This window comes from Patagioenas fasciata, unplaced genomic scaffold (genome assembly GCF_037038585.1).
Source record: "Patagioenas fasciata isolate bPatFas1 unplaced genomic scaffold, bPatFas1.hap1 Unplaced_35, whole genome shotgun sequence".
NCBI classification, from domain to species: Eukaryota; Metazoa; Chordata; class Aves; order Columbiformes; family Columbidae; genus Patagioenas; species Patagioenas fasciata.
In genome coordinates, this window is record NW_027288751.1 from 10,637 (window position 1) to 296,405 (window position 285,769).

Consider the following 285,769-nt stretch of genomic DNA (forward strand, 5'->3'; position numbering starts at 1 on the left):
AGACAAGGGAATCGCGTCTGTGCGCACAGAAGCAATAGCGGACCGTTTCCCTCGGAGTGAACGCGAAAGAGCCGTCTATATACTCGCAGACACGCGAACGTGCCTCAATGCGGTCACAGAGGCAGCAGCTTTTGCACAGATGCTCCTGGTGATTCTGGCACTTTCCAGGCACACTCCTGAAAGTCGCGCACACTGCTGTTCACTCGCTAAACGACCTCTTGGGAAACACGTCTCCGGTCGACGGACCGCTCAGATTGCTTCTCGTGTAACTGTGAACTGTGTCAGCGCAGGGAATCCGTCTCTGTTGAGCAGATGTCAATCCTGCCTCGCTTTTGCTTTGTTGCCTCTACCAAGATGATTTCCCGTTTCTCTCTTCACTGGAGCAGGCAGACACAGCCAACGCACATCAAGTGTCAAGAGACACGCTCTGCTGAGCTCAACGCTTGTGCAGATGCACATGTGCGACGAAGTCAACACACGTGCTTGTGGAGAGAAAGAAAGGGACTCCCAGGCGTGTGGAGCGACGGGGAGAAAGAGCGGGCGCTGAGGAACACAGTTTCAAACAGACTGTCTCCACACAAACAGGCACCTGTCTGCAGGTATCCTAGATCTTGATTCTTGAACTTGAGGAAACACGCGTCTGAGCAAAACTCCCAAACGCTTCCAGGAAAGACACAGGCTCTCCCACAAGCACACAAGTGTTTGCCCTCAGCTATAGATCAGGGACAAGCCTGTGAAGAGCAACCAAAGAGCTCGTCCGTCTTTCCCTCAATAGATGGGAGTAGGCGCGCTTGCGGATGTGTGCGTGTGTGTGGCCACGCGTTTGCTTAGGCATCAGTGTGTGAAAAGGTAGGTGCTTTTCTCTAGCTGCGTGTGCGTGCACGTGGTGCTGGGTGCACATCCCTGGGTGCTCGTGGAAAGGTTTCTGCATGGTTTTCGCTGAGGAATCGTGTGTGTGCACATGGACAAAGAGAAGGCGCAGCAACCAGGTTCCAGCGCCGAAGAAGGCAAAAGGCGAGGTTTCCGGCGCTATCTCCTTCTCTCCCCAGAGCTAGTCGCGCAAAGCAAGCCGCTAAGCCGGCGACCGGCAAGAGAGCTACAACGAAGCATGCCGAACGGAGAAAATAGCAGCAGCTCATCTCTTCACACCTTGTTTCTGCCATGTGCTTGAACGCCAAGACGTTCGCGCTTCTGTGAGATGAAAGACGTCCTTCTGCATATGTGGTTGCTCACACCGGTGCACTTGTTAGTGTATCCATTCAGTCCTGGGCTGCGGGGCATTCAGAAGTGGCTCTGTGGAGACGTCTGCATAGAGGCAGCTGTCAGAACACGCACACTCGATTGTTCACCAAAACATATGCAGACGCGTCCTTAGCCTGTAGATTTGGATGCACAGAGTTCCCTGTGTTCGCAAGAGACAAGGGAATCGCGTCTGTGCGCACAGAAGCAATAGCGGACCGTTTCCCTCGGAGTGAACGCGAAAGAGCCGTCTATATACTCGCAGACACGCGAACGTGCCTCAATGCGGTCACAGAGGCAGCAGCTTTTGCACAGATGCTCCTGGTGATTCTGGCACTTTCCAGGCACACTCCTGAAAGTCGTGCACACTGCTGTTCACTCGCTAAACGACCTCTTGGGAAACACGTCTCCGGTCGACGGACCGCTCAGATTGCTTCTCGTGTAACTGTGAACTGTGTCAGCGCAGGGAATCCGTCTCTGTTGAGCAGATGTCAATCCTGCCTCGCTTTTGCTTTGTTGCCTCTACCAAGATGATTTCCCGTTTCTCTCTTCACTGGAGCACGCAGACACAGCCAACGCACATCAAGTGTCAAGAGACACGCTCTGCTGAGCTCAACGCTTGTGCAGATGCACATGTGCGACGAAGTCAACACACGTGCTTGTGGAGAGAAAGAAAGGGACTCCCAGGCGTGTGGAGCGACGGGGAGAAAGAGCGGGCGCTGAGGAACACAGTTTCAAACAGACTGTCTCCACACAAACAGGCACCTGTCTGCAGGTATCCTAGATCTTGATTCTTGAACTTGAGGAAACACGCGTCTGAGCAAAACTCCCAAACGCTTCCAGGAAAGACACAGGCTCTCCCACAAGCACACAAGTGTTTGCCCTCAGCTATAGATCAGGGACAAGCCTGTGAAGAGCAACCAAAGAGCTCGTCCGTCTTTCCCTCAATAGATGGGAGTAGGCGCGCTTGCGGATGTGTGCGTGTGTGTGGCCACGCGTTTGCTTAGGCATCAGTGTGTGAAAAGGTAGGTGCTTTTCTCTAGCTGCGTGTGCGTGCACGTGGTGCTGGGTGCACATCCCTGGGTGCTCGTGGAAAGGTTTCTGCATGGTTTTCGCTGAGGAATCGTGTGTGTGCACATGGACAAAGAGAAGGCGCAGCAACCAGGTTCCAGCGCCGAAGAAGGCAAAAGGCGAGGTTTCCGGCGCTATCTCCTTCTCTCCCCAGAGCTAGTCGCGCAAAGCAAGCCGCTAAGCCGGCGACCGGCAAGAGAGCTACAACGAAGCATGCCGAACGGAGAAAATAGCAGCAGCTCATCTGTTCACACCTTGTTTCTGCCATGTGCTTGAACGCCAAGACGTTCGCGCTTCTGTGAGATGAAAGACGTCCTTCTGCATATGTGGTTGCTCACACCGGTGCACTTGTTAGTGTATCCATTCAGTCCTGGGCTGCGGGGCATTCAGAAGTGGCTCTGTGGAGACGTCTGCATAGAGGCAGCTGTCAGAACACGCACACTCGATTGTTCACCAAAACATATGCAGACGCGTCCTTAGCCTGTAGATTTGGATGCACAGAGTTCCCTGTGTTCGCAAGAGACAAGGGAATCGCGTCTGTGCGCACAGAAGCAATAGCGGACCGTTTCCCTCGGAGTGAACGCGAAAGAGCCGTCTATATACTCGCAGACACGCGAACGTGCCTCAATGCGGTCACAGAGGCAGCAGCTTTTGCACAGATGCTCCTGGTGATTCTGGCACTTTCCAGGCACACTCCTGAAAGTCGCGCACACTGCTGTTCACTCGCTAAACGACCTCTTGGGAAACACGTCTCCGGTCGACGGACCGCTCAGATTGCTTCTCGTGTAACTGTGAACTGTGTCAGCGCAGGGAATCCGTCTCTGTTGAGCAGATGTCAATCCTGCCTCGCTTTTGCTTTGTTGCCTCTACCAAGATGATTTCACGTTTCTCTCTTCACTGGAGCAGGCAGACACAGCCAACGCACATCAAGTGTCAAGAGACACGCTCTGCTGAGCTCAACGCTTGTGCAGATGCACATGTGCGACGAAGTCAACACACGTGCTTGTGGAGAGAAAGAAAGGGACTCCCAGGCGTGTGGAGCGACGGGGAGAAAGAGCGGGCGCTGAGGAACACAGTTTCAAACAGACTGTCTCCACACAAACAGGCACCTGTCTGCAGGTATCCTAGATCTTGATTCTTGAACTTGAGGAAACACGCGTCTGAGCAAAACTCCCAAACGCTTCCAGGAAAGACACAGGCTCTCCCACAAGCACACAAGTGTTTGCCCTCAGCTATAGATCAGGGACAAGCCTGTGAAGAGCAACCAAAGAGCTCGTCCGTCTTTCCCTCAATAGATGGGAGTAGGCGCGCTTGCGGATGTGTGCGTGTGTGTGGCCACGCGTTTGCTTAGGCATCAGTGTGTGAAAAGGTAGGTGCTTTTCTCTAGCTGCGTGTGCGTGCACGTGGTGCTGGGTGCACATCCCTGGGTGCTCGTGGAAAGGTTTCTGCATGGTTTTCGCTGAGGAATCGTGTGTGTGCACATGGACAAAGAGAAGGCGCAGCAACCAGGTTCCAGCGCCGAAGAAGGCAAAAGGCGAGGTTTCCGGCGCTATCTCCTTCTCTCCCCAGAGCTAGTCGCGCAAAGCAAGCCGCTAAGCCGGCGACCGGCAAGAGAGCTACAACGAAGCATGCCGAACGGAGAAAATAGCAGCAGCTCATCTGTTCACACCTTGTTTCTGCCATGTGCTTGAACGCCAAGACGTTCGCGCTTCTGTGAGATGAAAGACGTCCTTCTGCATATGTGGTTGCTCACACCGGTGCACTTGTTAGTGTATCCATTCAGTCCTGGGCTGCGGGGCATTCAGAAGTGGCTCTGTGGAGACGTCTGCATAGAGGCAGCTGTCAGAACACGCACACTCGATTGTTCACCAAAACATATGCAGACGCGTCCTTAGCCTGTAGATTTGGATGCACAGAGTTCCCTGTGTTCGCAAGAGACAAGGGAATCGCGTCTGTGCGCACAGAAGCAATAGCGGACCGTTTCCCTCGGAGTGAACGCGAAAGAGCCGTCTATATACTCGCAGACACGCGAACGTGCCTCAATGCGGTCACAGAGGCAGCAGCTTTTGCACAGATGCTCCTGGTGATTCTGGCACTTTCCAGGCACACTCCTGAAAGTCGCGCACACTGCTGTTCACTCGCTAAACGACCTCTTGGGAAACACGTCTCCGGTCGACGGACCGCTCAGATTGCTTCTCGTGTAACTGTGAACTGTGTCAGCGCAGGGAATCCGTCTCTGTTGAGCAGATGTCAATCCTGCCTCGCTTTTGCTTTGTTGCCTCTACCAAGATGATTTCCCGTTTCTCTCTTCACTGGAGCAGGCAGACACAGCCAACGCACATCAAGTGTCAAGAGACACGCTCTGCTGAGCTCAACGCTTGTGCAGATGCACATGTGCGACGAAGTCAACACACGTGCTTGTGGAGAGAAAGAAAGGGACTCCCAGGCGTGTGGAGCGACGGGGAGAAAGAGCGGGCGCTGAGGAACACAGTTTCAAACAGACTGTCTCCACACAAACAGGCACCTGTCTGCAGGTATCCTAGATCTTGATTCTTGAACTTGAGGAAACACGCGTCTGAGCAAAACTCCCAAACGCTTCCAGGAAAGACACAGGCTCTCCCACAAGCACACAAGTGTTTGCCCTCAGCTATAGATCAGGGACAAGCCTGTGAAGAGCAACCAAAGAGCTCGTCCGTCTTTCCCTCAATAGATGGGAGTAGGCGCGCTTGCGGATGTGTGCGTGTGTGTGGCCACGCGTTTGCTTAGGCATCAGTGTGTGAAAAGGTAGGTGCTTTTCTCTAGCTGCGTGTGCGTGCACGTGGTGCTGGGTGCACATCCCTGGGTGCTCGTGGAAAGGTTTCTGCATGGTTTTCGCTGAGGAATCGTGTGTGTGCACATGGACAAAGAGAAGGCGCAGCAACCAGGTTCCAGCGCCGAAGAAGGCAAAAGGCGAGGTTTCCGGCGCTATCTCCTTCTCTCCCCAGAGCTAGTCGCGCAAAGCAAGCCGCTAAGCCGGCGACCGGCAAGAGAGCTACAACGAAGCATGCCGAACGGAGAAAATAGCAGCAGCTCATCTGTTCACACCTTGTTTCTGCCATGTGCTTGAACGCCAAGACGTTCGCGCTTCTGTGAGATGAAAGACGTCCTTCTGCATATGTGGTTGCTCACACCGGTGCACTTGTTAGTGTATCCATTCAGTCCTGGGCTGCGGGGCATTCAGAAGTGGCTCTGTGGAGACGTCTGCATAGAGGCAGCTGTCAGAACACGCACACTCGATTGTTCACCAAAACATATGCAGACGCGTCCTTAGCCTGTAGATTTGGATGCACAGAGTTCCCTGTGTTCGCAAGAGACAAGGGAATCGCGTCTGTGCGCACAGAAGCAATAGCGGACCGTTTCCCTCGGAGTGAACGCGAAAGAGCCGTCTATATACTCGCAGACACGCGAACGTGCCTCAATGCGGTCACAGAGGCAGCAGCTTTTGCACAGATGCTCCTGGTGATTCTGGCACTTTCCAGGCACACTCCTGAAAGTCGCGCACACTGCTGTTCACTCGCTAAACGACCTCTTGGGAAACACGTCTCCGGTCGACGGACCGCTCAGATTGCTTCTCGTGTAACTGTGAACTGTGTCAGCGCAGGGAATCCGTCTCTGTTGAGCAGATGTCAATCCTGCCTCGCTTTTGCTTTGTTGCCTCTACCAAGATGATTTCCCGTTTCTCTCTTCACTGGAGCAGGCAGACACAGCCAACGCACATCAAGTGTCAAGAGACACGCTCTGCTGAGCTCAACGCTTGTGCAGATGCACATGTGCGACGAAGTCAACACACGTGCTTGTGGAGAGAAAGAAAGGGACTCCCAGGCGTGTGGAGCGACGGGGAGAAAGAGCGGGCGCTGAGGAACACAGTTTCAAACAGACTGTCTCCACACAAACAGGCACCTGTCTGCAGGTATCCTAGATCTTGATTCTTGAACTTGAGGAAACACGCGTCTGAGCAAAACTCCCAAACGCTTCCAGGAAAGACACAGGCTCTCCCACAAGCACACAAGTGTTTGCCCTCAGCTATAGATCAGGGACAAGCCTGTGAAGAGCAACCAAAGAGCTCGTCCGTCTTTCCCTCAATAGATGGGAGTAGGCGCGCTTGCGGATGTGTGCGTGTGTGTGGCCACGCGTTTGCTTAGGCATCAGTGTGTGAAAAGGTAGGTGCTTTTCTCTAGCTGCGTGTGCGTGCACGTGGTGCTGGGTGCACATCCCTGGGTGCTCGTGGAAAGGTTTCTGCATGGTTTTCGCTGAGGAATCGTGTGTGTGCACATGGACAAAGAGAAGGCGCAGCAACCAGGTTCCAGCGCCGAAGAAGGCAAAAGGCGAGGTTTCCGGCGCTATCTCCTTCTCTCCCCAGAGCTAGTCGCGCAAAGCAAGCCGCTAAGCCGGCGACCGGCAAGAGAGCTACAACGAAGCATGCCGAACGGAGAAAATAGCAGCAGCTCATCTGTTCACACCTTGTTTCTGCCATGTGCTTGAACGCCAAGACGTTCGCGCTTCTGTGAGATGAAAGACGTCCTTCTGCATATGTGGTTGCTCACACCGGTGCACTTGTTAGTGTATCCATTCAGTCCTGGGCTGCGGGGCATTCAGAAGTGGCTCTGTGGAGACGTCTGCATAGAGGCAGCTGTCAGAACACGCACACTCGATTGTTCACCAAAACATATGCAGACGCGTCCTTAGCCTGTAGATTTGGATGCACAGAGTTCCCTGTGTTCGCAAGAGACAAGGGAATCGCGTCTGTGCGCACAGAAGCAATAGCGGACCGTTTCCCTCGGAGTGAACGCGAAAGAGCCGTCTATATACTCGCAGACACGCGAACGTGCCTCAATGCGGTCACAGAGGCAGCAGCTTTTGCACAGATGCTCCTGGTGATTCTGGCACTTTCCAGGCACACTCCTGAAAGTCGTGCACACTGCTGTTCACTCGCTAAACGACCTCTTGGGAAACACGTCTCCGGTCGACGGACCGCTCAGATTGCTTCTCGTGTAACTGTGAACTGTGTCAGCGCAGGGAATCCGTCTCTGTTGAGCAGATGTCAATCCTGCCTCGCTTTTGCTTTGTTGCCTCTACCAAGATGATTTCCCGTTTCTCTCTTCACTGGAGCACGCAGACACAGCCAACGCACATCAAGTGTCAAGAGACACGCTCTGCTGAGCTCAACGCTTGTGCAGATGCACATGTGCGACGAAGTCAACACACGTGCTTGTGGAGAGAAAGAAAGGGACTCCCAGGCGTGTGGAGCGACGGGGAGAAAGAGCGGGCGCTGAGGAACACAGTTTCAAACAGACTGTCTCCACACAAACAGGCACCTGTCTGCAGGTATCCTAGATCTTGATTCTTGAACTTGAGGAAACACGCGTCTGAGCAAAACTCCCAAACGCTTCCAGGAAAGACACAGGCTCTCCCACAAGCACACAAGTGTTTGCCCTCAGCTATAGATCAGGGACAAGCCTGTGAAGAGCAACCAAAGAGCTCGTCCGTCTTTCCCTCAATAGATGGGAGTAGGCGCGCTTGCGGATGTGTGCGTGTGTGTGGCCACGCGTTTGCTTAGGCATCAGTGTGTGAAAAGGTAGGTGCTTTTCTCTAGCTGCGTGTGCGTGCACGTGGTGCTGGGTGCACATCCCTGGGTGCTCGTGGAAAGGTTTCTGCATGGTTTTCGCTGAGGAATCGTGTGTGTGCACATGGACAAAGAGAAGGCGCAGCAACCAGGTTCCAGCGCCGAAGAAGGCAAAAGGCGAGGTTTCCGGCGCTATCTCCTTCTCTCCCCAGAGCTAGTCGCGCAAAGCAAGCCGCTAAGCCGGCGACCGGCAAGAGAGCTACAACGAAGCATGCCGAACGGAGAAAATAGCAGCAGCTCATCTGTTCACACCTTGTTTCTGCCATGTGCTTGAACGCCAAGACGTTCGCGCTTCTGTGAGATGAAAGACGTCCTTCTGCATATGTGGTTGCTCACACCGGTGCACTTGTTAGTGTATCCATTCAGTCCTGGGCTGCGGGGCATTCAGAAGTGGCTCTGTGGAGACGTCTGCATAGAGGCAGCTGTCAGAACACGCACACTCGATTGTTCACCAAAACATATGCAGACGCGTCCTTAGCCTGTAGATTTGGATGCACAGAGTTCCCTGTGTTCGCAAGAGACAAGGGAATCGCGTCTGTGCGCACAGAAGCAATAGCGGACCGTTTCCCTCGGAGTGAACGCGAAAGAGCCGTCTATATACTCGCAGACACGCGAACGTGCCTCAATGCGGTCACAGAGGCAGCAGCTTTTGCACAGATGCTCCTGGTGATTCTGGCACTTTCCAGGCACACTCCTGAAAGTCGCGCACACTGCTGTTCACTCGCTAAACGACCTCTTGGGAAACACGTCTCCGGTCGACGGACCGCTCAGATTGCTTCTCGTGTAACTGTGAACTGTGTCAGCGCAGGGAATCCGTCTCTGTTGAGCAGATGTCAATCCTGCCTCGCTTTTGCTTTGTTGCCTCTACCAAGATGATTTCACGTTTCTCTCTTCACTGGAGCAGGCAGACACAGCCAACGCACATCAAGTGTCAAGAGACACGCTCTGCTGAGCTCAACGCTTGTGCAGATGCACATGTGCGACGAAGTCAACACACGTGCTTGTGGAGAGAAAGAAAGGGACTCCCAGGCGTGTGGAGCGACGGGGAGAAAGAGCGGGCGCTGAGGAACACAGTTTCAAACAGACTGTCTCCACACAAACAGGCACCTGTCTGCAGGTATCCTAGATCTTGATTCTTGAACTTGAGGAAACACGCGTCTGAGCAAAACTCCCAAACGCTTCCAGGAAAGACACAGGCTCTCCCACAAGCACACAAGTGTTTGCCCTCAGCTATAGATCAGGGACAAGCCTGTGAAGAGCAACCAAAGAGCTCGTCCGTCTTTCCCTCAATAGATGGGAGTAGGCGCGCTTGCGGATGTGTGCGTGTGTGTGGCCACGCGTTTGCTTAGGCATCAGTGTGTGAAAAGGTAGGTGCTTTTCTCTAGCTGCGTGTGCGTGCACGTGGTGCTGGGTGCACATCCCTGGGTGCTCGTGGAAAGGTTTCTGCATGGTTTTCGCTGAGGAATCGTGTGTGTGCACATGGACAAAGAGAAGGCGCAGCAACCAGGTTCCAGCGCCGAAGAAGGCAAAAGGCGAGGTTTCCGGCGCTATCTCCTTCTCTCCCCAGAGCTAGTCGCGCAAAGCAAGCCGCTAAGCCGGCGACCGGCAAGAGAGCTACAACGAAGCATGCCGAACGGAGAAAATAGCAGCAGCTCATCTGTTCACACCTTGTTTCTGCCATGTGCTTGAACGCCAAGACGTTCGCGCTTCTGTGAGATGAAAGACGTCCTTCTGCATATGTGGTTGCTCACACCGGTGCACTTGTTAGTGTATCCATTCAGTCCTGGGCTGCGGGGCATTCAGAAGTGGCTCTGTGGAGACGTCTGCATAGAGGCAGCTGTCAGAACACGCACACTCGATTGTTCACCAAAACATATGCAGACGCGTCCTTAGCCTGTAGATTTGGATGCACAGAGTTCCCTGTGTTCGCAAGAGACAAGGGAATCGCGTCTGTGCGCACAGAAGCAATAGCGGACCGTTTCCCTCGGAGTGAACGCGAAAGAGCCGTCTATATACTCGCAGACACGCGAACGTGCCTCAATGCGGTCACAGAGGCAGCAGCTTTTGCACAGATGCTCCTGGTGATTCTGGCACTTTCCAGGCACACTCCTGAAAGTCGCGCACACTGCTGTTCACTCGCTAAACGACCTCTTGGGAAACACGTCTCCGGTCGACGGACCGCTCAGATTGCTTCTCGTGTAACTGTGAACTGTGTCAGCGCAGGGAATCCGTCTCTGTTGAGCAGATGTCAATCCTGCCTCGCTTTTGCTTTGTTGCCTCTACCAAGATGATTTCCCGTTTCTCTCTTCACTGGAGCAGGCAGACACAGCCAACGCACATCAAGTGTCAAGAGACACGCTCTGCTGAGCTCAACGCTTGTGCAGATGCACATGTGCGACGAAGTCAACACACGTGCTTGTGGAGAGAAAGAAAGGGACTCCCAGGCGTGTGGAGCGACGGGGAGAAAGAGCGGGCGCTGAGGAACACAGTTTCAAACAGACTGTCTCCACACAAACAGGCACCTGTCTGCAGGTATCCTAGATCTTGATTCTTGAACTTGAGGAAACACGCGTCTGAGCAAAACTCCCAAACGCTTCCAGGAAAGACACAGGCTCTCCCACAAGCACACAAGTGTTTGCCCTCAGCTATAGATCAGGGACAAGCCTGTGAAGAGCAACCAAAGAGCTCGTCCGTCTTTCCCTCAATAGATGGGAGTAGGCGCGCTTGCGGATGTGTGCGTGTGTGTGGCCACGCGTTTGCTTAGGCATCAGTGTGTGAAAAGGTAGGTGCTTTTCTCTAGCTGCGTGTGCGTGCACGTGGTGCTGGGTGCACATCCCTGGGTGCTCGTGGAAAGGTTTCTGCATGGTTTTCGCTGAGGAATCGTGTGTGTGCACATGGACAAAGAGAAGGCGCAGCAACCAGGTTCCAGCGCCGAAGAAGGCAAAAGGCGAGGTTTCCGGCGCTATCTCCTTCTCTCCCCAGAGCTAGTCGCGCAAAGCAAGCCGCTAAGCCGGCGACCGGCAAGAGAGCTACAACGAAGCATGCCGAACGGAGAAAATAGCAGCAGCTCATCTGTTCACACCTTGTTTCTGCCATGTGCTTGAACGCCAAGACGTTCGCGCTTCTGTGAGATGAAAGACGTCCTTCTGCATATGTGGTTGCTCACACCGGTGCACTTGTTAGTGTATCCATTCAGTCCTGGGCTGCGGGGCATTCAGAAGTGGCTCTGTGGAGACGTCTGCATAGAGGCAGCTGTCAGAACACGCACACTCGATTGTTCACCAAAACATATGCAGACGCGTCCTTAGCCTGTAGATTTGGATGCACAGAGTTCCCTGTGTTCGCAAGAGACAAGGGAATCGCGTCTGTGCGCACAGAAGCAATAGCGGACCGTTTCCCTCGGAGTGAACGCGAAAGAGCCGTCTATATACTCGCAGACACGCGAACGTGCCTCAATGCGGTCACAGAGGCAGCAGCTTTTGCACAGATGCTCCTGGTGATTCTGGCACTTTCCAGGCACACTCCTGAAAGTCGCGCACACTGCTGTTCACTCGCTAAACGACCTCTTGGGAAACACGTCTCCGGTCGACGGACCGCTCAGATTGCTTCTCGTGTAACTGTGAACTGTGTCAGCGCAGGGAATCCGTCTCTGTTGAGCAGATGTCAATCCTGCCTCGCTTTTGCTTTGTTGCCTCTACCAAGATGATTTCCCGTTTCTCTCTTCACTGGAGCAGGCAGACACAGCCAACGCACATCAAGTGTCAAGAGACACGCTCTGCTGAGCTCAACGCTTGTGCAGATGCACATGTGCGACGAAGTCAACACACGTGCTTGTGGAGAGAAAGAAAGGGACTCCCAGGCGTGTGGAGCGACGGGGAGAAAGAGCGGGCGCTGAGGAACACAGTTTCAAACAGACTGTCTCCACACAAACAGGCACCTGTCTGCAGGTATCCTAGATCTTGATTCTTGAACTTGAGGAAACACGCGTCTGAGCAAAACTCCCAAACGCTTCCAGGAAAGACACAGGCTCTCCCACAAGCACACAAGTGTTTGCCCTCAGCTATAGATCAGGGACAAGCCTGTGAAGAGCAACCAAAGAGCTCGTCCGTCTTTCCCTCAATAGATGGGAGTAGGCGCGCTTGCGGATGTGTGCGTGTGTGTGGCCACGCGTTTGCTTAGGCATCAGTGTGTGAAAAGGTAGGTGCTTTTCTCTAGCTGCGTGTGCGTGCACGTGGTGCTGGGTGCACATCCCTGGGTGCTCGTGGAAAGGTTTCTGCATGGTTTTCGCTGAGGAATCGTGTGTGTGCACATGGACAAAGAGAAGGCGCAGCAACCAGGTTCCAGCGCCGAAGAAGGCAAAAGGCGAGGTTTCCGGCGCTATCTCCTTCTCTCCCCAGAGCTAGTCGCGCAAAGCAAGCCGCTAAGCCGGCGACCGGCAAGAGAGCTACAACGAAGCATGCCGAACGGAGAAAATAGCAGCAGCTCATCTGTTCACACCTTGTTTCTGCCATGTGCTTGAACGCCAAGACGTTCGCGCTTCTGTGAGATGAAAGACGTCCTTCTGCATATGTGGTTGCTCACACCGGTGCACTTGTTAGTGTATCCATTCAGTCCTGGGCTGCGGGGCATTCAGAAGTGGCTCTGTGGAGACGTCTGCATAGAGGCAGCTGTCAGAACACGCACACTCGATTGTTCACCAAAACATATGCAGACGCGTCCTTAGCCTGTAGATTTGGATGCACAGAGTTCCCTGTGTTCGCAAGAGACAAGGGAATCGCGTCTGTGCGCACAGAAGCAATAGCGGACCGTTTCCCTCGGAGTGAACGCGAAAGAGCCGTCTATATACTCGCAGACACGCGAACGTGCCTCAATGCGGTCACAGAGGCAGCAGCTTTTGCACAGATGCTCCTGGTGATTCTGGCACTTTCCAGGCACACTCCTGAAAGTCGCGCACACTGCTGTTCACTCGCTAAACGACCTCTTGGGAAACACGTCTCCGGTCGACGGACCGCTCAGATTGCTTCTCGTGTAACTGTGAACTGTGTCAGCGCAGGGAATCCGTCTCTGTTGAGCAGATGTCAATCCTGCCTCGCTTTTGCTTTGTTGCCTCTACCAAGATGATTTCCCGTTTCTCTCTTCACTGGAGCAGGCAGACACAGCCAACGCACATCAAGTGTCAAGAGACACGCTCTGCTGAGCTCAACGCTTGTGCAGATGCACATGTGCGACGAAGTCAACACACGTGCTTGTGGAGAGAAAGAAAGGGACTCCCAGGCGTGTGGAGCGACGGGGAGAAAGAGCGGGCGCTGAGGAACACAGTTTCAAACAGACTGTCTCCACACAAACAGGCACCTGTCTGCAGGTATCCTAGATCTTGATTCTTGAACTTGAGGAAACACGCGTCTGAGCAAAACTCCCAAACGCTTCCAGGAAAGACACAGGCTCTCCCACAAGCACACAAGTGTTTGCCCTCAGCTATAGATCAGGGACAAGCCTGTGAAGAGCAACCAAAGAGCTCGTCCGTCTTTCCCTCAATAGATGGGAGTAGGCGCGCTTGCGGATGTGTGCGTGTGTGTGGCCACGCGTTTGCTTAGGCATCAGTGTGTGAAAAGGTAGGTGCTTTTCTCTAGCTGCGTGTGCGTGCACGTGGTGCTGGGTGCACATCCCTGGGTGCTCGTGGAAAGGTTTCTGCATGGTTTTCGCTGAGGAATCGTGTGTGTGCACATGGACAAAGAGAAGGCGCAGCAACCAGGTTCCAGCGCCGAAGAAGGCAAAAGGCGAGGTTTCCGGCGCTATCTCCTTCTCTCCCCAGAGCTAGTCGCGCAAAGCAAGCCGCTAAGCCGGCGACCGGCAAGAGAGCTACAACGAAGCATGCCGAACGGAGAAAATAGCAGCAGCTCATCTGTTCACACCTTGTTTCTGCCATGTGCTTGAACGCCAAGACGTTCGCGCTTCTGTGAGATGAAAGACGTCCTTCTGCATATGTGGTTGCTCACACCGGTGCACTTGTTAGTGTATCCATTCAGTCCTGGGCTGCGGGGCATTCAGAAGTGGCTCTGTGGAGACGTCTGCATAGAGGCAGCTGTCAGAACACGCACACTCGATTGTTCACCAAAACATATGCAGACGCGTCCTTAGCCTGTAGATTTGGATGCACAGAGTTCCCTGTGTTCGCAAGAGACAAGGGAATCGCGTCTGTGCGCACAGAAGCAATAGCGGACCGTTTCCCTCGGAGTGAACGCGAAAGAGCCGTCTATATACTCGCAGACACGCGAACGTGCCTCAATGCGGTCACAGAGGCAGCAGCTTTTGCACAGATGCTCCTGGTGATTCTGGCACTTTCCAGGCACACTCCTGAAAGTCGCGCACACTGCTGTTCACTCGCTAAACGACCTCTTGGGAAACACGTCTCCGGTCGACGGACCGCTCAGATTGCTTCTCGTGTAACTGTGAACTGTGTCAGCGCAGGGAATCCGTCTCTGTTGAGCAGATGTCAATCCTGCCTCGCTTTTGCTTTGTTGCCTCTACCAAGATGATTTCCCGTTTCTCTCTTCACTGGAGCAGGCAGACACAGCCAACGCACATCAAGTGTCAAGAGACACGCTCTGCTGAGCTCAACGCTTGTGCAGATGCACATGTGCGACGAAGTCAACACACGTGCTTGTGGAGAGAAAGAAAGGGACTCCCAGGCGTGTGGAGCGACGGGGAGAAAGAGCGGGCGCTGAGGAACACAGTTTCAAACAGACTGTCTCCACACAAACAGGCACCTGTCTGCAGGTATCCTAGATCTTGATTCTTGAACTTGAGGAAACACGCGTCTGAGCAAAACTCCCAAACGCTTCCAGGAAAGACACAGGCTCTCCCACAAGCACACAAGTGTTTGCCCTCAGCTATAGATCAGGGACAAGCCTGTGAAGAGATGCCCTGCTATTCTTTCGCCTTATGGCATCATGTGTTTCGTTCCTCTTGGAGATCGATTGTTAAACGTCTTTCCTAGGGCGACTGTGAAGCATTTGCCAGCGGAGGAGAAGTAGCACGGAGCAGCATTCAGTACTGCCTACGAGTGTCTTTGCTACCCTACTAGCGGAGCTCCAAGAACAGGCACACATCTTCAGGTACCTTCCAAATGTGGATTCCCCTGCAGCCCCGTAGGCGGGCGTGCAGTACGCCAACCGTCAACGGACGTTTTTCCCCTCAAGCCTGTCAGGACGTTGCTCGTCCGTCTTTCCCTCAATAGATGGGAGTAGGCGCGCTTGCGGATGTGTGCGTGTGTGTGGCCACGCGTTTGCTTAGGCTTCAGTGTGTGAAAAGGTAGGTGCTTTTCTCTAGCTGCGTGTGCGTGCACGTGGTGCTGGGTGCACATCCCTGGGTGCTCGTGGAAAGGTTTCTGCATGGTTTTCGCTGAGGAATCGTGTGTGTGCACATGGACAAAGAGAAGGCGCAGCAACCAGGTTCCAGCGCCGAAGAAGGCAAAAGGCGAGGTTTCCGGCGCTATCTCCTTCTCTCCCCAGAGCTAGTCGCGCAAAGCAAGCCGCTAAGCCGGCGACCGGCAAGAGAGCTACAACGAAGCATGCCGAACGGAGAAAATAGCAGCAGCTCATCTGTTCACACCTTGTTTCTGCCATGTGCTTGAACGCCAAGACGTTCGCGCTTCTGTGAGATGAAAGACGTCCTTCTGCATATGTGGTTGCTCACACCGGTGCACTTGTTAGTGTATCCATTCAGTCCTGGGCTGCGGGGCATTCAGAAGTGGCTCTGTGGAGACGTCTGCATAGAGGCAGCTGTCAGAACACGCACACTCGATTGTTCACCAAAACATATGCAGACGCGTCCTTAGCCTGTAGATTTGGATGCACAGAGTTCCCTGTGTTCGCAAGAGACAAGGGAATCGCGTCTGTGCGCACAGAAGCAATAGCGGACCGTTTCCCTCGGAGTGAACGCGAAAGAGCCGTCTATATACTCGCAGACACGCGAACGTGCCTCAATGCGGTCACAGAGGCAGCAGCTTTTGCACAGATGCTCCTGGTGATTCTGGCACTTTCCAGGCACACTCCTGAAAGTCGCGCACACTGCTGTTCACTCGCTAAACGACCTCTTGGGAAACACGTCTCCGGTCGACGGACCGCTCAGATTGCTTCTCGTGTAACTGTGAACTGTGTCAGCGCAGGGAATCCGTCTCTGTTGAGCAGATGTCAATCCTGCCTCGCTTTTGCTTTGTTGCCTCTACCAAGATGATTTCCCGTTTCTCTCTTCACTGGAGCAGGCAGACACAGCCAACGCACATCAAGTGTCAAGAGACACGCTCTGCTGAGCTCAACGCTTGTGCAGATGCACATGTGCGACGAAGTCAACACACGTGCTTGTGGAGAGAAAGAAAGGGACTCCCAGGCGTGTGGAGCGACGGGGAGAAAGAGCGGGCGCTGAGGAACACAGTTTCAAACAGACTGTCTCCACACAAACAGGCACCTGTCTGCAGGTATCCTAGATCTTGATTCTTGAACTTGAGGAAACACGCGTCTGAGCAAAACTCCCAAACGCTTCCAGGAAAGACACAGGCTCTCCCACAAGCACACAAGTGTTTGCCCTCAGCTATAGATCAGGGACAAGCCTGTGAAGAGATGCCCTGCTATTCTTTCGCCTTATGGCATCATGTGTTTCGTTCCTCTTGGAGATCGATTGTTAAACGTCTTTCCTAGGGCGACTGTGAAGCATTTGCCAGCGGAGGAGAAGTAGCACGGAGCAGCATTCAGTACTGCCTACGAGTGTCTTTGCTACCCTACTAGCGGAGCTCCAAGAACAGGCGCACATCTTCAGGTACCTTCCAAATGTGGATTCCCCTGCAGCCCCGTAGGCGGGCGTGCAGTACGCCAACCGTCAACGGACGTTTTTCCCCTCAAGCCTGTCAGGACGTTGCTCGTCCGTCTTTCCCTCAATAGATGGGAGTAGGCGCGCTTGCGGATGTGTGCGTGTGTGTGGCCACGCGTTTGCTTAGGCATCAGTGTGTGAAAAGGTAGGTGCTTTTCTCTAGCTGCGTGTGCGTGCACGTGGTGCTGGGTGCACATCCCTGGGTGCTCGTGGAAAGGTTTCTGCATGGTTTTCGCTGAGGAATCGTGTGTGTGCACATGGACAAAGAGAAGGCGCAGCAACCAGGTTCCAGCGCCGAAGAAGGCAAAAGGCGAGGTTTCCGGCGCTATCTCCTTCTCTCCCCAGAGCTAGTCGCGCAAAGCAAGCCGCTAAGCCGGCGACCGGCAAGAGAGCTACAACGAAGCATGCCGAACGGAGAAAATAGCAGCAGCTCATCTGTTCACACCTTGTTTCTGCCATGTGCTTGAACGCCAAGACGTTCGCGCTTCTGTGAGATGAAAGACGTCCTTCTGCATATGTGGTTGCTCACACCGGTGCACTTGTTAGTGTATCCATTCAGTCCTGGGCTGCGGGGCATTCAGAAGTGGCTCTGTGGAGACGTCTGCATAGAGGCAGCTGTCAGAACACGCACACTCGATTGTTCACCAAAACATATGCAGACGCGTCCTTAGCCTGTAGATTTGGATGCACAGAGTTCCCTGTGTTCGCAAGAGACAAGGGAATCGCGTCTGTGCGCACAGAAGCAATAGCGGACCGTTTCCGTCGGAGTGAACGCGAAAGAGCCGTCTATATACTCGCAGACACGCGAACGTGCCTCAATGCGGTCACAGAGGCAGCAGCTTTTGCACAGATGCTCCTGGTGATTCTGGCACTTTCCAGGCACACTCCTGAAAGTCGCGCACACTGCTGTTCACTCGCTAAACGACCTCTTGGGAAACACGTCTCCGGTCGACGGACCGCTCAGATTGCTTCTCGTGTAACTGTGAACTGTGTCAGCGCAGGGAATCCGTCTCTGTTGAGCAGATGTCAATCCTGCCTCGCTTTTGCTTTGTTGCCTCTACCAAGATGATTTCCCGTTTCTCTCTTCACTGGAGCAGGCAGACACAGCCAACGCACATCAAGTGTCAAGAGACACGCTCTGCTGAGCTCAACGCTTGTGCAGATGCACATGTGCGACGAAGTCAACACACGTGCTTGTGGAGAGAAAGAAAGGGACTCCCAGGCGTGTGGAGCGACGGGGAGAAAGAGCGGGCGCTGAGGAACACAGTTTCAAACAGACTGTCTCCACACAAACAGGCACCTGTCTGCAGGTATCCTAGATCTTGATTCTTGAACTTGAGGAAACACGCGTCTGAGCAAAACTCCCAAACGCTTCCAGGAAAGACACAGGCTCTCCCACAAGCACACAAGTGTTTGCCCTCAGCTATAGATCAGGGACAAGCCTGTGAAGAGATGCCCTGCTATTCTTTCGCCTTATGGCATCATGTGTTTCGTTCCTCTTGGAGATCGATTGTTAAACGTCTTTCCTCGGGCGACTGTGAAGCATTTGCCAGCGGAGGAGAAGTAGCACGGAGCAGCATTCAGTACTGCCTACGAGTGTCTTTGCTACCCTACTAGCGGAGCTCCAAGAACAGGCGCACATCTTCAGGTACCTTCCAAATGTGGATTCCCCTGCAGCCCCGTAGGCGGGCGTGCAGTACGCCAACCGTCAACGGACGTTTTTCCCCTCAAGCCTGTCAGGACGTTGCTCGTCCGTCTTTCCCTCAATAGATGGGAGTAGGCGCGCTTGCGGATGTGTGCGTGTGTGTGGCCACGCGTTTGCTTAGGCATCAGTGTGTGAAAAGGTAGGTGCTTTTCTCTAGCTGCGTGTGCGTGCACGTGGTGCTGGGTGCACATCCCTGGGTGCTCGTGGAAAGGTTTCTGCATGGTTTTCGCTGAGGAATCGTGTGTGTGCACATGGACAAAGAGAAGGCGCAGCAACCAGGTTCCAGCGCCGAAGAAGGCAAAAGGCGAGGTTTCCGGCGCTATCTCCTTCTCTCCCCAGAGCTAGTCGCGCAAAGCAAGCCGCTAAGCCGGCGACCGGCAAGAGAGCTACAACGAAGCATGCCGAACGGAGAAAATAGCAGCAGCTCATCTGTTCACACCTTGTTTCTGCCATGTGCTTGAACGCCAAGACGTTCGCGCTTCTGTGAGATGAAAGACGTCCTTCTGCATATGTGGTTGCTCACACCGGTGCACTTGTTAGTGTATCCATTCAGTCCTGGGCTGCGGGGCATTCAGAAGTGGCTCTGTGGAGACGTCTGCATAGAGGCAGCTGTCAGAACACGCACACTCGATTGTTCACCAAAACATATGCAGACGCGTCCTTAGCCTGTAGATTTGGATGCACAGAGTTCCCTGTGTTCGCAAGAGACAAGGGAATCGCGTCTGTGCGCACAGAAGCAATAGCGGACCGTTTCCCTCGGAGTGAACGCGAAAGAGCCGTCTATATACTCGCAGACACGCGAACGTGCCTCAATGCGGTCACAGAGGCAGCAGCTTTTGCACAGATGCTCCTGGTGATTCTGGCACTTTCCAGGCACACTCCTGAAAGTCGCGCACACTGCTGTTCACTCGCTAAACGACCTCTTGGGAAACACGTCTCCGGTCGACGGACCGCTCAGATTGCTTCTCGTGTAACTGTGAACTGTGTCAGCGCAGGGAATCCGTCTCTGTTGAGCAGATGTCAATCCTGCCTCGCTTTTGCTTTGTTGCCTCTACCAAGATGATTTCCCGTTTCTCTCTTCACTGGAGCAGGCAGACACAGCCAACGCACATCAAGTGTCAAGAGACACGCTCTGCTGAGCTCAACGCTTGTGCAGATGCACATGTGCGACGAAGTCAACACACGTGCTTGTGGAGAGAAAGAAAGGGACTCCCAGGCGTGTGGAGCGACGGGGAGAAAGAGCGGGCGCTGAGGAACACAGTTTCAAACAGACTGTCTCCACACAAACAGGCACCTGTCTGCAGGTATCCTAGATCTTGATTCTTGAACTTGAGGAAACACGCGTCTGAGCAAAACTCCCAAACGCTTCCAGGAAAGACACAGGCTCTCCCACAAGCACACAAGTGTTTGCCCTCAGCTATAGATCAGGGACAAGCCTGTGAAGAGATGCCCTGCTATTCTTTCGCCTTATGGCATCATGTGTTTCGTTCCTCTTGGAGATCGATTGTTAAACGTCTTTCCTAGGGCGACTGTGAAGCATTTGCCAGCGGAGGAGAAGTAGCACGGAGCAGCATTCAGTACTGCCTACGAGTGTCTTTGCTACCCTACTAGCGGAGCTCCAAGATCAGGCGCACATCTTCAGGTACCTTCCAAATGTGGATTCCCCTGCAGCCCCGTAGGCGGGCGTGCAGTACGCCAACCGTCAACGGACGTTTTTCCCCTCAAGCCTGTCAGGACGTTGCTCGTCCGTCTTTCCCTCAATAGATGGGAGTAGGCGCGCTTGCGGATGTGTGCGTGTGTGTGGCCACGCGTTTGCTTAGGCATCAGTGTGTGAAAAGGTAGGTGCTTTTCTCTAGCTGCGTGTGCGTGCACGTGGTGCTGGGTGCACATCCCTGGGTGCTCGTGGAAAGGTTTCTGCATGGTTTTCGCTGAGGAATCGTGTGTGTGCACATGGACAAAGAGAAGGCGCAGCAACCAGGTTCCAGCGCCGAAGAAGGCAAAAGGCGAGGTTTCCGGCGCTATCTCCTTCTCTCCCCAGAGCTAGTCGCGCAAAGCAAGCCGCTAAGCCGGCGACCGGCAAGAGAGCTACAACGAAGCATGCCGAACGGAGAAAATAGCAGCAGCTCATCTGTTCACACCTTGTTTCTGCCATGTGCTTGAACGCCAAGACGTTCGCGCTTCTGTGAGATGAAAGACGTCCTTCTGCATATGTGGTTGCTCACACCGGTGCACTTGTTAGTGTATCCATTCAGTCCTGGGCTGCGGGGCATTCAGAAGTGGCTCTGTGGAGACGTCTGCATAGAGGCAGCTGTCAGAACACGCACACTCGATTGTTCACCAAAACATATGCAGACGCGTCCTTAGCCTGTAGATTTGGATGCACAGAGTTCCCTGTGTTCGCAAGAGACAAGGGAATCGCGTCTGTGCGCACAGAAGCAATAGCGGACCGTTTCCCTCGGAGTGAACGCGAAAGAGCCGTCTATATACTCGCAGACACGCGAACGTGCCTCAATGCGGTCACAGAGGCAGCAGCTTTTGCACAGATGCTCCTGGTGATTCTGGCACTTTCCAGGCACACTCCTGAAAGTCGCGCACACTGCTGTTCACTCGCTAAACGACCTCTTGGGAAACACGTCTCCGGTCGACGGACCGCTCAGATTGCTTCTCGTGTAACTGTGAACTGTGTCAGCGCAGGGAATCCGTCTCTGTTGAGCAGATGTCAATCCTGCCTCGCTTTTGCTTTGTTGCCTCTACCAAGATGATTTCCCGTTTCTCTCTTCACTGGAGCAGGCAGACACAGCCAACGCACATCAAGTGTCAAGAGACACGCTCTGCTGAGCTCAACGCTTGTGCAGATGCACATGTGCGACGAAGTCAACACACGTGCTTGTGGAGAGAAAGAAAGGGACTCCCAGGCGTGTGGAGCGACGGGGAGAAAGAGCGGGCGCTGAGGAACACAGTTTCAAACAGACTGTCTCCACACAAACAGGCACCTGTCTGCAGGTATCCTAGATCTTGATTCTTGAACTTGAGGAAACACGCGTCTGAGCAAAACTCCCAAACGCTTCCAGGAAAGACACAGGCTCTCCCACAAGCACACAAGTGTTTGCCCTCAGCTATAGATCAGGGACAAGCCTGTGAAGAGATGCCCTGCTATTCTTTCGCCTTATGGCATCATGTGTTTCGTTCCTCTTGGAGATCGATTGTTAAACGTCTTTCCTAGGGCGACTGTGAAGCATTTGCCAGCGGAGGAGAAGTAGCACGGAGCAGCATTCAGTACTGCCTACGAGTGTCTTTGCTACCCTACTAGCGGAGCTCCAAGAACAGGCACACATCTTCAGGTACCTTCCAAATGTGGATTCCCCTGCAGCCCCGTAGGCGGGCGTGCAGTACGCCAACCGTCAACGGACGTTTTTCCCCTCAAGCCTGTCAGGACGTTGCTCGTCCGTCTTTCCCTCAATAGATGGGAGTAGGCGCGCTTGCGGATGTGTGCGTGTGTGTGGCCACGCGTTTGCTTAGGCATCAGTGTGTGAAAAGGTAGGTGCTTTTCTCTAGCTGCGTGTGCGTGCACGTGGTGCTGGGTGCACATCCCTGGGTGCTCGTGGAAAGGTTTCTGCATGGTTTTCGCTGAGGAATCGTGTGTGTGCACATGGACAAAGAGAAGGCGCAGCAACCAGGTTCCAGCGCCGAAGAAGGCAAAAGGCGAGGTTTCCGGCGCTATCTCCTTCTCTCCCCAGAGCTAGTCGCGCAAAGCAAGCCGCTAAGCCGGCGACCGGCAAGAGAGCTACAACGAAGCATGCCGAACGGAGAAAATAGCAGCAGCTCATCTGTTCACACCTTGTTTCTGCCATGTGCTTGAACGCCAAGACGTTCGCGCTTCTGTGAGATGAAAGACGTCCTTCTGCATATGTGGTTGCTCACACCGGTGCACTTGTTAGTGTATCCATTCAGTCCTGGGCTGCGGGGCATTCAGAAGTGGCTCTGTGGAGACGTCTGCATAGAGGCAGCTGTCAGAACACGCACACTCGATTGTTCACCAAAACATATGCAGACGCGTCCTTAGCCTGTAGATTTGGATGCACAGAGTTCCCTGTGTTCGCAAGAGACAAGGGAATCGCGTCTGTACGCACAGAAGCAATAGCGGACCGTTTCCCTCGGAGTGAACGCGAAAGAGCCGTCTATATACTCGCAGACACGGGAACGTGCCTCAATGCGGTCACAGAGGCAGCAGCTTTTGCACAGATGCTCCTGGTGATTCTGGCACTTTCCAGGCACACTCCTGAAAGTCGCGCACACTGCTGTTCACTCGCTAAACGACCTCTTGGGAAACACGTCTCCGGTCGACGGACCGCTCAGATTGCTTCTCGTGTAACTGTGAACTGTGTCAGCGCAGGGAATCCGTCTCTGTTGAGCAGATGTCAATCCTGCCTCGCTTTTGCTTTGTTGCCTCTACCAAGATGATTTCCCGTTTCTCTCTTCACTGGAGCAGGCAGACACAGCCAACGCACATCAAGTGTCAAGAGACACGCTCTGCTGAGCTCAACGCTTGTGCAGATGCACATGTGCGACGAAGTCAACACACGTGCTTGTGGAGAGAAAGAAAGGGACTCCCAGGCGTGTGGAGCGACGGGGAGAAAGAGCGGGCGCTGAGGAACACAGTTTCAAACAGACTGTCTCCACACAAACAGGCACCTGTCTGCAGGTATCCTAGATCTTGATTCTTGAACTTGAGGAAACACGCGTCTGAGCAAAACTCCCAAACGCTTCCAGGAAAGACACAGGCTCTCCCACAAGCACACAAGTGTTTGCCCTCAGCTATAGATCAGGGACAAGCCTGTGAAGAGATGCCCTGCTATTCTTTCGCCTTATGGCATCATGTGTTTCGTTCCTCTTGGAGATCGATTGTTAAACGTCTTTCCTAGGGCGACTGTGAAGCATTTGCCAGCGGAGGAGAAGTAGCACGGAGCAGCATTCAGTACTGCCTACGAGTGTCTTTGCTACCCTACTAGCGGAGCTCCAAGATCAGGCGCACATCTTCAGGTACCTTCCAAATGTGGATTCCCCTGCAGCCCCGTAGGCGGGCGTGCAGTACGCCAACCGTCAACGGACGTTTTTCCCCTCAAGCCTGTCAGGACGTTGCTCGTCCGTCTTTCCCTCAATAGATGGGAGTAGGCGCGCTTGCGGATGTGTGCGTGTGTGTGGCCACGCGTTTGCTTAGGCATCAGTGTGTGAAAAGGTAGGTGCTTTTCTCTAGCTGCGTGTGCGTGCACGTGGTGCTGGGTGCACATCCCTGGGTGCTCGTGGAAAGGTTTCTGCATGGTTTTCGCTGAGGAATCGTGTGTGTGCACATGGACAAAGAGAAGGCGCAGCAACCAGGTTCCAGCGCCGAAGAAGGCAAAAGGCGAGGTTTCCGGCGCTATCTCCTTCTCTCCCCAGAGCTAGTCGCGCAAAGCAAGCCGCTAAGCCGGCGACCGGCAAGAGAGCTACAACGAAGCATGCCGAACGGAGAAAATAGCAGCAGCTCATCTGTTCACACCTTGTTTCTGCCATGTGCTTGAACGCCAAGACGTTCGCGCTTCTGTGAGATGAAAGACGTCCTTCTGCATATGTGGTTGCTCACACCGGTGCACTTGTTAGTGTATCCATTCAGTCCTGGGCTGCGGGGCATTCAGAAGTGGCTCTGTGGAGACGTCTGCATAGAGGCAGCTGTCAGAACACGCACACTCGATTGTTCACCAAAACATATGCAGACGCGTCCTTAGCCTGTAGATTTGGATGCACAGAGTTCCCTGTGTTCGCAAGAGACAAGGGAATCGCGTCTGTACGCACAGAAGCAATAGCGGACCGTTTCCCTCGGAGTGAACGCGAAAGAGCCGTCTATATACTCGCAGACACGCGAACGTGCCTCAATGCGGTCACAGAGGCAGCAGCTTTTGCACAGATGCTCCTGGTGATTCTGGCACTTTCCAGGCACACTCCTGAAAGTCGCGCACACTGCTGTTCACTCGCTAAACGACCTCTTGGGAAACACGTCTCCGGTCGACGGACCGCTCAGATTGCTTCTCGTGTAACTGTGAACTGTGTCAGCGCAGGGAATCCGTCTCTGTTGAGCAGATGTCAATCCTGCCTCGCTTTTGCTTTGTTGCCTCTACCAAGATGATTTCCCGTTTCTCTCTTCACTGGAGCAGGCAGACACAGCCAACGCACATCAAGTGTCAAGAGACACGCTCTGCTGAGCTCAACGCTTGTGCAGATGCACATGTGCGACGAAGTCAACACACGTGCTTGTGGAGAGAAAGAAAGGGACTCCCAGGCGTGTGGAGCGACGGGGAGAAAGAGCGGGCGCTGAGGAACACAGTTTCAAACAGACTGTCTCCACACAAACAGGCACCTGTCTGCAGGTATCCTAGATCTTGATTCTTGAACTTGAGGAAACACGCGTCTGAGCAAAACTCCCAAACGCTTCCAGGAAAGACACAGGCTCTCCCACAAGCACACAAGTGTTTGCCCTCAGCTATAGATCAGGGACAAGCCTGTGAAGAGCAACCAAAGAGCTCGTCCGTCTTTCCCTCAATAGATGGGAGTAGGCGCGCTTGCGGATGTGTGCGTGTGTGTGGCCACGCGTTTGCTTAGGCATCAGTGTGTGAAAAGGTAGGTGCTTTTCTCTAGCTGCGTGTGCGTGCACGTGGTGCTGGGTGCACATCCCTGGGTGCTCGTGGAAAGGTTTCTGCATGGTTTTCGCTGAGGAATCGTGTGTGTGCACATGGACAAAGAGAAGGCGCAGCAACCAGGTTCCAGCGCCGAAGAAGGCAAAAGGCGAGGTTTCCGGCGCTATCTCCTTCTCTCCCCAGAGCTAGTCGCGCAAAGCAAGCCGCTAAGCCGGCGACCGGCAAGAGAGCTACAACGAAGCATGCCGAACGGAGAAAATAGCAGCAGCTCATCTGTTCACACCTTGTTTCTGCCATGTGCTTGAACGCCAAGACGTTCGCGCTTCTGTGAGATGAAAGACGTCCTTCTGCATATGTGGTTGCTCACACCGGTGCACTTGTTAGTGTATCCATTCAGTCCTGGGCTGCGGGGCATTCAGAAGTGGCTCTGTGGAGACGTCTGCATAGAGGCAGCTGTCAGAACACGCACACTCGATTGTTCACCAAAACATATGCAGACGCGTCCTTAGCCTGTAGATTTGGATGCACAGAGTTCCCTGTGTTCGCAAGAGACAAGGGAATCGCGTCTGTGCGCACAGAAGCAATAGCGGACCGTTTCCCTCGGAGTGAACGCGAAAGAGCCGTCTATATACTCGCAGACACGCGAACGTGCCTCAATGCGGTCACAGAGGCAGCAGCTTTTGCACAGATGCTCCTGGTGATTCTGGCACTTTCCAGGCACACTCCTGAAAGTCGCGCACACTGCTGTTCACTCGCTAAACGACCTCTTGGGAAACACGTCTCCGGTCGACGGACCGCTCAGATTGCTTCTCGTGTAACTGTGAACTGTGTCAGCGCAGGGAATCCGTCTCTGTTGAGCAGATGTCAATCCTGCCTCGCTTTTGCTTTGTTGCCTCTACCAAGATGATTTCACGTTTCTCTCTTCACTGGAGCAGGCAGACACAGCCAACGCACATCAAGTGTCAAGAGACACGCTCTGCTGAGCTCAACGCTTGTGCAGATGCACATGTGCGACGAAGTCAACACACGTGCTTGTGGAGAGAAAGAAAGGGACTCCCAGGCGTGTGGAGCGACGGGGAGAAAGAGCGGGCGCTGAGGAACACAGTTTCAAACAGACTGTCTCCACACAAACAGGCACCTGTCTGCAGGTATCCTAGATCTTGATTCTTGAACTTGAGGAAACACGCGTCTGAGCAAAACTCCCAAACGCTTCCAGGAAAGACACAGGCTCTCCCACAAGCACACAAGTGTTTGCCCTCAGCTATAGATCAGGGACAAGCCTGTGAAGAGATGCCCTGCTATTCTTTCGCCTTATGGCATCATGTGTTTCGTTCCTCTTGGAGATCGATTGTTAAACGTCTTTCCTAGGGCGACTGTGAAGCATTTGCCAGCGGAGGAGAAGTAGCACGGAGCAGCATTCAGTACTGCCTACGAGTGTCTTTGCTACCCTACTAGCGGAGCTCCAAGAACAGGCACACATCTTCAGGTACCTTCCAAATGTGGATTCCCCTGCAGCCCCGTAGGCGGGCGTGCAGTACGCCAACCGTCAACGGACGTTTTTCCCCTCAAGCCTGTCAGGACGTTGCTCGTCCGTCTTTCCCTCAATAGATGGGAGTAGGCGCGCTTGCGGATGTGTGCGTGTGTGTGGCCACGCGTTTGCTTAGGCATCAGTGTGTGAAAAGGTAGGTGCTTTTCTCTAGCTGCGTGTGCGTGCACGTGGTGCTGGGTGCACATCCCTGGGTGCTCGTGGAAAGGTTTCTGCATGGTTTTCGCTGAGGAATCGTGTGTGTGCACATGGACAAAGAGAAGGCGCAGCAACCAGGTTCCAGCGCCGAAGAAGGCAAAAGGCGAGGTTTCCGGCGCTATCTCCTTCTCTCCCCAGAGCTAGTCGCGCAAAGCAAGCCGCTAAGCCGGCGACCGGCAAGAGAGCTACAACGAAGCATGCCGAACGGAGAAAATAGCAGCAGCTCATCTGTTCACACCTTGTTTCTGCCATGTGCTTGAACGCCAAGACGTTCGCGCTTCTGTGAGATGAAAGACGTCCTTCTGCATATGTGGTTGCTCACACCGGTGCACTTGTTAGTGTATCCATTCAGTCCTGGGCTGCGGGGCATTCAGAAGTGGCTCTGTGGAGACGTCTGCATAGAGGCAGCTGTCAGAACACGCACACTCGATTGTTCACCAAAACATATGCAGACGCGTCCTTAGCCTGTAGATTTGGATGCACAGAGTTCCCTGTGTTCGCAAGAGACAAGGGAATCGCGTCTGTGCGCACAGAAGCAATAGCGGACCGTTTCCCTCGGAGTGAACGCGAAAGAGCCGTCTATATACTCGCAGACACGCGAACGTGCCTCAATGCGGTCACAGAGGCAGCAGCTTTTGCACAGATGCTCCTGGTGATTCTGGCACTTTCCAGGCACACTCCTGAAAGTCGCGCACACTGCTGTTCACTCGCTAAACGACCTCTTGGGAAACACGTCTCCGGTCGACGGACCGCTCAGATTGCTTCTCGTGTAACTGTGAACTGTGTCAGCGCAGGGAATCCGTCTCTGTTGAGCAGATGTCAATCCTGCCTCGCTTTTGCTTTGTTGCCTCTACCAAGATGATTTCCCGTTTCTCTCTTCACTGGAGCAGGCAGACACAGCCAACGCACATCAAGTGTCAAGAGACACGCTCTGCTGAGCTCAACGCTTGTGCAGATGCACATGTGCGACGAAGTCAACACACGTGCTTGTGGAGAGAAAGAAAGGGACTCCCAGGCGTGTGGAGCGACGGGGAGAAAGAGCGGGCGCTGAGGAACACAGTTTCAAACAGACTGTCTCCACACAAACAGGCACCTGTCTGCAGGTATCCTAGATCTTGATTCTTGAACTTGAGGAAACACGCGTCTGAGCAAAACTCCCAAACGCTTCCAGGAAAGACACAGGCTCTCCCACAAGCACACAAGTGTTTGCCCTCAGCTATAGATCAGGGACAAGCCTGTGAAGAGATGCCCTGCTATTCTTTCGCCTTATGGCATCATGTGTTTCGTTCCTCTTGGAGATCGATTGTTAAACGTCTTTCCTCGGGCGACACTGAAGCATTTGCCAGCGGAGGAGAAGTAGCACGGAGCAGCATTCAGTACTGCCTACGAGTGTCTTTGCTACCCTACTAGCGGAGCTCCAAGAACAGGCACACATCTTCAGGTACCTTCCAAATGTGGATTCCCCTGCAGCCCCGTAGGCGGGCGTGCAGTACGCCAACCGTCAACGGACGTTTTTCCCCTCAAGCCTGTCAGGACGTTGCTCGTCCGTCTTTCCCTCAATAGATGGGAGTAGGCGCGCTTGCGGATGTGTGCGTGTGTGTGGCCACGCGTTTGCTTAGGCATCAGTGTGTGAAAAGGTAGGTGCTTTTCTCTAGCTGCGTGTGCGTGCACGTGGTGCTGGGTGCACATCCCTGGGTGCTCGTGGAAAGGTTTCTGCATGGTTTTCGCTGAGGAATCGTGTGTGTGCACATGGACAAAGAGAAGGCGCAGCAACCAGGTTCCAGCGCCGAAGAAGGCAAAAGGCGAGGTTTCCGGCGCTATCTCCTTCTCTCCCCAGAGCTAGTCGCGCAAAGCAAGCCGCTAAGCCGGCGACCGGCAAGAGAGCTACAACGAAGCATGCCGAACGGAGAAAATAGCAGCAGCTCATCTGTTCACACCTTGTTTCTGCCATGTGCTTGAACGCCAAGACGTTCGCGCTTCTGTGAGATGAAAGACGTCCTTCTGCATATGTGGTTGCTCACACCGGTGCACTTGTTAGTGTATCCATTCAGTCCTGGGCTGCGGGGCATTCAGAAGTGGCTCTGTGGAGACGTCTGCATAGAGGCAGCTGTCAGAACACGCACACTCGATTGTTCACCAAAACATATGCAGACGCGTCCTTAGCCTGTAGATTTGGATGCACAGAGTTCCCTGTGTTCGCAAGAGACAAGGGAATCGCGTCTGTGCGCACAGAAGCAATAGCGGACCGTTTCCCTCGGAGTGAACGCGAAAGAGCCGTCTATATACTCGCAGACACGCGAACGTGCCTCAATGCGGTCACAGAGGCAGCAGCTTTTGCACAGATGCTCCTGGTGATTCTGGCACTTTCCAGGCACACTCCTGAAAGTCGCGCACACTGCTGTTCACTCGCTAAACGACCTCTTGGGAAACACGTCTCCGGTCGACGGACCGCTCAGATTGCTTCTCGTGTAACTGTGAACTGTGTCAGCGCAGGGAATCCGTCTCTGTTGAGCAGATGTCAATCCTGCCTCGCTTTTGCTTTGTTGCCTCTACCAAGATGATTTCCCGTTTCTCTCTTCACTGGAGCAGGCAGACACAGCCAACGCACATCAAGTGTCAAGAGACACGCTCTGCTGAGCTCAACGCTTGTGCAGATGCACATGTGCGACGAAGTCAACACACGTGCTTGTGGAGAGAAAGAAAGGGACTCCCAGGCGTGTGGAGCGACGGGGAGAAAGAGCGGGCGCTGAGGAACACAGTTTCAAACAGACTGTCTCCACACAAACAGGCACCTGTCTGCAGGTATCCTAGATCTTGATTCTTGAACTTGAGGAAACACGCGTCTGAGCAAAACTCCCAAACGCTTCCAGGAAAGACACAGGCTCTCCCACAAGCACACAAGTGTTTGCCCTCAGCTATAGATCAGGGACAAGCCTGTGAAGAGCAACCAAAGAGCTCGTCCGTCTTTCTCTCAATAGATGGGAGTAGGCGCGCTTGCGGATGTGTGCGTGTGTGTGGCCACGCGTTTGCTTAGGCATCAGTGTGTGAAAAGGTAGGTGCTTTTCTCTAGCTGCGTGTGCGTGCACGTGGTGCTGGGTGCACATCCCTGGGTGCTCGTGGAAAGGTTTCTGCATGGTTTTCGCTGAGGAATCGTGTGTGTGCACATGGACAAAGAGAAGGCGCAGCAACCAGGTTCCAGCGCCGAAGAAGGCAAAAGGCGAGGTTTCCGGCGCTATCTCCTTCTCTCCCCAGAGCTAGTCGCGCAAAGCAAGCCGCTAAGCCGGCGACCGGCAAGAGAGCTACAACGAAGCATGCCGAACGGAGAAAATAGCAGCAGCTCATCTGTTCACACCTTGTTTCTGCCATGTGCTTGAACGCCAAGACGTTCGCGCTTCTGTGAGATGAAAGACGTCCTTCTGCATATGTGGTTGCTCACACCGGTGCACTTGTTAGTGTATCCATTCAGTCCTGGGCTGCGGGGCATTCAGAAGTGGCTCTGTGGAGACGTCTGCATAGAGGCAGCTGTCAGAACACGCACACTCGATTGTTCACCAAAACATATGCAGACGCGTCCTTAGCCTGTAGATTTGGATGCACAGAGTTCCCTGTGTTCGCAAGAGACAAGGGAATCGCGTCTGTGCGCACAGAAGCAATAGCGGACCGTTTCCCTCGGAGTGAACGCGAAAGAGCCGTCTATATACTCGCAGACACGCGAACGTGCCTCAATGCGGTCACAGAGGCAGCAGCTTTTGCACAGATGCTCCTGGTGATTCTGGCACTTTCCAGGCACACTCCTGAAAGTCGCGCACACTGCTGTTCACTCGCTAAACGACCTCTTGGGAAACACGTCTCCGGTCGACGGACCGCTCAGATTGCTTCTCGTGTAACTGTGAACTGTGTCAGCGCAGGGAATCCGTCTCTGTTGAGCAGATGTCAATCCTGCCTCGCTTTTGCTTTGTTGCCTCTACCAAGATGATTTCACGTTTCTCTCTTCACTGGAGCAGGCAGACACAGCCAACGCACATCAAGTGTCAAGAGACACGCTCTGCTGAGCTCAACGCTTGTGCAGATGCACATGTGCGACGAAGTCAACACACGTGCTTGTGGAGAGAAAGAAAGGGACTCCCAGGCGTGTGGAGCGACGGGGAGAAAGAGCGGGCGCTGAGGAACACAGTTTCAAACAGACTGTCTCCACACAAACAGGCACCTGTCTGCAGGTATCCTAGATCTTGATTCTTGAACTTGAGGAAACACGCGTCTGAGCAAAACTCCCAAACGCTTCCAGGAAAGACACAGGCTCTCCCACAAGCACACAAGTGTTTGCCCTCAGCTATAGATCAGGGACAAGCCTGTGAAGAGATGCCCTGCTATTCTTTCGCCTTATGGCATCATGTGTTTCGTTCCTCTTGGAGATCGATTGTTAAACGTCTTTCCTAGGGCGACTGTGAAGCATTTGCCAGCGGAGGAGAAGTAGCACGGAGCAGCATTCAGTACTGCCTACGAGTGTCTTTGCTACCCTACTAGCGGAGCTCCAAGAACAGGCACACATCTTCAGGTACCTTCCAAATGTGGATTCCCCTGCAGCCCCGTAGGCGGGCGTGCAGTACGCCAACCGTCAACGGACGTTTTTCCCCTCAAGCCTGTCAGGACGTTGCTCGTCCGTCTTTCCCTCAATAGATGGGAGTAGGCGCGCTTGCGGATGTGTGCGTGTGTGTGGCCACGCGTTTGCTTAGGCATCAGTGTGTGAAAAGGTAGGTGCTTTTCTCTAGCTGCGTGTGCGTGCACGTGGTGCTGGGTGCACATCCCTGGGTGCTCGTGGAAAGGTTTCTGCATGGTTTTCGCTGAGGAATCGTGTGTGTGCACATGGACAAAGAGAAGGCGCAGCAACCAGGTTCCAGCGCCGAAGAAGGCAAAAGGCGAGGTTTCCGGCGCTATCTCCTTCTCTCCCCAGAGCTAGTCGCGCAAAGCAAGCCGCTAAGCCGGCGACCGGCAAGAGAGCTACAACGAAGCATGCCGAACGGAGAAAATAGCAGCAGCTCATCTGTTCACACCTTGTTTCTGCCATGTGCTTGAACGCCAAGACGTTCGCGCTTCTGTGAGATGAAAGACGTCCTTCTGCATATGTGGTTGCTCACACCGGTGCACTTGTTAGTGTATCCATTCAGTCCTGGGCTGCGGGGCATTCAGAAGTGGCTCTGTGGAGACGTCTGCATAGAGGCAGCTGTCAGAACACGCACACTCGATTGTTCACCAAAACATATGCAGACGCGTCCTTACCCTGTAGATTTGGATGCACAGAGTTCCCTGTGTTCGCAAGAGACAAGGGAATCGCGTCTGTACGCACAGAAGCAATAGCGGACCGTTTCCCTCGGAGTGAACGCGAAAGAGCCGTCTATATACTCGCAGACACGCGAACGTGCCTCAATGCGGTCACAGAGGCAGCAGCTTTTGCACAGATGCTCCTGGTGATTCTGGCACTTTCCAGGCACACTCCTGAAAGTCGCGCACACTGCTGTTCACTCGCTAAACGACCTCTTGGGAAACACGTCTCCGGTCGACGGACCGCTCAGATTGCTTCTCGTGTAACTGTGAACTGTGTCAGCGCAGGGAATCCGTCTCTGTTGAGCAGATGTCAATCCTGCCTCGCTTTTGCTTTGTTGCCTCTACCAAGATGATTTCCCGTTTCTCTCTTCACTGGAGCAGGCAGACACAGCCAACGCACATCAAGTGTCAAGAGACACGCTCTGCTGAGCTCAACGCTTGTGCAGATGCACATGTGCGACGAAGTCAACACACGTGCTTGTGGAGAGAAAGAAAGGGACTCCCAGGCGTGTGGAGCGACGGGGAGAAAGAGCGGGCGCTGAGGAACACAGTTTCAAACAGACTGTCTCCACACAAACAGGCACCTGTCTGCAGGTATCCTAGATCTTGATTCTTGAACTTGAGGAAACACGCGTCTGAGCAAAACTCCCAAACGCTTCCAGGAAAGACACAGGCTCTCCCACAAGCACACAAGTGTTTGCCCTCAGCTATAGATCAGGGACAAGCCTGTGAAGAGATGCCCTGCTATTCTTTCGCCTTATGGCATCATGTGTTTCGTTCCTCTTGGAGATCGATTGTTAAACGTCTTTCCTAGGGCGACTGTGAAGCATTTGCCAGCGGAGGAGAAGTAGCACGGAGCAGCATTCAGTACTGCCTACGAGTGTCTTTGCTACCCTACTAGCGGAGCTCCAAGATCAGGCGCACATCTTCAGGTACCTTCCAAATGTGGATTCCCCTGCAGCCCCGTAGGCGGGCGTGCAGTACGCCAACCGTCAACGGACGTTTTTCCCCTCAAGCCTGTCAGGACGTTGCTCGTCCGTCTTTCCCTCAATAGATGGGAGTAGGCGCGCTTGCGGATGTGTGCGTGTGTGTGGCCACGCGTTTGCTTAGGCATCAGTGTGTGAAAAGGTAGGTGCTTTTCTCTAGCTGCGTGTGCGTGCACGTGGTGCTGGGTGCACATCCCTGGGTGCTCGTGGAAAGGTTTCTGCATGGTTTTCGCTGAGGAATCGTGTGTGTGCACATGGACAAAGAGAAGGCGCAGCAACCAGGTTCCAGCGCCGAAGAAGGCAAAAGGCGAGGTTTCCGGCGCTATCTCCTTCTCTCCCCAGAGCTAGTCGCGCAAAGCAAGCCGCTAAGCCGGCGACCGGCAAGAGAGCTACAACGAAGCATGCCGAACGGAGAAAATAGCAGCAGCTCATCTGTTCACACCTTGTTTCTGCCATGTGCTTGAACGCCAAGACGTTCGCGCTTCTGTGAGATGAAAGACGTCCTTCTGCATATGTGGTTGCTCACACCGGTGCACTTGTTAGTGTATCCATTCAGTCCTGGGCTGCGGGGCATTCAGAAGTGGCTCTGTGGAGACGTCTGCATAGAGGCAGCTGTCAGAACACGCACACTCGATTGTTCACCAAAACATATGCAGACGCGTCCTTAGCCTGTAGATTTGGATGCACAGAGTTCCCTGTGTTCGCAAGAGACAAGGGAATCGCGTCTGTGCGCACAGAAGCAATAGCGGACCGTTTCCCTCGGAGTGAACGCGAAAGAGCCGTCTATATACTCGCAGACACGCGAACGTGCCTCAATGCGGTCACAGAGGCAGCAGCTTTTGCACAGATGCTCCTGGTGATTCTGGCACTTTCCAGGCACACTCCTGAAAGTCGCGCACACTGCTGTTCACTCGCTAAACGACCTCTTGGGAAACACGTCTCCGGTCGACGGACCGCTCAGATTGCTTCTCGTGTAACTGTGAACTGTGTCAGCGCAGGGAATCCGTCTCTGTTGAGCAGATGTCAATCCTGCCTCGCTTTTGCTTTGTTGCCTCTACCAAGATGATTTCCCGTTTCTCTCTTCACTGGAGCAGGCAGACACAGCCAATGCACATCAAGTGTCAAGAGACACGCTCTGCTGAGCTCAACGCTTGTGCAGATGCACATGTGCGACGAAGTCAACACACGTGCTTGTGGAGAGAAAGAAAGGGACTCCCAGGCGTGTGGAGCGACGGGGAGAAAGAGCGGGCGCTGAGGAACACAGTTTCAAACAGACTGTCTCCACACAAACAGGCACCTGTCTGCAGGTATCCTAGATCTTGATTCTTGAACTTGAGGAAACACGCGTCTGAGCAAAACTCCCAAACGCTTCCAGGAAAGACACAGGCTCTCCCACAAGCACACAAGTGTTTGCCCTCAGCTATAGATCAGGGACAAGCCTGTGAAGAGCAACCAAAGAGCTCGTCCGTCTTTCCCTCAATAGATGGGAGTAGGCGCGCTTGCGGATGTGTGCGTGTGTGTGGCCACGCGTTTGCTTAGGCATCAGTGTGTGAAAAGGTAGGTGCTTTTCTCTAGCTGCGTGTGCGTGCACGTGGTGCTGGGTGCACATCCCTGGGTGCTCGTGGAAAGGTTTCTGCATGGTTTTCGCTGAGGAATCGTGTGTGTGCACATGGACAAAGAGAAGGCGCAGCAACCAGGTTCCAGCGCCGAAGAAGGCAAAAGGCGAGGTTTCCGGCGCTATCTCCTTCTCTCCCCAGAGCTAGTCGCGCAAAGCAAGCCGCTAAGCCGGCGACCGGCAAGAGAGCTACAACGAAGCATGCCGAACGGAGAAAATAGCAGCAGCTCATCTGTTCACACCTTGTTTCTGCCATGTGCTTGAACGCCAAGACGTTCGCGCTTCTGTGAGATGAAAGACGTCCTTCTGCATATGTGGTTGCTCACACCGGTGCACTTGTTAGTGTATCCATTCAGTCCTGGGCTGCGGGGCATTCAGAAATGGCTCTGTGGAGACGTCTGCATAGAGGCAGCTGTCAGAACACGCACACTCGATTGTTCACCAAAACATATGCAGACGCGTCCTTAGCCTGTAGATTTGGATGCACAGAGTTCCCTGTGTTCGCAAGAGACAAGGGAATCGCGTCTGTGCGCACAGAAGCAATAGCGGACCGTTTCCCTCGGAGTGAACGCGAAAGAGCCGTCTATATACTCGCAGACACGCGAACGTGCCTCAATGCGGTCACAGAGGCAGCAGCTTTTGCACAGATGCTCCTGGTGATTCTGGCACTTTCCAGGCACACTCCTGAAAGTCGCGCACACTGCTGTTCACTCGCTAAACGACCTCTTGGGAAACACGTCTCCGGTCGACGGACCGCTCAGATTGCTTCTCGTGTAACTGTGAACTGTGTCAGCGCAGGGAATCCGTCTCTGTTGAGCAGATGTCAATCCTGCCTCGCTTTTGCTTTGTTGCCTCTACCAAGATGATTTCCCGTTTCTCTCTTCACTGGAGCAGGCAGACACAGCCAACGCACATCAAGTGTCAAGAGACACGCTCTGCTGAGCTCAACGCTTGTGCAGATGCACATGTGCGACGAAGTCAACACACGTGCTTGTGGAGAGAAAGAAAGGGACTCCCAGGCGTGTGGAGCGACGGGGAGAAAGAGCGGGCGCTGAGGAACACAGTTTCAAACAGACTGTCTCCACACAAACAGGCACCTGTCTGCAGGTATCCTAGATCTTGATTCTTGAACTTGAGGAAACACGCGTCTGAGCAAAACTCCCAAACGCTTCCAGGAAAGACACAGGCTCTCCCACAAGCACACAAGTGTTTGCCCTCAGCTATAGATCAGGGACAAGCCTGTGAAGAGATGCCCTGCTATTCTTTCGCCTTATGGCATCATGTGTTTCGTTCCTCTTGGAGATCGATTGTTAAACGTCTTTCCTCGGGCGACACTGAAGCATTTGCCAGCGGAGGAGAAGTAGCACGGAGCAGCATTCAGTACTGCCTACGAGTGTCTTTGCTACCCTACTAGCGGAGCTCCAAGAACAGGCACACATCTTCAGGTACCTTCCAAATGTGGATTCCCCTGCAGCCCCGTAGGCGGGCGTGCAGTACGCCAACCGTCAACGGACGTTTTTCCCCTCAAGCCTGTCAGGACGTTGCTCGTCCGTCTTTCCCTCAATAGATGGGAGTAGGCGCGCTTGCGGATGTGTGCGTGTGTGTGGCCACGCGTTTGCTTAGGCATCAGTGTGTGAAAAGGTAGGTGCTTTTCTCTAGCTGCGTGTGCGTGCACGTGGTGCTGGGTGCACATCCCTGGGTGCTCGTGGAAAGGTTTCTGCATGGTTTTCGCTGAGGAATCGTGTGTGTGCACATGGACAAAGAGAAGGCGCAGCAACCAGGTTCCAGCGCCGAAGAAGGCAAAAGGCGAGGTTTCCGGCGCTATCTCCTTCTCTCCCCAGAGCTAGTCGCGCAAAGCAAGCCGCTAAGCCGGCGACCGGCAAGAGAGCTACAACGAAGCATGCCGAACGGAGAAAATAGCAGCAGCTCATCTGTTCACACCTTGTTTCTGCCATGTGCTTGAACGCCAAGACGTTCGCGCTTCTGTGAGATGAAAGACGTCCTTCTGCATATGTGGTTGCTCACACCGGTGCACTTGTTAGTGTATCCATTCAGTCCTGGGCTGCGGGGCATTCAGAAGTGGCTCTGTGGAGACGTCTGCATAGAGGCAGCTGTCAGAACACGCACACTCGATTGTTCACCAAAACATATGCAGACGCGTCCTTAGCCTGTAGATTTGGATGCACAGAGTTCCCTGTGTTCGCAAGAGACAAGGGAATCGCGTCTGTGCGCACAGAAGCAATAGCGGACCGTTTCCCTCGGAGTGAACGCGAAAGAGCCGTCTATATACTCGCAGACACGCGAACGTGCCTCAATGCGGTCACAGAGGCAGCAGCTTTTGCACAGATGCTCCTGGTGATTCTGGCACTTTCCAGGCACACTCCTGAAAGTCGCGCACACTGCTGTTCACTCGCTAAACGACCTCTTGGGAAACACGTCTCCGGTCGACGGACCGCTCAGATTGCTTCTCGTGTAACTGTGAACTGTGTCAGCGCAGGGAATCCGTCTCTGTTGAGCAGATGTCAATCCTGCCTCGCTTTTGCTTTGTTGCCTCTACCAAGATGATTTCCCGTTTCTCTCTTCACTGGAGCAGGCAGACACAGCCAACGCACATCAAGTGTCAAGAGACACGCTCTGCTGAGCTCAACGCTTGTGCAGATGCACATGTGCGACGAAGTCAACACACGTGCTTGTGGAGAGAAAGAAAGGGACTCCCAGGCGTGTGGAGCGACGGGGAGAAAGAGCGGGCGCTGCGGAACACAGTTTCAAACAGACTGTCTCCACACAAACAGGCACCTGTCTGCAGGTATCCTAGATCTTGATTCTTGAACTTGAGGAAACACGCGTCTGAGCAAAACTCCCAAACGCTTCCAGGAAAGACACAGGCTCTCCCACAAGCACACAAGTGTTTGCCCTCAGCTATAGATCAGGGACAAGCCTGTGAAGAGCAACCAAAGAGCTCGTCCGTCTTTCCCTCAATAGATGGGAGTAGGCGCGCTTGCGGATGTGTGCGTGTGTGTGGCCACGCGTTTGCTTAGGCATCAGTGTGTGAAAAGGTAGGTGCTTTTCTCTAGCTGCGTGTGCGTGCACGTGGTGCTGGGTGCACATCCCTGGGTGCTCGTGGAAAGGTTTCTGCATGGTTTTCGCTGAGGAATCGTGTGTGTGCACATGGACAAAGAGAAGGCGCAGCAACCAGGTTCCAGCGCCGAAGAAGGCAAAAGGCGAGGTTTCCGGCGCTATCTCCTTCTCTCCCCAGAGCTAGTCGCGCAAAGCAAGCCGCTAAGCCGGCGACCGGCAAGAGAGCTACAACGAAGCATGCCGAACGGAGAAAATAGCAGCAGCTCATCTGTTCACACCTTGTTTCTGCCATGTGCTTGAACGCCAAGACGTTCGCGCTTCTGTGAGATGAAAGACGTCCTTCTGCATATGTGGTTGCTCACACCGGTGCACTTGTTAGTGTATCCATTCAGTCCTGGGCTGCGGGGCATTCAGAAGTGGCTCTGTGGAGACGTCTGCATAGAGGCAGCTGTCAGAACACGCACACTCGATTGTTCACCAAAACATATGCAGACGCGTCCTTACCCTGTAGATTTGGATGCACAGAGTTCCCTGTGTTCGCAAGAGACAAGGGAATCGCGTCTGTACGCACAGAAGCAATAGCGGACCGTTTCCCTCGGAGTGAACGCGAAAGAGCCGTCTATATACTCGCAGACACGCGAACGTGCCTCAATGCGGTCACAGAGGCAGCAGCTTTTGCACAGATGCTCCTGGTGATTCTGGCACTTTCCAGGCACACTCCTGAAAGTCGCGCACACTGCTGTTCACTCGCTAAACGACCTCTTGGGAAACACGTCTCCGGTCGACGGACCGCTCAGATTGCTTCTCGTGTAACTGTGAACTGTGTCAGCGCAGGGAATCCGTCTCTGTTGAGCAGATGTCAATCCTGCCTCGCTTTTGCTTTGTTGCCTCTACCAAGATGATTTCCCGTTTCTCTCTTCACTGGAGCAGGCAGACACAGCCAACGCACATCAAGTGTCAAGAGACACGCTCTGCTGAGCTCAACGCTTGTGCAGATGCACATGTGCGACGAAGTCAACACACGTGCTTGTGGAGAGAAAGAAAGGGACTCCCAGGCGTGTGGAGCGACGGGGAGAAAGAGCGGGCGCTGAGGAACACAGTTTCAAACAGACTGTCTCCACACAAACAGGCACCTGTCTGCAGGTATCCTAGATCTTGATTCTTGAACTTGAGGAAACACGCGTCTGAGCAAAACTCCCAAACGCTTCCAGGAAAGACACAGGCTCTCCCACAAGCACACAAGTGTTTGCCCTCAGCTATAGATCAGGGACAAGCCTGTGAAGAGATGCCCTGCTATTCTTTCGCCTTATGGCATCATGTGTTTCGTTCCTCTTGGAGATCGATTGTTAAACGTCTTTCCTAGGGCGACTGTGAAGCATTTGCCAGCGGAGGAGAAGTAGCACGGAGCAGCATTCAGTACTGCCTACGAGTGTCTTTGCTACCCTACTAGCGGAGCTCCAAGATCAGGCGCACATCTTCAGGTACCTTCCAAATGTGGATTCCCCTGCAGCCCCGTAGGCGGGCGTGCAGTACGCCAACCGTCAACGGACGTTTTTCCCCTCAAGCCTGTCAGGACGTTGCTCGTCCGTCTTTCCCTCAATAGATGGGAGTAGGCGCGCTTGCGGATGTGTGCGTGTGTGTGGCCACGCGTTTGCTTAGGCATCAGTGTGTGAAAAGGTAGGTGCTTTTCTCTAGCTGCGTGTGCGTGCACGTGGTGCTGGGTGCACATCCCTGGGTGCTCGTGGAAAGGTTTCTGCATGGTTTTCGCTGAGGAATCGTGTGTGTGCACATGGACAAAGAGAAGGCGCAGCAACCAGGTTCCAGCGCCGAAGAAGGCAAAAGGCGAGGTTTCCGGCGCTATCTCCTTCTCTCCCCAGAGCTAGTCGCGCAAAGCAAGCCGCTAAGCCGGCGACCGGCAAGAGAGCTACAACGAAGCATGCCGAACGGAGAAAATAGCAGCAGCTCATCTGTTCACACCTTGTTTCTGCCATGTGCTTGAACGCCAAGACGTTCGCGCTTCTGTGAGATGAAAGACGTCCTTCTGCATATGTGGTTGCTCACACCGGTGCACTTGTTAGTGTATCCATTCAGTCCTGGGCTGCGGGGCATTCAGAAGTGGCTCTGTGGAGACGTCTGCATAGAGGCAGCTGTCAGAACACGCACACTCGATTGTTCACCAAAACATATGCAGACGCGTCCTTAGCCTGTAGATTTGGATGCACAGAGTTCCCTGTGTTCGCAAGAGACAAGGGAATCGCGTCTGTGCGCACAGAAGCAATAGCGGACCGTTTCCCTCGGAGTGAACGCGAAAGAGCCGTCTATATACTCGCAGACACGCGAACGTGCCTCAATGCGGTCACAGAGGCAGCAGCTTTTGCACAGATGCTCCTGGTGATTCTGGCACTTTCCAGGCACACTCCTGAAAGTCGCGCACACTGCTGTTCACTCGCTAAACGACCTCTTGGGAAACACGTCTCCGGTCGACGGACCGCTCAGATTGCTTCTCGTGTAACTGTGAACTGTGTCAGCGCAGGGAATCCGTCTCTGTTGAGCAGATGTCAATCCTGCCTCGCTTTTGCTTTGTTGCCTCTACCAAGATGATTTCCCGTTTCTCTCTTCACTGGAGCAGGCAGACACAGCCAATGCACATCAAGTGTCAAGAGACACGCTCTGCTGAGCTCAACGCTTGTGCAGATGCACATGTGCGACGAAGTCAACACACGTGCTTGTGGAGAGAAAGAAAGGGACTCCCAGGCGTGTGGAGCGACGGGGAGAAAGAGCGGGCGCTGAGGAACACAGTTTCAAACAGACTGTCTCCACACAAACAGGCACCTGTCTGCAGGTATCCTAGATCTTGATTCTTGAACTTGAGGAAACACGCGTCTGAGCAAAACTCCCAAACGCTTCCAGGAAAGACACAGGCTCTCCCACAAGCACACAAGTGTTTGCCCTCAGCTATAGATCAGGGACAAGCCTGTGAAGAGCAACCAAAGAGCTCGTCCGTCTTTCCCTCAATAGATGGGAGTAGGCGCGCTTGCGGATGTGTGCGTGTGTGTGGCCACGCGTTTGCTTAGGCATCAGTGTGTGAAAAGGTAGGTGCTTTTCTCTAGCTGCGTGTGCGTGCACGTGGTGCTGGGTGCACATCCCTGGGTGCTCGTGGAAAGGTTTCTGCATGGTTTTCGCTGAGGAATCGTGTGTGTGCACATGGACAAAGAGAAGGCGCAGCAACCAGGTTCCAGCGCCGAAGAAGGCAAAAGGCGAGGTTTCTGGCGCTATCTCCTTCTCTCCCCAGAGCTAGTCGCGCAAAGCAAGCCGCTAAGCCGGCGACCGGCAAGAGAGCTACAACGAAGCATGCCGAACGGAGAAAATAGCAGCAGCTCATCTGTTCACACCTTGTTTCTGCCATGTGCTTGAACGCCAAGACGTTCGCGCTTCTGTGAGATGAAAGACGTCCTTCTGCATATGTGGTTGCTCACACCGGTGCACTTGTTAGTGTATCCATTCAGTCCTGGGCTGCGGGGCATTCAGAAATGGCTCTGTGGAGACGTCTGCATAGAGGCAGCTGTCAGAACACGCACACTCGATTGTTCACCAAAACATATGCAGACGCGTCCTTAGCCTGTAGATTTGGATGCACAGAGTTCCCTGTGTTCGCAAGAGACAAGGGAATCGCGTCTGTGCGCACAGAAGCAATAGCGGACCGTTTCCCTCGGAGTGAACGCGAAAGAGCCGTCTATATACTCGCAGACACGCGAACGTGCCTCAATGCGGTCACAGAGGCAGCAGCTTTTGCACAGATGCTCCTGGTGATTCTGGCACTTTCCAGGCACACTCCTGAAAGTCGCGCACACTGCTGTTCACTCGCTAAACGACCTCTTGGGAAACACGTCTCCGGTCGACGGACCGCTCAGATTGCTTCTCGTGTAACTGTGAACTGTGTCAGCGCAGGGAATCCGTCTCTGTTGAGCAGATGTCAATCCTGCCTCGCTTTTGCTTTGTTGCCTCTACCAAGATGATTTCCCGTTTCTCTCTTCACTGGAGCAGGCAGACACAGCCAACGCACATCAAGTGTCAAGAGACACGCTCTGCTGAGCTCAACGCTTGTGCAGATGCACATGTGCGACGAAGTCAACACACGTGCTTGTGGAGAGAAAGAAAGGGACTCCCAGGCGTGTGGAGCGACGGGGAGAAAGAGCGGGCGCTGAGGAACACAGTTTCAAACAGACTGTCTCCACACAAACAGGCACCTGTCTGCAGGTATCCTAGATCTTGATTCTTGAACTTGAGGAAACACGCGTCTGAGCAAAACTCCCAAACGCTTCCAGGAAAGACACAGGCTCTCCCACAAGCACACAAGTGTTTGCCCTCAGCTATAGATCAGGGACAAGCCTGTGAAGAGATGCCCTGCTATTCTTTCGCCTTATGGCATCATGTGTTTCGTTCCTCTTGGAGATCGATTGTTAAACGTCTTTCCTCGGGCGACACTGAAGCATTTGCCAGCGGAGGAGAAGTAGCACGGAGCAGCATTCAGTACTGCCTACGAGTGTCTTTGCTACCCTACTAGCGGAGCTCCAAGAACAGGCACACATCTTCAGGTACCTTCCAAATGTGGATTCCCCTGCAGCCCCGTAGGCGGGCGTGCAGTACGCCAACCGTCAACGGACGTTTTTCCCCTCAAGCCTGTCAGGACGTTGCTCGTCCGTCTTTCCCTCAATAGATGGGAGTAGGCGCGCTTGCGGATGTGTGCGTGTGTGTGGCCACGCGTTTGCTTAGGCTTCAGTGTGTGAAAAGGTAGGTGCTTTTCTCTAGCTGCGTGTGCGTGCACGTGGTGCTGGGTGCACATCCCTGGGTGCTCGTGGAAAGGTTTCTGCATGGTTTTCGCTGAGGAATCGTGTGTGTGCACATGGACAAAGAGAAGGCGCAGCAACCAGGTTCCAGCGCCGAAGAAGGCAAAAGGCGAGGTTTCCGGCGCTATCTCCTTCTCTCCCCAGAGCTAGTCGCGCAAAGCAAGCCGCTAAGCCGGCGACCGGCAAGAGAGCTACAACGAAGCATGCCGAACGGAGAAAATAGCAGCAGCTCATCTGTTCACACCTTGTTTCTGCCATGTGCTTGAACGCCAAGACGTTCGCGCTTCTGTGAGATGAAAGACGTCCTTCTGCATATGTGGTTGCTCACACCGGTGCACTTGTTAGTGTATCCATTCAGTCCTGGGCTGCGGGGCATTCAGAAGTGGCTCTGTGGAGACGTCTGCATAGAGGCAGCTGTCAGAACACGCACACTCGATTGTTCACCAAAACATATGCAGACGCGTCCTTAGCCTGTAGATTTGGATGCACAGAGTTCCCTGTGTTCGCAAGAGACAAGGGAATCGCGTCTGTGCGCACAGAAGCAATAGCGGACCGTTTCCCTCGGAGTGAACGCGAAAGAGCCGTCTATATACTCGCAGACACGCGAACGTGCCTCAATGCGGTCACAGAGGCAGCAGCTTTTGCACAGATGCTCCTGGTGATTCTGGCACTTTCCAGGCACACTCCTGAAAGTCGCGCACACTGCTGTTCACTCGCTAAACGACCTCTTGGGAAACACGTCTCCGGTCGACGGACCGCTCAGATTGCTTCTCGTGTAACTGTGAACTGTGTCAGCGCAGGGAATCCGTCTCTGTTGAGCAGATGTCAATCCTGCCTCGCTTTTGCTTTGTTGCCTCTACCAAGATGATTTCCCGTTTCTCTCTTCACTGGAGCAGGCAGACACAGCCAACGCACATCAAGTGTCAAGAGACACGCTCTGCTGAGCTCAACGCTTGTGCAGATGCACATGTGCGACGAAGTCAACACACGTGCTTGTGGAGAGAAAGAAAGGGACTCCCAGGCGTGTGGAGCGACGGGGAGAAAGAGCGGGCGCTGCGGAACACAGTTTCAAACAGACTGTCTCCACACAAACAGGCACCTGTCTGCAGGTATCCTAGATCTTGATTCTTGAACTTGAGGAAACACGCGTCTGAGCAAAACTCCCAAACGCTTCCAGGAAAGACACAGGCTCTCCCACAAGCACACAAGTGTTTGCCCTCAGCTATAGATCAGGGACAAGCCTGTGAAGAGCAACCAAAGAGCTCGTCCGTCTTTCCCTCAATAGATGGGAGTAGGCGCGCTTGCGGATGTGTGCGTGTGTGTGGCCACGCGTTTGCTTAGGCATCAGTGTGTGAAAAGGTAGGTGCTTTTCTCTAGCTGCGTGTGCGTGCACGTGGTGCTGGGTGCACATCCCTGGGTGCTCGTGGAAAGGTTTCTGCATGGTTTTCGCTGAGGAATCGTGTGTGTGCACATGGACAAAGAGAAGGCGCAGCAACCAGGTTCCAGCGCCGAAGAAGGCAAAAGGCGAGGTTTCCGGCGCTATCTCCTTCTCTCCCCAGAGCTAGTCGCGCAAAGCAAGCCGCTAAGCCGGCGACCGGCAAGAGAGCTACAACGAAGCATGCCGAACGGAGAAAATAGCAGCAGCTCATCTGTTCACACCTTGTTTCTGCCATGTGCTTGAACGCCAAGACGTTCGCGCTTCTGTGAGATGAAAGACGTCCTTCTGCATATGTGGTTGCTCACACCGGTGCACTTGTTAGTGTATCCATTCAGTCCTGGGCTGCGGGGCATTCAGAAGTGGCTCTGTGGAGACGTCTGCATAGAGGCAGCTGTCAGAACACGCACACTCGATTGTTCACCAAAACATATGCAGACGCGTCCTTAGCCTGTAGATTTGGATGCACAGAGTTCCCTGTGTTCGCAAGAGACAAGGGAATCGCGTCTGTGCGCACAGAAGCAATAGCGGACCGTTTCCGTCGGAGTGAACGCGAAAGAGCCGTCTATATACTCGCAGACACGCGAACGTGCCTCAATGCGGTCACAGAGGCAGCAGCTTTTGCACAGATGCTCCTGGTGATTCTGGCACTTTCCAGGCACACTCCTGAAAGTCGCGCACACTGCTGTTCACTCGCTAAACGACCTCTTGGGAAACACGTCTCCGGTCGACGGACCGCTCAGATTGCTTCTCGTGTAACTGTGAACTGTGTCAGCGCAGGGAATCCGTCTCTGTTGAGCAGATGTCAATCCTGCCTCGCTTTTGCTTTGTTGCCTCTACCAAGATGATTTCACGTTTCTCTCTTCACTGGAGCAGGCAGACACAGCCAACGCACATCAAGTGTCAAGAGACACGCTCTGCTGAGCTCAACGCTTGTGCAGATGCACATGTGCGACGAAGTCAACACACGTGCTTGTGGAGAGAAAGAAAGGGACTCCCAGGCGTGTGGAGCGACGGGGAGAAAGAGCGGGCGCTGAGGAACACAGTTTCAAACAGACTGTCTCCACACAAACAGGCACCTGTCTGCAGGTATCCTAGATCTTGATTCTTGAACTTGAGGAAACACGCGTCTGAGCAAAACTCCCAAACGCTTCCAGGAAAGACACAGGCTCTCCCACAAGCACACAAGTGTTTGCCCTCAGCTATAGATCAGGGACAAGCCTGTGAAGAGCAACCAAAGAGCTCGTCCGTCTTTCTCTCAATAGATGGGAGTAGGCGCGCTTGCGGATGTGTGCGTGTGTGTGGCCACGCGTTTGCTTAGGCATCAGTGTGTGAAAAGGTAGGTGCTTTTCTCTAGCTGCGTGTGCGTGCACGTGGTGCTGGGTGCACATCCCTGGGTGCTCGTGGAAAGGTTTCTGCATGGTTTTCGCTGAGGAATCGTGTGTGTGCACATGGACAAAGAGAAGGCGCAGCAACCAGGTTCCAGCGCCGAAGAAGGCAAAAGGCGAGGTTTCCGGCGCTATCTCCTTCTCTCCCCAGAGCTAGTCGCGCAAAGCAAGCCGCTAAGCCGGCGACCGGCAAGAGAGCTACAACGAAGCATGCCGAACGGAGAAAATAGCAGCAGCTCATCTGTTCACACCTTGTTTCTGCCATGTGCTTGAACGCCAAGACGTTCGCGCTTCTGTGAGATGAAAGACGTCCTTCTGCATATGTGGTTGCTCACACCGGTGCACTTGTTAGTGTATCCATTCAGTCCTGGGCTGCGGGGCATTCAGAAGTGGCTCTGTGGAGACGTCTGCATAGAGGCAGCTGTCAGAACACGCACACTCGATTGTTCACCAAAACATATGCAGACGCGTCCTTAGCCTGTAGATTTGGATGCACAGAGTTCCCTGTGTTCGCAAGAGACAAGGGAATCGCGTCTGTGCGCACAGAAGCAATAGCGGACCGTTTCCCTCGGAGTGAACGCGAAAGAGCCGTCTATATACTCGCAGACACGCGAACGTGCCTCAATGCGGTCACAGAGGCAGCAGCTTTTGCACAGATGCTCCTGGTGATTCTGGCACTTTCCAGGCACACTCCTGAAAGTCGCGCACACTGCTGTTCACTCGCTAAACGACCTCTTGGGAAACACGTCTCCGGTCGACGGACCGCTCAGATTGCTTCTCGTGTAACTGTGAACTGTGTCAGCGCAGGGAATCCGTCTCTGTTGAGCAGATGTCAATCCTGCCTCGCTTTTGCTTTGTTGCCTCTACCAAGATGATTTCCCGTTTCTCTCTTCACTGGAGCAGGCAGACACAGCCAACGCACATCAAGTGTCAAGAGACACGCTCTGCTGAGCTCAACGCTTGTGCAGATGCACATGTGCGACGAAGTCAACACACGTGCTTGTGGAGAGAAAGAAAGGGACTCCCAGGCGTGTGGAGCGACGGGGAGAAAGAGCGGGCGCTGAGGAACACAGTTTCAAACAGACTGTCTCCACACAAACAGGCACCTGTCTGCAGGTATCCTAGATCTTGATTCTTGAACTTGAGGAAACACGCGTCTGAGCAAAACTCCCAAACGCTTCCAGGAAAGACACAGGCTCTCCCACAAGCACACAAGTGTTTGCCCTCAGCTATAGATCAGGGACAAGCCTGTGAAGAGCAACCAAAGAGCTCGTCCGTCTTTCCCTCAATAGATGGGAGTAGGCGCGCTTGCGGATGTGTGCGTGTGTGTGGCCACGCGTTTGCTTAGGCATCAGTGTGTGAAAAGGTAGGTGCTTTTCTCTAGCTGCGTGTGCGTGCACCTGGTGCTGGGTGCACATCCCTGGGTGCTCGTGGAAAGGTTTCTGCATGGTTTTCGCTGAGGAATCGTGTGTGTGCACATGGACAAAGAGAAGGCGCAGCAACCAGGTTCCAGCGCCGAAGAAGGCAAAAGGCGAGGTTTCCGGCGCTATCTCCTTCTCTCCCCAGAGCTAGTCGCGCAAAGCAAGCCGCTAAGCCGGCGACCGGCAAGAGAGCTACAACGAAGCATGCCGAACGGAGAAAATAGCAGCAGCTCATCTGTTCACACCTTGTTTCTGCCATGTGCTTGAACGCCAAGACGTTCGCGCTTCTGTGAGATGAAAGACGTCCTTCTGCATATGTGGTTGCTCACACCGGTGCACTTGTTAGTGTATCCATTCAGTCCTGGGCTGCGGGGCATTCAGAAGTGGCTCTGTGGAGACGTCTGCATAGAGGCAGCTGTCAGAACACGCACACTCGATTGTTCACCAAAACATATGCAGACGCGTCCTTAGCCTGTAGATTTGGATGCACAGAGTTCCCTGTGTTCGCAAGAGACAAGGGAATCGCGTCTGTGCGCACAGAAGCAATAGCGGACCGTTTCCCTCGGAGTGAACGCGAAAGAGCCGTCTATATACTCGCAGACACGCGAACGTGCCTCAATGCGGTCACAGAGGCAGCAGCTTTTGCACAGATGCTCCTGGTGATTCTGGCACTTTCCAGGCACACTCCTGAAAGTCGCGCACACTGCTGTTCACTCGCTAAACGACCTCTTGGGAAACACGTCTCCGGTCGACGGACCGCTCAGATTGCTTCTCGTGTAACTGTGAACTGTGTCAGCGCAGGGAATCCGTCTCTGTTGAGCAGCTGTCAATCCTGCCTCGCTTTTGCTTTGTTGCCTCTACCAAGATGATTTCCCGTTTCTCTCTTCACTGGAGCAGGCAGACACAGCCAACGCACATCAAGTGTCAAGAGACACGCTCTGCTGAGCTCAACGCTTGTGCAGATGCACATGTGCGACGAAGTCAACACACGTGCTTGTGGAGAGAAAGAAAGGGACTCCCAGGCGTGTGGAGCGACGGGGAGAAAGAGCGGGCGCTGAGGAACACAGTTTCAAACAGACTGTCTCCACACAAACAGGCACCTGTCTGCAGGTATCCTAGATCTTGATTCTTGAACTTGAGGAAACACGCGTCTGAGCAAAACTCCCAAACGCTTCCAGGAAAGACACAGGCTCTCCCACAAGCACACAAGTGTTTGCCCTCAGCTATAGATCAGGGACAAGCCTGTGAAGAGATGCCCTGCTATTCTTTCGCCTTATGGCATCATGTGTTTCGTTCCTCTTGGAGATCGATTGTTAAACGTCTTTCCTAGGGCGACTGTGAAGCATTTGCCAGCGGAGGAGAAGTAGCACGGAGCAGCATTCAGTACTGCCTACGAGTGTCTTTGCTACCCTACTAGCGGAGCTCCAAGAACAGGCACACATCTTCAGGTACCTTCCAAATGTGGATTCCCCTGCAGCCCCGTAGGCGGGCGTGCAGTACGCCAACCGTCAACGGACGTTTTTCCCCTCAAGCCTGTCAGGACGTTGCTCGTCCGTCTTTCCCTCAATAGATGGGAGTAGGCGCGCTTGCGGATGTGTGCGTGTGTGTGGCCACGCGTTTGCTTCGGCATCAGTGTGTGAAAAGGTAGGTGCTTTTCTCTAGCTGCGTGTGCGTGCACGTGGTGCTGGGTGCACATCCCTGGGTGCTCGTGGAAAGGTTTCTGCATGGTTTTCGCTGAGGAATCGTGTGTGTGCACATGGACAAAGAGAAGGCGCAGCAACCAGGTTCCAGCGCCGAAGAAGGCAAAAGGCGAGGTTTCCGGCGCTATCTCCTTCTCTCCCCAGAGCTAGTCGCGCAAAGCAAGCCGCTAAGCCGGCGACCGGCAAGAGAACTACAACGAAGCATGCCGAACGGAGAAAATAGCAGCAGCTCATCTGTTCACACCTTGTTTCTGCCATGTGCTTGAACGCCAAGACGTTCGCGCTTCTGTGAGATGAAAGACGTCCTTCTGCATATGTGGTTGCTCACACCGGTGCACTTGTTAGTGTATCCATTCAGTCCTGGGCTGCGGGGCATTCCGAAGTGGCTCTGTGGAGACGTCTGCATAGAGGCAGCTGTCAGAACACGCACACTCGATTGTTCACCAAAACATATGCAGACGCGTCCTTACCCTGTAGATTTGGATGCACAGAGTTCCCTGTGTTCGCAAGAGACAAGGGAATCGCGTCTGTACGCACAGAAGCAATAGCGGACCGTTTCCCTCGGAGTGAACGCGAAAGAGCCGTCTATATACTCGCAGACACGGGAACGTGCCTCAATGCGGTCACAGAGGCAGCAGCTTTTGCACAGATGCTCCTGGTGATTCTGGCACTTTCCAGGCACACTCCTGAAAGTCGCGCACACTGCTGTTCACTCGCTAAACGACCTCTTGGGAAACACGTCTCCGGTCGACGGACCGCTCAGATTGCTTCTCGTGTAACTGTGAACTGTGTCAGCGCAGGGAATCCGTCTCTGTTGAGCAGATGTCAATCCTGCCTCGCTTTTGCTTTGTTGCCTCTACCAAGATGATTTCCCGTTTCTCTCTTCACTGGAGCAGGCAGACACAGCCAACGCACATCAAGTGTCAAGAGACACGCTCTGCTGAGCTCAACGCTTGTGCAGATGCACATGTGCGACGAAGTCAACACACGTGCTTGTGGAGAGAAAGAAAGGGACTCCCAGGCGTGTGGAGCGACGGGGAGAAAGAGCGGGCGCTGAGGAACACAGTTTCAAACAGACTGTCTCCACACAAACAGGCACCTGTCTGCAGGTATCCTAGATCTTGATTCTTGAACTTGAGGAAACACGCGTCTGAGCAAAACTCCCAAACGCTTCCAGGAAAGACACAGGCTCTCCCACAAGCACACAAGTGTTTGCCCTCAGCTATAGATCAGGGACAAGCCTGTGAAGAGATGCCCTGCTATTCTTTCGCCTTATGGCATCATGTGTTTCGTTCCTCTTGGAGATCGATTGTTAAACGTCTTTCCTAGGGCGACTGTGAAGCATTTGCCAGCGGAGGAGAAGTAGCACGGAGCAGCATTCAGTACTGCCTACGAGTGTCTTTGCTACCCTACTAGCGGAGCTCCAAGAACAGGCACACATCTTCAGGTACCTTCCAAATGTGGATTCCCCTGCAGCCCCGTAGGCGGGCGTGCAGTACGCCAACCGTCAACGGACGTTTTTCCCCTCAAGCCTGTCAGGACGTTGCTCGTCCGTCTTTCCCTCAATAGATGGGAGTAGGCGCGCTTGCGGATGTGTGCGTGTGTGTGGCCACGCGTTTGCTTAGGCATCAGTGTGTGAAAAGGTAGGTGCTTTTCTCTAGCTGCGTGTGCGTGCACGTGGTGCTGGGTGCACATCCCTGGGTGCTCGTGGAAAGGTTTCTGCATGGTTTTCGCTGAGGAATCGTGTGTGTGCACATGGACAAAGAGAAGGCGCAGCAACCAGGTTCCAGCGCCGAAGAAGGCAAAAGGCGAGGTTTCCGGCGCTATCTCCTTCTCTCCCCAGAGCTAGTCGCGCAAAGCAAGCCGCTAAGCCGGCGACCGGCAAGAGAGCTACAACGAAGCATGCCGAACGGAGAAAATAGCAGCAGCTCATCTGTTCACACCTTGTTTCTGCCATGTGCTTGAACGCCAAGACGTTCGCGCTTCTGTGAGATGAAAGACGTCCTTCTGCATATGTGGTTGCTCACACCGGTGCACTTGTTAGTGTATCCATTCAGTCCTGGGCTGCGGGGCATTCCGAAGTGGCTCTGTGGAGACGTCTGCATAGAGGCAGCTGTCAGAACACGCACACTCGATTGTTCACCAAAACATATGCAGACGCGTCCTTACCCTGTAGATTTGGATGCACAGAGTTCCCTGTGTTCGCAAGAGACAAGGGAATCGCGTCTGTACGCACAGAAGCAATAGCGGACCGTTTCCCTCGGAGTGAACGCGAAAGAGCCGTCTATATACTCGCAGACACGGGAACGTGCCTCAATGCGGTCACAGAGGCAGCAGCTTTTGCACAGATGCTCCTGGTGATTCTGGCACTTTCCAGGCACACTCCTGAAAGTCGCGCACACTGCTGTTCACTCGCTAAACGACCTCTTGGGAAACACGTCTCCGGTCGACGGACCGCTCAGATTGCTTCTCGTGTAACTGTGAACTGTGTCAGCGCAGGGAATCCGTCTCTGTTGAGCAGATGTCAATCCTGCCTCGCTTTTGCTTTGTTGCCTCTACCAAGATGATTTCCCGTTTCTCTCTTCACTGGAGCAGGCAGACACAGCCAACGCACATCAAGTGTCAAGAGACACGCTCTGCTGAGCTCAACGCTTGTGCAGATGCACATGTGCGACGAAGTCAACACACGTGCTTGTGGAGAGAAAGAAAGGGACTCCCAGGCGTGTGGAGCGACGGGGAGAAAGAGCGGGCGCTGAGGAACACAGTTTCAAACAGACTGTCTCCACACAAACAGGCACCTGTCTGCAGGTATCCTAGATCTTGATTCTTGAACTTGAGGAAACACGCGTCTGAGCAAAACTCCCAAACGCTTCCAGGAAAGACACAGGCTCTCCCACAAGCACACAAGTGTTTGCCCTCAGCTATAGATCAGGGACAAGCCTGTGAAGAGATGCCCTGCTATTCTTTCGCCTTATGGCATCATGTGTTTCGTTCCTCTTGGAGATCGATTGTTAAACGTCTTTCCTCGGGCGACACTGAAGCATTTGCCAGCGGAGGAGAAGTAGCACGGAGCAGCATTCAGTACTGCCTACGAGTGTCTTTGCTACCCTACTAGCGGAGCTCCAAGAACAGGCACACATCTTCAGGTACCTTCCAAATGTGGATTCCCCTGCAGCCCCGTAGGCGGGCGTGCAGTACGCCAACCGTCAACGGACGTTTTTCCCCTCAAGCCTGTCAGGACGTTGCTCGTCCGTCTTTCCCTCAATAGATGGGAGTAGGCGCGCTTGCGGATGTGTGCGTGTGTGTGGCCACGCGTTTGCTTAGGCATCAGTGTGTGAAAAGGTAGGTGCTTTTCTCTAGCTGCGTGTGCGTGCACGTGGTGCTGGGTGCACATCCCTGGGTGCTCGTGGAAAGGTTTCTGCATGGTTTTCGCTGAGGAATCGTGTGTGTGCACATGGACAAAGAGAAGGCGCAGCAACCAGGTTCCAGCGCCGAAGAAGGCAAAAGGCGAGGTTTCCGGCGCTATCTCCTTCTCTCCCCAGAGCTAGTCGCGCAAAGCAAGCCGCTAAGCCGGCGACCGGCAAGAGAGCTACAACGAAGCATGCCGAACGGAGAAAATAGCAGCAGCTCATCTGTTCACACCTTGTTTCTGCCATGTGCTTGAACGCCAAGACGTTCGCGCTTCTGTGAGATGAAAGACGTCCTTCTGCATATGTGGTTGCTCACACCGGTGCACTTGTTAGTGTATCCATTCAGTCCTGGGCTGCGGGGCATTCAGAAGTGGCTCTGTGGAGACGTCTGCATAGAGGCAGCTGTCAGAACACGCACACTCGATTGTTCACCAAAACATATGCAGACGCGTCCTTAGCCTGTAGATTTGGATGCACAGAGTTCCCTGTGTTCGCAAGAGACAAGGGAATCGCGTCTGTGCGCACAGAAGCAATAGCGGACCGTTTCCCTCGGAGTGAACGCGAAAGAGCCGTCTATATACTCGCAGACACGCGAACGTGCCTCAATGCGGTCACAGAGGCAGCAGCTTTTGCACAGATGCTCCTGGTGATTCTGGCACTTTCCAGGCACACTCCTGAAAGTCGCGCACACTGCTGTTCACTCGCTAAACGACCTCTTGGGAAACACGTCTCCGGTCGACGGACCGCTCAGATTGCTTCTCGTGTAACTGTGAACTGTGTCAGCGCAGGGAATCCGTCTCTGTTGAGCAGATGTCAATCCTGCCTCGCTTTTGCTTTGTTGCCTCTACCAAGATGATTTCCCGTTTCTCTCTTCACTGGAGCAGGCAGACACAGCCAACGCACATCAAGTGTCAAGAGACACGCTCTGCTGAGCTCAACGCTTGTGCAGATGCACATGTGCGACGAAGTCAACACACGTGCTTGTGGAGAGAAAGAAAGGGACTCCCAGGCGTGTGGAGCGACGGGGAGAAAGAGCGGGCGCTGAGGAACACAGTTTCAAACAGACTGTCTCCACACAAACAGGCACCTGTCTGCAGGTATCCTAGATCTTGATTCTTGAACTTGAGGAAACACGCGTCTGAGCAAAACTCCCAAACGCTTCCAGGAAAGACACAGGCTCTCCCACAAGCACACAAGTGTTTGCCCTCAGCTATAGATCAGGGACAAGCCTGTGAAGAGATGCCCTGCTATTCTTTCGCCTTATGGCATCATGTGTTTCGTTCCTCTTGGAGATCGATTGTTAAACGTCTTTCCTCGGGCGACACTGAAGCATTTGCCAGCGGAGGAGAAGTAGCACGGAGCAGCATTCAGTACTGCCTACGAGTGTCTTTGCTACCCTACTAGCGGAGCTCCAAGAACAGGCACACATCTTCAGGTACCTTCCAAATGTGGATTCCCCTGCAGCCCCGTAGGCGGGCGTGCAGTACGCCAACCGTCAACGGACGTTTTTCCCCTCAAGCCTGTCAGGACGTTGCTCGTCCGTCTTTCCCTCAATAGATGGGAGTAGGCGCGCTTGCGGATGTGTGCGTGTGTGTGGCCACGCGTTTGCTTAGGCATCAGTGTGTGAAAAGGTAGGTGCTTTTCTCTAGCTGCGTGTGCGTGCACGTGGTGCTGGGTGCACATCCCTGGGTGCTCGTGGAAAGGTTTCTGCATGGTTTTCGCTGAGGAATCGTGTGTGTGCACATGGACAAAGAGAAGGCGCAGCAACCAGGTTCCAGCGCCGAAGAAGGCAAAAGGCGAGGTTTCCGGCGCTATCTCCTTCTCTCCCCAGAGCTAGTCGCGCAAAGCAAGCCGCTAAGCCGGCGACCGGCAAGAGAGCTACAACGAAGCATGCCGAACGGAGAAAATAGCAGCAGCTCATCTGTTCACACCTTGTTTCTGCCATGTGCTTGAACGCCAAGACGTTCGCGCTTCTGTGAGATGAAAGACGTCCTTCTGCATATGTGGTTGCTCACACCGGTGCACTTGTTAGTGTATCCATTCAGTCCTGGGCTGCGGGGCATTCAGAAGTGGCTCTGTGGAGACGTCTGCATAGAGGCAGCTGTCAGAACACGCACACTCGATTGTTCACCAAAACATATGCAGACGCGTCCTTAGCCTGTAGATTTGGATGCACAGAGTTCCCTGTGTTCGCAAGAGACAAGGGAATCGCGTCTGTGCGCACAGAAGCAATAGCGGACCGTTTCCCTCGGAGTGAACGCGAAAGAGCCGTCTATATACTCGCAGACACGCGAACGTGCCTCAATGCGGTCACAGAGGCAGCAGCTTTTGCACAGATGCTCCTGGTGATTCTGGCACTTTCCAGGCACACTCCTGAAAGTCGCGCACACTGCTGTTCACTCGCTAAACGACCTCTTGGGAAACACGTCTCCGGTCGACGGACCGCTCAGATTGCTTCTCGTGTAACTGTGAACTGTGTCAGCGCAGGGAATCCGTCTCTGTTGAGCAGATGTCAATCCTGCCTCGCTTTTGCTTTGTTGCCTCTACCAAGATGATTTCCCGTTTCTCTCTTCACTGGAGCACGCAGACACAGCCAACGCACATCAAGTGTCAAGAGACACGCTCTGCTGAGCTCAACGCTTGTGCAGATGCACATGTGCGACGAAGTCAACACACGTGCTTGTGGAGAGAAAGAAAGGGACTCCCAGGCGTGTGGAGCGACGGGGAGAAAGAGCGGGCGCTGAGGAACACAGTTTCAAACAGACTGTCTCCACACAAACAGGCACCTGTCTGCAGGTATCCTAGATCTTGATTCTTGAACTTGAGGAAACACGCGTCTGAGCAAAACTCCCAAACGCTTCCAGGAAAGACACAGGCTCTCCCACAAGCACACAAGTGTTTGCCCTCAGCTATAGATCAGTGACAAGCCTGTGAAGAGCAACCAAAGAGCTCGTCCATCTTTCCCTCAATAGATGGGAGTAGGCGCGCTTGCGGATGTGTGCGTGTGTGTGGCCACGCGTTTGCTTAGGCATCAGTGTGTGAAAAGGTAGGTGCTTTTCTCTAGCTGCGTGTGCGTGCACGTGGTGCTGGGTGCACATCCCTGGGTGCTCGTGGAAAGGTTTCTGCATGGTTTTCGCTGAGGAATCGTGTGTGTGCACATGGACAAAGAGAAGGCGCAGCAACCAGGTTCCAGCGCCGAAGAAGGCAAAAGGCGAGGTTTCCGGCGCTATCTCCTTCTCTCCCCAGAGCTAGTCGCGCAAAGCAAGCCGCTAAGCCGGCGACCGGCAAGAGAGCTACAACGAAGCATGCCGAACGGAGAAAATAGCAGCAGCTCATCTGTTCACACCTTGTTTCTGCCATGTGCTTGAACGCCAAGACGTTCGCGCTTCTGTGAGATGAAAGACGTCCTTCTGCATATGTGGTTGCTCACACCGGTGCACTTGTTAGTGTATCCATTCAGTCCTGGGCTGCGGGGCATTCAGAAGTGGCTCTGTGGAGACGTCTGCATAGAGGCAGCTGTCAGAACACGCACACTCGATTGTTCACCAAAACATATGCAGACGCGTCCTTAGCCTGTAGATTTGGATGCACAGAGTTCCCTGTGTTCGCAAGAGACAAGGGAATCGCGTCTGTGCGCACAGAAGCAATAGCGGACCGTTTCCCTCGGAGTGAACGCGAAAGAGCCGTCTATATACTCGCAGACACGCGAACGTGCCTCAATGCGGTCACAGAGGCAGCAGCTTTTGCACAGATGCTCCTGGTGATTCTGGCACTTTCCAGGCACACTCCTGAAAGTCGCGCACACTGCTGTTCACTCGCTAAACGACCTCTTGGGAAACACGTCTCCGGTCGACGGACCGCTCAGATTGCTTCTCGTGTAACTGTGAACTGTGTCAGCGCAGGGAATCCGTCTCTGTTGAGCAGATGTCAATCCTGCCTCGCTTTTGCTTTGTTGCCTCTACCAAGATGATTTCCCGTTTCTCTCTTCACTGGAGCAGGCAGACACAGCCAACGCACATCAAGTGTCAAGAGACACGCTCTGCTGAGCTCAACGCTTGTGCAGATGCACATGTGCGACGAAGTCAACACACGTGCTTGTGGAGAGAAAGAAAGGGACTCCCAGGCGTGTGGAGCGACGGGGAGAAAGAGCGGGCGCTGAGGAACACAGTTTCAAACAGACTGTCTCCACACAAACAGGCACCTGTCTGCAGGTATCCTAGATCTTGATTCTTGAACTTGAGGAAACACGCGTCTGAGCAAAACTCCCAAACGCTTCCAGGAAAGACACAGGCTCTCCCACAAGCACACAAGTGTTTGCCCTCAGCTATAGATCAGGGACAAGCCTGTGAAGAGATGCCCTGCTATTCTTTCGCCTTATGGCATCATGTGTTTCGTTCCTCTTGGAGATCGATTGTTAAACGTCTTTCCTCGGGCGACACTGAAGCATTTGCCAGCGGAGGAGAAGTAGCACGGAGCAGCATTCAGTACTGCCTACGAGTGTCTTTGCTACCCTACTAGCGGAGCTCCAAGAACAGGCACACATCTTCAGGTACCTTCCAAATGTGGATTCCCCTGCAGCCCCGTAGGCGGGCGTGCAGTACGCCAACCGTCAACGGACGTTTTTCCCCTCAAGCCTGTCAGGACGTTGCTCGTCCGTCTTTCCCTCAATAGATGGGAGTAGGCGCGCTTGCGGATGTGTGCGTGTGTGTGGCCACGCGTTTGCTTAGGCATCAGTGTGTGAAAAGGTAGGTGCTTTTCTCTAGCTGTGTGTGCGTGCACGTGGTGCTGGGTGCACATCCCTGGGTGCTCGTGGAAAGGTTTCTGCATGGTTTTCGCTGAGGAATCGTGTGTGTGCACATGGACAAAGAGAAGGCGCAGCAACCAGGTTCCAGCGCCGAAGAAGGCAAAAGGCGAGGTTTCCGGCGCTATCTCCTTCTCTCCCCAGAGCTAGTCGCGCAAAGCAAGCCGCTAAGCCGGCGACCGGCAAGAGAGCTACAACGAAGCATGCCGAACGGAGAAAATAGCAGCAGCTCATCTGTTCACACCTTGTTTCTGCCATGTGCTTGAACGCCAAGACGTTCGCGCTTCTGTGAGATGAAAGACGTCCTTCTGCATATGTGGTTGCTCACACCGGTGCACTTGTTAGTGTATCCATTCAGTCCTGGGCTGCGGGGCATTCAGAAGTGGCTCTGTGGAGACGTCTGCATAGAGGCAGCTGTCAGAACACGCACACTCGATTGTTCACCAAAACATATGCAGACGCGTCCTTAGCCTGTAGATTTGGATGCACAGAGTTCCCTGTGTTCGCAAGAGACAAGGGAATCGCGTCTGTGCGCACAGAAGCAATAGCGGACCGTTTCCCTCGGAGTGAACGCGAAAGAGCCGTCTATATACTCGCAGACACGCGAACGTGCCTCAATGCGGTCACAGAGGCAGCAGCTTTTGCACAGATGCTCCTGGTGATTCTGGCACTTTCCAGGCACACTCCTGAAAGTCGCGCACACTGCTGTTCACTCGCTAAACGACCTCTTGGGAAACACGTCTCCGGTCGACGGACCGCTCAGATTGCTTCTCGTGTAACTGTGAACTGTGTCAGCGCAGGGAATCCGTCTCTGTTGAGCAGATGTCAATCCTGCCTCGCTTTTGCTTTGTTGCCTCTACCAAGATGATTTCCCGTTTCTCTCTTCACTGGAGCAGGCAGACACAGCCAACGCACATCAAGTGTCAAGAGACACGCTCTGCTGAGCTCAACGCTTGTGCAGATGCACATGTGCGACGAAGTCAACACACGTGCTTGTGGAGAGAAAGAAAGGGACTCCCAGGCGTGTGGAGCGACGGGGAGAAAGAGCGGGCGCTGAGGAACACAGTTTCAAACAGACTGTCTCCACACAAACAGGCACCTGTCTGCAGGTATCCTAGATCTTGATTCTTGAACTTGAGGAAACACGCGTCTGAGCAAAACTCCCAAACGCTTCCAGGAAAGACACAGGCTCTCCCACAAGCACACAAGTGTTTGCCCTCAGCTATAGATCAGGGACAAGCCTGTGAAGAGATGCCCTGCTATTCTTTCGCCTTATGGCATCATGTGTTTCGTTCCTCTTGGAGATCGATTGTTAAACGTCTTTCCTCGGGCGACACTGAAGCATTTGCCAGCGGAGGAGAAGTAGCACGGAGCAGCATTCAGTACTGCCTACGAGTGTCTTTGCTACCCTACTAGCGGAGCTCCAAGAACAGGCACACATCTTCAGGTACCTTCCAAATGTGGATTCCCCTGCAGCCCCGTAGGCGGGCGTGCAGTACGCCAACCGTCAACGGACGTTTTTCCCCTCAAGCCTGTCAGGACGTTGCTCGTCCGTCTTTCCCTCAATAGATGGGAGTAGGCGCGCTTGCGGATGTGTGCGTGTGTGTGGCCACGCGTTTGCTTAGGCATCAGTGTGTGAAAAGGTAGGTGCTTTTCTCTAGCTGCGTGTGCGTGCACGTGGTGCTGGGTGCACATCCCTGGGTGCTCGTGGAAAGGTTTCTGCATGGTTTTCGCTGAGGAATCGTGTGTGTGCACATGGACAAAGAGAAGGCGCAGCAACCAGGTTCCAGCGCCGAAGAAGGCAAAAGGCGAGGTTTCCGGCGCTATCTCCTTCTCTCCCCAGAGCTAGTCGCGCAAAGCAAGCCGCTAAGCCGGCGACCGGCAAGAGAGCTACAACGAAGCATGCCGAACGGAGAAAATAGCAGCAGCTCATCTGTTCACACCTTGTTTCTGCCATGTGCTTGAACGCCAAGACGTTCGCGCTTCTGTGAGATGAAAGACGTCCTTCTGCATATGTGGTTGCTCACACCGGTGCACTTGTTAGTGTATCCATTCAGTCCTGGGCTGCGGGGCATTCAGAAGTGGCTCTGTGGAGACGTCTGCATAGAGGCAGCTGTCAGAACACGCACACTCGATTGTTCACCAAAACATATGCAGACGCGTCCTTAGCCTGTAGATTTGGATGCACAGAGTTCCCTGTGTTCGCAAGAGACAAGGGAATCGCGTCTGTGCGCACAGAAGCAATAGCGGACCGTTTCCCTCGGAGTGAACGCGAAAGAGCCGTCTATATACTCGCAGACACGCGAACGTGCCTCAATGCGGTCACAGAGGCAGCAGCTTTTGCACAGATGCTCCTGGTGATTCTGGCACTTTCCAGGCACACTCCTGAAAGTCGCGCACACTGCTGTTCACTCGCTAAACGACCTCTTGGGAAACACGTCTCCGGTCGACGGACCGCTCAGATTGCTTCTCGTGTAACTGTGAACTGTGTCAGCGCAGGGAATCCGTCTCTGTTGAGCAGATGTCAATCCTGCCTCGCTTTTGCTTTGTTGCCTCTACCAAGATGATTTCCCGTTTCTCTCTTCACTGGAGCAGGCAGACACAGCCAACGCACATCAAGTGTCAAGAGACACGCTCTGCTGAGCTCAACGCTTGTGCAGATGCACATGTGCGACGAAGTCAACACACGTGCTTGTGGAGAGAAAGAAAGGGACTCCCAGGCGTGTGGAGCGACGGGGAGAAAGAGCGGGCGCTGAGGAACACAGTTTCAAACAGACTGTCTCCACACAAACAGGCACCTGTCTGCAGGTATCCTAGATCTTGATTCTTGAACTTGAGGAAACACGCGTCTGAGCAAAACTCCCAAACGCTTCCAGGAAAGACACAGGCTCTCCCACAAGCACACAAGTGTTTGCCCTCAGCTATAGATCAGGGACAAGCCTGTGAAGAGATGCCCTGCTATTCTTTCGCCTTATGGCATCATGTGTTTCGTTCCTCTTGGAGATCGATTGTTAAACGTCTTTCCTAGGGCGACTGTGAAGCATTTGCCAGCGGAGGAGAAGTAGCACGGAGCAGCATTCAGTACTGCCTACGAGTGTCTTTGCTACCCTACTAGCGGAGCTCCAAGAACAGGCACACATCTTCAGGTACCTTCCAAATGTGGATTCCCCTGCAGCCCCGTAGGCGGGCGTGCAGTACGCCAACCGTCAACGGACGTTTTTCCCCTCAAGCCTGTCAGGACGTTGCTCGTCCGTCTTTCCCTCAATAGATGGGAGTAGGCGCGCTTGCGGATGTGTGCGTGTGTGTGGCCACGCGTTTGCTTAGGCATCAGTGTGTGAAAAGGTAGGTGCTTTTCTCTAGCTGCGTGTGCGTGCACGTGGTGCTGGGTGCACATCCCTGGGTGCTCGTGGAAAGGTTTCTGCATGGTTTTCGCTGAGGAATCGTGTGTGTGCACATGGACAAAGAGAAGGCGCAGCAACCAGGTTCCAGCGCCGAAGAAGGCAAAAGGCGAGGTTTCCGGCGCTATCTCCTTCTCTCCCCAGAGCTAGTCGCGCAAAGCAAGCCGCTAAGCCGGCGACCGGCAAGAGAGCTACAACGAAGCATGCCGAACGGAGAAAATAGCAGCAGCTCATCTGTTCACACCTTGTTTCTGCCATGTGCTTGAACGCCAAGACGTTCGCGCTTCTGTGAGATGAAAGACGTCCTTCTGCATATGTGGTTGCTCACACCGGTGCACTTGTTAGTGTATCCATTCAGTCCTGGGCTGCGGGGCATTCAGAAGTGGCTCTGTGGAGACGTCTGCATAGAGGCAGCTGTCAGAACACGCACACTCGATTGTTCACCAAAACATATGCAGACGCGTCCTTAGCCTGTAGATTTGGATGCACAGAGTTCCCTGTGTTCGCAAGAGACAAGGGAATCGCGTCTGTGCGCACAGAAGCAATAGCGGACCGTTTCCCTCGGAGTGAACGCGAAAGAGCCGTCTATATACTCGCAGACACGCGAACGTGCCTCAATGCGGTCACAGAGGCAGCAGCTTTTGCACAGATGCTCCTGGTGATTCTGGCACTTTCCAGGCACACTCCTGAAAGTCGCGCACACTGCTGTTCACTCGCTAAACGACCTCTTGGGAAACACGTCTCCGGTCGACGGACCGCTCAGATTGCTTCTCGTGTAACTGTGAACTGTGTCAGCGCAGGGAATCCGTCTCTGTTGAGCAGATGTCAATCCTGCCTCGCTTTTGCTTTGTTGCCTCTACCAAGATGATTTCCCGTTTCTCTCTTCACTGGAGCAGGCAGACACAGCCAACGCACATCAAGTGTCAAGAGACACGCTCTGCTGAGCTCAACGCTTGTGCAGATGCACATGTGCGACGAAGTCAACACACGTGCTTGTGGAGAGAAAGAAAGGGACTCCCAGGCGTGTGGAGCGACGGGGAGAAAGAGCGGGCGCTGAGGAACACAGTTTCAAACAGACTGTCTCCACACAAACAGGCACCTGTCTGCAGGTATCCTAGATCTTGATTCTTGAACTTGAGGAAACACGCGTCTGAGCAAAACTCCCAAACGCTTCCAGGAAAGACACAGGCTCTCCCACAAGCACACAAGTGTTTGCCCTCAGCTATAGATCAGGGACAAGCCTGTGAAGAGATGCCCTGCTATTCTTTCGCCTTATGGCATCATGTGTTTCGTTACTCTTGGAGATCGATTGTTAAACGTCTTTCCTCGGGCGACACTGAAGCATTTGCCAGCGGAGGAGAAGTAGCACGGAGCAGCATTCAGTACTGCCTACGAGTGTCTTTGCTACCCTACTAGCGGAGCTCCAAGAACAGGCACACATCTTCAGGTACCTTCCAAATGTGGATTCCCCTGCAGCCCCGTAGGCGGGCGTGCAGTACGCCAACCGTCAACGGACGTTTTTCCCCTCAAGCCTGTCAGGACGTTGCTCGTCCGTCTTTCCCTCAATAGATGGGAGTAGGCGCGCTTGCGGATGTGTGCGTGTGTGTGGCCACGCGTTTGCTTAGGCATCAGTGTGTGAAAAGGTAGGTGCTTTTCTCTAGCTGTGTGTGCGTGCACGTGGTGCTGGGTGCACATCCCTGGGTGCTCGTGGAAAGGTTTCTGCATGGTTTTCGCTGAGGAATCGTGTGTGTGCACATGGACAAAGAGAAGGCGCAGCAACCAGGTTCCAGCGCCGAAGAAGGCAAAAGGCGAGGTTTCCGGCGCTATCTCCTTCTCTCCCCAGAGCTAGTCGCGCAAAGCAAGCCGCTAAGCCGGCGACCGGCAAGAGAGCTACAACGAAGCATGCCGAACGGAGAAAATAGCAGCAGCTCATCTGTTCACACCTTGTTTCTGCCATGTGCTTGAACGCCAAGACGTTCGCGCTTCTGTGAGATGAAAGACGTCCTTCTGCATATGTGGTTGCTCACACCGGTGCACTTGTTAGTGTATCCATTCAGTCCTGGGCTGCGGGGCATTCAGAAGTGGCTCTGTGGAGACGTCTGCATAGAGGCAGCTGTCAGAACACGCACACTCGATTGTTCACCAAAACATATGCAGACGCGTCCTTAGCCTGTAGATTTGGATGCACAGAGTTCCCTGTGTTCGCAAGAGACAAGGGAATCGCGTCTGTGCGCACAGAAGCAATAGCGGACCGTTTCCCTCGGAGTGAACGCGAAAGAGCCGTCTATATACTCGCAGACACGCGAACGTGCCTCAATGCGGTCACAGAGGCAGCAGCTTTTGCACAGATGCTCCTGGTGATTCTGGCACTTTCCAGGCACACTCCTGAAAGTCGCGCACACTGCTGTTCACTCGCTAAACGACCTCTTGGGAAACACGTCTCCGGTCGACGGACCGCTCAGATTGCTTCTCGTGTAACTGTGAACTGTGTCAGCGCAGGGAATCCGTCTCTGTTGAGCAGATGTCAATCCTGCCTCGCTTTTGCTTTGTTGCCTCTACCAAGATGATTTCCCGTTTCTCTCTTCACTGGAGCAGGCAGACACAGCCAACGCACATCAAGTGTCAAGAGACACGCTCTGCTGAGCTCAACGCTTGTGCAGATGCACATGTGCGACGAAGTCAACACACGTGCTTGTGGAGAGAAAGAAAGGGACTCCCAGGCGTGTGGAGCGACGGGGAGAAAGAGCGGGCGCTGAGGAACACAGTTTCAAACAGACTGTCTCCACACAAACAGGCACCTGTCTGCAGGTATCCTAGATCTTGATTCTTGAACTTGAGGAAACACGCGTCTGAGCAAAACTCCCAAACGCTTCCAGGAAAGACACAGGCTCTCCCACAAGCACACAAGTGTTTGCCCTCAGCTATAGATCAGGGACAAGCCTGTGAAGAGATGCCCTGCTATTCTTTCGCCTTATGGCATCATGTGTTTCGTTCCTCTTGGAGATCGATTGTTAAACGTCTTTCCTCGGGCGACACTGAAGCATTTGCCAGCGGAGGAGAAGTAGCACGGAGCAGCATTCAGTACTGCCTACGAGTGTCTTTGCTACCCTACTAGCGGAGCTCCAAGAACAGGCACACATCTTCAGGTACCTTCCAAATGTGGATTCCCCTGCAGCCCCGTAGGCGGGCGTGCAGTACGCCAACCGTCAACGGACGTTTTTCCCCTCAAGCCTGTCAGGACGTTGCTCGTCCGTCTTTCCCTCAATAGATGGGAGTAGGCGCGCTTGCGGATGTGTGCGTGTGTGTGGCCACGCGTTTGCTTAGGCATCAGTGTGTGAAAAGGTAGGTGCTTTTCTCTAGCTGCGTGTGCGTGCACGTGGTGCTGGGTGCACATCCCTGGGTGCTCGTGGAAAGGTTTCTGCATGGTTTTCGCTGAGGAATCGTGTGTGTGCACATGGACAAAGAGAAGGCGCAGCAACCAGGTTCCAGCGCCGAAGAAGGCAAAAGGCGAGGTTTCCGGCGCTATCTCCTTCTCTCCCCAGAGCTAGTCGCGCAAAGCAAGCCGCTAAGCCGGCGACCGGCAAGAGAGCTACAACGAAGCATGCCGAACGGAGAAAATAGCAGCAGCTCATCTGTTCACACCTTGTTTCTGCCATGTGCTTGAACGCCAAGACGTTCGCGCTTCTGTGAGATGAAAGACGTCCTTCTGCATATGTGGTTGCTCACACCGGTGCACTTGTTAGTGTATCCATTCAGTCCTGGGCTGCGGGGCATTCAGAAGTGGCTCTGTGGAGACGTCTGCATAGAGGCAGCTGTCAGAACACGCACACTCGATTGTTCACCAAAACATATGCAGACGCGTCCTTAGCCTGTAGATTTGGATGCACAGAGTTCCCTGTGTTCGCAAGAGACAAGGGAATCGCGTCTGTGCGCACAGAAGCAATAGCGGACCGTTTCCCTCGGAGTGAACGCGAAAGAGCCGTCTATATACTCGCAGACACGCGAACGTGCCTCAATGCGGTCACAGAGGCAGCAGCTTTTGCACAGATGCTCCTGGTGATTCTGGCACTTTCCAGGCACACTCCTGAAAGTCGCGCACACTGCTGTTCACTCGCTAAACGACCTCTTGGGAAACACGTCTCCGGTCGACGGACCGCTCAGATTGCTTCTCGTGTAACTGTGAACTGTGTCAGCGCAGGGAATCCGTCTCTGTTGAGCAGATGTCAATCCTGCCTCGCTTTTGCTTTGTTGCCTCTACCAAGATGATTTCCCGTTTCTCTCTTCACTGGAGCAGGCAGACACAGCCAACGCACATCAAGTGTCAAGAGACACGCTCTGCTGAGCTCAACGCTTGTGCAGATGCACATGTGCGACGAAGTCAACACACGTGCTTGTGGAGAGAAAGAAAGGGACTCCCAGGCGTGTGGAGCGACGGGGAGAAAGAGCGGGCGCTGAGGAACACAGTTTCAAACAGACTGTCTCCACACAAACAGGCACCTGTCTGCAGGTATCCTAGATCTTGATTCTTGAACTTGAGGAAACACGCGTCTGAGCAAAACTCCCAAACGCTTCCAGGAAAGACACAGGCTCTCCCACAAGCACACAAGTGTTTGCCCTCAGCTATAGATCAGGGACAAGCCTGTGAAGAGATGCCCTGCTATTCTTTCGCCTTATGGCATCATGTGTTTCGTTCCTCTTGGAGATCGATTGTTAAACGTCTTTCCTAGGGCGACTGTGAAGCATTTGCCAGCGGAGGAGAAGTAGCACGGAGCAGCATTCAGTACTGCCTACGAGTGTCTTTGCTACCCTACTAGCGGAGCTCCAAGAACAGGCACACATCTTCAGGTACCTTCCAAATGTGGATTCCCCTGCAGCCCCGTAGGCGGGCGTGCAGTACGCCAACCGTCAACGGACGTTTTTCCCCTCAAGCCTGTCAGGACGTTGCTCGTCCGTCTTTCCCTCAATAGATGGGAGTAGGCGCGCTTGCGGATGTGTGCGTGTGTGTGGCCACGCGTTTGCTTAGGCATCAGTGTGTGAAAAGGTAGGTGCTTTTCTCTAGCTGCGTGTGCGTGCACGTGGTGCTGGGTGCACATCCCTGGGTGCTCGTGGAAAGGTTTCTGCATGGTTTTCGCTGAGGAATCGTGTGTGTGCACATGGACAAAGAGAAGGCGCAGCAACCAGGTTCCAGCGCCGAAGAAGGCAAAAGGCGAGGTTTCCGGCGCTATCTCCTTCTCTCCCCAGAGCTAGTCGCGCAAAGCAAGCCGCTAAGCCGGCGACCGGCAAGAGAGCTACAACGAAGCATGCCGAACGGAGAAAATAGCAGCAGCTCATCTGTTCACACCTTGTTTCTGCCATGTGCTTGAACGCCAAGACGTTCGCGCTTCTGTGAGATGAAAGACGTCCTTCTGCATATGTGGTTGCTCACACCGGTGCACTTGTTAGTGTATCCATTCAGTCCTGGGCTGCGGGGCATTCAGAAGTGGCTCTGTGGAGACGTCTGCATAGAGGCAGCTGTCAGAACACGCACACTCGATTGTTCACCAAAACATATGCAGACGCGTCCTTAGCCTGTAGATTTGGATGCACAGAGTTCCCTGTGTTCGCAAGAGACAAGGGAATCGCGTCTGTGCGCACAGAAGCAATAGCGGACCGTTTCCCTCGGAGTGAACGCGAAAGAGCCGTCTATATACTCGCAGACACGCGAACGTGCCTCAATGCGGTCACAGAGGCAGCAGCTTTTGCACAGATGCTCCTGGTGATTCTGGCACTTTCCAGGCACACTCCTGAAAGTCGCGCACACTGCTGTTCACTCGCTAAACGACCTCTTGGGAAACACGTCTCCGGTCGACGGACCGCTCAGATTGCTTCTCGTGTAACTGTGAACTGTGTCAGCGCAGGGAATCCGTCTCTGTTGAGCAGATGTCAATCCTGCCTCGCTTTTGCTTTGTTGCCTCTACCAAGATGATTTCCCGTTTCTCTCTTCACTGGAGCAGGCAGACACAGCCAACGCACATCAAGTGTCAAGAGACACGCTCTGCTGAGCTCAACGCTTGTGCAGATGCACATGTGCGACGAAGTCAACACACGTGCTTGTGGAGAGAAAGAAAGGGACTCCCAGGCGTGTGGAGCGACGGGGAGAAAGAGCGGGCGCTGAGGAACACAGTTTCAAACAGACTGTCTCCACACAAACAGGCACCTGTCTGCAGGTATCCTAGATCTTGATTCTTGAACTTGAGGAAACACGCGTCTGAGCAAAACTCCCAAACGCTTCCAGGAAAGACACAGGCTCTCCCACAAGCACACAAGTGTTTGCCCTCAGCTATAGATCAGGGACAAGCCTGTGAAGAGATGCCCTGCTATTCTTTCGCCTTATGGCATCATGTGTTTCGTTCCTCTTGGAGATCGATTGTTAAACGTCTTTCCTAGGGCGACTGTGAAGCATTTGCCAGCGGAGGAGAAGTAGCACGGAGCAGCATTCAGTACTGCCTACGAGTGTCTTTGCTACCCTACTAGCGGAGCTCCAAGAACAGGCACACATCTTCAGGTACCTTCCAAATGTGGATTCCCCTGCAGCCCCGTAGGCGGGCGTGCAGTACGCCAACCGTCAACGGACGTTTTTCCCCTCAAGCCTGTCAGGACGTTGCTCGTCCGTCTTTCCCTCAATAGATGGGAGTAGGCGCGCTTGCGGATGTGTGCGTGTGTGTGGCCACGCGTTTGCTTAGGCATCAGTGTGTGAAAAGGTAGGTGCTTTTCTCTAGCTGCGTGTGCGTGCACGTGGTGCTGGGTGCACATCCCTGGGTGCTCGTGGAAAGGTTTCTGCATGGTTTTCGCTGAGGAATCGTGTGTGTGCACATGGACAAAGAGAAGGCGCAGCAACCAGGTTCCAGCGCCGAAGAAGGCAAAAGGCGAGGTTTCCGGCGCTATCTCCTTCTCTCCCCAGAGCTAGTCGCGCAAAGCAAGCCGCTAAGCCGGCGACCGGCAAGAGAGCTACAACGAAGCATGCCGAACGGAGAAAATAGCAGCAGCTCATCTGTTCACACCTTGTTTCTGCCATGTGCTTGAACGCCAAGACGTTCGCGCTTCTGTGAGATGAAAGACGTCCTTCTGCATATGTGGTTGCTCACACCGGTGCACTTGTTAGTGTATCCATTCAGTCCTGGGCTGCGGGGCATTCAGAAGTGGCTCTGTGGAGACGTCTGCATAGAGGCAGCTGTCAGAACACGCACACTCGATTGTTCACCAAAACATATGCAGACGCGTCCTTACCCTGTAGATTTGGATGCACAGAGTTCCCTGTGTTCGCAAGAGACAAGGGAATCGCGTCTGTACGCACAGAAGCAATAGCGGACCGTTTCCCTCGGAGTGAACGCGAAAGAGCCGTCTATATACTCGCAGACACGGGAACGTGCCTCAATGCGGTCACAGAGGCAGCAGCTTTTGCACAGATGCTCCTGGTGATTCTGGCACTTTCCAGGCACACTCCTGAAAGTCGCGCACACTGCTGTTCACTCGCTAAACGACCTCTTGGGAAACACGTCTCCGGTCGACGGACCGCTCAGATTGCTTCTCGTGTAACTGTGAACTGTGTCAGCGCAGGGAATCCGTCTCTGTTGAGCAGATGTCAATCCTGCCTCGCTTTTGCTTTGTTGCCTCTACCAAGATGATTTCCCGTTTCTCTCTTCACTGGAGCAGGCAGACACAGCCAACGCACATCAAGTGTCAAGAGACACGCTCTGCTGAGCTCAACGCTTGTGCAGATGCACATGTGCGACGAAGTCAACACACGTGCTTGTGGAGAGAAAGAAAGGGACTCCCAGGCGTGTGGAGCGACGGGGAGAAAGAGCGGGCGCTGAGGAACACAGTTTCAAACAGACTGTCTCCACACAAACAGGCACCTGTCTGCAGGTATCCTAGATCTTGATTCTTGAACTTGAGGAAACACGCGTCTGAGCAAAACTCCCAAACGCTTCCAGGAAAGACACAGGCTCTCCCACAAGCACACAAGTGTTTGCCCTCAGCTATAGATCAGGGACAAGCCTGTGAAGAGATGCCCTGCTATTCTTTCGCCTTATGGCATCATGTGTTTCGTTCCTCTTGGAGATCGATTGTTAAACGTCTTTCCTAGGGCGACTGTGAAGCATTTGCCAGCGGAGGAGAAGTAGCACGGAGCAGCATTCAGTACTGCCTACGAGTGTCTTTGCTACCCTACTAGCGGAGCTCCAAGAACAGGCACACATCTTCAGGTACCTTCCAAATGTGGATTCCCCTGCAGCCCCGTAGGCGGGCGTGCAGTACGCCAACCGTCAACGGACGTTTTTCCCCTCAAGCCTGTCAGGACGTTGCTCGTCCGTCTTTCCCTCAATAGATGGGAGTAGGCGCGCTTGCGGATGTGTGCGTGTGTGTGGCCACGCGTTTGCTTAGGCATCAGTGTGTGAAAAGGTAGGTGCTTTTCTCTAGCTGCGTGTGCGTGCACGTGGTGCTGGGTGCACATCCCTGGGTGCTCGTGGAAAGGTTTCTGCATGGTTTTCGCTGAGGAATCGTGTGTGTGCACATGGACAAAGAGAAGGCGCAGCAACCAGGTTCCAGCGCCGAAGAAGGCAAAAGGCGAGGTTTCCGGCGCTATCTCCTTCTCTCCCCAGAGCTAGTCGCGCAAAGCAAGCCGCTAAGCCGGCGACCGGCAAGAGAGCTACAACGAAGCATGCCGAACGGAGAAAATAGCAGCAGCTCATCTGTTCACACCTTGTTTCTGCCATGTGCTTGAACGCCAAGACGTTCGCGCTTCTGTGAGATGAAAGACGTCCTTCTGCATATGTGGTTGCTCACACCGGTGCACTTGTTAGTGTATCCATTCAGTCCTGGGCTGCGGGGCATTCAGAAGTGGCTCTGTGGAGACGTCTGCATAGAGGCAGCTGTCAGAACACGCACACTCGATTGTTCACCAAAACATATGCAGACGCGTCCTTAGCCTGTAGATTTGGATGCACAGAGTTCCCTGTGTTCGCAAGAGACAAGGGAATCGCGTCTGTGCGCACAGAAGCAATAGCGGACCGTTTCCCTCGGAGTGAACGCGAAAGAGCCGTCTATATACTCGCAGACACGCGAACGTGCCTCAATGCGGTCACAGAGGCAGCAGCTTTTGCACAGATGCTCCTGGTGATTCTGGCACTTTCCAGGCACACTCCTGAAAGTCGCGCACACTGCTGTTCACTCGCTAAACGACCTCTTGGGAAACACGTCTCCGGTCGACGGACCGCTCAGATTGCTTCTCGTGTAACTGTGAACTGTGTCAGCGCAGGGAATCCGTCTCTGTTGAGCAGATGTCAATCCTGCCTCGCTTTTGCTTTGTTGCCTCTACCAAGATGATTTCCCGTTTCTCTCTTCACTGGAGCAGGCAGACACAGCCAACGCACATCAAGTGTCAAGAGACACGCTCTGCTGAGCTCAACGCTTGTGCAGATGCACATGTGCGACGAAGTCAACACACGTGCTTGTGGAGAGAAAGAAAGGGACTCCCAGGCGTGTGGAGCGACGGGGAGAAAGAGCGGGCGCTGAGGAACACAGTTTCAAACAGACTGTCTCCACACAAACAGGCACCTGTCTGCAGGTATCCTAGATCTTGATTCTTGAACTTGAGGAAACACGCGTCTGAGCAAAACTCCCAAACGCTTCCAGGAAAGACACAGGCTCTCCCACAAGCACACAAGTGTTTGCCCTCAGCTATAGATCAGGGACAAGCCTGTGAAGAGATGCCCTGCTATTCTTTCGCCTTATGGCATCATGTGTTTCGTTCCTCTTGGAGATCGATTGTTAAACGTCTTTCCTAGGGCGACTGTGAAGCATTTGCCAGCGGAGGAGAAGTAGCACGGAGCAGCATTCAGTACTGCCTACGAGTGTCTTTGCTACCCTACTAGCGGAGCTCCAAGAACAGGCGCACATCTTCAGGTACCTTCCAAATGTGGATTCCCCTGCAGCCCCGTAGGCGGGCGTGCAGTACGCCAACCGTCAACGGACGTTTTTCCCCTCAAGCCTGTCAGGACGTTGCTCGTCCGTCTTTCCCTCAATAGATGGGAGTAGGCGCGCTTGCGGATGTGTGCGTGTGTGTGGCCACGCGTTTGCTTAGGCATCAGTGTGTGAAAAGGTAGGTGCTTTTCTCTAGCTGCGTGTGCGTGCACGTGGTGCTGGGTGCACATCCCTGGGTGCTCGTGGAAAGGTTTCTGCATGGTTTTCGCTGAGGAATCGTGTGTGTGCACATGGACAAAGAGAAGGCGCAGCAACCAGGTTCCAGCGCCGAAGAAGGCAAAAGGCGAGGTTTCCGGCGCTATCTCCTTCTCTCCCCAGAGCTAGTCGCGCAAAGCAAGCCGCTAAGCCGGCGACCGGCAAGAGAGCTACAACGAAGCATGCCGAACGGAGAAAATAGCAGCAGCTCATCTGTTCACACCTTGTTTCTGCCATGTGCTTGAACGCCAAGACGTTCGCGCTTCTGTGAGATGAAAGACGTCCTTCTGCATATGTGGTTGCTCACACCGGTGCACTTGTTAGTGTATCCATTCAGTCCTGGGCTGCGGGGCATTCAGAAATGGCTCTGTGGAGACGTCTGCATAGAGGCAGCTGTCAGAACACGCACACTCGATTGTTCACCAAAACATATGCAGACGCGTCCTTAGCCTGTAGATTTGGATGCACAGAGTTCCCTGTGTTCGCAAGAGACAAGGGAATCGCGTCTGTGCGCACAGAAGCAATAGCGGACCGTTTCCCTCGGAGTGAACGCGAAAGAGCCGTCTATATACTCGCAGACACGCGAACGTGCCTCAATGCGGTCACAGAGGCAGCAGCTTTTGCACAGATGCTCCTGGTGATTCTGGCACTTTCCAGGCACACTCCTGAAAGTCGCGCACACTGCTGTTCACTCGCTAAACGACCTCTTGGGAAACACGTCTCCGGTCGACGGACCGCTCAGATTGCTTCTCGTGTAACTGTGAACTGTGTCAGCGCAGGGAATCCGTCTCTGTTGAGCAGATGTCAATCCTGCCTCGCTTTTGCTTTGTTGCCTCTACCAAGATGATTTCCCGTTTCTCTCTTCACTGGAGCAGGCAGACACAGCCAACGCACATCAAGTGTCAAGAGACACGCTCTGCTGAGCTCAACGCTTGTGCAGATGCACATGTGCGACGAAGTCAACACACGTGCTTGTGGAGAGAAAGAAAGGGACTCCCAGGCGTGTGGAGCGACGGGGAGAAAGAGCGGGCGCTGAGGAACACAGTTTCAAACAGACTGTCTCCACACAAACAGGCACCTGTCTGCAGGTATCCTAGATCTTGATTCTTGAACTTGAGGAAACACGCGTCTGAGCAAAACTCCCAAACGCTTCCAGGAAAGACACAGGCTCTCCCACAAGCACACAAGTGTTTGCCCTCAGCTATAGATCAGGGACAAGCCTGTGAAGAGATGCCCTGCTATTCTTTCGCCTTATGGCATCATGTGTTTCGTTCCTCTTGGAGATCGATTGTTAAACGTCTTTCCTAGGGCGACTGTGAAGCATTTGCCAGCGGAGGAGAAGTAGCACGGAGCAGCATTCAGTACTGCCTACGAGTGTCTTTGCTACCCTACTAGCGGAGCTCCAAGAACAGGCACACATCTTCAGGTACCTTCCAAATGTGGATTCCCCTGCAGCCCCGTAGGCGGGCGTGCAGTACGCCAACCGTCAACGGACGTTTTTCCCCTCAAGCCTGTCAGGACGTTGCTCGTCCGTCTTTCCCTCAATAGATGGGAGTAGGCGCGCTTGCGGATGTGTGCGTGTGTGTGGCCACGCGTTTGCTTAGGCATCAGTGTGTGAAAAGGTAGGTGCTTTTCTCTAGCTGCGTGTGCGTGCACGTGGTGCTGGGTGCACATCCCTGGGTGCTCGTGGAAAGGTTTCTGCATGGTTTTCGCTGAGGAATCGTGTGTGTGCACATGGACAAAGAGAAGGCGCAGCAACCAGGTTCCAGCGCCGAAGAAGGCAAAAGGCGAGGTTTCCGGCGCTATCTCCTTCTCTCCCCAGAGCTAGTCGCGCAAAGCAAGCCGCTAAGCCGGCGACCGGCAAGAGAGCTACAACGAAGCATGCCGAACGGAGAAAATAGCAGCAGCTCATCTGTTCACACCTTGTTTCTGCCATGTGCTTGAACGCCAAGACGTTCGCGCTTCTGTGAGATGAAAGACGTCCTTCTGCATATGTGGTTGCTCACACCGGTGCACTTGTTAGTGTATCCATTCAGTCCTGGGCTGCGGGGCATTCAGAAGTGGCTCTGTGGAGACGTCTGCATAGAGGCAGCTGTCAGAACACGCACACTCGATTGTTCACCAAAACATATGCAGACGCGTCCTTACCCTGTAGATTTGGATGCACAGAGTTCCCTGTGTTCGCAAGAGACAAGGGAATCGCGTCTGTACGCACAGAAGCAATAGCGGACCGTTTCCCTCGGAGTGAACGCGAAAGAGCCGTCTATATACTCGCAGACACGGGAACGTGCCTCAATGCGGTCACAGAGGCAGCAGCTTTTGCACAGATGCTCCTGGTGATTCTGGCACTTTCCAGGCACACTCCTGAAAGTCGCGCACACTGCTGTTCACTCGCTAAACGACCTCTTGGGAAACACGTCTCCGGTCGACGGACCGCTCAGATTGCTTCTCGTGTAACTGTGAACTGTGTCAGCGCAGGGAATCCGTCTCTGTTGAGCAGATGTCAATCCTGCCTCGCTTTTGCTTTGTTGCCTCTACCAAGATGATTTCCCGTTTCTCTCTTCACTGGAGCAGGCAGACACAGCCAACGCACATCAAGTGTCAAGAGACACGCTCTGCTGAGCTCAACGCTTGTGCAGATGCACATGTGCGACGAAGTCAACACACGTGCTTGTGGAGAGAAAGAAAGGGACTCCCAGGCGTGTGGAGCGACGGGGAGAAAGAGCGGGCGCTGAGGAACACAGTTTCAAACAGACTGTCTCCACACAAACAGGCACCTGTCTGCAGGTATCCTAGATCTTGATTCTTGAACTTGAGGAAACACGCGTCTGAGCAAAACTCCCAAACGCTTCCAGGAAAGACACAGGCTCTCCCACAAGCACACAAGTGTTTGCCCTCAGCTATAGATCAGGGACAAGCCTGTGAAGAGATGCCCTGCTATTCTTTCGCCTTATGGCATCATGTGTTTCGTTCCTCTTGGAGATCGATTGTTAAACGTCTTTCCTAGGGCGACTGTGAAGCATTTGCCAGCGGAGGAGAAGTAGCACGGAGCAGCATTCAGTACTGCCTACGAGTGTCTTTGCTACCCTACTAGCGGAGCTCCAAGAACAGGCACACATCTTCAGGTACCTTCCAAATGTGGATTCCCCTGCAGCCCCGTAGGCGGGCGTGCAGTACGCCAACCGTCAACGGACGTTTTTCCCCTCAAGCCTGTCAGGACGTTGCTCGTCCGTCTTTCCCTCAATAGATGGGAGTAGGCGCGCTTGCGGATGTGTGCGTGTGTGTGGCCACGCGTTTGCTTAGGCATCAGTGTGTGAAAAGGTAGGTGCTTTTCTCTAGCTGCGTGTGCGTGCACGTGGTGCTGGGTGCACATCCCTGGGTGCTCGTGGAAAGGTTTCTGCATGGTTTTCGCTGAGGAATCGTGTGTGTGCACATGGACAAAGAGAAGGCGCAGCAACCAGGTTCCAGCGCCGAAGAAGGCAAAAGGCGAGGTTTCCGGCGCTATCTCCTTCTCTCCCCAGAGCTAGTCGCGCAAAGCAAGCCGCTAAGCCGGCGACCGGCAAGAGAGCTACAACGAAGCATGCCGAACGGAGAAAATAGCAGCAGCTCATCTGTTCACACCTTGTTTCTGCCATGTGCTTGAACGCCAAGACGTTCGCGCTTCTGTGAGATGAAAGACGTCCTTCTGCATATGTGGTTGCTCACACCGGTGCACTTGTTAGTGTATCCATTCAGTCCTGGGCTGCGGGGCATTCAGAAGTGGCTCTGTGGAGACGTCTGCATAGAGGCAGCTGTCAGAACACGCACACTCGATTGTTCACCAAAACATATGCAGACGCGTCCTTAGCCTGTAGATTTGGATGCACAGAGTTCCCTGTGTTCGCAAGAGACAAGGGAATCGCGTCTGTGCGCACAGAAGCAATAGCGGACCGTTTCCCTCGGAGTGAACGCGAAAGAGCCGTCTATATACTCGCAGACACGCGAACGTGCCTCAATGCGGTCACAGAGGCAGCAGCTTTTGCACAGATGCTCCTGGTGATTCTGGCACTTTCCAGGCACACTCCTGAAAGTCGCGCACACTGCTGTTCACTCGCTAAACGACCTCTTGGGAAACACGTCTCCGGTCGACGGACCGCTCAGATTGCTTCTCGTGTAACTGTGAACTGTGTCAGCGCAGGGAATCCGTCTCTGTTGAGCAGATGTCAATCCTGCCTCGCTTTTGCTTTGTTGCCTCTACCAAGATGATTTCCCGTTTCTCTCTTCACTGGAGCAGGCAGACACAGCCAACGCACATCAAGTGTCAAGAGACACGCTCTGCTGAGCTCAACGCTTGTGCAGATGCACATGTGCGACGAAGTCAACACACGTGCTTGTGGAGAGAAAGAAAGGGACTCCCAGGCGTGTGGAGCGACGGGGAGAAAGAGCGGGCGCTGAGGAACACAGTTTCAAACAGACTGTCTCCACACAAACAGGCACCTGTCTGCAGGTATCCTAGATCTTGATTCTTGAACTTGAGGAAACACGCGTCTGAGCAAAACTCCCAAACGCTTCCAGGAAAGACACAGGCTCTCCCACAAGCACACAAGTGTTTGCCCTCAGCTATAGATCAGGGACAAGCCTGTGAAGAGATGCCCTGCTATTCTTTCGCCTTATGGCATCATGTGTTTCGTTCCTCTTGGAGATCGATTGTTAAACGTCTTTCCTAGGGCGACTGTGAAGCATTTGCCAGCGGAGGAGAAGTAGCACGGAGCAGCATTCAGTACTGCCTACGAGTGTCTTTGCTACCCTACTAGCGGAGCTCCAAGAACAGGCGCACATCTTCAGGTACCTTCCAAATGTGGATTCCCCTGCAGCCCCGTAGGCGGGCGTGCAGTACGCCAACCGTCAACGGACGTTTTTCCCCTCAAGCCTGTCAGGACGTTGCTCGTCCGTCTTTCCCTCAATAGATGGGAGTAGGCGCGCTTGCGGATGTGTGCGTGTGTGTGGCCACGCGTTTGCTTAGGCATCAGTGTGTGAAAAGGTAGGTGCTTTTCTCTAGCTGCGTGTGCGTGCACGTGGTGCTGGGTGCACATCCCTGGGTGCTCGTGGAAAGGTTTCTGCATGGTTTTCGCTGAGGAATCGTGTGTGTGCACATGGACAAAGAGAAGGCGCAGCAACCAGGTTCCAGCGCCGAAGAAGGCAAAAGGCGAGGTTTCCGGCGCTATCTCCTTCTCTCCCCAGAGCTAGTCGCGCAAAGCAAGCCGCTAAGCCGGCGACCGGCAAGAGAGCTACAACGAAGCATGCCGAACGGAGAAAATAGCAGCAGCTCATCTGTTCACACCTTGTTTCTGCCATGTGCTTGAACGCCAAGACGTTCGCGCTTCTGTGAGATGAAAGACGTCCTTCTGCATATGTGGTTGCTCACACCGGTGCACTTGTTAGTGTATCCATTCAGTCCTGGGCTGCGGGGCATTCAGAAATGGCTCTGTGGAGACGTCTGCATAGAGGCAGCTGTCAGAACACGCACACTCGATTGTTCACCAAAACATATGCAGACGCGTCCTTAGCCTGTAGATTTGGATGCACAGAGTTCCCTGTGTTCGCAAGAGACAAGGGAATCGCGTCTGTGCGCACAGAAGCAATAGCGGACCGTTTCCCTCGGAGTGAACGCGAAAGAGCCGTCTATATACTCGCAGACACGCGAACGTGCCTCAATGCGGTCACAGAGGCAGCAGCTTTTGCACAGATGCTCCTGGTGATTCTGGCACTTTCCAGGCACACTCCTGAAAGTCGCGCACACTGCTGTTCACTCGCTAAACGACCTCTTGGGAAACACGTCTCCGGTCGACGGACCGCTCAGATTGCTTCTCGTGTAACTGTGAACTGTGTCAGCGCAGGGAATCCGTCTCTGTTGAGCAGATGTCAATCCTGCCTCGCTTTTGCTTTGTTGCCTCTACCAAGATGATTTCCCGTTTCTCTCTTCACTGGAGCAGGCAGACACAGCCAACGCACATCAAGTGTCAAGAGACACGCTCTGCTGAGCTCAACGCTTGTGCAGATGCACATGTGCGACGAAGTCAACACACGTGCTTGTGGAGAGAAAGAAAGGGACTCCCAGGCGTGTGGAGCGACGGGGAGAAAGAGCGGGCGCTGAGGAACACAGTTTCAAACAGACTGTCTCCACACAAACAGGCACCTGTCTGCAGGTATCCTAGATCTTGATTCTTGAACTTGAGGAAACACGCGTCTGAGCAAAACTCCCAAACGCTTCCAGGAAAGACACAGGCTCTCCCACAAGCACACAAGTGTTTGCCCTCAGCTATAGATCAGGGACAAGCCTGTGAAGAGCAACCAAAGAGCTCGTCCGTCTTTCCCTCAATAGATGGGAGTAGGCGCGCTTGCGGATGTGTGCGTGTGTGTGGCCACGCGTTTGCTTAGGCATCAGTGTGTGAAAAGGTAGGTGCTTTTCTCTAGCTGCGTGTGCGTGCACGTGGTGCTGGGTGCACATCCCTGGGTGCTCGTGGAAAGGTTTCTGCATGGTTTTCGCTGAGGAATCGTGTGTGTGCACATGGACAAAGAGAAGGCGCAGCAACCAGGTTCCAGCGCCGAAGAAGGCAAAAGGCGAGGTTTCCGGCGCTATCTCCTTCTCTCCCCAGAGCTAGTCGCGCAAAGCAAGCCGCTAAGCCGGCGACCGGCAAGAGAGCTACAACGAAGCATGCCGAACGGAGAAAATAGCAGCAGCTCATCTGTTCACACCTTGTTTCTGCCATGTGCTTGAACGCCAAGACGTTCGCGCTTCTGTGAGATGAAAGACGTCCTTCTGCATATGTGGTTGCTCACACCGGTGCACTTGTTAGTGTATCCATTCAGTCCTGGGCTGCGGGGCATTCAGAAGTGGCTCTGTGGAGACGTCTGCATAGAGGCAGCTGTCAGAACACGCACACTCGATTGTTCACCAAAACATACGCAGACGCGTCCTTAGCCTGTAGATTTGGATGCACAGAGTTCCCTGTGTTCGCAAGAGACAAGGGAATCGCGTCTGTGCGCACAGAAGCAATAGCGGACCGTTTCCCTCGGAGTGAACGCGAAAGAGCCGTCTATATACTCGCAGACACGCGAACGTGCCTCAATGCGGTCACAGAGGCAGCAGCTTTTGCACAGATGCTCCTGGTGATTCTGGCACTTTCCAGGCACACTCCTGAAAGTCGCGCACACTGCTGTTCACTCGCTAAACGACCTCTTGGGAAACACGTCTCCGGTCGACGGACCGCTCAGATTGCTTCTCGTGTAACTGTGAACTGTGTCAGCGCAGGGAATCCGTCTCTGTTGAGCAGATGTCAATCCTGCCTCGCTTTTGCTTTGTTGCCTCTACCAAGATGATTTCCCGTTTCTCTCTTCACTGGAGCAGGCAGACACAGCCAACGCACATCAAGTGTCAAGAGACACGCTCTGCTGAGCTCAACGCTTGTGCAGATGCACATGTGCGACGAAGTCAACACACGTGCTTGTGGAGAGAAAGAAAGGGACTCCCAGGCGTGTGGAGCGACGGGGAGAAAGAGCGGGCGCTGAGGAACACAGTTTCAAACAGACTGTCTCCACACAAACAGGCACCTGTCTGCAGGTATCCTAGATCTTGATTCTTGAACTTGAGGAAACACGCGTCTGAGCAAAACTCCCAAACGCTTCCAGGAAAGACACAGGCTCTCCCACAAGCACACAAGTGTTTGCCCTCAGCTATAGATCAGGGACAAGCCTGTGAAGAGCAACCAAAGAGCTCGTCCGTCTTTCCCTCAATAGATGGGAGTAGGCGCGCTTGCGGATGTGTGCGTGTGTGTGGCCACGCGTTTGCTTAGGCATCAGTGTGTGAAAAGGTAGGTGCTTTTCTCTAGCTGCGTGTGCGTGCACGTGGTGCTGGGTGCACATCCCTGGGTGCTCGTGGAAAGGTTTCTGCATGGTTTTCGCTGAGGAATCGTGTGTGTGCACATGGACAAAGAGAAGGCGCAGCAACCAGGTTCCAGCGCCGAAGAAGGCAAAAGGCGAGGTTTCCGGCGCTATCTCCTTCTCTCCCCAGAGCTAGTCGCGCAAAGCAAGCCGCTAAGCCGGCGACCGGCAAGAGAGCTACAACGAAGCATGCCGAACGGAGAAAATAGCAGCAGCTCATCTGTTCACACCTTGTTTCTGCCATGTGCTTGAACGCCAAGACGTTCGCGCTTCTGTGAGATGAAAGACGTCCTTCTGCATATGTGGTTGCTCACACCGGTGCACTTGTTAGTGTATCCATTCAGTCCTGGGCTGCGGGGCATTCAGAAATGGCTCTGTGGAGACGTCTGCATAGAGGCAGCTGTCAGAACACGCACACTCGATTGTTCACCAAAACATATGCAGACGCGTCCTTAGCCTGTAGATTTGGATGCACAGAGTTCCCTGTGTTCGCAAGAGACAAGGGAATCGCGTCTGTGCGCACAGAAGCAATAGCGGACCGTTTCCCTCGGAGTGAACGCGAAAGAGCCGTCTATATACTCGCAGACACGCGAACGTGCCTCAATGCGGTCACAGAGGCAGCAGCTTTTGCACAGATGCTCCTGGTGATTCTGGCACTTTCCAGGCACACTCCTGAAAGTCGCGCACACTGCTGTTCACTCGCTAAACGACCTCTTGGGAAACACGTCTCCGGTCGACGGACCGCTCAGATTGCTTCTCGTGTAACTGTGAACTGTGTCAGCGCAGGGAATCCGTCTCTGTTGAGCAGATGTCAATCCTGCCTCGCTTTTGCTTTGTTGCCTCTACCAAGATGATTTCCCGTTTCTCTCTTCACTGGAGCAGGCAGACACAGCCAACGCACATCAAGTGTCAAGAGACACGCTCTGCTGAGCTCAACGCTTGTGCAGATGCACATGTGCGACGAAGTCAACACACGTGCTTGTGGAGAGAAAGAAAGGGACTCCCAGGCGTGTGGAGCGACGGGGAGAAAGAGCGGGCGCTGAGGAACACAGTTTCAAACAGACTGTCTCCACACAAACAGGCACCTGTCTGCAGGTATCCTAGATCTTGATTCTTGAACTTGAGGAAACACGCGTCTGAGCAAAACTCCCAAACGCTTCCAGGAAAGACACAGGCTCTCCCACAAGCACACAAGTGTTTGCCCTCAGCTATAGATCAGGGACAAGCCTGTGAAGAGATGCCCTGCTATTCTTTCGCCTTATGGCATCATGTGTTTCGTTCCTCTTGGAGATCGATTGTTAAACGTCTTTCCTAGGGCGACTGTGAAGCATTTGCCAGCGGAGGAGAAGTAGCACGGAGCAGCATTCAGTACTGCCTACGAGTGTCTTTGCTACCCTACTAGCGGAGCTCCAAGAACAGGCACACATCTTCAGGTACCTTCCAAATGTGGATTCCCCTGCAGCCCCGTAGGCGGGCGTGCAGTACGCCAACCGTCAACGGACGTTTTTCCCCTCAAGCCTGTCAGGACGTTGCTCGTCCGTCTTTCCCTCAATAGATGGGAGTAGGCGCGCTTGCGGATGTGTGCGTGTGTGTGGCCACGCGTTTGCTTAGGCTTCAGTGTGTGAAAAGGTAGGTGCTTTTCTCTAGCTGCGTGTGCGTGCACGTGGTGCTGGGTGCACATCCCTGGGTGCTCGTGGAAAGGTTTCTGCATGGTTTTCGCTGAGGAATCGTGTGTGTGCACATGGACAAAGAGAAGGCGCAGCAACCAGGTTCCAGCGCCGAAGAAGGCAAAAGGCGAGGTTTCCGGCGCTATCTCCTTCTCTCCCCAGAGCTAGTCGCGCAAAGCAAGCCGCTAAGCCGGCGACCGGCAAGAGAGCTACAACGAAGCATGCCGAACGGAGAAAATAGCAGCAGCTCATCTGTTCACACCTTGTTTCTGCCATGTGCTTGAACGCCAAGACGTTCGCGCTTCTGTGAGATGAAAGACGTCCTTCTGCATATGTGGTTGCTCACACCGGTGCACTTGTTAGTGTATCCATTCAGTCCTGGGCTGCGGGGCATTCAGAAGTGGCTCTGTGGAGACGTCTGCATAGAGGCAGCTGTCAGAACACGCACACTCGATTGTTCACCAAAACATATGCAGACGCGTCCTTAGCCTGTAGATTTGGATGCACAGAGTTCCCTGTGTTCGCAAGAGACAAGGGAATCGCGTCTGTGCGCACAGAAGCAATAGCGGACCGTTTCCCTCGGAGTGAACGCGAAAGAGCCGTCTATATACTCGCAGACACGCGAACGTGCCTCAATGCGGTCACAGAGGCAGCAGCTTTTGCACAGATGCTCCTGGTGATTCTGGCACTTTCCAGGCACACTCCTGAAAGTCGCGCACACTGCTGTTCACTCGCTAAACGACCTCTTGGGAAACACGTCTCCGGTCGACGGACCGCTCAGATTGCTTCTCGTGTAACTGTGAACTGTGTCAGCGCAGGGAATCCGTCTCTGTTGAGCAGATGTCAATCCTGCCTCGCTTTTGCTTTGTTGCCTCTACCAAGATGATTTCCCGTTTCTCTCTTCACTGGAGCAGGCAGACACAGCCAACGCACATCAAGTGTCAAGAGACACGCTCTGCTGAGCTCAACGCTTGTGCAGATGCACATGTGCGACGAAGTCAACACACGTGCTTGTGGAGAGAAAGAAAGGGACTCCCAGGCGTGTGGAGCGACGGGGAGAAAGAGCGGGCGCTGAGGAACACAGTTTCAAACAGACTGTCTCCACACAAACAGGCACCTGTCTGCAGGTATCCTAGATCTTGATTCTTGAACTTGAGGAAACACGCGTCTGAGCAAAACTCCCAAACGCTTCCAGGAAAGACACAGGCTCTCCCACAAGCACACAAGTGTTTGCCCTCAGCTATAGATCAGGGACAAGCCTGTGAAGAGCAACCAAAGAGCTCGTCCGTCTTTCCCTCAATAGATGGGAGTAGGCGCGCTTGCGGATGTGTGCGTGTGTGTGGCCACGCGTTTGCTTAGGCATCAGTGTGTGAAAAGGTAGGTGCTTTTCTCTAGCTGCGTGTGCGTGCACGTGGTGCTGGGTGCACATCCCTGGGTGCTCGTGGAAAGGTTTCTGCATGGTTTTCGCTGAGGAATCGTGTGTGTGCACATGGACAAAGAGAAGGCGCAGCAACCAGGTTCCAGCGCCGAAGTAGGCAAAAGGCGAGGTTTCCGGCGCTATCTCCTTCTCTCCCCAGAGCTAGTCGCGCAAAGCAAGCCGCTAAGCCGGCGACCGGCAAGAGAGCTACAACGAAGCATGCCGAACGGAGAAAATAGCAGCAGCTCATCTGTTCACACCTTGTTTCTGCCATGTGCTTGAACGCCAAGACGTTCGCGCTTCTGTGAGATGAAAGACGTCCTTCTGCATATGTGGTTGCTCACACCGGTGCACTTGTTAGTGTATCCATTCAGTCCTGGGCTGCGGGGCATTCAGAAATGGCTCTGTGGAGACGTCTGCATAGAGGCAGCTGTCAGAACACGCACACTCGATTGTTCACCAAAACATATGCAGACGCGTCCTTAGCCTGTAGATTTGGATGCACAGAGTTCCCTGTGTTCGCAAGAGACAAGGGAATCGCGTCTGTGCGCACAGAAGCAATAGCGGACCGTTTCCCTCGGAGTGAACGCGAAAGAGCCGTCTATATACTCGCAGACACGCGAACGTGCCTCAATGCGGTCACAGAGGCAGCAGCTTTTGCACAGATGCTCCTGGTGATTCTGGCACTTTCCAGGCACACTCCTGAAAGTCGCGCACACTGCTGTTCACTCGCTAAACGACCTCTTGGGAAACACGTCTCCGGTCGACGGACCGCTCAGATTGCTTCTCGTGTAACTGTGAACTGTGTCAGCGCAGGGAATCCGTCTCTGTTGAGCAGATGTCAATCCTGCCTCGCTTTTGCTTTGTTGCCTCTACCAAGATGATTTCCCGTTTCTCTCTTCACTGGAGCAGGCAGACACAGCCAACGCACATCAAGTGTCAAGAGACACGCTCTGCTGAGCTCAACGCTTGTGCAGATGCACATGTGCGACGAAGTCAACACACGTGCTTGTGGAGAGAAAGAAAGGGACTCCCAGGCGTGTGGAGCGACGGGGAGAAAGAGCGGGCGCTGAGGAACACAGTTTCAAACAGACTGTCTCCACACAAACAGGCACCTGTCTGCAGGTATCCTAGATCTTGATTCTTGAACTTGAGGAAACACGCGTCTGAGCAAAACTCCCAAACGCTTCCAGGAAAGACACAGGCTCTCCCACAAGCACACAAGTGTTTGCCCTCAGCTATAGATCAGGGACAAGCCTGTGAAGAGATGCCCTGCTATTCTTTCGCCTTATGGCATCATGTGTTTCGTTCCTCTTGGAGATCGATTGTTAAACGTCTTTCCTCGGGCGACTGTGAAGCATTTGCCAGCGGAGGAGAAGTAGCACGGAGCAGCATTCAGTACTGCCTACGAGTGTCTTTGCTACCCTACTAGCGGAGCTCCAAGAACAGGCACACATCTTCAGGTACCTTCCAAATGTGGATTCCCCTGCAGCCCCGTAGGCGGGCGTGCAGTACGCCAACCGTCAACGGACGTTTTTCCCCTCAAGCCTGTCAGGACGTTGCTCGTCCGTCTTTCCCTCAATAGATGGGAGTAGGCGCGCTTGCGGATGTGTGCGTGTGTGTGGCCACGCGTTTGCTTAGGCATCAGTGTGTGAAAAGGTAGGTGCTTTTCTCTAGCTGCGTGTGCGTGCACGTGGTGCTGGGTGCACATCCCTGGGTGCTCGTGGAAAGGTTTCTGCATGGTTTTCGCTGAGGAATCGTGTGTGTGCACATGGACAAAGAGAAGGCGCAGCAACCAGGTTCCAGCGCCGAAGAAGGCAAAAGGCGAGGTTTCCGGCGCTATCTCCTTCTCTCCCCAGAGCTAGTCGCGCAAAGCAAGCCGCTAAGCCGGCGACCGGCAAGAGAGCTACAACGAAGCATGCCGAACGGAGAAAATAGCAGCAGCTCATCTGTTCACACCTTGTTTCTGCCATGTGCTTGAACGCCAAGACGTTCGCGCTTCTGTGAGATGAAAGACGTCCTTCTGCATATGTGGTTGCTCACACCGGTGCACTTGTTAGTGTATCCATTCAGTCCTGGGCTGCGGGGCATTCAGAAGTGGCTCTGTGGAGACGTCTGCATAGAGGCAGCTGTCAGAACACGCACACTCGATTGTTCACCAAGACATACGCAGACGCGTCCTTAGCCTGTAGATTTGGATGCACAGAGTTCCCTGTGTTCGCAAGAGACAAGGGAATCGCGTCTGTGCGCACAGAAGCAATAGCGGACCGTTTCCCTCGGAGTGAACGCGAAAGAGCCGTCTATATACTCGCAGACACGCGAACGTGCCTCAATGCGGTCACAGAGGCAGCAGCTTTTGCACAGATGCTCCTGGTGATTCTGGCACTTTCCAGGCACACTCCTGAAAGTCGCGCACACTGCTGTTCACTCGCTAAACGACCTCTTGGGAAACACGTCTCCGGTCGACGGACCGCTCAGATTGCTTCTCGTGTAACTGTGAACTGTGTCAGCGCAGGGAATCCGTCTCTGTTGAGCAGATGTCAATCCTGCCTCGCTTTTGCTTTGTTGCCTCTACCAAGATGATTTCCCGTTTCTCTCTTCACTGGAGCAGGCAGACACAGCCAACGCACATCAAGTGTCAAGAGACACGCTCTGCTGAGCTCAACGCTTGTGCAGATGCACATGTGCGACGAAGTCAACACACGTGCTTGTGGAGAGAAAGAAAGGGACTCCCAGGCGTGTGGAGCGACGGGGAGAAAGAGCGGGCGCTGAGGAACACAGTTTCAAACAGACTGTCTCCACACAAACAGGCACCTGTCTGCAGGTATCCTAGATCTTGATTCTTGAACTTGAGGAAACACGCGTCTGAGCAAAACTCCCAAACGCTTCCAGGAAAGACACAGGCTCTCCCACAAGCACACAAGTGTTTGCCCTCAGCTATAGATCAGGGACAAGCCTGTGAAGAGATGCCCTGCTATTCTTTCGCCTTATGGCATCATGTGTTTCGTTCCTCTTGGAGATCGATTGTTAAACGTCTTTCCTAGGGCGACTGTGAAGCATTTGCCAGCGGAGGAGAAGTAGCACGGAGCAGCATTCAGTACTGCCTACGAGTGTCTTTGCTACCCTACTAGCGGAGCTCCAAGAACAGGCACACATCTTCAGGTACCTTCCAAATGTGGATTCCCCTGCAGCCCCGTAGGCGGGCGTGCAGTACGCCAACCGTCAACGGACGTTTTTCCCCTCAAGCCTGTCAGGACGTTGCTCGTCCGTCTTTCCCTCAATAGATGGGAGTAGGCGCGCTTGCGGATGTGTGCGTGTGTGTGGCCACGCGTTTGCTTAGGCTTCAGTGTGTGAAAAGGTAGGTGCTTTTCTCTAGCTGCGTGTGCGTGCACGTGGTGCTGGGTGCACATCCCTGGGTGCTCGTGGAAAGGTTTCTGCATGGTTTTCGCTGAGGAATCGTGTGTGTGCACATGGACAAAGAGAAGGCGCAGCAACCAGGTTCCAGCGCCGAAGAAGGCAAAAGGCGAGGTTTCCGGCGCTATCTCCTTCTCTCCCCAGAGCTAGTCGCGCAAAGCAAGCCGCTAAGCCGGCGACCGGCAAGAGAGCTACAACGAAGCATGCCGAACGGAGAAAATAGCAGCAGCTCATCTGTTCACACCTTGTTTCTGCCATGTGCTTGAACGCCAAGACGTTCGCGCTTCTGTGAGATGAAAGACGTCCTTCTGCATATGTGGTTGCTCACACCGGTGCACTTGTTAGTGTATCCATTCAGTCTTGGGCTGCGGGGCATTCAGAAGTGGCTCTGTGGAGACGTCTGCATAGAGGCAGCTGTCAGAACACGCACACTCGATTGTTCACCAAAACATATGCAGACGCGTCCTTAGCCTGTAGATTTGGATGCACAGAGTTCCCTGTGTTCGCAAGAGACAAGGGAATCGCGTCTGTGCGCACAGAAGCAATAGCGGACCGTTTCCCTCGGAGTGAACGCGAAAGAGCCGTCTATATACTCGCAGACACGCGAACGTGCCTCAATGCGGTCACAGAGGCAGCAGCTTTTGCACAGATGCTCCTGGTGATTCTGGCACTTTCCAGGCACACTCCTGAAAGTCGCGCACACTGCTGTTCACTCGCTAAACGACCTCTTGGGAAACACGTCTCCGGTCGACGGACCGCTCAGATTGCTTCTCGTGTAACTGTGAACTGTGTCAGCGCAGGGAATCCGTCTCTGTTGAGCAGATGTCAATCCTGCCTCGCTTTTGCTTTGTTGCCTCTACCAAGATGATTTCCCGTTTCTCTCTTCACTGGAGCAGGCAGACACAGCCAACGCACATCAAGTGTCAAGAGACACGCTCTGCTGAGCTCAACGCTTGTGCAGATGCACATGTGCGACGAAGTCAACACACGTGCTTGTGGAGAGAAAGAAAGGGACTCCCAGGCGTGTGGAGCGACGGGGAGAAAGAGCGGGCGCTGAGGAACACAGTTTCAAACAGACTGTCTCCACACAAACAGGCACCTGTCTGCAGGTATCCTAGATCTTGATTCTTGAACTTGAGGAAACACGCGTCTGAGCAAAACTCCCAAACGCTTCCAGGAAAGACACAGGCTCTCCCACAAGCACACAAGTGTTTGCCCTCAGCTATAGATCAGGGACAAGCCTGTGAAGAGCAACCAAAGAGCTCGTCCGTCTTTCCCTCAATAGATGGGAGTAGGCGCGCTTGCGGATGTGTGCGTGTGTGTGGCCACGCGTTTGCTTAGGCATCAGTGTGTGAAAAGGTAGGTGCTTTTCTCTAGCTGCGTGTGCGTGCACGTGGTGCTGGGTGCACATCCCTGGGTGCTCGTGGAAAGGTTTCTGCATGGTTTTCGCTGAGGAATCGTGTGTGTGCACATGGACAAAGAGAAGGCGCAGCAACCAGGTTCCAGCGCCGAAGTAGGCAAAAGGCGAGGTTTCCGGCGCTATCTCCTTCTCTCCCCAGAGCTAGTCGCGCAAAGCAAGCCGCTAAGCCGGCGACCGGCAAGAGAGCTACAACGAAGCATGCCGAACGGAGAAAATAGCAGCAGCTCATCTGTTCACACCTTGTTTCTGCCATGTGCTTGAACGCCAAGACGTTCGCGCTTCTGTGAGATGAAAGACGTCCTTCTGCATATGTGGTTGCTCACACCGGTGCACTTGTTAGTGTATCCATTCAGTCCTGGGCTGCGGGGCATTCAGAAATGGCTCTGTGGAGACGTCTGCATAGAGGCAGCTGTCAGAACACGCACACTCGATTGTTCACCAAAACATATGCAGACGCGTCCTTAGCCTGTAGATTTGGATGCACAGAGTTCCCTGTGTTCGCAAGAGACAAGGGAATCGCGTCTGTGCGCACAGAAGCAATAGCGGACCGTTTCCCTCGGAGTGAACGCGAAAGAGCCGTCTATATACTCGCAGACACGCGAACGTGCCTCAATGCGGTCACAGAGGCAGCAGCTTTTGCACAGATGCTCCTGGTGATTCTGGCACTTTCCAGGCACACTCCTGAAAGTCGCGCACACTGCTGTTCACTCGCTAAACGACCTCTTGGGAAACACGTCTCCGGTCGACGGACCGCTCAGATTGCTTCTCGTGTAACTGTGAACTGTGTCAGCGCAGGGAATCCGTCTCTGTTGAGCAGATGTCAATCCTGCCTCGCTTTTGCTTTGTTGCCTCTACCAAGATGATTTCCCGTTTCTCTCTTCACTGGAGCAGGCAGACACAGCCAACGCACATCAAGTGTCAAGAGACACGCTCTGCTGAGCTCAACGCTTGTGCAGATGCACATGTGCGACGAAGTCAACACACGTGCTTGTGGAGAGAAAGAAAGGGACTCCCAGGCGTGTGGAGCGACGGGGAGAAAGAGCGGGCGCTGAGGAACACAGTTTCAAACAGACTGTCTCCACACAAACAGGCACCTGTCTGCAGGTATCCTAGATCTTGATTCTTGAACTTGAGGAAACACGCGTCTGAGCAAAACTCCCAAACGCTTCCAGGAAAGACACAGGCTCTCCCACAAGCACACAAGTGTTTGCCCTCAGCTATAGATCAGGGACAAGCCTGTGAAGAGATGCCCTGCTATTCTTTCGCCTTATGGCATCATGTGTTTCGTTCCTCTTGGAGATCGATTGTTAAACGTCTTTCCTCGGGCGACTGTGAAGCATTTGCCAGCGGAGGAGAAGTAGCACGGAGCAGCATTCAGTACTGCCTACGAGTGTCTTTGCTACCCTACTAGCGGAGCTCCAAGAACAGGCACACATCTTCAGGTACCTTCCAAATGTGGATTCCCCTGCAGCCCCGTAGGCGGGCGTGCAGTACGCCAACCGTCAACGGACGTTTTTCCCCTCAAGCCTGTCAGGACGTTGCTCGTCCGTCTTTCCCTCAATAGATGGGAGTAGGCGCGCTTGCGGATGTGTGCGTGTGTGTGGCCACGCGTTTGCTTAGGCATCAGTGTGTGAAAAGGTAGGTGCTTTTCTCTAGCTGCGTGTGCGTGCACGTGGTGCTGGGTGCACATCCCTGGGTGCTCGTGGAAAGGTTTCTGCATGGTTTTCGCTGAGGAATCGTGTGTGTGCACATGGACAAAGAGAAGGCGCAGCAACCAGGTTCCAGCGCCGAAGAAGGCAAAAGGCGAGGTTTCCGGCGCTATCTCCTTCTCTCCCCAGAGCTAGTCGCGCAAAGCAAGCCGCTAAGCCGGCGACCGGCAAGAGAGCTACAACGAAGCATGCCGAACGGAGAAAATAGCAGCAGCTCATCTGTTCACACCTTGTTTCTGCCATGTGCTTGAACGCCAAGACGTTCGCGCTTCTGTGAGATGAAAGACGTCCTTCTGCATATGTGGTTGCTCACACCGGTGCACTTGTTAGTGTATCCATTCAGTCCTGGGCTGCGGGGCATTCAGAAGTGGCTCTGTGGAGACGTCTGCATAGAGGCAGCTGTCAGAACACGCACACTCGATTGTTCACCAAGACATACGCAGACGCGTCCTTAGCCTGTAGATTTGGATGCACAGAGTTCCCTGTGTTCGCAAGAGACAAGGGAATCGCGTCTGTGCGCACAGAAGCAATAGCGGACCGTTTCCCTCGGAGTGAACGCGAAAGAGCCGTCTATATACTCGCAGACACGCGAACGTGCCTCAATGCGGTCACAGAGGCAGCAGCTTTTGCACAGATGCTCCTGGTGATTCTGGCACTTTCCAGGCACACTCCTGAAAGTCGCGCACACTGCTGTTCACTCGCTAAACGACCTCTTGGGAAACACGTCTCCGGTCGACGGACCGCTCAGATTGCTTCTCGTGTAACTGTGAACTGTGTCAGCGCAGGGAATCCGTCTCTGTTGAGCAGATGTCAATCCTGCCTCGCTTTTGCTTTGTTGCCTCTACCAAGATGATTTCCCGTTTCTCTCTTCACTGGAGCAGGCAGACACAGCCAACGCACATCAAGTGTCAAGAGACACGCTCTGCTGAGCTCAACGCTTGTGCAGATGCACATGTGCGACGAAGTCAACACACGTGCTTGTGGAGAGAAAGAAAGGGACTCCCAGGCGTGTGGAGCGACGGGGAGAAAGAGCGGGCGCTGAGGAACACAGTTTCAAACAGACTGTCTCCACACAAACAGGCACCTGTCTGCAGGTATCCTAGATCTTGATTCTTGAACTTGAGGAAACACGCGTCTGAGCAAAACTCCCAAACGCTTCCAGGAAAGACACAGGCTCTCCCACAAGCACACAAGTGTTTGCCCTCAGCTATAGATCAGGGACAAGCCTGTGAAGAGATGCCCTGCTATTCTTTCGCCTTATGGCATCATGTGTTTCGTTCCTCTTGGAGATCGATTGTTAAACGTCTTTCCTCGGGCGACTGTGAAGCATTTGCCAGCGGAGGAGAAGTAGCACGGAGCAGCATTCAGTACTGCCTACGAGTGTCTTTGCTACCCTACTAGCGGAGCTCCAAGAACAGGCACACATCTTCAGGTACCTTCCAAATGTGGATTCCCCTGCAGCCCCGTAGGCGGGCGTGCAGTACGCCAACCGTCAACGGACGTTTTTCCCCTCAAGCCTGTCAGGACGTTGCTCGTCCGTCTTTCCCTCAATAGATGGGAGTAGGCGCGCTTGCGGATGTGTGCGTGTGTGTGGCCACGCGTTTGCTTAGGCTTCAGTGTGTGAAAAGGTAGGTGCTTTTCTCTAGCTGCGTGTGCGTGCACGTGGTGCTGGGTGCACATCCCTGGGTGCTCGTGGAAAGGTTTCTGCATGGTTTTCGCTGAGGAATCGTGTGTGTGCACATGGACAAAGAGAAGGCGCAGCAACCAGGTTCCAGCGCCGAAGAAGGCAAAAGGCGAGGTTTCCGGCGCTATCTCCTTCTCTCCCCAGAGCTAGTCGCGCAAAGCAAGCCGCTAAGCCGGCGACCGGCAAGAGAGCTACAACGAAGCATGCCGAACGGAGAAAATAGCAGCAGCTCATCTGTTCACACCTTGTTTCTGCCATGTGCTTGAACGCCAAGACGTTCGCGCTTCTGTGAGATGAAAGACGTCCTTCTGCATATGTGGTTGCTCACACCGGTGCACTTGTTAGTGTATCCATTCAGTCCTGGGCTGCGGGGCATTCAGAAGTGGCTCTGTGGAGACGTCTGCATAGAGGCAGCTGTCAGAACACGCACACTCGATTGTTCACCAAAACATATGCAGACGCGTCCTTAGCCTGTAGATTTGGATGCACAGAGTTCCCTGTGTTCGCAAGAGACAAGGGAATCGCGTCTGTGCGCACAGAAGCAATAGCGGACCGTTTCCCTCGGAGTGAACGCGAAAGAGCCGTCTATATACTCGCAGACACGCGAACGTGCCTCAATGCGGTCACAGAGGCAGCAGCTTTTGCACAGATGCTCCTGGTGATTCTGGCACTTTCCAGGCACACTCCTGAAAGTCGCGCACACTGCTGTTCACTCGCTAAACGACCTCTTGGGAAACACGTCTCCGGTCGACGGACCGCTCAGATTGCTTCTCGTGTAACTGTGAACTGTGTCAGCGCAGGGAATCCGTCTCTGTTGAGCAGATGTCAATCCTGCCTCGCTTTTGCTTTGTTGCCTCTACCAAGATGATTTCCCGTTTCTCTCTTCACTGGAGCAGGCAGACACAGCCAACGCACATCAAGTGTCAAGAGACACGCTCTGCTGAGCTCAACGCTTGTGCAGATGCACATGTGCGACGAAGTCAACACACGTGCTTGTGGAGAGAAAGAAAGGGACTCCCAGGCGTGTGGAGCGACGGGGAGAAAGAGCGGGCGCTGAGGAACACAGTTTCAAACAGACTGTCTCCACACAAACAGGCACCTGTCTGCAGGTATCCTAGATCTTGATTCTTGAACTTGAGGAAACACGCGTCTGAGCAAAACTCCCAAACGCTTCCAGGAAAGACACAGGCTCTCCCACAAGCACACAAGTGTTTGCCCTCAGCTATAGATCAGGGACAAGCCTGTGAAGAGCAACCAAAGAGCTCGTCCGTCTTTCCCTCAATAGATGGGAGTAGGCGCGCTTGCGGATGTGTGCGTGTGTGTGGCCACGCGTTTGCTTAGGCATCAGTGTGTGAAAAGGTAGGTGCTTTTCTCTAGCTGCGTGTGCGTGCACGTGGTGCTGGGTGCACATCCCTGGGTGCTCGTGGAAAGGTTTCTGCATGGTTTTCGCTGAGGAATCGTGTGTGTGCACATGGACAAAGAGAAGGCGCAGCAACCAGGTTCCAGCGCCGAAGAAGGCAAAAGGCGAGGTTTCCGGCGCTATCTCCTTCTCTCCCCAGAGCTAGTCGCGCAAAGCAAGCCGCTAAGCCGGCGACCGGCAAGAGAGCTACAACGAAGCATGCCGAACGGAGAAAATAGCAGCAGCTCATCTGTTCACACCTTGTTTCTGCCATGTGCTTGAACGCCAAGACGTTCGCGCTTCTGTGAGATGAAAGACGTCCTTCTGCATATGTGGTTGCTCACACCGGTGCACTTGTTAGTGTATCCATTCAGTCCTGGGCTGCGGGGCATTCAGAAGTGGCTCTGTGGAGACGTCTGCATAGAGGCAGCTGTCAGAACACGCACACTCGATTGTTCACCAAAACATATGCAGACGCGTCCTTAGCCTGTAGATTTGGATGCACAGAGTTCCCTGTGTTCGCAAGAGACAAGGGAATCGCGTCTGTGCGCACAGAAGCAATAGCGGACCGTTTCCCTCGGAGTGAACGCGAAAGAGCCGTCTATATACTCGCAGACACGCGAACGTGCCTCAATGCGGTCACAGAGGCAGCAGCTTTTGCACAGATGCTCCTGGTGATTCTGGCACTTTCCAGGCACACTCCTGAAAGTCGCGCACACTGCTGTTCACTCGCTAAACGACCTCTTGGGAAACACGTCTCCGGTCGACGGACCGCTCAGATTGCTTCTCGTGTAACTGTGAACTGTGTCAGCGCAGGGAATCCGTCTCTGTTGAGCAGATGTCAATCCTGCCTCGCTTTTGCTTTGTTGCCTCTACCAAGATGATTTCCCGTTTCTCTCTTCACTGGAGCAGGCAGACACAGCCAACGCACATCAAGTGTCAAGAGACACGCTCTGCTGAGCTCAACGCTTGTGCAGATGCACATGTGCGACGAAGTCAACACACGTGCTTGTGGAGAGAAAGAAAGGGACTCCCAGGCGTGTGGAGCGACGGGGAGAAAGAGCGGGCGCTGAGGAACACAGTTTCAAACAGACTGTCTCCACACAAACAGGCACCTGTCTGCAGGTATCCTAGATCTTGATTCTTGAACTTGAGGAAACACGCGTCTGAGCAAAACTCCCAAACGCTTCCAGGAAAGACACAGGCTCTCCCACAAGCACACAAGTGTTTGCCCTCAGCTATAGATCAGGGACAAGCCTGTGAAGAGATGCCCTGCTATTCTTTCGCATTATGGCATCATGTGTTTCGTTCCTCTTGGAGATCGATTGTTAAACGTCTTTCCTCGGGCGACTGTGAAGCATTTGCCAGCGGAGGAGAAGTAGCACGGAGCAGCATTCAGTACTGCCTACGAGTGTCTTTGCTACCCTACTAGCGGAGCTCCAAGAACAGGCACACATCTTCAGGTACCTTCCAAATGTGGATTCCCCTGCAGCCCCGTAGGCGGGCGTGCAGTACGCCAACCGTCAACGGACGTTTTTCCCCTCAAGCCTGTCAGGACGTTGCTCGTCCGTCTTTCCCTCAATAGATGGGAGTAGGCGCGCTTGCGGATGTGTGCGTGTGTGTGGCCACGCGTTTGCTTAGGCATCAGTGTGTGAAAAGGTAGGTGCTTTTCTCTAGCTGCGTGTGCGTGCACGTGGTGCTGGGTGCACATCCCTGGGTGCTCGTGGAAAGGTTTCTGCATGGTTTTCGCTGAGGAATCGTGTGTGTGCACATGGACAAAGAGAAGGCGCAGCAACCAGGTTCCAGCGCCGAAGAAGGCAAAAGGCGAGGTTTCCGGCGCTATCTCCTTCTCTCCCCAGAGCTAGTCGCGCAAAGCAAGCCGCTAAGCCGGCGACCGGCAAGAGAGCTACAACGAAGCATGCCGAACGGAGAAAATAGCAGCAGCTCATCTGTTCACACCTTGTTTCTGCCATGTGCTTGAACGCCAAGACGTTCGCGCTTCTGTGAGATGAAAGACGTCCTTCTGCATATGTGGTTGCTCACACCGGTGCACTTGTTAGTGTATCCATTCAGTCCTGGGCTGCGGGGCATTCAGAAGTGGCTCTGTGGAGACGTCTGCATAGAGGCAGCTGTCAGAACACGCACACTCGATTGTTCACCAAAACATATGCAGACGCGTCCTTAGCCTGTAGATTTGGATGCACAGAGTTCCCTGTGTTCGCAAGAGACAAGGGAATCGCGTCTGTGCGCACAGAAGCAATAGCGGACCGTTTCCCTCGGAGTGAACGCGAAAGAGCCGTCTATATACTCGCAGACACGCGAACGTGCCTCAATGCGGTCACAGAGGCAGCAGCTTTTGCACAGATGCTCCTGGTGATTCTGGCACTTTCCAGGCACACTCCTGAAAGTCGCGCACACTGCTGTTCACTCGCTAAACGACCTCTTGGGAAACACGTCTCCGGTCGACGGACCGCTCAGATTGCTTCTCGTGTAACTGTGAACTGTGTCAGCGCAGGGAATCCGTCTCTGTTGAGCAGATGTCAATCCTGCCTCGCTTTTGCTTTGTTGCCTCTACCAAGATGATTTCCCGTTTCTCTCTTCACTGGAGCAGGCAGACACAGCCAACGCACATCAAGTGTCAAGAGACACGCTCTGCTGAGCTCAACGCTTGTGCAGATGCACATGTGCGACGAAGTCAACACACGTGCTTGTGGAGAGAAAGAAAGGGACTCCCAGGCGTGTGGAGCGACGGGGAGAAAGAGCGGGCGCTGAGGAACACAGTTTCAAACAGACTGTCTCCACACAAACAGGCACCTGTCTGCAGGTATCCTAGATCTTGATTCTTGAACTTGAGGAAACACGCGTCTGAGCAAAACTCCCAAACGCTTCCAGGAAAGACACAGGCTCTCCCACAAGCACACAAGTGTTTGCCCTCAGCTATAGATCAGGGACAAGCCTGTGAAGAGATGCCCTGCTATTCTTTCGCCTTATGGCATCATGTGTTTCGTTCCTCTTGGAGATCGATTGTTAAACGTCTTTCCTAGGGCGACTGTGAAGCATTTGCCAGCGGAGGAGAAGTAGCACGGAGCAGCATTCAGTACTGCCTACGAGTGTCTTTGCTACCCTACTAGCGGAGCTCCAAGAACAGGCACACATCTTCAGGTACCTTCCAAATGTGGATTCCCCTGCAGCCCCGTAGGCGGGCGTGCAGTACGCCAACCGTCAACGGACGTTTTTCCCCTCAAGCCTGTCAGGACGTTGCTCGTCCGTCTTTCCCTCAATAGATGGGAGTAGGCGCGCTTGCGGATGTGTGCGTGTGTGTGGCCACGCGTTTGCTTAGGCATCAGTGTGTGAAAAGGTAGGTGCTTTTCTCTAGCTGCGTGTGCGTGCACGTGGTGCTGGGTGCACATCCCTGGGTGCTCGTGGAAAGGTTTCTGCATGGTTTTCGCTGAGGAATCGTGTGTGTGCACATGGACAAAGAGAAGGCGCAGCAACCAGGTTCCAGCGCCGAAGAAGGCAAAAGGCGAGGTTTCCGGCGCTATCTCCTTCTCTCCCCAGAGCTAGTCGCGCAAAGCAAGCCGCTAAGCCGGCGACCGGCAAGAGAGCTACAACGAAGCATGCCGAACGGAGAAAATAGCAGCAGCTCATCTGTTCACACCTTGTTTCTGCCATGTGCTTGAACGCCAAGACGTTCGCGCTTCTGTGAGATGAAAGACGTCCTTCTGCATATGTGGTTGCTCACACCGGTGCACTTGTTAGTGTATCCATTCAGTCCTGGGCTGCGGGGCATTCAGAAGTGGCTCTGTGGAGACGTCTGCATAGAGGCAGCTGTCAGAACACGCACACTCGATTGTTCACCAAAACATATGCAGACGCGTCCTTAGCCTGTAGATTTGGATGCACAGAGTTCCCTGTGTTCGCAAGAGACAAGGGAATCGCGTCTGTGCGCACAGAAGCAATAGCGGACCGTTTCCCTCGGAGTGAACGCGAAAGAGCCGTCTATATACTCGCAGACACGCGAACGTGCCTCAATGCGGTCACAGAGGCAGCAGCTTTTGCACAGATGCTCCTGGTGATTCTGGCACTTTCCAGGCACACTCCTGAAAGTCGCGCACACTGCTGTTCACTCGCTAAACGACCTCTTGGGAAACACGTCTCCGGTCGACGGACCGCTCAGATTGCTTCTCGTGTAACTGTGAACTGTGTCAGCGCAGGGAATCCGTCTCTGTTGAGCAGATGTCAATCCTGCCTCGCTTTTGCTTTGTTGCCTCTACCAAGATGATTTCCCGTTTCTCTCTTCACTGGAGCAGGCAGACACAGCCAACGCACATCAAGTGTCAAGAGACACGCTCTGCTGAGCTCAACGCTTGTGCAGATGCACATGTGCGACGAAGTCAACACACGTGCTTGTGGAGAGAAAGAAAGGGACTCCCAGGCGTGTGGAGCGACGGGGAGAAAGAGCGGGCGCTGAGGAACACAGTTTCAAACAGACTGTCTCCACACAAACAGGCACCTGTCTGCAGGTATCCTAGATCTTGATTCTTGAACTTGAGGAAACACGCGTCTGAGCAAAACTCCCAAACGCTTCCAGGAAAGACACAGGCTCTCCCACAAGCACACAAGTGTTTGCCCTCAGCTATAGATCAGGGACAAGCCTGTGAAGAGCAACCAAAGAGCTCGTCCGTCTTTCTCTCAATAGATGGGAGTAGGCGCGCTTGCGGATGTGTGCGTGTGTGTGGCCACGCGTTTGCTTAGGCTTCAGTGTGTGAAAAGGTAGGTGCTTTTCTCTAGCTGCGTGTGCGTGCACGTGGTGCTGGGTGCACATCCCTGGGTGCTCGTGGAAAGGTTTCTGCATGGTTTTCGCTGAGGAATCGTGTGTGTGCACATGGACAAAGAGAAGGCGCAGCAACCAGGTTCCAGCGCCGAAGAAGGCAAAAGGCGAGGTTTCCGGCGCTATCTCCTTCTCTCCCCAGAGCTAGTCGCGCAAAGCAAGCCGCTAAGCCGGCGACCGGCAAGAGAGCTACAACGAAGCATGCCGAACGGAGAAAATAGCAGCAGCTCATCTGTTCACACCTTGTTTCTGCCATGTGCTTGAACGCCAAGACGTTCGCGCTTCTGTGAGATGAAAGACGTCCTTCTGCATATGTGGTTGCTCACACCGGTGCACTTGTTAGTGTATCCATTCAGTCCTGGGCTGCGGGGCATTCAGAAGTGGCTCTGTGGAGACGTCTGCATAGAGGCAGCTGTCAGAACACGCACACTCGATTGTTCACCAAAACATATGCAGACGCGTCCTTAGCCTGTAGATTTGGATGCACAGAGTTCCCTGTGTTCGCAAGAGACAAGGGAATCGCGTCTGTGCGCACAGAAGCAATAGCGGACCGTTTCCCTCGGAGTGAACGCGAAAGAGCCGTCTATATACTCGCAGACACGCGAACGTGCCTCAATGCGGTCACAGAGGCAGCAGCTTTTGCACAGATGCTCCTGGTGATTCTGGCACTTTCCAGGCACACTCCTGAAAGTCGCGCACACTGCTGTTCACTCGCTAAACGACCTCTTGGGAAACACGTCTCCGGTCGACGGACCGCTCAGATTGCTTCTCGTGTAACTGTGAACTGTGTCAGCGCAGGGAATCCGTCTCTGTTGAGCAGATGTCAATCCTGCCTCGCTTTTGCTTTGTTGCCTCTACCAAGATGATTTCCCGTTTCTCTCTTCACTGGAGCAGGCAGACACAGCCAACGCACATCAAGTGTCAAGAGACACGCTCTGCTGAGCTCAACGCTTGTGCAGATGCACATGTGCGACGAAGTCAACACACGTGCTTGTGGAGAGAAAGAAAGGGACTCCCAGGCGTGTGGAGCGACGGGGAGAAAGAGCGGGCGCTGAGGAACACAGTTTCAAACAGACTGTCTCCACACAAACAGGCACCTGTCTGCAGGTATCCTAGATCTTGATTCTTGAACTTGAGGAAACACGCGTCTGAGCAAAACTCCCAAACGCTTCCAGGAAAGACGCAGGCTCTCCCACAAGCACACAAGTGTTTGCCCTCAGCTATAGATCAGGGACAAGCCTGTGAAGAGCAACCAAAGAGCTCGTCCGTCTTTCCCTCAATAGATGGGAGTAGGCGCGCTTGCGGATGTGTGCGTGTGTGTGGCCACGCGTTTGCTTAGGCTTCAGTGTGTGAAAAGGTAGGTGCTTTTCTCTAGCTGCGTGTGCGTGCACGTGGTGCTGGGTGCACATCCCTGGGTGCTCGTGGAAAGGTTTCTGCATGGTTTTCGCTGAGGAATCGTGTGTGTGCACATGGACAAAGAGAAGGCGCAGCAACCAGGTTCCAGCGCCGAAGAAGGCAAAAGGCGAGGTTTCCGGCGCTATCTCCTTCTCTCCCCAGAGCTAGTCGCGCAAAGCAAGCCGCTAAGCCGGCGACCGGCAAGAGAGCTACAACGAAGCATGCCGAACGGAGAAAATAGCAGCAGCTCATCTGTTCACACCTTGTTTCTGCCATGTGCTTGAACGCCAAGACGTTCGCGCTTCTGTGAGATGAAAGACGTCCTTCTGCATATGTGGTTGCTCACACCGGTGCACTTGTTAGTGTATCCATTCAGTCCTGGGCTGCGGGGCATTCAGAAGTGGCTCTGTGGAGACGTCTGCATAGAGGCAGCTGTCAGAACACGCACACTCGATTGTTCACCAAAACATATGCAGACGCGTCCTTAGCCTGTAGATTTGGATGCACAGAGTTCCCTGTGTTCGCAAGAGACAAGGGAATCGCGTCTGTACGCACAGAAGCAATAGCGGACCGTTTCCCTCGGAGTGAACGCGAAAGAGCCGTCTATATACTCGCAGACACGCGAACGTGCCTCAATGCGGTCACAGAGGCAGCAGCTTTTGCACAGATGCTCCTGGTGATTCTGGCACTTTCCAGGCACACTCCTGAAAGTCGCGCACACTGCTGTTCACTCGCTAAACGACCTCTTGGGAAACACGTCTCCGGTCGACGGACCGCTCAGATTGCTTCTCGTGTAACTGTGAACTGTGTCAGCGCAGGGAATCCGTCTCTGTTGAGCAGATGTCGATCCTGCCTCGCTTTTGCTTTGTTGCCTCTACCAAGATGATTTCCCGTTTCTCTCTTCACTGGAGCAGGCAGACACAGCCAACGCACATCAAGTGTCAAGAGACACGCTCTGCTGAGCTCAACGCTTGTGCAGATGCACATGTGCGACGAAGTCAACACACGTGCTTGTGGAGAGAAAGAAAGGGACTCCCAGGCGTGTGGAGCGACGGGGAGAAAGAGCGGGCGCTGAGGAACACAGTTTCAAACAGACTGTCTCCACACAAACAGGCACCTGTCTGCAGGTATCCTAGATCTTGATTCTTGAACTTGAGGAAACACGCGTCTGAGCAAAACTCCCAAACGCTTCCAGGAAAGACACAGGCTCTCCCACAAGCACACAAGTGTTTGCCCTCAGCTATAGATCAGGGACAAGCCTGTGAAGAGATGCCCTGCTATTCTTTCGCCTTATGGCATCATGTGTTTCGTTCCTCTTGGAGATCGATTGTTAAACGTCTTTCCTAGGGCGACTGTGAAGCATTTGCCAGCGGAGGAGAAGTAGCACGGAGCAGCATTCAGTACTGCCTACGAGTGTCTTTGCTACCCTACTAGCGGAGCTCCAAGAACAGGCACACATCTTCAGGTACCTTCCAAATGTGGATTCCCCTGCAGCCCCGTAGGCGGGCGTGCAGTACGCCAACCGTCAACGGACGTTTTTCCCCTCAAGCCTGTCAGGACGTTGCTCGTCCGTCTTTCCCTCAATAGATGGGAGTAGGCGCGCTTGCGGATGTGTGCGTGTGTGTGGCCACGCGTTTGCTTAGGCATCAGTGTGTGAAAAGATAGGTGCTTTTCTCTAGCTGCGTGTGCGTGCACGTGGTGCTGGGTGCACATCCCTGGGTGCTCGTGGAAAGGTTTCTGCATGGTTTTCGCTGAGGAATCGTGTGTGTGCACATGGACAAAGAGAAGGCGCAGCAACCAGGTTCCAGCGCCGAAGAAGGCAAAAGGCGAGGTTTCCGGCGCTATCTCCTTCTCTCCCCAGAGCTAGTCGCGCAAAGCAAGCCGCTAAGCCGGCGACCGGCAAGAGAGCTACAACGAAGCATGCCGAACGGAGAAAATAGCAGCAGCTCATCTGTTCACACCTTGTTTCTGCCATGTGCTTGAACGCCAAGACGTTCGCGCTTCTGTGAGATGAAAGACGTCCTTCTGCATATGTGGTTGCTCACACCGGTGCACTTGTTAGTGTATCCATTCAGTCCTGGGCTGCGGGGCATTCAGAAGTGGCTCTGTGGAGACGTCTGCATAGAGGCAGCTGTCAGAACACGCACACTCGATTGTTCACCAAAACATATGCAGACGCGTCCTTAGCCTGTAGATTTGGATGCACAGAGTTCCCTGTGTTCGCAAGAGACAAGGGAATCGCGTCTGTGCGCACAGAAGCAATAGCGGACCGTTTCCCTCGGAGTGAACGCGAAAGAGCCGTCTATATACTCGCAGACACGCGAACGTGCCTCAATGCGGTCACAGAGGCAGCAGCTTTTGCACAGATGCTCCTGGTGATTCTGGCACTTTCCAGGCACACTCCTGAAAGTCGCGCACACTGCTGTTCACTCGCTAAACGACCTCTTGGGAAACACGTCTCCGGTCGACGGACCGCTCAGATTGCTTCTCGTGTAACTGTGAACTGTGTCAGCGCAGGGAATCCGTCTCTGTTGAGCAGATGTCAATCCTGCCTCGCTTTTGCTTTGTTGCCTCTACCAAGATGATTTCCCGTTTCTCTCTTCACTGGAGCAGGCAGACACAGCCAACGCACATCAAGTGTCAAGAGACACGCTCTGCTGAGCTCAACGCTTGTGCAGATGCACATGTGCGACGAAGTCAACACACGTGCTTGTGGAGAGAAAGAAAGGGACTCCCAGGCGTGTGGAGCGACGGGGAGAAAGAGCGGGCGCTGAGGAACACAGTTTCAAACAGACTGTCTCCACACAAACAGGCACCTGTCTGCAGGTATCCTAGATCTTGATTCTTGAACTTGAGGAAACACGCGTCTGAGCAAAACTCCCAAACGCTTCCAGGAAAGACACAGGCTCTCCCACAAGCACACAAGTGTTTGCCCTCAGCTATAGATCAGGGACAAGCCTGTGAAGAGATGCCCTGCTATTCTTTCGCCTTATGGCATCATGTGTTTCGTTCCTCTTGGAGATCGATTGTTAAACGTCTTTCCTAGGGCGACTGTGAAGCATTTGCCAGCGGAGGAGAAGTAGCACGGAGCAGCATTCAGTACTGCCTACGAGTGTCTTTGCTACCCTACTAGCGGAGCTCCAAGAACAGGCACACATCTTCAGGTACCTTCCAAATGTGGATTCCCCTGCAGCCCCGTAGGCGGGCGTGCAGTACGCCAACCGTCAACGGACGTTTTTCCCCTCAAGCCTGTCAGGACGTTGCTCGTCCGTCTTTCCCTCAATAGATGGGAGTAGGCGCGCTTGCGGATGTGTGCGTGTGTGTGGCCACGCGTTTGCTTAGGCATCAGTGTGTGAAAAGATAGGTGCTTTTCTCTAGCTGCGTGTGCGTGCACGTGGTGCTGGGTGCACATCCCTGGGTGCTCGTGGAAAGGTTTCTGCATGGTTTTCGCTGAGGAATCGTGTGTGTGCACATGGACAAAGAGAAGGCGCAGCAACCAGGTTCCAGCGCCGAAGAAGGCAAAAGGCGAGGTTTCCGGCGCTATCTCCTTCTCTCCCCAGAGCTAGTCGCGCAAAGCAAGCCGCTAAGCCGGCGACCGGCAAGAGAGCTACAACGAAGCATGCCGAACGGAGAAAATAGCAGCAGCTCATCTGTTCACACCTTGTTTCTGCCATGTGCTTGAACGCCAAGACGTTCGCGCTTCTGTGAGATGAAAGACGTCCTTCTGCATATGTGGTTGCTCACACCGGTGCACTTGTTAGTGTATCCATTCAGTCCTGGGCTGCGGGGCATTCAGAAGTGGCTCTGTGGAGACGTCTGCATAGAGGCAGCTGTCAGAACACGCACACTCGATTGTTCACCAAAACATATGCAGACGCGTCCTTAGCCTGTAGATTTGGATGCACAGAGTTCCCTGTGTTCGCAAGAGACAAGGGAATCGCGTCTGTGCGCACAGAAGCAATAGCGGACCGTTTCCCTCGGAGTGAACGCGAAAGAGCCGTCTATATACTCGCAGACACGCGAACGTGCCTCAATGCGGTCACAGAGGCAGCAGCTTTTGCACAGATGCTCCTGGTGATTCTGGCACTTTCCAGGCACACTCCTGAAAGTCGCGCACACTGCTGTTCACTCGCTAAACGACCTCTTGGGAAACACGTCTCCGGTCGACGGACCGCTCAGATTGCTTCTCGTGTAACTGTGAACTGTGTCAGCGCAGGGAATCCGTCTCTGTTGAGCAGATGTCAATCCTGCCTCGCTTTTGCTTTGTTGCCTCTACCAAGATGATTTCCCGTTTCTCTCTTCACTGGAGCAGGCAGACACAGCCAACGCACATCAAGTGTCAAGAGACACGCTCTGCTGAGCTCAACGCTTGTGCAGATGCACATGTGCGACGAAGTCAACACACGTGCTTGTGGAGAGAAAGAAAGGGACTCCCAGGCGTGTGGAGCGACGGGGAGAAAGAGCGGGCGCTGAGGAACACAGTTTCAAACAGACTGTCTCCACACAAACAGGAACCTGTCTGCAGGTATCCTAGATCTTGATTCTTGAACTTGAGGAAACACGCGTCTGAGCAAAACTCCCAAACGCTTCCAGGAAAGACACAGGCTCTCCCACAAGCACACAAGTGTTTGCCCTCAGCTATAGATCAGGGACAAGCCTGTGAAGAGATGCCCTGCTATTCTTTCGCCTTATGGCATCATGTGTTTCGTTCCTCTTGGAGATCGATTGTTAAACGTCTTTCCTCGGGCGACTGTGAAGCATTTGCCAGCGGAGGAGAAGTAGCACGGAGCAGCATTCAGTACTGCCTACGAGTGTCTTTGCTACCCTACTAGCGGAGCTCCAAGAACAGGCACACATCTTCAGGTACCTTCCAAATGTGGATTCCCCTGCAGCCCCGTAGGCGGGCGTGCAGTACGCCAACCGTCAACGGACGTTTTTCCCCTCAAGCCTGTCAGGACGTTGCTCGTCCGTCTTTCCCTCAATAGATGGGAGTAGGCGCGCTTGCGGATGTGTGCGTGTGTGTGGCCACGCGTTTGCTTAGGCTTCAGTGTGTGAAAAGGTAGGTGCTTTTCTCTAGCTGCGTGTGCGTGCACGTGGTGCTGGGTGCACATCCCTGGGTGCTCGTGGAAAGGTTTCTGCATGGTTTTCGCTGAGGAATCGTGTGTGTGCACATGGACAAAGAGAAGGCGCAGCAACCAGGTTCCAGCGCCGAAGAAGGCAAAAGGCGAGGTTTCCGGCGCTATCTCCTTCTCTCCCCAGAGCTAGTCGCGCAAAGCAAGCCGCTAAGCCGGCGACCGGCAAGAGAGCTACAACGAAGCATGCCGAACGGAGAAAATAGCAGCAGCTCATCTGTTCACACCTTGTTTCTGCCATGTGCTTGAACGCCAAGACGTTCGCGCTTCTGTGAGATGAAAGACGTCCTTCTGCATATGTGGTTGCTCACACCGGTGCACTTGTTAGTGTATCCATTCAGTCCTGGGCTGCGGGGCATTCAGAAGTGGCTCTGTGGAGACGTCTGCATAGAGGCAGCTGTCAGAACACGCACACTCGATTGTTCACCAAAACATATGCAGACGCGTCCTTAGCCTGTAGATTTGGATGCACAGAGTTCCCTGTGTTCGCAAGAGACAAGGGAATCGCGTCTGTGCGCACAGAAGCAATAGCGGACCGTTTCCCTCGGAGTGAACGCGAAAGAGCCGTCTATATACTCGCAGACACGCGAACGTGCCTCAATGCGGTCACAGAGGCAGCAGCTTTTGCACAGATGCTCCTGGTGATTCTGGCACTTTCCAGGCACACTCCTGAAAGTCGCGCACACTGCTGTTCACTCGCTAAACGACCTCTTGGGAAACACGTCTCCGGTCGACGGACCGCTCAGATTGCTTCTCGTGTAACTGTGAACTGTGTCAGCGCAGGGAATCCGTCTCTGTTGAGCAGATGTCAATCCTGCCTCGCTTTTGCTTTGTTGCCTCTACCAAGATGATTTCCCGTTTCTCTCTTCACTGGAGCAGGCAGACACAGCCAACGCACATCAAGTGTCAAGAGACACGCTCTGCTGAGCTCAACGCTTGTGCAGATGCACATGTGCGACGAAGTCAACACACGTGCTTGTGGAGAGAAAGAAAGGGACTCCCAGGCGTGTGGAGCGACGGGGAGAAAGAGCGGGCGCTGAGGAACACAGTTTCAAACAGACTGTCTCCACACAAACAGGCACCTGTCTGCAGGTATCCTAGATCTTGATTCTTGAACTTGAGGAAACACGCGTCTGAGCAAAACTCCCAAACGCTTCCAGGAAAGACACAGGCTCTCCCACAAGCACACAAGTGTTTGCCCTCAGCTATAGATCAGGGACAAGCCTGTGAAGAGCAACCAAAGAGCTCGTCCGTCTTTCCCTCAATAGATGGGAGTAGGCGCGCTTGCGGATGTGTGCGTGTGTGTGGCCACGCGTTTGCTTAGGCATCAGTGTGTGAAAAGGTAGGTGCTTTTCTCTAGCTGCGTGTGCGTGCACGTGGTGCTGGGTGCACATCCCTGGGTGCTCGTGGAAAGGTTTCTGCATGGTTTTCGCTGAGGAATCGTGTGTGTGCACATGGACAAAGAGAAGGCGCAGCAACCAGGTTCCAGCGCCGAAGAAGGCAAAAGGCGAGGTTTCCGGCGCTATCTCCTTCTCTCCCCAGAGCTAGTCGCGCAAAGCAAGCCGCTAAGCCGGCGACCGGCAAGAGAGCTACAACGAAGCATGCCGAACGGAGAAAATAGCAGCAGCTCATCTGTTCACACCTTGTTTCTGCCATGTGCTTGAACGCCAAGACGTTCGCGCTTCTGTGAGATGAAAGACGTCCTTCTGCATATGTGGTTGCTCACACCGGTGCACTTGTTAGTGTATCCATTCAGTCCTGGGCTGCGGGGCATTCAGAAGTGGCTCTGTGGAGACGTCTGCATAGAGGCAGCTGTCAGAACACGCACACTCGATTGTTCACCAAAACATATGCAGACGCGTCCTTAGCCTGTAGATTTGGATGCACAGAGTTCCCTGTGTTCGCAAGAGACAAGGGAATCGCGTCTGTGCGCACAGAAGCAATAGCGGACCGTTTCCCTCGGAGTGAACGCGAAAGAGCCGTCTATATACTCGCAGACACGCGAACGTGCCTCAATGCGGTCACAGAGGCAGCAGCTTTTGCACAGATGCTCCTGGTGATTCTGGCACTTTCCAGGCACACTCCTGAAAGTCGCGCACACTGCTGTTCACTCGCTAAACGACCTCTTGGGAAACACGTCTCCGGTCGACGGACCGCTCAGATTGCTTCTCGTGTAACTGTGAACTGTGTCAGCGCAGGGAATCCGTCTCTGTTGAGCAGATGTCAATCCTGCCTCGCTTTTGCTTTGTTGCCTCTACCAAGATGATTTCCCGTTTCTCTCTTCACTGGAGCAGGCAGACACAGCCAACGCACATCAAGTGTCAAGAGACACGCTCTGCTGAGCTCAACGCTTGTGCAGATGCACATGTGCGACGAAGTCAACACACGTGCTTGTGGAGAGAAAGAAAGGGACTCCCAGGCGTGTGGAGCGACGGGGAGAAAGAGCGGGCGCTGAGGAACACAGTTTCAAACAGACTGTCTCCACACAAACAGGCACCTGTCTGCAGGTATCCTAGATCTTGATTCTTGAACTTGAGGAAACACGCGTCTGAGCAAAACTCCCAAACGCTTCCAGGAAAGACACAGGCTCTCCCACAAGCACACAAGTGTTTGCCCTCAGCTATAGATCAGGGACAAGCCTGTGAAGAGATGCCCTGCTATTCTTTCGCCTTATGGCATCATGTGTTTCGTTCCTCTTGGAGATCGATTGTTAAACGTCTTTCCTAGGGCGACTGTGAAGCATTTGCCAGCGGAGGAGAAGTAGCACGGAGCAGCATTCAGTACTGCCTACGAGTGTCTTTGCTACCCTACTAGCGGAGCTCCAAGAACAGGCACACATCTTCAGGTACCTTCCAAATGTGGATTCCCCTGCAGCCCCGTAGGCGGGCGTGCAGTACGCCAACCGTCAACGGACGTTTTTCCCCTCAAGCCTGTCAGGACGTTGCTCGTCCGTCTTTCCCTCAATAGATGGGAGTAGGCGCGCTTGCGGATGTGTGCGTGTGTGTGGCCACGCGTTTGCTTAGGCATCAGTGTGTGAAAAGGTAGGTGCTTTTCTCTAGCTGCGTGTGCGTGCACGTGGTGCTGGGTGCACATCCCTGGGTGCTCGTGGAAAGGTTTCTGCATGGTTTTCGCTGAGGAATCGTGTGTGTGCACATGGACAAAGAGAAGGCGCAGCAACCAGGTTCCAGCGCCGAAGAAGGCAAAAGGCGAGGTTTCCGGCGCTATCTCCTTCTCTCCCCAGAGCTAGTCGCGCAAAGCAAGCCGCTAAGCCGGCGACCGGCAAGAGAGCTACAACGAAGCATGCCGAACGGAGAAAATAGCAGCAGCTCATCTGTTCACACCTTGTTTCTGCCATGTGCTTGAACGCCAAGACGTTCGCGCTTCTGTGAGATGAAAGACGTCCTTCTGCATATGTGGTTGCTCACACCGGTGCACTTGTTAGTGTATCCATTCAGTCCTGGGCTGCGGGGCATTCAGAAGTGGCTCTGTGGAGACGTCTGCATAGAGGCAGCTGTCAGAACACGCACACTCGATTGTTCACCAAAACATATGCAGACGCGTCCTTAGCCTGTAGATTTGGATGCACAGAGTTCCCTGTGTTCGCAAGAGACAAGGGAATCGCGTCTGTGCGCACAGAAGCAATAGCGGACCGTTTCCCTCGGAGTGAACGCGAAAGAGCCGTCTATATACTCGCAGACACGCGAACGTGCCTCAATGCGGTCACAGAGGCAGCAGCTTTTGCACAGATGCTCCTGGTGATTCTGGCACTTTCCAGGCACACTCCTGAAAGTCGCGCACACTGCTGTTCACTCGCTAAACGACCTCTTGGGAAACACGTCTCCGGTCGACGGACCGCTCAGATTGCTTCTCGTGTAACTGTGAACTGTGTCAGCGCAGGGAATCCGTCTCTGTTGAGCAGATGTCAATCCTGCCTCGCTTTTGCTTTGTTGCCTCTACCAAGATGATTTCCCGTTTCTCTCTTCACTGGAGCAGGCAGACACAGCCAACGCACATCAAGTGTCAAGAGACACGCTCTGCTGAGCTCAACGCTTGTGCAGATGCACATGTGCGACGAAGTCAACACACGTGCTTGTGGAGAGAAAGAAAGGGACTCCCAGGCGTGTGGAGCGACGGGGAGAAAGAGCGGGCGCTGAGGAACACAGTTTCAAACAGACTGTCTCCACACAAACAGGCACCTGTCTGCAGGTATCCTAGATCTTGATTCTTGAACTTGAGGAAACACGCGTCTGAGCAAAACTCCCAAACGCTTCCAGGAAAGACACAGGCTCTCCCACAAGCACACAAGTGTTTGCCCTCAGCTATAGATCAGGGACAAGCCTGTGAAGAGCAACCAAAGAGCTCGTCCGTCTTTCCCTCAATAGATGGGAGTAGGCGCGCTTGCGGATGTGTGCGTGTGTGTGGCCACGCGTTTGCTTAGGCATCAGTGTGTGAAAAGGTAGGTGCTTTTCTCTAGCTGCGTGTGCGTGCACGTGGTGCTGGGTGCACATCCCTGGGTGCTCGTGGAAAGGTTTCTGCATGGTTTTCGCTGAGGAATCGTGTGTGTGCACATGGACAAAGAGAAGGCGCAGCAACCAGGTTCCAGCGCCGAAGAAGGCAAAAGGCGAGGTTTCCGGCGCTATCTCCTTCTCTCCCCAGAGCTAGTCGCGCAAAGCAAGCCGCTAAGCCGGCGACCGGCAAGAGAGCTACAACGAAGCATGCCGAACGGAGAAAATAGCAGCAGCTCATCTGTTCACACCTTGTTTCTGCCATGTGCTTGAACGCCAAGACGTTCGCGCTTCTGTGAGATGAAAGACGTCCTTCTGCATATGTGGTTGCTCACACCGGTGCACTTGTTAGTGTATCCATTCAGTCCTGGGCTGCGGGGCATTCAGAAGTGGCTCTGTGGAGACGTCTGCATAGAGGCAGCTGTCAGAACACGCACACTCGATTGTTCACCAAAACATATGCAGACGCGTCCTTAGCCTGTAGATTTGGATGCACAGAGTTCCCTGTGTTCGCAAGAGACAAGGGAATCGCGTCTGTGCGCACAGAAGCAATAGCGGACCGTTTCCCTCGGAGTGAACGCGAAAGAGCCGTCTATATACTCGCAGACACGCGAACGTGCCTCAATGCGGTCACAGAGGCAGCAGCTTTTGCACAGATGCTCCTGGTGATTCTGGCACTTTCCAGGCACACTCCTGAAAGTCGCGCACACTGCTGTTCACTCGCTAAACGACCTCTTGGGAAACACGTCTCCGGTCGACGGACCGCTCAGATTGCTTCTCGTGTAACTGTGAACTGTGTCAGCGCAGGGAATCCGTCTCTGTTGAGCAGATGTCAATCCTGCCTCGCTTTTGCTTTGTTGCCTCTACCAAGATGATTTCCCGTTTCTCTCTTCACTGGAGCAGGCAGACACAGCCAACGCACATCAAGTGTCAAGAGACACGCTCTGCTGAGCTCAACGCTTGTGCAGATGCACATGTGCGACGAAGTCAACACACGTGCTTGTGGAGAGAAAGAAAGGGACTCCCAGGCGTGTGGAGCGACGGGGAGAAAGAGCGGGCGCTGAGGAACACAGTTTCAAACAGACTGTCTCCACACAAACAGGCACCTGTCTGCAGGTATCCTAGATCTTGATTCTTGAACTTGAGGAAACACGCGTCTGAGCAAAACTCCCAAACGCTTCCAGGAAAGACACAGGCTCTCCCACAAGCACACAAGTGTTTGCCCTCAGCTATAGATCAGGGACAAGCCTGTGAAGAGCAACCAAAGAGCTCGTCCGTCTTTCCCTCAATAGATGGGAGTAGGCGCGCTTGCGGATGTGTGCGTGTGTGTGGCCACGCGTTTGCTTAGGCATCAGTGTGTGAAAAGGTAGGTGCTTTTCTCTAGCTGCGTGTGCGTGCACGTGGTGCTGGGTGCACATCCCTGGGTGCTCGTGGAAAGGTTTCTGCATGGTTTTCGCTGAGGAATCGTGTGTGTGCACATGGACAAAGAGAAGGCGCAGCAACCAGGTTCCAGCGCCGAAGAAGGCAAAAGGCGAGGTTTCCGGCGCTATCTCCTTCTCTCCCCAGAGCTAGTCGCGCAAAGCAAGCCGCTAAGCCGGCGACCGGCAAGAGAGCTACAACGAAGCATGCCGAACGGAGAAAATAGCAGCAGCTCATCTGTTCACACCTTGTTTCTGCCATGTGCTTGAACGCCAAGACGTTCGCGCTTCTGTGAGATGAAAGACGTCCTTCTGCATATGTGGTTGCTCACACCGGTGCACTTGTTAGTGTATCCATTCAGTCCTGGGCTGCGGGGCATTCAGAAGTGGCTCTGTGGAGACGTCTGCATAGAGGCAGCTGTCAGAACACGCACACTCGATTGTTCACCAAAACATATGCAGACGCGTCCTTAGCCTGTAGATTTGGATGCACAGAGTTCCCTGTGTTCGCAAGAGACAAGGGAATCGCGTCTGTGCGCACAGAAGCAATAGCGGACCGTTTCCCTCGGAGTGAACGCGAAAGAGCCGTCTATATACTCGCAGACACGCGAACGTGCCTCAATGCGGTCACAGAGGCAGCAGCTTTTGCACAGATGCTCCTGGTGATTCTGGCACTTTCCAGGCACACTCCTGAAAGTCGCGCACACTGCTGTTCACTCGCTAAACGACCTCTTGGGAAACACGTCTCCGGTCGACGGACCGCTCAGATTGCTTCTCGTGTAACTGTGAACTGTGTCAGCGCAGGGAATCCGTCTCTGTTGAGCAGATGTCAATCCTGCCTCGCTTTTGCTTTGTTGCCTCTACCAAGATGATTTCCCGTTTCTCTCTTCACTGGAGCAGGCAGACACAGCCAACGCACATCAAGTGTCAAGAGACACGCTCTGCTGAGCTCAACGCTTGTGCAGATGCACATGTGCGACGAAGTCAACACACGTGCTTGTGGAGAGAAAGAAAGGGACTCCCAGGCGTGTGGAGCGACGGGGAGAAAGAGCGGGCGCTGAGGAACACAGTTTCAAACAGACTGTCTCCACACAAACAGGCACCTGTCTGCAGGTATCCTAGATCTTGATTCTTGAACTTGAGGAAACACGCGTCTGAGCAAAACTCCCAAACGCTTCCAGGAAAGACACAGGCTCTCCCACAAGCACACAAGTGTTTGCCCTCAGCTATAGATCAGGGACAAGCCTGTGAAGAGCAACCAAAGAGCTCGTCCGTCTTTCCCTCAATAGATGGGAGTAGGCGCGCTTGCGGATGTGTGCGTGTGTGTGGCCACGCGTTTGCTTAGGCATCAGTGTGTGAAAAGGTAGGTGCTTTTCTCTAGCTGCGTGTGCGTGCACGTGGTGCTGGGTGCACATCCCTGGGTGCTCGTGGAAAGGTTTCTGCATGGTTTTCGCTGAGGAATCGTGTGTGTGCACATGGACAAAGAGAAGGCGCAGCAACCAGGTTCCAGCGCCGAAGAAGGCAAAAGGCGAGGTTTCCGGCGCTATCTCCTTCTCTCCCCAGAGCTAGTCGCGCAAAGCAAGCCGCTAAGCCGGCGACCGGCAAGAGAGCTACAACGAAGCATGCCGAACGGAGAAAATAGCAGCAGCTCATCTGTTCACACCTTGTTTCTGCCATGTGCTTGAACGCCAAGACGTTCGCGCTTCTGTGAGATGAAAGACGTCCTTCTGCATATGTGGTTGCTCACACCGGTGCACTTGTTAGTGTATCCATTCAGTCCTGGGCTGCGGGGCATTCAGAAGTGGCTCTGTGGAGACGTCTGCATAGAGGCAGCTGTCAGAACACGCACACTCGATTGTTCACCAAAACATATGCAGACGCGTCCTTAGCCTGTAGATTTGGATGCACAGAGTTCCCTGTGTTCGCAAGAGACAAGGGAATCGCGTCTGTGCGCACAGAAGCAATAGCGGACCGTTTCCCTCGGAGTGAACGCGAAAGAGCCGTCTATATACTCGCAGACACGCGAACGTGCCTCAATGCGGTCACAGAGGCAGCAGCTTTTGCACAGATGCTCCTGGTGATTCTGGCACTTTCCAGGCACACTCCTGAAAGTCGCGCACACTGCTGTTCACTCGCTAAACGACCTCTTGGGAAACACGTCTCCGGTCGACGGACCGCTCAGATTGCTTCTCGTGTAACTGTGAACTGTGTCAGCGCAGGGAATCCGTCTCTGTTGAGCAGATGTCAATCCTGCCTCGCTTTTGCTTTGTTGCCTCTACCAAGATGATTTCCCGTTTCTCTCTTCACTGGAGCACGCAGACACAGCCAACGCACATCAAGTGTCAAGAGACACGCTCTGCTGAGCTCAACGCTTGTGCAGATGCACATGTGCGACGAAGTCAACACACGTGCTTGTGGAGAGAAAGAAAGGGACTCCCAGGCGTGTGGAGCGACGGGGAGAAAGAGCGGGCGCTGAGGAACACAGTTTCAAACAGACTGTCTCCACACAAACAGGCACCTGTCTGCAGGTATCCTAGATCTTGATTCTTGAACTTGAGGAAACACGCGTCTGAGCAAAACTCCCAAACGCTTCCAGGAAAGACACAGGCTCTCCCACAAGCACACAAGTGTTTGCCCTCAGCTATAGATCAGGGACAAGCCTGTGAAGAGATGCCCTGCTATTCTTTCGCCTTATGGCATCATGTGTTTCGTTCCTCTTGGAGATCGATTGTTAAACGTCTTTCCTCGGGCGACTGTGAAGCATTTGCCAGCGGAGGAGAAGTAGCACGGAGCAGCATTCAGTACTGCCTACGAGTGTCTTTGCTACCCTACTAGCGGAGCTCCAAGAACAGGCACACATCTTCAGGTACCTTCCAAATGTGGATTCCCCTGCAGCCCCGTAGGCGGGCGTGCAGTACGCCAACCGTCAACGGACGTTTTTCCCCTCAAGCCTGTCAGGACGTTGCTCGTCCGTCTTTCCCTCAATAGATGGGAGTAGGCGCGCTTGCGGATGTGTGCGTGTGTGTGGCCACGCGTTTGCTTAGGCATCAGTGTGTGAAAAGGTAGGTGCTTTTCTCTAGCTGCGTGTGCGTGCACGTGGTGCTGGGTGCACATCCCTGGGTGCTCGTGGAAAGGTTTCTGCATGGTTTTCGCTGAGGAATCGTGTGTGTGCACATGGACAAAGAGAAGGCGCAGCAACCAGGTTCCAGCGCCGAAGAAGGCAAAAGGCGAGGTTTCCGGCGCTATCTCCTTCTCTCCCCAGAGCTAGTCGCGCAAAGCAAGCCGCTAAGCCGGCGACCGGCAAGAGAGCTACAACGAAGCATGCCGAACGGAGAAAATAGCAGCAGCTCATCTGTTCACACCTTGTTTCTGCCATGTGCTTGAACGCCAAGACGTTCGCGCTTCTGTGAGATGAAAGACGTCCTTCTGCATATGTGGTTGCTCACACCGGTGCACTTGTTAGTGTATCCATTCAGTCCTGGGCTGCGGGGCATTCAGAAGTGGCTCTGTGGAGACGTCTGCATAGAGGCAGCTGTCAGAACACGCACACTCGATTGTTCACCAAAACATATGCAGACGCGTCCTTAGCCTGTAGATTTGGATGCACAGAGTTCCCTGTGTTCGCAAGAGACAAGGGAATCGCGTCTGTGCGCACAGAAGCAATAGCGGACCGTTTCCCTCGGAGTGAACGCGAAAGAGCCGTCTATATACTCGCAGACACGCGAACGTGCCTCAATGCGGTCACAGAGGCAGCAGCTTTTGCACAGATGCTCCTGGTGATTCTGGCACTTTCCAGGCACACTCCTGAAAGTCGCGCACACTGCTGTTCACTCGCTAAACGACCTCTTGGGAAACACGTCTCCGGTCGACGGACCGCTCAGATTGCTTCTCGTGTAACTGTGAACTGTGTCAGCGCAGGGAATCCGTCTCTGTTGAGCAGATGTCAATCCTGCCTCGCTTTTGCTTTGTTGCCTCTACCAAGATGATTTCCCGTTTCTCTCTTCACTGGAGCACGCAGACACAGCCAACGCACATCAAGTGTCAAGAGACACGCTCTGCTGAGCTCAACGCTTGTGCAGATGCACATGTGCGACGAAGTCAACACACGTGCTTGTGGAGAGAAAGAAAGGGACTCCCAGGCGTGTGGAGCGACGGGGAGAAAGAGCGGGCGCTGAGGAACACAGTTTCAAACAGACTGTCTCCACACAAACAGGCACCTGTCTGCAGGTATCCTAGATCTTGATTCTTGAACTTGAGGAAACACGCGTCTGAGCAAAACTCCCAAACGCTTCCAGGAAAGACACAGGCTCTCCCACAAGCACACAAGTGTTTGCCCTCAGCTATAGATCAGGGACAAGCCTGTGAAGAGCAACCAAAGAGCTCGTCCGTCTTTCCCTCAATAGATGGGAGTAGGCGCGCTTGCGGATGTGTGCGTGTGTGTGGCCACGCGTTTGCTTAGGCATCAGTGTGTGAAAAGGTAGGTGCTTTTCTCTAGCTGCGTGTGCGTGCACGTGGTGCTGGGTGCACATCCCTGGGTGCTCGTGGAAAGGTTTCTGCATGGTTTTCGCTGAGGAATCGTGTGTGTGCACATGGACAAAGAGAAGGCGCAGCAACCAGGTTCCAGCGCCGAAGAAGGCAAAAGGCGAGGTTTCCGGCGCTATCTCCTTCTCTCCCCAGAGCTAGTCGCGCAAAGCAAGCCGCTAAGCCGGCGACCGGCAAGAGAGCTACAACGAAGCATGCCGAACGGAGAAAATAGCAGCAGCTCATCTGTTCACACCTTGTTTCTGCCATGTGCTTGAACGCCAAGACGTTCGCGCTTCTGTGAGATGAAAGACGTCCTTCTGCATATGTGGTTGCTCACACCGGTGCACTTGTTAGTGTATCCATTCAGTCCTGGGCTGCGGGGCATTCAGAAGTGGCTCTGTGGAGACGTCTGCATAGAGGCAGCTGTCAGAACACGCACACTCGATTGTTCACCAAAACATATGCAGACGCGTCCTTAGCCTGTAGATTTGGATGCACAGAGTTCCCTGTGTTCGCAAGAGACAAGGGAATCGCGTCTGTGCGCACAGAAGCAATAGCGGACCGTTTCCCTCGGAGTGAACGCGAAAGAGCCGTCTATATACTCGCAGACACGCGAACGTGCCTCAATGCGGTCACAGAGGCAGCAGCTTTTGCACAGATGCTCCTGGTGATTCTGGCACTTTCCAGGCACACTCCTGAAAGTCGCGCACACTGCTGTTCACTCGCTAAACGACCTCTTGGGAAACACGTCTCCGGTCGACGGACCGCTCAGATTGCTTCTCGTGTAACTGTGAACTGTGTCAGCGCAGGGAATCCGTCTCTGTTGAGCAGATGTCAATCCTGCCTCGCTTTTGCTTTGTTGCCTCTACCAAGATGATTTCCCGTTTCTCTCTTCACTGGAGCAGGCAGACACAGCCAACGCACATCAAGTGTCAAGAGACACGCTCTGCTGAGCTCAACGCTTGTGCAGATGCACATGTGCGACGAAGTCAACACACGTGCTTGTGGAGAGAAAGAAAGGGACTCCCAGGCGTGTGGAGCGACGGGGAGAAAGAGCGGGCGCTGAGGAACACAGTTTCAAACAGACTGTCTCCACACAAACAGGCACCTGTCTGCAGGTATCCTAGATCTTGATTCTTGAACTTGAGGAAACACGCGTCTGAGCAAAACTCCCAAACGCTTCCAGGAAAGACACAGGCTCTCCCACAAGCACACAAGTGTTTGCCCTCAGCTATAGATCAGGGACAAGCCTGTGAAGAGCAACCAAAGAGCTCGTCCGTCTTTCCCTCAATAGATGGGAGTAGGCGCGCTTGCGGATGTGTGCGTGTGTGTGGCCACGCGTTTGCTTAGGCATCAGTGTGTGAAAAGGTAGGTGCTTTTCTCTAGCTGCGTGTGCGTGCACGTGGTGCTGGGTGCACATCCCTGGGTGCTCGTGGAAAGGTTTCTGCATGGTTTTCGCTGAGGAATCGTGTGTGTGCACATGGACAAAGAGAAGGCGCAGCAACCAGGTTCCAGCGCCGAAGAAGGCAAAAGGCGAGGTTTCCGGCGCTATCTCCTTCTCTCCCCAGAGCTAGTCGCGCAAAGCAAGCCGCTAAGCCGGCGACCGGCAAGAGAGCTACAACGAAGCATGCCGAACGGAGAAAATAGCAGCAGCTCATCTGTTCACACCTTGTTTCTGCCATGTGCTTGAACGCCAAGACGTTCGCGCTTCTGTGAGATGAAAGACGTCCTTCTGCATATGTGGTTGCTCACACCGGTGCACTTGTTAGTGTATCCATTCAGTCCTGGGCTGCGGGGCATTCAGAAGTGGCTCTGTGGAGACGTCTGCATAGAGGCAGCTGTCAGAACACGCACACTCGATTGTTCACCAAAACATATGCAGACGCGTCCTTAGCCTGTAGATTTGGATGCACAGAGTTCCCTGTGTTCGCAAGAGACAAGGGAATCGCGTCTGTGCGCACAGAAGCAATAGCGGACCGTTTCCCTCGGAGTGAACGCGAAAGAGCCGTCTATATACTCGCAGACACGCGAACGTGCCTCAATGCGGTCACAGAGGCAGCAGCTTTTGCACAGATGCTCCTGGTGATTCTGGCACTTTCCAGGCACACTCCTGAAAGTCGCGCACACTGCTGTTCACTCGCTAAACGACCTCTTGGGAAACACGTCTCCGGTCGACGGACCGCTCAGATTGCTTCTCGTGTAACTGTGAACTGTGTCAGCGCAGGGAATCCGTCTCTGTTGAGCAGATGTCAATCCTGCCTCGCTTTTGCTTTGTTGCCTCTACCAAGATGATTTCCCGTTTCTCTCTTCACTGGAGCAGGCAGACACAGCCAACGCACATCAAGTGTCAAGAGACACGCTCTGCTGAGCTCAACGCTTGTGCAGATGCACATGTGCGACGAAGTCAACACACGTGCTTGTGGAGAGAAAGAAAGGGACTCCCAGGCGTGTGGAGCGACGGGGAGAAAGAGCGGGCGCTGAGGAACACAGTTTCAAACAGACTGTCTCCACACAAACAGGCACCTGTCTGCAGGTATCCTAGATCTTGATTCTTGAACTTGAGGAAACACGCGTCTGAGCAAAACTCCCAAACGCTTCCAGGAAAGACACAGGCTCTCCCACAAGCACACAAGTGTTTGCCCTCAGCTATAGATCAGGGACAAGCCTGTGAAGAGCAACCAAAGAGCTCGTCCGTCTTTCCCTCAATAGATGGGAGTAGGCGCGCTTGCGGATGTGTGCGTGTGTGTGGCCACGCGTTTGCTTAGGCATCAGTGTGTGAAAAGGTAGGTGCTTTTCTCTAGCTGCGTGTGCGTGCACGTGGTGCTGGGTGCACATCCCTGGGTGCTCGTGGAAAGGTTTCTGCATGGTTTTCGCTGAGGAATCGTGTGTGTGCACATGGACAAAGAGAAGGCGCAGCAACCAGGTTCCAGCGCCGAAGAAGGCAAAAGGCGAGGTTTCCGGCGCTATCTCCTTCTCTCCCCAGAGCTAGTCGCGCAAAGCAAGCCGCTAAGCCGGCGACCGGCAAGAGAGCTACAACGAAGCATGCCGAACGGAGAAAATAGCAGCAGCTCATCTGTTCACACCTTGTTTCTGCCATGTGCTTGAACGCCAAGACGTTCGCGCTTCTGTGAGATGAAAGACGTCCTTCTGCATATGTGGTTGCTCACACCGGTGCACTTGTTAGTGTATCCATTCAGTCCTGGGCTGCGGGGCATTCAGAAGTGGCTCTGTGGAGACGTCTGCATAGAGGCAGCTGTCAGAACACGCACACTCGATTGTTCACCAAAACATATGCAGACGCGTCCTTAGCCTGTAGATTTGGATGCACAGAGTTCCCTGTGTTCGCAAGAGACAAGGGAATCGCGTCTGTGCGCACAGAAGCAATAGCGGACCGTTTCCCTCGGAGTGAACGCGAAAGAGCCGTCTATATACTCGCAGACACGCGAACGTGCCTCAATGCGGTCACAGAGGCAGCAGCTTTTGCACAGATGCTCCTGGTGATTCTGGCACTTTCCAGGCACACTCCTGAAAGTCGCGCACACTGCTGTTCACTCGCTAAACGACCTCTTGGGAAACACGTCTCCGGTCGACGGACCGCTCAGATTGCTTCTCGTGTAACTGTGAACTGTGTCAGCGCAGGGAATCCGTCTCTGTTGAGCAGATGTCAATCCTGCCTCGCTTTTGCTTTGTTGCCTCTACCAAGATGATTTCCCGTTTCTCTCTTCACTGGAGCAGGCAGACACAGCCAACGCACATCAAGTGTCAAGAGACACGCTCTGCTGAGCTCAACGCTTGTGCAGATGCACATGTGCGACGAAGTCAACACACGTGCTTGTGGAGAGAAAGAAAGGGACTCCCAGGCGTGTGGAGCGACGGGGAGAAAGAGCGGGCGCTGAGGAACACAGTTTCAAACAGACTGTCTCCACACAAACAGGCACCTGTCTGCAGGTATCCTAGATCTTGATTCTTGAACTTGAGGAAACACGCGTCTGAGCAAAACTCCCAAACGCTTCCAGGAAAGACACAGGCTCTCCCACAAGCACACAAGTGTTTGCCCTCAGCTATAGATCAGGGACAAGCCTGTGAAGAGCAACCAAAGAGCTCGTCCGTCTTTCCCTCAATAGATGGGAGTAGGCGCGCTTGCGGATGTGTGCGTGTGTGTGGCCACGCGTTTGCTTAGGCATCAGTGTGTGAAAAGGTAGGTGCTTTTCTCTAGCTGCGTGTGCGTGCACGTGGTGCTGGGTGCACATCCCTGGGTGCTCGTGGAAAGGTTTCTGCATGGTTTTCGCTGAGGAATCGTGTGTGTGCACATGGACAAAGAGAAGGCGCAGCAACCAGGTTCCAGCGCCGAAGAAGGCAAAAGGCGAGGTTTCCGGCGCTATCTCCTTCTCTCCCCAGAGCTAGTCGCGCAAAGCAAGCCGCTAAGCCGGCGACCGGCAAGAGAGCTACAACGAAGCATGCCGAACGGAGAAAATAGCAGCAGCTCATCTGTTCACACCTTGTTTCTGCCATGTGCTTGAACGCCAAGACGTTCGCGCTTCTGTGAGATGAAAGACGTCCTTCTGCATATGTGGTTGCTCACACCGGTGCACTTGTTAGTGTATCCATTCAGTCCTGGGCTGCGGGGCATTCAGAAGTGGCTCTGTGGAGACGTCTGCATAGAGGCAGCTGTCAGAACACGCACACTCGATTGTTCACCAAAACATATGCAGACGCGTCCTTAGCCTGTAGATTTGGATGCACAGAGTTCCCTGTGTTCGCAAGAGACAAGGGAATCGCGTCTGTGCGCACAGAAGCAATAGCGGACCGTTTCCCTCGGAGTGAACGCGAAAGAGCCGTCTATATACTCGCAGACACGCGAACGTGCCTCAATGCGGTCACAGAGGCAGCAGCTTTTGCACAGATGCTCCTGGTGATTCTGGCACTTTCCAGGCACACTCCTGAAAGTCGCGCACACTGCTGTTCACTCGCTAAACGACCTCTTGGGAAACACGTCTCCGGTCGACGGACCGCTCAGATTGCTTCTCGTGTAACTGTGAACTGTGTCAGCGCAGGGAATCCGTCTCTGTTGAGCAGATGTCAATCCTGCCTCGCTTTTGCTTTGTTGCCTCTACCAAGATGATTTCCCGTTTCTCTCTTCACTGGAGCAGGCAGACACAGCCAACGCACATCAAGTGTCAAGAGACACGCTCTGCTGAGCTCAACGCTTGTGCAGATGCACATGTGCGACGAAGTCAACACACGTGCTTGTGGAGAGAAAGAAAGGGACTCCCAGGCGTGTGGAGCGACGGGGAGAAAGAGCGGGCGCTGAGGAACACAGTTTCAAACAGACTGTCTCCACACAAACAGGCACCTGTCTGCAGGTATCCTAGATCTTGATTCTTGAACTTGAGGAAACACGCGTCTGAGCAAAACTCCCAAACGCTTCCAGGAAAGACACAGGCTCTCCCACAAGCACACAAGTGTTTGCCCTCAGCTATAGATCAGGGACAAGCCTGTGAAGAGCAACCAAAGAGCTCGTCCGTCTTTCCCTCAATAGATGGGAGTAGGCGCGCTTGCGGATGTGTGCGTGTGTGTGGCCACGCGTTTGCTTAGGCATCAGTGTGTGAAAAGGTAGGTGCTTTTCTCTAGCTGCGTGTGCGTGCACGTGGTGCTGGGTGCACATCCCTGGGTGCTCGTGGAAAGGTTTCTGCATGGTTTTCGCTGAGGAATCGTGTGTGTGCACATGGACAAAGAGAAGGCGCAGCAACCAGGTTCCAGCGCCGAAGAAGGCAAAAGGCGAGGTTTCCGGCGCTATCTCCTTCTCTCCCCAGAGCTAGTCGCGCAAAGCAAGCCGCTAAGCCGGCGACCGGCAAGAGAGCTACAACGAAGCATGCCGAACGGAGAAAATAGCAGCAGCTCATCTGTTCACACCTTGTTTCTGCCATGTGCTTGAACGCCAAGACGTTCGCGCTTCTGTGAGATGAAAGACGTCCTTCTGCATATGTGGTTGCTCACACCGGTGCACTTGTTAGTGTATCCATTCAGTCCTGGGCTGCGGGGCATTCAGAAGTGGCTCTGTGGAGACGTCTGCATAGAGGCAGCTGTCAGAACACGCACACTCGATTGTTCACCAAAACATATGCAGACGCGTCCTTAGCCTGTAGATTTGGATGCACAGAGTTCCCTGTGTTCGCAAGAGACAAGGGAATCGCGTCTGTGCGCACAGAAGCAATAGCGGACCGTTTCCCTCGGAGTGAACGCGAAAGAGCCGTCTATATACTCGCAGACACGCGAACGTGCCTCAATGCGGTCACAGAGGCAGCAGCTTTTGCACAGATGCTCCTGGTGATTCTGGCACTTTCCAGGCACACTCCTGAAAGTCGCGCACACTGCTGTTCACTCGCTAAACGACCTCTTGGGAAACACGTCTCCGGTCGACGGACCGCTCAGATTGCTTCTCGTGTAACTGTGAACTGTGTCAGCGCAGGGAATCCGTCTCTGTTGAGCAGATGTCAATCCTGCCTCGCTTTTGCTTTGTTGCCTCTACCAAGATGATTTCCCGTTTCTCTCTTCACTGGAGCAGGCAGACACAGCCAACGCACATCAAGTGTCAAGAGACACGCTCTGCTGAGCTCAACGCTTGTGCAGATGCACATGTGCGACGAAGTCAACACACGTGCTTGTGGAGAGAAAGAAAGGGACTCCCAGGCGTGTGGAGCGACGGGGAGAAAGAGCGGGCGCTGAGGAACACAGTTTCAAACAGACTGTCTCCACACAAACAGGCACCTGTCTGCAGGTATCCTAGATCTTGATTCTTGAACTTGAGGAAACACGCGTCTGAGCAAAACTCCCAAACGCTTCCAGGAAAGACACAGGCTCTCCCACAAGCACACAAGTGTTTGCCCTCAGCTATAGATCAGGGACAAGCCTGTGAAGAGCAACCAAAGAGCTCGTCCGTCTTTCCCTCAATAGATGGGAGTAGGCGCGCTTGCGGATGTGTGCGTGTGTGTGGCCACGCGTTTGCTTAGGCATCAGTGTGTGAAAAGGTAGGTGCTTTTCTCTAGCTGCGTGTGCGTGCACGTGGTGCTGGGTGCACATCCCTGGGTGCTCGTGGAAAGGTTTCTGCATGGTTTTCGCTGAGGAATCGTGTGTGTGCACATGGACAAAGAGAAGGCGCAGCAACCAGGTTCCAGCGCCGAAGAAGGCAAAAGGCGAGGTTTCCGGCGCTATCTCCTTCTCTCCCCAGAGCTAGTCGCGCAAAGCAAGCCGCTAAGCCGGCGACCGGCAAGAGAGCTACAACGAAGCATGCCGAACGGAGAAAATAGCAGCAGCTCATCTGTTCACACCTTGTTTCTGCCATGTGCTTGAACGCCAAGACGTTCGCGCTTCTGTGAGATGAAAGACGTCCTTCTGCATATGTGGTTGCTCACACCGGTGCACTTGTTAGTGTATCCATTCAGTCCTGGGCTGCGGGGCATTCAGAAGTGGCTCTGTGGAGACGTCTGCATAGAGGCAGCTGTCAGAACACGCACACTCGATTGTTCACCAAAACATATGCAGACGCGTCCTTAGCCTGTAGATTTGGATGCACAGAGTTCCCTGTGTTCGCAAGAGACAAGGGAATCGCGTCTGTGCGCACAGAAGCAATAGCGGACCGTTTCCCTCGGAGTGAACGCGAAAGAGCCGTCTATATACTCGCAGACACGCGAACGTGCCTCAATGCGGTCACAGAGGCAGCAGCTTTTGCACAGATGCTCCTGGTGATTCTGGCACTTTCCAGGCACACTCCTGAAAGTCGCGCACACTGCTGTTCACTCGCTAAACGACCTCTTGGGAAACACGTCTCCGGTCGACGGACCGCTCAGATTGCTTCTCGTGTAACTGTGAACTGTGTCAGCGCAGGGAATCCGTCTCTGTTGAGCAGATGTCAATCCTGCCTCGCTTTTGCTTTGTTGCCTCTACCAAGATGATTTCCCGTTTCTCTCTTCACTGGAGCACGCAGACACAGCCAACGCACATCAAGTGTCAAGAGACACGCTCTGCTGAGCTCAACGCTTGTGCAGATGCACATGTGCGACGAAGTCAACACACGTGCTTGTGGAGAGAAAGAAAGGGACTCCCAGGCGTGTGGAGCGACGGGGAGAAAGAGCGGGCGCTGAGGAACACAGTTTCAAACAGACTGTCTCCACACAAACAGGCACCTGTCTGCAGGTATCCTAGATCTTGATTCTTGAACTTGAGGAAACACGCGTCTGAGCAAAACTCCCAAACGCTTCCAGGAAAGACACAGGCTCTCCCACAAGCACACAAGTGTTTGCCCTCAGCTATAGATCAGGGACAAGCCTGTGAAGAGCAACCAAAGAGCTCGTCCGTCTTTCCCTCAATAGATGGGAGTAGGCGCGCTTGCGGATGTGTGCGTGTGTGTGGCCACGCGTTTGCTTAGGCATCAGTGTGTGAAAAGGTAGGTGCTTTTCTCTAGCTGCGTGTGCGTGCACGTGGTGCTGGGTGCACATCCCTGGGTGCTCGTGGAAAGGTTTCTGCATGGTTTTCGCTGAGGAATCGTGTGTGTGCACATGGACAAAGAGAAGGCGCAGCAACCAGGTTCCAGCGCCGAAGAAGGCAAAAGGCGAGGTTTCCGGCGCTATCTCCTTCTCTCCCCAGAGCTAGTCGCGCAAAGCAAGCCGCTAAGCCGGCGACCGGCAAGAGAGCTACAACGAAGCATGCCGAACGGAGAAAATAGCAGCAGCTCATCTGTTCACACCTTGTTTCTGCCATGTGCTTGAACGCCAAGACGTTCGCGCTTCTGTGAGATGAAAGACGTCCTTCTGCATATGTGGTTGCTCACACCGGTGCACTTGTTAGTGTATCCATTCAGTCCTGGGCTGCGGGGCATTCAGAAGTGGCTCTGTGGAGACGTCTGCATAGAGGCAGCTGTCAGAACACGCACACTCGATTGTTCACCAAAACATATGCAGACGCGTCCTTAGCCTGTAGATTTGGATGCACAGAGTTCCCTGTGTTCGCAAGAGACAAGGGAATCGCGTCTGTGCGCACAGAAGCAATAGCGGACCGTTTCCCTCGGAGTGAACGCGAAAGAGCCGTCTATATACTCGCAGACACGCGAACGTGCCTCAATGCGGTCACAGAGGCAGCAGCTTTTGCACAGATGCTCCTGGTGATTCTGGCACTTTCCAGGCACACTCCTGAAAGTCGCGCACACTGCTGTTCACTCGCTAAACGACCTCTTGGGAAACACGTCTCCGGTCGACGGACCGCTCAGATTGCTTCTCGTGTAACTGTGAACTGTGTCAGCGCAGGGAATCCGTCTCTGTTGAGCAGATGTCAATCCTGCCTCGCTTTTGCTTTGTTGCCTCTACCAAGATGATTTCCCGTTTCTCTCTTCACTGGAGCAGGCAGACACAGCCAACGCACATCAAGTGTCAAGAGACACGCTCTGCTGAGCTCAACGCTTGTGCAGATGCACATGTGCGACGAAGTCAACACACGTGCTTGTGGAGAGAAAGAAAGGGACTCCCAGGCGTGTGGAGCGACGGGGAGAAAGAGCGGGCGCTGAGGAACACAGTTTCAAACAGACTGTCTCCACACAAACAGGCACCTGTCTGCAGGTATCCTAGATCTTGATTCTTGAACTTGAGGAAACACGCGTCTGAGCAAAACTCCCAAACGCTTCCAGGAAAGACACAGGCTCTCCCACAAGCACACAAGTGTTTGCCCTCAGCTATAGATCAGGGACAAGCCTGTGAAGAGCAACCAAAGAGCTCGTCCGTCTTTCCCTCAATAGATGGGAGTAGGCGCGCTTGCGGATGTGTGCGTGTGTGTGGCCACGCGTTTGCTTAGGCATCAGTGTGTGAAAAGGTAGGTGCTTTTCTCTAGCTGCGTGTGCGTGCACGTGGTGCTGGGTGCACATCCCTGGGTGCTCGTGGAAAGGTTTCTGCATGGTTTTCGCTGAGGAATCGTGTGTGTGCACATGGACAAAGAGAAGGCGCAGCAACCAGGTTCCAGCGCCGAAGAAGGCAAAAGGCGAGGTTTCCGGCGCTATCTCCTTCTCTCCCCAGAGCTAGTCGCGCAAAGCAAGCCGCTAAGCCGGCGACCGGCAAGAGAGCTACAACGAAGCATGCCGAACGGAGAAAATAGCAGCAGCTCATCTGTTCACACCTTGTTTCTGCCATGTGCTTGAACGCCAAGACGTTCGCGCTTCTGTGAGATGAAAGACGTCCTTCTGCATATGTGGTTGCTCACACCGGTGCACTTGTTAGTGTATCCATTCAGTCCTGGGCTGCGGGGCATTCAGAAGTGGCTCTGTGGAGACGTCTGCATAGAGGCAGCTGTCAGAACACGCACACTCGATTGTTCACCAAAACATATGCAGACGCGTCCTTAGCCTGTAGATTTGGATGCACAGAGTTCCCTGTGTTCGCAAGAGACAAGGGAATCGCGTCTGTGCGCACAGAAGCAATAGCGGACCGTTTCCCTCGGAGTGAACGCGAAAGAGCCGTCTATATACTCGCAGACACGCGAACGTGCCTCAATGCGGTCACAGAGGCAGCAGCTTTTGCACAGATGCTCCTGGTGATTCTGGCACTTTCCAGGCACACTCCTGAAAGTCGCGCACACTGCTGTTCACTCGCTAAACGACCTCTTGGGAAACACGTCTCCGGTCGACGGACCGCTCAGATTGCTTCTCGTGTAACTGTGAACTGTGTCAGCGCAGGGAATCCGTCTCTGTTGAGCAGATGTCAATCCTGCCTCGCTTTTGCTTTGTTGCCTCTACCAAGATGATTTCCCGTTTCTCTCTTCACTGGAGCAGGCAGACACAGCCAACGCACATCAAGTGTCAAGAGACACGCTCTGCTGAGCTCAACGCTTGTGCAGATGCACATGTGCGACGAAGTCAACACACGTGCTTGTGGAGAGAAAGAAAGGGACTCCCAGGCGTGTGGAGCGACGGGGAGAAAGAGCGGGCGCTGAGGAACACAGTTTCAAACAGACTGTCTCCACACAAACAGGCACCTGTCTGCAGGTATCCTAGATCTTGATTCTTGAACTTGAGGAAACACGCGTCTGAGCAAAACTCCCAAACGCTTCCAGGAAAGACACAGGCTCTCCCACAAGCACACAAGTGTTTGCCCTCAGCTATAGATCAGGGACAAGCCTGTGAAGAGCAACCAAAGAGCTCGTCCGTCTTTCCCTCAATAGATGGGAGTAGGCGCGCTTGCGGATGTGTGCGTGTGTGTGGCCACGCGTTTGCTTAGGCATCAGTGTGTGAAAAGGTAGGTGCTTTTCTCTAGCTGCGTGTGCGTGCACGTGGTGCTGGGTGCACATCCCTGGGTGCTCGTGGAAAGGTTTCTGCATGGTTTTCGCTGAGGAATCGTGTGTGTGCACATGGACAAAGAGAAGGCGCAGCAACCAGGTTCCAGCGCCGAAGAAGGCAAAAGGCGAGGTTTCCGGCGCTATCTCCTTCTCTCCCCAGAGCTAGTCGCGCAAAGCAAGCCGCTAAGCCGGCGACCGGCAAGAGAGCTACAACAAAGCATGCCGAACGGAGAAAATAGCAGCAGCTCATCTGTTCACACCTTGTTTCTGCCATGTGCTTGAACGCCAAGACGTTCGCGCTTCTGTGAGATGAAAGACGTCCTTCTGCATATGTGGTTGCTCACACCGGTGCACTTGTTAGTGTATCCATTCAGTCCTGGGCTGCGGGGCATTCAGAAGTGGCTCTGTGGAGACGTCTGCATAGAGGCAGCTGTCAGAACACGCACACTCGATTGTTCACCAAAACATATGCAGACGCGTCCTTAGCCTGTAGATTTGGATGCACAGAGTTCCCTGTGTTCGCAAGAGACAAGGGAATCGCGTCTGTGCGCACAGAAGCAATAGCGGACCGTTTCCCTCGGAGTGAACGCGAAAGAGCCGTCTATATACTCGCAGACACGCGAACGTGCCTCAATGCGGTCACAGAGGCAGCAGCTTTTGCACAGATGCTCCTGGTGATTCTGGCACTTTCCAGGCACACTCCTGAAAGTCGCGCACACTGCTGTTCACTCGCTAAACGACCTCTTGGGAAACACGTCTCCGGTCGACGGACCGCTCAGATTGCTTCTCGTGTAACTGTGAACTGTGTCAGCGCAGGGAATCCGTCTCTGTTGAGCAGATGTCAATCCTGCCTCGCTTTTGCTTTGTTGCCTCTACCAAGATGATTTCCCGTTTCTCTCTTCACTGGAGCAGGCAGACACAGCCAACGCACATCAAGTGTCAAGAGACACGCTCTGCTGAGCTCAACGCTTGTGCAGATGCACATGTGCGACGAAGTCAACACACGTGCTTGTGGAGAGAAAGAAAGGGACTCCCAGGCGTGTGGAGCGACGGGGAGAAAGAGCGGGCGCTGAGGAACACAGTTTCAAACAGACTGTCTCCACACAAACAGGCACCTGTCTGCAGGTATCCTAGATCTTGATTCTTGAACTTGAGGAAACACGCGTCTGAGCAAAACTCCCAAACGCTTCCAGGAAAGACACAGGCTCTCCCACAAGCACACAAGTGTTTGCCCTCAGCTATAGATCAGGGACAAGCCTGTGAAGAGCAACCAAAGAGCTCGTCCGTCTTTCCCTCAATAGATGGGAGTAGGCGCGCTTGCGGATGTGTGCGTGTGTGTGGCCACGCGTTTGCTTAGGCATCAGTGTGTGAAAAGGTAGGTGCTTTTCTCTAGCTGCGTGTGCGTGCACGTGGTGCTGGGTGCACATCCCTGGGTGCTCGTGGAAAGGTTTCTGCATGGTTTTCGCTGAGGAATCGTGTGTGTGCACATGGACAAAGAGAAGGCGCAGCAACCAGGTTCCAGCGCCGAAGAAGGCAAAAGGCGAGGTTTCCGGCGCTATCTCCTTCTCTCCCCAGAGCTAGTCGCGCAAAGCAAGCCGCTAAGCCGGCGACCGGCAAGAGAGCTACAACGAAGCATGCCGAACGGAGAAAATAGCAGCAGCTCATCTGTTCACACCTTGTTTCTGCCATGTGCTTGAACGCCAAGACGTTCGCGCTTCTGTGAGATGAAAGACGTCCTTCTGCATATGTGGTTGCTCACACCGGTGCACTTGTTAGTGTATCCATTCAGTCCTGGGCTGCGGGGCATTCAGAAGTGGCTCTGTGGAGACGTCTGCATAGAGGCAGCTGTCAGAACACGCACACTCGATTGTTCACCAAAACATATGCAGACGCGTCCTTAGCCTGTAGATTTGGATGCACAGAGTTCCCTGTGTTCGCAAGAGACAAGGGAATCGCGTCTGTGCGCACAGAAGCAATAGCGGACCGTTTCCCTCGGAGTGAACGCGAAAGAGCCGTCTATATACTCGCAGACACGCGAACGTGCCTCAATGCGGTCACAGAGGCAGCAGCTTTTGCACAGATGCTCCTGGTGATTCTGGCACTTTCCAGGCACACTCCTGAAAGTCGCGCACACTGCTGTTCACTCGCTAAACGACCTCTTGGGAAACACGTCTCCGGTCGACGGACCGCTCAGATTGCTTCTCGTGTAACTGTGAACTGTGTCAGCGCAGGGAATCCGTCTCTGTTGAGCAGATGTCAATCCTGCCTCGCTTTTGCTTTGTTGCCTCTACCAAGATGATTTCCCGTTTCTCTCTTCACTGGAGCAGGCAGACACAGCCAACGCACATCAAGTGTCAAGAGACACGCTCTGCTGAGCTCAACGCTTGTGCAGATGCACATGTGCGACGAAGTCAACACACGTGCTTGTGGAGAGAAAGAAAGGGACTCCCAGGCGTGTGGAGCGACGGGGAGAAAGAGCGGGCGCTGAGGAACACAGTTTCAAACAGACTGTCTCCACACAAACAGGCACCTGTCTGCAGGTATCCTAGATCTTGATTCTTGAACTTGAGGAAACACGCGTCTGAGCAAAACTCCCAAACGCTTCCAGGAAAGACACAGGCTCTCCCACAAGCACACAAGTGTTTGCCCTCAGCTATAGATCAGGGACAAGCCTGTGAAGAGCAACCAAAGAGCTCGTCCGTCTTTCCCTCAATAGATGGGAGTAGGCGCGCTTGCGGATGTGTGCGTGTGTGTGGCCACGCGTTTGCTTAGGCATCAGTGTGTGAAAAGGTAGGTGCTTTTCTCTAGCTGCGTGTGCGTGCACGTGGTGCTGGGTGCACATCCCTGGGTGCTCGTGGAAAGGTTTCTGCATGGTTTTCGCTGAGGAATCGTGTGTGTGCACATGGACAAAGAGAAGGCGCAGCAACCAGGTTCCAGCGCCGAAGAAGGCAAAAGGCGAGGTTTCCGGCGCTATCTCCTTCTCTCCCCAGAGCTAGTCGCGCAAAGCAAGCCGCTAAGCCGGCGACCGGCAAGAGAGCTACAACGAAGCATGCCGAACGGAGAAAATAGCAGCAGCTCATCTGTTCACACCTTGTTTCTGCCATGTGCTTGAACGCCAAGACGTTCGCGCTTCTGTGAGATGAAAGACGTCCTTCTGCATATGTGGTTGCTCACACCGGTGCACTTGTTAGTGTATCCATTCAGTCCTGGGCTGCGGGGCATTCAGAAGTGGCTCTGTGGAGACGTCTGCATAGAGGCAGCTGTCAGAACACGCACACTCGATTGTTCACCAAAACATATGCAGACGCGTCCTTAGCCTGTAGATTTGGATGCACAGAGTTCCCTGTGTTCGCAAGAGACAAGGGAATCGCGTCTGTGCGCACAGAAGCAATAGCGGACCGTTTCCCTCGGAGTGAACGCGAAAGAGCCGTCTATATACTCGCAGACACGCGAACGTGCCTCAATGCGGTCACAGAGGCAGCAGCTTTTGCACAGATGCTCCTGGTGATTCTGGCACTTTCCAGGCACACTCCTGAAAGTCGCGCACACTGCTGTTCACTCGCTAAACGACCTCTTGGGAAACACGTCTCCGGTCGACGGACCGCTCAGATTGCTTCTCGTGTAACTGTGAACTGTGTCAGCGCAGGGAATCCGTCTCTGTTGAGCAGATGTCAATCCTGCCTCGCTTTTGCTTTGTTGCCTCTACCAAGATGATTTCCCGTTTCTCTCTTCACTGGAGCAGGCAGACACAGCCAACGCACATCAAGTGTCAAGAGACACGCTCTGCTGAGCTCAACGCTTGTGCAGATGCACATGTGCGACGAAGTCAACACACGTGCTTGTGGAGAGAAAGAAAGGGACTCCCAGGCGTGTGGAGCGACGGGGAGAAAGAGCGGGCGCTGAGGAACACAGTTTCAAACAGACTGTCTCCACACAAACAGGCACCTGTCTGCAGGTATCCTAGATCTTGATTCTTGAACTTGAGGAAACACGCGTCTGAGCAAAACTCCCAAACGCTTCCAGGAAAGACACAGGCTCTCCCACAAGCACACAAGTGTTTGCCCTCAGCTATAGATCAGGGACAAGCCTGTGAAGAGATGCCCTGCTATTCTTTCGCCTTATGGCATCATGTGTTTCGTTCCTCTTGGAGATCGATTGTTAAACGTCTTTCCTAGGGCGACTGTGAAGCATTTGCCAGCGGAGGAGAAGTAGCACGGAGCAGCATTCAGTACTGCCTACGAGTGTCTTTGCTACCCTACTAGCGGAGCTCCAAGAACAGGCACACATCTTCAGGTACCTTCCAAATGTGGATTCCCCTGCAGCCCCGTAGGCGGGCGTGCAGTACGCCAACCGTCAACGGACGTTTTTCCCCTCAAGACTGTCAGGACGTTGCTCGTCCGTCTTTCCCTCAATAGATGGGAGTAGGCGCGCTTGCGGATGTGTGCGTGTGTGTGGCCACGCGTTTGCTTAGGCATCAGTGTGTGAAAAGGTAGGTGCTTTTCTCTAGCTGCGTGTGCGTGCACGTGGTGCTGGGTGCACATCCCTGGGTGCTCGTGGAAAGGTTTCTGCATGGTTTTCGCTGAGGAATCGTGTGTGTGCACATGGACAAAGAGAAGGCGCAGCAACCAGGTTCCAGCGCCGAAGAAGGCAAAAGGCGAGGTTTCCGGCGCTATCTCCTTCTCTCCCCAGAGCTAGTCGCGCAAAGCAAGCCGCTAAGCCGGCGACCGGCAAGAGAGCTACAACGAAGCATGCCGAACGGAGAAAATAGCAGCAGCTCATCTGTTCACACCTTGTTTCTGCCATGTGCTTGAACGCCAAGACGTTCGCGCTTCTGTGAGATGAAAGACGTCCTTCTGCATATGTGGTTGCTCACACCGGTGCACTTGTTGGTGTATCCATTCAGTCCTGGGCTGCGGGGCATTCAGAAGTGGCTCTGTGGAGACGTCTGCATAGAGGCAGCTGTCAGAACACGCACACTCGATTGTTCACCAAAACATATGCAGACGCGTCCTTAGCCTGTAGATTTGGATGCACAGAGTTCCCTGTGTTCGCAAGAGACAAGGGAATCGCGTCTGTGCGCACAGAAGCAATAGCGGACCGTTTCCCTCGGAGTGAACGCGAAAGAGCCGTCTATATACTCGCAGACACGCGAACGTGCCTCAATGCGGTCACAGAGGCAGCAGCTTTTGCACAGATGCTCCTGGTGATTCTGGCACTTTCCAGGCACACTCCTGAAAGTCGCGCACACTGCTGTTCACTCGCTAAACGACCTCTTGGGAAACACGTCTCCGGTCGACGGACCGCTCAGATTGCTTCTCGTGTAACTGTGAACTGTGTCAGCGCAGGGAATCCGTCTCTGTTGAGCAGATGTCAATCCTGCCTCGCTTTTGCTTTGTTGCCTCTACCAAGATGATTTCCCGTTTCTCTCTTCACTGGAGCAGGCAGACACAGCCAACGCACATCAAGTGTCAAGAGACACGCTCTGCTGAGCTCAACGCTTGTGCAGATGCACATGTGCGACGAAGTCAACACACGTGCTTGTGGAGAGAAAGAAAGGGACTCCCAGGCGTGTGGAGCGACGGGGAGAAAGAGCGGGCGCTGAGGAACACAGTTTCAAACAGACTGTCTCCACACAAACAGGCACCTGTCTGCAGGTATCCTAGATCTTGATTCTTGAACTTGAGGAAACACGCGTCTGAGCAAAACTCCCAAACGCTTCCAGGAAAGACACAGGCTCTCCCACAAGCACACAAGTGTTTGCCCTCAGCTATAGATCAGGGACAAGCCTGTGAAGAGATGCCCTGCTATTCTTTCGCCTTATGGCATCATGTGTTTCGTTCCTCTTGGAGATCGATTGTTAAACGTCTTTCCTAGGGCGACTGTGAAGCATTTGCCAGCGGAGGAGAAGTAGCACGGAGCAGCATTCAGTACTGCCTACGAGTGTCTTTGCTACCCTACTAGCGGAGCTCCAAGAACAGGCACACATCTTCAGGTACCTTCCAAATGTGGATTCCCCTGCAGCCCCGTAGGCGGGCGTGCAGTACGCCAACCGTCAACGGACGTTTTTCCCCTCAAGACTGTCAGGACGTTGCTCGTCCGTCTTTCCCTCAATAGATGGGAGTAGGCGCGCTTGCGGATGTGTGCGTGTGTGTGGCCACGCGTTTGCTTAGGCATCAGTGTGTGAAAAGGTAGGTGCTTTTCTCTAGCTGCGTGTGCGTGCACGTGGTGCTGGGTGCACATCCCTGGGTGCTCGTGGAAAGGTTTCTGCATGGTTTTCGCTGAGGAATCGTGTGTGTGCACATGGACAAAGAGAAGGCGCAGCAACCAGGTTCCAGCGCCGAAGAAGGCAAAAGGCGAGGTTTCCGGCGCTATCTCCTTCTCTCCCCAGAGCTAGTCGCGCAAAGCAAGCCGCTAAGCCGGCGACCGGCAAGAGAGCTACAACGAAGCATGCCGAACGGAGAAAATAGCAGCAGCTCATCTGTTCACACCTTGTTTCTGCCATGTGCTTGAACGCCAAGACGTTCGCGCTTCTGTGAGATGAAAGACGTCCTTCTGCATATGTGGTTGCTCACACCGGTGCACTTGTTAGTGTATCCATTCAGTCCTGGGCTGCGGGGCATTCAGAAGTGGCTCTGTGGAGACGTCTGCATAGAGGCAGCTGTCAGAACACGCACACTCGATTGTTCACCAAAACATATGCAGACGCGTCCTTAGCCTGTAGATTTGGATGCACAGAGTTCCCTGTGTTCGCAAGAGACAAGGGAATCGCGTCTGTGCGCACAGAAGCAATAGCGGACCGTTTCCCTCGGAGTGAACGCGAAAGAGCCGTCTATATACTCGCAGACACGGGAACGTGCCTCAATGCGGTCACAGAGGCAGCAGCTTTTGCACAGATGCTCCTGGTGATTCTGGCACTTTCCAGGCACACTCCTGAAAGTCGCGCACACTGCTGTTCACTCGCTAAACGACCTCTTGGGAAACACGTCTCCGGTCGACGGACCGCTCAGATTGCTTCTCGTGTAACTGTGAACTGTGTCAGCGCAGGGAATCCGTCTCTGTTGAGCAGATGTCAATCCTGCCTCGCTTTTGCTTTGTTGCCTCTACCAAGATGATTTCCCGTTTCTCTCTTCACTGGAGCAGGCAGACACAGCCAACGCACATCAAGTGTCAAGAGACACGCTCTGCTGAGCTCAACGCTTGTGCAGATGCACATGTGCGACGAAGTCAACACACGTGCTTGTGGAGAGAAAGAAAGGGACTCCCAGGCGTGTGGAGCGACGGGGAGAAAGAGCGGGCGCTGAGGAACACAGTTTCAAACAGACTGTCTCCACACAAACAGGCACCTGTCTGCAGGTATCCTAGATCTTGATTCTTGAACTTGAGGAAACACGCGTCTGAGCAAAACTCCCAAACGCTTCCAGGAAAGACACAGGCTCTCCCACAAGCACACAAGTGTTTGCCCTCAGCTATAGATCAGGGACAAGCCTGTGAAGAGATGCCCTGCTATTCTTTCGCCTTATGGCATCATGTGTTTCGTTCCTCTTGGAGATCGATTGTTAAACGTCTTTCCTCGGGCGACTGTGAAGCATTTGCCAGCGGAGGAGAAGTAGCACGGAGCAGCATTCAGTACTGCCTACGAGTGTCTTTGCTACCCTACTAGCGGAGCTCCAAGAACAGGCACACATCTTCAGGTACCTTCCAAATGTGGATTCCCCTGCAGCCCCGTAGGCGGGCGTGCAGTACGCCAACCGTCAACGGACGTTTTTCCCCTCAAGCCTGTCAGGACGTTGCTCGTCCGTCTTTCCCTCAATAGATGGGAGTAGGCGCGCTTGCGGATGTGTGCGTGTGTGTGGCCACGCGTTTGCTTAGGCATCAGTGTGTGAAAAGGTAGGTGCTTTTCTCTAGCTGCGTGTGCGTGCACGTGGTGCTGGGTGCACATCCCTGGGTGCTCGTGGAAAGGTTTCTGCATGGTTTTCGCTGAGGAATCGTGTGTGTGCACATGGACAAAGAGAAGGCGCAGCAACCAGGTTCCAGCGCCGAAGAAGGCAAAAGGCGAGGTTTCCGGCGCTATCTCCTTCTCTCCCCAGAGCTAGTCGCGCAAAGCAAGCCGCTAAGCCGGCGACCGGCAAGAGAGCTACAACGAAGCATGCCGAACGGAGAAAATAGCAGCAGCTCATCTGTTCACACCTTGTTTCTGCCATGTGCTTGAACGCCAAGACGTTCGCGCTTCTGTGAGATGAAAGACGTCCTTCTGCATATGTGGTTGCTCACACCGGTGCACTTGTTAGTGTATCCATTCAGTCCTGGGCTGCGGGGCATTCAGAAGTGGCTCTGTGGAGACGTCTGCATAGAGGCAGCTGTCAGAACACGCACACTCGATTGTTCACCAAAACATATGCAGACGCGTCCTTAGCCTGTAGATTTGGATGCACAGAGTTCCCTGTGTTCGCAAGAGACAAGGGAATCGCGTCTGTGCGCACAGAAGCAATAGCGGACCGTTTCCCTCGGAGTGAACGCGAAAGAGCCGTCTATATACTCGCAGACACGGGAACGTGCCTCAATGCGGTCACAGAGGCAGCAGCTTTTGCACAGATGCTCCTGGTGATTCTGGCACTTTCCAGGCACACTCCTGAAAGTCGCGCACACTGCTGTTCACTCGCTAAACGACCTCTTGGGAAACACGTCTCCGGTCGACGGACCGCTCAGATTGCTTCTCGTGTAACTGTGAACTGTGTCAGCGCAGGGAATCCGTCTCTGTTGAGCAGATGTCAATCCTGCCTCGCTTTTGCTTTGTTGCCTCTACCAAGATGATTTCCCGTTTCTCTCTTCACTGGAGCAGGCAGACACAGCCAACGCACATCAAGTGTCAAGAGACACGCTCTGCTGAGCTCAACGCTTGTGCAGATGCACATGTGCGACGAAGTCAACACACGTGCTTGTGGAGAGAAAGAAAGGGACTCCCAGGCGTGTGGAGCGACGGGGAGAAAGAGCGGGCGCTGAGGAACACAGTTTCAAACAGACTGTCTCCACACAAACAGGCACCTGTCTGCAGGTATCCTAGATCTTGATTCTTGAACTTGAGGAAACACGCGTCTGAGCAAAACTCCCAAACGCTTCCAGGAAAGACACAGGCTCTCCCACAAGCACACAAGTGTTTGCCCTCAGCTATAGATCAGGGACAAGCCTGTGAAGAGATGCCCTGCTATTCTTTCGCCTTATGGCATCATGTGTTTCGTTCCTCTTGGAGATCGATTGTTAAAGGTCTTTCCTCGGGCGACTGTGAAGCATTTGCCAGCGGAGGAGAAGTAGCACGGAGCAGCATTCAGTACTGCCTACGAGTGTCTTTGCTACCCTACTAGCGGAGCTCCAAGAACAGGCACACATCTTCAGGTACCTTCCAAATGTGGATTCCCCTGCAGCCCCGTAGGCGGGCGTGCAGTACGCCAACCGTCAACGGACGTTTTTCCCCTCAAGCCTGTCAGGACGTTGCTCGTCCGTCTTTCCCTCAATAGATGGGAGTAGGCGCGCTTGCGGATGTGTGCGTGTGTGTGGCCACGCGTTTGCTTAGGCATCAGTGTGTGAAAAGGTAGGTGCTTTTCTCTAGCTGCGTGTGCGTGCACGTGGTGCTGGGTGCACATCCCTGGGTGCTCGTGGAAAGGTTTCTGCATGGTTTTCGCTGAGGAATCGTGTGTGTGCACATGGACAAAGAGAAGGCGCAGCAACCAGGTTCCAGCGCCGAAGAAGGCAAAAGGCGAGGTTTCCGGCGCTATCTCCTTCTCTCCCCAGAGCTAGTCGCGCAAAGCAAGCCGCTAAGCCGGCGACCGGCAAGAGAGCTACAACGAAGCATGCCGAACGGAGAAAATAGCAGCAGCTCATCTGTTCACACCTTGTTTCTGCCATGTGCTTGAACGCCAAGACGTTCGCGCTTCTGTGAGATGAAAGACGTCCTTCTGCATATGTGGTTGCTCACACCGGTGCACTTGTTAGTGTATCCATTCAGTCCTGGGCTGCGGGGCATTCAGAAGTGGCTCTGTGGAGACGTCTGCATAGAGGCAGCTGTCAGAACACGCACACTCGATTGTTCACCAAAACATATGCAGACGCGTCCTTAGCCTGTAGATTTGGATGCACAGAGTTCCCTGTGTTCGCAAGAGACAAGGGAATCGCGTCTGTGCGCACAGAAGCAATAGCGGACCGTTTCCCTCGGAGTGAACGCGAAAGAGCCGTCTATATACTCGCAGACACGCGAACGTGCCTCAATGCGGTCACAGAGGCAGCAGCTTTTGCACAGATGCTCCTGGTGATTCTGGCACTTTCCAGGCACACTCCTGAAAGTCGCGCACACTGCTGTTCACTCGCTAAACGACCTCTTGGGAAACACGTCTCCGGTCGACGGACCGCTCAGATTGCTTCTCGTGTAACTGTGAACTGTGTCAGCGCAGGGAATCCGTCTCTGTTGAGCAGATGTCAATCCTGCCTCGCTTTTGCTTTGTTGCCTCTACCAAGATGATTTCCCGTTTCTCTCTTCACTGGAGCAGGCAGACACAGCCAACGCACATCAAGTGTCAAGAGACACGCTCTGCTGAGCTCAACGCTTGTGCAGATGCACATGTGCGACGAAGTCAACACACGTGCTTGTGGAGAGAAAGAAAGGGACTCCCAGGCGTGTGGAGCGACGGGGAGAAAGAGCGGGCGCTGAGGAACACAGTTTCAAACAGACTGTCTCCACACAAACAGGCACCTGTCTGCAGGTATCCTAGATCTTGATTCTTGAACTTGAGGAAACACGCGTCTGAGCAAAACTCCCAAACGCTTCCAGGAAAGACACAGGCTCTCCCACAAGCACACAAGTGTTTGCCCTCAGCTATAGATCAGGGACAAGCCTGTGAAGAGATGCCCTGCTATTCTTTCGCCTTATGGCATCATGTGTTTCGTTCCTCTTGGAGATCGATTGTTAAAGGTCTTTCCTCGGGCGACTGTGAAGCATTTGCCAGCGGAGGAGAAGTAGCACGGAGCAGCATTCAGTACTGCCTACGAGTGTCTTTGCTACCCTACTAGCGGAGCTCCAAGAACAGGCACACATCTTCAGGTACCTTCCAAATGTGGATTCCCCTGCAGCCCCGTAGGCGGGCGTGCAGTACGCCAACCGTCAACGGACGTTTTTCCCCTCAAGCCTGTCAGGACGTTGCTCGTCCGTCTTTCCCTCAATAGATGGGAGTAGGCGCGCTTGCGGATGTGTGCGTGTGTGTGGCCACGCGTTTGCTTAGGCATCAGTGTGTGAAAAGGTAGGTGCTTTTCTCTAGCTGCGTGTGCGTGCACGTGGTGCTGGGTGCACATCCCTGGGTGCTCGTGGAAAGGTTTCTGCATGGTTTTCGCTGAGGAATCGTGTGTGTGCACATGGACAAAGAGAAGGCGCAGCAACCAGGTTCCAGCGCCGAAGAAGGCAAAAGGCGAGGTTTCCGGCGCTATCTCCTTCTCTCCCCAGAGCTAGTCGCGCAAAGCAAGCCGCTAAGCCGGCGACCGGGAAGAGAGCTACAACGAAGCATGCCGAACGGAGAAAATAGCAGCAGCTCATCTGTTCACACCTTGTTTCTGCCATGTGCTTGAACGCCAAGACGTTCGCGCTTCTGTGAGATGAAAGACGTCCTTCTGCATATGTGGTTGCTCACACCGGTGCACTTGTTAGTGTATCCATTCAGTCCTGGGCTGCGGGGCATTCAGAAGTGGCTCTGTGGAGACGTCTGCATAGAGGCAGCTGTCAGAACACGCACACTCGATTGTTCACCAAAACATATGCAGACGCGTCCTTAGCCTGTAGATTTGGATGCACAGAGTTCCCTGTGTTCGCAAGAGACAAGGGAATCGCGTCTGTGCGCACAGAAGCAATAGCGGACCGTTTCCCTCGGAGTGAACGCGAAAGAGCCGTCTATATACTCGCAGACACGCGAACGTGCCTCAATGCGGTCACAGAGGCAGCAGCTTTTGCACAGATGCTCCTGGTGATTCTGGCACTTTCCAGGCACACTCCTGAAAGTCGCGCACACTGCTGTTCACTCGCTAAACGACGTCTTGGGAAACACGTCTCCGGTCGACGGACCGCTCAGATTGCTTCTCGTGTAACTGTGAACTGTGTCAGCGCAGGGAATCCGTCTCTGTTGAGCAGATGTCAATCCTGCCTCGCTTTTGCTTTGTTGCCTCTACCAAGATGATTTCCCGTTTCTCTCTTCACTGGAGCAGGCAGACACAGCCAACGCACATCAAGTGTCAAGAGACACGCTCTGCTGAGCTCAACGCTTGTGCAGATGCACATGTGCGACGAAGTCAACACACGTGCTTGTGGAGAGAAAGAAAGGGACTCCCAGGCGTGTGGAGCGACGGGGAGAAAGAGCGGGCGCTGAGGAACACAGTTTCAAACAGACTGTCTCCACACAAACAGGCACCTGTCTGCAGGTATCCTAGATCTTGATTCTTGAACTTGAGGAAACACGCGTCTGAGCAAAACTCCCAAACGCTTCCAGGAAAGACACAGGCTCTCCCACAAGCACACAAGTGTTTGCCCTCAGCTATAGATCAGGGACAAGCCTGTGAAGAGATGCCCTGCTATTCTTTCGCCTTATGGCATCATGTGTTTCGTTCCTCTTGGAGATCGATTGTTAAACGTCTTTCCTCGGGCGACTGTGAAGCATTTGCCAGCGGAGGAGAAGTAGCACGGAGCAGCATTCAGTACTGCCTACGAGTGTCTTTGCTACCCTACTAGCGGAGCTCCAAGAACAGGCACACATCTTCAGGTACCTTCCAAATGTGGATTCCCCTGCAGCCCCGTAGGCGGGCGTGCAGTACGCCAACCGTCAACGGACGTTTTTCCCCTCAAGCCTGTCAGGACGTTGCTCGTCCGTCTTTCCCTCAATAGATGGGAGTAGGCGCGCTTGCGGATGTGTGCGTGTGTGTGGCCACGCGTTTGCTTAGGCATCAGTGTGTGAAAAGGTAGGTGCTTTTCTCTAGCTGCGTGTGCGTGCACGTGGTGCTGGGTGCACATCCCTGGGTGCTCGTGGAAAGGTTTCTGCATGGTTTTCGCTGAGGAATCGTGTGTGTGCACATGGACAAAGAGAAGGCGCAGCAACCAGGTTCCAGCGCCGAAGAAGGCAAAAGGCGAGGTTTCCGGCGCTATCTCCTTCTCTCCCCAGAGCTAGTCGCGCAAAGCAAGCCGCTAAGCCGGCGACCGGCAAGAGAGCTACAACGAAGCATGCCGAACGGAGAAAATAGCAGCAGCTCATCTGTTCACACCTTGTTTCTGCCATGTGCTTGAACGCCAAGACGTTCGCGCTTCTGTGAGATGAAAGACGTCCTTCTGCATATGTGGTTGCTCACACCGGTGCACTTGTTAGTGTATCCATTCAGTCCTGGGCTGCGGGGCATTCAGAAGTGGCTCTGTGGAGACGTCTGCATAGAGGCAGCTGTCAGAACACGCACACTCGATTATTCACCAAAACATATGCAGACGCGTCCTTAGCCTGTAGATTTGGATGCACAGAGTTCCCTGTGTTCGCAAGAGACAAGGGAATCGCGTCTGTGCGCACAGAAGCAATAGCGGACCGTTTCCCTCGGAGTGAACGCGAAAGAGCCGTCTATATACTCGCAGACACGCGAACGTGCCTCAATGCGGTCACAGAGGCAGCAGCTTTTGCACAGATGCTCCTGGTGATTCTGGCACTTTCCAGGCACACTCCTGAAAGTCGCGCACACTGCTGTTCACTCGCTAAACGACCTCTTGGGAAACACGTCTCCGGTCGACGGACCGCTCAGATTGCTTCTCGTGTAACTGTGAACTGTGTCAGCGCAGGGAATCCGTCTCTGTTGAGCAGATGTCAATCCTGCCTCGCTTTTGCTTTGTTGCCTCTACCAAGATGATTTCCCGTTTCTCTCTTCACTGGAGCAGGCAGACACAGCCAACGCACATCAAGTGTCAAGAGACACGCTCTGCTGAGCTCAACGCTTGTGCAGATGCACATGTGCGACGAAGTCAACACACGTGCTTGTGGAGAGAAAGAAAGGGACTCCCAGGCGTGTGGAGCGACGGGGAGAAAGAGCGGGCGCTGAGGAACACAGTTTCAAACAGACTGTCTCCACACAAACAGGCACCTGTCTGCAGGTATCCTAGATCTTGATTCTTGAACTTGAGGAAACACGCGTCTGAGCAAAACTCCCAAACGCTTCCAGGAAAGACACAGGCTCTCCCACAAGCACACAAGTGTTTGCCCTCAGCTATAGATCAGGGACAAGCCTGTGAAGAGATGCCCTGCTATTCTTTCGCCTTATGGCATCATGTGTTTCGTTCCTCTTGGAGATCGATTGTTAAAGGTCTTTCCTCGGGCGACTGTGAAGCATTTGCCAGCGGAGGAGAAGTAGCACGGAGCAGCATTCAGTACTGCCTACGAGTGTCTTTGCTACCCTACTAGCGGAGCTCCAAGAACAGGCACACATCTTCAGGTACCTTCCAAATGTGGATTCCCCTGCAGCCCCGTAGGCGGGCGTGCAGTACGCCAACCGTCAACGGACGTTTTTCCCCTCAAGCCTGTCAGGACGTTGCTCGTCCGTCTTTCCCTCAATAGATGGGAGTAGGCGCGCTTGCGGATGTGTGCGTGTGTGTGGCCACGCGTTTGCTTAGGCATCAGTGTGTGAAAAGGTAGGTGCTTTTCTCTAGCTGCGTGTGCGTGCACGTGGTGCTGGGTGCACATCCCTGGGTGCTCGTGGAAAGGTTTCTGCATGGTTTTCGCTGAGGAATCGTGTGTGTGCACATGGACAAAGAGAAGGCGCAGCAACCAGGTTCCAGCGCCGAAGAAGGCAAAAGGCGAGGTTTCCGGCGCTATCTCCTTCTCTCCCCAGAGCTAGTCGCGCAAAGCAAGCCGCTAAGCCGGCGACCGGCAAGAGAGCTACAACGAAGCATGCCGAACGGAGAAAATAGCAGCAGCTCATCTGTTCACACCTTGTTTCTGCCATGTGCTTGAACGCCAAGACGTTCGCGCTTCTGTGAGATGAAAGACGTCCTTCTGCATATGTGGTTGCTCACACCGGTGCACTTGTTAGTGTATCCATTCAGTCCTGGGCTGCGGGGCATTCAGAAGTGGCTCTGTGGAGACGTCTGCATAGAGGCAGCTGTCAGAACACGCACACTCGATTGTTCACCAAAACATATGCAGACGCGTCCTTAGCCTGTAGATTTGGATGCACAGAGTTCCCTGTGTTCGCAAGAGACAAGGGAATCGCGTCTGTGCGCACAGAAGCAATAGCGGACCGTTTCCCTCGGAGTGAACGCGAAAGAGCCGTCTATATACTCGCAGACACGCGAACGTGCCTCAATGCGGTCACAGAGGCAGCAGCTTTTGCACAGATGCTCCTGGTGATTCTGGCACTTTCCAGGCACACTCCTGAAAGTCGCGCACACTGCTGTTCACTCGCTAAACGACCTCTTGGGAAACACGTCTCCGGTCGACGGACCGCTCAGATTGCTTCTCGTGTAACTGTGAACTGTGTCAGCGCAGGGAATCCGTCTCTGTTGAGCAGATGTCAATCCTGCCTCGCTTTTGCTTTGTTGCCTCTACCAAGATGATTTCCCGTTTCTCTCTTCACTGGAGCAGGCAGACACAGCCAACGCACATCAAGTGTCAAGAGACACGCTCTGCTGAGCTCAACGCTTGTGCAGATGCACATGTGCGACGAAGTCAACACACGTGCTTGTGGAGAGAAAGAAAGGGACTCCCAGGCGTGTGGAGCGACGGGGAGAAAGAGCGGGCGCTGAGGAACACAGTTTCAAACAGACTGTCTCCACACAAACAGGCACCTGTCTGCAGGTATCCTAGATCTTGATTCTTGAACTTGAGGAAACACGCGTCTGAGCAAAACTCCCAAACGCTTCCAGGAAAGACACAGGCTCTCCCACAAGCACACAAGTGTTTGCCCTCAGCTATAGATCAGGGACAAGCCTGTGAAGAGATGCCCTGCTATTCTTTCGCCTTATGGCATCATGTGTTTCGTTCCTCTTGGAGATCGATTGTTAAAGGTCTTTCCTCGGGCGACTGTGAAGCATTTGCCAGCGGAGGAGAAGTAGCACGGAGCAGCATTCAGTACTGCCTACGAGTGTCTTTGCTACCCTACTAGCGGAGCTCCAAGAACAGGCACACATCTTCAGGTACCTTCCAAATGTGGATTCCCCTGCAGCCCCGTAGGCGGGCGTGCAGTACGCCAACCGTCAACGGACGTTTTTCCCCTCAAGCCTGTCAGGACGTTGCTCGTCCGTCTTTCCCTCAATAGATGGGAGTAGGCGCGCTTGCGGATGTGTGCGTGTGTGTGGCCACGCGTTTGCTTAGGCATCAGTGTGTGAAAAGGTAGGTGCTTTTCTCTAGCTGCGTGTGCGTGCACGTGGTGCTGGGTGCACATCCCTGGGTGCTCGTGGAAAGGTTTCTGCATGGTTTTCGCTGAGGAATCGTGTGTGTGCACATGGACAAAGAGAAGGCGCAGCAACCAGGTTCCAGCGCCGAAGAAGGCAAAAGGCGAGGTTTCCGGCGCTATCTCCTTCTCTCCCCAGAGCTAGTCGCGCAAAGCAAGCCGCTAAGCCGGCGACCGGGAAGAGAGCTACAACGAAGCATGCCGAACGGAGAAAATAGCAGCAGCTCATCTGTTCACACCTTGTTTCTGCCATGTGCTTGAACGCCAAGACGTTCGCGCTTCTGTGAGATGAAAGACGTCCTTCTGCATATGTGGTTGCTCACACCGGTGCACTTGTTAGTGTATCCATTCAGTCCTGGGCTGCGGGGCATTCAGAAGTGGCTCTGTGGAGACGTCTGCATAGAGGCAGCTGTCAGAACACGCACACTCGATTGTTCACCAAAACATATGCAGACGCGTCCTTAGCCTGTAGATTTGGATGCACAGAGTTCCCTGTGTTCGCAAGAGACAAGGGAATCGCGTCTGTGCGCACAGAAGCAATAGCGGACCGTTTCCCTCGGAGTGAACGCGAAAGAGCCGTCTATATACTCGCAGACACGCGAACGTGCCTCAATGCGGTCACAGAGGCAGCAGCTTTTGCACAGATGCTCCTGGTGATTCTGGCACTTTCCAGGCACACTCCTGAAAGTCGCGCACACTGCTGTTCACTCGCTAAACGACGTCTTGGGAAACACGTCTCCGGTCGACGGACCGCTCAGATTGCTTCTCGTGTAACTGTGAACTGTGTCAGCGCAGGGAATCCGTCTCTGTTGAGCAGATGTCAATCCTGCCTCGCTTTTGCTTTGTTGCCTCTACCAAGATGATTTCCCGTTTCTCTCTTCACTGGAGCAGGCAGACACAGCCAACGCACATCAAGTGTCAAGAGACACGCTCTGCTGAGCTCAACGCTTGTGCAGATGCACATGTGCGACGAAGTCAACACACGTGCTTGTGGAGAGAAAGAAAGGGACTCCCAGGCGTGTGGAGCGACGGGGAGAAAGAGCGGGCGCTGAGGAACACAGTTTCAAACAGACTGTCTCCACACAAACAGGCACCTGTCTGCAGGTATCCTAGATCTTGATTCTTGAACTTGAGGAAACACGCGTCTGAGCAAAACTCCCAAACGCTTCCAGGAAAGACACAGGCTCTCCCACAAGCACACAAGTGTTTGCCCTCAGCTATAGATCAGGGACAAGCCTGTGAAGAGATGCCCTGCTATTCTTTCGCCTTATGGCATCATGTGTTTCGTTCCTCTTGGAGATCGATTGTTAAACGTCTTTCCTCGGGCGACTGTGAAGCATTTGCCAGCGGAGGAGAAGTAGCACGGAGCAGCATTCAGTACTGCCTACGAGTGTCTTTGCTACCCTACTAGCGGAGCTCCAAGAACAGGCACACATCTTCAGGTACCTTCCAAATGTGGATTCCCCTGCAGCCCCGTAGGCGGGCGTGCAGTACGCCAACCGTCAACGGACGTTTTTCCCCTCAAGCCTGTCAGGACGTTGCTCGTCCGTCTTTCCCTCAATAGATGGGAGTAGGCGCGCTTGCGGATGTGTGCGTGTGTGTGGCCACGCGTTTGCTTAGGCATCAGTGTGTGAAAAGGTAGGTGCTTTTCTCTAGCTGCGTGTGCGTGCACGTGGTGCTGGGTGCACATCCCTGGGTGCTCGTGGAAAGGTTTCTGCATGGTTTTCGCTGAGGAATCGTGTGTGTGCACATGGACAAAGAGAAGGCGCAGCAACCAGGTTCCAGCGCCGAAGAAGGCAAAAGGCGAGGTTTCCGGCGCTATCTCCTTCTCTCCCCAGAGCTAGTCGCGCAAAGCAAGCCGCTAAGCCGGCGACCGGCAAGAGAGCTACAACGAAGCATGCCGAACGGAGAAAATAGCAGCAGCTCATCTGTTCACACCTTGTTTCTGCCATGTGCTTGAACGCCAAGACGTTCGCGCTTCTGTGAGATGAAAGACGTCCTTCTGCATATGTGGTTGCTCACACCGGTGCACTTGTTAGTGTATCCATTCAGTCCTGGGCTGCGGGGCATTCAGAAGTGGCTCTGTGGAGACGTCTGCATAGAGGCAGCTGTCAGAACACGCACACTCGATTATTCACCAAAACATATGCAGACGCGTCCTTAGCCTGTAGATTTGGATGCACAGAGTTCCCTGTGTTCGCAAGAGACAAGGGAATCGCGTCTGTGCGCACAGAAGCAATAGCGGACCGTTTCCCTCGGAGTGAACGCGAAAGAGCCGTCTATATACTCGCAGACACGCGAACGTGCCTCAATGCGGTCACAGAGGCAGCAGCTTTTGCACAGATGCTCCTGGTGATTCTGGCACTTTCCAGGCACACTCCTGAAAGTCGCGCACACTGCTGTTCACTCGCTAAACGACCTCTTGGGAAACACGTCTCCGGTCGACGGACCGCTCAGATTGCTTCTCGTGTAACTGTGAACTGTGTCAGCGCAGGGAATCCGTCTCTGTTGAGCAGATGTCAATCCTGCCTCGCTTTTGCTTTGTTGCCTCTACCAAGATGATTTCCCGTTTCTCTCTTCACTGGAGCAGGCAGACACAGCCAACGCACATCAAGTGTCAAGAGACACGCTCTGCTGAGCTCAACGCTTGTGCAGATGCACATGTGCGACGAAGTCAACACACGTGCTTGTGGAGAGAAAGAAAGGGACTCCCAGGCGTGTGGAGCGACGGGGAGAAAGAGCGGGCGCTGAGGAACACAGTTTCAAACAGACTGTCTCCACACAAACAGGCACCTGTCTGCAGGTATCCTAGATCTTGATTCTTGAACTTGAGGAAACACGCGTCTGAGCAAAACTCCCAAACGCTTCCAGGAAAGACACAGGCTCTCCCACAAGCACACAAGTGTTTGCCCTCAGCTATAGATCAGGGACAAGCCTGTGAAGAGATGCCCTGCTATTCTTTCGCCTTATGGCATCATGTGTTTCGTTCCTCTTGGAGATCGATTGTTAAAGGTCTTTCCTCGGGCGACTGTGAAGCATTTGCCAGCGGAGGAGAAGTAGCACGGAGCAGCATTCAGTACTGCCTACGAGTGTCTTTGCTACCCTACTAGCGGAGCTCCAAGAACAGGCACACATCTTCAGGTACCTTCCAAATGTGGATTCCCCTGCAGCCCCGTAGGCGGGCGTGCAGTACGCCAACCGTCAACGGACGTTTTTCCCCTCAAGCCTGTCAGGACGTTGCTCGTCCGTCTTTCCCTCAATAGATGGGAGTAGGCGCGCTTGCGGATGTGTGCGTGTGTGTGGCCACGCGTTTGCTTAGGCATCAGTGTGTGAAAAGGTAGGTGCTTTTCTCTAGCTGCGTGTGCGTGCACGTGGTGCTGGGTGCACATCCCTGGGTGCTCGTGGAAAGGTTTCTGCATGGTTTTCGCTGAGGAATCGTGTGTGTGCACATGGACAAAGAGAAGGCGCAGCAACCAGGTTCCAGCGCCGAAGAAGGCAAAAGGCGAGGTTTCCGGCGCTATCTCCTTCTCTCCCCAGAGCTAGTCGCGCAAAGCAAGCCGCTAAGCCGGCGACCGGGAAGAGAGCTACAACGAAGCATGCCGAACGGAGAAAATAGCAGCAGCTCATCTGTTCACACCTTGTTTCTGCCATGTGCTTGAACGCCAAGACGTTCGCGCTTCTGTGAGATGAAAGACGTCCTTCTGCATATGTGGTTGCTCACACCGGTGCACTTGTTAGTGTATCCATTCAGTCCTGGGCTGCGGGGCATTCAGAAGTGGCTCTGTGGAGACGTCTGCATAGAGGCAGCTGTCAGAACACGCACACTCGATTGTTCACCAAAACATATGCAGACGCGTCCTTAGCCTGTAGATTTGGATGCACAGAGTTCCCTGTGTTCGCAAGAGACAAGGGAATCGCGTCTGTGCGCACAGAAGCAATAGCGGACCGTTTCCCTCGGAGTGAACGCGAAAGAGCCGTCTATATACTCGCAGACACGCGAACGTGCCTCAATGCGGTCACAGAGGCAGCAGCTTTTGCACAGATGCTCCTGGTGATTCTGGCACTTTCCAGGCACACTCCTGAAAGTCGCGCACACTGCTGTTCACTCGCTAAACGACCTCTTGGGAAACACGTCTCCGGTCGACGGACCGCTCAGATTGCTTCTCGTGTAACTGTGAACTGTGTCAGCGCAGGGAATCCGTCTCTGTTGAGCAGATGTCAATCCTGCCTCGCTTTTGCTTTGTTGCCTCTACCAAGATGATTTCCCGTTTCTCTCTTCACTGGAGCAGGCAGACACAGCCAACGCACATCAAGTGTCAAGAGACACGCTCTGCTGAGCTCAACGCTTGTGCAGATGCACATGTGCGACGAAGTCAACACACGTGCTTGTGGAGAGAAAGAAAGGGACTCCCAGGCGTGTGGAGCGACGGGGAGAAAGAGCGGGCGCTGAGGAACACAGTTTCAAACAGACTGTCTCCACACAAACAGGCACCTGTCTGCAGGTATCCTAGATCTTGATTCTTGAACTTGAGGAAACACGCGTCTGAGCAAAACTCCCAAACGCTTCCAGGAAAGACACAGGCTCTCCCACAAGCACACAAGTGTTTGCCCTCAGCTATAGATCAGGGACAAGCCTGTGAAGAGATGCCCTGCTATTCTTTCGCCTTATGGCATCATGTGTTTCGTTCCTCTTGGAGATCGATTGTTAAACGTCTTTCCTCGGGCGACTGTGAAGCATTTGCCAGCGGAGGAGAAGTAGCACGGAGCAGCATTCAGTACTGCCTACGAGTGTCTTTGCTACCCTACTAGCGGAGCTCCAAGAACAGGCACACATCTTCAGGTACCTTCCAAATGTGGATTCCCCTGCAGCCCCGTAGGCGGGCGTGCAGTACGCCAACCGTCAACGGACGTTTTTCCCCTCAAGCCTGTCAGGACGTTGCTCGTCCGTCTTTCCCTCAATAGATGGGAGTAGGCGCGCTTGCGGATGTGTGCGTGTGTGTGGCCACGCGTTTGCTTAGGCATCAGTGTGTGAAAAGGTAGGTGCTTTTCTCTAGCTGCGTGTGCGTGCACGTGGTGCTGGGTGCACATCCCTGGGTGCTCGTGGAAAGGTTTCTGCATGGTTTTCGCTGAGGAATCGTGTGTGTGCACATGGACAAAGAGAAGGCGCAGCAACCAGGTTCCAGCGCCGAAGAAGGCAAAAGGCGAGGTTTCCGGCGCTATCTCCTTCTCTCCCCAGAGCTAGTCGCGCAAAGCAAGCCGCTAAGCCGGCGACCGGCAAGAGAGCTACAACGAAGCATGCCGAACGGAGAAAATAGCAGCAGCTCATCTGTTCACACCTTGTTTCTGCCATGTGCTTGAACGCCAAGACGTTCGCGCTTCTGTGAGATGAAAGACGTCCTTCTGCATATGTGGTTGCTCACACCGGTGCACTTGTTGGTGTATCCATTCAGTCCTGGGCTGCGGGGCATTCAGAAGTGGCTCTGTGGAGACGTCTGCATAGAGGCAGCTGTCAGAACACGCACACTCGATTGTTCACCAAAACATATGCAGACGCGTCCTTAGCCTGTAGATTTGGATGCACAGAGTTCCCTGTGTTCGCAAGAGACAAGGGAATCGCGTCTGTGCGCACAGAAGCAATAGCGGACCGTTTCCCTCGGAGTGAACGCGAAAGAGCCGTCTATATACTCGCAGACACGCGAACGTGCCTCAATGCGGTCACAGAGGCAGCAGCTTTTGCACAGATGCTCCTGGTGATTCTGGCACTTTCCAGGCACACTCCTGAAAGTCGCGCACACTGCTGTTCACTCGCTAAACGACCTCTTGGGAAACACGTCTCCGGTCGACGGACCGCTCAGATTGCTTCTCGTGTAACTGTGAACTGTGTCAGCGCAGGGAATCCGTCTCTGTTGAGCAGATGTCAATCCTGCCTCGCTTTTGCTTTGTTGCCTCTACCAAGATGATTTCCCGTTTCTCTCTTCACTGGAGCAGGCAGACACAGCCAACGCACATCAAGTGTCAAGAGACACGCTCTGCTGAGCTCAACGCTTGTGCAGATGCACATGTGCGACGAAGTCAACACACGTGCTTGTGGAGAGAAAGAAAGGGACTCCCAGGCGTGTGGAGCGATGGGGAGAAAGAGCGGGCGCTGAGGAACACAGTTTCAAACAGACTGTCTCCACACAAACAGGCACCTGTCTGCAGGTATCCTAGATCTTGATTCTTGAACTTGAGGAAACACGCGTCTGAGCAAAACTCCCAAACGCTTCCAGGAAAGACACAGGCTCTCCCACAAGCACACAAGTGTTTGCCCTCAGCTATAGATCAGGGACAAGCCTGTGAAGAGATGCCCTGCTATTCTTTCGCCTTATGGCATCATGTGTTTCGTTCCTCTTGGAGATCGATTGTTAAACGTCTTTCCTAGGGCGACTGTGAAGCATTTGCCAGCGGAGGAGAAGTAGCACGGAGCAGCATTCAGTACTGCCTACGAGTGTCTTTGCTACCCTACTAGCGGAGCTCCAAGAACAGGCACACATCTTCAGGTACCTTCCAAATGTGGATTCCCCTGCAGCCCCGTAGGCGGGCGTGCAGTACGCCAACCGTCAACGGACGTTTTTCCCCTCAAGCCTGTCAGGACGTTGCTCGTCCGTCTTTCCCTCAATAGATGGGAGTAGGCGCGCTTGCGGATGTGTGCGTGTGTGTGGCCACGCGTTTGCTTAGGCATCAGTGTGTGAAAAGGTAGGTGCTTTTCTCTAGCTGCGTGTGCGTGCACGTGGTGCTGGGTGCACATCCCTGGGTGCTCGTGGAAAGGTTTCTGCATGGTTTTCGCTGAGGAATCGTGTGTGTGCACATGGACAAAGAGAAGGCGCAGCAACCAGGTTCCAGCGCCGAAGAAGGCAAAAGGCGAGGTTTCCGGCGCTATCTCCTTCTCTCCCCAGAGCTAGTCGCGCAAAGCAAGCCGCTAAGCCGGCGACCGGCAAGAGAGCTACAACGAAGCATGCCGAACGGAGAAAATAGCAGCAGCTCATCTGTTCACACCTTGTTTCTGCCATGTGCTTGAACGCCAAGACGTTCGCGCTTCTGTGAGATGAAAGACGTCCTTCTGCATATGTGGTTGCTCACACCGGTGCACTTGTTAGTGTATCCATTCAGTCCTGGGCTGCGGGGCATTCAGAAGTGGCTCTGTGGAGACGTCTGCATAGAGGCAGCTGTCAGAACACGCACACTCGATTGTTCACCAAAACATATGCAGACGCGTCCTTAGCCTGTAGATTTGGATGCACAGAGTTCCCTGTGTTCGCAAGAGACAAGGGAATCGCGTCTGTGCGCACAGAAGCAATAGCGGACCGTTTCCCTCGGAGTGAACGCGAAAGAGCCGTCTATATACTCGCAGACACGGGAACGTGCCTCAATGCGGTCACAGAGGCAGCAGCTTTTGCACAGATGCTCCTGGTGATTCTGGCACTTTCCAGGCACACTCCTGAAAGTCGCGCACACTGCTGTTCACTCGCTAAACGACCTCTTGGGAAACACGTCTCCGGTCGACGGACCGCTCAGATTGCTTCTCGTGTAACTGTGAACTGTGTCAGCGCAGGGAATCCGTCTCTGTTGAGCAGATGTCAATCCTGCCTCGCTTTTGCTTTGTTGCCTCTACCAAGATGATTTCCCGTTTCTCTCTTCACTGGAGCAGGCAGACACAGCCAACGCACATCAAGTGTCAAGAGACACGCTCTGCTGAGCTCAACGCTTGTGCAGATGCACATGTGCGACGAAGTCAACACACGTGCTTGTGGAGAGAAAGAAAGGGACTCCCAGGCGTGTGGAGCGACGGGGAGAAAGAGCGGGCGCTGAGGAACACAGTTTCAAACAGACTGTCTCCACACAAACAGGCACCTGTCTGCAGGTATCCTAGATCTTGATTCTTGAACTTGAGGAAACACGCGTCTGAGCAAAACTCCCAAACGCTTCCAGGAAAGACACAGGCTCTCCCACAAGCACACAAGTGTTTGCCCTCAGCTATAGATCAGGGACAAGCCTGTGAAGAGATGCCCTGCTATTCTTTCGCCTTATGGCATCATGTGTTTCGTTCCTCTTGGAGATCGATTGTTAAACGTCTTTCCTCGGGCGACTGTGAAGCATTTGCCAGCGGAGGAGAAGTAGCACGGAGCAGCATTCAGTACTGCCTACGAGTGTCTTTGCTACCCTACTAGCGGAGCTCCAAGAACAGGCACACATCTTCAGGTACCTTCCAAATGTGGATTCCCCTGCAGCCCCGTAGGCGGGCGTGCAGTACGCCAACCGTCAACGGACGTTTTTCCCCTCAAGCCTGTCAGGACGTTGCTCGTCCGTCTTTCCCTCAATAGATGGGAGTAGGCGCGCTTGCGGATGTGTGCGTGTGTGTGGCCACGCGTTTGCTTAGGCATCAGTGTGTGAAAAGGTAGGTGCTTTTCTCTAGCTGCGTGTGCGTGCACGTGGTGCTGGGTGCACATCCCTGGGTGCTCGTGGAAAGGTTTCTGCATGGTTTTCGCTGAGGAATCGTGTGTGTGCACATGGACAAAGAGAAGGCGCAGCAACCAGGTTCCAGCGCCGAAGAAGGCAAAAGGCGAGGTTTCCGGCGCTATCTCCTTCTCTCCCCAGAGCTAGTCGCGCAAAGCAAGCCGCTAAGCCGGCGACCGGCAAGAGAGCTACAACGAAGCATGCCGAACGGAGAAAATAGCAGCAGCTCATCTGTTCACACCTTGTTTCTGCCATGTGCTTGAACGCCAAGACGTTCGCGCTTCTGTGAGATGAAAGACGTCCTTCTGCATATGTGGTTGCTCACACCGGTGCACTTGTTAGTGTATCCATTCAGTCCTGGGCTGCGGGGCATTCAGAAGTGGCTCTGTGGAGACGTCTGCATAGAGGCAGCTGTCAGAACACGCACACTCGATTGTTCACCAAAACATATGCAGACGCGTCCTTAGCCTGTAGATTTGGATGCACAGAGTTCCCTGTGTTCGCAAGAGACAAGGGAATCGCGTCTGTGCGCACAGAAGCAATAGCGGACCGTTTCCCTCGGAGTGAACGCGAAAGAGCCGTCTATATACTCGCAGACACGCGAACGTGCCTCAATGCGGTCACAGAGGCAGCAGCTTTTGCACAGATGCTCCTGGTGATTCTGGCACTTTCCAGGCACACTCCTGAAAGTCGCGCACACTGCTGTTCACTCGCTAAACGACCTCTTGGGAAACACGTCTCCGGTCGACGGACCGCTCAGATTGCTTCTCGTGTAACTGTGAACTGTGTCAGCGCAGGGAATCCGTCTCTGTTGAGCAGATGTCAATCCTGCCTCGCTTTTGCTTTGTTGCCTCTACCAAGATGATTTCCCGTTTCTCTCTTCACTGGAGCAGGCAGACACAGCCAACGCACATCAAGTGTCAAGAGACACGCTCTGCTGAGCTCAACGCTTGTGCAGATGCACATGTGCGACGAAGTCAACACACGTGCTTGTGGAGAGAAAGAAAGGGACTCCCAGGCGTGTGGAGCGACGGGGAGAAAGAGCGGGCGCTGAGGAACACAGTTTCAAACAGACTGTCTCCACACAAACAGGCACCTGTCTGCAGGTATCCTAGATCTTGATTCTTGAACTTGAGGAAACACGCGTCTGAGCAAAACTCCCAAACGCTTCCAGGAAAGACACAGGCTCTCCCACAAGCACACAAGTGTTTGCCCTCAGCTATAGATCAGGGACAAGCCTGTGAAGAGATGCCCTGCTATTCTTTCGCCTTATGGCATCATGTGTTTCGTTCCTCTTGGAGATCGATTGTTAAACGTCTTTCCTAGGGCGACTGTGAAGCATTTGCCAGCGGAGGAGAAGTAGCACGGAGCAGCATTCAGTACTGCCTACGAGTGTCTTTGCTACCCTACTAGCGGAGCTCCAAGAACAGGCACACATCTTCAGGTACCTTCCAAATGTGGATTCCCCTGCAGCCCCGTAGGCGGGCGTGCAGTACGCCAACCGTCAACGGACGTTTTTCCCCTCAAGCCTGTCAGGACGTTGCTCGTCCGTCTTTCCCTCAATAGATGGGAGTAGGCGCGCTTGCGGATGTGTGCGTGTGTGTGGCCACGCGTTTGCTTAGGCATCAGTGTGTGAAAAGGTAGGTGCTTTTCTCTAGCTGCGTGTGCGTGCACGTGGTGCTGGGTGCACATCCCTGGGTGCTCGTGGAAAGGTTTCTGCATGGTTTTCGCTGAGGAATCGTGTGTGTGCACATGGACAAAGAGAAGGCGCAGCAACCAGGTTCCAGCGCCGAAGAAGGCAAAAGGCGAGGTTTCCGGCGCTATCTCCTTCTCTCCCCAGAGCTAGTCGCGCAAAGCAAGCCGCTAAGCCGGCGACCGGCAAGAGAGCTACAACGAAGCATGCCGAACGGAGAAAATAGCAGCAGCTCATCTGTTCACACCTTGTTTCTGCCATGTGCTTGAACGCCAAGACGTTCGCGCTTCTGTGAGATGAAAGACGTCCTTCTGCATATGTGGTTGCTCACACCGGTGCACTTGTTAGTGTATCCATTCAGTCCTGGGCTGCGGGGCATTCAGAAGTGGCTCTGTGGAGACGTCTGCATAGAGGCAGCTGTCAGAACACGCACACTCGATTGTTCACCAAAACATATGCAGACGCGTCCTTAGCCTGTAGATTTGGATGCACAGAGTTCCCTGTGTTCGCAAGAGACAAGGGAATCGCGTCTGTGCGCACAGAAGCAATAGCGGACCGTTTCCCTCGGAGTGAACGCGAAAGAGCCGTCTATATACTCGCAGACACGCGAACGTGCCTCAATGCGGTCACAGAGGCAGCAGCTTTTGCACAGATGCTCCTGGTGATTCTGGCACTTTCCAGGCACACTCCTGAAAGTCGCGCACACTGCTGTTCACTCGCTAAACGACCTCTTGGGAAACACGTCTCCGGTCGACGGACCGCTCAGATTGCTTCTCGTGTAACTGTGAACTGTGTCAGCGCAGGGAATCCGTCTCTGTTGAGCAGATGTCAATCCTGCCTCGCTTTTGCTTTGTTGCCTCTACCAAGATGATTTCCCGTTTCTCTCTTCACTGGAGCAGGCAGACACAGCCAACGCACATCAAGTGTCAAGAGACACGCTCTGCTGAGCTCAACGCTTGTGCAGATGCACATGTGCGACGAAGTCAACACACGTGCTTGTGGAGAGAAAGAAAGGGACTCCCAGGCGTGTGGAGCGACGGGGAGAAAGAGCGGGCGCTGAGGAACACAGTTTCAAACAGACTGTCTCCACACAAACAGGCACCTGTCTGCAGGTATCCTAGATCTTGATTCTTGAACTTGAGGAAACACGCGTCTGAGCAAAACTCCCAAACGCTTCCAGGAAAGACACAGGCTCTCCCACAAGCACACAAGTGTTTGCCCTCAGCTATAGATCAGGGACAAGCCTGTGAAGAGATGCCCTGCTATTCTTTCGCCTTATGGCATCATGTGTTTCGTTCCTCTTGGAGATCGATTGTTAAACGTCTTTCCTCGGGCGACTGTGAAGCATTTGCCAGCGGAGGAGAAGTAGCACGGAGCAGCATTCAGTACTGCCTACGAGTGTCTTTGCTACCCTACTAGCGGAGCTCCAAGAACAGGCACACATCTTCAGGTACCTTCCAAATGTGGATTCCCCTGCAGCCCCGTAGGCGGGCGTGCAGTACGCCAACCGTCAACGGACGTTTTTCCCCTCAAGCCTGTCAGGACGTTGCTCGTCCGTCTTTCCCTCAATAGATGGGAGTAGGCGCGCTTGCGGATGTGTGCGTGTGTGTGGCCACGCGTTTGCTTAGGCATCAGTGTGTGAAAAGGTAGGTGCTTTTCTCTAGCTGCGTGTGCGTGCACGTGGTGCTGGGTGCACATCCCTGGGTGCTCGTGGAAAGGTTTCTGCATGGTTTTCGCTGAGGAATCGTGTGTGTGCACATGGACAAAGAGAAGGCGCAGCAACCAGGTTCCAGCGCCGAAGAAGGCAAAAGGCGAGGTTTCCGGCGCTATCTCCTTCTCTCCCCAGAGCTAGTCGCGCAAAGCAAGCCGCTAAGCCGGCGACCGGCAAGAGAGCTACAACGAAGCATGCCGAACGGAGAAAATAGCAGCAGCTCATCTGTTCACACCTTGTTTCTGCCATGTGCTTGAACGCCAAGACGTTCGCGCTTCTGTGAGATGAAAGACGTCCTTCTGCATATGTGGTTGCTCACACCGGTGCACTTGTTAGTGTATCCATTCAGTCCTGGGCTGCGGGGCATTCAGAAGTGGCTCTGTGGAGACGTCTGCATAGAGGCAGCTGTCAGAACACGCACACTCGATTGTTCACCAAAACATATGCAGACGCGTCCTTAGCCTGTAGATTTGGATGCACAGAGTTCCCTGTGTTCGCAAGAGACAAGGGAATCGCGTCTGTGCGCACAGAAGCAATAGCGGACCGTTTCCCTCGGAGTGAACGCGAAAGAGCCGTCTATATACTCGCAGACACGCGAACGTGCCTCAATGCGGTCACAGAGGCAGCAGCTTTTGCACAGATGCTCCTGGTGATTCTGGCACTTTCCAGGCACACTCCTGAAAGTCGCGCACACTGCTGTTCACTCGCTAAACGACCTCTTGGGAAACACGTCTCCGGTCGACGGACCGCTCAGATTGCTTCTCGTGTAACTGTGAACTGTGTCAGCGCAGGGAATCCGTCTCTGTTGAGCAGATGTCAATCCTGCCTCGCTTTTGCTTTGTTGCCTCTACCAAGATGATTTCCCGTTTCTCTCTTCACTGGAGCAGGCAGACACAGCCAACGCACATCAAGTGTCAAGAGACACGCTCTGCTGAGCTCAACGCTTGTGCAGATGCACATGTGCGACGAAGTCAACACACGTGCTTGTGGAGAGAAAGAAAGGGACTCCCAGGCGTGTGGAGCGACGGGGAGAAAGAGCGGGCGCTGAGGAACACAGTTTCAAACAGACTGTCTCCACACAAACAGGCACCTGTCTGCAGGTATCCTAGATCTTGATTCTTGAACTTGAGGAAACACGCGTCTGAGCAAAACTCCCAAACGCTTCCAGGAAAGACACAGGCTCTCCCACAAGCACACAAGTGTTTGCCCTCAGCTATAGATCAGGGACAAGCCTGTGAAGAGATGCCCTGCTATTCTTTCGCCTTATGGCATCATGTGTTTCGTTCCTCTTGGAGATCGATTGTTAAACGTCTTTCCTCGGGCGACTGTGAAGCATTTGCCAGCGGAGGAGAAGTAGCACGGAGCAGCATTCAGTACTGCCTACGAGTGTCTTTGCTACCCTACTAGCGGAGCTCCAAGAACAGGCACACATCTTCAGGTACCTTCCAAATGTGGATTCCCCTGCAGCCCCGTAGGCGGGCGTGCAGTACGCCAACCGTCAACGGACGTTTTTCCCCTCAAGCCTGTCAGGACGTTGCTCGTCCGTCTTTCCCTCAATAGATGGGAGTAGGCGCGCTTGCGGATGTGTGCGTGTGTGTGGCCACGCGTTTGCTTAGGCATCAGTGTGTGAAAAGGTAGGTGCTTTTCTCTAGCTGCGTGTGCGTGCACGTGGTGCTGGGTGCACATCCCTGGGTGCTCGTGGAAAGGTTTCTGCATGGTTTTCGCTGAGGAATCGTGTGTGTGCACATGGACAAAGAGAAGGCGCAGCAACCAGGTTCCAGCGCCGAAGAAGGCAAAAGGCGAGGTTTCCGGCGCTATCTCCTTCTCTCCCCAGAGCTAGTCGCGCAAAGCAAGCCGCTAAGCCGGCGACCGGCAAGAGAGCTACAACGAAGCATGCCGAACGGAGAAAATAGCAGCAGCTCATCTGTTCACACCTTGTTTCTGCCATGTGCTTGAACGCCAAGACGTTCGCGCTTCTGTGAGATGAAAGACGTCCTTCTGCATATGTGGTTGCTCACACCGGTGCACTTGTTAGTGTATCCATTCAGTCCTGGGCTGCGGGGCATTCAGAAGTGGCTCTGTGGAGACGTCTGCATAGAGGCAGCTGTCAGAACACGCACACTCGATTGTTCACCAAAACATATGCAGACGCGTCCTTAGCCTGTAGATTTGGATGCACAGAGTTCCCTGTGTTCGCAAGAGACAAGGGAATCGCGTCTGTGCGCACAGAAGCAATAGCGGACCGTTTCCCTCGGAGTGAACGCGAAAGAGCCGTCTATATACTCGCAGACACGCGAACGTGCCTCAATGCGGTCACAGAGGCAGCAGCTTTTGCACAGATGCTCCTGGTGATTCTGGCACTTTCCAGGCACACTCCTGAAAGTCGCGCACACTGCTGTTCACTCGCTAAACGACCTCTTGGGAAACACGTCTCCGGTCGACGGACCGCTCAGATTGCTTCTCGTGTAACTGTGAACTGTGTCAGCGCAGGGAATCCGTCTCTGTTGAGCAGATGTCAATCCTGCCTCGCTTTTGCTTTGTTGCCTCTACCAAGATGATTTCCCGTTTCTCTCTTCACTGGAGCAGGCAGACACAGCCAACGCACATCAAGTGTCAAGAGACACGCTCTGCTGAGCTCAACGCTTGTGCAGATGCACATGTGCGACGAAGTCAACACACGTGCTTGTGGAGAGAAAGAAAGGGACTCCCAGGCGTGTGGAGCGACGGGGAGAAAGAGCGGGCGCTGAGGAACACAGTTTCAAACAGACTGTCTCCACACAAACAGGCACCTGTCTGCAGGTATCCTAGATCTTGATTCTTGAACTTGAGGAAACACGCGTCTGAGCAAAACTCCCAAACGCTTCCAGGAAAGACACAGGCTCTCCCACAAGCACACAAGTGTTTGCCCTCAGCTATAGATCAGGGACAAGCCTGTGAAGAGATGCCCTGCTATTCTTTCGCCTTATGGCATCATGTGTTTCGTTCCTCTTGGAGATCGATTGTTAAACGTCTTTCCTCGGGCGACTGTGAAGCATTTGCCAGCGGAGGAGAAGTAGCACGGAGCAGCATTCAGTACTGCCTACGAGTGTCTTTGCTACCCTACTAGCGGAGCTCCAAGAACAGGCACACATCTTCAGGTACCTTCCAAATGTGGATTCCCCTGCAGCCCCGTAGGCGGGCGTGCAGTACGCCAACCGTCAACGGACGTTTTTCCCCTCAAGCCTGTCAGGACGTTGCTCGTCCGTCTTTCCCTCAATAGATGGGAGTAGGCGCGCTTGCGGATGTGTGCGTGTGTGTGGCCACGCGTTTGCTTAGGCATCAGTGTGTGAAAAGGTAGGTGCTTTTCTCTAGCTGCGTGTGCGTGCACGTGGTGCTGGGTGCACATCCCTGGGTGCTCGTGGAAAGGTTTCTGCATGGTTTTCGCTGAGGAATCGTGTGTGTGCACATGGACAAAGAGAAGGCGCAGCAACCAGGTTCCAGCGCCGAAGAAGGCAAAAGGCGAGGTTTCCGGCGCTATCTCCTTCTCTCCCCAGAGCTAGTCGCGCAAAGCAAGCCGCTAAGCCGGCGACCGGCAAGAGAGCTACAACGAAGCATGCCGAACGGAGAAAATAGCAGCAGCTCATCTGTTCACACCTTGTTTCTGCCATGTGCTTGAACGCCAAGACGTTCGCGCTTCTGTGAGATGAAAGACGTCCTTCTGCATATGTGGTTGCTCACACCGGTGCACTTGTTGGTGTATCCATTCAGTCCTGGGCTGCGGGGCATTCAGAAGTGGCTCTGTGGAGACGTCTGCATAGAGGCAGCTGTCAGAACACGCACACTCGATTGTTCACCAAAACATATGCAGACGCGTCCTTAGCCTGTAGATTTGGATGCACAGAGTTCCCTGTGTTCGCAAGAGACAAGGGAATCGCGTCTGTGCGCACAGAAGCAATAGCGGACCGTTTCCCTCGGAGTGAACGCGAAAGAGCCGTCTATATACTCGCAGACACGCGAACGTGCCTCAATGCGGTCACAGAGGCAGCAGCTTTTGCACAGATGCTCCTGGTGATTCTGGCACTTTCCAGGCACACTCCTGAAAGTCGCGCACACTGCTGTTCACTCGCTAAACGACCTCTTGGGAAACACGTCTCCGGTCGACGGACCGCTCAGATTGCTTCTCGTGTAACTGTGAACTGTGTCAGCGCAGGGAATCCGTCTCTGTTGAGCAGATGTCAATCCTGCCTCGCTTTTGCTTTGTTGCCTCTACCAAGATGATTTCCCGTTTCTCTCTTCACTGGAGCAGGCAGACACAGCCAACGCACATCAAGTGTCAAGAGACACGCTCTGCTGAGCTCAACGCTTGTGCAGATGCACATGTGCGACGAAGTCAACACACGTGCTTGTGGAGAGAAAGAAAGGGACTCCCAGGCGTGTGGAGCGACGGGGAGAAAGAGCGGGCGCTGAGGAACACAGTTTCAAACAGACTGTCTCCACACAAACAGGCACCTGTCTGCAGGTATCCTAGATCTTGATTCTTGAACTTGAGGAAACACGCGTCTGAGCAAAACTCCCAAACGCTTCCAGGAAAGACACAGGCTCTCCCACAAGCACACAAGTGTTTGCCCTCAGCTATAGATCAGGGACAAGCCTGTGAAGAGATGCCCTGCTATTCTTTCGCCTTATGGCATCATGTGTTTCGTTCCTCTTGGAGATCGATTGTTAAACGTCTTTCCTCGGGCGACTGTGAAGCATTTGCCAGCGGAGGAGAAGTAGCACGGAGCAGCATTCAGTACTGCCTACGAGTGTCTTTGCTACCCTACTAGCGGAGCTCCAAGAACAGGCACACATCTTCAGGTACCTTCCAAATGTGGATTCCCCTGCAGCCCCGTAGGCGGGCGTGCAGTACGCCAACCGTCAACGGACGTTTTTCCCCTCAAGCCTGTCAGGACGTTGCTCGTCCGTCTTTCCCTCAATAGATGGGAGTAGGCGCGCTTGCGGATGTGTGCGTGTGTGTGGCCACGCGTTTGCTTAGGCATCAGTGTGTGAAAAGGTAGGTGCTTTTCTCTAGCTGCGTGTGCGTGCACGTGGTGCTGGGTGCACATCCCTGGGTGCTCGTGGAAAGGTTTCTGCATGGTTTTCGCTGAGGAATCGTGTGTGTGCACATGGACAAAGAGAAGGCGCAGCAACCAGGTTCCAGCGCCGAAGAAGGCAAAAGGCGAGGTTTCCGGCGCTATCTCCTTCTCTCCCCAGAGCTAGTCGCGCAAAGCAAGCCGCTAAGCCGGCGACCGGCAAGAGAGCTACAACGAAGCATGCCGAACGGAGAAAATAGCAGCAGCTCATCTGTTCACACCTTGTTTCTGCCATGTGCTTGAACGCCAAGACGTTCGCGCTTCTGTGAGATGAAAGACGTCCTTCTGCATATGTGGTTGCTCACACCGGTGCACTTGTTAGTGTATCCATTCAGTCCTGGGCTGCGGGGCATTCAGAAGTGGCTCTGTGGAGACGTCTGCATAGAGGCAGCTGTCAGAACACGCACACTCGATTGTTCACCAAAACATATGCAGACGCGTCCTTAGCCTGTAGATTTGGATGCACAGAGTTCCCTGTGTTCGCAAGAGACAAGGGAATCGCGTCTGTGCGCACAGAAGCAATAGCGGACCGTTTCCCTCGGAGTGAACGCGAAAGAGCCGTCTATATACTCGCAGACACGCGAACGTGCCTCAATGCGGTCACAGAGGCAGCAGCTTTTGCACAGATGCTCCTGGTGATTCTGGCACTTTCCAGGCACACTCCTGAAAGTCGCGCACACTGCTGTTCACTCGCTAAACGACCTCTTGGGAAACACGTCTCCGGTCGACGGACCGCTCAGATTGCTTCTCGTGTAACTGTGAACTGTGTCAGCGCAGGGAATCCGTCTCTGTTGAGCAGATGTCAATCCTGCCTCGCTTTTGCTTTGTTGCCTCTACCAAGATGATTTCCCGTTTCTCTCTTCACTGGAGCACACAGACACAGCCAACGCACATCAAGTGTCAAGAGACACGCTCTGCTGAGCTCAACGCTTGTGCAGATGCACATGTGCGACGAAGTCAACACACGTGCTTGTGGAGAGAAAGAAAGGGACTCCCAGGCGTGTGGAGCGACGGGGAGAAAGAGCGGGCGCTGAGGAACACAGTTTCAAACAGACTGTCTCCACACAAACAGGCACCTGTCTGCAGGTATCCTAGATCTTGATTCTTGAACTTGAGGAAACACGCGTCTGAGCAAAACTCCCAAACGCTTCCAGGAAAGACACAGGCTCTCCCACAAGCACACAAGTGTTTGCCCTCAGCTATAGATCAGGGACAAGCCTGTGAAGAGATGCCCTGCTATTCTTTCGCCTTATGGCATCATGTGTTTCGTTCCTCTTGGAGATCGATTGTTAAACGTCTTTCCTCGGGCGACTGTGAAGCATTTGCCAGCGGAGGAGAAGTAGCACGGAGCAGCATTCAGTACTGCCTACGAGTGTCTTTGCTACCCTACTAGCGGAGCTCCAAGAACAGGCACACATCTTCAGGTACCTTCCAAATGTGGATTCCCCTGCAGCCCCGTAGGCGGGCGTGCAGTACGCCAACCGTCAACGGACGTTTTTCCCCTCAAGCCTGTCAGGACGTTGCTCGTCCGTCTTTCCCTCAATAGATGGGAGTAGGCGCGCTTGCGGATGTGTGCGTGTGTGTGGCCACGCGTTTGCTTAGGCATCAGTGTGTGAAAAGGTAGGTGCTTTTCTCTAGCTGCGTGTGCGTGCACGTGGTGCTGGGTGCACATCCCTGGGTGCTCGTGGAAAGGTTTCTGCATGGTTTTCGCTGAGGAATCGTGTGTGTGCACATGGACAAAGAGAAGGCGCAGCAACCAGGTTCCAGCGCCGAAGAAGGCAAAAGGCGAGGTTTCCGGCGCTATCTCCTTCTCTCCCCAGAGCTAGTCGCGCAAAGCAAGCCGCTAAGCCGGCGACCGGCAAGAGAGCTACAACGAAGCATGCCGAACGGAGAAAATAGCAGCAGCTCATCTGTTCACACCTTGTTTCTGCCATGTGCTTGAACGCCAAGACGTTCGCGCTTCTGTGAGATGAAAGACGTCCTTCTGCATATGTGGTTGCTCACACCGGTGCACTTGTTAGTGTATCCATTCAGTCCTGGGCTGCGGGGCATTCAGAAGTGGCTCTGTGGAGACGTCTGCATAGAGGCAGCTGTCAGAACACGCACACTCGATTGTTCACCAAAACATATGCAGACGCGTCCTTAGCCTGTAGATTTGGATGCACAGAGTTCCCTGTGTTCGCAAGAGACAAGGGAATCGCGTCTGTGCGCACAGAAGCAATAGCGGACCGTTTCCCTCGGAGTGAACGCGAAAGAGCCGTCTATATACTCGCAGACACGCGAACGTGCCTCAATGCGGTCACAGAGGCAGCAGCTTTTGCACAGATGCTCCTGGTGATTCTGGCACTTTCCAGGCACACTCCTGAAAGTCGCGCACACTGCTGTTCACTCGCTAAACGACCTCTTGGGAAACACGTCTCCGGTCGACGGACCGCTCAGATTGCTTCTCGTGTAACTGTGAACTGTGTCAGCGCAGGGAATCCGTCTCTGTTGAGCAGATGTCAATCCTGCCTCGCTTTTGCTTTGTTTCCTCTACCAAGATGATTTCCCGTTTCTCTCTTCACTGGAGCAGGCAGACACAGCCAACGCACATCAAGTGTCAAGAGACACGCTCTGCTGAGCTCAACGCTTGTGCAGATGCACATGTGCGACGAAGTCAACACACGTGCTTGTGGAGAGAAAGAAAGGGACTCCCAGGCGTGTGGAGCGACGGGGAGAAAGAGCGGGCGCTGAGGAACACAGTTTCAAACAGACTGTCTCCACACAAACAGGCACCTGTCTGCAGGTATCCTAGATCTTGATTCTTGAACTTGAGGAAACACGCGTCTGAGCAAAACTCCCAAACGCTTCCAGGAAAGACACAGGCTCTCCCACAAGCACACAAGTGTTTGCCCTCAGCTATAGATCAGGGACAAGCCTGTGAAGAGATGCCCTGCTATTCTTTCGCCTTATGGCATCATGTGTTTCGTTCCTCTTGGAGATCGATTGTTAAACGTCTTTCCTCGGGCGACTGTGAAGCATTTGCCAGCGGAGGAGAAGTAGCACGGAGCAGCATTCAGTACTGCCTACGAGTGTCTTTGCTACCCTACTAGCGGAGCTCCAAGAACAGGCACACATCTTCAGGTACCTTCCAAATGTGGATTCCCCTGCAGCCCCGTAGGCGGGCGTGCAGTACGCCAACCGTCAACGGACGTTTTTCCCCTCAAGCCTGTCAGGACGTTGCTCGTCCGTCTTTCCCTCAATAGATGGGAGTAGGCGCGCTTGCGGATGTGTGCGTGTGTGTGGCCACGCGTTTGCTTAGGCATCAGTGTGTGAAAAGGTAGGTGCTTTTCTCTAGCTGCGTGTGCGTGCACGTGGTGCTGGGTGCACATCCCTGGGTGCTCGTGGAAAGGTTTCTGCATGGTTTTCGCTGAGGAATCGTGTGTGTGCACATGGACAAAGAGAAGGCGCAGCAACCAGGTTCCAGCGCCGAAGAAGGCAAAAGGCGAGGTTTCCGGCGCTATCTCCTTCTCTCCCCAGAGCTAGTCGCGCAAAGCAAGCCGCTAAGCCGGCGACCGGCAAGAGAGCTACAACGAAGCATGCCGAACGGAGAAAATAGCAGCAGCTCATCTGTTCACACCTTGTTTCTGCCATGTGCTTGAACGCCAAGACGTTCGCGCTTCTGTGAGATGAAAGACGTCCTTCTGCATATGTGGTTGCTCACACCGGTGCACTTGTTAGTGTATCCATTCAGTCCTGGGCTGCGGGGCATTCAGAAGTGGCTCTGTGGAGACGTCTGCATAGAGGCAGCTGTCAGAACACGCACACTCGATTGTTCACCAAAACATATGCAGACGCGTCCTTAGCCTGTAGATTTGGATGCACAGAGTTCCCTGTGTTCGCAAGAGACAAGGGAATCGCGTCTGTGCGCACAGAAGCAATAGCGGACCGTTTCCCTCGGAGTGAACGCGAAAGAGCCGTCTATATACTCGCAGACACGCGAACGTGCCTCAATGCGGTCACAGAGGCAGCAGCTTTTGCACAGATGCTCCTGGTGATTCTGGCACTTTCCAGGCACACTCCTGAAAGTCGCGCACACTGCTGTTCACTCGCTAAACGACCTCTTGGGAAACACGTCTCCGGTCGACGGACCGCTCAGATTGCTTCTCGTGTAACTGTGAACTGTGTCAGCGCAGGGAATCCGTCTCTGTTGAGCAGATGTCAATCCTGCCTCGCTTTTGCTTTGTTGCCTCTACCAAGATGATTTCCCGTTTCTCTCTTCACTGGAGCAGGCAGACACAGCCAACGCACATCAAGTGTCAAGAGACACGCTCTGCTGAGCTCAACGCTTGTGCAGATGCACATGTGCGACGAAGTCAACACACGTGCTTGTGGAGAGAAAGAAAGGGACTCCCAGGCGTGTGGAGCGACGGGGAGAAAGAGCGGGCGCTGAGGAACACAGTTTCAAACAGACTGTCTCCACACAAACAGGCACCTGTCTGCAGGTATCCTAGATCTTGATTCTTGAACTTGAGGAAACACGCGTCTGAGCAAAACTCCCAAACGCTTCCAGGAAAGACACAGGCTCTCCCACAAGCACACAAGTGTTTGCCCTCAGCTATAGATCAGGGACAAGCCTGTGAAGAGATGCCCTGCTATTCTTTCGCCTTATGGCATCATGTGTTTCGTTCCTCTTGGAGATCGATTGTTAAACGTCTTTCCTCGGGCGACTGTGAAGCATTTGCCAGCGGAGGAGAAGTAGCACGGAGCAGCATTCAGTACTGCCTACGAGTGTCTTTGCTACCCTACTAGCGGAGCTCCAAGAACAGGCACACATCTTCAGGTACCTTCCAAATGTGGATTCCCCTGCAGCCCCGTAGGCGGGCGTGCAGTACGCCAACCGTCAACGGACGTTTTTCCCCTCAAGCCTGTCAGGACGTTGCTCGTCCGTCTTTCCCTCAATAGATGGGAGTAGGCGCGCTTGCGGATGTGTGCGTGTGTGTGGCCACGCGTTTGCTTAGGCATCAGTGTGTGAAAAGGTAGGTGCTTTTCTCTAGCTGCGTGTGCGTGCACGTGGTGCTGGGTGCACATCCCTGGGTGCTCGTGGAAAGGTTTCTGCATGGTTTTCGCTGAGGAATCGTGTGTGTGCACATGGACAAAGAGAAGGCGCAGCAACCAGGTTCCAGCGCCGAAGAAGGCAAAAGGCGAGGTTTCCGGCGCTATCTCCTTCTCTCCCCAGAGCTAGTCGCGCAAAGCAAGCCGCTAAGCCGGCGACCGGCAAGAGAGCTACAACGAAGCATGCCGAACGGAGAAAATAGCAGCAGCTCATCTGTTCACACCTTGTTTCTGCCATGTGCTTGAACGCCAAGACGTTCGCGCTTCTGTGAGATGAAAGACGTCCTTCTGCATATGTGGTTGCTCACACCGGTGCACTTGTTAGTGTATCCATTCAGTCCTGGGCTGCGGGGCATTCAGAAGTGGCTCTGTGGAGACGTCTGCATAGAGGCAGCTGTCAGAACACGCACACTCGATTGTTCACCAAAACATATGCAGACGCATCCTTAGCCTGTAGATTTGGATGCACAGAGTTCCCTGTGTTCGCAAGAGACAAGGGAATCGCGTCTGTGCGCACAGAAGCAATAGCGGACCGTTTCCCTCGGAGTGAACGCGAAAGAGCCGTCTATATACTCGCAGACACGGGAACGTGCCTCAATGCGGTCACAGAGGCAGCAGCTTTTGCACAGATGCTCCTGGTGATTCTGGCACTTTCCAGGCACACTCCTGAAAGTCGCGCACACTGCTGTTCACTCGCTAAACGACCTCTTGGGAAACACGTCTCCGGTCGACGGACCGCTCAGATTGCTTCTCGTGTAACTGTGAACTGTGTCAGCGCAGGGAATCCGTCTCTGTTGAGCAGATGTCAATCCTGCCTCGCTTTTGCTTTGTTGCCTCTACCAAGATGATTTCCCGTTTCTCTCTTCACTGGAGCACACAGACACAGCCAACGCACATCAAGTGTCAAGAGACACGCTCTGCTGAGCTCAACGCTTGTGCAGATGCACATGTGCGACGAAGTCAACACACGTGCTTGTGGAGAGAAAGAAAGGGACTCCCAGGCGTGTGGAGCGACGGGGAGAAAGAGCGGGCGCTGAGGAACACAGTTTCAAACAGACTGTCTCCACACAAACAGGCACCTGTCTGCAGGTATCCTAGATCTTGATTCTTGAACTTGAGGAAACACGCGTCTGAGCAAAACTCCCAAACGCTTCCAGGAAAGACACAGGCTCTCCCACAAGCACACAAGTGTTTGCCCTCAGCTATAGATCAGGGACAAGCCTGTGAAGAGATGCCCTGCTATTCTTTCGCCTTATGGCATCATGTGTTTCGTTCCTCTTGGAGATCGATTGTTAAACGTCTTTCCTCGGGCGACTGTGAAGCATTTGCCAGCGGAGGAGAAGTAGCACGGAGCAGCATTCAGTACTGCCTACGAGTGTCTTTGCTACCCTACTAGCGGAGCTCCAAGAACAGGCACACATCTTCAGGTACCTTCCAAATGTGGATTCCCCTGCAGCCCCGTAGGCGGGCGTGCAGTACGCCAACCGTCAACGGACGTTTTTCCCCTCAAGCCTGTCAGGACGTTGCTCGTCCGTCTTTCCCTCAATAGATGGGAGTAGGCGCGCTTGCGGATGTGTGCGTGTGTGTGGCCACGCGTTTGCTTAGGCATCAGTGTGTGAAAAGGTAGGTGCTTTTCTCTAGCTGCGTGTGCGTGCACGTGGTGCTGGGTGCACATCCCTGGGTGCTCGTGGAAAGGTTTCTGCATGGTTTTCGCTGAGGAATCGTGTGTGTGCACATGGACAAAGAGAAGGCGCAGCAACCAGGTTCCAGCGCCGAAGAAGGCAAAAGGCGAGGTTTCCGGCGCTATCTCCTTCTCTCCCCAGAGCTAGTCGCGCAAAGCAAGCCGCTAAGCCGGCGACCGGCAAGAGAGCTACAACGAAGCATGCCGAACGGAGAAAATAGCAGCAGCTCATCTGTTCACACCTTGTTTCTGCCATGTGCTTGAACGCCAAGACGTTCGCGCTTCTGTGAGATGAAAGACGTCCTTCTGCATATGTGGTTGCTCACACCGGTGCACTTGTTAGTGTATCCATTCAGTCCTGGGCTGCGGGGCATTCAGAAGTGGCTCTGTGGAGACGTCTGCATAGAGGCAGCTGTCAGAACACGCACACTCGATTGTTCACCAAAACATATGCAGACGCGTCCTTAGCCTGTAGATTTGGATGCACAGAGTTCCCTGTGTTCGCAAGAGACAAGGGAATCGCGTCTGTGCGCACAGAAGCAATAGCGGACCGTTTCCCTCGGAGTGAACGCGAAAGAGCCGTCTATATACTCGCAGACACGCGAACGTGCCTCAATGCGGTCACAGAGGCAGCAGCTTTTGCACAGATGCTCCTGGTGATTCTGGCACTTTCCAGGCACACTCCTGAAAGTCGCGCACACTGCTGTTCACTCGCTAAACGACCTCTTGGGAAACACGTCTCCGGTCGACGGACCGCTCAGATTGCTTCTCGTGTAACTGTGAACTGTGTCAGCGCAGGGAATCCGTCTCTGTTGAGCAGATGTCAATCCTGCCTCGCTTTTGCTTTGTTTCCTCTACCAAGATGATTTCCCGTTTCTCTCTTCACTGGAGCAGGCAGACACAGCCAACGCACATCAAGTGTCAAGAGACACGCTCTGCTGAGCTCAACGCTTGTGCAGATGCACATGTGCGACGAAGTCAACACACGTGCTTGTGGAGAGAAAGAAAGGGACTCCCAGGCGTGTGGAGCGACGGGGAGAAAGAGCGGGCGCTGAGGAACACAGTTTCAAACAGACTGTCTCCACACAAACAGGCACCTGTCTGCAGGTATCCTAGATCTTGATTCTTGAACTTGAGGAAACACGCGTCTGAGCAAAACTCCCAAACGCTTCCAGGAAAGACACAGGCTCTCCCACAAGCACACAAGTGTTTGCCCTCAGCTATAGATCAGGGACAAGCCTGTGAAGAGATGCCCTGCTATTCTTTCGCCTTATGGCATCATGTGTTTCGTTCCTCTTGGAGATCGATTGTTAAACGTCTTTCCTCGGGCGACTGTGAAGCATTTGCCAGCGGAGGAGAAGTAGCACGGAGCAGCATTCAGTACTGCCTACGAGTGTCTTTGCTACCCTACTAGCGGAGCTCCAAGAACAGGCACACATCTTCAGGTACCTTCCAAATGTGGATTCCCCTGCAGCCCCGTAGGCGGGCGTGCAGTACGCCAACCGTCAACGGACGTTTTTCCCCTCAAGCCTGTCAGGACGTTGCTCGTCCGTCTTTCCCTCAATAGATGGGAGTAGGCGCGCTTGCGGATGTGTGCGTGTGTGTGGCCACGCGTTTGCTTAGGCATCAGTGTGTGAAAAGGTAGGTGCTTTTCTCTAGCTGCGTGTGCGTGCACGTGGTGCTGGGTGCACATCCCTGGGTGCTCGTGGAAAGGTTTCTGCATGGTTTTCGCTGAGGAATCGTGTGTGTGCACATGGACAAAGAGAAGGCGCAGCAACCAGGTTCCAGCGCCGAAGAAGGCAAAAGGCGAGGTTTCCGGCGCTATCTCCTTCTCTCCCCAGAGCTAGTCGCGCAAAGCAAGCCGCTAAGCCGGCGACCGGCAAGAGAGCTACAACGAAGCATGCCGAACGGAGAAAATAGCAGCAGCTCATCTGTTCACACCTTGTTTCTGCCATGTGCTTGAACGCCAAGACGTTCGCGCTTCTGTGAGATGAAAGACGTCCTTCTGCATATGTGGTTGCTCACACCGGTGCACTTGTTAGTGTATCCATTCAGTCCTGGGCTGCGGGGCATTCAGAAGTGGCTCTGTGGAGACGTCTGCATAGAGGCAGCTGTCAGAACACGCACACTCGATTGTTCACCAAAACATATGCAGACGCGTCCTTAGCCTGTAGATTTGGATGCACAGAGTTCCCTGTGTTCGCAAGAGACAAGGGAATCGCGTCTGTGCGCACAGAAGCAATAGCGGACCGTTTCCCTCGGAGTGAACGCGAAAGAGCCGTCTATATACTCGCAGACACGCGAACGTGCCTCAATGCGGTCACAGAGGCAGCAGCTTTTGCACAGATGCTCCTGGTGATTCTGGCACTTTCCAGGCACACTCCTGAAAGTCGCGCACACTGCTGTTCACTCGCTAAACGACCTCTTGGGAAACACGTCTCCGGTCGACGGACCGCTCAGATTGCTTCTCGTGTAACTGTGAACTGTGTCAGCGCAGGGAATCCGTCTCTGTTGAGCAGATGTCAATCCTGCCTCGCTTTTGCTTTGTTGCCTCTACCAAGATGATTTCCCGTTTCTCTCTTCACTGGAGCAGGCAGACACAGCCAACGCACATCAAGTGTCAAGAGACACGCTCTGCTGAGCTCAACGCTTGTGCAGATGCACATGTGCGACGAAGTCAACACACGTGCTTGTGGAGAGAAAGAAAGGGACTCCCAGGCGTGTGGAGCGACGGGGAGAAAGAGCGGGCGCTGAGGAACACAGTTTCAAACAGACTGTCTCCACACAAACAGGCACCTGTCTGCAGGTATCCTAGATCTTGATTCTTGAACTTGAGGAAACACGCGTCTGAGCAAAACTCCCAAACGCTTCCAGGAAAGACACAGGCTCTCCCACAAGCACACAAGTGTTTGCCCTCAGCTATAGATCAGGGACAAGCCTGTGAAGAGATGCCCTGCTATTCTTTCGCCTTATGGCATCATGTGTTTCGTTCCTCTTGGAGATCGATTGTTAAACGTCTTTCCTCGGGCGACTGTGAAGCATTTGCCAGCGGAGGAGAAGTAGCACGGAGCAGCATTCAGTACTGCCTACGAGTGTCTTTGCTACCCTACTAGCGGAGCTCCAAGAACAGGCACACATCTTCAGGTACCTTCCAAATGTGGATTCCCCTGCAGCCCCGTAGGCGGGCGTGCAGTACGCCAACCGTCAACGGACGTTTTTCCCCTCAAGCCTGTCAGGACGTTGCTCGTCCGTCTTTCCCTCAATAGATGGGAGTAGGCGCGCTTGCGGATGTGTGCGTGTGTGGCCACGCGTTTGCTTAGGCATCAGTGTGTGAAAAGGTAGGTGCTTTTCTCTAGCTGCGTGTGCGTGCACGTGGTGCTGGGTGCACATCCCTGGGTGCTCGTGGAAAGGTTTCTGCATGGTTTTCGCTGAGGAATCGTGTGTGTGCACATGGACAAAGAGAAGGCGCAGCAACCAGGTTCCAGCGCCGAAGAAGGCAGAAGGCGACGTTTCCGGCGCTATCTCCTTCTCTCCCCAGAGCTAGTCGCGCAAAGCAAGCCGCTAAGCCGGCGACCGGCAAGAGAGCTACAACGAAGCATGCCGAACGGAGAAAATAGCAGCAGCTCATCTGTTCACACCTTGTTTCTGCCATGTGCTTGAACGCCAAGACGTTCGCGCTTCTGTGAGATGAAAGACGTCCTTCTGCATATGTGGTTGCTCACACCGGTGCACTTGTTAGTGTATCCATTCAGTCCTGGGCTGCGGGGCATTCAGAAGTGGCTCTGTGGAGACGTCTGCATAGAGGCAGCTGTCAGAACACGCACACTCGATTGTTCACCAAAACATATGCAGACGCGTCCTTAGCCTGTAGATTTGGATGCACAGAGTTCCCTGTGTTCGCAAGAGACAAGGGAATCGCGTCTGTGCGCACAGAAGCAATAGCGGACCGTTTCCCTCGGAGTGAACGCGAAAGAGCCGTCTATATACTCGCAGACACGCGAACGTGCCTCAATGCGGTCACAGAGGCAGCAGCTTTTGCACAGATGCTCCTGGTGATTCTGGCACTTTCCAGGCACACTCCTGAAAGTCGCGCACACTGCTGTTCACTCGCTAAACGACCTCTTGGGAAACACGTCTCCGGTCGACGGACCGCTCAGATTGCTTCTCGTGTAACTGTGAACTGTGTCAGCGCAGGGAATCCGTCTCTGTTGAGCAGATGTCAATCCTGCCTCGCTTTTGCTTTGTTGCCTCTACCAAGATGATTTCCCGTTTCTCTCTTCACTGGAGCAGGCAGACACAGCCAACGCACATCAAGTGTCAAGAGACACGCTCTGCTGAGCTCAACGCTTGTGCAGATGCACATGTGCGACGAAGTCAACACACGTGCTTGTGGAGAGAAAGAAAGGGACTCCCAGGCGTGTGGAGCGACGGGGAGAAAGAGCGGGCGCTGAGGAACACAGTTTCAAACAGACTGTCTCCACACAAACAGGCACCTGTCTGCAGGTATCCTAGATCTTGATTCTTGAACTTGAGGAAACACGCGTCTGAGCAAAACTCCCAAACGCTTCCAGGAAAGACACAGGCTCTCCCACAAGCACACAAGTGTTTGCCCTCAGCTATAGATCAGGGACAAGCCTGTGAAGAGATGCCCTGCTATTCTTTCGCCTTATGGCATCATGTGTTTCGTTCCTCTTGGAGATCGATTGTTAAACGTCTTTCCTCGGGCGACTGTGAAGCATTTGCCAGCGGAGGAGAAGTAGCACGGAGCAGCATTCAGTACTGCCTACGAGTGTCTTTGCTACCCTACTAGCGGAGCTCCAAGAACAGGCACACATCTTCAGGTACCTTCCAAATGTGGATTCCCCTGCAGCCCCGTAGGCGGGCGTGCAGTACGCCAACCGTCAACGGACGTTTTTCCCCTCAAGCCTGTCAGGACGTTGCTCGTCCGTCTTTCCCTCAATAGATGGGAGTAGGCGCGCTTGCGGATGTGTGCGTGTGTGTGGCCACGCGTTTGCTTAGGCATCAGTGTGTGAAAAGGTAGGTGCTTTTCTCTAGCTGCGTGTGCGTGCACGTGGTGCTGGGTGCACATCCCTGGGTGCTCGTGGAAAGGTTTCTGCATGGTTTTCGCTGAGGAATCGTGTGTGTGCACATGGACAAAGAGAAGGCGCAGCAACCAGGTTCCAGCGCCGAAGAAGGCAAAAGGCGAGGTTTCCGGCGCTATCTCCTCCTCTCCCCAGAGCTAGTCGCGCAAAGCAAGCCGCTAAGCCGGCGACCGGCAAGAGAGCTACAACGAAGCATGCCGAACGGAGAAAATAGCAGCAGCTCATCTGTTCACACCTTGTTTCTGCCATGTGCTTGAACGCCAAGACGTTCGCGCTTCTGTGAGATGAAAGACGTCCTTCTGCATATGTGGTTGCTCACACCGGTGCACTTGTTAGTGTATCCATTCAGTCCTGGGCTGCGGGGCATTCAGAAGTGGCTCTGTGGAGACGTCTGCATAGAGGCAGCTGTCAGAACACGCACACTCGATTGTTCACCAAAACATATGCAGACGCGTCCTTAGCCTGTAGATTTGGATGCACAGAGTTCCCTGTGTTCGCAAGAGACAAGGGAATCGCGTCTGTGCGCACAGAAGCAATAGCGGACCGTTTCCCTCGGAGTGAACGCGAAAGAGCCGTCTATATACTCGCAGACACGCGAACGTGCCTCAATGCGGTCACAGAGGCAGCAGCTTTTGCACAGATGCTCCTGGTGATTCTGGCACTTTCCAGGCACACTCCTGAAAGTCGCGCACACTGCTGTTCACTCGCTAAACGACCTCTTGGGAAACACGTCTCCGGTCGACGGACCGCTCAGATTGCTTCTCGTGTAACTGTGAACTGTGTCAGCGCAGGGAATCCGTCTCTGTTGAGCAGATGTCAATCCTGCCTCGCTTTTGCTTTGTTGCCTCTACCAAGATGATTTCCCGTTTCTCTCTTCACTGGAGCAGGCAGACACAGCCAACGCACATCAAGTGTCAAGAGACACGCTCTGCTGAGCTCAACGCTTGTGCAGATGCACATGTGCGACGAAGTCAACACACGTGCTTGTGGAGAGAAAGAAAGGGACTCCCAGGCGTGTGGAGCGACGGGGAGAAAGAGCGGGCGCTGAGGAACACAGTTTCAAACAGACTGTCTCCACACAAACAGGCACCTGTCTGCAGGTATCCTAGATCTTGATTCTTGAACTTGAGGAAACACGCGTCTGAGCAAAACTCCCAAACGCTTCCAGGAAAGACACAGGCTCTCCCACAAGCACACAAGTGTTTGCCCTCAGCTATAGATCAGGGACAAGCCTGTGAAGAGATGCCCTGCTATTCTTTCGCCTTATGGCATCATGTGTTTCGTTCCTCTTGGAGATCGATTGTTAAACGTCTTTCCTAGGGCGACTGTGAAGCATTTGCCAGCGGAGGAGAAGTAGCACGGAGCAGCATTCAGTACTGCCTACGAGTGTCTTTGCTACCCTACTAGCGGAGCTCCAAGAACAGGCACACATCTTCAGGTACCTTCCAAATGTGGATTCCCCTGCAGCCCCGTAGGCGGGCGTGCAGTACGCCAACCGTCAACGGACGTTTTTCCCCTCAAGCCTGTCAGGACGTTGCTCGTCCGTCTTTCCCTCAATAGATGGGAGTAGGCGCGCTTGCGGATGTGTGCGTGTGTGTGGCCACGCGTTTGCTTAGGCATCAGTGTGTGAAAAGGTAGGTGCTTTTCTCTAGCTGCGTGTGCGTGCACGTGGTGCTGGGTGCACATCCCTGGGTGCTCGTGGAAAGGTTTCTGCATGGTTTTCGCTGAGGAATCGTGTGTGTGCACATGGACAAAGAGAAGGCGCAGCAACCAGGTTCCAGCGCCGAAGAAGGCAAAAGGCGAGGTTTCCGGCGCTATCTCCTTCTCTCCCCAGAGCTAGTCGCGCAAAGCAAGCCGTTAAGCCGGCGACCGGCAAGAGAGCTACAACGAAGCATGCCGAACGGAGAAAATAGCAGCAGCTCATCTGTTCACACCTTGTTTCTGCCATGTGCTTGAACGCCAAGACGTTCGCGCTTCTGTGAGATGAAAGACGTCCTTCTGCATATGTGGTTGCTCACACCGGTGCACTTGTTAGTGTATCCATTCAGTCCTGGGCTGCGGGGCATTCAGAAGTGGCTCTGTGGAGACGTCTGCATAGAGGCAGCTGTCAGAACACGCACACTCGATTGTTCACCAAAACATATGCAGACGCGTCCTTAGCCCGTAGATTTGGATGCACAGAGTTCCCTGTGTTCGCAAGAGACAAGGGAATCGCGTCTGTACGCACAGAAGCAATAGCGGACCGTTTCCCTCGGAGTGAACGCGAAAGAGCCGTCTATATACTCGCAGACACGGGAACGTGCCTCAATGCGGTCACAGAGGCAGCAGCTTTTGCACAGATGCTCCTGGTGATTCTGGCACTTTCCAGGCACACTCCTGAAAGTCGCGCACACTGCTGTTCACTCGCTAAACGACCTCTTGGGAAACACGTCTCCGGTCGACGGACCGCTCAGATTGCTTCTCGTGTAACTGTGAACTGTGTCAGCGCAGGGAATCCGTCTCTGTTGAGCAGATGTCAATCCTGCCTCGCTTTTGCTTTGTTGCCTCTACCAAGATGATTTCCCGTTTCTCTCTTCACTGGAGCAGGCAGACACAGCCAACGCACATCAAGTGTCAAGAGACACGCTCTGCTGAGCTCAACGCTTGTGCAGATGCACATGTGCGACGAAGTCAACACACGTGCTTGTGGAGAGAAAGAAAGGGACTCCCAGGCGTGTGGAGCGACGGGGAGAAAGAGCGGGCGCTGAGGAACACAGTTTCAAACAGACTGTCTCCACACAAACAGGCACCTGTCTGCAGGTATCCTAGATCTTGATTCTTGAACTTGAGGAAACACGCGTCTGAGCAAAACTCCCAAACGCTTCCAGGAAAGACACAGGCTCTCCCACAAGCACACAAGTGTTTGCCCTCAGCTATAGATCAGGGACAAGCCTGTGAAGAGATGCCCTGCTATTCTTTCGCCTTATGGCATCATGTGTTTCGTTCCTCTTGGAGATCGATTGTTAAACGTCTTTCCTAGGGCGACTGTGAAGCATTTGCCAGCGGAGGAGAAGTAGCACGGAGCAGCATTCAGTACTGCCTACGAGTGTCTTTGCTACCCTACTAGCGGAGCTCCAAGAACAGGCACACATCTTCAGGTACCTTCCAAATGTGGATTCCCCTGCAGCCCCGTAGGCGGGCGTGCAGTACGCCAACCGTCAACGGACGTTTTTCCCCTCAAGCCTGTCAGGACGTTGCTCGTCCGTCTTTCCCTCAATAGATGGGAGTAGGCGCGCTTGCGGATGTGTGCGTGTGTGTGGCCACGCGTTTGCTTAGGCATCAGTGTGTGAAAAGGTAGGTGCTTTTCTCTAGCTGCGTGTGCGTGCACGTGGTGCTGGGTGCACATCCCTGGGTGCTCGTGGAAAGGTTTCTGCATGGTTTTCGCTGAGGAATCGTGTGTGTGCACATGGACAAAGAGAAGGCGCAGCAACCAGGTTCCAGCGCCGAAGAAGGCAAAAGGCGAGGTTTCCGGCGCTATCTCCTTCTCTCCCCAGAGCTAGTCGCGCAAAGCAAGCCGCTAAGCCGGCGACCGGCAAGAGAGCTACAACGAAGCATGCCGAACGGAGAAAATAGCAGCAGCTCATCTGTTCACACTTTGTTTCTGCCATGTGCTTGAACGCCAAGACGTTCGCGCTTCTGTGAGATGAAAGACGTCCTTCTGCATATGTGGTTGCTCACACCGGTGCACTTGTTAGTGTATCCATTCAGTCCTGGGCTGCGGGGCATTCAGAAGTGGCTCTGTGGAGACGTCTGCATAGAGGCAGCTGTCAGAACACGCACACTCGATTGTTCACCAAAACATATGCAGACGCGTCCTTAGCCTGTAGATTTGGATGCACAGAGTTCCCTGTGTTCGCAAGAGACAAGGGAATCGCGTCTGTGCGCACAGAAGCAATAGCGGACCGTTTCCCTCGGAGTGAACGCGAAAGAGCCGTCTATATACTCGCAGACACGGGAACGTGCCTCAATGCGGTCACAGAGGCAGCAGCTTTTGCACAGATGCTCCTGGTGATTCTGGCACTTTCCAGGCACACTCCTGAAAGTCGCGCACACTGCTGTTCACTCGCTAAACGACCTCTTGGGAAACACGTCTCCGGTCGACGGACCGCTCAGATTGCTTCTCGTGTAACTGTGAACTGTGTCAGCGCAGGGAATCCGTCTCTGTTGAGCAGATGTCAATCCTGCCTCGCTTTTGCTTTGTTGCCTCTACCAAGATGATTTCCCGTTTCTCTCTTCACTGGAGCAGGCAGACACAGCCAACGCACATCAAGTGTCAAGAGACACGCTCTGCTGAGCTCAACGCTTGTGCAGATGCACATGTGCGACGAAGTCAACACACGTGCTTGTGGAGAGAAAGAAAGGGACTCCCAGGCGTGTGGAGCGACGGGGAGAAAGAGCGGGCGCTGAGGAACACAGTTTCAAACAGACTGTCTCCACACAAACAGGCACCTGTCTGCAGGTATCCTAGATCTTGATTCTTGAACTTGAGGAAACACGCGCCTGAGCAAAACTCCCAAACGCTTCCAGGAAAGACACAGGCTCTCCCACAAGCACACAAGTGTTTGCCCTCAGCTATAGATCAGGGACAAGCCTGTGAAGAGATGCCCTGCTATTCTTTCGCCTTATGGCATCATGTGTTTCGTTCCTCTTGGAGATCGATTGTTAAACGTCTTTCCTCGGGCGACTGTGAAGCATTTGCCAGCGGAGGAGAAGTAGCACGGAGCAGCATTCAGTACTGCCTACGAGTGTCTTTGCTACCCTACTAGCGGAGCTCCAAGAACAGGCACACATCTTCAGGTACCTTCCAAATGTGGATTCCCCTGCAGCCCCGTAGGCGGGCGTGCAGTACGCCAACCGTCAACGGACGTTTTTCCCCTCAAGCCTGTCAGGACGTTGCTCGTCCGTCTTTCCCTCAATAGATGGGAGTAGGCGCGCTTGCGGATGTGTGCGTGTGTGTGGCCACGCGTTTGCTTAGGCATCAGTGTGTGAAAAGGTAGGTGCTTTTCTCTAGCTGCGTGTGCGTGCACGTGGTGCTGGGTGCACATCCCTGGGTGCTCGTGGAAAGGCTTCTGCATGGTTTTCGCTGAGGAATCGTGTGTGTGCACATGGACAAAGAGAAGGCGCAGCAACCAGGTTCCAGCGCCGAAGAAGGCAAAAGGCGAGGTTTCCGGCGCTATCTCCTTCTCTCCCCAGAGCTAGTCGCGCAAAGCAAGCCGTTAAGCCGGCGACCGGCAAGAGAGCTACAACGAAGCATGCCGAACGGAGAAAATAGCAGCAGCTCATCTGTTCACACCTTGTTTCTGCCATGTGCTTGAACGCCAAGACGTTCGCGCTTCTGTGAGATGAAAGACGTCCTTCTGCATATGTGGTTGCTCACACCGGTGCACTTGTTAGTGTATCCATTCAGTCCTGGGCTGCGGGGCATTCAGAAGTGGCTCTGTGGAGACGTCTGCATAGAGGCAGCTGTCAGAACACGCACACTCGATTGTTCACCAAAACATATGCAGACGCGTCCTTAGCCTGTAGATTTGGATGCACAGAGTTCCCTGTGTTCGCAAGAGACAAGGGAATCGCGTCTGTACGCACAGAAGCAATAGCGGACCGTTTCCCTCGGAGTGAACGCGAAAGAGCCGTCTATATACTCGCAGACACGGGAACGTGCCTCAATGCGGTCACAGAGGCAGCAGCTTTTGCACAGATGCTCCTGGTGATTCTGGCACTTTCCAGGCACACTCCTGAAAGTCGCGCACACTGCTGTTCACTCGCTAAACGACCTCTTGGGAAACACGTCTCCGGTCGACGGACCGCTCAGATTGCTTCTCGTGTAACTGTGAACTGTGTCAGCGCAGGGAATCCGTCTCTGTTGAGCAGATGTCAATCCTGCCTCGCTTTTGCTTTGTTGCCTCTACCAAGATGATTTCCCGTTTCTCTCTTCACTGGAGCAGGCAGACACAGCCAACGCACATCAAGTGTCAAGAGACACGCTCTGCTGAGCTCAACGCTTGTGCAGATGCACATGTGCGACGAAGTCAACACACGTGCTTGTGGAGAGAAAGAAAGGGACTCCCAGGCGTGTGGAGCGACGGGGAGAAAGAGCGGGCGCTGAGGAACACAGTTTCAAACAGACTGTCTCCACACAAACAGGCACCTGTCTGCAGGTATCCTAGATCTTGATTCTTGAACTTGAGGAAACACGCGCCTGAGCAAAACTCCCAAACGCTTCCAGGAAAGACACAGGCTCTCCCACAAGCACACAAGTGTTTGCCCTCAGCTATAGATCAGGGACAAGCCTGTGAAGAGATGCCCTGCTATTCTTTCGCCTTATGGCATCATGTGTTTCGTTCCTCTTGGAGATCGATTGTTAAAGGTCTTTCCTCGGGCGACTGTGAAGCATTTGCCAGCGGAGGAGAAGTAGCACGGAGCAGCATTCAGTACTGCCTACGAGTGTCTTTGCTACCCTACTAGCGGAGCTCCAAGAACAGGCACACATCTTCAGGTACCTTCCAAATGTGGATTCCCCTGCAGCCCCGTAGGCGGGCGTGCAGTACGCCAACCGTCAACGGACGTTTTTCCCCTCAAGCCTGTCAGGACGTTGCTCGTCCGTCTTTCCCTCAATAGATGGGAGTAGGCGCGCTTGCGGATGTGTGCGTGTGTGTGGCCACGCGTTTGCTTAGGCATCAGTGTGTGAAAAGGTAGGTGCTTTTCTCTAGCTGCGTGTGCGTGCACGTGGTGCTGGGTGCACATCCCTGGGTGCTCGTGGAAAGGTTTCTGCATGGTTTTCGCTGAGGAATCGTGTGTGTGCACATGGACAAAGAGAAGGCGCAGCAACCAGGTTCCAGCGCCGAAGAAGGCAAAAGGCGAGGTTTCCGGCGCTATCTCCTTCTCTCCCCAGAGCTAGTCGCGCAAAGCAAGCCGTTAAGCCGGCGACCGGCAAGAGAGCTACAACGAAGCATGCCGAACGGAGAAAATAGCAGCAGCTCATCTGTTCACACCTTGTTTCTGCCATGTGCTTGAACGCCAAGACGTTCGCGCTTCTGTGAGATGAAAGACGTCCTTCTGCATATGTGGTTGCTCACACCGGTGCACTTGTTAGTGTATCCATTCAGTCCTGGGCTGCGGGGCATTCAGAAGTGGCTCTGTGGAGACGTCTGCATAGAGGCAGCTGTCAGAACACGCACACTCGATTGTTCACCAAAACATATGCAGACGCGTCCTTAGCCCGTAGATTTGGATGCACAGAGTTCCCTGTGTTCGCAAGAGACAAGGGAATCGCGTCTGTGCGCACAGAAGCAATAGCGGACCGTTTCCCTCGGAGTGAACGCGAAAGAGCCGTCTATATACTCGCAGACACGGGAACGTGCCTCAATGCGGTCACAGAGGCAGCAGCTTTTGCACAGATGCTCCTGGTGATTCTGGCACTTTCCAGGCACACTCCTGAAAGTCGCGCACACTGCTGTTCACTCGCTAAACGACCTCTTGGGAAACACGTCTCCGGTCGACGGACCGCTCAGATTGCTTCTCGTGTAACTGTGAACTGTGTCAGCGCAGGGAATCCGTCTCTGTTGAGCAGATGTCAATCCTGCCTCGCTTTTGCTTTGTTGCCTCTACCAAGATGATTTCCCGTTTCTCTCTTCACTGGAGCAGGCAGACACAGCCAACGCACATCAAGTGTCAAGAGACACGCTCTGCTGAGCTCAACGCTTGTGCAGATGCACATGTGCGACGAAGTCAACACACGTGCTTGTGGAGAGAAAGAAAGGGACTCCCAGGCGTGTGGAGCGACGGGGAGAAAGAGCGGGCGCTGAGGAACACAGTTTCAAACAGACTGTCTCCACACAAACAGGCACCTGTCTGCAGGTATCCTAGATCTTGATTCTTGAACTTGAGGAAACACGCGTCTGAGCAAAACTCCCAAACGCTTCCAGGAAAGACACAGGCTCTCCCACAAGCACACAAGTGTTTGCCCTCAGCTATAGATCAGGGACAAGCCTGTGAAGAGATGCCCTGCTATTCTTTCGCCTTATGGCATCATGTGTTTCGTTCCTCTTGGAGATCGATTGTTAAACGTCTTTCCTAGGGCGACTGTGAAGCATTTGCCAGCGGAGGAGAAGTAGCACGGAGCAGCATTCAGTACTGCCTACGAGTGTCTTTGCTACCCTACTAGCGGAGCTCCAAGAACAGGCACACATCTTCAGGTACCTTCCAAATGTGGATTCCCCTGCAGCCCCGTAGGCGGGCGTGCAGTACGCCAACCGTCAACGGACGTTTTTCCCCTCAAGCCTGTCAGGACGTTGCTCGTCCGTCTTTCCCTCAATAGATGGGAGTAGGCGCGCTTGCGGATGTGTGCGTGTGTGTGGCCACGCGTTTGCTTAGGCATCAGTGTGTGAAAAGGTAGGTGCTTTTCTCTAGCTGCGTGTGCGTGCACGTGGTGCTGGGTGCACATCCCTGGGTGCTCGTGGAAAGGTTTCTGCATGGTTTTCGCTGAGGAATCGTGTGTGTGCACATGGACAAAGAGAAGGCGCAGCAACCAGGTTCCAGCGCCGAAGAAGGCAAAAGGCGAGGTTTCCGGCGCTATCTCCTTCTCTCCCCAGAGCTAGTCGCGCAAAGCAAGCCGCTAAGCCAGCGACCGGCAAGAGAGCTACAACGAAGCATGCCGAACGGAGAAAATAGCAGCAGCTCATCTGTTCACACTTTGTTTCTGCCATGTGCTTGAACGCCAAGACGTTCGCGCTTCTGTGAGATGAAAGACGTCCTTCTGCATATGTGGTTGCTCACACCGGTGCACTTGTTAGTGTATCCATTCAGTCCTGGGCTGCGGGGCATTCAGAAGTGGCTCTGTGGAGACGTCTGCATAGAGGCAGCTGTCAGAACACGCACACTCGATTGTTCACCAAAACATATGCAGACGCGTCCTTAGCCTGTAGATTTGGATGCACAGAGTTCCCTGTGTTCGCAAGAGACAAGGGAATCGCGTCTGTGCGCACAGAAGCAATAGCGGACCGTTTCCCTCGGAGTGAACGCGAAAGAGCCGTCTATATACTCGCAGACACGGGAACGTGCCTCAATGCGGTCACAGAGGCAGCAGCTTTTGCACAGATGCTCCTGGTGATTCTGGCACTTTCCAGGCACACTCCTGAAAGTCGCGCACACTGCTGTTCACTCGCTAAACGACCTCTTGGGAAACACGTCTCCGGTCGACGGACCGCTCAGATTGCTTCTCGTGTAACTGTGAACTGTGTCAGCGCAGGGAATCCGTCTCTGTTGAGCAGATGTCAATCCTGCCTCGCTTTTGCTTTGTTGCCTCTACCAAGATGATTTCCCGTTTCTCTCTTCACTGGAGCAGGCAGACACAGCCAACGCACATCAAGTGTCAAGAGACACGCTCTGCTGAGCTCAACGCTTGTGCAGATGCACATGTGCGACGAAGTCAACACACGTGCTTGTGGAGAGAAAGAAAGGGACTCCCAGGCGTGTGGAGCGACGGGGAGAAAGAGCGGGCGCTGAGGAACACAGTTTCAAACAGACTGTCTCCACACAAACAGGCACCTGTCTGCAGGTATCCTAGATCTTGATTCTTGAACTTGAGGAAACACGCGCCTGAGCAAAACTCCCAAACGCTTCCAGGAAAGACACAGGCTCTCCCACAAGCACACAAGTGTTTGCCCTCAGCTATAGATCAGGGACAAGCCTGTGAAGAGATGCCCTGCTATTCTTTCGCCTTATGGCATCATGTGTTTCGTTCCTCTTGGAGATCGATTGTTAAACGTCTTTCCTCGGGCGACTGTGAAGCATTTGCCAGCGGAGGAGAAGTAGCACGGAGCAGCATTCAGTACTGCCTACGAGTGTCTTTGCTACCCTACTAGCGGAGCTCCAAGAACAGGCACACATCTTCAGGTACCTTCCAAATGTGGATTCCCCTGCAGCCCCGTAGGCGGGCGTGCAGTACGCCAACCGTCAACGGACGTTTTTCCCCTCAAGCCTGTCAGGACGTTGCTCGTCCGTCTTTCCCTCAATAGATGGGAGTAGGCGCGCTTGCGGATGTGTGCGTGTGTGTGGCCACGCGTTTGCTTAGGCATCAGTGTGTGAAAAGGTAGGTGCTTTTCTCTAGCTGCGTGTGCGTGCACGTGGTGCTGGGTGCACATCCCTGGGTGCTCGTGGAAAGGCTTCTGCATGGTTTTCGCTGAGGAATCGTGTGTGTGCACATGGACAAAGAGAAGGCGCAGCAACCAGGTTCCAGCGCCGAAGAAGGCAAAAGGCGAGGTTTCCGGCGCTATCTCCTTCTCTCCCCAGAGCTAGTCGCGCAAAGCAAGCCGTTAAGCCGGCGACCGGCAAGAGAGCTACAACGAAGCATGCCGAACGGAGAAAATAGCAGCAGCTCATCTGTTCACACCTTGTTTCTGCCATGTGCTTGAACGCCAAGACGTTCGCGCTTCTGTGAGATGAAAGACGTCCTTCTGCATATGTGGTTGCTCACACCGGTGCACTTGTTAGTGTATCCATTCAGTCCTGGGCTGCGGGGCATTCAGAAGTGGCTCTGTGGAGACGTCTGCATAGAGGCAGCTGTCAGAACACGCACACTCGATTGTTCACCAAAACATATGCAGACGCGTCCTTAGCCTGTAGATTTGGATGCACAGAGTTCCCTGTGTTCGCAAGAGACAAGGGAATCGCGTCTGTACGCACAGAAGCAATAGCGGACCGTTTCCCTCGGAGTGAACGCGAAAGAGCCGTCTATATACTCGCAGACACGGGAACGTGCCTCAATGCGGTCACAGAGGCAGCAGCTTTTGCACAGATGCTCCTGGTGATTCTGGCACTTTCCAGGCACACTCCTGAAAGTCGCGCACACTGCTGTTCACTCGCTAAACGACCTCTTGGGAAACACGTCTCCGGTCGACGGACCGCTCAGATTGCTTCTCGTGTAACTGTGAACTGTGTCAGCGCAGGGAATCCGTCTCTGTTGAGCAGATGTCAATCCTGCCTCGCTTTTGCTTTGTTGCCTCTACCAAGATGATTTCCCGTTTCTCTCTTCACTGGAGCAGGCAGACACAGCCAACGCACATCAAGTGTCAAGAGACACGCTCTGCTGAGCTCAACGCTTGTGCAGATGCACATGTGCGACGAAGTCAACACACGTGCTTGTGGAGAGAAAGAAAGGGACTCCCAGGCGTGTGGAGCGACGGGGAGAAAGAGCGGGCGCTGAGGAACACAGTTTCAAACAGACTGTCTCCACACAAACAGGCACCTGTCTGCAGGTATCCTAGATCTTGATTCTTGAACTTGAGGAAACACGCGTCTGAGCAAAACTCCCAAACGCTTCCAGGAAAGACACAGGCTCTCCCACAAGCACACAAGTGTTTGCCCTCAGCTATAGATCAGGGACAAGCCTGTGAAGAGATGCCCTGCTATTCTTTCGCCTTATGGCATCATGTGTTTGGTTCCTCTTGGAGATCGATTGTTAAACGTCTTTCCTAGGGCGACTGTGAAGCATTTGCCAGCGGAGGAGAAGTAGCACGGAGCAGCATTCAGTACTGCCTACGAGTGTCTTTGCTACCCTACTAGCGGAGCTCCAAGAACAGGCACACATCTTCAGGTACCTTCCAAATGTGGATTCCCCTGCAGCCCCGTAGGCGGGCGTGCAGTACGCCAACCATCAACGGACGTTTTTCCCCTCAAGCCTGTCAGGACGTTGCTCGTCCGTCTTTCCCTCAATAGATGGGAGTAGGCGCGCTTGCGGATGTGTGCGTGTGTGTGGCCACGCGTTTGCTTAGGCATCAGTGTGTGAAAAGGTAGGTGCTTTTCTCTAGCTGCGTGTGCGTGCACGTGGTGCTGGGTGCACATCCCTGGGTGCTCGTGGAAAGGTTTCTGCATGGTTTTCGCTGAGGAATCGTGTGTGTGCACATGGACAAAGAGAAGGCGCAGCAACCAGGTTCCAGCGCCGAAGAAGGCAAAAGGCGAGGTTTCCGGCGCTATCTCCTTCTCTCCCCAGAGCTAGTCGCGCAAAGCAAGCCGCTAAGCCGGCGACCGGCAAGAGAGCTACAACGAAGCATGCCGAACGGAGAAAATAGCAGCAGCTCATCTGTTCACACTTTGTTTCTGCCATGTGCTTGAACGCCAAGACGTTCGCGCTTCTGTGAGATGAAAGACGTCCTTCTGCATATGTGGTTGCTCACACCGGTGCACTTGTTAGTGTATCCATTCAGTCCTGGGCTGCGGGGCATTCAGAAGTGGCTCTGTGGAGACGTCTGCATAGAGGCAGCTGTCAGAACACGCACACTCGATTGTTCACCAAAACATATGCAGACGCGTCCTTAGCCTGTAGATTTGGATGCACAGAGTTCCCTGTGTTCGCAAGAGACAAGGGAATCGCGTCTGTGCGCACAGAAGCAATAGCGGACCGTTTCCCTCGGAGTGAACGCGAAAGAGCCGTCTATATACTCGCAGACACGCGAACGTGCCTCAATGCGGTCACAGAGGCAGCAGCTTTTGCACAGATGCTCCTGGTGATTCTGGCACTTTCCAGGCACACTCCTGAAAGTCGCGCACACTGCTGTTCACTCGCTAAACGACCTCTTGGGAAACACGTCTCCGGTCGACGGACCGCTCAGATTGCTTCTCGTGTAACTGTGAACTGTGTCAGCGCAGGGAATCCGTCTCTGTTGAGCAGATGTCAATCCTGCCTCGCTTTTGCTTTGTTGCCTCTACCAAGATGATTTCCCGTTTCTCTCTTCACTGGAGCAGGCAGACACAGCCAACGCACATCAAGTGTCAAGAGACACGCTCTGCTGAGCTCAACGCTTGTGCAGATGCACATGTGCGACGAAGTCAACACACGTGTTTGTGGAGAGAAAGAAAGGGACTCCCAGGCGTGTGGAGCGACGGGGAGAAAGAGCGGGCGCTGAGGAACACAGTTTCAAACAGACTGTCTCCACACAAACAGGCACCTGTCTGCAGGTATCCTAGATCTTGATTCTTGAACTTGAGGAAACACGCGTCTGAGCAAAACTCCCAAACGCTTCCAGGAAAGACACAGGCTCTCCCACAAGCACACAAGTGTTTGCCCTCAGCTATAGATCAGGGACAAGCCTGTGAAGAGATGCCCTGCTATTCTTTCGCCTTATGGCATCATGTGTTTCGTTCCTCTTGGAGATCGATTGTTAAAGGTCTTTCCTCGGGCGACTGTGAAGCATTTGCCAGCGGAGGAGAAGTAGCACGGAGCAGCATTCAGTACTGCCTACGAGTGTCTTTGCTACCCTACTAGCGGAGCTCCAAGAACAGGCACACATCTTCAGGTACCTTCCAAATGTGGATTCCCCTGCAGCCCCGTAGGCGGGCGTGCAGTACGCCAACCGTCAACGGACGTTTTTCCCCTCAAGCCTGTCAGGACGTTGCTCGTCCGTCTTTCCCTCAATAGATGGGAGTAGGCGCGCTTGCGGATGTGTGCGTGTGTGTGGCCACGCGTTTGCTTAGGCATCAGTGTGTGAAAAGGTAGGTGCTTTTCTCTAGCTGCGTGTGCGTGCACGTGGTGCTGGGTGCACATCCCTGGGTGCTCGTGGAAAGGTTTCTGCATGGTTTTCGCTGAGGAATCGTGTGTGTGCACATGGACAAAGAGAAGGCGCAGCAACCAGGTTCCAGCGCCGAAGAAGGCAAAAGGCGAGGTTTCCGGCGCTATCTCCTTCTCTCCCCAGAGCTAGTCGCGCAAAGCAAGCCGCTAAGCCGGCGACCGGCAAGAGAGCTACAACGAAGCATGCCGAACGGAGAAAATAGCAGCAGCTCATCTGTTCACACCTTGTTTCTGCCATGTGCTTGAACGCCAAGACGTTCGCGCTTCTGTGAGATGAAAGACGTCCTTCTGCATATGTGGTTGCTCACACCGGTGCACTTGTTAGTGTATCCATTCAGTCCTGGGCTGCGGGGCATTCAGAAGTGGCTCTGTGGAGACGTCTGCATAGAGGCAGCTGTCAGAACACGCACACTCGATTGTTCACCAAAACATATGCAGACGCGTCCTTAGCCTGTAGATTTGGATGCACAGAGTTCCCTGTGTTCGCAAGAGACAAGGGAATCGCGTCTGTGCGCACAGAAGCAATAGCGGACCGTTTCCCTCGGAGTGAACGCGAAAGAGCCGTCTATATACTCGCAGACACGCGAACGTGCCTCAATGCGGTCACAGAGGCAGCAGCTTTTGCACAGATGCTCCTGGTGATTCTGGCACTTTCCAGGCACACTCCTGAAAGTCGCGCACACTGCTGTTCACTCGCTAAACGACCTCTTGGGAAACACGTCTCCGGTCGACGGACCGCTCAGATTGCTTCTCGTGTAACTGTGAACTGTGTCAGCGCAGGGAATCCGTCTCTGTTGAGCAGATGTCAATCCTGCCTCGCTTTTGCTTTGTTGCCTCTACCAAGATGATTTCCCGTTTCTCTCTTCACTGGAGCAGGCAGACACAGCCAACGCACATCAAGTGTCAAGAGACACGCTCTGCTGAGCTCAACGCTTGTGCAGATGCACATGTGCGACGAAGTCAACACACGTGCTTGTGGAGAGAAAGAAAGGGACTCCCAGGCGTGTGGAGCGACGGGGAGAAAGAGCGGGCGCTGAGGAACACAGTTTCAAACAGACTGTCTCCACACAAACAGGCACCTGTCTGCAGGTATCCTAGATCTTGATTCTTGAACTTGAGGAAACACGCGTCTGAGCAAAACTCCCAAACGCTTCCAGGAAAGACACAGGCTCTCCCACAAGCACACAAGTGTTTGCCCTCAGCTATAGATCAGGGACAAGCCTGTGAAGAGATGCCCTGCTATTCTTTCGCCTTATGGCATCATGTGTTTCGTTCCTCTTGGAGATCGATTGTTAAACGTCTTTCCTCGGGCGACTGTGAAGCATTTGCCAGCGGAGGAGAAGTAGCACGGAGCAGCATTCAGTACTGCCTACGAGTGTCTTTGCTACCCTACTAGCGGAGCTCCAAGAACAGGCACACATCTTCAGGTACCTTCCAAATGTGGATTCCCCTGCAGCCCCGTAGGCGGGCGTGCAGTACGCCAACCGTCAACGGACGTTTTTCCCCTCAAGCCTGTCAGGACGTTGCTCGTCCGTCTTTCCCTCAATAGATGGGAGTAGGCGCGCTTGCGGATGTGTGCGTGTGTGTGGCCACGCGTTTGCTTAGGCATCAGTGTGTGAAAAGGTAGGTGCTTTTCTCTAGCTGCGTGTGCGTGCACGTGGTGCTGGGTGCACATCCCTGGGTGCTCGTGGAAAGGTTTCTGCATGGTTTTCGCTGAGGAATCGTGTGTGTGCACATGGACAAAGAGAAGGCGCAGCAACCAGGTTCCAGCGCCGAAGAAGGCAAAAGGCGAGGTTTCCGGCGCTATCTCCTTCTCTCCCCAGAGCTAGTCGCGCAAAGCAAGCCGCTAAGCCGGCGACCGGCAAGAGAGCTACAACGAAGCATGCCGAACGGAGAAAATAGCAGCAGCTCATCTGTTCACACCTTGTTTCTGCCATGTGCTTGAACGCCAAGACGTTCGCGCTTCTGTGAGATGAAAGACGTCCTTCTGCATATGTGGTTGCTCACACCGGTGCACTTGTTAGTGTATCCATTCAGTCCTGGGCTGCGGGGCATTCAGAAGTGGCTCTGTGGAGACGTCTGCATAGAGGCAGCTGTCAGAACACGCACACTCGATTGTTCACCAAAACATATGCAGACGCGTCCTTAGCCTGTAGATTTGGATGCACAGAGTTCCCTGTGTTCGCAAGAGACAAGGGAATCGCGTCTGTGCGCACAGAAGCAATAGCGGACCGTTTCCCTCGGAGTGAACGCGAAAGAGCCGTCTATATACTCGCAGACACGGGAACGTGCCTCAATGCGGTCACAGAGGCAGCAGCTTTTGCACAGATGCTCCTGGTGATTCTGGCACTTTCCAGGCACACTCCTGAAAGTCGCGCACACTGCTGTTCACTCGCTAAACGACCTCTTGGGAAACACGTCTCCGGTCGACGGACCGCTCAGATTGCTTCTCGTGTAACTGTGAACTGTGTCAGCGCAGGGAATCCGTCTCTGTTGAGCAGATGTCAATCCTGCCTCGCTTTTGCTTTGTTGCCTCACTCAAGATGATTTCCCGTTTCTCTCTTCACTGGAGCAGGCAGACACAGCCAACGCACATCAAGTGTCAAGAGACACGCTCTGCTGAGCTCAACGCTTGTGCAGATGCACATGTGCGACGAAGTCAACACACGTGCTTGTGGAGAGAAAGAAAGGGACTCCCAGGCGTGTGGAGCGACGGGGAGAAAGAGCGGGCGCTGAGGAACACAGTTTCAAACAGACTGTCTCCACACAAACAGGCACCTGTCTGCAGGTATCCTAGATCTTGATTCTTGAACTTGAGGAAACACGCGTCTGAGCAAAACTCCCAAACGCTTCCAGGAAAGACACAGGCTCTCCCACAAGCACACAAGTGTTTGCCCTCAGCTATAGATCAGGGACAAGCCTGTGAAGAGATGCCCTGCTATTCTTTCGCCTTATGGCATCATGTGTTTCGTTCCTCTTGGAGATCGATTGTTAAACGTCTTTCCTCGGGCGACTGTGAAGCATTTGCCAGCGGAGGAGAAGTAGCACGGAGCAGCATTCAGTACTGCCTACGAGTGTCTTTGCTACCCTACTAGCGGAGCTCCAAGAACAGGCACACATCTTCAGGTACCTTCCAAATGTGGATTCCCCTGCAGCCCCGTAGGCGGGCGTGCAGTACGCCAACCGTCAACGGACGTTTTTCCCCTCAAGCCTGTCAGGACGTTGCTCGTCCGTCTTTCCCTCAATAGATGGGAGTAGGCGCGCTTGCGGATGTGTGCGTGTGTGTGGCCACGCGTTTGCTTAGGCATCAGTGTGTGAAAAGGTAGGTGCTTTTCTCTAGCTGCGTGTGCGTGCACGTGGTGCTGGGTGCACATCCCTGGGTGCTCGTGGAAAGGTTTCTGCATGGTTTTCGCTGAGGAATCGTGTGTGTGCACATGGACAAAGAGAAGGCGCAGCAACCAGGTTCCAGCGCCGAAGAAGGCAAAAGGCGAGGTTTCCGGCGCTATCTCCTTCTCTCCCCAGAGCTAGTCGCGCAAAGCAAGCCGCTAAGCCGGCGACCGGCAAGAGAGCTACAACGAAGCATGCCGAACGGAGAAAATAGCAGCAGCTCATCTGTTCACACCTTGTTTCTGCCATGTGCTTGAACGCCAAGACGTTCGCGCTTCTGTGAGATGAAAGACGTCCTTCTGCATATGTGGTTGCTCACACCGGTGCACTTGTTAGTGTATCCATTCAGTCCTGGGCTGCGGGGCATTCAGAAGTGGCTCTGTGGAGACGTCTGCATAGAGGCAGCTGTCAGAACACGCACACTCGATTGTTCACCAAAACATATGCAGACGCGTCCTTAGCCTGTAGATTTGGATGCACAGAGTTCCCTGTGTTCGCAAGAGACAAGGGAATCGCGTCTGTACGCACAGAAGCAATAGCGGACCGTTTCCCTCGGAGTGAACGCGAAAGAGCCGTCTATATACTCGCAGACACGGGAACGTGCCTCAATGCGGTCACAGAGGCAGCAGCTTTTGCACAGATGCTCCTGGTGATTCTGGCACTTTCCAGGCACACTCCTGAAAGTCGCGCACACTGCTGTTCACTCGCTAAACGACCTCTTGGGAAACACGTCTCCGGTCGACGGACCGCTCAGATTGCTTCTCGTGTAACTGTGAACTGTGTCAGCGCAGGGAATCCGTCTCTGTTGAGCAGATGTCAATCCTGCCTCGCTTTTGCTTTGTTGCCTCTACCAAGATGATTTCCCGTTTCTCTCTTCACTGGAGCAGGCAGACACAGCCAACGCACATCAAGTGTCAAGAGACACGCTCTGCTGAGCTCAACGCTTGTGCAGATGCACATGTGCGACGAAGTCAACACACGTGCTTGTGGAGAGAAAGAAAGGGACTCCCAGGCGTGTGGAGCGACGGGGAGAAAGAGCGGGCGCTGAGGAACACAGTTTCAAACAGACTGTCTCCACACAAACAGGCACCTGTCTGCAGGTATCCTAGATCTTGATTCTTGAACTTGAGGAAACACGCGCCTGAGCAAAACTCCCAAACGCTTCCAGGAAAGACACAGGCTCTCCCACAAGCACACAAGTGTTTGCCCTCAGCTATAGATCAGGGACAAGCCTGTGAAGAGATGCCCTGCTATTCTTTCGCCTTATGGCATCATGTGTTTCGTTCCTCTTGGAGATCGATTGTTAAACGTCTTTCCTCGGGCGACTGTGAAGCATTTGCCAGCGGAGGAGAAGTAGCACGGAGCAGCATTCAGTACTGCCTACGAGTGTCTTTGCTACCCTACTAGCGGAGCTCCAAGAACAGGCACACATCTTCAGGTACCTTCCAAATGTGGATTCCCCTGCAGCCCCGTAGGCGGGCGTGCAGTACGCCAACCGTCAACGGACGTTTTTCCCCTCAAGCCTGTCAGGACGTTGCTCGTCCGTCTTTCCCTCAATAGATGGGAGTAGGCGCGCTTGCGGATGTGTGCGTGTGTGTGGCCACGCGTTTGCTTAGGCATCAGTGTGTGAAAAGGTAGGTGCTTTTCTCTAGCTGCGTGTGCGTGCACGTGGTGCTGGGTGCACATCCCTGGGTGCTCGTGGAAAGGTTTCTGCATGGTTTTCGCTGAGGAATCGTGTGTGTGCACATGGACAAAGAGAAGGCGCAGCAACCAGGTTCCAGCGCCGAAGAAGGCAAAAGGCGAGGTTTCCGGCGCTATCTCCTTCTCTCCCCAGAGCTAGTCGCGCAAAGCAAGCCGCTAAGCCGGCGACCGGCAAGAGAGCTACAACGAAGCATGCCGAACGGAGAAAATAGCAGCAGCTCATCTGTTCACACCTTGTTTCTGCCATGTGCTTGAACGCCAAGACGTTCGCGCTTCTGTGAGATGAAAGACGTCCTTCTGCATATGTGGTTGCTCACACCGGTGCACTTGTTAGTGTATCCATTCAGTCCTGGGCTGCGGGGCATTCAGAAGTGGCTCTGTGGAGACGTCTGCATAGAGGCAGCTGTCAGAACACGCACACTCGATTGTTCACCAAAACATATGCAGACGCGTCCTTAGCCTGTAGATTTGGATGCACAGAGTTCCCTGTGTTCGCAAGAGACAAGGGAATCGCGTCTGTGCGCACAGAAGCAATAGCGGACCGTTTCCCTCGGAGTGAACGCGAAAGAGCCGTCTATATACTCGCAGACACGCGAACGTGCCTCAATGCGGTCACAGAGGCAGCAGCTTTTGCACAGATGCTCCTGGTGATTCTGGCACTTTCCAGGCACACTCCTGAAAGTCGCGCACACTGCTGTTCACTCGCTAAACGACCTCTTGGGAAACACGTCTCCGGTCGACGGACCGCTCAGATTGCTTCTCGTGTAACTGTGAACTGTGTCAGCGCAGGGAATCCGTCTCTGTTGAGCAGATGTCAATCCTGCCTCGCTTTTGCTTTGTTGCCTCTACCAAGATGATTTCCCGTTTCTCTCTTCACTGGAGCACGCAGACACAGCCAACGCACATCAAGTGTCAAGAGACACGCTCTGCTGAGCTCAACGCTTGTGCAGATGCACATGTGCGACGAAGTCAACACACGTGCTTGTGGAGAGAAAGAAAGGTACTCCCAGGCGTGTGGAGCGACGGGGAGAAAGAGCGGGCGCTGAGGAACACAGTTTCAAACAGACTGTCTCCACACAAACAGGCACCTGTCTGCAGGTATCCTAGATCTTGATTCTTGAACTTGAGGAAACACGCGTCTGAGCAAAACTCCCAAACGCTTCCAGGAAAGACACAGGCTCTCCCACAAGCACACAAGTGTTTGCCCTCAGCTATAGATCAGGGACAAGCCTGTGAAGAGATGCCCTGCTATTCTTTCGCCTTATGGCATCATGTGTTTCGTTCCTCTTGGAGATCGATTGTTAAACGTCTTTCCTCGGGCGACTGTGAAGCATTTGCCAGCGGAGGAGAAGTAGCACGGAGCAGCATTCAGTACTGCCTACGAGTGTCTTTGCTACCCTACTAGCGGAGCTCCAAGAACAGGCACACATCTTCAGGTACCTTCCAAATGTGGATTCCCCTGCAGCCCCGTAGGCGGGCGTGCAGTACGCCAACCGTCAACGGACGTTTTTCCCCTCAAGCCTGTCAGGACGTTGCTCGTCCGTCTTTCCCTCAATAGATGGGAGTAGGCGCGCTTGCGGATGTGTGCGTGTGTGTGGCCACGCGTTTGCTTAGGCATCAGTGTGTGAAAAGGTAGGTGCTTTTCTCTAGCTGCGTGTGCGTGCACGTGGTGCTGGGTGCACATCCCTGGGTGCTCGTGGAAAGGTTTCTGCATGGTTTTCGCTGAGGAATCGTGTGTGTGCACATGGACAAAGAGAAGGCGCAGCAACCAGGTTCCAGCGCCGAAGAAGGCAAAAGGCGAGGTTTCCGGCGCTATCTCCTTCTCTCCCCAGAGCTAGTCGCGCAAAGCAAGCCGCTAAGCCGGCGACCGGCAAGAGAGCTACAACGAAGCATGCCGAACGGAGAAAATAGCAGCAGCTCATCTGTTCACACCTTGTTTCTGCCATGTGCTTGAACGCCAAGACGTTCGCGCTTCTGTGAGATGAAAGACGTCCTTCTGCATATGTGGTTGCTCACACCGGTGCACTTGTTAGTGTATCCATTCAGTCCTGGGCTGCGGGGCATTCAGAAGTGGCTCTGTGGAGACGTCTGCATAGAGGCAGCTGTCAGAACACGCACACTCGATTGTTCACCAAAACATATGCAGACGCGTCCTTAGCCTGTAGATTTGGATGCACAGAGTTCCCTGTGTTCGCAAGAGACAAGGGAATCGCGTCTGTGCGCACAGAAGCAATAGCGGACCGTTTCCCTCGGAGTGAACGCGAAAGAGCCGTCTATATACTCGCAGACACGGGAACGTGCCTCAATGCGGTCACAGAGGCAGCAGCTTTTGCACAGATGCTCCTGGTGATTCTGGCACTTTCCAGGCACACTCCTGAAAGTCGCGCACACTGCTGTTCACTCGCTAAACGACCTCTTGGGAAACACGTCTCCGGTCGACGGACCGCTCAGATTGCTTCTCGTGTAACTGTGAACTGTGTCAGCGCAGGGAATCCGTCTCTGTTGAGCAGATGTCAATCCTGCCTCGCTTTTGCTTTGTTGCCTCACTCAAGATGATTTCCCGTTTCTCTCTTCACTGGAGCAGGCAGACACAGCCAACGCACATCAAGTGTCAAGAGACACGCTCTGCTGAGCTCAACGCTTGTGCAGATGCACATGTGCGACGAAGTCAACACACGTGCTTGTGGAGAGAAAGAAAGGGACTCCCAGGCGTGTGGAGCGACGGGGAGAAAGAGCGGGCGCTGAGGAACACAGTTTCAAACAGACTGTCTCCACACAAACAGGCACCTGTCTGCAGGTATCCTAGATCTTGATTCTTGAACTTGAGGAAACACGCGTCTGAGCAAAACTCCCAAACGCTTCCAGGAAAGACACAGGCTCTCCCACAAGCACACAAGTGTTTGCCCTCAGCTATAGATCAGGGACAAGCCTGTGAAGAGATGCCCTGCTATTCTTTCGCCTTATGGCATCATGTGTTTCGTTCCTCTTGGAGATCGATTGTTAAACGTCTTTCCTCGGGCGACTGTGAAGCATTTGCCAGCGGAGGAGAAGTAGCACGGAGCAGCATTCAGTACTGCCTACGAGTGTCTTTGCTACCCTACTAGCGGAGCTCCAAGAACAGGCACACATCTTCAGGTACCTTCCAAATGTGGATTCCCCTGCAGCCCCGTAGGCGGGCGTGCAGTACGCCAACCGTCAACGGACGTTTTTCCCCTCAAGCCTGTCAGGACGTTGCTCGTCCGTCTTTCCCTCAATAGATGGGAGTAGGCGCGCTTGCGGATGTGTGCGTGTGTGTGGCCACGCGTTTGCTTAGGCATCAGTGTGTGAAAAGGTAGGTGCTTTTCTCTAGCTGCGTGTGCGTGCACGTGGTGCTGGGTGCACATCCCTGGGTGCTCGTGGAAAGGTTTCTGCATGGTTTTCGCTGAGGAATCGTGTGTGTGCACATGGACAAAGAGAAGGCGCAGCAACCAGGTTCCAGCGCCGAAGAAGGCAAAAGGCGAGGTTTCCGGCGCTATCTCCTTCTCTCCCCAGAGCTAGTCGCGCAAAGCAAGCCGCTAAGCCGGCGACCGGCAAGAGAGCTACAACGAAGCATGCCGAACGGAGAAAATAGCAGCAGCTCATCTGTTCACACCTTGTTTCTGCCATGTGCTTGAACGCCAAGACGTTCGCGCTTCTGTGAGATGAAAGACGTCCTTCTGCATATGTGGTTGCTCACACCGGTGCACTTGTTAGTGTATCCATTCAGTCCTGGGCTGCGGGGCATTCAGAAGTGGCTCTGTGGAGACGTCTGCATAGAGGCAGCTGTCAGAACACGCACACTCGATTGTTCACCAAAACATATGCAGACGCGTCCTTAGCCTGTAGATTTGGATGCACAGAGTTCCCTGTGTTCGCAAGAGACAAGGGAATCGCGTCTGTACGCACAGAAGCAATAGCGGACCGTTTCCCTCGGAGTGAACGCGAAAGAGCCGTCTATATACTCGCAGACACGGGAACGTGCCTCAATGCGGTCACAGAGGCAGCAGCTTTTGCACAGATGCTCCTGGTGATTCTGGCACTTTCCAGGCACACTCCTGAAAGTCGCGCACACTGCTGTTCACTCGCTAAACGACCTCTTGGGAAACACGTCTCCGGTCGACGGACCGCTCAGATTGCTTCTCGTGTAACTGTGAACTGTGTCAGCGCAGGGAATCCGTCTCTGTTGAGCAGATGTCAATCCTGCCTCGCTTTTGCTTTGTTGCCTCTACCAAGATGATTTCCCGTTTCTCTCTTCACTGGAGCACGCAGACACAGCCAACGCACATCAAGTGTCAAGAGACACGCTCTGCTGAGCTCAACGCTTGTGCAGATGCACATGTGCGACGAAGTCAACACACGTGCTTGTGGAGAGAAAGAAAGGGACTCCCAGGCGTGTGGAGCGACGGGGAGAAAGAGCGGGCGCTGAGGAACACAGTTTCAAACAGACTGTCTCCACACAAACAGGCACCTGTCTGCAGGTATCCTAGATCTTGATTCTTGAACTTGAGGAAACACGCGTCTGAGCAAAACTCCCAAACGCTTCCAGGAAAGACACAGGCTCTCCCACAAGCACACAAGTGTTTGCCCTCAGCTATAGATCAGGGACAAGCCTGTGAAGAGATGCCCTGCTATTCTTTCGCCTTATGGCATCATGTGTTTCGTTCCTCTTGGAGATCGATTGTTAAACGTCTTTCCTCGGGCGACTGTGAAGCATTTGCCAGCGGAGGAGAAGTAGCACGGAGCAGCATTCAGTACTGCCTACGAGTGTCTTTGCTACCCTACTAGCGGAGCTCCAAGAACAGGCACACATCTTCAGGTACCTTCCAAATGTGGATTCCCCTGCAGCCCCGTAGGCGGGCGTGCAGTACGCCAACCGTCAACGGACGTTTTTCCCCTCAAGCCTGTCAGGACGTTGCTCGTCCGTCTTTCCCTCAATAGATGGGAGTAGGCGCGCTTGCGGATGTGTGCGTGTGTGTGGCCACGCGTTTGCTTAGGCATCAGTGTGTGAAAAGGTAGGTGCTTTTCTCTAGCTGCGTGTGCGTGCACGTGGTGCTGGGTGCACATCCCTGGGTGCTCGTGGAAAGGTTTCTGCATGGTTTTCGCTGAGGAATCGTGTGTGTGCACATGGACAAAGAGAAGGCGCAGCAACCAGGTTCCAGCGCCGAAGAAGGCAAAAGGCGAGGTTTCCGGCGCTATCTCCTTCTCTCCCCAGAGCTAGTCGCGCAAAGCAAGCCGCTAAGCCGGCGACCGGCAAGAGAGCTACAACGAAGCATGCCGAACGGAGAAAATAGCAGCAGCTCATCTGTTCACACCTTGTTTCTGCCATGTGCTTGAACGCCAAGACGTTCGCGCTTCTGTGAGATGAAAGACGTCCTTCTGCATATGTGGTTGCTCACACCGGTGCACTTGTTAGTGTATCCATTCAGTCCTGGGCTGCGGGGCATTCAGAAGTGGCTCTGTGGAGACGTCTGCATAGAGGCAGCTGTCAGAACACGCACACTCGATTGTTCACCAAAACATATGCAGACGCGTCCTTAGCCTGTAGATTTGGATGCACAGAGTTCCCTGTGTTCGCAAGAGACAAGGGAATCGCGTCTGTGCGCACAGAAGCAATAGCGGACCGTTTCCCTCGGAGTGAACGCGAAAGAGCCGTCTATATACTCGCAGACACGGGAACGTGCCTCAATGCGGTCACAGAGGCAGCAGCTTTTGCACAGATGCTCCTGGTGATTCTGGCACTTTCCAGGCACACTCCTGAAAGTCGCGCACACTGCTGTTCACTCGCTAAACGACCTCTTGGGAAACACGTCTCCGGTCGACGGACCGCTCAGATTGCTTCTCGTGTAACTGTGAACTGTGTCAGCGCAGGGAATCCGTCTCTGTTGAGCAGATGTCAATCCTGCCTCGCTTTTGCTTTGTTGCCTCACTCAAGATGATTTCCCGTTTCTCTCTTCACTGGAGCAGGCAGACACAGCCAACGCACATCAAGTGTCAAGAGACACGCTCTGCTGAGCTCAACGCTTGTGCAGATGCACATGTGCGACGAAGTCAACACACGTGCTTGTGGAGAGAAAGAAAGGGACTCCCAGGCGTGTGGAGCGACGGGGAGAAAGAGCGGGCGCTGAGGAACACAGTTTCAAACAGACTGTCTCCACACAAACAGGCACCTGTCTGCAGGTATCCTAGATCTTGATTCTTGAACTTGAGGAAACACGCGTCTGAGCAAAACTCCCAAACGCTTCCAGGAAAGACACAGGCTCTCCCACAAGCACACAAGTGTTTGCCCTCAGCTATAGATCAGGGACAAGCCTGTGAAGAGATGCCCTGCTATTCTTTCGCCTTATGGCATCATGTGTTTCGTTCCTCTTGGAGATCGATTGTTAAACGTCTTTCCTCGGGCGACTGTGAAGCATTTGCCAGCGGAGGAGAAGTAGCACGGAGCAGCATTCAGTACTGCCTACGAGTGTCTTTGCTACCCTACTAGCGGAGCTCCAAGAACAGGCACACATCTTCAGGTACCTTCCAAATGTGGATTCCCCTGCAGCCCCGTAGGCGGGCGTGCAGTACGCCAACCGTCAACGGACGTTTTTCCCCTCAAGCCTGTCAGGACGTTGCTCGTCCGTCTTTCCCTCAATAGATGGGAGTAGGCGCGCTTGCGGATGTGTGCGTGTGTGTGGCCACGCGTTTGCTTAGGCATCAGTGTGTGAAAAGGTAGGTGCTTTTCTCTAGCTGCGTGTGCGTGCACGTGGTGCTGGGTGCACATCCCTGGGTGCTCGTGGAAAGGTTTCTGCATGGTTTTCGCTGAGGAATCGTGTGTGTGCACATGGACAAAGAGAAGGCGCAGCAACCAGGTTCCAGCGCCGAAGAAGGCAAAAGGCGAGGTTTCCGGCGCTATCTCCTTCTCTCCCCAGAGCTAGTCGCGCAAAGCAAGCCGCTAAGCCGGCGACCGGCAAGAGAGCTACAACGAAGCATGCCGAACGGAGAAAATAGCAGCAGCTCATCTGTTCACACCTTGTTTCTGCCATGTGCTTGAACGCCAAGACGTTCGCGCTTCTGTGAGATGAAAGACGTCCTTCTGCATATGTGGTTGCTCACACCGGTGCACTTGTTAGTGTATCCATTCAGTCCTGGGCTGCGGGGCATTCAGAAGTGGCTCTGTGGAGACGTCTGCATAGAGGCAGCTGTCAGAACACGCACACTCGATTGTTCACCAAAACATATGCAGACGCGTCCTTAGCCTGTAGATTTGGATGCACAGAGTTCCCTGTGTTCGCAAGAGACAAGGGAATCGCGTCTGTACGCACAGAAGCAATAGCGGACCGTTTCCCTCGGAGTGAACGCGAAAGAGCCGTCTATATACTCGCAGACACGGGAACGTGCCTCAATGCGGTCACAGAGGCAGCAGCTTTTGCACAGATGCTCCTGGTGATTCTGGCACTTTCCAGGCACACTCCTGAAAGTCGCGCACACTGCTGTTCACTCGCTAAATGACCTCTTGGGAAACACGTCTCCGGTCGACGGACCGCTCAGATTGCTTCTCGTGTAACTGTGAACTGTGTCAGCGCAGGGAATCCGTCTCTGTTGAGCAGATGTCAATCCTGCCTCGCTTTTGCTTTGTTGCCTCTACCAAGATGATTTCCCGTTTCTCTCTTCACTGGAGCAGGCAGACACAGCCAACGCACATCAAGTGTCAAGAGACACGCTCTGCTGAGCTCAACGCTTGTGCAGATGCACATGTGCGACGAAGTCAACACACGTGCTTGTGGAGAGAAAGAAAGGGACTCCCAGGCGTGTGGAGCGACGGGGAGAAAGAGCGGGCGCTGAGGAACACAGTTTCAAACAGACTGTCTCCACACAAACAGGCACCTGTCTGCAGGTATCCTAGATCTTGATTCTTGAACTTGAGGAAACACGCGTCTGAGCAAAACTCCCAAACGCTTCCAGGAAAGACACAGGCTCTCCCACAAGCACACAAGTGTTTGCCCTCAGCTATAGATCAGGGACAAGCCTGTGAAGAGATGCCCTGCTATTCTTTCGCCTTATGGCATCATGTGTTTCGTTCCTCTTGGAGATCGATTGTTAAACGTCTTTCCTCGGGCGACTGTGAAGCATTTGCCAGCGGAGGAGAAGTAGCACGGAGCAGCATTCAGTACTGCCTACGAGTGTCTTTGCTACCCTACTAGCGGAGCTCCAAGAACAGGCACACATCTTCAGGTACCTTCCAAATGTGGATTCCCCTGCAGCCCCGTAGGCGGGCGTGCAGTACGCCAACCGTCAACGGACGTTTTTCCCCTCAAGCCTGTCAGGACGTTGCTCGTCCGTCTTTCCCTCAATAGATGGGAGTAGGCGCGCTTGCGGATGTGTGCGTGTGTGTGGCCACGCGTTTGCTTAGGCATCAGTGTGTGAAAAGGTAGGTGCTTTTCTCTAGCTGCGTGTGCGTGCACGTGGTGCTGGGTGCACATCCCTGGGTGCTCGTGGAAAGGTTTCTGCATGGTTTTCGCTGAGGAATCGTGTGTGTGCACATGGACAAAGAGAAGGCGCAGCAACCAGGTTCCAGCGCCGAAGAAGGCAAAAGGCGAGGTTTCCGGCGCTATCTCCTTCTCTCCCCAGAGCTAGTCGCGCAAAGCAAGCCGCTAAGCCGGCGACCGGCAAGAGAGCTACAACGAAGCATGCCGAACGGAGAAAATAGCAGCAGCTCATCTGTTCACACCTTGTTTCTGCCATGTGCTTGAACGCCAAGACGTTCGCGCTTCTGTGAGATGAAAGACGTCCTTCTGCATATGTGGTTGCTCACACCGGTGCACTTGTTAGTGTATCCATTCAGTCCTGGGCTGCGGGGCATTCAGAAGTGGCTCTGTGGAGACGTCTGCATAGAGGCAGCTGTCAGAACACGCACACTCGATTGTTCACCAAAACATATGCAGACGCGTCCTTAGCCTGTAGATTTGGATGCACAGAGTTCCCTGTGTTCGCAAGAGACAAGGGAATCGCGTCTGTGCGCACAGAAGCAATAGCGGACCGTTTCCCTCGGAGTGAACGCGAAAGAGCCGTCTATATACTCGCAGACACGCGAACGTGCCTCAATGCGGTCACAGAGGCAGCAGCTTTTGCACAGATGCTCCTGGTGATTCTGGCACTTTCCAGGCACACTCCTGAAAGTCGCGCACACTGCTGTTCACTCGCTAAACGACCTCTTGGGAAACACGTCTCCGGTCGACGGACCGCTCAGATTGCTTCTCGTGTAACTGTGAACTGTGTCAGCGCAGGGAATCCGTCTCTGTTGAGCAGATGTCAATCCTGCCTCGCTTTTGCTTTGTTGCCTCTACCAAGATGATTTCCCGTTTCTCTCTTCACTGGAGCACGCAGACACAGCCAACGCACATCAAGTGTCAAGAGACACGCTCTGCTGAGCTCAACGCTTGTGCAGATGCACATGTGCGACGAAGTCAACACACGTGCTTGTGGAGAGAAAGAAAGGGACTCCCAGGCGTGTGGAGCGACGGGGAGAAAGAGCGGGCGCTGAGGAACACAGTTTCAAACAGACTGTCTCCACACAAACAGGCACCTGTCTGCAGGTATCCTAGATCTTGATTCTTGAACTTGAGGAAACACGCGTCTGAGCAAAACTCCCAAACGCTTCCAGGAAAGACACAGGCTCTCCCACAAGCACACAAGTGTTTGCCCTCAGCTATAGATCAGGGACAAGCCTGTGAAGAGATGCCCTGCTATTCTTTCGCCTTATGGCATCATGTGTTTCGTTCCTCTTGGAGATCGATTGTTAAACGTCTTTCCTCGGGCGACTGTGAAGCATTTGCCAGCGGAGGAGAAGTAGCACGGAGCAGCATTCAGTACTGCCTACGAGTGTCTTTGCTACCCTACTAGCGGAGCTCCAAGAACAGGCACACATCTTCAGGTACCTTCCAAATGTGGATTCCCCTGCAGCCCCGTAGGCGGGCGTGCAGTACGCCAACCGTCAACGGACGTTTTTCCCCTCAAGCCTGTCAGGACGTTGCTCGTCCGTCTTTCCCTCAATAGATGGGAGTAGGCGCGCTTGCGGATGTGTGCGTGTGTGTGGCCACGCGTTTGCTTAGGCATCAGTGTGTGAAAAGGTAGGTGCTTTTCTCTAGCTGCGTGTGCGTGCACGTGGTGCTGGGTGCACATCCCTGGGTGCTCGTGGAAAGGTTTCTGCATGGTTTTCGCTGAGGAATCGTGTGTGTGCACATGGACAAAGAGAAGGCGCAGCAACCAGGTTCCAGCGCCGAAGAAGGCAAAAGGCGAGGTTTCCGGCGCTATCTCCTTCTCTCCCCAGAGCTAGTCGCGCAAAGCAAGCCGTTAAGCCGGCGACCGGCAAGAGAGCTACAACGAAGCATGCCGAACGGAGAAAATAGCAGCAGCTCATCTGTTCACACCTTGTTTCTGCCATGTGCTTGAACGCCAAGACGTTCGCGCTTCTGTGAGATGAAAGACGTCCTTCTGCATATGTGGTTGCTCACACCGGTGCACTTGTTAGTGTATCCATTCAGTCCTGGGCTGCGGGGCATTCAGAAGTGGCTCTGTGGAGACGTCTGCATAGAGGCAGCTGTCAGAACACGCACACTCGATTGTTCACCAAAACATATGCAGACGCGTCCTTAGCCTGTAGATTTGGATGCACAGAGTTCCCTGTGTTCGCAAGAGACAAGGGAATCGCGTCTGTACGCACAGAAGCAATAGCGGACCGTTTCCCTCGGAGTGAACGCGAAAGAGCCGTCTATATACTCGCAGACACGGGAACGTGCCTCAATGCGGTCACAGAGGCAGCAGCTTTTGCACAGATGCTCCTGGTGATTCTGGCACTTTCCAGGCACACTCCTGAAAGTCGCGCACACTGCTGTTCACTCGCTAAACGACCTCTTGGGAAACACGTCTCCGGTCGACGGACCGCTCAGATTGCTTCTCGTGTAACTGTGAACTGTGTCAGCGCAGGGAATCCGTCTCTGTTGAGCAGATGTCAATCCTGCCTCGCTTTTGCTTTGTTGCCTCTACCAAGATGATTTCCCGTTTCTCTCTTCACTGGAGCAGGCAGACACAGCCAACGCACATCAAGTGTCAAGAGACACGCTCTGCTGAGCTCAACGCTTGTGCAGATGCACATGTGCGACGAAGTCAACACACGTGCTTGTGGAGAGAAAGAAAGGGACTCCCAGGCGTGTGGAGCGACGGGGAGAAAGAGCGGGCGCTGAGGAACACAGTTTCAAACAGACTGTCTCCACACAAACAGGCACCTGTCTGCAGGTATCCTAGATCTTGATTCTTGAACTTGAGGAAACACGCGTCTGAGCAAAACTCCCAAACGCTTCCAGGAAAGACACAGGCTCTCCCACAAGCACACAAGTGTTTGCCCTCAGCTATAGATCAGGGACAAGCCTGTGAAGAGATGCCCTGCTATTCTTTCGCCTTATGGCATCATGTGTTTCGTTCCTCTTGGAGATCGATTGTTAAACGTCTTTCCTCGGGCGACTGTGAAGCATTTGCCAGCGGAGGAGAAGTAGCACGGAGCAGCATTCAGTACTGCCTACGAGTGTCTTTGCTACCCTACTAGCGGAGCTCCAAGAACAGGCACACATCTTCAGGTACCTTCCAAATGTGGATTCCCCTGCAGCCCCGTAGGCGGGCGTGCAGTACGCCAACCGTCAACGGACGTTTTTCCCCTCAAGCCTGTCAGGACGTTGCTCGTCCGTCTTTCCCTCAATAGATGGGAGTAGGCGCGCTTGCGGATGTGTGCGTGTGTGTGGCCACGCGTTTGCTTAGGCATCAGTGTGTGAAAAGGTAGGTGCTTTTCTCTAGCTGCGTGTGCGTGCACGTGGTGCTGGGTGCACATCCCTGGGTGCTCGTGGAAAGGTTTCTGCATGGTTTTCGCTGAGGAATCGTGTGTGTGCACATGGACAAAGAGAAGGCGCAGCAACCAGGTTCCAGCGCCGAAGAAGGCAAAAGGCGAGGTTTCCGGCGCTATCTCCTTCTCTCCCCAGAGCTAGTCGCGCAAAGCAAGCCGCTAAGCCGGCGACCGGCAAGAGAGCTACAACGAAGCATGCCGAACGGAGAAAATAGCAGCAGCTCATCTGTTCACACCTTGTTTCTGCCATGTGCTTGAACGCCAAGACGTTCGCGCTTCTGTGAGATGAAAGACGTCCTTCTGCATATGTGGTTGCTCACACCGGTGCACTTGTTAGTGTATCCATTCAGTCCTGGGCTGCGGGGCATTCAGAAGTGGCTCTGTGGAGACGTCTGCATAGAGGCAGCTGTCAGAACACGCACACTCGATTGTTCACCAAAACATATGCAGACGCGTCCTTAGCCCGTAGATTTGGATGCACAGAGTTCCCTGTGTTCGCAAGAGACAAGGGAATCGCGTCTGTGCGCACAGAAGCAATAGCGGACCGTTTCCCTCGGAGTGAACGCGAAAGAGCCGTCTATATACTCGCAGACACGCGAACGTGCCTCAATGCGGTCACAGAGGCAGCAGCTTTTGCACAGATGCTCCTGGTGATTCTGGCACTTTCCAGGCACACTCCTGAAAGTCGCGCACACTGCTGTTCACTCGCTAAACGACCTCTTGGGAAACACGTCTCCGGTCGACGGACCGCTCAGATTGCTTCTCGTGTAACTGTGAACTGTGTCAGCGCAGGGAATCCGTCTCTGTTGAGCAGATGTCAATCCTGCCTCGCTTTTGCTTTGTTGCCTCTACCAAGATGATTTCCCGTTTCTCTCTTCACTGGAGCAGGCAGACACAGCCAACGCACATCAAGTGTCAAGAGACACGCTCTGCTGAGCTCAACGCTTGTGCAGATGCACATGTGCGACGAAGTCAACACACGTGCTTGTGGAGAGAAAGAAAGGGACTCCCAGGCGTGTGGAGCGACGGGGAGAAAGAGCGGGCGCTGAGGAACACAGTTTCAAACAGACTGTCTCCACACAAACAGGCACCTGTCTGCAGGTATCCTAGATCTTGATTCTTGAACTTGAGGAAACACGCGCCTGAGCAAAACTCCCAAACGCTTCCAGGAAAGACACAGGCTCTCCCACAAGCACACAAGTGTTTGCCCTCAGCTATAGATCAGGGACAAGCCTGTGAAGAGATGCCCTGCTATTCTTTCGCCTTATGGCATCATGTGTTTCGTTCCTCTTGGAGATCGATTGTTAAAGGTCTTTCCTCGGGCGACTGTGAAGCATTTGCCAGCGGAGGAGAAGTAGCACGGAGCAGCATTCAGTACTGCCTACGAGTGTCTTTGCTACCCTACTAGCGGAGCTCCAAGAACAGGCACACATCTTCAGGTACCTTCCAAATGTGGATTCCCCTGCAGCCCCGTAGGCGGGCGTGCAGTACGCCAACCGTCAACGGACGTTTTTCCCCTCAAGCCTGTCAGGACGTTGCTCGTCCGTCTTTCCCTCAATAGATGGGAGTAGGCGCGCTTGCGGATGTGTGCGTGTGTGTGGCCACGCGTTTGCTTAGGCATCAGTGTGTGAAAAGGTAGGTGCTTTTCTCTAGCTGCGTGTGCGTGCACGTGGTGCTGGGTGCACATCCCTGGGTGCTCGTGGAAAGGTTTCTGCATGGTTTTCGCTGAGGAATCGTGTGTGTGCACATGGACAAAGAGAAGGCGCAGCAACCAGGTTCCAGCGCCGAAGAAGGCAAAAGGCGAGGTTTCCGGCGCTATCTCCTTCTCTCCCCAGAGCTAGTCGCGCAAAGCAAGCCGTTAAGCCGGCGACCGGCAAGAGAGCTACAACGAAGCATGCCGAACGGAGAAAATAGCAGCAGCTCATCTGTTCACACCTTGTTTCTGCCATGTGCTTGAACGCCAAGACGTTCGCGCTTCTGTGAGATGAAAGACGTCCTTCTGCATATGTGGTTGCTCACACCGGTGCACTTGTTAGTGTATCCATTCAGTCCTGGGCTGCGGGGCATTCAGAAGTGGCTCTGTGGAGACGTCTGCATAGAGGCAGCTGTCAGAACACGCACACTCGATTGTTCACCAAAACATATGCAGACGCGTCCTTAGCCTGTAGATTTGGATGCACAGAGTTCCCTGTGTTCGCAAGAGACAAGGGAATCGCGTCTGTACGCACAGAAGCAATAGCGGACCGTTTCCCTCGGAGTGAACGCGAAAGAGCCGTCTATATACTCGCAGACACGGGAACGTGCCTCAATGCGGTCACAGAGGCAGCAGCTTTTGCACAGATGCTCCTGGTGATTCTGGCACTTTCCAGGCACACTCCTGAAAGTCGCGCACACTGCTGTTCACTCGCTAAACGACCTCTTGGGAAACACGTCTCCGGTCGACGGACCGCTCAGATTGCTTCTCGTGTAACTGTGAACTGTGTCAGCGCAGGGAATCCGTCTCTGTTGAGCAGATGTCAATCCTGCCTCGCTTTTGCTTTGTTGCCTCTACCAAGATGATTTCCCGTTTCTCTCTTCACTGGAGCAGGCAGACACAGCCAACGCACATCAAGTGTCAAGAGACACGCTCTGCTGAGCTCAACGCTTGTGCAGATGCACATGTGCGACGAAGTCAACACACGTGCTTGTGGAGAGAAAGAAAGGGACTCCCAGGCGTGTGGAGCGACGGGGAGAAAGAGCGGGCGCTGAGGAACACAGTTTCAAACAGACTGTCTCCACACAAACAGGCACCTGTCTGCAGGTATCCTAGATCTTGATTCTTGAACTTGAGGAAACACGCGTCTGAGCAAAACTCCCAAACGCTTCCAGGAAAGACACAGGCTCTCCCACAAGCACACAAGTGTTTGCCCTCAGCTATAGATCAGGGACAAGCCTGTGAAGAGATGCCCTGCTATTCTTTCGCCTTATGGCATCATGTGTTTCGTTCCTCTTGGAGATCGATTGTTAAAGGTCTTTCCTCGGGCGACTGTGAAGCATTTGCCAGCGGAGGAGAAGTAGCACGGAGCAGCATTCAGTACTGCCTACGAGTGTCTTTGCTACCCTACTAGCGGAGCTCCAAGAACAGGCACACATCTTCAGGTACCTTCCAAATGTGGATTCCCCTGCAGCCCCGTAGGCGGGCGTGCAGTACGCCAACCGTCAACGGACGTTTTTCCCCTCAAGCCTGTCAGGACGTTGCTCGTCCGTCTTTCCCTCAATAGATGGGAGTAGGCGCGCTTGCGGATGTGTGCGTGTGTGTGGCCACGCGTTTGCTTAGGCATCAGTGTGTGAAAAGGTAGGTGCTTTTCTCTAGCTGCGTGTGCGTGCACGTGGTGCTGGGTGCACATCCCTGGGTGCTCGTGGAAAGGTTTCTGCATGGTTTTCGCTGAGGAATCGTGTGTGTGCACATGGACAAAGAGAAGGCGCAGCAACCAGGTTCCAGCGCCGAAGAAGGCAAAAGGCGAGGTTTCCGGCGCTATCTCCTTCTCTCCCCAGAGCTAGTCGCGCAAAGCAAGCCGCTAAGCCGGCGACCGGCAAGAGAGCTACAACGAAGCATGCCGAACGGAGAAAATAGCAGCAGCTCATCTGTTCACACTTTGTTTCTGCCATGTGCTTGAACGCCAAGACGTTCGCGCTTCTGTGAGATGAAAGACGTCCTTCTGCATATGTGGTTGCTCACACCGGTGCACTTGTTAGTGTATCCATTCAGTCCTGGGCTGCGGGGCATTCAGAAGTGGCTCTGTGGAGACGTCTGCATAGAGGCAGCTGTCAGAACACGCACACTCGATTGTTCACCAAAACATATGCAGACGCGTCCTTAGCCTGTAGATTTGGATGCACAGAGTTCCCTGTGTTCGCAAGAGACAAGGGAATCGCGTCTGTGCGCACAGAAGCAATAGCGGACCGTTTCCCTCGGAGTGAACGCGAAAGAGCCGTCTATATACTCGCAGACACGGGAACGTGCCTCAATGCGGTCACAGAGGCAGCAGCTTTTGCACAGATGCTCCTGGTGATTCTGGCACTTTCCAGGCACACTCCTGAAAGTCGCGCACACTGCTGTTCACTCGCTAAACGACCTCTTGGGAAACACGTCTCCGGTCGACGGACCGCTCAGATTGCTTCTCGTGTAACTGTGAACTGTGTCAGCGCAGGGAATCCGTCTCTGTTGAGCAGATGTCAATCCTGCCTCGCTTTTGCTTTGTTGCCTCTACCAAGATGATTTCCCGTTTCTCTCTTCACTGGAGCAGGCAGACACAGCCAACGCACATCAAGTGTCAAGAGACACGCTCTGCTGAGCTCAACGCTTGTGCAGATGCACATGTGCGACGAAGTCAACACACGTGCTTGTGGAGAGAAAGAAAGGGACTCCCAGGCGTGTGGAGCGACGGGGAGAAAGAGCGGGCGCTGAGGAACACAGTTTCAAACAGACTGTCTCCACACAAACAGGCACCTGTCTGCAGGTATCCTAGATCTTGATTCTTGAACTTGAGGAAACACGCGCCTGAGCAAAACTCCCAAACGCTTCCAGGAAAGACACAGGCTCTCCCACAAGCACACAAGTGTTTGCCCTCAGCTATAGATCAGGGACAAGCCTGTGAAGAGATGCCCTGCTATTCTTTCGCCTTATGGCATCATGTGTTTCGTTCCTCTTGGAGATCGATTGTTAAAGGTCTTTCCTCGGGCGACTGTGAAGCATTTGCCAGCGGAGGAGAAGTAGCACGGAGCAGCATTCAGTACTGCCTACGAGTGTCTTTGCTACCCTACTAGCGGAGCTCCAAGAACAGGCACACATCTTCAGGTACCTTCCAAATGTGGATTCCCCTGCAGCCCCGTAGGCGGGCGTGCAGTACGCCAACCGTCAACGGACGTTTTTCCCCTCAAGCCTGTCAGGACGTTGCTCGTCCGTCTTTCCCTCAATAGATGGGAGTAGGCGCGCTTGCGGATGTGTGCGTGTGTGTGGCCACGCGTTTGCTTAGGCATCAGTGTGTGAAAAGGTAGGTGCTTTTCTCTAGCTGCGTGTGCGTGCACGTGGTGCTGGGTGCACATCCCTGGGTGCTCGTGGAAAGGTTTCTGCATGGTTTTCGCTGAGGAATCGTGTGTGTGCACATGGACAAAGAGAAGGCGCAGCAACCAGGTTCCAGCGCCGAAGAAGGCAAAAGGCGAGGTTTCCGGCGCTATCTCCTTCTCTCCCCAGAGCTAGTCGCGCAAAGCAAGCCGCTAAGCCGGCGACCGGCAAGAGAGCTACAACGAAGCATGCCGAACGGAGAAAATAGCAGCAGCTCATCTGTTCACACCTTGTTTCTGCCATGTGCTTGAACGCCAAGACGTTCGCGCTTCTGTGAGATGAAAGACGTCCTTCTGCATATGTGGTTGCTCACACCGGTGCACTTGTTAGTGTATCCATTCAGTCCTGGGCTGCGGGGCATTCAGAAGTGGCTCTGTGGAGACGTCTGCATAGAGGCAGCTGTCAGAACACGCACACTCGATTGTTCACCAAAACATATGCAGACGCGTCCTTAGCCTGTAGATTTGGATGCACAGAGTTCCCTGTGTTCGCAAGAGACAAGGGAATCGCGTCTGTGCGCACAGAAGCAATAGCGGACCGTTTCCCTCGGAGTGAACGCGAAAGAGCCGTCTATATACTCGCAGACACGCGAACGTGCCTCAATGCGGTCACAGAGGCAGCAGCTTTTGCACAGATGCTCCTGGTGATTCTGGCACTTTCCAGGCACACTCCTGAAAGTCGCGCACACTGCTGTTCACTCGCTAAACGACCTCTTGGGAAACACGTCTCCGGTCGACGGACCGCTCAGATTGCTTCTCGTGTAACTGTGAACTGTGTCAGCGCAGGGAATCCGTCTCTGTTGAGCAGATGTCAATCCTGCCTCGCTTTTGCTTTGTTGCCTCTACCAAGATGATTTCCCGTTTCTCTCTTCACTGGAGCAGGCAGACACAGCCAACGCACATCAAGTGTCAAGAGACACGCTCTGCTGAGCTCAACGCTTGTGCAGATGCACATGTGCGACGAAGTCAACACACGTGTTTGTGGAGAGAAAGAAAGGGACTCCCAGGCGTGTGGAGCGACGGGGAGAAAGAGCGGGCGCTGAGGAACACAGTTTCAAACAGACTGTCTCCACACAAACAGGCACCTGTCTGCAGGTATCCTAGATCTTGATTCTTGAACTTGAGGAAACACGCGTCTGAGCAAAACTCCCAAACGCTTCCAGGAAAGACACAGGCTCTCCCACAAGCACACAAGTGTTTGCCCTCAGCTATAGATCAGGGACAAGCCTGTGAAGAGATGCCCTGCTATTCTTTCGCCTTATGGCATCATGTGTTTCGTTCCTCTTGGAGATCGATTGTTAAAGGTCTTTCCTCGGGCGACTGTGAAGCATTTGCCAGCGGAGGAGAAGTAGCACGGAGCAGCATTCAGTACTGCCTACGAGTGTCTTTGCTACCCTACTAGCGGAGCTCCAAGAACAGGCACACATCTTCAGGTACCTTCCAAATGTGGATTCCCCTGCAGCCCCGTAGGCGGGCGTGCAGTACGCCAACCGTCAACGGACGTTTTTCCCCTCAAGCCTGTCAGGACGTTGCTCGTCCGTCTTTCCCTCAATAGATGGGAGTAGGCGCGCTTGCGGATGTGTGCGTGTGTGTGGCCACGCGTTTGCTTAGGCATCAGTGTGTGAAAAGGTAGGTGCTTTTCTCTAGCTGCGTGTGCGTGCACGTGGTGCTGGGTGCACATCCCTGGGTGCTCGTGGAAAGGTTTCTGCATGGTTTTCGCTGAGGAATCGTGTGTGTGCACATGGACAAAGAGAAGGCGCAGCAACCAGGTTCCAGCGCCGAAGAAGGCAAAAGGCGAGGTTTCCGGCGCTATCTCCTTCTCTCCCCAGAGCTAGTCGCGCAAAGCAAGCCGCTAAGCCGGCGACCGGCAAGAGAGCTACAACGAAGCATGCCGAACGGAGAAAATAGCAGCAGCTCATCTGTTCACACCTTGTTTCTGCCATGTGCTTGAACGCCAAGACGTTCGCGCTTCTGTGAGATGAAAGACGTCCTTCTGCATATGTGGTTGCTCACACCGGTGCACTTGTTAGTGTATCCATTCAGTCCTGGGCTGCGGGGCATTCAGAAGTGGCTCTGTGGAGACGTCTGCATAGAGGCAGCTGTCAGAACACGCACACTCGATTGTTCACCAAAACATATGCAGACGCGTCCTTAGCCTGTAGATTTGGATGCACAGAGTTCCCTGTGTTCGCAAGAGACAAGGGAATCGCGTCTGTGCGCACAGAAGCAATAGCGGACCGTTTCCCTCGGAGTGAACGCGAAAGAGCCGTCTATATACTCGCAGACACGCGAACGTGCCTCAATGCGGTCACAGAGGCAGCAGCTTTTGCACAGATGCTCCTGGTGATTCTGGCACTTTCCAGGCACACTCCTGAAAGTCGCGCACACTGCTGTTCACTCGCTAAACGACCTCTTGGGAAACACGTCTCCGGTCGACGGACCGCTCAGATTGCTTCTCGTGTAACTGTGAACTGTGTCAGCGCAGGGAATCCGTCTCTGTTGAGCAGATGTCAATCCTGCCTCGCTTTTGCTTTGTTGCCTCTACCAAGATGATTTCCCGTTTCTCTCTTCACTGGAGCAGGCAGACACAGCCAACGCACATCAAGTGTCAAGAGACACGCTCTGCTGAGCTCAACGCTTGTGCAGATGCACATGTGCGACGAAGTCAACACACGTGCTTGTGGAGAGAAAGAAAGGGACTCCCAGGCGTGTGGAGCGACGGGGAGAAAGAGCGGGCGCTGAGGAACACAGTTTCAAACAGACTGTCTCCACACAAACAGGCACCTGTCTGCAGGTATCCTAGATCTTGATTCTTGAACTTGAGGAAACACGCGTCTGAGCAAAACTCCCAAACGCTTCCAGGAAAGACACAGGCTCTCCCACAAGCACACAAGTGTTTGCCCTCAGCTATAGATCAGGGACAAGCCTGTGAAGAGATGCCCTGCTATTCTTTCGCCTTATGGCATCATGTGTTTCGTTCCTCTTGGAGATCGATTGTTAAACGTCTTTCCTCGGGCGACTGTGAAGCATTTGCCAGCGGAGGAGAAGTAGCACGGAGCAGCATTCAGTACTGCCTACGAGTGTCTTTGCTACCCTACTAGCGGAGCTCCAAGAACAGGCACACATCTTCAGGTACCTTCCAAATGTGGATTCCCCTGCAGCCCCGTAGGCGGGCGTGCAGTACGCCAACCGTCAACGGACGTTTTTCCCCTCAAGCCTGTCAGGACGTTGCTCGTCCGTCTTTCCCTCAATAGATGGGAGTAGGCGCGCTTGCGGATGTGTGCGTGTGTGTGGCCACGCGTTTGCTTAGGCATCAGTGTGTGAAAAGGTAGGTGCTTTTCTCTAGCTGCGTGTGCGTGCACGTGGTGCTGGGTGCACATCCCTGGGTGCTCGTGGAAAGGTTTCTGCATGGTTTTCGCTGAGGAATCGTGTGTGTGCACATGGACAAAGAGAAGGCGCAGCAACCAGGTTCCAGCGCCGAAGAAGGCAAAAGGCGAGGTTTCCGGCGCTATCTCCTTCTCTCCCCAGAGCTAGTCGCGCAAAGCAAGCCGCTAAGCCGGCGACCGGCAAGAGAGCTACAACGAAGCATGCCGAACGGAGAAAATAGCAGCAGCTCATCTGTTCACACCTTGTTTCTGCCATGTGCTTGAACGCCAAGACGTTCGCGCTTCTGTGAGATGAAAGACGTCCTTCTGCATATGTGGTTGCTCACACCGGTGCACTTGTTAGTGTATCCATTCAGTCCTGGGCTGCGGGGCATTCAGAAGTGGCTCTGTGGAGACGTCTGCATAGAGGCAGCTGTCAGAACACGCACACTCGATTGTTCACCAAAACATATGCAGACGCGTCCTTAGCCTGTAGATTGGGATGCACAGAGTTCCCTGTGTTCGCAAGAGACAAGGGAATCGCGTCTGTGCGCACAGAAGCAATAGCGGACCGTTTCCCTCGGAGTGAACGCGAAAGAGCCGTCTATATACTCGCAGACACGGGAACGTGCCTCAATGCGGTCACAGAGGCAGCAGCTTTTGCACAGATGCTCCTGGTGATTCTGGCACTTTCCAGGCACACTCCTGAAAGTCGCGCACACTGCTGTTCACTCGCTAAACGACCTCTTGGGAAACACGTCTCCGGTCGACGGACCGCTCAGATTGCTTCTCGTGTAACTGTGAACTGTGTCAGCGCAGGGAATCCGTCTCTGTTGAGCAGATGTCAATCCTGCCTCGCTTTTGCTTTGTTGCCTCACTCAAGATGATTTCCCGTTTCTCTCTTCACTGGAGCAGGCAGACACAGCCAACGCACATCAAGTGTCAAGAGACACGCTCTGCTGAGCTCAACGCTTGTGCAGATGCACATGTGCGACGAAGTCAACACACGTGCTTGTGGAGAGAAAGAAAGGGACTCCCAGGCGTGTGGAGCGACGGGGAGAAAGAGCGGGCGCTGAGGAACACAGTTTCAAACAGACTGTCTCCACACAAACAGGCACCTGTCTGCAGGTATCCTAGATCTTGATTCTTGAACTTGAGGAAACACGCGTCTGAGCAAAACTCCCAAACGCTTCCAGGAAAGACACAGGCTCTCCCACAAGCACACAAGTGTTTGCCCTCAGCTATAGATCAGGGACAAGCCTGTGAAGAGATGCCCTGCTATTCTTTCGCCTTATGGCATCATGTGTTTCGTTCCTCTTGGAGATCGATTGTTAAAGGTCTTTCCTCGGGCGACTGTGAAGCATTTGCCAGCGGAGGAGAAGTAGCACGGAGCAGCATTCAGTACTGCCTACGAGTGTCTTTGCTACCCTACTAGCGGAGCTCCAAGAACAGGCACACATCTTCAGGTACCTTCCAAATGTGGATTCCCCTGCAGCCCCGTAGGCGGGCGTGCAGTACGCCAACCGTCAACGGACGTTTTTCCCCTCAAGCCTGTCAGGACGTTGCTCGTCCGTCTTTCCCTCAATAGATGGGAGTAGGCGCGCTTGCGGATGTGTGCGTGTGTGTGGCCACGCGTTTGCTTAGGCATCAGTGTGTGAAAAGGTAGGTGCTTTTCTCTAGCTGCGTGTGCGTGCACGTGGTGCTGGGTGCACATCCCTGGGTGCTCGTGGAAAGGTTTCTGCATGGTTTTCGCTGAGGAATCGTGTGTGTGCACATGGACAAAGAGAAGGCGCAGCAACCAGGTTCCAGCGCCGAAGAAGGCAAAAGGCGAGGTTTCCGGCGCTATCTCCTTCTCTCCCCAGAGCTAGTCGCGCAAAGCAAGCCGCTAAGCCGGCGACCGGCAAGAGAGCTACAACGAAGCATGCCGAACGGAGAAAATAGCAGCAGCTCATCTGTTCACACCTTGTTTCTGCCATGTGCTTGAACGCCAAGACGTTCGCGCTTCTGTGAGATGAAAGACGTCCTTCTGCATATGTGGTTGCTCACACCGGTGCACTTGTTAGTGTATCCATTCAGTCCTGGGCTGCGGGGCATTCAGAAGTGGCTCTGTGGAGACGTCTGCATAGAGGCAGCTGTCAGAACACGCACACTCGATTGTTCACCAAAACATATGCAGACGCGTCCTTAGCCTGTAGATTTGGATGCACAGAGTTCCCTGTGTTCGCAAGAGACAAGGGAATCGCGTCTGTACGCACAGAAGCAATAGCGGACCGTTTCCCTCGGAGTGAACGCGAAAGAGCCGTCTATATACTCGCAGACACGGGAACGTGCCTCAATGCGGTCACAGAGGCAGCAGCTTTTGCACAGATGCTCCTGGTGATTCTGGCACTTTCCAGGCACACTCCTGAAAGTCGCGCACACTGCTGTTCACTCGCTAAACGACCTCTTGGGAAACACGTCTCCGGTCGACGGACCGCTCAGATTGCTTCTCGTGTAACTGTGAACTGTGTCAGCGCAGGGAATCCGTCTCTGTTGAGCAGATGTCAATCCTGCCTCGCTTTTGCTTTGTTGCCTCTACCAAGATGATTTCCCGTTTCTCTCTTCACTGGAGCAGGCAGACACAGCCAACGCACATCAAGTGTCAAGAGACACGCTCTGCTGAGCTCAACGCTTGTGCAGATGCACATGTGCGACGAAGTCAACACACGTGCTTGTGGAGAGAAAGAAAGGGACTCCCAGGTGTGTGGAGCGACGGGGAGAAAGAGCGGGCGCTGAGGAACACAGTTTCAAACAGACTGTCTCCACACAAACAGGCACCTGTCTGCAGGTATCCTAGATCTTGATTCTTGAACTTGAGGAAACACGCGCCTGAGCAAAACTCCCAAACGCTTCCAGGAAAGACACAGGCTCTCCCACAAGCACACAAGTGTTTGCCCTCAGCTATAGATCAGGGACAAGCCTGTGAAGAGATGCCCTGCTATTCTTTCGCCTTATGGCATCATGTGTTTCGTTCCTCTTGGAGATCGATTGTTAAAGGTCTTTCCTCGGGCGACTGTGAAGCATTTGCCAGCGGAGGAGAAGTAGCACGGAGCAGCATTCAGTACTGCCTACGAGTGTCTTTGCTACCCTACTAGCGGAGCTCCAAGAACAGGCACACATCTTCAGGTACCTTCCAAATGTGGATTCCCCTGCAGCCCCGTAGGCGGGCGTGCAGTACGCCAACCGTCAACAGACGTTTTTCCCCTCAAGCCTGTCAGGACGTTGCTCGTCCGTCTTTCCCTCAATAGATGGGAGTAGGCGCGCTTGCGGATGTGTGCGTGTGTGTGGCCACGCGTTTGCTTAGGCATCAGTGTGTGAAAAGGTAGGTGCTTTTCTCTAGCTGCGTGTGCGTGCACGTGGTGCTGGGTGCACATCCCTGGGTGCTCGTGGAAAGGTTTCTGCATGGTTTTCGCTGAGGAATCGTGTGTGTGCACATGGACAAAGAGAAGGCGCAGCAACCAGGTTCCAGCGCCGAAGAAGGCAAAAGGCGAGGTTTCCGGCGCTATCTCCTTCTCTCCCCAGAGCTAGTCGCGCAAAGCAAGCCGCTAAGCCGGCGACCGGCAAGAGAGCTACAACGAAGCATGCCGAACGGAGAAAATAGCAGCAGCTCATCTGTTCACACCTTGTTTCTGCCATGTGCTTGAACGCCAAGACGTTCGCGCTTCTGTGAGATGAAAGACGTCCTTCTGCATATGTGGTTGCTCACACCGGTGCACTTGTTAGTGTATCCATTCAGTCCTGGGCTGCGGGGCATTCAGAAGTGGCTCTGTGGAGACGTCTGCATAGAGGCAGCTGTCAGAACACGCACACTCGATTGTTCACCAAAACATATGCAGACGCGTCCTTAGCCTGTAGATTTGGATGCACAGAGTTCCCTGTGTTCGCAAGAGACAAGGGAATCGCGTCTGTACGCACAGAAGCAATAGCGGACCGTTTCCCTCGGAGTGAACGCGAAAGAGCCGTCTATATACTCGCAGACACGGGAACGTGCCTCAATGCGGTCACAGAGGCAGCAGCTTTTGCACAGATGCTCCTGGTGATTCTGGCACTTTCCAGGCACACTCCTGAAAGTCGCGCACACTGCTGTTCACTCGCTAAACGACCTCTTGGGAAACACGTCTCCGGTCGACGGACCGCTCAGATTGCTTCTCGTGTAACTGTGAACTGTGTCAGCGCAGGGAATCCGTCTCTGTTGAGCAGATGTCAATCCTGCCTCGCTTTTGCTTTGTTGCCTCTACCAAGATGATTTCCCGTTTCTCTCTTCACTGGAGCAGGCAGACACAGCCAACGCACATCAAGTGTCAAGAGACACGCTCTGCTGAGCTCAACGCTTGTGCAGATGCACATGTGCGACGAAGTCAACACACGTGCTTGTGGAGAGAAAGAAAGGGACTCCCAGGCGTGTGGAGCGACGGGGAGAAAGAGCGGGCGCTGAGGAACACAGTTTCAAACAGACTGTCTCCACACAAACAGGCACCTGTCTGCAGGTATCCTAGATCTTGATTCTTGAACTTGAGGAAACACGCGCCTGAGCAAAACTCCCAAACGCTTCCAGGAAAGACACAGGCTCTCCCACAAGCACACAAGTGTTTGCCCTCAGCTATAGATCAGGGACAAGCCTGTGAAGAGATGCCCTGCTATTCTTTCGCCTTATGGCATCATGTGTTTCGTTCCTCTTGGAGATCGATTGTTAAAGGTCTTTCCTCGGGCGACTGTGAAGCATTTGCCAGCGGAGGAGAAGTAGCACGGAGCAGCATTCAGTACTGCCTACGAGTGTCTTTGCTACCCTACTAGCGGAGCTCCAAGAACAGGCACACATCTTCAGGTACCTTCCAAATGTGGATTCCCCTGCAGCCCCGTAGGCGGGCGTGCAGTACGCCAACCGTCAACAGACGTTTTTCCCCTCAAGCCTGTCAGGACGTTGCTCGTCCGTCTTTCCCTCAATAGATGGGAGTAGGCGCGCTTGCGGATGTGTGCGTGTGTGTGGCCACGCGTTTGCTTAGGCATCAGTGTGTGAAAAGGTAGGTGCTTTTCTCTAGCTGCGTGTGCGTGCACGTGGTGCTGGGTGCACATCCCTGGGTGCTCGTGGAAAGGTTTCTGCATGGTTTTCGCTGAGGAATCGTGTGTGTGCACATGGACAAAGAGAAGGCGCAGCAACCAGGTTCCAGCGCCGAAGAAGGCAAAAGGCGAGGTTTCCGGCGCTATCTCCTTCTCTCCCCAGAGCTAGTCGCGCAAAGCAAGCCGCTAAGCCGGCGACCGGCAAGAGAGCTACAACGAAGCATGCCGAACGGAGAAAATAGCAGCAGCTCATCTGTTCACACCTTGTTTCTGCAATGTGCTTGAACGCCAAGACGTTCGCGCTTCTGTGAGATGAAAGACGTCCTTCTGCATATGTGGTTGCTCACACCGGTGCACTTGTTAGTGTATCCATTCAGTCCTGGGCTGCGGGGCATTCAGAAGTGGCTCTGTGGAGACGTCTGCATAGAGGCAGCTGTCAGAACACGCACACTCGATTGTTCACCAAAACATATGCAGACGCGTCCTTAGCCTGTAGATTTGGATGCACAGAGTTCCCTGTGTTCGCAAGAGACAAGGGAATCGCGTCTGTACGCACAGAAGCAATAGCGGACCGTTTCCCTCGGAGTGAACGCGAAAGAGCCGTCTATATACTCGCAGACACGGGAACGTGCCTCAATGCGGTCACAGAGGCAGCAGCTTTTGCACAGATGCTCCTGGTGATTCTGGCACTTTCCAGGCACACTCCTGAAAGTCGCGCACACTGCTGTTCACTCGCTAAACGACCTCTTGGGAAACACGTCTCCGGTCGACGGACCGCTCAGATTGCTTCTCGTGTAACTGTGAACTGTGTCAGCGCAGGGAATCCGTCTCTGTTGAGCAGATGTCAATCCTGCCTCGCTTTTGCTTTGTTGCCTCTACCAAGATGATTTCCCGTTTCTCTCTTCACTGGAGCAGGCAGACACAGCCAACGCACATCAAGTGTCAAGAGACACGCTCTGCTGAGCTCAACGCTTGTGCAGATGCACATGTGCGACGAAGTCAACACACGTGCTTGTGGAGAGAAAGAAAGGGACTCCCAGGCGTGTGGAGCGACGGGGAGAAAGAGCGGGCGCTGAGGAACACAGTTTCAAACAGACTGTCTCCACACAAACAGGCACCTGTCTGCAGGTATCCTAGATCTTGATTCTTGAACTTGAGGAAACACGCGTCTGAGCAAAACTCCCAAACGCTTCCAGGAAAGACACAGGCTCTCCCACAAGCACACAAGTGTTTGCCCTCAGCTATAGATCAGGGACAAGCCTGTGAAGAGATGCCCTGCTATTCTTTCGCCTTATGGCATCATGTGTTTCGTTCCTCTTGGAGATCGATTGTTAAACGTCTTTCCTCGGGCGACTGTGAAGCATTTGCCAGCGGAGGAGAAGTAGCACGGAGCAGCATTCAGTACTGCCTACGAGTGTCTTTGCTACCCTACTAGCGGAGCTCCAAGAACAGGCACACATCTTCAGGTACCTTCCAAATGTGGATTCCCCTGCAGCCCCGTAGGCGGGCGTGCAGTACGCCAACCGTCAACGGACGTTTTTCCCCTCAAGCCTGTCAGGACGTTGCTCGTCCGTCTTTCCCTCAATAGATGGGAGTAGGCGCGCTTGCGGATGTGTGCGTGTGTGTGGCCACGCGTTTGCTTAGGCATCAGTGTGTGAAAAGGTAGGTGCTTTTCTCTAGCTGCGTGTGCGTGCACGTGGTGCTGGGTGCACATCCCTGGGTGCTCGTGGAAAGGTTTCTGCATGGTTTTCGCTGAGGAATCGTGTGTGTGCACATGGACAAAGAGAAGGCGCAGCAACCAGGTTCCAGCGCCGAAGAAGGCAAAAGGCGAGGTTTCCGGCGCTATCTCCTTCTCTCCCCAGAGCTAGTCGCGCAAAGCAAGCCGCTAAGCCGGCGACCGGCAAGAGAGCTACAACGAAGCATGCCGAACGGAGAAAATAGCAGCAGCTCATCTGTTCACACCTTGTTTCTGCCATGTGCTTGAACGCCAAGACGTTCGCGCTTCTGTGAGATGAAAGACGTCCTTCTGCATATGTGGTTGCTCACACCGGTGCACTTGTTAGTGTATCCATTCAGTCCTGGGCTGCGGGGCATTCAGAAGTGGCTCTGTGGAGACGTCTGCATAGAGGCAGCTGTCAGAACACGCACACTCGATTGTTCACCAAAACATATGCAGACGCGTCCTTAGCCTGTAGATTTGGATGCACAGAGTTCCCTGTGTTCGCAAGAGACAAGGGAATCGCGTCTGTGCGCACAGAAGCAATAGCGGACCGTTTCCCTCGGAGTGAACGCGAAAGAGCCGTCTATATACTCGCAGACACGCGAACGTGCCTCAATGCGGTCACAGAGGCAGCAGCTTTTGCACAGATGCTCCTGGTGATTCTGGCACTTTCCAGGCACACTCCTGAAAGTCGCGCACACTGCTGTTCACTCGCTAAACGACCTCTTGGGAAACACGTCTCCGGTCGACGGACCGCTCAGATTGCTTCTCGTGTAACTGTGAACTGTGTCAGCGCAGGGAATCCGTCTCTGTTGAGCAGATGTCAATCCTGCCTCGCTTTTGCTTTGTTGCCTCTACCAAGATGATTTCCCGTTTCTCTCTTCACTGGAGCAGGCAGACACAGCCAACGCACATCAAGTGTCAAGAGACACGCTCTGCTGAGCTCAACGCTTGTGCAGATGCACATGTGCGACGAAGTCAACACACGTGCTTGTGGAGAGAAAGAAAGGGACTCCCAGGCGTGTGGAGCGACGGGGAGAAAGAGCGGGCGCTGAGGAACACAGTTTCAAACAGACTGTCTCCACACAAACAGGCACCTGTCTGCAGGTATCCTAGATCTTGATTCTTGAACTTGAGGAAACACGCGTCTGAGCAAAACTCCCAAACGCTTCCAGGAAAGACACAGGCTCTCCCACAAGCACACAAGTGTTTGCCCTCAGCTATAGATCAGGGACAAGCCTGTGAAGAGATGCCCTGCTATTCTTTCGCCTTATGGCATCATGTGTTTCGTTCCTCTTGGAGATCGATTGTTAAACGTCTTTCCTCGGGCGACTGTGAAGCATTTGCCAGCGGAGGAGAAGTAGCACGGAGCAGCATTCAGTACTGCCTACGAGTGTCTTTGCTACCCTACTAGCGGAGCTCCAAGAACAGGCACACATCTTCAGGTACCTTCCAAATGTGGATTCCCCTGCAGCCCCGTAGGCGGGCGTGCAGTACGCCAACCGTCAACAGACGTTTTTCCCCTCAAGCCTGTCAGGACGTTGCTCGTCCGTCTTTCCCTCAATAGATGGGAGTAGGCGCGCTTGCGGATGTGTGCGTGTGTGTGGCCACGCGTTTGCTTAGGCATCAGTGTGTGAAAAGGTAGGTGCTTTTCTCTAGCTGCGTGTGCGTGCACGTGGTGCTGGGTGCACATCCCTGGGTGCTCGTGGAAAGGTTTCTGCATGGTTTTCGCTGAGGAATCGTGTGTGTGCACATGGACAAAGAGAAGGCGCAGCAACCAGGTTCCAGCGCCGAAGAAGGCAAAAGGCGAGGTTTCCGGCGCTATCTCCTTCTCTCCCCAGAGCTAGTCGCGCAAAGCAAGCCGCTAAGCCGGCGACCGGGAAGAGAGCTACAACGAAGCATGCCGAACGGAGAAAATAGCAGCAGCTCATCTGTTCACACCTTGTTTCTGCCATGTGCTTGAACGCCAAGACGTTCGCGCTTCTGTGAGATGAAAGACGTCCTTCTGCATATGTGGTTGCTCACACCGGTGCACTTGTTAGTGTATCCATTCAGTCCTGGGCTGCGGGGCATTCAGAAGTGGCTCTGTGGAGACGTCTGCATAGAGGCAGCTGTCAGAACACGCACACTCGATTGTTCACCAAAACATATGCAGACGCGTCCTTAGCCTGTAGATTTGGATGCACAGAGTTCCCTGTGTTCGCAAGAGACAAGGGAATCGCGTCTGTGCGCACAGAAGCAATAGCGGACCGTTTCCCTCGGAGTGAACGCGAAAGAGCCGTCTATATACTCGCAGACACGCGAACGTGCCTCAATGCGGTCACAGAGGCAGCAGCTTTTGCACAGATGCTCCTGGTGATTCTGGCACTTTCCAGGCACACTCCTGAAAGTCGCGCACACTGCTGTTCACTCGCTAAACGACCTCTTGGGAAACACGTCTCCGGTCGACGGACCGCTCAGATTGCTTCTCGTGTAACTGTGAACTGTGTCAGCGCAGGGAATCCGTCTCTGTTGAGCAGATGTCAATCCTGCCTCGCTTTTGCTTTGTTGCCTCTACCAAGATGATTTCCCGTTTCTCTCTTCACTGGAGCAGGCAGACACAGCCAACGCACATCAAGTGTCAAGAGACACGCTCTGCTGAGCTCAACGCTTGTGCAGATGCACATGTGCGACGAAGTCAACACACGTGCTTGTGGAGAGAAAGAAAGGGACTCCCAGGCGTGTGGAGCGACGGGGAGAAAGAGCGGGCGCTGAGGAACACAGTTTCAAACAGACTGTCTCCACACAAACAGGCACCTGTCTGCAGGTATCCTAGATCTTGATTCTTGAACTTGAGGAAACACGCGCCTGAGCAAAACTCCCAAACGCTTCCAGGAAAGACACAGGCTCTCCCACAAGCACACAAGTGTTTGCCCTCAGCTATAGATCAGGGACAAGCCTGTGAAGAGATGCCCTGCTATTCTTTCGCCTTATGGCATCATGTGTTTCGTTCCTCTTGGAGATCGATTGTTAAACGTCTTTCCTAGGGCGACTGTGAAGCATTTGCCAGCGGAGGAGAAGTAGCACGGAGCAGCATTCAGTACTGCCTACGAGTGTCTTTGCTACCCTACTAGCGGAGCTCCAAGAACAGGCACACATCTTCAGGTACCTTCCAAATGTGGATTCCCCTGCAGCCCCGTAGGCGGGCGTGCAGTACGCCAACCGTCAACGGACGTTTTTCCCCTCAAGCCTGTCAGGACGTTGCTCGTCCGTCTTTCCCTCAATAGATGGGAGTAGGCGCGCTTGCGGATGTGTGCGTGTGTGTGGCCACGCGTTTGCTTAGGCATCAGTGTGTGAAAAGGTAGGTGCTTTTCTCTAGCTGCGTGTGCGTGCACGTGGTGCTGGGTGCACATCCCTGGGTGCTCGTGGAAAGGTTTCTGCATGGTTTTCGCTGAGGAATCGTGTGTGTGCACATGGACAAAGAGAAGGCGCAGCAACCAGGTTCCAGCGCCGAAGAAGGCAAAAGGCGAGGTTTCCGGCGCTATCTCCTTCTCTCCCCAGAGCTAGTCGCGCAAAGCAAGCCGCTAAGCCGGCGACCGGGAAGAGAGCTACAACGAAGCATGCCGAACGGAGAAAATAGCAGCAGCTCATCTGTTCACACCTTGTTTCTGCCATGTGCTTGAACGCCAAGACGTTCGCGCTTCTGTGAGATGAAAGACGTCCTTCTGCATATGTGGTTGCTCACACCGGTGCACTTGTTAGTGTATCCATTCAGTCCTGGGCTGCGGGGCATTCAGAAGTGGCTCTGTGGAGACGTCTGCATAGAGGCAGCTGTCAGAACACGCACACTCGATTGTTCACCAAAACATATGCAGACGCGTCCTTAGCCTGTAGATTTGGATGCACAGAGTTCCCTGTGTTCGCAAGAGACAAGGGAATCGCGTCTGTGCGCACAGAAGCAATAGCGGACCGTTTCCCTCGGAGTGAACGCGAAAGAGCCGTCTATATACTCGCAGACACGCGAACGTGCCTCAATGCGGTCACAGAGGCAGCAGCTTTTGCACAGATGCTCCTGGTGATTCTGGCACTTTCCAGGCACACTCCTGAAAGTCGCGCACACTGCTGTTCACTCGCTAAACGACCTCTTGGGAAACACGTCTCCGGTCGACGGACCGCTCAGATTGCTTCTCGTGTAACTGTGAACTGTGTCAGCGCAGGGAATCCGTCTCTGTTGAGCAGATGTCAATCCTGCCTCGCTTTTGCTTTGTTGCCTCTACCAAGATGATTTCCCGTTTCTCTCTTCACTGGAGCACGCAGACACAGCCAACGCACATCAAGTGTCAAGAGACACGCTCTGCTGAGCTCAACGCTTGTGCAGATGCACATGTGCGACGAAGTCAACACACGTGCTTGTGGAGAGAAAGAAAGGGACTCCCAGGCGTGTGGAGCGACGGGGAGAAAGAGCGGGCGCTGAGGAACACAGTTTCAAACAGACTGTCTCCACACAAACAGGCACCTGTCTGCAGGTATCCTAGATCTTGATTCTTGAACTTGAGGAAACACGCGTCTGAGCAAAACTCCCAAACGCTTCCAGGAAAGACACAGGCTCTCCCACAAGCACACAAGTGTTTGCCCTCAGCTATAGATCAGGGACAAGCCTGTGAAGAGATGCCCTGCTATTCTTTCGCCTTATGGCATCATGTGTTTCGTTCCTCTTGGAGATCGATTGTTAAACGTCTTTCCTAGGGCGACTGTGAAGCATTTGCCAGCGGAGGAGAAGTAGCACGGAGCAGCATTCAGTACTGCCTACGAGTGTCTTTGCTACCCTACTAGCGGAGCTCCAAGAACAGGCACACATCTTCAGGTACCTTCCAAATGTGGATTCCCCTGCAGCCCCGTAGGCGGGCGTGCAGTACGCCAACCGTCAACGGACGTTTTTCCCCTCAAGCCTGTCAGGACGTTGCTCGTCCGTCTTTCCCTCAATAGATGGGAGTAGGCGCGCTTGCGGATGTGTGCGTGTGTGTGGCCACGCGTTTGCTTAGGCATCAGTGTGTGAAAAGGTAGGTGCTTTTCTCTAGCTGCGTGTGCGTGCACGTGGTGCTGGGTGCACATCCCTGGGTGCTCGTGGAAAGGTTTCTGCATGGTTTTCGCTGAGGAATCGTGTGTGTGCACATGGACAAAGAGAAGGCGCAGCAACCAGGTTCCAGCGCCGAAGAAGGCAAAAGGCGAGGTTTCCGGCGCTATCTCCTTCTCTCCCCAGAGCTAGTCGCGCAAAGCAAGCCGCTAAGCCGGCGACCGGCAAGAGAGCTACAACGAAGCATGCCGAACGGAGAAAATAGCAGCAGCTCATCTGTTCACACCTTGTTTCTGCCATGTGCTTGAACGCCAAGACGTTCGCGCTTCTGTGAGATGAAAGACGTCCTTCTGCATATGTGGTTGCTCACACCGGTGCACTTGTTAGTGTATCCATTCAGTCCTGGGCTGCGGGGCATTCAGAAGTGGCTCTGTGGAGACGTCTGCATAGAGGCAGCTGTCAGAACACGCACACTCGATTGTTCACCAAAACATATGCAGACGCGTCCTTAGCCTGTAGATTTGGATGCACAGAGTTCCCTGTGTTCGCAAGAGACAAGGGAATCGCGTCTGTGCGCACAGAAGCAATAGCGGACCGTTTCCCTCGGAGTGAACGCGAAAGAGCCGTCTATATACTCGCAGACACGCGAACGTGCCTCAATGCGGTCACAGAGGCAGCAGCTTTTGCACAGATGCTCCTGGTGATTCTGGCACTTTCCAGGCACACTCCTGAAAGTCGCGCACACTGCTGTTCACTCGCTAAACGACCTCTTGGGAAACACGTCTCCGGTCGACGGACCGCTCAGATTGCTTCTCGTGTAACTGTGAACTGTGTCAGCGCAGGGAATCCGTCTCTGTTGAGCAGATGTCAATCCTGCCTCGCTTTTGCTTTGTTGCCTCTACCAAGATGATTTCCCGTTTCTCTCTTCACTGGAGCACGCAGACACAGCCAACGCACATCAAGTGTCAAGAGACACGCTCTGCTGAGCTCAACGCTTGTGCAGATGCACATGTGCGATGAAGTCAACACACGTGCTTGTGGAGAGAAAGAAAGGGACTCCCAGGCGTGTGGAGCGACGGGGAGAAAGAGCGGGCGCTGAGGAACACAGTTTCAAACAGACTGTCTCCACACAAACAGGCACCTGTCTGCAGGTATCCTAGATCTTGATTCTTGAACTTGAGGAAACACGCGTCTGAGCAAAACTCCCAAACGCTTCCAGGAAAGACACAGGCTCTCCCACAAGCACACAAGTGTTTGCCCTCAGCTATAGATCAGGGACAAGCTTGTGAAGAGATGCCCTGCTATTCTTTCGCCTTATGGCATCATGTGTTTCGTTCCTCTTGGAGATCGATTGTTAAACGTCTTTCCTAGGGCGACTGTGAAGCATTTGCCAGCGGAGGAGAAGTAGCACGGAGCAGCATTCAGTACTGCCTACGAGTGTCTTTGCTACCCTACTAGCGGAGCTCCAAGAACAGGCACACATCTTCAGGTACCTTCCAAATGTGGATTCCCCTGCAGCCCCGTAGGCGGGCGTGCAGTACGCCAACCGTCAACGGACGTTTTTCCCCTCAAGCCTGTCAGGACGTTGCTCGTCCGTCTTTCCCTCAATAGATGGGAGTAGGCGCGCTTGCGGATGTGTGCGTGTGTGTGGCCACGCGTTTGCTTAGGCATCAGTGTGTGAAAAGGTAGGTGCTTTTCTCTAGCTGCGTGTGCGTGCACGTGGTGCTGGGTGCACATCCCCGGGTGCTCGTGGAAAGGTTTCTGCATGGTTTTCGCTGAGGAATCGTGTGTGTGCACATGGACAAAGAGAAGGCGCAGCAACCAGGTTCCAGCGCCGAAGAAGGCAAAAGGCGAGGTTTCCGGCGCTATCTCCTTCTCTCCCCAGAGCTAGTCGCGCAAAGCAAGCCGCTAAGCCGGCGACCGGCAAGAGAGCTACAACGAAGCATGCCGAACGGAGAAAATAGCAGCAGCTCATCTGTTCACACCTTGTTTCTGCCATGTGCTTGAACGCCAAGACGTTCGCGCTTCTGTGAGATGAAAGACGTCCTTCTGCATATGTGGTTGCTCACACCGGTGCACTTGTTAGTGTATCCATTCAGTCCTGGGCTGCGGGGCATTCAGAAGTGGCTCTGTGGAGACGTCTGCATAGAGGCAGCTGTCAGAACACGCACACTCGATTGTTCACCAAAACATATGCAGACGCGTCCTTAGCCTGTAGATTTGGATGCACAGAGTTCCCTGTGTTCGCAAGAGACAAGGGAATCGCGTCTGTGCGCACAGAAGCAATAGCGGACCGTTTCCCTCGGAGTGAACGCGAAAGAGCCGTCTATATACTCGCAGACACGCGAACGTGCCTCAATGCGGTCACAGAGGCAGCAGCTTTTGCACAGATGCTCCTGGTGATTCTGGCACTTTCCAGGCACACTCCTGAAAGTCGCGCACACTGCTGTTCACTCGCTAAACGACCTCTTGGGAAACACGTCTCCGGTCGACGGACCGCTCAGATTGCTTCTCGTGTAACTGTGAACTGTGTCAGCGCAGGGAATCCGTCTCTGTTGAGCAGATGTCAATCCTGCCTCGCTTTTGCTTTGTTGCCTCTACCAAGATGATTTCCCGTTTCTCTCTTCACTGGAGCAGGCAGACACAGCCAACGCACATCAAGTGTCAAGAGACACGCTCTGCTGAGCTCAACGCTTGTGCAGATGCACATGTGCGACGAAGTCAACACACGTGCTTGTGGAGAGAAAGAAAGGGACTCCCAGGCGTGTGGAGCGACGGGGAGAAAGAGCGGGCGCTGAGGAACACAGTTTCAAACAGACTGTCTCCACACAAACAGGCACCTGTCTGCAGGTATCCTAGATCTTGATTCTTGAACTTGAGGAAACACGCGCCTGAGCAAAACTCGCAAACGCTTCCAGGAAAGACACAGGCTCTCCCACAAGCACACAAGTGTTTGCCCTCAGCTATAGATCAGGGACAAGCCTGTGAAGAGATGCCCTGCTATTCTTTCGCCTTATGGCATCATGTGTTTCGTTCCTCTTGGAGATCGATTGTTAAACGTCTTTCCTAGGGCGACTGTGAAGCATTTGCCAGCGGAGGAGAAGTAGCACGGAGCAGCATTCAGTACTGCCTACGAGTGTCTTTGCTACCCTACTAGCGGAGCTCCAAGAACAGGCACACATCTTCAGGTACCTTCCAAATGTGGATTCCCCTGCAGCCCCGTAGGCGGGCGTGCAGTACGCCAACCGTCAACGGACGTTTTTCCCCTCAAGCCTGTCAGGACGTTGCTCGTCCGTCTTTCCCTCAATAGATGGGAGTAGGCGCGCTTGCGGATGTGTGCGTGTGTGTGGCCACGCGTTTGCTTAGGCATCAGTGTGTGAAAAGGTAGGTGCTTTTCTCTAGCTGCGTGTGCGTGCACGTGGTGCTGGGTGCACATCCCCGGGTGCTCGTGGAAAGGTTTCTGCATGGTTTTCGCTGAGGAATCGTGTGTGTGCACATGGACAAAGAGAAGGCGCAGCAACCAGGTTCCAGCGCCGAAGAAGGCAAAAGGCGAGGTTTCCGGCGCTATCTCCTTCTCTCCCCAGAGCTAGTCGCGCAAAGCAAGCCGCTAAGCCGGCGACCGGGAAGAGAGCTACAACGAAGCATGCCGAACGGAGAAAATAGCAGCAGCTCATCTGTTCACACCTTGTTTCTGCCATGTGCTTGAACGCCAAGACGTTCGCGCTTCTGTGAGATGAAAGACGTCCTTCTGCATATGTGGTTGCTCACACCGGTGCACTTGTTAGTGTATCCATTCAGTCCTGGGCTGCGGGGCATTCAGAAGTGGCTCTGTGGAGACGTCTGCATAGAGGCAGCTGTCAGAACACGCACACTCGATTGTTCACCAAAACATATGCAGACGCGTCCTTAGCCTGTAGATTTGGATGCACAGAGTTCCCTGTGTTCGCAAGAGACAAGGGAATCGCGTCTGTGCGCACAGAAGCAATAGCGGACCGTTTCCCTCGGAGTGAACGCGAAAGAGCCGTCTATATACTCGCAGACACGCGAACGTGCCTCAATGCGGTCACAGAGGCAGCAGCTTTTGCACAGATGCTCCTGGTGATTCTGGCACTTTCCAGGCACACTCCTGAAAGTCGCGCACACTGCTGTTCACTCGCTAAACGACCTCTTGGGAAACACGTCTCCGGTCGACGGACCGCTCAGATTGCTTCTCGTGTAACTGTGAACTGTGTCAGCGCAGGGAATCCGTCTCTGTTGAGCAGATGTCAATCCTGCCTCGCTTTTGCTTTGTTGCCTCTACCAAGATGATTTCCCGTTTCTCTCTTCACTGGAGCAGGCAGACACAGCCAACGCACATCAAGTGTCAAGAGACACGCTCTGCTGAGCTCAACGCTTGTGCAGATGCACATGTGCGACGAAGTCAACACACGTGCTTGTGGAGAGAAAGAAAGGGACTCCCAGGCGTGTGGAGCGACGGGGAGAAAGAGCGGGCGCTGAGGAACACAGTTTCAAACAGACTGTCTCCACACAAACAGGCACCTGTCTGCAGGTATCCTAGATCTTGATTCTTGAACTTGAGGAAACACGCGTCTGAGCAAAACTCCCAAACGCTTCCAGGAAAGACACAGGCTCTCCCACAAGCACACAAGTGTTTGCCCTCAGCTATAGATCAGGGACAAGCTTGTGAAGAGATGCCCTGCTATTCTTTCGCCTTATGGCATCATGTGTTTCGTTCCTCTTGGAGATCGATTGTTAAACGTCTTTCCTCGGGCGACTGTGAAGCATTTGCCAGCGGAGGAGAAGTAGCACGGAGCAGCATTCAGTACTGCCTACGAGTGTCTTTGCTACCCTACTAGCGGAGCTCCAAGAACAGGCACACATCTTCAGGTACCTTCCAAATGTGGATTCCCCTGCAGCCCCGTAGGCGGGCGTGCAGTACGCCAACCGTCAACGGACGTTTTTCCCCTCAAGCCTGTCAGGACGTTGCTCGTCCGTCTTTCCCTCAATAGATGGGAGTAGGCGCGCTTGCGGATGTGTGCGTGTGTGTGGCCACGCGTTTGCTTAGGCATCAGTGTGTGAAAAGGTAGGTGCTTTTCTCTAGCTGCGTGTGCGTGCACGTGGTGCTGGGTGCACATCCCCGGGTGCTCGTGGAAAGGTTTCTGCATGGTTTTCGCTGAGGAATCGTGTGTGTGCACATGGACAAAGAGAAGGCGCAGCAACCAGGTTCCAGCGCCGAAGAAGGCAAAAGGCGAGGTTTCCGGCGCTATCTCCTTCTCTCCCCAGACCTAGTCGCGCAAAGCAAGCCGCTAAGCCGGCGACCGGCAAGAGAGCTACAACGAAGCATGCCGAACGGAGAAAATAGCAGCAGCTCATCTGTTCACACCTTGTTTCTGCCATGTGCTTGAACGCCAAGACGTTCGCGCTTCTGTGAGATGAAAGACGTCCTTCTGCATATGTGGTTGCTCACACCGGTGCACTTGTTAGTGTATCCATTCAGTCCTGGGCTGCGGGGCATTCAGAAGTGGCTCTGTGGAGACGTCTGCATAGAGGCAGCTGTCAGAACATGCACACTCGATTGTTCACCAAAACATATGCAGACGCGTCCTTAGCCTGTAGATTTGGATGCACAGAGTTCCCTGTGTTCGCAAGAGACAAGGGAATCGCGTCTGTGCGCACAGAAGCAATAGCGGACCGTTTCCCTCGGAGTGAACGCGAAAGAGCCGTCTATATACTCGCAGACACGCGAACGTGCCTCAATGCGGTCACAGAGGCAGCAGCTTTTGCACAGATGCTCCTGGTGATTCTGGCACTTTCCAGGCACACTCCTGAAAGTCGCGCACACTGCTGTTCACTCGCTAAACGACCTCTTGGGAAACACGTCTCCGGTCGACGGACCGCTCAGATTGCTTCTCGTGTAACTGTGAACTGTGTCAGCGCAGGGAATCCGTCTCTGTTGAGCAGATGTCAATCCTGCCTCGCTTTTGCTTTGTTGCCTCTACCAAGATGATTTCCCGTTTCTCTCTTCACTGGAGCACGCAGACACAGCCAACGCACATCAAGTGTCAAGAGACACGCTCTGCTGAGCTCAACGCTTGTGCAGATGCACATGTGCGACGAAGTCAACACACGTGCTTGTGGAGAGAAAGAAAGGGACTCCCAGGCGTGTGGAGCGACGGGGAGAAAGAGCGGGCGCTGAGGAACACAGTTTCAAACAGACTGTCTCCACACAAACAGGCACCTGTCTGCAGGTATCCTAGATCTTGATTCTTGAACTTGAGGAAACACGCGCCTGAGCAAAACTCCCAAACGCTTCCAGGAAAGACACAGGCTCTCCCACAAGCACACAAGTGTTTGCCCTCAGCTATAGATCAGGGACAAGCCTGTGAAGAGATGCCCTGCTATTCTTTCGCCTTATGGCATCATGTGTTTCGTTCCTCTTGGAGATCGATTGTTAAACGTCTTTCCTAGGGCGACTGTGAAGCATTTGCCAGCGGAGGAGAAGTAGCACGGAGCAGCATTCAGTACTGCCTACGAGTGTCTTTGCTACCCTACTAGCGGAGCTCCAAGAACAGGCACACATCTTCAGGTACCTTCCAAATGTGGATTCCCCTGCAGCCCCGTAGGCGGGCGTGCAGTACGCCAACCGTCAACGGACGTTTTTCCCCTCAAGCCTGTCAGGACGTTGCTCGTCCGTCTTTCCCTCAATAGATGGGAGTAGGCGCGCTTGCGGATGTGTGCGTGTGTGTGGCCACGCGTTTGCTTAGGCATCAGTGTGTGAAAAGGTAGGTGCTTTTCTCTAGCTGCGTGTGCGTGCACGTGGTGCTGGGTGCACATCCCCGGGTGCTCGTGGAAAGGTTTCTGCATGGTTTTCGCTGAGGAATCGTGTGTGTGCACATGGACAAAGAGAAGGCGCAGCAACCAGGTTCCAGCGCCGAAGAAGGCAAAAGGCGAGGTTTCCGGCGCTATCTCCTTCTCTCCCCAGAGCTAGTCGCGCAAAGCAAGCCGCTAAGCCGGCGACCGGGAAGAGAGCTACAACGAAGCATGCCGAACGGAGAAAATAGCAGCAGCTCATCTGTTCACACCTTGTTTCTGCCATGTGCTTGAACGCCAAGACGTTCGCGCTTCTGTGAGATGAAAGACGTCCTTCTGCATATGTGGTTGCTCACACCGGTGCACTTGTTAGTGTATCCATTCAGTCCTGGGCTGCGGGGCATTCAGAAGTGGCTCTGTGGAGACGTCTGCATAGAGGCAGCTGTCAGAACACGCACACTCGATTGTTCACCAAAACATATGCAGACGCGTCCTTAGCCTGTAGATTTGGATGCACAGAGTTCCCTGTGTTCGCAAGAGACAAGGGAATCGCGTCTGTGCGCACAGAAGCAATAGCGGACCGTTTCCCTCGGAGTGAACGCGAAAGAGCCGTCTATATACTCGCAGACACGCGAACGTGCCTCAATGCGGTCACAGAGGCAGCAGCTTTTGCACAGATGCTCCTGGTGATTCTGGCACTTTCCAGGCACACTCCTGAAAGTCGCGCACACTGCTGTTCACTCGCTAAACGACCTCTTGGGAAACACGTCTCCGGTCGACGGACCGCTCAGATTGCTTCTCGTGTAACTGTGAACTGTGTCAGCGCAGGGAATCCGTCTCTGTTGAGCAGATGTCAATCCTGCCTCGCTTTTGCTTTGTTGCCTCTACCAAGATGATTTCCCGTTTCTCTCTTCACTGGAGCAGGCAGACACAGCCAACGCACATCAAGTGTCAAGAGACACGCTCTGCTGAGCTCAACGCTTGTGCAGATGCACATGTGCGACGAAGTCAACACACGTGCTTGTGGAGAGAAAGAAAGGGACTCCCAGGCGTGTGGAGCGACGGGGAGAAAGAGCGGGCGCTGAGGAACACAGTTTCAAACAGACTGTCTCCACACAAACAGGCACCTGTCTGCAGGTATCCTAGATCTTGATTCTTGAACTTGAGGAAACACGCGTCTGAGCAAAACTCCCAAACGCTTCCAGGAAAGACACAGGCTCTCCCACAAGCACACAAGTGTTTGCCCTCAGCTATAGATCAGGGACAAGCCTGTGAAGAGATGCCCTGCTATTCTTTCGCCTTATGGCATCATGTGTTTCGTTCCTCTTGGAGATCGATTGTTAAACGTCTTTCCTCGGGCGACTGTGAAGCATTTGCCAGCGGAGGAGAAGTAGCACGGAGCAGCATTCAGTACTGCCTACGAGTGTCTTTGCTACCCTACTAGCGGAGCTCCAAGAACAGGCACACATCTTCAGGTACCTTCCAAATGTGGATTCCCCTGCAGCCCCGTAGGCGGGCGTGCAGTACGCCAACCGTCAACGGACGTTTTTCCCCTCAAGCCTGTCAGGACGTTGCTCGTCCGTCTTTCCCTCAATAGATGGGAGTAGGCGCGCTTGCGGATGTGTGCGTGTGTGTGGCCACGCGTTTGCTTAGGCATCAGTGTGTGAAAAGGTAGGTGCTTTTCTCTAGCTGCGTGTGCGTGCACGTGGTGCTGGGTGCACATCCCCGGGTGCTCGTGGAAAGGTTTCTGCATGGTTTTCGCTGAGGAATCGTGTGTGTGCACATGGACAAAGAGAAGGCGCAGCAACCAGGTTCCAGCGCCGAAGAAGGCAAAAGGCGAGGTTTCCGGCGCTATCTCCTTCTCTCCCCAGACCTAGTCGCGCAAAGCAAGCCGCTAAGCCGGCGACCGGCAAGAGAGCTACAACGAAGCATGCCGAACGGAGAAAATAGCAGCAGCTCATCTGTTCACACCTTGTTTCTGCCATGTGCTTGAACGCCAAGACGTTCGCGCTTCTGTGAGATGAAAGACGTCCTTCTGCATATGTGGTTGCTCACACCGGTGCACTTGTTAGTGTATCCATTCAGTCCTGGGCTGCGGGGCATTCAGAAGTGGCTCTGTGGAGACGTCTGCATAGAGGCAGCTGTCAGAACACGCACACTCGATTGTTCACCAAAACATATGCAGACGCGTCCTTAGCCTGTAGATTTGGATGCACAGAGTTCCCTGTGTTCGCAAGAGACAAGGGAATCGCGTCTGTGCGCACAGAAGCAATAGCGGACCGTTTCCCTCGGAGTGAACGCGAAAGAGCCGTCTATATACTCGCAGACACGCGAACGTGCCTCAATGCGGTCACAGAGGCAGCAGCTTTTGCACAGATGCTCCTGGTGATTCTGGCACTTTCCAGGCACACTCCTGAAAGTCGCGCACACTGCTGTTCACTCGCTAAACGACCTCTTGGGAAACACGTCTCCGGTCGACGGACCGCTCAGATTGCTTCTCGTGTAACTGTGAACTGTGTCAGCGCAGGGAATCCGTCTCTGTTGAGCAGATGTCAATCCTGCCTCGCTTTTGCTTTGTTGCCTCTACCAAGATGATTTCCCGTTTCTCTCTTCACTGGAGCAGGCAGACACAGCCAACGCACATCAAGTGTCAAGAGACACGCTCTGCTGAGCTCAACGCTTGTGCAGATGCACATGTGCGACGAAGTCAACACACGTGCTTGTGGAGAGAAAGAAAGGGACTCCCAGGCGTGTGGAGCGACGGGGAGAAAGAGCGGGCGCTGAGGAACACAGTTTCAAACAGACTGTCTCCACACAAACAGGCACCTGTCTGCAGGTATCCTAGATCTTGATTCTTGAACTTGAGGAAACACGCGTCTGAGCAAAACTCCCAAACGCTTCCAGGAAAGACACAGGCTCTCCCACAAGCACACAAGTGTTTGCCCTCAGCTATAGATCAGGGACAAGCTTGTGAAGAGATGCCCTGCTATTCTTTCGCCTTATGGCATCATGTGTTTCGTTCCTCTTGGAGATCGATTGTTAAACGTCTTTCCTCGGGCGACTGTGAAGCATTTGCCAGCGGAGGAGAAGTAGCACGGAGCAGCATTCAGTACTGCCTACGAGTGTCTTTGCTACCCTACTAGCGGAGCTCCAAGAACAGGCACACATCTTCAGGTACCTTCCAAATGTGGATTCCCCTGCAGCCCCGTAGGCGGGCGTGCAGTACGCCAACCGTCAACGGACGTTTTTCCCCTCAAGCCTGTCAGGACGTTGCTCGTCCGTCTTTCCCTCAATAGATGGGAGTAGGCGCGCTTGCGGATGTGTGCGTGTGTGTGGCCACGCGTTTGCTTAGGCATCAGTGTGTGAAAAGGTAGGTGCTTTTCTCTAGCTGCGTGTGCGTGCACGTGGTGCTGGGTGCACATCCCCGGGTGCTCGTGGAAAGGTTTCTGCATGGTTTTCGCTGAGGAATCGTGTGTGTGCACATGGACAAAGAGAAGGCGCAGCAACCAGGTTCCAGCGCCGAAGAAGGCAAAAGGCGAGGTTTCCGGCGCTATCTCCTTCTCTCCCCAGAGCTAGTCGCGCAAAGCAAGCCGCTAAGCCGGCGACCGGCAAGAGAGCTACAACGAAGCATGCCGAACGGAGAAAATAGCAGCAGCTCATCTGTTCACACCTTGTTTCTGCCATGTGCTTGAACGCCAAGACGTTCGCGCTTCTGTGAGATGAAAGACGTCCTTCTGCATATGTGGTTGCTCACACCGGTGCACTTGTTAGTGTATCCATTCAGTCCTGGGCTGCGGGGCATTCAGAAGTGGCTCTGTGGAGACGTCTGCATAGAGGCAGCTGTCAGAACACGCACACTCGATTGTTCACCAAAACATATGCAGACGCGTCCTTAGCCTGTAGATTTGGATGCACAGAGTTCCCTGTGTTCGCAAGAGACAAGGGAATCGCGTCTGTGCGCACAGAAGCAATAGCGGACCGTTTCCCTCGGAGTGAACGCGAAAGAGCCGTCTATATACTCGCAGACACGCGAACGTGCCTCAATGCGGTCACAGAGGCAGCAGCTTTTGCACAGATGCTCCTGGTGATTCTGGCACTTTCCAGGCACACTCCTGAAAGTCGCGCACACTGCTGTTCACTCGCTAAACGACCTCTTGGGAAACACGTCTCCGGTCGACGGACCGCTCAGATTGCTTCTCGTGTAACTGTGAACTGTGTCAGCGCAGGGAATCCGTCTCTGTTGAGCAGATGTCAATCCTGCCTCGCTTTTGCTTTGTTGCCTCTACCAAGATGATTTCCCGTTTCTCTCTTCACTGGAGCAGGCAGACACAGCCAACGCACATCAAGTGTCAAGAGACACGCTCTGCTGAGCTCAACGCTTGTGCAGATGCACATGTGCGACGAAGTCAACACACGTGCTTGTGGAGAGAAAGAAAGGGACTCCCAGGCGTGTGGAGCGACGGGGAGAAAGAGCGGGCGCTGAGGAACACAGTTTCAAACAGACTGTCTCCACACAAACAGGCACCTGTCTGCAGGTATCCTAGATCTTGATTCTTGAACTTGAGGAAACACGCGTCTGAGCAAAACTCCCAAACGCTTCCAGGAAAGACACAGGCTCTCCCACAAGCACACAAGTGTTTGCCCTCAGCTATAGATCAGGGACAAGCCTGTGAAGAGATGCCCTGCTATTCTTTCGCCTTATGGCATCATGTGTTTCGTTCCTCTTGGAGATCGATTGTTAAACGTCTTTCCTCGGGCGACTGTGAAGCATTTGCCAGCGGAGGAGAAGTAGCACGGAGCAGCATTCAGTACTGCCTACGAGTGTCTTTGCTACCCTACTAGCGGAGCTCCAAGAACAGGCACACATCTTCAGGTACCTTCCAAATGTGGATTCCCCTGCAGCCCCGTAGGCGGGCGTGCAGTACGCCAACCGTCAACGGACGTTTTTCCCCTCAAGCCTGTCAGGACGTTGCTCGTCCGTCTTTCCCTCAATAGATGGGAGTAGGCGCGCTTGCGGATGTGTGCGTGTGTGTGGCCACGCGTTTGCTTAGGCATCAGTGTGTGAAAAGGTAGGTGCTTTTCTCTAGCTGCGTGTGCGTGCACGTGGTGCTGGGTGCACATCCCCGGGTGCTCGTGGAAAGGTTTCTGCATGGTTTTCGCTGAGGAATCGTGTGTGTGCACATGGACAAAGAGAAGGCGCAGCAACCAGGTTCCAGCGCCGAAGAAGGCAAAAGGCGAGGTTTCCGGCGCTATCTCCTTCTCTCCCCAGAGCTAGTCGCGCAAAGCAAGCCGCTAAGCCGGCGACCGGCAAGAGAGCTACAACGAAGCATGCCGAACGGAGAAAATAGCAGCAGCTCATCTGTTCACACCTTGTTTCTGCCATGTGCTTGAACGCCAAGACGTTCGCGCTTCTGTGAGATGAAAGACGTCCTTCTGCATATGTGGTTGCTCACACCGGTGCACTTGTTAGTGTATCCATTCAGTCCTGGGCTGCGGGGCATTCAGAAGTGGCTCTGTGGAGACGTCTGCATAGAGGCAGCTGTCAGAACACGCACACTCGATTGTTCACCAAAACATATGCAGACGCGTCCTTAGCCTGTAGATTTGGATGCACAGAGTTCCCTGTGTTCGCAAGAGACAAGGGAATCGCGTCTGTGCGCACAGAAGCAATAGCGGACCGTTTCCCTCGGAGTGAACGCGAAAGAGCCGTCTATATACTCGCAGACACGCGAACGTGCCTCAATGCGGTCACAGAGGCAGCAGCTTTTGCACAGATGCTCCTGGTGATTCTGGCACTTTCCAGGCACACTCCTGAAAGTCGCGCACACTGCTGTTCACTCGCTAAACGACCTCTTGGGAAACACGTCTCCGGTCGACGGACCGCTCAGATTGCTTCTCGTGTAACTGTGAACTGTGTCAGCGCAGGGAATCCGTCTCTGTTGAGCAGATGTCAATCCTGCCTCGCTTTTGCTTTGTTGCCTCTACCAAGATGATTTCCCGTTTCTCTCTTCACTGGAGCAGGCAGACACAGCCAACGCACATCAAGTGTCAAGAGACACGCTCTGCTGAGCTCAACGCTTGTGCAGATGCACATGTGCGACGAAGTCAACACACGTGCTTGTGGAGAGAAAGAAAGGGACTCCCAGGCGTGTGGAGCGACGGGGAGAAAGAGCGGGCGCTGAGGAACACAGTTTCAAACAGACTGTCTCCACACAAACAGGCACCTGTCTGCAGGTATCCTAGATCTTGATTCTTGAACTTGAGGAAACACGCGTCTGAGCAAAACTCCCAAACGCTTCCAGGAAAGACACAGGCTCTCCCACAAGCACACAAGTGTTTGCCCTCAGCTATAGATCAGGGACAAGCCTGTGAAGAGATGCCCTGCTATTCTTTCGCCTTATGGCATCATGTGTTTCGTTCCTCTTGGAGATCGATTGTTAAACGTCTTTCCTCGGGCGACTGTGAAGCATTTGCCAGCGGAGGAGAAGTAGCACGGAGCAGCATTCAGTACTGCCTACGAGTGTCTTTGCTACCCTACTAGCGGAGCTCCAAGAACAGGCACACATCTTCAGGTACCTTCCAAATGTGGATTCCCCTGCAGCCCCGTAGGCGGGCGTGCAGTACGCCAACCGTCAACGGACGTTTTTCCCCTCAAGCCTGTCAGGACGTTGCTCGTCCGTCTTTCCCTCAATAGATGGGAGTAGGCGCGCTTGCGGATGTGTGCGTGTGTGTGGCCACGCGTTTGCTTAGGCATCAGTGTGTGAAAAGGTAGGTGCTTTTCTCTAGCTGCGTGTGCGTGCACGTGGTGCTGGGTGCACATCCCCGGGTGCTCGTGGAAAGGTTTCTGCATGGTTTTCGCTGAGGAATCGTGTGTGTGCACATGGACAAAGAGAAGGCGCAGCAACCAGGTTCCAGCGCCGAAGAAGGCAAAAGGCGAGGTTTCCGGCGCTATCTCCTTCTCTCCCCAGAGCTAGTCGCGCAAAGCAAGCCGCTAAGCCGGCGACCGGCAAGAGAGCTACAACGAAGCATGCCGAACGGAGAAAATAGCAGCAGCTCATCTGTTCACACCTTGTTTCTGCCATGTGCTTGAACGCCAAGACGTTCGCGCTTCTGTGAGATGAAAGACGTCCTTCTGCATATGTGGTTGCTCACACCGGTGCACTTGTTAGTGTATCCATTCAGTCCTGGGCTGCGGGGCATTCAGAAGTGGCTCTGTGGAGACGTCTGCATAGAGGCAGCTGTCAGAACACGCACACTCGATTGTTCACCAAAACATATGCAGACGCGTCCTTAGCCTGTAGATTTGGATGCACAGAGTTCCCTGTGTTCGCAAGAGACAAGGGAATCGCGTCTGTGCGCACAGAAGCAATAGCGGACCGTTTCCCTCGGAGTGAACGCGAAAGAGCCGTCTATATACTCGCAGACACGCGAACGTGCCTCAATGCGGTCACAGAGGCAGCAGCTTTTGCACAGATGCTCCTGGTGATTCTGGCACTTTCCAGGCACACTCCTGAAAGTCGCGCACACTGCTGTTCACTCGCTAAACGACCTCTTGGGAAACACGTCTCCGGTCGACGGACCGCTCAGATTGCTTCTCGTGTAACTGTGAACTGTGTCAGCGCAGGGAATCCGTCTCTGTTGAGCAGATGTCAATCCTGCCTCGCTTTTGCTTTGTTGCCTCTACCAAGATGATTTCCCGTTTCTCTCTTCACTGGAGCAGGCAGACACAGCCAACGCACATCAAGTGTCAAGAGACACGCTCTGCTGAGCTCAACGCTTGTGCAGATGCACATGTGCGACGAAGTCAACACACGTGCTTGTGGAGAGAAAGAAAGGGACTCCCAGGCGTGTGGAGCGACGGGGAGAAAGAGCGGGCGCTGAGGAACACAGTTTCAAACAGACTGTCTCCACACAAACAGGCACCTGTCTGCAGGTATCCTAGATCTTGATTCTTGAACTTGAGGAAACACGCGTCTGAGCAAAACTCCCAAACGCTTCCAGGAAAGACACAGGCTCTCCCACAAGCACACAAGTGTTTGCCCTCAGCTATAGATCAGGGACAAGCCTGTGAAGAGATGCCCTGCTATTCTTTCGCCTTATGGCATCATGTGTTTCGTTCCTCTTGGAGATCGATTGTTAAACGTCTTTCCTCGGGCGACTGTGAAGCATTTGCCAGCGGAGGAGAAGTAGCACGGAGCAGCATTCAGTACTGCCTACGAGTGTCTTTGCTACCCTACTAGCGGAGCTCCAAGAACAGGCACACATCTTCAGGTACCTTCCAAATGTGGATTCCCCTGCAGCCCCGTAGGCGGGCGTGCAGTACGCCAACCGTCAACGGACGTTTTTCCCCTCAAGCCTGTCAGGACGTTGCTCGTCCGTCTTTCCCTCAATAGATGGGAGTAGGCGCGCTTGCGGATGTGTGCGTGTGTGTGGCCACGCGTTTGCTTAGGCATCAGTGTGTGAAAAGGTAGGTGCTTTTCTCTAGCTGCGTGTGCGTGCACGTGGTGCTGGGTGCACATCCCCGGGTGCTCGTGGAAAGGTTTCTGCATGGTTTTCGCTGAGGAATCGTGTGTGTGCACATGGACAAAGAGAAGGCGCAGCAACCAGGTTCCAGCGCCGAAGAAGGCAAAAGGCGAGGTTTCCGGCGCTATCTCCTTCTCTCCCCAGAGCTAGTCGCGCAAAGCAAGCCGCTAAGCCGGCGACCGGCAAGAGAGCTACAACGAAGCATGCCGAACGGAGAAAATAGCAGCAGCTCATCTGTTCACACCTTGTTTCTGCCATGTGCTTGAACGCCAAGACGTTCGCGCTTCTGTGAGATGAAAGACGTCCTTCTGCATATGTGGTTGCTCACACCGGTGCACTTGTTAGTGTATCCATTCAGTCCTGGGCTGCGGGGCATTCAGAAGTGGCTCTGTGGAGACGTCTGCATAGAGGCAGCTGTCAGAACACGCACACTCGATTGTTCACCAAAACATATGCAGACGCGTCCTTAGCCTGTAGATTTGGATGCACAGAGTTCCCTGTGTTCGCAAGAGACAAGGGAATCGCGTCTGTGCGCACAGAAGCAATAGCGGACCGTTTCCCTCGGAGTGAACGCGAAAGAGCCGTCTATATACTCGCAGACACGCGAACGTGCCTCAATGCGGTCACAGAGGCAGCAGCTTTTGCACAGATGCTCCTGGTGATTCTGGCACTTTCCAGGCACACTCCTGAAAGTCGCGCACACTGCTGTTCACTCGCTAAACGACCTCTTGGGAAACACGTCTCCGGTCGACGGACCGCTCAGATTGCTTCTCGTGTAACTGTGAACTGTGTCAGCGCAGGGAATCCGTCTCTGTTGAGCAGATGTCAATCCTGCCTCGCTTTTGCTTTGTTGCCTCTACCAAGATGATTTCCCGTTTCTCTCTTCACTGGAGCACGCAGACACAGCCAACGCACATCAAGTGTCAAGAGACACGCTCTGCTGAGCTCAACGCTTGTGCAGATGCACATGTGCGACGAAGTCAACACACGTGCTTGTGGAGAGAAAGAAAGGGACTCCCAGGCGTGTGGAGCGATGGGGAGAAAGAGCGGGCGCTGAGGAACACAGTTTCAAACAGACTGTCTCCACACAAACAGGCACCTGTCTGCAGGTATCCTAGATCTTGATTCTTGAACTTGAGGAAACACGCGTCTGAGCAAAACTCCCAAACGCTTCCAGGAAAGACACAGGCTCTCCCACAAGCACACAAGTGTTTGCCCTCAGCTATAGATCAGGGACAAGCCTGTGAAGAGATGCCCTGCTATTCTTTCGCCTTATGGCATCATGTGTTTCGTTCCTCTTGGAGATCGATTGTTAAACGTCTTTCCTAGGGCGACTGTGAAGCATTTGCCAGCGGAGGAGAAGTAGCACGGAGCAGCATTCAGTACTGCCTACGAGTGTCTTTGCTACCCTACTAGCGGAGCTCCAAGAACAGGCACACATCTTCAGGTACCTTCCAAATGTGGATTCCCCTGCAGCCCCGTAGGCGGGCGTGCAGTACGCCAACCGTCAACGGACGTTTTTCCCCTCAAGCCTGTCAGGACGTTGCTCGTCCGTCTTTCCCTCAATAGATGGGAGTAGGCGCGCTTGCGGATGTGTGCGTGTGTGTGGCCACGCGTTTGCTTAGGCATCAGTGTGTGAAAAGGTAGGTGCTTTTCTCTAGCTGCGTGTGCGTGCACGTGGTGCTGGGTGCACATCCCTGGGTGCTCGTGGAAAGGTTTCTGCATGGTTTTCGCTGAGGAATCGTGTGTGTGCACATGGACAAAGAGAAGGCGCAGCAACCAGGTTCCAGCGCCGAAGAAGGCAAAAGGCGAGGTTTCCGGCGCTATCTCCTTCTCTCCCCAGAGCTAGTCGCGCAAAGCAAGCCGCTAAGCCGGCGACCGGCAAGAGAGCTACAACGAAGCATGCCGAACGGAGAAAATAGCAGCAGCTCATCTGTTCACACCTTGTTTCTGCCATGTGCTTGAACGCCAAGACGTTCGCGCTTCTGTGAGATGAAAGACGTCCTTCTGCATATGTGGTTGCTCACACCGGTGCACTTGTTAGTGTATCCATTCAGTCCTGGGCTGCGGGGCATTCAGAAGTGGCTCTGTGGAGACGTCTGCATAGAGGCAGCTGTCAGAACACGCACACTCGATTGTTCACCAAAACATATGCAGACGCGTCCTTAGCCTGTAGATTTGGATGCACAGAGTTCCCTGTGTTCGCAAGAGACAAGGGAATCACGTCTGTGCGCACAGAAGCAATAGCGGACCGTTTCCCTCGGAGTGAACGCGAAAGAGCCGTCTATATACTCGCAGACACGCGAACGTGCCTCAATGCGGTCACAGAGGCAGCAGCTTTTGCACAGATGCTCCTGGTGATTCTGGCACTTTCCAGGCACACTCCTGAAAGTCGCGCACACTGCTGTTCACTCGCTAAACGACCTCTTGGGAAACACGTCTCCGGTCGACGGACCGCTCAGATTGCTTCTCGTGTAACTGTGAACTGTGTCAGCGCAGGGAATCCGTCTCTGTTGAGCAGATGTCAATCCTGCCTCGCTTTTGCTTTGTTGCCTCTACCAAGATGATTTCCCGTTTCTCTCTTCACTGGAGCAGGCAGACACAGCCAACGCACATCAAGTGTCAAGAGACACGCTCTGCTGAGCTCAACGCTTGTGCAGATGCACATGTGCGACGAAGTCAACACACGTGCTTGTGGAGAGAAAGAAAGGGACTCCCAGGCGTGTGGAGCGACGGGGAGAAAGAGCGGGCGCTGAGGAACACAGTTTCAAACAGACTGTCTCCACACAAACAGGCACCTGTCTGCAGGTATCCTAGATCTTGATTCTTGAACTTGAGGAAACACGCGTCTGAGCAAAACTCCCAAACGCTTCCAGGAAAGACACAGGCTCTCCCACAAGCACACAAGTGTTTGCCCTCAGCTATAGATCAGGGACAAGCCTGTGAAGAGATGCCCTGCTATTCTTTCGCCTTATGGCATCATGTGTTTCGTTACTCTTGGAGATCGATTGTTAAACGTCTTTCCTCGGGCGACACTGAAGCATTTGCCAGCGGAGGAGAAGTAGCACGGAGCAGCATTCAGTACTGCCTACGAGTGTCTTTGCTACCCTACTAGCGGAGCTCCAAGAACAGGCACACATCTTCAGGTACCTTCCAAATGTGGATTCCCCTGCAGCCCCGTAGGCGGGCGTGCAGTACGCCAACCGTCAACGGACGTTTTTCCCCTCAAGCCTGTCAGGACGTTGCTCGTCCGTCTTTCCCTCAATAGATGGGAGTAGGCGCGCTTGCGGATGTGTGCGTGTGTGTGGCCACGCGTTTGCTTAGGCATCAGTGTGTGAAAAGGTAGGTGCTTTTCTCTAGCTGCGTGTGCGTGCACGTGGTGCTGGGTGCACATCCCCGGGTGCTCGTGGAAAGGTTTCTGCATGGTTTTCGCTGAGGAATCGTGTGTGTGCACATGGACAAAGAGAAGGCGCAGCAACCAGGTTCCAGCGCCGAAGAAGGCAAAAGGCGAGGTTTCCGGCGCTATCTCCTTCTCTCCCCAGAGCTAGTCGCGCAAAGCAAGCCGCTAAGCCGGCGACCGGCAAGAGAGCTACAACGAAGCATGCCGAACGGAGAAAATAGCAGCAGCTCATCTGTTCACACCTTGTTTCTGCCATGTGCTTGAACGCCAAGACGTTCGCGCTTCTGTGAGATGAAAGACGTCCTTCTGCATATGTGGTTGCTCACACCGGTGCACTTGTTAGTGTATCCATTCAGTCCTGGGCTGCGGGGCATTCAGAAGTGGCTCTGTGGAGACGTCTGCATAGAGGCAGCTGTCAGAACACGCACACTCGATTGTTCACCAAAACATATGCAGACGCGTCCTTAGCCTGTAGATTTGGATGCACAGAGTTCCCTGTGTTCGCAAGAGACAAGGGAATCGCGTCTGTGCGCACAGAAGCAATAGCGGACCGTTTCCCTCGGAGTGAACGCGAAAGAGCCGTCTATATACTCGCAGACACGCGAACGTGCCTCAATGCGGTCACAGAGGCAGCAGCTTTTGCACAGATGCTCCTGGTGATTCTGGCACTTTCCAGGCACACTCCTGAAAGTCGCGCACACTGCTGTTCACTCGCTAAACGACCTCTTGGGAAACACGTCTCCGGTCGACGGACCGCTCAGATTGCTTCTCGTGTAACTGTGAACTGTGTCAGCGCAGGGAATCCGTCTCTGTTGAGCAGATGTCAATCCTGCCTCGCTTTTGCTTTGTTGCCTCTACCAAGATGATTTCCCGTTTCTCTCTTCACTGGAGCACGCAGACACAGCCAACGCACATCAAGTGTCAAGAGACACGCTCTGCTGAGCTCAACGCTTGTGCAGATGCACATGTGCGACGAAGTCAACACACGTGCTTGTGGAGAGAAAGAAAGGGACTCCCAGGCGTGTGGAGCGACGGGGAGAAAGAGCGGGCGCTGAGGAACACAGTTTCAAACAGACTGTCTCCACACAAACAGGCACCTGTCTGCAGGTATCCTAGATCTTGATTCTTGAACTTGAGGAAACACGCGTCTGAGCAAAACTCCCAAACGCTTCCAGGAAAGACACAGGCTCTCCCACAAGCACACAAGTGTTTGCCCTCAGCTATAGATCAGGGACAAGCCTGTGAAGAGATGCCCTGCTATTCTTTCGCCTTATGGCATCATGTGTTTCGTTCCTCTTGGAGATCGATTGTTAAACGTCTTTCCTCGGGCGACTGTGAAGCATTTGCCAGCGGAGGAGAAGTAGCACGGAGCAGCATTCAGTACTGCCTACGAGTGTCTTTGCTACCCTACTAGCGGAGCTCCAAGAACAGGCACACATCTTCAGGTACCTTCCAAATGTGGATTCCCCTGCAGCCCCGTAGGCGGGCGTGCAGTACGCCAACCGTCAACGGACGTTTTTCCCCTCAAGCCTGTCAGGACGTTGCTCGTCCGTCTTTCCCTCAATAGATGGGAGTAGGCGCGCTTGCGGATGTGTGCGTGTGTGTGGCCACGCGTTTGCTTAGGCATCAGTGTGTGAAAAGGTAGGTGCTTTTCTCTAGCTGCGTGTGCGTGCACGTGGTGCTGGGTGCACATCCCCGGGTGCTCGTGGAAAGGTTTCTGCATGGTTTTCGCTGAGGAATCGTGTGTGTGCACATGGACAAAGAGAAGGCGCAGCAACCAGGTTCCAGCGCCGAAGAAGGCAAAAGGCGAGGTTTCCGGCGCTATCTCCTTCTCTCCCCAGAGCTAGTCGCGCAAAGCAAGCCGCTAAGCCGGCGACCGGCAAGAGAGCTACAACGAAGCATGCCGAACGGAGAAAATAGCAGCAGCTCATCTGTTCACACCTTGTTTCTGCCATGTGCTTGAACGCCAAGACGTTCGCGCTTCTGTGAGATGAAAGACGTCCTTCTGCATATGTGGTTGCTCACACCGGTGCACTTGTTAGTGTATCCATTCAGTCCTGGGCTGCGGGGCATTCAGAAGTGGCTCTGTGGAGACGTCTGCATAGAGGCAGCTGTCAGAACACGCACACTCGATTGTTCACCAAAACATATGCAGACGCGTCCTTAGCCTGTAGATTTGGATGCACAGAGTTCCCTGTGTTCGCAAGAGACAAGGGAATCGCGTCTGTGCGCACAGAAGCAATAGCGGACCGTTTCCCTCGGAGTGAACGCGAAAGAGCCGTCTATATACTCGCAGACACGCGAACGTGCCTCAATGCGGTCACAGAGGCAGCAGCTTTTGCACAGATGCTCCTGGTGATTCTGGCACTTTCCAGGCACACTCCTGAAAGTCGCGCACACTGCTGTTCACTCGCTAAACGACCTCTTGGGAAACACGTCTCCGGTCGACGGACCGCTCAGATTGCTTCTCGTGTAACTGTGAACTGTGTCAGCGCAGGGAATCCGTCTCTGTTGAGCAGATGTCAATCCTGCCTCGCTTTTGCTTTGTTGCCTCTACCAAGATGATTTCCCGTTTCTCTCTTCACTGGAGCAGGCAGACACAGCCAACGCACATCAAGTGTCAAGAGACACGCTCTGCTGAGCTCAACGCTTGTGCAGATGCACATGTGCGACGAAGTCAACACACGTGCTTGTGGAGAGAAAGAAAGGGACTCCCAGGCGTGTGGAGCGACGGGGAGAAAGAGCGGGCGCTGAGGAACACAGTTTCAAACAGACTGTCTCCACACAAACAGGCACCTGTCTGCAGGTATCCTAGATCTTGATTCTTGAACTTGAGGAAACACGCGTCTGAGCAAAACTCCCAAACGCTTCCAGGAAAGACACAGGCTCTCCCACAAGCACACAAGTGTTTGCCCTCAGCTATAGATCAGGGACAAGCCTGTGAAGAGATGCCCTGCTATTCTTTCGCCTTATGGCATCATGTGTTTCGTTCCTCTTGGAGATCGATTGTTAAACGTCTTTCCTCGGGCGACTGTGAAGCATTTGCCAGCGGAGGAGAAGTAGCACGGAGCAGCATTCAGTACTGCCTACGAGTGTCTTTGCTACCCTACTAGCGGAGCTCCAAGAACAGGCACACATCTTCAGGTACCTTCCAAATGTGGATTCCCCTGCAGCCCCGTAGGCGGGCGTGCAGTACGCCAACCGTCAACGGACGTTTTTCCCCTCAAGCCTGTCAGGACGTTGCTCGTCCGTCTTTCCCTCAATAGATGGGAGTAGGCGCGCTTGCGGATGTGTGCGTGTGTGTGGCCACGCGTTTGCTTAGGCATCAGTGTGTGAAAAGGTAGGTGCTTTTCTCTAGCTGCGTGTGCGTGCACGTGGTGCTGGGTGCACATCCCCGGGTGCTCGTGGAAAGGTTTCTGCATGGTTTTCGCTGAGGAATCGTGTGTGTGCACATGGACAAAGAGAAGGCGCAGCAACCAGGTTCCAGCGCCGAAGAAGGCAAAAGGCGAGGTTTCCGGCGCTATCTCCTTCTCTCCCCAGAGCTAGTCGCGCAAAGCAAGCCGCTAAGCCGGCGACCGGCAAGAGAGCTACAACGAAGCATGCCGAACGGAGAAAATAGCAGCAGCTCATCTGTTCACACCTTGTTTCTGCCATGTGCTTGAACGCCAAGACGTTCGCGCTTCTGTGAGATGAAAGACGTCCTTCTGCATATGTGGTTGCTCACACCGGTGCACTTGTTAGTGTATCCATTCAGTCCTGGGCTGCGGGGCATTCAGAAGTGGCTCTGTGGAGACGTCTGCATAGAGGCAGCTGTCAGAACACGCACACTCGATTGTTCACCAAAACATATGCAGACGCGTCCTTAGCCTGTAGATTTGGATGCACAGAGTTCCCTGTGTTCGCAAGAGACAAGGGAATCGCGTCTGTGCGCACAGAAGCAATAGCGGACCGTTTCCCTCGGAGTGAACGCGAAAGAGCCGTCTATATACTCGCAGACACGCGAACGTGCCTCAATGCGGTCACAGAGGCAGCAGCTTTTGCACAGATGCTCCTGGTGATTCTGGCACTTTCCAGGCACACTCCTGAAAGTCGCGCACACTGCTGTTCACTCGCTAAACGACCTCTTGGGAAACACGTCTCCGGTCGACGGACCGCTCAGATTGCTTCTCGTGTAACTGTGAACTGTGTCAGCGCAGGGAATCCGTCTCTGTTGAGCAGATGTCAATCCTGCCTCGCTTTTGCTTTGTTGCCTCTACCAAGATGATTTCCCGTTTCTCTCTTCACTGGAGCACGCAGACACAGCCAACGCACATCAAGTGTCAAGAGACACGCTCTGCTGAGCTCAACGCTTGTGCAGATGCACATGTGCGACGAAGTCAACACACGTGCTTGTGGAGAGAAAGAAAGGGACTCCCAGGCGTGTGGAGCGACGGGGAGAAAGAGCGGGCGCTGAGGAACACAGTTTCAAACAGACTGTCTCCACACAAACAGGCACCTGTCTGCAGGTATCCTAGATCTTGATTCTTGAACTTGAGGAAACACGCGTCTGAGCAAAACTCCCAAACGCTTCCAGGAAAGACACAGGCTCTCCCACAAGCACACAAGTGTTTGCCCTCAGCTATAGATCAGGGACAAGCCTGTGAAGAGATGCCCTGCTATTCTTTCGCCTTATGGCATCATGTGTTTCGTTCCTCTTGGAGATCGATTGTTAAACGTCTTTCCTAGGGCGACTGTGAAGCATTTGCCAGCGGAGGAGAAGTAGCACGGAGCAGCATTCAGTACTGCCTACGAGTGTCTTTGCTACCCTACTAGCGGAGCTCCAAGAACAGGCACACATCTTCAGGTACCTTCCAAATGTGGATTCCCCTGCAGCCCCGTAGGCGGGCGTGCAGTACGCCAACCGTCAACGGACGTTTTTCCCCTCAAGCCTGTCAGGACGTTGCTCGTCCGTCTTTCCCTCAATAGATGGGAGTAGGCGCGCTTGCGGATGTGTGCGTGTGTGTGGCCACGCGTTTGCTTAGGCATCAGTGTGTGAAAAGGTAGGTGCTTTTCTCTAGCTGCGTGTGCGTGCACGTGGTGCTGGGTGCACATCCCCGGGTGCTCGTGGAAAGGTTTCTGCATGGTTTTCGCTGAGGAATCGTGTGTGTGCACATGGACAAAGAGAAGGCGCAGCAACCAGGTTCCAGCGCCGAAGAAGGCAAAAGGCGAGGTTTCCGGCGCTATCTCCTTCTCTCCCCAGAGCTAGTCGCGCAAAGCAAGCCGCTAAGCCGGCGACCGGCAAGAGAGCTACAACGAAGCATGCCGAACGGAGAAAATAGCAGCAGCTCATCTGTTCACACCTTGTTTCTGCCATGTGCTTGAACGCCAAGACGTTCGCGCTTCTGTGAGATGAAAGACGTCCTTCTGCATATGTGGTTGCTCACACCGGTGCACTTGTTAGTGTATCCATTCAGTCCTGGGCTGCGGGGCATTCAGAAGTGGCTCTGTGGAGACGTCTGCATAGAGGCAGCTGTCAGAACACGCACACTCGATTGTTCACCAAAACATATGCAGACGCGTCCTTAGCCTGTAGATTTGGATGCACAGAGTTCCCTGTGTTCGCAAGAGACAAGGGAATCGCGTCTGTGCGCACAGAAGCAATAGCGGACCGTTTCCCTCGGAGTGAACGCGAAAGAGCCGTCTATATACTCGCAGACACGCGAACGTGCCTCAATGCGGTCACAGAGGCAGCAGCTTTTGCACAGATGCTCCTGGTGATTCTGGCACTTTCCAGGCACACTCCTGAAAGTCGCGCACACTGCTGTTCACTCGCTAAACGACCTCTTGGGAAACACGTCTCCGGTCGACGGACCGCTCAGATTGCTTCTCGTGTAACTGTGAACTGTGTCAGCGCAGGGAATCCGTCTCTGTTGAGCAGATGTCAATCCTGCCTCGCTTTTGCTTTGTTGCCTCTACCAAGATGATTTCCCGTTTCTCTCTTCACTGGAGCAGGCAGACACAGCCAACGCACATCAAGTGTCAAGAGACACGCTCTGCTGAGCTCAACGCTTGTGCAGATGCACATGTGCGACGAAGTCAACACACGTGCTTGTGGAGAGAAAGAAAGGGACTCCCAGGCGTGTGGAGCGACGGGGAGAAAGAGCGGGCGCTGAGGAACACAGTTTCAAACAGACTGTCTCCACACAAACAGGCACCTGTCTGCAGGTATCCTAGATCTTGATTCTTGAACTTGAGGAAACACGCGTCTGAGCAAAACTCCCAAACGCTTCCAGGAAAGACACAGGCTCTCCCACAAGCACACAAGTGTTTGCCCTCAGCTATAGATCAGGGACAAGCCTGTGAAGAGATGCCCTGCTATTCTTTCGCCTTATGGCATCATGTGTTTCGTTACTCTTGGAGATCGATTGTTAAACGTCTTTCCTCGGGCGACACTGAAGCATTTGCCAGCGGAGGAGAAGTAGCACGGAGCAGCATTCAGTACTGCCTACGAGTGTCTTTGCTACCCTACTAGCGGAGCTCCAAGAACAGGCACACATCTTCAGGTACCTTCCAAATGTGGATTCCCCTGCAGCCCCGTAGGCGGGCGTGCAGTACGCCAACCGTCAACGGACGTTTTTCCCCTCAAGCCTGTCAGGACGTTGCTCGTCCGTCTTTCCCTCAATAGATGGGAGTAGGCGCGCTTGCGGATGTGTGCGTGTGTGTGGCCACGCGTTTGCTTAGGCATCAGTGTGTGAAAAGGTAGGTGCTTTTCTCTAGCTGCGTGTGCGTGCACGTGGTGCTGGGTGCACATCCCCGGGTGCTCGTGGAAAGGTTTCTGCATGGTTTTCGCTGAGGAATCGTGTGTGTGCACATGGACAAAGAGAAGGCGCAGCAACCAGGTTCCAGCGCCGAAGAAGGCAAAAGGCGAGGTTTCCGGCGCTATCTCCTTCTCTCCCCAGAGCTAGTCGCGCAAAGCAAGCCGCTAAGCCGGCGACCGGCAAGAGAGCTACAACGAAGCATGCCGAACGGAGAAAATAGCAGCAGCTCATCTGTTCACACCTTGTTTCTGCCATGTGCTTGAACGCCAAGACGTTCGCGCTTCTGTGAGATGAAAGACGTCCTTCTGCATATGTGGTTGCTCACACCGGTGCACTTGTTAGTGTATCCATTCAGTCCTGGGCTGCGGGGCATTCAGAAGTGGCTCTGTGGAGACGTCTGCATAGAGGCAGCTGTCAGAACACGCACACTCGATTGTTCACCAAAACATATGCAGACGCGTCCTTAGCCTGTAGATTTGGATGCACAGAGTTCCCTGTGTTCGCAAGAGACAAGGGAATCGCGTCTGTGCGCACAGAAGCAATAGCGGACCGTTTCCCTCGGAGTGAACGCGAAAGAGCCGTCTATATACTCGCAGACACGCGAACGTGCCTCAATGCGGTCACAGAGGCAGCAGCTTTTGCACAGATGCTCCTGGTGATTCTGGCACTTTCCAGGCACACTCCTGAAAGTCGCGCACACTGCTGTTCACTCGCTAAACGACCTCTTGGGAAACACGTCTCCGGTCGACGGACCGCTCAGATTGCTTCTCGTGTAACTGTGAACTGTGTCAGCGCAGGGAATCCGTCTCTGTTGAGCAGATGTCAATCCTGCCTCGCTTTTGCTTTGTTGCCTCTACCAAGATGATTTCCCGTTTCTCTCTTCACTGGAGCACGCAGACACAGCCAACGCACATCAAGTGTCAAGAGACACGCTCTGCTGAGCTCAACGCTTGTGCAGATGCACATGTGCGACGAAGTCAACACACGTGCTTGTGGAGAGAAAGAAAGGGACTCCCAGGCGTGTGGAGCGACGGGGAGAAAGAGCGGGCGCTGAGGAACACAGTTTCAAACAGACTGTCTCCACACAAACAGGCACCTGTCTGCAGGTATCCTAGATCTTGATTCTTGAACTTGAGGAAACACGCGTCTGAGCAAAACTCCCAAACGCTTCCAGGAAAGACACAGGCTCTCCCACAAGCACACAAGTGTTTGCCCTCAGCTATAGATCAGGGACAAGCCTGTGAAGAGATGCCCTGCTATTCTTTCGCCTTATGGCATCATGTGTTTCGTTCCTCTTGGAGATCGATTGTTAAACGTCTTTCCTAGGGCGACTGTGAAGCATTTGCCAGCGGAGGAGAAGTAGCACGGAGCAGCATTCAGTACTGCCTACGAGTGTCTTTGCTACCCTACTAGCGGAGCTCCAAGAACAGGCACACATCTTCAGGTACCTTCCAAATGTGGATTCCCCTGCAGCCCCGTAGGCGGGCGTGCAGTACGCCAACCGTCAACGGACGTTTTTCCCCTCAAGCCTGTCAGGACGTTGCTCGTCCGTCTTTCCCTCAATAGATGGGAGTAGGCGCGCTTGCGGATGTGTGCGTGTGTGTGGCCACGCGTTTGCTTAGGCATCAGTGTGTGAAAAGGTAGGTGCTTTTCTCTAGCTGCGTGTGCGTGCACGTGGTGCTGGGTGCACATCCCTGGGTGCTCGTGGAAAGGTTTCTGCATGGTTTTCGCTGAGGAATCGTGTGTGTGCACATGGACAAAGAGAAGGCGCAGCAACCAGGTTCCAGCGCCGAAGAAGGCAAAAGGCGAGGTTTCCGGCGCTATCTCCTTCTCTCCCCAGAGCTAGTCGCGCAAAGCAAGCCGCTAAGCCGGCGACCGGCAAGAGAGCTACAACGAAGCATGCCGAACGGAGAAAATAGCAGCAGCTCATCTGTTCACACCTTGTTTCTGCCATGTGCTTGAACGCCAAGACGTTCGCGCTTCTGTGAGATGAAAGACGTCCTTCTGCATATGTGGTTGCTCACACCGGTGCACTTGTTAGTGTATCCATTCAGTCCTGGGCTGCGGGGCATTCAGAAGTGGCTCTGTGGAGACGTCTGCATAGAGGCAGCTGTCAGAACACGCACACTCGATTGTTCACCAAAACATATGCAGACGCGTCCTTAGCCTGTAGATTTGGATGCACAGAGTTCCCTGTGTTCGCAAGAGACAAGGGAATCGCGTCTGTACGCACAGAAGCAATAGCGGACCGTTTCCCTCGGAGTGAACGCGAAAGAGCCGTCTATATACTCGCAGACACGGGAACGTGCCTCAATGCGGTCACAGAGGCAGCAGCTTTTGCACAGATGCTCCTGGTGATTCTGGCACTTTCCAGGCACACTCCTGAAAGTCGCGCACACTGCTGTTCACTCGCTAAACGACCTCTTGGGAAACACGTCTCCGGTCGACGGACCGCTCAGATTGCTTCTCGTGTAACTGTGAACTGTGTCAGCGCAGGGAATCCGTCTCTGTTGAGCAGATGTCAATCCTGCCTCGCTTTTGCTTTGTTGCCTCTACCAAGATGATTTCCCGTTTCTCTCTTCACTGGAGCAGGCAGACACAGCCAACGCACATCAAGTGTCAAGAGACACGCTCTGCTGAGCTCAACGCTTGTGCAGATGCACATGTGCGACGAAGTCAACACACGTGCTTGTGGAGAGAAAGAAAGGGACTCCCAGGCGTGTGGAGCGACGGGGAGAAAGAGCGGGCGCTGAGGAACACAGTTTCAAACAGACTGTCTCCACACAAACAGGCACCTGTCTGCAGGTATCCTAGATCTTGATTCTTGAACTTGAGGAAACACGCGTCTGAGCAAAACTCCCAAACGCTTCCAGGAAAGACACAGGCTCTCCCACAAGCACACAAGTGTTTGCCCTCAGCTATAGATCAGGGACAAGCCTGTGAAGAGATGCCCTGCTATTCTTTCGCCTTATGGCATCATGTGTTTCGTTCCTCTTGGAGATCGATTGTTAAACGTCTTTCCTAGGGCGACTGTGAAGCATTTGCCAGCGGAGGAGAAGTAGCACGGAGCAGCATTCAGTACTGCCTACGAGTGTCTTTGCTACCCTACTAGCGGAGCTCCAAGAACAGGCACACATCTTCAGGTACCTTCCAAATGTGGATTCCCCTGCAGCCCCGTAGGCGGGCGTGCAGTACGCCAACCGTCAACGGACGTTTTTCCCCTCAAGCCTGTCAGGACGTTGCTCGTCCGTCTTTCCCTCAATAGATGGGAGTAGGCGCGCTTGCGGATGTGTGCGTGTGTGTGGCCACGTGTTTGCTTAGGCTTCAGTGTGTGAAAAGGTAGGTGCTTTTCTCTAGCTGCGTGTGCGTGCACGTGGTGCTGGGTGCACATCCCTGGGTGCTCGTGGAAAGGTTTCTGCATGGTTTTCGCTGAGGAATCGTGTGTGTGCACATGGACAAAGAGAAGGCGCAGCAACCAGGTTCCAGCGCCGAAGAAGGCAAAAGGCGAGGTTTCCGGCGCTATCTCCTTCTCTCCCCAGAGCTAGTCGCGCAAAGCAAGCCGCTAAGCCGGCGACCGGCAAGAGAGCTACAACGAAGCATGCCGAACGGAGAAAATAGCAGCAGCTCATCTGTTCACACCTTGTTTCTGCCATGTGCTTGAACGCCAAGACGTTCGCGCTTCTGTGAGATGAAAGACGTCCTTCTGCATATGTGGTTGCTCACACCGGTGCACTTGTTAGTGTATCCATTCAGTCCTGGGCTGCGGGGCATTCAGAAGTGGCTCTGTGGAGACGTCTGCATAGAGGCAGCTGTCAGAACACGCACACTCGATTGTTCACCAAAACATATGCAGACGCGTCCTTAGCCTGTAGATTTGGATGCACAGAGTTCCCTGTGTTCGCAAGAGACAAGGGAATCGCGTCTGTACGCACAGAAGCAATAGCGGACCGTTTCCCTCGGAGTGAACGCGAAAGAGCCGTCTATATACTCGCAGACACGGGAACGTGCCTCAATGCGGTCACAGAGGCAGCAGCTTTTGCACAGATGCTCCTGGTGATTCTGGCACTTTCCAGGCACACTCCTGAAAGTCGCGCACACTGCTGTTCACTCGCTAAACGACCTCTTGGGAAACACGTCTCCGGTCGACGGACCGCTCAGATTGCTTCTCGTGTAACTGTGAACTGTGTCAGCGCAGGGAATCCGTCTCTGTTGAGCAGATGTCAATCCTGCCTCGCTTTTGCTTTGTTGCCTCTACCAAGATGATTTCCCGTTTCTCTCTTCACTGGAGCAGGCAGACACAGCCAACGCACATCAAGTGTCAAGAGACACGCTCTGCTGAGCTCAACGCTTGTGCAGATGCACATGTGCGACGAAGTCAACACACGTGCTTGTGGAGAGAAAGAAAGGGACTCCCAGGCGTGTGGAGCGACGGGGAGAAAGAGCGGGCGCTGAGGAACACAGTTTCAAACAGACTGTCTCCACACAAACAGGCACCTGTCTGCAGGTATCCTAGATCTTGATTCTTGAACTTGAGGAAACACGCGTCTGAGCAAAACTCCCAAACGCTTCCAGGAAAGACACAGGCTCTCCCACAAGCACACAAGTGTTTGCCCTCAGCTATAGATCAGGGACAAGCCTGTGAAGAGATGCCCTGCTATTCTTTCGCCTTATGGCATCATGTGTTTCGTTCCTCTTGGAGATCGATTGTTAAACGTCTTTCCTAGGGCGACTATGAAGCATCTGCCAGCGGAGGAGAAGTAGCACGGAGCAGCATTCAGTACTGCCTACGAGTGTCTTTGCTACCCTACTAGCGGAGCTCCAAGAACAGGCACACATCTTCAGGTACCTTCCAAATGTGGATTCCCCTGCAGCCCCGTAGGCGGGCGTGCAGTACGCCAACCGTCAACGGACGTTTTTCCCCTCAAGCCTGTCAGGACGTTGCTCGTCCGTCTTTCCCTCAATAGATGGGAGTAGGCGCGCTTGCGGATGTGTGCGTGTGTGTGGCCACGCGTTTGCTTAGGCTTCAGTGTGTGAAAAGGTAGGTGCTTTTCTCTAGCTGCGTGTGCGTGCACGTGGTGCTGGGTGCACATCCCCGGGTGCTCGTGGAAAGGTTTCTGCATGGTTTTCGCTGAGGAATCGTGTGTGTGCACATGGACAAAGAGAAGGCGCAGCAACCAGGTTCCAGCGCCGAAGAAGGCAAAAGGCGAGGTTTCCGGCGCTATCTCCTTCTCTCCCCAGAGCTAGTCGCGCAAAGCAAGCCGCTAAGCCGGCGACCGGCAAGAGAGCTACAACGAAGCATGCCGAACGGAGAAAATAGCAGCAGCTCATCTGTTCACACCTTGTTTCTGCCATGTGCTTGAACGCCAAGACGTTCGCGCTTCTGTGAGATGAAAGACGTCCTTCTGAATATGTGCTTGCTCACACCGGTGCACTTGTTAGTGTATCCATTCAGTCCTGGGCTGCGGGGCATTCAGAAGTGGCTCTGTGGAGACGTCTGCATAGAGGCAGCTGTCAGAACACGCACACTCGATTGTTCACCAAAACATATGCAGACGCGTCCTTAGCCTGTAGATTTGGATGCACAGAGTTCCCTGTGTTCGCAAGAGACAAGGGAATCGCGTCTGTGCGCACAGAAGCAATAGCGGACCGTTTCCCTCGGAGTGAACGCGAAAGAGCCGTCTATATACTCGCAGACACGCGAACGTGCCTCAATGCGGTCACAGAGGCAGCAGCTTTTGCACAGATGCTCCTGGTGATTCTGGCACTTTCCAGGCACACTCCTGAAAGTCGCGCACACTGCTGTTCACTCGCTAAACGACCTCTTGGGAAACACGTCTCCGGTCGACGGACCGCTCAGATTGCTTCTCGTGTAACTGTGAACTGTGTCAGCGCAGGGAATCCGTCTCTGTTGAGCAGATGTCAATCCTGCCTCGCTTTTGCTTTGTTGCCTCTACCAAGATGATTTCCCGTTTCTCTCTTCACTGGAGCACGCAGACACAGCCAACGCACATCAAGTGTCAAGAGACACGCTCTGCTGAGCTCAACGCTTGTGCAGATGCACATGTGCGACGAAGTCAACACACGTGCTTGTGGAGAGAAAGAAAGGGACTCCCAGGCGTGTGGAGCGATGGGGAGAAAGAGCGGGCGCTGAGGAACACAGTTTCAAACAGACTGTCTCCACACAAACAGGCACCTGTCTGCAGGTATCCTAGATCTTGATTCTTGAACTTGAGGAAACACGCGTCTGAGCAAAACTCCCAAACGCTTCCAGGAAAGACACAGGCTCTCCCACAAGCACACAAGTGTTTGCCCTCAGCTATAGATCAGGGACAAGCCTGTGAAGAGATGCCCTGCTATTCTTTCGCCTTATGGCATCATGTGTTTCGTTCCTCTTGGAGATCGATTGTTAAACGTCTTTCCTAGGGCGACTGTGAAGCATTTGCCAGCGGAGGAGAAGTAGCACGGAGCAGCATTCAGTACTGCCTACGAGTGTCTTTGCTACCCTACTAGCGGAGCTCCAAGAACAGGCACACATCTTCAGGTACCTTCCAAATGTGGATTCCCCTGCAGCCCCGTAGGCGGGCGTGCAGTACGCCAACCGTCAACGGACGTTTTTCCCCTCAAGCCTGTCAGGACGTTGCTCGTCCGTCTTTCCCTCAATAGATGGGAGTAGGCGCGCTTGCGGATGTGTGCGTGTGTGTGGCCACGCGTTTGCTTAGGCTTCAGTGTGTGAAAAGGTAGGTGCTTTTCTCTAGCTGCGTGTGCGTGCACGTGGTGCTGGGTGCACATCCCTGGGTGCTCGTGGAAAGGTTTCTGCATGGTTTTCGCTGAGGAATCGTGTGTGTGCACATGGACAAAGAGAAGGCGCAGCAACCAGGTTCCAGCGCCGAAGAAGGCAAAAGGCGAGGTTTCCGGCGCTATCTCCTTCTCTCCCCAGAGCTAGTCGCGCAAAGCAAGCCGCTAAGCCGGCGACCGGCAAGAGAGCTACAACGAAGCATGCCGAACGGAGAAAATAGCAGCAGCTCATCTGTTCACACCTTGTTTCTGCCATGTGCTTGAACGCCAAGACGTTCGCGCTTCTGTGAGATGAAAGACGTCCTTCTGCATATGTGGTTGCTCACACCGGTGCACTTGTTAGTGTATCCATTCAGTCCTGGGCTGCGGGGCATTCAGAAGTGGCTCTGTGGAGACGTCTGCATAGAGGCAGCTGTCAGAACACGCACACTCGATTGTTCACCAAAACATATGCAGACGCGTCCTTAGCCTGTAGATTTGGATGCACAGAGTTCCCTGTGTTCGCAAGAGACAAGGGAATCGCGTCTGTGCGCACAGAAGCAATAGCGGACCGTTTCCCTCGGAGTGAACGCGAAAGAGCCGTCTATATACTCGCAGACACGGGAACGTGCCTCAATGCGGTCACAGAGGCAGCAGCTTTTGCACAGATGCTCCTGGTGATTCTGGCACTTTCCAGGCACACTCCTGAAAGTCGCGCACACTGCTGTTCACTCGCTAAACGACCTCTTGGGAAACACGTCTCCGGTCGACGGACCGCTCAGATTGCTTCTCGTGTAACTGTGAACTGTGTCAGCGCAGGGAATCCGTCTCTGTTGAGCAGATGTCAATCCGGCCTCGCTTTTGCTTTGTTGCCTCTACCAAGATGATTTCCCGTTTCTCTCTTCACTGGAGCACGCAGACACAGCCAACGCACATCAAGTGTCAAGAGACACGCTCTGCTGAGCTCAACGCTTGTGCAGATGCACATGTGCGACGAAGTCAACACACGTGCTTGTGGAGAGAAAGAAAGGGACTCCCAGGCGTGTGGAGCGACGGGGAGAAAGAGCGGGCGCTGAGGAACACAGTTTCAAACAGACTGTCTCCACACAAACAGGCACCTGTCTGCAGGTATCCTAGATCTTGATTCTTGAACTTGAGGAAACACGCGTCTGAGCAAAACTCCCAAACGCTTCCAGGAAAGACACAGGCTCTCCCACAAGCACACAAGTGTTTGCCCTCAGCTATAGATCAGGGACAAGCCTGTGAAGAGATGCCCTGCTATTCTTTCGCCTTATGGCATCATGTGTTTCGTTCCTCTTGGAGATCGATTGTTAAACGTCTTTCCTAGGGCGACTGTGAAGCATTTGCCAGCGGAGGAGAAGTAGCACGGAGCAGCATTCAGTACTGCCTACGAGTGTCTTTGCTACCCTACTAGCGGAGCTCCAAGAACAGGCACACATCTTCAGGTACCTTCCAAATGTGGATTCCCCTGCAGCCCCGTAGGCGGGCGTGCAGTACGCCAACCGTCAACGGACGTTTTTCCCCTCAAGCCTGTCAGGACGTTGCTCGTCCGTCTTTCCCTCAATAGATGGGAGTAGGCGCGCTTGCGGATGTGTGCGTGTGTGTGGCCACGCGTTTGCTTAGGCATCAGTGTGTGAAAAGGTAGGTGCTTTTCTCTAGCTGCGTGTGCGTGCACGTGGTGCTGGGTGCACATCCCTGGGTGCTCGTGGAAAGGTTTCTGCATGGTTTTCGCTGAGGAATCGTGTGTGTGCACATGGACAAAGAGAAGGCGCAGCAACCAGGTTCCAGCGCCGAAGAAGGCAAAAGGCGAGGTTTCCGGCGCTATCTCCTTCTCTCCCCAGAGCTAGTCGCGCAAAGGAAGCCGCTAAGCCGGCGACCGGCAAGAGAGCTACAACGAAGCATGCCGAACGGAGAAAATAGCAGCAGCTCATCTGTTCACACCTTGTTTCTGCCATGTGCTTGAACGCCAAGACGTTCGCGCTTCTGTGAGATGAAAGACGTCCTTCTGCATATGTGGTTGCTCACACCGGTGCACTTGTTAGTGTATCCATTCAGTCCTGGGCTGCGGGGCATTCAGAAGTGGCTCTGTGGAGACGTCTGCATAGAGGCAGCTGTCAGAACACGCACACTCGATTGTTCACCAAAACATATGCAGACGCGTCCTTAGCCTGTAGATTTGGATGCACAGAGTTCCCTGTGTTCGCAAGAGACAAGGGAATCGCGTCTGTGCGCACAGAAGCAATAGCGGACCGTTTCCCTCGGAGTGAACGCGAAAGAGCCGTCTATATACTCGCAGACACGCGAACGTGCCTCAATGCGGTCACAGAGGCAGCAGCTTTTGCACAGATGCTCCTGGTGATTCTGGCACTTTCCAGGCACACTCCTGAAAGTCGCGCACACTGCTGTTCACTCGCTAAACGACCTCTTGGGAAACACGTCTCCGGTCGACGGACCGCTCAGATTGCTTCTCGTGTAACTGTGAACTGTGTCAGCGCAGGGAATCCGTCTCTGTTGAGCAGATGTCAATCCTGCCTCGCTTTTGCTTTGTTGCCTCTACCAAGATGATTTCCCGTTTCTCTCTTCACTGGAGCAGGCAGACACAGCCAACGCACATCAAGTGTCAAGAGACACGCTCTGCTGAGCTCAACGCTTGTGCAGATGCACATGTGCGACGAAGTCAACACACGTGCTTGTGGAGAGAAAGAAAGGGACTCCCAGGCGTGTGGAGCGACGGGGAGAAAGAGCGGGCGCTGAGGAACACAGTTTCAAACAGACTGTCTCCACACAAACAGGCACCTGTCTGCAGGTATCCTAGATCTTGATTCTTGAACTTGAGGAAACACGCGTCTGAGCAAAACTCCCAAACGCTTCCAGGAAAGACACAGGCTCTCCCACAAGCACACAAGTGTTTGCCCTCAGCTATAGATCAAGGACAAGCCTGTGAAGAGATGCCCTGCTATTCTTTCGCCTTATGGCATCATGTGTTTCGTTCCTCTTGGAGATCGATTGTTAAACGTCTTTCCTAGGGCGACTGTGAAGCATTTGCCAGCGGAGGAGAAGTAGCACGGAGCAGCATTCAGTACTGCCTACGAGTGTCTTTGCTACCCTACTAGCGGAGCTCCAAGAACAGGCACACATCTTCAGGTACCTTCCAAATGTGGATTCCCCTGCAGCCCCGTAGGCGGGCGTGCAGTACGCCAACCGTCAACGGACGTTTTTCCCCTCAAGCCTGTCAGGACGTTGCTCGTCCGTCTTTCCCTCAATAGATGGGAGTAGGCGCGCTTGCGGATGTGTGCGTGTGTGTGGCCACGCGTTTGCTTAGGCATCAGTGTGTGAAAAGGTAGGTGCTTTTCTCTAGCTGCGTGTGCGTGCACGTGGTGCTGGGTGCACATCCCTGGGTGCTCGTGGAAAGGTTTCTGCATGGTTTTCGCTGAGGAATCGTGTGTGTGCACATGGACAAAGAGAAGGCGCAGCAACCAGGTTCCAGCGCCGAAGAAGGCAAAAGGCGAGGTTTCCGGCGCTATCTCCTTCTCTCCCCAGAGCTAGTCGCGCAAAGCAAGCCGCTAAGCTGGCGACCGGCAAGAGAGCTACAACGAAGCATGCCGAACGGAGAAAATAGCAGCAGCTCATCTGTTCACACCTTGTTTCTGCCATGTGCTTGAACGCCAAGACGTTCGCGCTTCTGTGAGATGAAAGACGTCCTTCTGCATATGTGGTTGCTCACACCGGTGCACTTGTTAGTGTATCCATTCAGTCCTGGGCTGCGGGGCATTCAGAAGTGGCTCTGTGGAGACGTCTGCATAGAGGCAGCTGTCAGAACACGCACACTCGATTGTTCACCAAAACATATGCAGACGCGTCCTTAGCCTGTAGATTTGGATGCACAGAGTTCCCTGTGTTCGCAAGAGACAAGGGAATCGCGTCTGTGCGCACAGAAGCAATAGCGGACCGTTTCCCTCGGAGTGAACGCGAAAGAGCCGTCTATATACTCGCAGACACGCGAACGTGCCTCAATGCGGTCACAGAGGCAGCAGCTTTTGCACAGATGCTCCTGGTGATTCTGGCACTTTCCAGGCACACTCCTGAAAGTCGCGCACACTGCTGTTCACTCGCTAAACGACCTCTTGGGAAACACGTCTCCGGTCGACGGACCGCTCAGATTGCTTCTCGTGTAACTGTGAACTGTGTCAGCGCAGGGAATCCGTCTCTGTTGAGCAGATGTCAATCCGGCCTCGCTTTTGCTTTGTTGCCTCTACCAAGATGATTTCCCGTTTCTCTCTTCACTGGAGCACGCAGACACAGCCAACGCACATCAAGTGTCAAGAGACACGCTCTGCTGAGCTCAACGCTTGTGCAGATGCACATGTGCGACGAAGTCAACACACGTGCTTGTGGAGAGAAAGAAAGGGACTCCCAGGCGTGTGGAGCGACGGGGAGAAAGAGCGGGCGCTGAGGAACACAGTTTCAAACAGACTGTCTCCACACAAACAGGCACCTGTCTGCAGGTATCCTAGATCTTGATTCTTGAACTTGAGGAAACACGCGTCTGAGCAAAACTCCCAAACGCTTCCAGGAAAGACACAGGCTCTCCCACAAGCACACAAGTGTTTGCCCTCAGCTATAGATCAGGGACAAGCCTGTGAAGAGATGCCCTGCTATTCTTTCGCCTTATGGCATCATGTGTTTCGTTCCTCTTGGAGATCGATTGTTAAACGTCTTTCCTAGGGCGACTGTGAAGCATTTGCCAGCGGAGGAGAAGTAGCACGGAGCAGCATTCAGTACTGCCTACGAGTGTCTTTGCTACCCTACTAGCGGAGCTCCAAGAACAGGCACACATCTTCAGGTACCTTCCAAATGTGGATTCCCCTGCAGCCCCGTAGGCGGGCGTGCAGTACGCCAACCGTCAACGGACGTTTTTCCCCTCAAGCCTGTCAGGACGTTGCTCGTCCGTCTTTCCCTCAATAGATGGGAGTAGGCGCGCTTGCGGATGTGTGCGTGTGTGTGGCCACGCGTTTGCTTAGGCATCAGTGTGTGAAAAGGTAGGTGCTTTTCTCTAGCTGCGTGTGCGTGCACGTGGTGCTGGGTGCACATCCCTGGGTGCTCGTGGAAAGGTTTCTGCATGGTTTTCGCTGAGGAATCGTGTGTGTGCACATGGACAAAGAGAAGGCGCAGCAACCAGGTTCCAGCGCCGAAGAAGGCAAAAGGCGAGGTTTCCGGCGCTATCTCCTTCTCTCCCCAGAGCTAGTCGCGCAAAGGAAGCCGCTAAGCCGGCGACCGGCAAGAGAGCTACAACGAAGCATGCCGAACGGAGAAAATAGCAGCAGCTCATCTGTTCACACCTTGTTTCTGCCATGTGCTTGAACGCCAAGACGTTCGCGCTTCTGTGAGATGAAAGACGTCCTTCTGCATATGTGGTTGCTCACACCGGTGCACTTGTTAGTGTATCCATTCAGTCCTGGGCTGCGGGGCATTCAGAAGTGGCTCTGTGGAGACGTCTGCATAGAGGCAGCTGTCAGAACACGCACACTCGATTGTTCACCAAAACATATGCAGACGCGTCCTTAGCCTGTAGATTTGGATGCACAGAGTTCCCTGTGTTCGCAAGAGACAAGGGAATCGCGTCTGTGCGCACAGAAGCAATAGCGGACCGTTTCCCTCGGAGTGAACGCGAAAGAGCCGTCTATATACTCGCAGACACGCGAACGTGCCTCAATGCGGTCACAGAGGCAGCAGCTTTTGCACAGATGCTCCTGGTGATTCTGGCACTTTCCAGGCACACTCCTGAAAGTCGCGCACACTGCTGTTCACTCGCTAAACGACCTCTTGGGAAACACGTCTCCGGTCGACGGACCGCTCAGATTGCTTCTCGTGTAACTGTGAACTGTGTCAGCGCAGGGAATCCGTCTCTGTTGAGCAGATGTCAATCCTGCCTCGCTTTTGCTTTGTTGCCTCTACCAAGATGATTTCCCGTTTCTCTCTTCACTGGAGCAGGCAGACACAGCCAACGCACATCAAGTGTCAAGAGACACGCTCTGCTGAGCTCAACGCTTGTGCAGATGCACATGTGCGACGAAGTCAACACACGTGCTTGTGGAGAGAAAGAAAGGGACTCCCAGGCGTGTGGAGCGACGGGGAGAAAGAGCGGGCGCTGAGGAACACAGTTTCAAACAGACTGTCTCCACACAAACAGGCACCTGTCTGCAGGTATCCTAGATCTTGATTCTTGAACTTGAGGAAACACGCGTCTGAGCAAAACTCCCAAACGCTTCCAGGAAAGACACAGGCTCTCCCACAAGCACACAAGTGTTTGCCCTCAGCTATAGATCAAGGACAAGCCTGTGAAGAGATGCCCTGCTATTCTTTCGCCTTATGGCATCATGTGTTTCGTTCCTCTTGGAGATCGATTGTTAAACGTCTTTCCTAGGGCGACTGTGAAGCATTTGCCAGCGGAGGAGAAGTAGCACGGAGCAGCATTCAGTACTGCCTACGAGTGTCTTTGCTACCCTACTAGCGGAGCTCCAAGAACAGGCACACATCTTCAGGTACCTTCCAAATGTGGATTCCCCTGCAGCCCCGTAGGCGGGCGTGCAGTACGCCAACCGTCAACGGACGTTTTTCCCCTCAAGCCTGTCAGGACGTTGCTCGTCCGTCTTTCCCTCAATAGATGGGAGTAGGCGCGCTTGCGGATGTGTGCGTGTGTGTGGCCACGCGTTTGCTTAGGCATCAGTGTGTGAAAAGGTAGGTGCTTTTCTCTAGCTGCGTGTGCGTGCACGTGGTGCTGGGTGCACATCCCTGGGTGCTCGTGGAAAGGTTTCTGCATGGTTTTCGCTGAGGAATCGTGTGTGTGCACATGGACAAAGAGAAGGCGCAGCAACCAGGTTCCAGCGCCGAAGAAGGCAAAAGGCGAGGTTTCCGGCGCTATCTCCTTCTCTCCCCAGAGCTAGTCGCGCAAAGCAAGCCGCTAAGCTGGCGACCGGCAAGAGAGCTACAACGAAGCATGCCGAACGGAGAAAATAGCAGCAGCTCATCTGTTCACACCTTGTTTCTGCCATGTGCTTGAACGCCAAGACGTTCGCGCTTCTGTGAGATGAAAGACGTCCTTCTGCATATGTGGTTGCTCACACCGGTGCACTTGTTAGTGTATCCATTCAGTCCTGGGCTGCGGGGCATTCAGAAGTGGCTCTGTGGAGACGTCTGCATAGAGGCAGCTGTCAGAACACGCACACTCGATTGTTCACCAAAACATATGCAGACGCGTCCTTAGCCTGTAGATTTGGATGCACAGAGTTCCCTGTGTTCGCAAGAGACAAGGGAATCGCGTCTGTGCGCACAGAAGCAATAGCGGACCGTTTCCCTCGGAGTGAACGCGAAAGAGCCGTCTATATACTCGCAGACACGCGAACGTGCCTCAATGCGGTCACAGAGGCAGCAGCTTTTGCACAGATGCTCCTGGTGATTCTGGCACTTTCCAGGCACACTCCTGAAAGTCGCGCACACTGCTGTTCACTCGCTAAACGACCTCTTGGGAAACACGTCTCCGGTCGACGGACCGCTCAGATTGCTTCTCGTGTAACTGTGAACTGTGTCAGCGCAGGGAATCCGTCTCTGTTGAGCAGATGTCAATCCTGCCTCGCTTTTGCTTTGTTGCCTCTACCAAGATGATTTCCCGTTTCTCTCTTCACTGGAGCAGGCAGACACAGCCAACGCACATCAAGTGTCAAGAGACACGCTCTGCTGAGCTCAACGCTTGTGCAGATGCACATGTGCGACGAAGTCAACACACGTGCTTGTGGAGAGAAAGAAAGGGACTCCCAGGCGTGTGGAGCGACGGGGAGAAAGAGCGGGCGCTGAGGAACACAGTTTCAAACAGACTGTCTCCACACAAACAGGCACCTGTCTGCAGGTATCCTAGATCTTGATTCTTGAACTTGAGGAAACACGCGTCTGAGCAAAACTCCCAAACGCTTCCAGGAAAGACACAGGCTCTCCCACAAGCACACAAGTGTTTGCCCTCAGCTATAGATCAGGGACAAGCCTGTGAAGAGATGCCCTGCTATTCTTTCGCCTTATGGCATCATGTGTTTCGTTCCTCTTGGAGATCGATTGTTAAACGTCTTTCCTAGGGCGACTGTGAAGCATTTGCCAGCGGAGGAGAAGTAGCACGGAGCAGCATTCAGTACTGCCTACGAGTGTCTTTGCTACCCTACTAGCGGAGCTCCAAGAACAGGCACACATCTTCAGGTACCTTCCAAATGTGGATTCCCCTGCAGCCCCGTAGGCGGGCGTGCAGTACGCCAACCGTCAACGGACGTTTTTCCCCTCAAGCCTGTCAGGACGTTGCTCGTCCGTCTTTCCCTCAATAGATGGGAGTAGGCGCGCTTGCGGATGTGTGCGTGTGTGTGGCCACGCGTTTGCTTAGGCATCAGTGTGTGAAAAGGTAGGTGCTTTTCTCTAGCTGCGTGTGCGTGCACGTGGTGCTGGGTGCACATCCCTGGGTGCTCGTGGAAAGGTTTCTGCATGGTTTTCGCTGAGGAATCGTGTGTGTGCACATGGACAAAGAGAAGGCGCAGCAACCAGGTTCCAGCGCCGAAGAAGGCAAAAGGCGAGGTTTCCGGCGCTATCTCCTTCTCTCCCCAGAGCTAGTCGCGCAAAGCAAGCCGCTAAGCCGGCGACCGGCAAGAGAGCTACAACGAAGCATGCCGAACGGAGAAAATAGCAGCAGCTCATCTGTTCACACCTTGTTTCTGCCATGTGCTTGAACGCCAAGACGTTCGCGCTTCTGTGAGATGAAAGACGTCCTTCTGCATATGTGGTTGCTCACACCGGTGCACTTGTTAGTGTATCCATTCAGTCCTGGGCTGCGGGGCATTCAGAAGTGGCTCTGTGGAGACGTCTGCATAGAGGCAGCTGTCAGAACACGCACACTCGATTGTTCACCAAAACATATGCAGACGCGTCCTTAGCCTGTAGATTTGGATGCACAGAGTTCCCTGTGTTCGCAAGAGACAAGGGAATCGCGTCTGTGCGCACAGAAGCAATAGCGGACCGTTTCCCTCGGAGTGAACGCGAAAGAGCCGTCTATATACTCGCAGACACGCGAACGTGCCTCAATGCGGTCACAGAGGCAGCAGCTTTTGCACAGATGCTCCTGGTGATTCTGGCACTTTCCAGGCACACTCCTGAAAGTCGCGCACACTGCTGTTCACTCGCTAAACGACCTCTTGGGAAACACGTCTCCGGTCGACGGACCGCTCAGATTGCTTCTCGTGTAACTGTGAACTGTGTCAGCGCAGGGAATCCGTCTCTGTTGAGCAGATGTCAATCCTGCCTCGCTTTTGCTTTGTTGCCTCTACCAAGATGATTTCCCGTTTCTCTCTTCACTGGAGCACGCAGACACAGCCAACGCACATCAAGTGTCAAGAGACACGCTCTGCTGAGCTCAACGCTTGTGCAGATGCACATGTGCGACGAAGTCAACACACGTGCTTGTGGAGAGAAAGAAAGGGACTCCCAGGCGTGTGGAGCGACGGGGAGAAAGAGCGGGCGCTGAGGAACACAGTTTCAAACAGACTGTCTCCACACAAACAGGCACCTGTCTGCAGGTATCCTAGATCTTGATTCTTGAACTTGAGGAAACACGCGTCTGAGCAAAACTCCCAAACGCTTCCAGGAAAGACACAGGCTCTCCCACAAGCACACAAGTGTTTGCCCTCAGCTATAGATCAGGGACAAGCCTGTGAAGAGATGCCCTGCTATTCTTTCGCCTTATGGCATCATGTGTTTCGTTCCTCTTGGAGATCGATTGTTAAACGTCTTTCCTAGGGCGACTGTGAAGCATTTGCCAGCGGAGGAGAAGTAGCACGGAGCAGCATTCAGTACTGCCTACGAGTGTCTTTGCTACCCTACTAGCGGAGCTCCAAGAACAGGCACACATCTTCAGGTACCTTCCAAATGTGGATTCCCCTGCAGCCCCGTAGGCGGGCGTGCAGTACGCCAACCGTCAACGGACGTTTTTCCCCTCAAGCCTGTCAGGACGTTGCTCGTCCGTCTTTCCCTCAATAGATGGGAGTAGGCGCGCTTGCGGATGTGTGCGTGTGTGTGGCCACGCGTTTGCTTAGGCATCAGTGTGTGAAAAGGTAGGTGCTTTTCTCTAGCTGCGTGTGCGTGCACGTGGTGCTGGGTGCACATCCCTGGGTGCTCGTGGAAAGGTTTCTGCATGGTTTTCGCTGAGGAATCGTGTGTGTGCACATGGACAAAGAGAAGGCGCAGCAACCAGGTTCCAGCGCCGAAGAAGGCAAAAGGCGAGGTTTCCGGCGCTATCTCCTTCTCTCCCCAGAGCTAGTCGCGCAAAGCAAGCCGCTAAGCCGGCGACCGGCAAGAGAGCTACAACGAAGCATGCCGAACGGAGAAAATAGCAGCAGCTCATCTGTTCACACCTTGTTTCTGCCATGTGCTTGAACGCCAAGACGTTCGCGCTTCTGTGAGATGAAAGACGTCCTTCTGCATATGTGGTTGCTCACACCGGTGCACTTGTTAGTGTATCCATTCAGTCCTGGGCTGCGGGGCATTCAGAAGTGGCTCTGTGGAGACGTCTGCATAGAGGCAGCTGTCAGAACACGCACACTCGATTGTTCACCAAAACATATGCAGACGCGTCCTTAGCCTGTAGATTTGGATGCACAGAGTTCCCTGTGTTCGCAAGAGACAAGGGAATCGCGTCTGTACGCACAGAAGCAATAGCGGACCGTTTCCCTCGGAGTGAACGCGAAAGAGCCGTCTATATACTCGCAGACACGCGAACGTGCCTCAATGCGGTCACAGAGGCAGCAGCTTTTGCACAGATGCTCCTGGTGATTCTGGCACTTTCCAGGCACACTCCTGAAAGTCGCGCACACTGCTGTTCACTCGCTAAACGACCTCTTGGGAAACACGTCTCCGGTCGACGGACCGCTCAGATTGCTTCTCGTGTAACTGTGAACTGTGTCAGCGCAGGGAATCCGTCTCTGTTGAGCAGATGTCAATCCGGCCTCGCTTTTGCTTTGTTGCCTCTACCAAGATGATTTCCCGTTTCTCTCTTCACTGGAGCACGCAGACACAGCCAACGCACATCAAGTGTCAAGAGACACGCTCTGCTGAGCTCAACGCTTGTGCAGATGCACATGTGCGACGAAGTCAACACACGTGCTTGTGGAGAGAAAGAAAGGGACTCCCAGGCGTGTGGAGCGACGGGGAGAAAGAGCGGGCGCTGAGGAACACAGTTTCAAACAGACTGTCTCCACACAAACAGGCACCTGTCTGCAGGTATCCTAGATCTTGATTCTTGAACTTGAGGAAACACGCGTCTGAGCAAAACTCCCAAACGCTTCCAGGAAAGACACAGGCTCTCCCACAAGCACACAAGTGTTTGCCCTCAGCTATAGATCAGGGACAAGCTTGTGAAGAGATGCCCTGCTATTCTTTCGCCTTATGGCATCATGTGTTTCGTTCCTCTTGGAGATCGATTGTTAAACGTCTTTCCTAGGGCGACTGTGAAGCATTTGCCAGCGGAGGAGAAGTAGCACGGAGCAGCATTCAGTACTGCCTACGAGTGTCTTTGCTACCCTACTAGCGGAGCTCCAAGAACAGGCACACATCTTCAGGTACCTTCCAAATGTGGATTCCCCTGCAGCCCCGTAGGCGGGCGTGCAGTACGCCAACCGTCAACGGACGTTTTTCCCCTCAAGCCTGTCAGGACGTTGCTCGTCCGTCTTTCCCTCAATAGATGGGAGTAGGCGCGCTTGCGGATGTGTGCGTGTGTGTGGCCACGCGTTTGCTTAGGCATCAGTGTGTGAAAAGGTAGGTGCTTTTCTCTAGCTGCGTGTGCGTGCACGTGGTGCTGGGTGCACATCCCTGGGTGCTCGTGGAAAGGTTTCTGCGTGGTTTTCGCTGAGGAATCGTGTGTGTGCACATGGACAAAGAGAAGGCGCAGCAACCAGGTTCCAGCGCCGAAGAAGGCAAAAGGCGAGGTTTCCGGCGCTATCTCCTTCTCTCCCCAGAGCTAGTCGCGCAAAGCAAGCCGCTAAGCCGGCGACCGGCAAGAGAGCTACAACGAAGCATGCCGAACGGAGAAAATAGCAGCAGCTCATCTGTTCACACCTTGTTTCTGCCATGTGCTTGAACGCCAAGACGTTCGCGCTTCTGTGAGATGAAAGACGTCCTTCTGCATATGTGGTTGCTCACACCGGTGCACTTGTTAGTGTATCCATTCAGTCCTGGGCTGCGGGGCATTCAGAAGTGGCTCTGTGGAGACGTCTGCATAGAGGCAGCTGTCAGAACACGCACACTCGATTGTTCACCAAAACATATGCAGACGCGTCCTTAGCCTGTAGATTTGGATGCACAGAGTTCCCTGTGTTCGCAAGAGACAAGGGAATCGCGTCTGTGCGCACAGAAGCAATAGCGGACCGTTTCCCTCGGAGTGAACGCGAAAGAGCCGTCTATATACTCGCAGACACGCGAACGTGCCTCAATGCGGTCACAGAGGCAGCAGCTTTTGCACAGATGCTCCTGGTGATTCTGGCACTTTCCAGGCACACTCCTGAAAGTCGCGCACACTGCTGTTCACTCGCTAAACGACCTCTTGGGAAACACGTCTCCGGTCGACGGACCGCTCAGATTGCTTCTCGTGTAACTGTGAACTGTGTCAGCGCAGGGAATCCGTCTCTGTTGAGCAGATGTCAATCCTGCCTCGCTTTTGCTTTGTTGCCTCTACCAAGATGATTTCCCGTTTCTCTCTTCACTGGAGCAGGCAGACACAGCCAACGCACATCAAGTGTCAAGAGACACGCTCTGCTGAGCTCAACGCTTGTGCAGATGCACATGTGCGACGAAGTCAACACACGTGCTTGTGGAGAGAAAGAAAGGGACTCCCAGGCGTGTGGAGCGACGGGGAGAAAGAGCGGGCGCTGAGGAACACAGTTTCAAACAGACTGTCTCCACACAAACAGGCACCTGTCTGCAGGTATCCTAGATCTTGATTCTTGAACTTGAGGAAACACGCGTCTGAGCAAAACTCCCAAACGCTTCCAGGAAAGACACAGGCTCTCCCACAAGCACACAAGTGTTTGCCCTCAGCTATAGATCAAGGACAAGCCTGTGAAGAGATGCCCTGCTATTCTTTCGCCTTATGGCATCATGTGTTTCGTTCCTCTTGGAGATCGATTGTTAAACGTCTTTCCTAGGGCGACTGTGAAGCATTTGCCAGCGGAGGAGAAGTAGCACGGAGCAGCATTCAGTACTGCCTACGAGTGTCTTTGCTACCCTACTAGCGGAGCTCCAAGAACAGGCACACATCTTCAGGTACCTTCCAAATGTGGATTCCCCTGCAGCCCCGTAGGCGGGCGTGCAGTACGCCAACCGTCAACGGACGTTTTTCCCCTCAAGCCTGTCAGGACGTTGCTCGTCCGTCTTTCCCTCAATAGATGGGAGTAGGCGCGCTTGCGGATGTGTGCGTGTGTGTGGCCACGCGTTTGCTTAGGCATCAGTGTGTGAAAAGGTAGGTGCTTTTCTCTAGCTGCGTGTGCGTGCACGTGGTGCTGGGTGCACATCCCTGGGTGCTCGTGGAAAGGTTTCTGCATGGTTTTCGCTGAGGAATCGTGTGTGTGCACATGGACAAAGAGAAGGCGCAGCAACCAGGTTCCAGCGCCGAAGAAGGCAAAAGGCGAGGTTTCCGGCGCTATCTCCTTCTCTCCCCAGAGCTAGTCGCGCAAAGCAAGCCGCTAAGCTGGCGACCGGCAAGAGAGCTACAACGAAGCATGCCGAACGGAGAAAATAGCAGCAGCTCATCTGTTCACACCTTGTTTCTGCCATGTGCTTGAACGCCAAGACGTTCGCGCTTCTGTGAGATGAAAGACGTCCTTCTGCATATGTGGTTGCTCACACCGGTGCACTTGTTAGTGTATCCATTCAGTCCTGGGCTGCGGGGCATTCAGAAGTGGCTCTGTGGAGACGTCTGCATAGAGGCAGCTGTCAGAACACGCACACTCGATTGTTCACCAAAACATATGCAGACGCGTCCTTAGCCTGTAGATTTGGATGCACAGAGTTCCCTGTGTTCGCAAGAGACAAGGGAATCGCGTCTGTGCGCACAGAAGCAATAGCGGACCGTTTCCCTCGGAGTGAACGCGAAAGAGCCGTCTATATACTCGCAGACACGCGAACGTGCCTCAATGCGGTCACAGAGGCAGCAGCTTTTGCACAGATGCTCCTGGTGATTCTGGCACTTTCCAGGCACACTCCTGAAAGTCGCGCACACTGCTGTTCACTCGCTAAACGACCTCTTGGGAAACACGTCTCCGGTCGACGGACCGCTCAGATTGCTTCTCGTGTAACTGTGAACTGTGTCAGCGCAGGGAATCCGTCTCTGTTGAGCAGATGTCAATCCTGCCTCGCTTTTGCTTTGTTGCCTCTACCAAGATGATTTCCCGTTTCTCTCTTCACTGGAGCACGCAGACACAGCCAACGCACATCAAGTGTCAAGAGACACGCTCTGCTGAGCTCAACGCTTGTGCAGATGCACATGTGCGACGAAGTCAACACACGTGCTTGTGGAGAGAAAGAAAGGGACTCCCAGGCGTGTGGAGCGACGGGGAGAAAGAGCGGGCGCTGAGGAACACAGTTTCAAACAGACTGTCTCCACACAAACAGGCACCTGTCTGCAGGTATCCTAGATCTTGATTCTTGAACTTGAGGAAACACGCGTCTGAGCAAAACTCCCAAACGCTTCCAGGAAAGACACAGGCTCTCCCACAAGCACACAAGTGTTTGCCCTCAGCTATAGATCAGGGACAAGCCTGTGAAGAGATGCCCTGCTATTCTTTCGCCTTATGGCATCATGTGTTTCGTTCCTCTTGGAGATCGATTGTTAAACGTCTTTCCTAGGGCGACTGTGAAGCATTTGCCAGCGGAGGAGAAGTAGCACGGAGCAGCATTCAGTACTGCCTACGAGTGTCTTTGCTACCCTACTAGCGGAGCTCCAAGAACAGGCACACATCTTCAGGTACCTTCCAAATGTGGATTCCCCTGCAGCCCCGTAGGCGGGCGTGCAGTACGCCAACCGTCAACGGACGTTTTTCCCCTCAAGCCTGTCAGGACGTTGCTCGTCCGTCTTTCCCTCAATAGATGGGAGTAGGCGCGCTTGCGGATGTGTGCGTGTGTGTGGCCACGCGTTTGCTTAGGCATCAGTGTGTGAAAAGGTAGGTGCTTTTCTCTAGCTGCGTGTGCGTGCACGTGGTGCTGGGTGCACATCCCTGGGTGCTCGTGGAAAGGTTTCTGCATGGTTTTCGCTGAGGAATCGTGTGTGTGCACATGGACAAAGAGAAGGCGCAGCAACCAGGTTCCAGCGCCGAAGAAGGCAAAAGGCGAGGTTTCCGGCGCTATCTCCTTCTCTCCCCAGAGCTAGTCGCGCAAAGCAAGCCGCTAAGCCGGCGACCGGCAAGAGAGCTACAACGAAGCATGCCGAACGGAGAAAATAGCAGCAGCTCATCTGTTCACACCTTGTTTCTGCCATGTGCTTGAACGCCAAGACGTTCGCGCTTCTGTGAGATGAAAGACGTCCTTCTGCATATGTGGTTGCTCACACCGGTGCACTTGTTAGTGTATCCATTCAGTCCTGGGCTGCGGGGCATTCAGAAGTGGCTCTGTGGAGACGTCTGCATAGAGGCAGCTGTCAGAACACGCACACTCGATTGTTCACCAAAACATATGCAGACGCGTCCTTAGCCTGTAGATTTGGATGCACAGAGTTCCCTGTGTTCGCAAGAGACAAGGGAATCGCGTCTGTGCGCACAGAAGCAATAGCGGACCGTTTCCCTCGGAGTGAACGCGAAAGAGCCGTCTATATACTCGCAGACACGCGAACGTGCCTCAATGCGGTCACAGAGGCAGCAGCTTTTGCACAGATGCTCCTGGTGATTCTGGCACTTTCCAGGCACACTCCTGAAAGTCGCGCACACTGCTGTTCACTCGCTAAACGACCTCTTGGGAAACACGTCTCCGGTCGACGGACCGCTCAGATTGCTTCTCGTGTAACTGTGAACTGTGTCAGCGCAGGGAATCCGTCTCTGTTGAGCAGATGTCAATCCTGCCTCGCTTTTGCTTTGTTGCCTCTACCAAGATGATTTCCCGTTTCTCTCTTCACTGGAGCACGCAGACACAGCCAACGCACATCAAGTGTCAAGAGACACGCTCTGCTGAGCTCAACGCTTGTGCAGATGCACATGTGCGACGAAGTCAACACACGTGCTTGTGGAGAGAAAGAAAGGGACTCCCAGGCGTGTGGAGCGACGGGGAGAAAGAGCGGGCGCTGAGGAACACAGTTTCAAACAGACTGTCTCCACACAAACAGGCACCTGTCTGCAGGTATCCTAGATCTTGATTCTTGAACTTGAGGAAACACGCGTCTGAGCAAAACTCCCAAACGCTTCCAGGAAAGACACAGGCTCTCCCACAAGCACACAAGTGTTTGCCCTCAGCTATAGATCAGGGACAAGCCTGTGAAGAGATGCCCTGCTATTCTTTCGCCTTATGGCATCATGTGTTTCGTTCCTCTTGGAGATCGATTGTTAAACGTCTTTCCTAGGGCGACTGTGAAGCATTTGCCAGCGGAGGAGAAGTAGCACGGAGCAGCATTCAGTACTGCCTACGAGTGTCTTTGCTACCCTACTAGCGGAGCTCCAAGAACAGGCACACATCTTCAGGTACCTTCCAAATGTGGATTCCCCTGCAGCCCCGTAGGCGGGCGTGCAGTACGCCAACCGTCAACGGACGTTTTTCCCCTCAAGCCTGTCAGGACGTTGCTCGTCCGTCTTTCCCTCAATAGATGGGAGTAGGCGCGCTTGCGGATGTGTGCGTGTGTGTGGCCACGCGTTTGCTTAGGCATCAGTGTGTGAAAAGGTAGGTGCTTTTCTCTAGCTGCGTGTGCGTGCACGTGGTGCTGGGTGCACATCCCTGGGTGCTCGTGGAAAGGTTTCTGCATGGTTTTCGCTGAGGAATCGTGTGTGTGCACATGGACAAAGAGAAGGCGCAGCAACCAGGTTCCAGCGCCGAAGAAGGCAAAAGGCGAGGTTTCCGGCGCTATCTCCTTCTCTCCCCAGAGCTAGTCGCGCAAAGCAAGCCGCTAAGCCGGCGACCGGCAAGAGAGCTACAACGAAGCATGCCGAACGGAGAAAATAGCAGCAGCTCATCTGTTCACACCTTGTTTCTGCCATGTGCTTGAACGCCAAGACGTTCGCGCTTCTGTGAGATGAAAGACGTCCTTCTGCATATGTGGTTGCTCACACCGGTGCACTTGTTAGTGTATCCATTCAGTCCTGGGCTGCGGGGCATTCAGAAGTGGCTCTGTGGAGACGTCTGCATAGAGGCAGCTGTCAGAACACGCACACTCGATTGTTCACCAAAACATATGCAGACGCGTCCTTAGCCTGTAGATTTGGATGCACAGAGTTCCCTGTGTTCGCAAGAGACAAGGGAATCGCGTCTGTACGCACAGAAGCAATAGCGGACCGTTTCCCTCGGAGTGAACGCGAAAGAGCCGTCTATATACTCGCAGACACGCGAACGTGCCTCAATGCGGTCACAGAGGCAGCAGCTTTTGCACAGATGCTCCTGGTGATTCTGGCACTTTCCAGGCACACTCCTGAAAGTCGCGCACACTGCTGTTCACTCGCTAAACGACCTCTTGGGAAACACGTCTCCGGTCGACGGACCGCTCAGATTGCTTCTCGTGTAACTGTGAACTGTGTCAGCGCAGGGAATCCGTCTCTGTTGAGCAGATGTCAATCCGGCCTCGCTTTTGCTTTGTTGCCTCTACCAAGATGATTTCCCGTTTCTCTCTTCACTGGAGCACGCAGACACAGCCAACGCACATCAAGTGTCAAGAGACACGCTCTGCTGAGCTCAACGCTTGTGCAGATGCACATGTGCGACGAAGTCAACACACGTGCTTGTGGAGAGAAAGAAAGGGACTCCCAGGCGTGTGGAGCGACGGGGAGAAAGAGCGGGCGCTGAGGAACACAGTTTCAAACAGACTGTCTCCACACAAACAGGCACCTGTCTGCAGGTATCCTAGATCTTGATTCTTGAACTTGAGGAAACACGCGTCTGAGCAAAACTCCCAAACGCTTCCAGGAAAGACACAGGCTCTCCCACAAGCACACAAGTGTTTGCCCTCAGCTATAGATCAGGGACAAGCTTGTGAAGAGATGCCCTGCTATTCTTTCGCCTTATGGCATCATGTGTTTCGTTCCTCTTGGAGATCGATTGTTAAACGTCTTTCCTAGGGCGACTGTGAAGCATTTGCCAGCGGAGGAGAAGTAGCACGGAGCAGCATTCAGTACTGCCTACGAGTGTCTTTGCTACCCTACTAGCGGAGCTCCAAGAACAGGCACACATCTTCAGGTACCTTCCAAATGTGGATTCCCCTGCAGCCCCGTAGGCGGGCGTGCAGTACGCCAACCGTCAACGGACGTTTTTCCCCTCAAGCCTGTCAGGACGTTGCTCGTCCGTCTTTCCCTCAATAGATGGGAGTAGGCGCGCTTGCGGATGTGTGCGTGTGTGTGGCCACGCGTTTGCTTAGGCATCAGTGTGTGAAAAGGTAGGTGCTTTTCTCTAGCTGCGTGTGCGTGCACGTGGTGCTGGGTGCACATCCCTGGGTGCTCGTGGAAAGGTTTCTGCGTGGTTTTCGCTGAGGAATCGTGTGTGTGCACATGGACAAAGAGAAGGCGCAGCAACCAGGTTCCAGCGCCGAAGAAGGCAAAAGGCGAGGTTTCCGGCGCTATCTCCTTCTCTCCCCAGAGCTAGTCGCGCAAAGCAAGCCGCTAAGCCGGCGACCGGCAAGAGAGCTACAACGAAGCATGCCGAACGGAGAAAATAGCAGCAGCTCATCTGTTCACACCTTGTTTCTGCCATGTGCTTGAACGCCAAGACGTTCGCGCTTCTGTGAGATGAAAGACGTCCTTCTGCATATGTGGTTGCTCACACCGGTGCACTTGTTAGTGTATCCATTCAGTCCTGGGCTGCGGGGCATTCAGAAGTGGCTCTGTGGAGACGTCTGCATAGAGGCAGCTGTCAGAACACGCACACTCGATTGTTCACCAAAACATATGCAGACGCGTCCTTAGCCTGTAGATTTGGATGCACAGAGTTCCCTGTGTTCGCAAGAGACAAGGGAATCGCGTCTGTGCGCACAGAAGCAATAGCGGACCGTTTCCCTCGGAGTGAACGCGAAAGAGCCGTCTATATACTCGCAGACACGCGAACGTGCCTCAATGCGGTCACAGAGGCAGCAGCTTTTGCACAGATGCTCCTGGTGATTCTGGCACTTTCCAGGCACACTCCTGAAAGTCGCGCACACTGCTGTTCACTCGCTAAACGACCTCTTGGGAAACACGTCTCCGGTCGACGGACCGCTCAGATTGCTTCTCGTGTAACTGTGAACTGTGTCAGCGCAGGGAATCCGTCTCTGTTGAGCAGATGTCAATCCTGCCTCGCTTTTGCTTTGTTGCCTCTACCAAGATGATTTCCCGTTTCTCTCTTCACTGGAGCACGCAGACACAGCCAACGCACATCAAGTGTCAAGAGACACGCTCTGCTGAGCTCAACGCTTGTGCAGATGCACATGTGCGACGAAGTCAACACACGTGCTTGTGGAGAGAAAGAAAGGGACTCCCAGGCGTGTGGAGCGACGGGGAGAAAGAGCGGGCGCTGAGGAACACAGTTTCAAACAGACTGTCTCCACACAAACAGGCACCTGTCTGCAGGTATCCTAGATCTTGATTCTTGAACTTGAGGAAACACGCGTCTGAGCAAAACTCCCAAACGCTTCCAGGAAAGACACAGGCTCTCCCACAAGCACACAAGTGTTTGCCCTCAGCTATAGATCAGGGACAAGCCTGTGAAGAGATGCCCTGCTATTCTTTCGCCTTATGGCATCATGTGTTTCGTTCCTCTTGGAGATCGATTGTTAAACGTCTTTCCTAGGGCGACTGTGAAGCATTTGCCAGCGGAGGAGAAGTAGCACGGAGCAGCATTCAGTACTGCCTACGAGTGTCTTTGCTACCCTACTAGCGGAGCTCCAAGAACAGGCACACATCTTCAGGTACCTTCCAAATGTGGATTCCCCTGCAGCCCCGTAGGCGGGCGTGCAGTACGCCAACCGTCAACGGACGTTTTTCCCCTCAAGCCTGTCAGGACGTTGCTCGTCCGTCTTTCCCTCAATAGATGGGAGTAGGCGCGCTTGCGGATGTGTGCGTGTGTGTGGCCACGTGTTTGCTTAGGCATCAGTGTGTGAAAAGGTAGGTGCTTTTCTCTAGCTGCGTGTGCGTGCACGTGGTGCTGGGTGCACATCCCTGGGTGCTCGTGGAAAGGTTTCTGCATGGTTTTCGCTGAGGAATCGTGTGTGTGCACATGGACAAAGAGAAGGCGCAGCAACCAGGTTCCAGCGCCGAAGAAGGCAAAAGGCGAGGTTTCCGGCGCTATCTCCTTCTCTCCCCAGAGCTAGTCGCGCAAAGCAAGCCGCTAAGCCGGCGACCGGCAAGAGAGCTACAACGAAGCATGCCGAACGGAGAAAATAGCAGCAGCTCATCTGTTCACACCTTGTTTCTGCCATGTGCTTGAACGCCAAGACGTTCGCGCTTCTGTGAGATGAAAGACGTCCTTCTGCATATGTGGTTGCTCACACCGGTGCACTTGTTAGTGTATCCATTCAGTCCTGGGCTGCGGGGCATTCAGAAGTGGCTCTGTGGAGACGTCTGCATAGAGGCAGCTGTCAGAACACGCACACTCGATTGTTCACCAAAACATATGCAGACGCGTCCTTAGCCTGTAGATTTGGATGCACAGAGTTCCCTGTGTTCGCAAGAGACAAGGGAATCGCGTCTGTGCGCACAGAAGCAATAGCGGACCGTTTCCCTCGGAGTGAACGCGAAAGAGCCGTCTATATACTCGCAGACACGGGAACGTGCCTCAATGCGGTCACAGAGGCAGCAGCTTTTGCACAGATGCTCCTGGTGATTCTGGCACTTTCCAGGCACACTCCTGAAAGTCGCGCACACTGCTGTTCACTCGCTAAACGACCTCTTGGGAAATACGTCTCCGGTCGACGGACCGCTCAGATTGCTTCTCGTGTAACTGTGAACTGTGTTAGCGCAGGGAATCCGTCTCTGTTGAGCAGATGTCAATCCTGCCTCGCTTTTGCTTTGTTGCCTCTACCAAGATGATTTCCCGTTTCTCTCTTCACTGGAGCACGCAGACACAGCCAACGCACATCAAGTGTCAAGAGACACGCTCTGCTGAGCTCAACGCTTGTGCAGATGCACATGTGCGACGAAGTCAACACACGTGCTTGTGGAGAGAAAGAAAGGGACTCCCAGGCGTGTGGAGCGACGGGGAGAAAGAGCGGGCGCTGAGGAACACAGTTTCAAACAGACTGTCTCCACACAAACAGGCACCTGTCTGCAGGTATCCTAGATCTTGATTCTTGAACTTGAGGAAACACGCGTCTGAGCAAAACTCCCAAACGCTTCCAGGAAAGACACAGGCTCTCCCACAAGCACACAAGTGTTTGCCCTCAGCTATAGATCAGGGACAAGCCTGTGAAGAGATGCCCTGCTATTCTTTCGCCTTATGGCATCATGTGTTTCGTTCCTCTTGGAGATCGATTGTTAAACGTCTTTCCTAGGGCGACTGTGAAGCATTTGCCAGCGGAGGAGAAGTAGCACGGAGCAGCATTCAGTACTGCCTACGAGTGTCTTTGCTACCCTACTAGCGGAGCTCCAAGAACAGGCACACATCTTCAGGTACCTTCCAAATGTGGATTCCCCTGCAGCCCCGTAGGCGGGCGTGCAGTACGCCAACCGTCAACGGACGTTTTTCCCCTCAAGCCTGTCAGGACGTTGGTCGTCCGTCTTTCCCTCAATAGATGGGAGTAGGCGCGCTTGCGGATGTGTGCGTGTGTGTGGCCACGCGTTTGCTTAGGCATCAGTGTGTGAAAAGGTAGGTGCTTTTCTCTAGCTGCGTGTGCGTGCACGTGGTGCTGGGTGCACATCCCTGGGTGCTCGTGGAAAGGTTTCTGCATGGTTTTCGCTGAGGAATCGTGTGTGTGCACATGGACAAAGAGAAGGCGCAGCAACCAGGTTCCAGCGCCGAAGAAGGCAAAAGGCGAGGTTTCCGGCGCTATCTCCTTCTCTCCCCAGAGCTAGTCGCGCAAAGCAAGCCGCTAAGCCGGCGACCGGCAAGAGAGCTACAACGAAGCATGCCGAACGGAGAAAATAGCAGCAGCTCATCTGTTCACACCTTGTTTCTGCCATGTGCTTGAACGCCAAGACGTTCGCGCTTCTGTGAGATGAAAGACGTCCTTCTGCATATGTGGTTGCTCACACCGGTGCACTTGTTAGTGTATCCATTCAGTCCTGGGCTGCGGGGCATTCAGAAGTGGCTCTGTGGAGACGTCTGCATAGAGGCAGCTGTCAGAACACGCACACTCGATTGTTCACCAAAACATATGCAGACGCGTCCTTAGCCTGTAGATTTGGATGCACAGAGTTCCCTGTGTTCGCAAGAGACAAGGGAATCGCGTCTGTGCGCACAGAAGCAATAGCGGACCGTTTCCCTCGGAGTGAACGCGAAAGAGCCGTCTATATACTCGCAGACACGCGAACGTGCCTCAATGCGGTCACAGAGGCAGCAGCTTTTGCACAGATGCTCCTGGTGATTCTGGCACTTTCCAGGCACACTCCTGAAAGTCGCGCACACTGCTGTTCACTCGCTAAACGACCTCTTGGGAAACACGTCTCCGGTCGACGGACCGCTCAGATTGCTTCTCGTGTAACTGTGAACTGTGTCAGCGCAGGGAATCCGTCTCTGTTGAGCAGATGTCAATCCTGCCTCGCTTTTGCTTTGTTGCCTCTACCAAGATGATTTCCCGTTTCTCTCTTCACTGGAGCACGCAGACACAGCCAACGCACATCAAGTGTCAAGAGACACGCTCTGCTGAGCTCAACGCTTGTGCAGATGCACATGTGCGACGAAGTCAACACACGTGCTTGTGGAGAGAAAGAAAGGGACTCCCAGGCGTGTGGAGCGACGGGGAGAAAGAGCGGGCGCTGAGGAACACAGTTTCAAACAGACTGTCTCCACACAAACAGGCACCTGTCTGCAGGTATCCTAGATCTTGATTCTTGAACTTGAGGAAACACGCGTCTGAGCAAAACTCCCAAACGCTTCCAGGAAAGACACAGGCTCTCCCACAAGCACACAAGTGTTTGCCCTCAGCTATAGATCAGGGACAAGCCTGTGAAGAGATGCCCTGCTATTCTTTCGCCTTATGGCATCATGTGTTTCGTTCCTCTTGGAGATCGATTGTTAAACGTCTTTCCTAGGGCGACTGTGAAGCATTTGCCAGCGGAGGAGAAGTAGCACGGAGCAGCATTCAGTACTGCCTACGAGTGTCTTTGCTACCCTACTAGCGGAGCTCCAAGAACAGGCACACATCTTCAGGTACCTTCCAAATGTGGATTCCCCTGCAGCCCCGTAGGCGGGCGTGCAGTACGCCAACCGTCAACGGACGTTTTTCCCCTCAAGCCTGTCAGGACGTTGCTCGTCCGTCTTTCCCTCAATAGATGGGAGTAGGCGCGCTTGCGGATGTGTGCGTGTGTGTGGCCACGCGTTTGCTTAGGCATCAGTGTGTGAAAAGGTAGGTGCTTTTCTCTAGCTGCGTGTGCGTGCACATGGTGCTGGGTGCACATCCCTGGGTGCTCGTGGAAAGGTTTCTGCATGGTTTTCGCTGAGGAATCGTGTGTGTGCACATGGACAAAGAGAAGGCGCAGCAACCAGGTTCCAGCGCCGAAGAAGGCAAAAGGCGAGGTTTCCGGCGCTATCTCCTTCTCTCCCCAGAGCTAGTCGCGCAAAGCAAGCCGCTAAGCCGGCGACCGGCAAGAGAGCTACAACGAAGCATGCCGAACGGAGAAAATAGCAGCAGCTCATCTGTTCACACCTTGTTTCTGCCATGTGCTTGAACGCCAAGACGTTCGCGCTTCTGTGAGATGAAAGACGTCCTTCTGCATATGTGGTTGCTCACACCGGTGCACTTGTTAGTGTATCCATTCAGTCCTGGGCTGCGGGGCATTCAGAAGTGGCTCTGTGGAGACGTCTGCATAGAGGCAGCTGTCAGAACACGCACACTCGATTGTTCACCAAAACATATGCAGACGCGTCCTTAGCCTGTAGATTTGGATGCACAGAGTTCCCTGTGTTCGCAAGAGACAAGGGAATCGCGTCTGTGCGCACAGAAGCAATAGCGGACCGTTTCCCTCGGAGTGAACGCGAAAGAGCCGTCTATATACTCGCAGACACGCGAACGTGCCTCAATGCGGTCACAGAGGCAGCAGCTTTTGCACAGATGCTCCTGGTGATTCTGGCACTTTCCAGGCACACTCCTGAAAGTCGCGCACACTGCTGTTCACTCGCTAAACGACCTCTTGGGAAACACGTCTCCGGTCGACGGACCGCTCAGATTGCTTCTCGTGTAACTGTGAACTGTGTCAGCGCAGGGAATCCGTCTCTGTTGAGCAGATGTCAATCCTGCCTCGCTTTTGCTTTGTTGCCTCTACCAAGATGATTTCCCGTTTCTCTCTTCACTGGAGCACGCAGACACAGCCAACGCACATCAAGTGTCAAGAGACACGCTCTGCTGAGCTCAACGCTTGTGCAGATGCACATGTGCGACGAAGTCAACACACGTGCTTGTGGAGAGAAAGAAAGGGACTCCCAGGCGTGTGGAGCGACGGGGAGAAAGAGCGGGCGCTGAGGAACACAGTTTCAAACAGACTGTCTCCACACAAACAGGCACCTGTCTGCAGGTATCCTAGATCTTGATTCTTGAACTTGAGGAAACACGCGTCTGAGCAAAACTCCCAAACGCTTCCAGGAAAGACACAGGCTCTCCCACAAGCACACAAGTGTTTGCCCTCAGCTATAGATCAGGGACAAGCCTGTGAAGAGATGCCCTGCTATTCTTTCGCCTTATGGCATCATGTGTTTCGTTCCTCTTGGAGATCGATTGTTAAACGTCTTTCCTAGGGCGACTGTGAAGCATTTGCCAGCGGAGGAGAAGTAGCACGGAGCAGCATTCAGTACTGCCTACGAGTGTCTTTGCTACCCTACTAGCGGAGCTCCAAGTACAGGCACACATCTTCAGGTACCTTCCAAATGTGGATTCCCCTGCAGCCCCGTAGGCGGGCGTGCAGTACGCCAACCGTCAACGGACGTTTTTCCCCTCAAGCCTGTCAGGACGTTGCTCGTCCGTCTTTCCCTCAATAGATGGGAGTAGGCGCGCTTGCGGATGTGTGCGTGTGTGTGGCCACGCGTTTGCTTAGGCATCAGTGTGTGAAAAGGTAGGTGCTTTTCTCTAGCTGCGTGTGCGTGCACGTGGTGCTGGGTGCACATCCCTGGGTGCTCGTGGAAAGGTTTCTGCATGGTTTTCGCTGAGGAATCGTGTGTGTGCACATGGACAAAGAGAAGGCGCAGCAACCAGGTTCCAGCGCCGAAGAAGGCAAAAGGCGAGGTTTCCGGCGCTATCTCCTTCTCTCCCCAGAGCTAGTCGCGCAAAGCAAGCCGCTAAGCCGGCGACCGGCAAGAGAGCTACAACGAAGCATGCCGAACGGAGAAAATAGCAGCAGCTCATCTGTTCACACCTTGTTTCTGCCATGTGCTTGAACGCCAAGACGTTCGCGCTTCTGTGAGATGAAAGACGTCCTTCTGCATATGTGGTTGCTCACACCGGTGCACTTGTTAGTGTATCCATTCAGTCCTGGGCTGCGGGGCATTCAGAAGTGGCTCTGTGGAGACGTCTGCATAGAGGCAGCTGTCAGAACACGCACACTCGATTGTTCACCAAAACATATGCAGACGCGTCCTTAGCCTGTAGATTTGGATGCACAGAGTTCCCTGTGTTCGCAAGAGACAAGGGAATCGCGTCTGTGCGCACAGAAGCAATAGCGGACCGTTTCCCTCGGAGTGAACGCGAAAGAGCCGTCTATATACTCGCAGACACGGGAACGTGCCTCAATGCGGTCACAGAGGCAGCAGCTTTTGCACAGATGCTCCTGGTGATTCTGGCACTTTCCAGGCACACTCCTGAAAGTCGCGCACACTGCTGTTCACTCGCTAAACGACCTCTTGGGAAACACGTCTCCGGTCGACGGACCGCTCAGATTGCTTCTCGTGTAACTGTGAACTGCGTCAGCGCAGGGAATCCGTCTCTGTTGAGCAGATGTCAATCCTGCCTCGCTTTTGCTTTGTTGCCTCTACCAAGATGATTTCCCGTTTCTCTCTTCACTGGAGCACGCAGACACAGCCAACGCACATCAAGTGTCAAGAGACACGCTCTGCTGAGCTCAACGCTTGTGCAGATGCACATGTGCGACGAAGTCAACACACGTGCTTGTGGAGAGAAAGAAAGGGACTCCCAGGCGTGTGGAGCGACGGGGAGAAAGAGCGGGCGCTGAGGAACACAGTTTCAAACAGACTGTCTCCACACAAACAGGCACCTGTCTGCAGGTATCCTAGATCTTGATTCTTGAACTTGAGGAAACACGCGTCTGAGCAAAACTCCCAAACGCTTCCAGGAAAGACACAGGCTCTCCCACAAGCACACAAGTGTTTGCCCTCAGCTATAGATCAGGGACAAGCCTGTGAAGAGATGCCCTGCTATTCTTTCGCCTTATGGCATCATGTGTTTCGTTCCTCTTGGAGATCGATTGTTAAACGTCTTTCCTAGGGCGACTGTGAAGCATTTGCCAGTGGAGGAGAAGTAGCACGGAGCAGCATTCAGTACTGCCTACGAGTGTCTTTGCTACCCTACTAGCGGAGCTCCAAGAACAGGCACACATCTTCAGGTACCTTCCAAATGTGGATTCCCCTGCAGCCCCGTAGGCGGGCGTGCAGTACGCCAACCGTCAACGGACGTTTTTCCCCTCAAGCCTGTCAGGACGTTGCTCGTCCGTCTTTCCCTCAATAGATGGGAGTAGGCGCGCTTGCGGATGTGTGCGTGTGTGTGGCCACGCGTTTGCTTAGGCATCAGTGTGTGAAAAGGTAGGTGCTTTTCTCTAGCTGCGTGTGCGTGCACGTGGTGCTGGGTGCACATCCCTGGGTGCTCGTGGAAAGGTTTCTGCATGGTTTTCGCTGAGGAATCGTGTGTGTGCACATGGACAAAGAGAAGGCGCAGCAACCAGGTTCCAGCGCCGAAGAAGGCAAAAGGCGAGGTTTCCGGCGCTATCTCCTTCTCTCCCCAGAGCTAGTCGCGCAAAGCAAGCCGCTAAGCCGGCGACCGGCAAGAGAGCTACAACGAAGCATGCCGAACGGAGAAAATAGCAGCAGCTCATCTGTTCACACCTTGTTTCTGCCATGTGCTTGAACGCCAAGACGTTCGCGCTTCTGTGAGATGAAAGACGTCCTTCTGCATATGTGGTTGCTCACACCGGTGCACTTGTTAGTGTATCCATTCAGTCCTGGGCTGCGGGGCATTCAGAAGTGGCTCTGTGGAGACGTCTGCATAGAGGCAGCTGTCAGAACACGCACACTCGATTGTTCACCAAAACATATGCAGACGCGTCCTTAGCCTGTAGATTTGGATGCACAGAGTTCCCTGTGTTCGCAAGAGACAAGGGAATCGCGTCTGTACGCACAGAAGCAATAGCGGACCGTTTCCCTCGGAGTGAACGCGAAAGAGCCGTCTATATACTCGCAGACACGCGAACGTGCCTCAATGCGGTCACAGAGGCAGCAGCTTTTGCACAGATGCTCCTGGTGATTCTGGCACTTTCCAGGCACACTCCTGAAAGTCGCGCACACTGCTGTTCACTCGCTAAACGACCTCTTGGGAAACACGTCTCCGGTCGACGGACCGCTCAGATTGCTTCTCGTGTAACTGTGAACTGTGTCAGCGCAGGGAATCCGTCTCTGTTGAGCAGATGTCAATCCTGCCTCGCTTTTGCTTTGTTGCCTCTACCAAGATGATTTCCCGTTTCTCTCTTCACTGGAGCAGGCAGACACAGCCAACGCACATCAAGTGTCAAGAGACACGCTCTGCTGAGCTCAACGCTTGTGCAGATGCACATGTGCGACGAAGTCAACACACGTGCTTGTGGAGAGAAAGAAAGGGACTCCCAGGCGTGTGGAGCGACGGGGAGAAAGAGCGGGCGCTGAGGAACACAGTTTCAAACAGACTGTCTCCACACAAACAGGCACCTGTCTGCAGGTATCCTAGATCTTGATTCTTGAACTTGAGGAAACACGCGTCTGAGCAAAACTCCCAAACGCTTCCAGGAAAGACACAGGCTCTCCCACAAGCACACAAGTGTTTGCCCTCAGCTATAGATCAGGGACAAGCCTGTGAAGAGATGCCCTGCTATTCTTTTGCCTTATGGCATCATGTGTTTCGTTCCTCTTGGAGATCGATTGTTAAACGTCTTTCCTCGGGCGACTGTGAAGCATTTGCCAGCGGAGGAGAAGTAGCACGGAGCAGCATTCAGTACTGCCTACGAGTGTCTTTGCTACCCTACTAGCGGAGCTCCAAGAACAGGCACACATCTTCAGGTACCTTCCAAATGTGGATTCCCCTGCAGCCCCGTAGGCGGGCGTGCAGTACGCCAACCGTCAACGGACGTTTTTCCCCTCAAGCCTGTCAGGACGTTGGTCGTCCGTCTTTCCCTCAATAGATGGGAGTAGGCGCGCTTGCGGATGTGTGCGTGTGTGTGGCCACGCGTTTGCTTAGGCATCAGTGTGTGAAAAGGTAGGTGCTTTTCTCTAGCTGCGTGTGCGTGCACGTGGTGCTGGGTGCACATCCCTGGGTGCTCGTGGAAAGGTTTCTGCATGGTTTTCGCTGAGGAATCGTGTGTGTGCACATGGACAAAGAGAAGGCGCAGCAACCAGGTTCCAGCGCCGAAGAAGGCAAAAGGCGAGGTTTCCGGCGCTATCTCCTTCTCTCCCCAGAGCTAGTCGCGCAAAGCAAGCCGCTAAGCCGGCGACCGGCAAGAGAGCTACAACGAAGCATGCCGAACGGAGAAAATAGCAGCAGCTCATCTGTTCACACCTTGTTTCTGCCATGTGCTTGAACGCCAAGACGTTCGCGCTTCTGTGAGATGAAAGACGTCCTTCTGCATATGTGGTTGCTCACACCGGTGCACTTGTTAGTGTATCCATTCAGTCCTGGGCTGCGGGGCATTCAGAAGTGGCTCTGTGGAGACGTCTGCATAGAGGCAGCTGTCAGAACACGCACACTCGATTGTTCACCAAAACATATGCAGACGCGTCCTTAGCCTGTAGATTTGGATGCACAGAGTTCCCTGTGTTCGCAAGAGACAAGGGAATCGCGTCTGTACGCACAGAAGCAATAGCGGACCGTTTCCCTCGGAGTGAACGCGAAAGAGCCGTCTATATACTCGCAGACACGGGAACGTGCCTCAATGCGGTCACAGAGGCAGCAGCTTTTGCACAGATGCTCCTGGTGATTCTGGCACTTTCCAGGCACACTCCTGAAAGTCGCGCACACTGCTGTTCACTCGCTAAACGACCTCTTGGGAAACACGTCTCCGGTCGACGGACCGCTCAGATTGCTTCTCGTGTAACTGTGAACTGCGTCAGCGCAGGGAATCCGTCTCTGTTGAGCAGATGTCAATCCTGCCTCGCTTTTGCTTTGTTGCCTCTACCAAGATGATTTCCCGTTTCTCTCTTCACTGGAGCACGCAGACACAGCCAACGCACATCAAGTGTCAAGAGACACGCTCTGCTGAGCTCAACGCTTGTGCAGATGCACATGTGCGACGAAGTCAACACACGTGCTTGTGGAGAGAAAGAAAGGGACTCCCAGGCGTGTGGAGCGACGGGGAGAAAGAGCGGGCGCTGAGGAACACAGTTTCAAACAGACTGTCTCCACACAAACAGGCACCTGTCTGCAGGTATCCTAGATCTTGATTCTTGAACTTGAGGAAACACGCGTCTGAGCAAAACTCCCAAACGCTTCCAGGAAAGACACAGGCTCTCCCACAAGCACACAAGTGTTTGCCCTCAGCTATAGATCAGGGACAAGCCTGTGAAGAGATGCCCTGCTATTCTTTCGCCTTATGGCATCATGTGTTTCGTTCCTCTTGGAGATCGATTGTTAAACGTCTTTCCTAGGGCGACTGTGAAGCATTTGCCAGTGGAGGAGAAGTAGCACGGAGCAGCATTCAGTACTGCCTACGAGTGTCTTTGCTACCCTACTAGCGGAGCTCCAAGAACAGGCACACATCTTCAGGTACCTTCCAAATGTGGATTCCCCTGCAGCCCCGTAGGCGGGCGTGCAGTACGCCAACCGTCAACGGACGTTTTTCCCCTCAAGCCTGTCAGGACGTTGCTCGTCCGTCTTTCCCTCAATAGATGGGAGTAGGCGCGCTTGCGGATGTGTGCGTGTGTGTGGCCACGCGTTTGCTTAGGCATCAGTGTGTGAAAAGGTAGGTGCTTTTCTCTAGCTGCGTGTGCGTGCACGTGGTGCTGGGTGCACATCCCTGGGTGCTCGTGGAAAGGTTTCTGCATGGTTTTCGCTGAGGAATCGTGTGTGTGCACATGGACAAAGAGAAGGCGCAGCAACCAGGTTCCAGCGCCGAAGAAGGCAAAAGGCGAGGTTTCCGGCGCTATCTCCTTCTCTCCCCAGAGCTAGTCGCGCAAAGCAAGCCGCTAAGCCGGCGACCGGCAAGAGAGCTACAACGAAGCATGCCGAACGGAGAAAATAGCAGCAGCTCATCTGTTCACACCTTGTTTCTGCCATGTGCTTGAACGCCAAGACGTTCGCGCTTCTGTGAGATGAAAGACGTCCTTCTGCATATGTGGTTGCTCACACCGGTGCACTTGTTAGTGTATCCATTCAGTCCTGGGCTGCGGGGCATTCAGAAGTGGCTCTGTGGAGACGTCTGCATAGAGGCAGCTGTCAGAACACGCACACTCGATTGTTCACCAAAACATATGCAGACGCGTCCTTAGCCTGTAGATTTGGATGCACAGAGTTCCCTGTGTTCGCAAGAGACAAGGGAATCGCGTCTGTACGCACAGAAGCAATAGCGGACCGTTTCCCTCGGAGTGAACGCGAAAGAGCCGTCTATATACTCGCAGACACGCGAACGTGCCTCAATGCGGTCACAGAGGCAGCAGCTTTTGCACAGATGCTCCTGGTGATTCTGGCACTTTCCAGGCACACTCCTGAAAGTCGCGCACACTGCTGTTCACTCGCTAAACGACCTCTTGGGAAACACGTCTCCGGTCGACGGACCGCTCAGATTGCTTCTCGTGTAACTGTGAACTGTGTCAGCGCAGGGAATCCGTCTCTGTTGAGCAGATGTCAATCCTGCCTCGCTTTTGCTTTGTTGCCTCTACCAAGATGATTTCCCGTTTCTCTCTTCACTGGAGCAGGCAGACACAGCCAACGCACATCAAGTGTCAAGAGACACGCTCTGCTGAGCTCAACGCTTGTGCAGATGCACATGTGCGACGAAGTCAACACACGTGCTTGTGGAGAGAAAGAAAGGGACTCCCAGGCGTGTGGAGCGACGGGGAGAAAGAGCGGGCGCTGAGGAACACAGTTTCAAACAGACTGTCTCCACACAAACAGGCACCTGTCTGCAGGTATCCTAGATCTTGATTCTTGAACTTGAGGAAACACGCGTCTGAGCAAAACTCCCAAACGCTTCCAGGAAAGACACAGGCTCTCCCACAAGCACACAAGTGTTTGCCCTCAGCTATAGATCAGGGACAAGCCTGTGAAGAGATGCCCTGCTATTCTTTTGCCTTATGGCATCATGTGTTTCGTTCCTCTTGGAGATCGATTGTTAAACGTCTTTCCTCGGGCGACTGTGAAGCATTTGCCAGCGGAGGAGAAGTAGCACGGAGCAGCATTCAGTACTGCCTACGAGTGTCTTTGCTACCCTACTAGCGGAGCTCCAAGAACAGGCACACATCTTCAGGTACCTTCCAAATGTGGATTCCCCTGCAGCCCCGTAGGCGGGCGTGCAGTACGCCAACCGTCAACGGACGTTTTTCCCCTCAAGCCTGTCAGGACGTTGGTCGTCCGTCTTTCCCTCAATAGATGGGAGTAGGCGCGCTTGCGGATGTGTGCGTGTGTGTGGCCACGCGTTTGCTTAGGCATCAGTGTGTGAAAAGGTAGGTGCTTTTCTCTAGCTGCGTGTGCGTGCACGTGGTGCTGGGTGCACATCCCTGGGTGCTCGTGGAAAGGTTTCTGCATGGTTTTCGCTGAGGAATCGTGTGTGTGCACATGGACAAAGAGAAGGCGCAGCAACCAGGTTCCAGCGCCGAAGAAGGCAAAAGGCGAGGTTTCCGGCGCTATCTCCTTCTCTCCCCAGAGCTAGTCGCGCAAAGCAAGCCGCTAAGCCGGCGACCGGCAAGAGAGCTACAACGAAGCATGCCGAACGGAGAAAATAGCAGCAGCTCATCTGTTCACACCTTGTTTCTGCCATGTGCTTGAACGCCAAGACGTTCGCGCTTCTGTGAGATGAAAGACGTCCTTCTGCATATGTGGTTGCTCACACCGGTGCACTTGTTAGTGTATCCATTCAGTCCTGGGCTGCGGGGCATTCAGAAGTGGCTCTGTGGAGACGTCTGCATAGAGGCAGCTGTCAGAACACGCACACTCGATTGTTCACCAAAACATATGCAGACGCGTCCTTAGCCTGTAGATTTGGATGCACAGAGTTCCCTGTGTTCGCAAGAGACAAGGGAATCGCGTCTGTACGCACAGAAGCAATAGCGGACCGTTTCCCTCGGAGTGAACGCGAAAGAGCCGTCTATATACTCGCAGA